Source organism: Pantherophis guttatus, chromosome 4, assembly GCF_059756535.1.
Source record: "Pantherophis guttatus breed Tessera chromosome 4, ASM5975653v1, whole genome shotgun sequence".
Lineage (NCBI taxonomy): Eukaryota > Metazoa > Chordata > Lepidosauria > Squamata > Colubridae > Pantherophis > Pantherophis guttatus.
Window position 1 is genome coordinate 81,445,117 of NC_142066.1, and position 288,358 is coordinate 81,733,474.

Here is a 288,358-nt window from a genome sequence, read left to right on the forward strand (position 1 = left end):
AGAATTGTAATTTTCAGATTTCTCATCGCTATGAGAGGGCGGTTATTATTATATGTTGGTGCTCTACATAACATCTTCTTCCCATCTACTATGACCATCTCCAACACCTTCAGAAGATTGTCTCTCATCCCCTCCAGCCTTTTCTTCTATTTACGGTGTGCTCAGCTGTGGAACTCCTTGCACTGCGAGACTCCCCCCTCTCGAAGGTTTGGCCATCTCAACTATCGAGGGCCACCCTTGATGATGGGCTTTGGAACCCCGAGAGGTGGTACGCTAAAAAATGGAGGATCTGAGGTTTTTTAAATAGATTTTTAGATCCAATTTTAAGGGGATCCGGGAGGAGGGTGGTTTTTAACAACAAAAATGAGACTGGGCGGTCTCTTAAGGACCATGCCATTCTGATGGTCCCGGCGGATTGGGGGGGTTGGGAGTCATAGAGGATGTTCGGAGAGGGGTGGGACATTCTATACCTGTGATGGTGGGATGGGACAGAAGAAATGGAAGTAGGGGTCAGGAGCATCACACCAGTTGCATTCGGGTGGTGACTTGCTCCCATACCTCCTGCTCACCCTGCTTTCCTGGGGATGCGAGAGCGAGGGACCCTGGTCTCCGTCTGGTGTATGTGAATGCCAGGTCCGTGGTGAATAAGGCCCCCCTCATACAAGATCTTATTGATGAAGAGGGTGCGGACCTGGCCTGTATCACGGAGACCTGGTTGGGGCAGGAGGGAGGAATCCCTCTCTCTGATTTATGCCCCCCGGGCTTTCATGTGCTGCACCAGCCGCAACACCAGGGAGGGGCGGAGGGGTGGCGGTGGTTGTTAGAGAAAGTCTTAGTCCTAAGGAGGTCACTGTCCCTCAGATAGGCGGGTGTGAGTCTCTTCTATTGAAGTGGGACCCTGGAGTTCAGTCGGGCTTGTTGGTCACATACCTATCTCCCAGCTACCTTGCCACAGCCCTGCCTGCACTGCTTGATGTCTTGACTGAAGTGGCACTTGAACTCCCCAAACTTTTGGTTGTGGGAGATTTCAATCTGCCTTCGATCGGCGAGTCATCTGAGACAGTCCGGGAGATCATGGCTTCCATTGCAGCCATGGACCTGACTCAGATTATTCAGGGCCCAACTCATAGGGGAGGACACACACTCGACCTGGTTTTTCTCTCTGGGCAGTGGATAAATGGTCGTGGTAGGGGGGAACTTTCCATCGCCCCCCTGTCATGGACTGACCATTCCCTCCTTAGGCTGGACTTTCAATCTGCCAACCCTTGCTGCTGGGAGGCAGGACCCATAAAATGGTTCCGCCCCAGGTGCCTGATGGACCCAGAGAGGTTCTTGATGGAGCTTGGGACATTCCCCACCTCTTAATCCTGCGATTCGGCTGAGGCTCTGGTGGCATCCTGGGAATGGGCGGCTGTCGACGCCTTGGACCGAATTGCACCTTTGCGGCCTCTGACCCAACGCAGATCCTGGGTCGCTGCTTGGTTTTCCATGGAGCTCTGGGAAATGAAACGTCGGAAAAGCCGCCTAGAGGAGAGTTGGAGGTCCTCCCGGTCTGAATCTGATCGAACACAGTTAAGAACCATATTAGGTCTTATCTAGTGGTGATGGAAACGGCAAAGTGAGATTACTTCGCCGCCCTCATTGCATCTGCAGAAAACTGCCCAGCAGCCCTGTTTCGTGTGACCCACTATCTCCTCAATCAGGGAGCTAGGGAAGGCCCTTTACAGGGCAGAGCTGAGGATTTTGTACAGTTTCTGCATGATAAAATCGCTCAGATCCGGATTGGATTGGATTCTGAGTGGGCAGAATCTAATGGGGAGACTAGGGTAGGTCTTGAGAGTAATATCTGGGTTGAGTTTGACCCTGTTTATGTCAAGGAAGTGGACAGGATTATGGGTAAACTTGGTTCCTCCACTTGCTTATTGGATCCTTGTCCCTCCTGGTTGGTTTCGGCTGCCAGGGAGGTGACTAGAGACTGGATCCAGGCAATTGTCAATGCTTCGTTGAAGGAGGGGATCTTCCCCGCCTCTCTTAAGGAGGCAGTGGTTTGACCTCTCCTCAAAAAGCCTTCCCTGAATCCAGACTCACTTAATAACTATCATCCTGTCTCCAACTGTCACTTCATTGTGAAGGTTGTTGAGACTGTGGTGGCGCAACAGCTCCCACAGTTCCTGGAGGAAACGGAATACCTAGATCTGTACCAATTGGGCTTCCGACGTGGGCACAGCACGGAGATGGCATTGGTCGCTCTGGTGAATGATCTCTGGCGGGCTCAGGATGGTGGTTGTTCCTTCATCCTGGTCCTACTTGACCTCTCAGCAGCTTTTGATACCATCGACCATGGTATCCTACTGCAGTGACTTGTGGGGTTGGGGGTGGGAGGCACTGTTTTACAGTGGTTCTCCTCCTACCTCTCAGATCGCTTACAGTTTGTATGGGTGGGGGGGGCAGAGGTCCACCCCGAGGTCCCTAAATTGTGGGGTGCCTCAGGGGTTGGTTCTCTCCCCCCTGCTCTTTAACATCTATATGAAGCCGCTGGGTGAGATCATTCGTGGCTTCGGGGTGAGATATCATCAATATGCTGATGATACCCAGTTATACATCTCCACCCCAGACCACCCCAGAGATGCCCTTTCCATGATGTCCCGTTGCCTGGAGGCGCTGTGGGCCTGGATGGGTAGAAACAGACTCAGACTCAACCCCTCCAAAACTCAGTGGCTGTGGATGCCGGCATCTTGGGTTTCAGAGACCCCATCACTTTTGATGGGTGGGGAAAAACTTGCCCCCGTTGATAGGGCTCGCAACTTCGGTGTCCTGCTGGATGCTCGGCTGTCCCTAGAAGACCACCTGATGGCCGTGACCAGGGGGGCCTTCGCACAGGTTCGCCTGGTACGCCAGTTGCACCCTTTCCTGGACCGAGATGACCTTTGCACTGTCACTCATGCCCTGGTTACTTCCCACTTGGATTACTGCAATTCCGTCTACATGGGCCTGCCCCTGAGATGCACCCAGAGACTCCAGCTGATCCAGAGGGCGTTCTCTGTGGGTGCTCCCACCCTCTGGAATGAGTTGCCTACTGAGCTCCGGACAGCTCCTGATCTCCGCTCCTTCCATCGGGACCTGAAGACTTGGCTGTTCAAGCAAATAGGCTGACTCTGATTCTGGGTTTTATTATTTATTAGTTAATTTGGTTTAAAATGGGATTTTCTTGTACATGTTTTTAACTTGTGTTCGCTGCCCTGAGTCCTTCTGGAGAAGGGCGGCATATAAATACATGAAATAAATAAATAATAAATATGTTTTAGTCTCCAGTCCCCTTATCATCTTTGTTGCTGTTTTCTGCACTCTTTCTAGAGTCTCAACATCTTTTTTATAGTGTGGTGACCAAAACTGGATGCAGTATTCTAGGTGTTGCCTTACTAAGGCTTTATAGAGTGCTATTAGTATCTCACTTGATCTTGATTAAATCCCTCTGTTATTTAGGATTGCATTGGCTTTTTTGGCTGCTGCCAAAGTATTGCATTCATGTTAATTTGCCTGTTATCTTTCATATTTTTTCTCATAGTTTTCTGACCTTGGGTGCTCAAATTGAATAGAGTGGATATTTTTTTTTATATTATTATTATTATTTATATGCTGCCCTTCTCCAGAGACTCAGGGCGGCTTACAATGCGTTAAGCAATAGCCTTCATACTTTTGTATATTTATACAAAGTCAGCTTATTGCCCCCACAAACTGGGTCCTCAATTTACCTATCTTAGAAAGGATGGAAGGCTGAGTCAACCTTGAGCCTGGGGAGATTCAAACTTGCAATAATTGCAGGCAGCTGAATGTTAATAACAGGCTATTAGTCTGCTGCGCCACCAGGTTCCATATTAATGAAACAAATAAAACAAAAGCCTAGAGAAATATATGTATTAGCCCTGAGTAATGACCTTCACTAGAGAGGAATGGAGAAATTGTATGCCACTCTTAATTGCCTTTGATCACTGAGATATTGATAACATAATCAGGGCAAATATATCCAGGGGGATTGTTCTTTGTTCATCATTAAATGATGAAACACTTCATCGTCTTTTCTATTCAGCAAGTGTATAAGACTGCTTGAAAACCTAGTTCAAACCCAGTGTTTGAACTAAAGCAGTGGCCCCCAATGTTTTGGGCTCCAGGGACAGGTTCCATGGAGGATGTTTTTTCCATGGACCAGGGGTGTGGTTCCACATGCTACCCAGATCCCACACATGTATGGATGGGGCTGTGCTCACTTGTGCAGCCTGGTTCCAGGTGCCAGTCTGCAGCTTGGGAGTTGTGGAATCTCTGAACTAAAGCACTACCAAAATCCTGACAAATTCCAACTCACTTTTCCTAAGGATATAAATTCTTTTATAGTCTTAGTTCTACTTTCTGTATCTGAAACAAGTGAGGAACTCATCACTGGATGACTGCAAAAACATGAAGACTTAGCTTTTCAGCTATATTGAGTCAAATAGCACACAGTACCTAGTAATTGAAGGCAGAATCATTTAGGGGGAGGAGATATGGTTTCCCAATCAATATTTTTCTTATAATTCTACTGAGGCAAAATCTCTCAGGAAACAAACTGCAGTTGAAAGAAATGTGTTTAGTTTCCTGTCTATCTGATAGGATTTATATCAAGGAGTGCAACCTAAAAAAACAGATTCTTCATGAAAAAAATCCCTTAACAAACTGATTTCCACGCTCAGAAAAGATGAATGGTTGATAAGTTCATCGAAGTTAAAAATACAACATTATTTTATCACAAATAGTAGTAGCACAAGAGCTAATGAATATATCACAATTTTCTGTGATATGAAGTTCTCCTGTGGTATGTGTCTGTATGGGAGATGAAATGGGTAAGTGCCACTAAAAAAAAATCTCCCACAGCTTTTTAGCAATTCCACTATATCCAGACCTGAAGTAGTACTTCTTCAAGGTTTTGCTTGTTCTCCCTGCTACCCTTGCTAATATGTATATCTCCAAGAGCAAAAGTCTTCAAAAAGACTTGTTATTTCACTAGAATAATGGCACCTACTGTATCTACATCACTTAATTAATATTAAAGGCTTCATATCATGCAGGAGAAATCCACAATGTTGCTTCTAACAGAGACATTGCTTTATCTCCTGGGACTTCATTGACCCACCACATGCCCTGGAATTTTTGACATTATAAAAGTGTGATGGCTCAGGGACTTAAAGACGCTGGAAATGGTATCTGCTCCAGCAATTCACTCTGCATCGTGTGGCAGAGTGAGCTCCTATCAGTTGCTGCAATTTCTGCCCATTTAGCAGTTCAAAAGCACGCTACCAGTGAATAGATAAATAGGTACCATTTCAGTGGGAAACATAGTGGCATTTCATGTGGATGATCAGCCTCTGCTGATGCTGGACCTGCCCAGATGCAATGCCTGATTGTGAGGCAACATCAGTGATAAGAGAAGGCCCCAGATGATACCACAGGATACCTCTCGTCTTTCTGGTGTGGAGTTAGTTCACCCCCTGTGGTGCATCATGGATAAATGGGTGAACATTAACTAAATGGACTAGGACTCTTCAGCAGCCAAATAACTATTATGTACTAACATTGTAGTCTCCTGGCTAATTGTAACATCACCATATACTAAATAAATAAATCTGACATTATGAGGGAGGGATAACAAAGATGTGTATTGCTCTAGTGTCCATATTGTTAGGTAATATTGGAAGGACCCCTAAACCAGATCATCTGTTTTACATAGAGTCACATAACTGTAGAGGTAGAAGGGACTTCCAATTGAGATTAATTGGCTGTATCCCTAAAACAAGAAATTCATGGAAATATTGGTAACAGGCCCAGGATCAAATCTACTTCTTTGTGACTGAAAGCTGAAAAGAATTATTCTTCATATTAAAGCTTGCACTCAAATATTTATTTATTTATCAAATTTGTACAGCCACCTACTCACAAAAAGCAATTCTGGGTAGTGTACAACATCACAAAAGCAGTACTTAGACAATAATCAAACAGTAGGAAGCCTTGTGTTTGGCAGGGAACATGCGATCAATCTTATAGGAATTCATTCTATTTGTCTCCATTATCTACTCTTCTTTTAGAGTAATCATTGAGCTGTTTATTTACAGTTATTTTTTAGAGATACTCATTGCAGAAGGCAATCTCAGTTTTAAGATATATTTTATATATTATATCATTAAAATGCAATTCAACAAGAGTCAATCAGCTTTATCAATCATCATGTCCAATCCAAATCTTCTGCTCCTTTGTGTCCCCAGCTGCTAAAACTTGTTAATAAATATTATCTAGCTTTGGGCATTTATCTCTGGAGCCCATGAGTATAGTTAATATTTCCAGAAAAGATTTTCATTCATAAAATCTACAAAAAATATGTTCAACTAATATATATGTTGACAATTTCAACTGCAGTCTTCCTTTCTTAGTTTGAATAAACAACTTTTGGAAACAATGGGATGTAAGGAAAGAAAAGATGGTGTGAAGAGGTATGAAAATATGAGGCTCAAGAGGCAAGTTTAAAATAGTGTAACTCAGCCAGAAATTATTAGAATTATAATAGAATGGTCCAACAATAAAAAAGAGATTCTTGGAAATGCAACTTAAGAAATACGCAGCAATTGCAACAAGTAATGGTATAAATCCAGAACAGAAGAGTGAGTAAATTTAAGCAAGAACCATTTCCCTCTGTATTATATGTCTTATAGCAATGTGAACTCAGCAACTGTATTTAGAGTGCACTTTTTAAACAGGAAATCTTTGATGGAAAGATAGTAACCAGAAACAATTTTAATGTTTATAAATAATTTGACATAAGCACTTGTAAGTAGAATGGGAGAACAATATTGTTTCTTACATTGTTTTTTGTTTCCCCCCACTCTATAAAATCATGTGCATTTATTTTTCATAATAATAAATAGTGGTAACATCAGTATAATGTTGAGAGTTTGGTAGTGATTTAGAATTATTCCTGATGATTATATGAATCTAGTTTAAACATTCAGCTATTTAATCAAAAGAATAATGGATTTTAAATTTTATGACAATTGTTCATTTTGTTTACTTTCTAATATTTTATTTTCCATCCACTATGTTTTTTTCTCCTTTTGTTTTTTTAATGTAGACCTTTATTTATTTCTTAAATGTTTTTAAATAAATAGAAAATCAGAATCAGAATAGAATGGAAGTGGCACAAGGTCCTTGGATATCATGTAGTCCAACCTCCAGCCCCATGTCTAGTACATTGACTTGTCATATGGAAGAGTTTATTTATTTATTTAGTATATATTAGATAATATATATAAGTATAAGCATGAATTGAATACATAAAATGAATACAATTAAAGGGAACATTAGGACAGGGGCGATAGGCACGCTGGTGCTCTTATGCACGCCCCTTACAGACCTCTTTGGAATGGGGTGAGGTCAACAGTAGATAGTTTTAGGTTAAAGTTTTGGGGGTTTTGGGATGAGACCACAGAGTCTGGTAGTTCATTCCAGGCATTATCAACTCTGTTATTGAAGTCATATTTTCTGCAATCGAGTTTGGAGCACTTCAGTTTAAGTTTGTATCTATTATGTGCTCATGTATTGTTGTGGTTGAAGCTGAAATAGTCATTGACAGGTAGGACACTGTAGCAGATGATTTTATGAGCTATGCTTAGGTCATACTGAAGGCGGCGTAGTTCTAAATTTTCTAAACACAGAATTTCAAGTCTGGTGGCATAGGGTATTTTGTTACGAGCAGAGGAGTGGAGGACTCTTCTTGTGAAATATTTCTGGACGTGCTCAATTGTATTAATGTCCGATATGCAGTGCGGATTCCAGACAGATGAGCTGTATTTGAGAATTGGTCTAGCAAATGTTTTGTATGCTCTGGTTAGTAGTGTCATATTACCGTAGAAGAAGCTATAACCCTTAATACCTTTTTTGGCGATGTTGTTACAGTGGGCTTTAGCACTTAGATCATTTGATATGAGTACTCCAAGGTCTTTGACAGAGTGAGGGTCATCTACAAGGGTCATGTCCACTTACCTTGTATTTAGTGTTCTGATTCTTTTTGCCAATGTGTAAGACAGAGCATTTGTTGGTTGAGATTTGGAGTTGCCAATTTTTTGACCATTCCGACACAAAGTCAAGGTCTTTTTGAAGGGTAGCAGCATTAGTAGTAGATCTGTAGTATGGGTATCATGATGATCACAAGATTTGATCTGGGCCCCAATTCAGTGATGTAAAAAATAATCAATTTCAGTTCAAACCAATCAGGTATGGTCATAATTAAAAATGAGATTGAGAAAACAGAAACTTTAGGCCTGCTCTGTCATTGACTTAACAAAGGATTCTGAAGCAAAGAAATCCAGCAATCCTACCCAAACCCACTAGCCAACCATGAGTAAATTCAAAATGAATTCTTAATTGGTTATGTTGCTAGAACATGCTAATTCATAGTTAATATATTCGTTGTTCATTCAACTTACCAATTTTTTTGAGTTCACAACCACACTGAGCTGCAAACTAACCACACATAGATTATTGGCCAATATGCAGCTCAATGTGTTTGGTAAACTCCACTCATGACTAGAGTTCTTCTAAATTATTCTAAGTAAAGGATGTCTGTTCTTTAATCTGACTGCAACTTTAGGCCTGAATACTCAAATGCCTTTATCATGTAGAATCTAATAGGGTTCAGAATGAAGACATAAGAGAGGTTGAATCCTGATATAAGGCTAGCTTTAGATTAAGGCCAAGCAGACATTGCCCTAAAATGCCAAAGCTTAGGGGATGCCAGTGCCCCATCCTGGCTTCTACATTATTCTACAAATGCAAATATTTGCATTGGTGGGAGGTGGTTCCATCAGTCAATATTTCCTAAGGGCACTATATACCCTTGATCCAGTATTGCCTTGGACATGTCTTCCAAGCCCCAAGCAGTCTCTATTTTAGAGATATATACAGTCTAGGCATAATATGTTTGAGCAGCAAAAACTGGAGGATCATAGATACTAGTGGTGAATTTCAGTTTTTTGTATTTTTTGCTAGCTACTATTTTGTAGTCCAGATGCTGTATCTTGAAAAACTTGGGGTATAATTATGATTCCTAATAATAAACCTACCCTTTGGAACAGGATACCCCCAGGAATACGAATGATCCCAGATCTCCGTACTTTACGTCATGCATTGAAGACTTTTCTGTTTCACCAAGCCGGGCTGGCATAAATTTTCAAATTGTCTAAATTCTATGCTGAGGATCTTAACTGATGAGCCAAATTGGTTTAATTATTTTTTAAAAAATTTATTTCACATTATATGTATGCTATTCTGACTGTTCACTGCCCTGAGTCCTTTGGGAGAAGGGCGGTATAAAAATTAAATAAATTAAATAAATTAAATAAATCATCATCATCATCATCATCATCATCATCATCATAATCATCATCATCATCTCAGACTAGGATTCATCCATGACAAATATAACCAGGCCTTTTATCAGTGGGAAAGGTAAATGCATAAATGATTTAAGTCTAACTAACTTTTTTTTAGTCTGAATATATGTGGATAAAATTCACTATAATAATGAAGACTGGCCAATTTCAAACAAATCAGATGCAAGGAATTAAAGTTACCTTTTTTTTAGCTTTGTTAAAAGAGCCTTTGGTTATTTAATAGAATTGGATTGCATCTGCAAGGTCAAGATTGTGAGGGATCTCATGAAGAATGATGATTCGTTGAGGGCGCTTCCAAGAAAAGGTCAGCACACAAGGATGCAGTCAAATTAAGTCTTTATTTAGAAGTAAGAGTGGAGTAAAATAAGGTCCCAGGCATGGAGGCATCCATGCCTGGATTGAGCCCATGGGTCAGTCCCATAGGAGACTAGAACAAGAGCAGGCAAAAGGGAAAGGGTAAACAGGGGCAAAAAAAAGGGGAGAGCAGCCCCTGTGCAGGGGTTCTTATAGGGGCACCTGGCCCCTCCCTTACAAGGTGTGTGAGGGGGCCGGAGGGCCATTAACTTTCCCCAATGGGGCTACAGGGGCCGGAGCCCCTTGACCCACCAGTGGGATCAAAGGTGTCTCTTTGCCCCCATCTGGTGGCCTTTGAAGAGATTGCCATGGCTGGCACAAAACACCTAACAATTCCCCTTCTTGCCAGCCAATGACAGGTGATGGTGAATATGTCTGAGAGGGTGAGCAGGTGTCCTGCCACCTCTCCTGTTCTCTAATGGGCAGCTCTTGGATTGCAGAGAAAGTCTTTGGGGTGACCACGACGCTGTTGACGGATGCGACGTGCCCAATGTCAATTCTCTTAGGTGGGACCCCCTTGTTGGACCGCTTTGACCTTCTGACCTCCTGCCACTCACCACTCTTTTCCTCTGCGGGTTCCTCGCCAACTGGCTGTTCATGATCGGGATGTGGAGGCCCTCAGTCCCAGGCGTTGGGCATCATGGGCCTCTGGAGCGTCACTGGAGGAGAAGAGTCAGGTGAAGATGGCGTGTCTTCCCCCTCAGGACTGGACGGCTCATCCCCTCATCTGGACCAGGTAGGCTGACCTCTTCGTCCTGTTCCTCGCTCTCGTTGGTGGCAGGGTCTGTGGTTGTCTCAGGCGGTGTCATGGTTGGTGCAGCTTTGCTGGGCCGGTTAATGTATGGACCCAGATCATTTGAGTGGATCTGGGTCCAATTGGAGTCCTCTTCGAAGGAGGCAGATTGGGAGGTCACAATCCTGCCCCCTTCTCCCAGGAATCGGTAGGCCTTGGAGCCAGGGGCATAGCCCAAGAACCTCAGTCTCTGGGAGATGGATCTCCCCTTCTTTCGCAGCTGCTTGGGGATGTGCACCCAAGCGTAGGAGCCAAACACACGCAAGTGTCCCAAATTTGGCTTCCTACCATGGACCAGAAAATATGGGGTCTGGTTCACAACGCTGCTCCAGGTGCGGTTCAGGGTGTAGTTGGTGTAGTGTACCGCCTCCGCCCAGTACGATTCTGCAACCCCAGCATCCGCAATCAGGCTGCGCACCCTGGTCTGCAGAATGCCATTGCGTTTTTCTGACACACCGTTCTGCGCAGGTGTAAATGGTGCTGTACGAAAATGGTGTATGCCCTTGTGCCTTATCCAGTCCTGGAATTTTCGGGACATGAACTCAGCCCCACGGTCGCTCTGCAGCTGCGCGATCTTTGTCTTGTACTGAGTTTCCACATAGTTGTACAATGATTTTATGGCATCAAAGGCTTCAGACTTTTCTGTGAGGGTATACACATGGCCATACCTCGAGAAATCATTGACGGCAGTGAGGAAATACTGCCTTTTTCCTAGGGACGGTGTAAATGGCCCAACCAAATCAACATGTATTAATTGATATCGGTATTGAGTTTTACGCAGTGACACCTTAGGTATTGGGGCGGCCTTCCTCTTTGCCTTCTTACAGATGGCACAGTCCAGAAACCCCTCACAATCGTGGAGATGAATCCCCTCAGCGAATTCTCCCATCTTTTTAACCACTGGGAAGCTCACATGGCCTAACCTCCAATGTAAGAGATGGGCACATTTAGTATGCAGCGGCTTTCCCACTGACACCCCCTTGGCTCTGGTTGCCTTGGGCGGTGCTGGCACCTTAGGCCCTTCTTTGGGCTTACCTGCCTTAGGTGCCTGCTGAGGCTTGGGTTTCTTGCCCGCATTGGCCTTGGAGGGCCGTGGTACTGGTTGAGGCGGCGTGGGCACAACTGCCTCAGTCTTGTGCATCCTTGACAGCCTGGGAGCTGGCTGTGGAGCCTTTCTCTCTCTCTGCGCACAGGCCCCTTCTGGGGTGGCACCCTGTGAGCTGTCTCCTGTGGCTGGGTACTCGGGGGAGAAATATGGCAAACCATTTATAATGGTAACATTCCCAATGACCCTTTTGTCTCGAGTGACATGACCTCCCCCTTTGCGAAACAATACCTCCACCCTGCCATCATCACATAGCTTGGTTATGCTCAACAGGTTATTGGCTATAGAGGGAGCGTGTAATACACCTTCGACATTGCCCAGCCCTGGTACAGAGACAGTGCCCTCCCCAACAACCAAAGCATTGTTACCATTTGCAACCTTAACAGAGGAGTTAATTCTCCTTAATCTGTTAAAGCCTTGCCTCAAGTTAGCAATGTGAGATGAAGCCCCAGAGTCCAGTAACCAGAGGCCAGTAGGGCCACCAGCCTTTGTGGTGGGGGTGAAATAGCTAGTATTCACAAAATTGCCCTTAGCACCACTTTTGCCCCTGCCAGGCCCCCTTCTCTGCCCCCTGCCCCTTCCTTGATTGGAACCACGCTTAGGTCCTTGCTGGTAATGGGGGCAGTCCTTCTTCAGATGCTCCTCAGAGCCACAGATGAAACACTTGGGTAGAGCATTAACCTGCTCTGAACTCTGGTGCCTTCTGTTGATGCGATGAGTTGTGGCCCTGGTGTACTCTCCCACATCTCTACACCTCCTGTCTTCCTCATTGAGCCTCCCTGTGAGGTAGGACAGAGTCATGGCTTCCTTTCTGGTTCCCTCTAGTGAGACAATAAAATTGCTCCAACTTTTGTCCAGGGATGCCAGAATGACAGCGATCATGTTTGCCTCAGTCATGGGGTAGTCCCTGAGACCAGCTCTGCCCTGAGTGCCTTCAACTTTCCCAGGTGCTCAGCCATGCTAGCCCCAAATTTTAGCTTGGTGTTATAGAACTCTGTTGTGAGTCTTGTGGTGGAGCCCAAGCTATCACTATTAAATAAGCTATATAACAACCCCCAAATTTCACCAGCTGTGAGCCCATCTGGAATGCTAGGGTACAATCTAGCATCCAGTGAGCTCAGTAGAGTTGTATAGGCTCTCCTGTGGTACCACTCTTCTTGAGGTCCCCAAGGGAAAGGTGGGGGGTCTAAAACCATTTCTAGGGTCCCCTCTTTTAAGAGACATACCTGAATCTCTTTGTTCCATATATTATAATTTTCCCCTGCCAGATGTAATTTCTGGAAATTATTTGGGAGAACAGATACAGCTGGGGCAGAAAATGTTGATATATTTTGCTGTCCTAGGTATCTTTGCTTTGGTTCCATTGAAGTAAATGGGAGAGGGATCCCTCTGCTGGCCGGTGTAGGTATTTTTCTCTGATTATTCTTTTCTTTTTCAGGTGGAGCCAACTGAGCATGTGCGAACTGCTGAGCATGCTCAGATCTCATTCCAGCCCAGGAGCCGATGGGGGCGGACCTCTCCCTCTGTGCTTCAGAGCCAGGCCTGGGCCCAGGCCTGTGGGGCTCTGAAGAGTCTTCTGGAAGGCCCCCTGGTACTGGAACACTTACCAGGGGGCGAAGGCTGCAGGATAATAATAATAATAATAATAATAATAATAATAATAATAATAATAATAATAATAATAATAATTTTATTTCTATACCGCCCTTCTCCCGAAGGACTCAGGGCGGTGTACAGCCTGTTTAAAAACACAAACAAAACAACAATATAAAATTTAAAATAATTAAATAAAGTGGCTCAGATTTAAAACCCCAATAAATTTAAATATCCCAATTTAAAAACTATTGTGTTGTTAGTCCGGCCTGGTGGAATAATAGGGTCTTCAGTGCGCAGCGAAACGCCCGGAGGTCGGAGATCTTACAAATTTCCGGGGGCAGTTCGTTCCACAGGGATGGGGCTCCCACAGAGAAGGCCCTCCCCCTGGACGCCGCCAGTCGACATAACTTGGTTGACGGCACCCTGAGGAGACCCTCCCTGTGGGAACGGACTGGTCGGTGGGAGGCTATTGGTGGCAGAAGACGGTCTCGGAGGTACCCGGGTCCTATGCCATGGAGTGCTTTAAAGGTGGTAACTAACACCTTGAATCGTACCCGGAAGACCACTGGGAGCCAGTGCAGCTCGCGCAGGAGGGGTGTCACATGGGCACAACGAGTTGCGCCCATAACCACCCGCGCGGCCGCATTCTGGACCAGTTGGAGCCTCCGAGTGCTCTTCAAGGGGAGCCCCATGTAGAGAGCATTACAATAGTCCAACCGGGAAGTAACAAGGGCATGAGTGACCGTGTGTAGGGTGTCCCGATCCAGAAAGGGCTGCAACTGGTGAATCAGGCGAACCTGATAAAAGGCCCCCCTGGCCACGGCCGTCATATACTCTTCTAAAGACAGCTGTGCATCCAGAAGGACACCCAGATTGCGAGCCCTCTCTGTGGGGGGCAGAGATTCACCCCCAATAGTTAGCGATGGCACCTGCTGACTATATCGGGGCGCCGGAAGCCATAGCCACTCGGTCTTGGAGGGGTTGAGTCTGAGCAAGTTCTTCCCCATCCAGATCCGCACGGCCTCCAGGCAGCGAGACAACACATCAAGGGCATCGTTGGGGTGGTCTGGGGTGGAGATGTACAGCTGAGTATCATCAGCGTACAGATGGCATTTCACCCCAAAACCACGGATGATCTCACCCAGCGGCTTCACATAAATATTGAACAGGAGGGGCGAGAGGACTGACCCTTGCGGCACCCCCCATGTGAGACGCCTCGAGGTCGACCTCTGTCCCCCTGCCAACACAAACTGCGAGCGGTCGGAGAGGAAGGAGGAGAACCACTGCAAAACGGTGCCCCCTATTTCTAACCCCTTCAACCGCTGCAGCATGATACCATGGTCGATGGTATCAAAAGCCGCTGAGAGATCTAATAGGATCTAATAGGTCTAATAGGATGGGGCCGGAAAAGCCCAAAAATGCTGAGGATCGCCTGGAGGGGCCCACCGCTGGTACTGAAGACTCCGGAGGAGGCATCCATCTTGGGAAGTGGGAGGCTCAGCTGGAGGCCCCCTGAAGTCATCCAGGTGAGTCCTCCGTTGCCTCGGTGGGGGTGTTGGGAAGGCTGGAGCCCCCAGGGGTTCTTCTGGGGCTCTCTGGAGGCCTGGGTCCTGGCTGGGGGGCTCCGGACTGGATGCCCCCCTCGCTGGTCCCCTGGGGGTATTGAGGGAGGCTGGCTGCCCCCGAGGTTGAGGCCTTGGTCATCGTGGCCTCCAGGGCTGCGACCAGGACTTGGATTGCAGCCCTGATGCCCGCTGCAGCAGGAGCGGCTGGGCAGACTTCGAGGCTTGCCTGTGGGGGGGGGGCGAGCACTTTGCATGCTGCTTTGGCTGGCTGCCATCCGTTGCTGGGCCTCGTGGCCTAGCTGAGGCCTACCAAGCCTCGCTGGAGTAGGTGGCCTGGGGGCCGCCATGTTGCTTCCGGTTGGCCCCGGAAGCTGCAGGTCATGATTTGGCAGGAATTTTCCCACCAAAAGCTCCGGGTCCCCGGGGTCCCCCAGGGTGGCCGGCACCATGTTGGGGAGCCTCCTGGGCACTGGGGAAGGACTTACCCGGTGTCCAGAGGCCCCCTGCGCTGGTGTCCCACGTGGCTGGGCTCCTGGCGTCCCTCGGATTGCTAGGAGCGATCGTAGCAGCTCTCTGCATTCCTCACCAGTGAGCTGGTCTATGCTGGGGGTGGCCTGGTCCCTGGCCCCATCCCCGGTGTCCTGGCAGTCCTAGGTGGACTGCTGGTCTTCCATGCCTTCCTCTGTGGCTTGCGGCTGCAAGGAAGCATGTGAAGGGGTCCCTTGCGTTCCGCTGGGTCCTCTGGGGGCATAGAGATCATCTGTACCCTCCTCTCAATCGAAGCTCGCATCAGGGACTGGATGCAGGGCTGCCAACCTTGCTTGGAGACTCCTGGTCATGACCGGGGAAGTCCTGCCATCCATCTCTTGGGGGTTCTTGCTGGAACCTCCTGGCATCTTGCTTCTGCTGGCTTGGAAGCATTGCCTCAAACCATCCTCGGCTACCACTTTGTGAGGGATCTCACGAAGAATGATGGTTCGTTGAGGGCGCTTCCAAGAAAAGGTCAGCACACAAGGATGCAATCAAATTAAGTCTTTATTTAGAAGTAAAAGTGGAGTAAAATAGGGTCCCAGGCGTGGAGGCATCCATGCCTGGATTGAGCCCATGGGTCAGTCCCATAGGAAACTAGAACAAGAGCAGGCAAAAGGGAAAGGGGCAAAAAAAAGGGGAGAGCAGCCCCTGTGCAGGGGTTCTTATAGGGGCCCCTGGCCCCTCCCTTACAAGGTGTGTGAGGGGGCCAGAGGGCCATTAACTTTCCTCAATGGGGCTGCAGGGGCCGGAGCCCCTTGACCCACCAGTGGGATCAAAGGTGTCTCTTTGCCCCCATCTGGTGGCCTTTGAAGAGACTGCCATGGCTGGCACAAAACACCTAACAAAGATAATGCAAAGTTCAAGAACCCTAGCCCTGAAGAATCTGTGAAAAACTATGATGAAGAAATAAACCTGAGGTTGCAGCATTTTGCAACATTGTTTATTGATGAAACCACAAGATGGTCTGGATTCAGTTTTGATTGCTTCAAAAAGAGCCTGCATTCAGTCCCCAATTGGTATATTAAAAGAAAGGTCACATTTCTGTCATTTCATTATTTTATTTGTTTTATGGGTTCAGTGTGTGAGGCACAGTCTCTCCAACACTTACATATGTACTACACATTGCAACTGTGAAGTGAATAATGAATTTCATCCATTGGCATCCTTCAGTCTCAAAAGACTATGGCATCATGCTCTGGAAAGAGGTCCTAAAACAGCATCTAGTGTGACTAAAAAGGCCAATTCGAGAGTGGCAATCCCTTCCACACTGAGGGCAGATACATTCTGTCCTCTGCCCAGTCCCCAGATTTCGCTGGTTCCTCTTTGCCTCAGCCTACCAAACAAGTGTCTCTTCGAATTGGAGAAGGCCATGCTGCGTCTTTAACCTCCAAGCTGAATTATCAGAGGTCAAGGTTTTCCAGTTGTTAATGTCCATTCCCAGGGCCTTTAAATCCCTCTTGCAGATATCCTTATATCGCAGCTGTAATCTCCTCTGAGGTGCTTTCACTGCACTAATTCTCCATACAGGAGATTTTTCAGAATCCGACCATCAGCCATTCTCACGACATACCCAAGTCAGCATAGGCATCGCTGTTTCAATAGTATATACATGCTAGAAATTCCAGCACGTTCCAAGACTGTGCTATTTGGAACTTTGTCTTGCCAGGTGATGCCAAGAATACATCGGAGACAGCCCATATGAAAGGTGTTCAACTTTCTCTCCTGCCATGCATAAAGGGTCCAAGACTGAGCACAAGAACGTGCTCATGATGCAGGCTCTATAGACCTGGATCTTTGTATGTTCCGTCAGCTTTTTATTAAGCCATACTCTCTTTGTAAGTCTGGAAAATGTGGTGGCCACTTTACCAATACGTTTATTCAGCTCAGTATCTAAAGAGAGATTGTCAGAGATAGTTGAGCCGAGGTACACAAAGTAATGGACGACCTCCAGTTCTTGTGTAGAGATTGTAATACAGGGAGGTGAATCCACGTTCTGACCCATGACTTGTGTTTTTTCAGGCTGATTTTTAGTCCAAAGTCTTGGCAGGCCTTGCTAAAACTGTCCATAAGTTGTTGAAGGTCTTCAGCAGAGTGAGCAGTGATGGCAGCATCATCAGCGAAGAGGAAATCCCATAAACATTTCAGCTGGATTTTAGACTTTGCTCTCAATCTAGAGAGATTAAAGAGTTTTCTGTCTGATCTGATCCAGAGGTAAATACCCTCTGTTGCAGTTCCAAAAGCATGTTTCAGCATGACAGCAAAAAAGATCCCAAATAAAGTTGGCATGAAGACACAGCCCTGCTTCACTCCACTTCGAATATCAAAGGAATCTGATGTTAAGCCATCAGAAACTACAGTGCCCTTCATTTCCTTATGAAAGGACCTGATGATGTTGAGGAACTGAGGTGGACAGCCAATCTTGGGGAGAATTTTATAAAGGCTGTCCCTGCTAACCAAGTCAAAAGCCTTCATAAGATCTATGAAGGCTACAAAAAGTGGCTGTCTTTGTTTCTTGCATTTCTCCTGCAACTGTCTAAGGGAAAATACCATGTCAGTAGTGGACCTGTTGGCTTCAAATCCACACTGTGATTCTTGACAGACTCTCTTTGCAAGCACCTGGAGCCTCTTCAGTACGACATGGGCAAGCAGCTTCCCTACAACACTAAGAAGAGAGATGCCGCGGCAGTCACCTCTGTCATCTTTGTTCGTGTACAGTGTGACAATATTTGCATCCTTTATGTCCTGTGGTACTCCACCTTCCCTCCAACAAAGACAGAAGATTTCATGCAGTTCAGTGAGGATGTTCTCTTTGCAGCACTTCAGAACTTCGGCAGGGATGTTATCTTTCCCAGGTGCCTTGCCAGAGGCAAGGGAATCCAGGGCTGCATTTAGTTCTTCTAAAGTTGGTTCACTATCAAGCTCCTCCAAGACAGGCAGGCACTCAATGTTATTTAATGCTTCTTCAATTACCACATTTTCTCTGGAATATAACTCAGAATAGTGCTGCACCCAGTGTGCCATCTGCTTTGCTTGGTCCTGGATAACCTCATCTGTAGCAAAATTCCAGGGGGGCAGATTTCTTCTGTGTTGAGCCTAAGGCCTGCTTGATGCCATCATACATCCCCTTGATGTTGCCTGTGTCAGCTGCTATCTGGATCCGAGAGCAAAGCTGCAGCCAATAATCATTAGCACATCTCCTGGCGGTCTGTTGGACTTTGCAATGAGCAGCTCGCAGAACCTGTAGGTTGTGCTCACTGGAACAGGCTTTATAACAGTGGTGAAATGTAAAATTTGTTACTACAGGTCCTGTGGGCGTGGCTTGATGGGGGGGTAATGTGACTGGGTGGCCAAATTTTTTTTTTAACTTTCAAAAGCATTTTTTCGGCCGAAGAGATTGCAGAAAAAAAATGCTTTTAAAAGCCTCTGATGATCCCAGCTGAGCCGTGCGATCATCAGAGGCTTTTTTTTTTTTACTTTTAAAAGAATTTTTTCAGCCGAAGAGATTGTAGAAAAAATGCTTTTAAAAGTAAAAAAAAAAGCCTCTGATGATCGTGCGGCTCAGCTGGGCATGGGGGGGGGCAGGGATTTTTGCTACCAGTTCTCCAAACCACCTGCCACCATCACTACTGGATCCGGTGATCTGGTCTGAACCGGGAGCATTTCACCCCTGCTTTATATGCAATTACAGCTCTCCTCTTTTCCTCGATGGCTGGCGTCAACTCCTCCGAATGGGCTTCAAACAAATCTGCTGTCTTTCTGATCTCTTTACCAAATATTGACAAGGCAGTGTTATAAACAGCATTTTTAAAATATTCCCATCGTTCAGATGCATTTGCTTCAGCTGGGCTTGGGAGAGTTTCCTTGAGTGCTTGTGCAAATTCCTCCACTTTGCCCTGATTGCGGGTCTTGTTGATGTCAATTTGTGGTCTTCCTTCCTTCTTTGAGTGATGCCATCTCTTTGCAGTTTTATCTGCTGCACACCAAGGAGTGGTCTGCATCACAATCAGCACCCTGATAGTTGCATGTGATTGTAATATTGCAGAGGTTGGAGCACCTGGTAAGAATCAAGTTGTGCTGGTGCCAATGCTTCAATCTTGGATGTCTCCAAGAGACTCTGTGTTGAGGCTTTGTTTTAAAGTATGTATTGCTAACGCAAAAACCATAGTAGCAGCAAAACTCCAGCAGGCGTTGGCCATTTTCATTCATCTTCCTGATGCCAAACTGACCTAAACAAATGGGCCAAGAACTATAATCAGCTCCAACTCTGCATTAAAATTGCCAAGGATAAACAGTGGTTCTTTCTCAGGGATTTTCTTAATAGTAGCAGCCAGATCATCATAGAATTTGTCTTTGGATTCTACTGAAGATGATAATGTTGGTGCATATGCGCTAATAAGAGTAACCCTGCTGATGAGTGGAGCTGCAAGGACAGAATTCTTTCACTTCCTGTAGCAGGTGGAGTAATGGATCCTAGTAGGGTATTTTTGACCGCGAAGCCAACCCCATATTCCCTAGACACGTTTGATGGTTTTCTCTGCCAGAAGACCGAGAAGTTTCTCTCCTTAACAGATCCCGAGTCTAACAGTCTTGTCTCTTGAACAGCAATGATGTCCATCTGCAGTCTGCTGAACTCCCTGTCAATGGCAGCTGTCTTACATACGTCATCTATCTCTTGTAAATTGTCAGAAAGGCCGGGGGTCATTATCCAAACATTCCAGGTGCCCAACTTTAGGGCTAAAGTTTTCTTATGTTTGTTGCATGGTGCAAAGTTATCAATCTGCTTGTCGGCTTTAACCCTAAACCCCATGCATCCTATGAGGTTAACAGACCATGGCAGGGCAGCACCTTACTGACTGGGGGCTGCCCAGCTTAAGGCGGATGGTAGCTGCCCAATGAGGTACAATGACCTCTCCCACCAATGAAAGTGGCCCCTGGCATCACACTCTATGCCAATCAAGCAAAGACTTTTAACCAGTAACTGCCACTTCCCGTGTTGTTCCAATGCTGTATGCAAAGCTGGAGTGTCCTCTCTAGAGCATGAGGCCTGGGTAGATTAATATGGAGGAGCGACTGTTACCCAAGCAGCAGATTTCTCCCTCTCCATGTTGCTGAAATAGTCCAATGGAACAGCAAAGCTGATATGTTTAGTTCCAGCTGCATCGTAGGAGTTACCAGAACGTGACTATACACAGTCATGAACTGCTTCCGGAACTCTGGCTCCAGATTTTGCCTCGAGGTTGACTCCTGAAGCCTTTTCCAGTAGTAGATATAGCCACAAGGCAATGGAGGTTTGTAATCAGAGTTTCCCTTCTCCTAGAAGATGGTTCTGCCATTGGGGCATAAAGCCTGTTATGTCCTTATAAGGACATCCGCCAGGGGATTGGTTACTTCCACCGGTGGGAAGTTTGAACAACTGTCATTGGCCGGCTGGCTGGCCGAGCAGAATATAAGGAGGCTTGGGAACCACTGCTGGCAGTCTGTTTTATTATGTTCTAATAAAGAGTGCTGAACGGACAGCAGCTGAGTCGCGTTTCTTTCCAGCACCGATCTAACACTGGCGACGAAGGACTAATGAAGAACTGACGAAGAGCACCGAGCCAACTGCCATCTCGACCAAAAGAGCTGAAGCACTGAGTTGAGTCACAACCATGTCCGGACCACAAATCTTGATGGCTCCATTCAACCCGAGCCTAGAGAAATGGGAGTCCTTCATGGTTCGCTTCAGGCAGTTCCTGGCGGGAAGCGGCTTCACCGACCTAGATGACAGCAGAAAGAGGGCACTTTTCCTGGCGCACTGCGGCTCAGAGGTCCTAGAGATGGCCATGGACCTCGTGGCACCACTAGATATTGAGCAGATGCCTTGGTCCAAGCTGCAAGAAGTTCTCCAGGACCATTATGCCCCAGTGAGCACTCCTCTGGCTAACCGATTCGATTTCCACCAGAGAAATCAAGCAGAAGGGGAATCGATCAAAGAATTCATTTTGGTGCTCCGGAAGATCGCGGCCAGCTGCGAATTTGAAAATGTGGACGTTCAGCTGCAGGACCACATTGTTTTCGGCATGAGGGACAGCACAGTCCAGAAAAAGCTCCTCAGCCGAAAGAAAGTGTCCCTGAAAGAGGTCATCGAGGAAGCCACAGCCGCCGAGTCCTCCGACAGGGCAGCAGCTGCAATGAGAAGATCCAAGGGGATCCACAAAGTCCGCAGGAATCCGCAGCCATCATCTGACGAGACCTCCATGGGGTCAGACTCCGATTCTAAGATGGCCGTCCATAAGGTCACAAGACCCCAATGGCGGGAAAAACCACAAGATGGCAGATGGGAGGAACGCTGTGCCAGCTGCAAAGGGGACCATCCACGCGCCAGATGTCGCTGGCAGGATGCAACTTGCAGACACTAACAGAGAAAGGGCCACATTGTGGAAGCCTGCATGGTGGCAGAACCAAGTTTCGAACCTCCCAGAGCCACGGACCGTGAGTACCAGAGGGCATCCAAACAGTCCCAGTACCCGCAGCGAGATGGCGACGGCCACCCCGAAAGCAGAGGGATCCACCAGACAACAATAGCACACGCTGCAGCCAAGGGATCCGACAAGTTCCACGTGACCGTCCACGTGGAAGGAGTCCCATGCCCCATGGAAATAGACTCAGGCTCACCGTACTCCATCATAGCCTGGGACCAGCTTAAAAGACTCCAACTGCGACTATCCAAGAAACAGCTAGAGCTGTTCCAGGCGAGGTTGGTGGATTTTGGAGGGCATGCCATCGGCATCCTGGGACGAACCAACATCTGGGTGAAGTTCAAACACTTTGAAGGAGACCTCCCCATCACTGTCGTAAAGGAAGCCCGTCCAACCTTACTAAGGGTGGAGTGGTTCAAGCCCCTAGGGCTCACGATTGGCGGAATCAACAAAATCCAGGCTAGCACACTCAACCAGCTCCTAGAGGACTTCAAGGACATCTTCGATGGGAGTCTAGGTAAATTTCTGGGGAAACCCATCTCTTTTAATTTAGACCCAAAATTGTACCCATTTGGCTCAAGCCCCGCAGAGTTCTGTTTGCCCTCAAGCCTAAGATGGATGCCCAGTTAGATAACTTAATTGCCCAGGGCATTCTGGAACCGATTGATCATGTGGCATGGGAGACCCCCATTGTGACTCCCATGAAGCATGATGGATCTGTGCACATCTGTGCTGACTATAAGTGTACCATCAATCGGGCACTGCCACAGAGCGCATATCCCGTGCCAGTGGTGCAACATCTGTTGCATTCGCTTGGCAGTGGAACCATTTTCGTGAAACTGGACCTGGCCCAGGCTTACTAGCAATTGCCAGTAGACGAGAGGACTGCGGAGGCACAAACAATTGTCACACACAGGGGGGGAATTAAGTGCAACTGTCTCCAATTTGGAGTCAGCGCCGTCCCGGGGATATTTCAATCAATGATGGAACGCCTTCTCCAAGGCATTCCTGGGGTGGTGCCTTACTTTGACGACGTACTAATCTCTGGAAACTCGGAAACCCAACTAATGGAACGGCTCAGGCTTTCCCTACAGTGGTTCTAGGCGAAGGGCCTAAGAGTTAGAAGAGACAAAGACATTGTTGGGGTCCAGGAGGTCGAGTTCCTGGGCTATCTAATCGATAGCAAGGGCATCCACCCCACCAAAAGCAAGGTCAGGGCTATACATGAGGCTCCAGCCCTCAAAACAAAAACGGAGCTCCAGGCATTTCTGGGACTGCTGAATTTTTACAGTGTCTTTTTGAACCAGAAAGCCACTGTTGCTGAACCACTCCACCGCCTGTTAGGGAAGACGGTGCCCTGGAAGTGGGAAGAGGAAGAAGAGGCAGCCTTCCGAAAAATCAAAAGTCTCCTCTCCTCCGACAGCGTCCTCATCCAATACCATGAGTCGCTCCCACTGTTCCTGACCTGTGACACCTCACCGTATGGGGTCAGAGCTGTCCTCAGCCACCAGCTGCCCAACAGCACCGAAGCCCCCATTGCTTAGTTCTCCAAGACCATGTCATCAGCGGAGCGGAATTATAGCCAGCTCGACAAGGAAGCCCTCGCCATCGTAGCTGGCATTAAACACTTCCATGAATACCTGTATGGAAGGTCATTTACGATTGTCACCGATCACAAGCCACTACTTGGACTGCTCGCCGGGGACAAGCTGACGCCACCTTACATGTCACCCAGGATGACACGCTGGGCCATCTTCCTCTCGGGTTTCACCTACAAGCTCATACATCTCCCCGGCAAGAACATCTGCAACGCTGATGGCCTCAGCAGATGCCCTCTGCAAGAACCAGTTGTTGACCTGGCACCTACCCTCAGACTTCACCACATAGATGATGACCAGATGTCCCCGGTGTCATCTGCCACGGTGGCAACAGACACACTGAGGGACAAGCCCCTCAAACAGGTGCTATCATGGACATTTAGGGGTTGGCCGACGGGAAGAGTGGGCAAAGAATTCACCCCATTCATACGGAGGCAGCACAAACTGGCCACCATGAAAGTCTGCCTCCTCTGGGGTAACCAGGTTGTGATCCCTCCCACATTACAGAAGAGCACCTTGGAAACCCTCCATAGCGGCCATCCGGGCATAGTTCGCATGAAGGCACTGGCACGGAGTTACGTTTGGTGGCCTTAGACAAAGACATAGAGGCGTGGATCGCTAGATGTGACCCATGCCAAGCGACGAGACCAGCACCTCCACAAGCCCAGCCGACAGGGTGGGAGCAACCCAGTGGCCCATGGTTGAGAATCCATACCGACTTCGCAGGGCCGATGAATGGGAAATCTCTTCTCATCGTTGTGGACACGTTCTCAAAGTGGCTGAAGGTCATCGCAATGCCATCCACCACGACAGACACCACCATCAAGGCACTCCGCCGTCTATTCGCCACACATGGGCTGCCAGACATCCTGGTCTCCGACAACGGCCCGCAGCTCAACGCTAAGACCATGGAGGACTTCCTGGCGAGTCAAGGCATCAGGCATGCCCTCATCGCCCCGTACAGGCCAGCTGGAAATGGACAGGCCAAGAAAATGGTACGGCTCACAAAGCACATGCTCACCAGGATGGGCCCAGGGGACTGGCAGGAACAAATTGACAAGTTCCTGCTGGCACAACACATCACACCACACCACACGCAACAACAAAGAAAAGCCCAGCCGAACTTCTGATGGGGAGAAGGCTCCGCTCACCGCTAGATAGACTTCATCCACAGTACAACCCGAAAGACAAGCCGATCAACCCACCACCGATGCGAAGCTTCGCTAGTGGAGACTTGGTGTTCATGCTCAATTTCCAGGGTCAGACAAAATGGATAAAGGGCCGAATCGGAAGAGTGACCGGCCCAAGATCATACGAGGTGGAGCTGGACGATGGACGGTCATGCAGAAGGCACATCGACCAGCTCCACAAAAGGGTGAGGGAGGTCGAAGGAAACCACCCTGACGAGGTAGGACTGCCACACCCTGACAAGGTAGACCTACAACATCCCGTCGAGGTAGACCTGCTACCCCCCAGTGAGGTAGATCTGCCATACCCAGATGAGGTAGGCCTATAACACCACTGTGAGGTAGGCCTACCCCACCCCAACAGGGTAGGCCAGCGACTTCATGGCAAAGGGGACTACTGCCAGCAACACAACAAGGACACAGTAGACGGGGGCCAATCCAGTGGGACGAGGCACCAGGCCAATGACGACGATGGCCAGCAACCCTCCGGGACATGGGATCACCAGTACCAGGATGAGATAGACCGGGGACAACCTGACATGGGAAGCCAACACTAATCCGACCTGGTCGATGTTGGCCAGCCCAATGAGGGAGACCTATGCCTGTATGACGAGGTAGGCCGATGACCATCCACCCCCCCGAGTCCACACCAACCCGGCAGGGTCGACCACCACCACCCCAGCGATGCCGACTGGTGCCACCACACTGAGGGAAACCAATGCCAGTCCTGCAGGGGAGGACTGCAGGACTGGTGGGGGACCCCAGCCAGGAGGGAACCCCGCCACCATCAACTGCGAAAGCCACCTGAAGCAAGCCAGAGACCAAAGGAAAGAGCCGAGGGTCCTACCGGGATTCAGCTGTCCAGTCCGACTCCACAACGAACAACAGGAATCGACCCAACGTCATCCCAGCAGTGACAAGGTAATCCACCAGCCGCGGGGTGGACTGGCCACTCCAGCCGGAGGCGCTAGGCGAGGCCCCGCACACTCAACGGCTGAGTTCCGGGTCTGTCCACCAGGGGGACGAGAGCCAGCAGGAGTCAGACCCATCAGGAGCAGCACCAGAGAATGAACTGAACCGCGCAGGTCAGGTAGAACCATTGTTCGTCCTGCCTACCTGCACAACTACGTGACTCATGTACACCACGGGATGATTGACTGAGGACTAAGAGGGGAGGGGTGTTATGTCCTTATAAGGACATCTGCCAGGGGATTGGTTACTTCCACTGGCAGGAAGTTTGAACAACTGTCATTGGCCAGTTGGCTGGCCCGAGCAGAATATAAGGAGGCTCGGGAGCCACTGCTGGCAGTCTGTTTTACTATGTTCTAATAAAGAGTGCTGAACGGACAGCAGCTGAGTCGTGTTTCTTTCCAGCGCCGATCTAACAAAGCCCTCTTCCATCTTCAAAACAGTTGACCATCTTCTCCTGTAACCCTGGAAAGGAGCCCTTATGAGGTGCTACCAGCCGGGCCAGCTGGACCAAGGTTTTTTCAGAGAGGTATTACTCCTCTAGCACTCCTCCTCACTCCAGGACTCCTGCTCCAGGTTTTGCCTCAAGGTTGACTCCTGAAGACTTTCTATGGGAAAGACTTTCTATAGCCACAAGGCAGTGGAGGTTTGAGATTGGAGTTTTCCTTCTCCTACATAAGTTGCCTTCCAAGGCTAGCGGACACCATCTAACCGTTTTTTCCCACACACACAGCTAACAAGATTTCCCATTTACAGTCAATCAAACAGCCACTCTCCCCTTCCCCTAGAAACAAGCAGATTCATTCATGAGGTGAACTGGAGCACTTTCCTCCCTGCAGTCACATGATTCACTCTCTCAAACAGACACTCCCCTTCCCCCTAAAACAAGCAGATTTACCCATGAGGAGAGCTGGAGCACTTTCCTCCCTGCAGTCACATGATTCACTCTCTCAAATAGACACTCCCCTTCCCCCTAAAACAAGCAGGTTTACCCATGAGGAGAGCTGGAGCACTTTCCTCCCTGCAGTCACATGATTCAACTACTCATATTGTACATACATATAAATTATATAATATTTAATGAAAATTTTTTAACAACACTTGAATGTGAGATTTGAATGTGAACTACCTTATGCAATCAAATCTGTTTCTATCTAGCTGTAGTTTTATCTCTAGATATTAGATTTTTTCTGCTAATGTTCTTCTCATTTTACTATTTATTTATTTGAAAAAAAATCCTGCTCTTCACCTACAAAAAGGTTCCTAAAGAAGATTATGCATCAATAATACAGTGGTTTTTGCTGCTGGTAAAATGCAAATAAAAAAGGCATGATAGAAAAAGAAAAGGATTTGGAAGGAGAGGATAAGAAAATACTCTTGATGTATTAGTTATGTAGTTTTTATACTATAACACTGATTTATTAAATATGATCTATCACATATTATAATTAGCCATCTTAGCTTTTGATCTGAGAAGATGGAACAAGCATTTAATAAATAATTTTGGACAATAATAAATTTCTAATTTTATTAATAAAAATATGTCTGATTTTTGAATTTTTTCCTTTGCTCTTAATAACTAAAAGCATAGACATTTAAATTTGTTGTTTTAATAGCATGATTTTAGTATAATATCATCATAAATTTACATATGTGTTTATGTGGTTGTGTATCTGTTAAAAGGATCTTTATAATATTGGCATACAATATTCCATCCACCAATTAAGCCAGCCTAGTTATGTAGGCTGGCTTAATTGCCTTGAAAAATAATAATAAAATATAATCCGTAAAAAGAATTTGGCCAAGACACCATGCATAATTTTTAACTGCATTTAACAAAGAATAAGAGAAAATGGTCAATATAACAGAACGCTCAGTAAAGAATATTATCTTATAAGCAACTTCCTAAACAAGAGTAAAATAATTCTTTTCTTTTCTTTTTTAAAAAACCTGTTTTTTTATTAAAATGCCAGGTTAAACTTGTTCACTTAAGTGAACTTAATTTTCTGATTATATGTCAGGACATATTTGCTTTTCTGGATTGTACTTTTGAGGTACTTCTATTGCTATTGTCTCTGCATGTGTCCAGTCCTTTCTCAGCCTGATGCATATTTAATTTTCCTCTGAATTCTCACCAGCTAATGCTTAGCAGCATTGAAACCAGCATTGAAACTGCTAGTGCAGTTACTCTATCTTTCAGTTGGTTTACAGTACAGTACAGTACTTGCTGTTTGGGAGAAGAAAAGAGAGATGAAGAAACAATACATTTACAATTAAAGAGTAGTTATAGCATATCTTACTTTTCCTCTTTAAACATCAAGATTTTTAAACTTCAAAAATCTTTAAACTAATCAATAACCAGCTAACTTGCGTCCAAAACATTTCCAGGCAAGGTTTTCCTTTGTGATCTCTGCCTCTTACAGCTAATTTTAGGGGCAATCTAGACATTAACATTTTCCATGCATACATTTTCCAAGTTCTTCCATCCTTATAATATGTGGTTTTTTCTTGGTATATTGTATGAACCGATATGTATGACTGATAGTTTAGTATGTTGTGATTTAGTCAAAGAAGGATTGGTGAAGCAATTTTTATGATAATAGAAATGAGACTCTTTTACAGAAATACCAAGAAATACAGAAACACCAAGAAATATAGAATTGCAGAAATACCAAGCTATCTGCAACCAACCAAGAGGACTATCTAAAAGCACATATTCCTTGCATATTATCCTGGAAAGTTCAGTAGAAGGAACTGATTTTAGATTACCAATCTCTTAGACCAGGGGTGTCAAACTTGATTTCTGAGGGATTGTGTTTGACCTTGGGGTGCCGGGGTGGGCATGGCCAGGTTGGGTGTGGCTAGCTCGACATCACTTGTTTTGGGGATGCCTGTGGTGCCTGCAGCCTTCTGCCAATGAAAATGGAACTTGAGAGGGCTGTGTGTGGCCCTCACGAGCTCTGTTTTTGGCTGTGACAGGGCCAAAACCTCTGCCAGTGAAAACGGAGATCAGGAGGGCCATGTGTGGCCCCGGCAGGCTCCATTTTCAGCTACAATGGCCTTCTGCAACCCTCTGACAGCAAAAACAAAGCTCAGGAGGGCTACCTGTGGCCCTTGCAGGCTCCATTTCCCACTGTAATGGCCTCCTGCAGCCCTCTACCAGTGAAAATGGAGCTCAGGTGAACGATCTCTGGCCCTCGTGGGAATCCATTTTTGGTTGCGATGGCCTCCTGCAACCCTCTGCCAGTGAAAACAGAGCTTGGGAGGGTCATGTGTGACCTTTGCAGGCTCTGTTTCTCACTGCAATGGCCTCCTGCAGCCCTCTGCCAGGGAAAATGGAGCTCAGGTGAACCATCTGTGGCCCTCGCTGGGATCCATTTTTGGTTGCGATGGCCTCCTGCAACCCTCTGCCAGCAAAAATGAAGCTCCATTTTCAATGGCAGAAGCACCATGGGCTGGTCCTTCCCTGTTTCTTGGGTGGCCCCACAAGCCAGATCCCCACCGGCCGGATCTGGCCCACAGGCCTCGAGTTTGACACCCCTGTCTTAGACAAACAGTAGGCAGATAATACACAAAGAAAGCTACTGAGTAAATTCTCAACTCTCTTATATCCTACTTCCCCCTTTTAGTTAATATGGCATGAAGTGCTAAAGAGTCAGGGCCATTGTATTTGGGCCTCCAACAGTATTTGAACTGCCTAGGTAGGCATCATTTCTGTACTCCCTTAAAACCTTTGCAGTTCTCAACCTAACTTTATCTAGTGATCAATACCTCCAGACATCCAGACTTCATAAAGCAATTACAGATGTCCCTATGAAAGGTACCTCAGCAAGCCAGAAAACTACACAGTGGTGTATGACCAATGGTTGCTTAAGTATGGTAATGATACCAATGACTCAGTTTTTTTAAAAAAAAATAATAATTTCCTGAATATCTATTTTTTTTACTTGCTTCATGTGACTCTCCTGTTGCCAATTATTGAAAAAGAGACCATAAATAACACAGTGCTATGTGTGCTTTCTCTGAAATTTGAACCATTTTGGGAAGTGGGACATGTTGGATTGTGAAAGTTAGCATGCAGCATTAACACCTAAAGACTTTCTCATTCTTACTGCATTCAGTCCATTTGTTTTAAAGATTTATTAGAGGCCAATATTGTTTTAAGGCCAAGGTCTTCTTCCTGAAGCCAGACTCAAACTCTGGTAACTATATGGAGATTATCAGCTTTTATTAGAAACAAACTAGAAGCAGTTTGCCAGTGTAGTTGTTTTTCTGATTCATCAGTCTAGCTCAGTGGTCACCAACTGGTGGTCCACGGACCACTGGTGGTCTGCGAGAAAATTTTGGTGGTCTGCAGAGAAATTTTTGGATTTTTGCAGGTGGTGCAATATGGAAAAAGGAGAGCAGCCCTCGCCGTCTGGAATGAATGGTGCTGCTGTGGCGGTGGGGGAGGGGGTGGCACAAGCAGGAAGAAGTGGCGTTTGCAATGACTGGAAGCTGCAGGAGCGAAGCACTACTTTCATTTGCATGGCAACAGCATTCCGCCTCGGTATATTTGCGCCAGTCAGTGGCGTAAGGTAGCCCTTGTCTCCAGCTGCTTGGGACTTGGAGTGGTAAATGGCATCTAGTCTGGGGAGCAGCCGGATTTTGCTTTCCATTGCGGATGCCAGATCGGCCCCCTGCAAGCTCTTGTCTCTCAAGGAACGTTCCCTGAAGTGGTGCGGGAAACTTTGGTCAGGCTCCTCGAGAGACAAGAGCTTGTAGGGGGCCAATCTGGCATCCGCAATGGAGAGCAAAATCTGGCTCTCCCCAGACCAGATGCCATTTATCACTCTGAGTCCCAAGCGGCAGGAGATGGGGGTTGCCTTGCACCACCGGCTGGTGCAAATATACCAAGGCGAATGCTTATGCCGCGCAAGTTCAAGTAGTGCTTCGCTCCCACACTTCTTCCAGCCCTTGTTGGTGCTCCATGCACCTCGGTTTCTCAGGGAGATGCTTGACTTCCTCTCAGCCCCAAGACACTGGCTTTCATTCACAAAGAATGAAAGAGAGAATAAGAGAGAGAGAAAGAGAGAGAATCAGAATGAGGCAGAGAGAGAAAGAGACAAAGAATGAAAGAGAGAAAGACAGAATGAAAGAACGAGAATGAGAGGGAGAATGAGAGAGAGAGAAAGAGAGAGAGAGAATGAGAGAGAGAGAGAATGAGAGACAGAGAGAATGAGAGACAGAGAAAGAGAAAGAAAATGAAAGAGAGAGAATCAGAATGAGACAGAGAGAGAAAGAGACAAAGAACGAAAGAGAGAAAGACAGAATGAAAGAGCGAGAATGAGAGGGAGAATGAGAGAGAGAGAGAAAGAGACAGAGAGAATGAGAGAGAGAGAGAATGAGAGACAGAGAAAGAGAAAGAGAAAGAAAATGAAAGAGAGAGAATCAGAGAATCAGAGAATCAGAGAGAGAAGGAGAGAGAGAGACAAAATGAAAGAGAATCAGAGAGAGAGAATTAGAATGAGAGAATCAGAATGAGAGAGAGAGAGAGTGGGGGAGAGAGAGAAAGGGGGAGAGAGAAAGTGAATGAGAGAGAAAGAGTGGGAGAGAGAGAAAGAGGGAGGAAAGAGAAAGAGAAAGAGAGAGAGAGTGGGGAGAGAAAGAGGGGGAGAGAGAAAGAGGGGGAGAGAGAAAGAGAGAATGAGAAAGAGAGAGAGAGAGAGAATGAGAAAGAGAGAGGGGGAAGAGAGAGAAAGAGAGAATGGGAGAGAGAGAGTGGGGGAGAGAGAAAGACAGAGAGAATGAGAGAGAGAGAATGAGAGACAGAGAAAGAGAAAGAAAATGAACGAGAGAATCAGAGAATCAGAGAGAGAAGGAGAGAGAGAGACAAAATGAAAGAGAATCAGAATGAGAGAGAGAGAGTGGGGGAGAGAGAGAAAGGGGAAGAGAGAAAGTGAATGAGAGAGAAAGAGTGGGAGAGAGAGAAAGAGGGAGGAAAGAGAAAGAGAAAGAGAGAGAGAGGGGAGAGAAAGAGGGGGAGAGAGAAAGAGAGAATGAGAAAGAGAGAGAGAGAGAGAATGAGAAAGAGAGAGGGGGAAGAGAGAGAGAAAGAGAGAATGGGAGAGAGAGAGTGGGGGAGAGAGAAAGACAGAGAGAATGAGAGAGAGAGAATGAGAGACAGAGAAAGAGAAAGAAAATGAACGAGAGAATCAGAGAATCAGAGAGAGAAGGAGAGAGAGAGACAAAATGAAAGAGAATCAGAATGAGAGAGAGAGAGTGGGGGAGAGAGAGAAAGGGGGAGAGAGAAAGTGAATGAGAGAGAAAGAGTGGGAGAGAGAGAAAGAGGGAGGAAAGAGAAAGAGAAAGAGAGAGAGAGTGGGGAGAGAAAGAGGGGGAGAGAGAAAGAGAGAATGAGAAAGAGAGAGAGAGAGAGAGAATGAGAAAGAGAGAGGGGGAAGAGAGAGAGAAAGAGAATGGGAGAGAGAGAGTGGGGGAGAGAGAAAGACAGAGAGAATGAGAGAGAGAGAATGAGAGACAGAGAAAGAGAAAGAAAATGAACGAGAGAATCAGAAAATCAGAGAGAGAAGGAGAGAGAGAGACAAAATGAAAGAGAATCAGAATGAGAGAGAGAGTGGGGGAGAGAGAGAAAGGGGAAGAGAGAAAGTGAATGAGAGAGAAAGAGTGGGAGAGAGAGAGAAAGAGGGAGGAAAGAGAAAGAGAAAGAGAGAGAATGGGGGGAGAGAGAGAGAAAAAGAGGGGGAGAGAGAAAGAGAGAGTGAGAGAGAGTGGGGGGGAGAGAGAAAGAGACAGAGAGAATGAGAGACAGAGAAAGAGACAGAAAATGAAAGAGAGAGAATCAGAGAGAGAAGGAGAGAGAGAGACAAAATGAAAGAGAATCAGAGAGAGAGAGAATCAGAATGAGAGAGAGAGAGTGGGGGAGAGAGAGAGAGAGAAAGGGGGACAGAGAGAGAGAGAAAGAGGGGGAGAGAAAGAGAATTAGAAAGAGGGGGAGAGAAAGAAAGAATGAGAGAGAGTGGGGAAGAGAGAGAGAAAGGGGGAGAGAGAAAGAGAATGAGAGAGAAAGAGTGGGGGAGACAGAAAGAGAGAGTGGGAGAGAGAAAGAGAATGAGAGAGAGAGTGGGGGAGAGAGAGAAAGAGAGGGAGAGAGAAAGAGAGAATGAGAGAGAAAGAGTAGGAGAGAGAGAGAAAAAGAGAGAATGAGAGTGGGGGAGAGAGAGAGGGGAAGAGGGGAGAGAGAGAAAGAATGAGAAAGAAAGGGGGGAGAGAGAAAAAGAGAGAATGAGAGAGAGAGAGTGGGAGACAGAGAGAGAGAAAGAGGGGGAGAGAGAAAGAGAATGAGAGAGAAAGCGTGGGAGAGAGAGAAAGAGAGAGGGGGAGAGCGAGAGAGAAAGAGAGAATGAGAGAGTGTGGGGGAGAGAGAGGGGGGAGATAAAGAGAGAATGAAAGAGAAAGCATGGGGGAGAGAGAGAGAGAGAGAGGAGGGAGAGAGAGGAGGAAGAGTGCCTGAAGGACCCCATCCCATCACTGGGAGTCCAGGTGCTTCAGCAAGCGGCACGCTGGATTCGTATTAGTGGTCTGTGAAATTTAAAATTATGAACTTGGTGGTCCCTGAGGTCCAAAAGGTTGGGGACCAGTGGTGGGATTCTGCCAGTTTTAGGCGGTTCGGCCGAACTGTTTGTTAAATTGCTGGCTCGCCCCGCCCCTTGCCCCGCCCCTCCACACCACTATTTATTGCCAATATATACTGGTGGGCGAGGGGCGGGTGAGCCAGCAATTTAACAAACGGTTCGGTGTTTTTTTGTAATTTTATTGGCCTCACAGCACACCAACCATTTGTTAAATTGCTGGCTCCCCCGCCCCTCACCCCACGCCACCTCCCACCCACACGGCGCCAGCCTACCCTAGCCAGGAGTAGGCAATTGTGTCTCTTTTACAACCTGTGGCCTTCAACTCCCAGAATTCCTGAGACAGCCAAGCTGTCTCAGGAATTCTGGAAGTTGAAGTCCACAGGTTGTAACAGAGACACAATTACCCACCCCTTCCCTAGCCTGAGTTCTGCTGCCTGGGATCCACATGGGCTGCCACAGGGAAAAGCCAGGTATGGCTGGCTGGACGCTGCCCGGAGCTGAACTCGAGGCTGGCAGGAGGAGGAACGTTGCCTCTTAGCCAGCTCAACTGAGGGATAAGCCATCCACCCCAGACACATGGGAGTAGAGCAGAAGGCAAAACTTGCCCCAGAGGCTGCCACCCCCGCGATGCGCCCATGCCCAACATGACTCACCTGGGCGCGCAGGGCCCAGTATCCCCACGACCTTCCTAGGGCCCTGGGTCTACCTGCAAGGGCCGTTATGCGGAACCCATGGGGCAAAGACGGTGAGTTTTCCACGGGGGGTTCCCAGGCTCTGGCTGGGTCAGAAAGCCAGCAGAGGGGGCGAGATGTGTGCCGCATTTCCTCCGCAGGGCCAAGCCAAGTTTGAAAAAGTTCCCCGCCGGCGCCAGACAGGCTCCGGTGGCTGCAGTGGCGATGGTGGTGATGGCGTCTGGGCAGATCCAACAGGTGAGAGCGCAGGAGGCGCTGCACAGCGCAGGTACGTCTTTGCAAAGCGGCCTCACAGCCAGCACCTCCTTTCCCCAGCCAGGGCTGCTGCATCTATGCCACCAGGGAACCGGCAGAGGGAGTGGGGAGGGTTGGTGCGGGGGGGGGGGGTTCCTATCCAACTGGGCTTTTGCAAAACAGGCACGAGTTGGGGATCCCAATGCTCGACACGCATTTTGTGTGGCTCGCAGGGAGAGGGGGGGTGGGCAGGAATCTGAGCCTGTGGATTGGCTTGTTTGGGGTGGGGGGCCAGGATCTCTGATGACTGGGACTTCCAGAGGATGCTCCTGGCTTTGCAGCGGAGAGGTCTTTAAACCTGCCTTATCTGCGTTCCTTTTCTTTGCAAAGATCCCCCCCTCCCAAAAAAAGGATGGGTTGCCCGAACGTTTGTGCTGCTGGCTTCCCTGCCTGTCTTGGCTCTGTCAGGGTTGGGTCTCTCTTGCCTGGGGAGAGGGTCTCTTGGATATGTATGTGTGTGTTGTGTTAGGTTAAGCAGGGAGGTGTGATTCACATGGTTGTTAACTTAAGTGAATCCGGCTCCCTCCCCATTGACTTTGCTTGTTGGAAAGGCTGCCCCCCCACCTCCCATCGCCATCTCAGCCCCTCTGCCCTGCCTTAACCTTAAACCGAGCTGTGTTTCCTCCGAAATCCAGTCTGTTTCCTCGCTGGGCAAGATTTTCCTGCCCCTGCCACTCAATTTTCAGGAGTTGTTTGTTTAGAGATGGGAAACCTTCCCAGGTTTCCGGTGGGGGGAGGTTTGAGCTGTGGAATATCTCACTGCCACACGTGTGTGTCCCCCCCCTCGCCCTTTTTTGCCTTGAAAAGGCAGAAGTTTGAAGAGGTTGCAGAAAAAAATGCTCTTAGAAACTTCTGAGGATCAGGCAACTCAGCTTAGATCGTCAGAGGTTTTTAAAGGGATTTTTTGAAGAGGTTGTAGGAAAAAAATCCCCTTAAAAGCTTCTGGCGATCCCAGCAGATTTGAGTGATCGGCAGAAGCTTCTAAAAGCATGTTTTCCTGCAACCTCCTCAGCCAAGGAGGTTGTAGGGAAAAAAATCCCTTTAAAAGCTTCTGGCAATCCCAGCAGATTTGCCTGATTGTCAGAAGCTTCTAAAAGCATTGTTTTCTGCAACCTCTTAAGGCTATAGAAAAAATGCTTTTAAAAGTAAAAGTTAAAAAAAAAATTGGCCATGCCCACCCAGTCACATTACCCACAGAACCGGTAGTAAATGGACTACTCAGAGGGCTGAAAAAGTTATTTTTGACCAGTCCTCGCACTTTTGACCAGTCCTTGAACTTACGACTGTCCTCACATTTTACGTTTTGCGCCCTATCTTGTCACCGTGGTGAAGAGAAGTAGTGGTGAAATGACTGACACGGTTGTTAAGAATGCCGCAACAGGCATAAATGTGAGGATGGTCATAAGTGCGAGGACCGGTCAAAAGTGCGAGGACCAGTCAGAAATGACTTTTTTCAGCCCTCTGAGTAGTCCTATACACATAGCCATGCCCACCTGGTCACATGACCAACTAGCCACGCCTACACAGTCACATGACCAGCTAGCCACGCCCACCCGGTCACATGACCAACTAGCCACACCCACCCAGTCACATGATCACTAAGCCACACCCCCAACTAAGCCATGCCCACTGAACCGGTTGTTAAAAAAATTGAATCCCACCACTGTTGGGGACCCCTGGTCTAGCTCACAGCTGTGGGATTTCTTCGGTGGGGTTAAGAAGATGCCAACTGAGAAAAGCTGCTGGCAATCAATTGTGTCGAGCAACAGCTCAATATGAATATGAATTTTCCCAGACCAGCAAATGAACCTCTGCTGAGCAACTTTGGATATAGATCTGTATCAAAGACTCTTTACACGGAACATACAATTCTTCTTTTTTTTTTTGTAAAAAGTTTTTATTTTTTACACACATACACATACAAACATACAATATATTTTTGCTGAACAGAGTATTTGGCCGGTTAACAAATTTAAACAGTCTTTAATCCTTACAACTAAAATTACAATTTCTATACTTCCTTTTTGCCAAAGTATTTATTTTCATCTATTTTTTACCAATATTACCCTTCATTTTCATCTCTAATTTTAACCAAATTCCAACCTTCCCTTCCATTCTATATTAAAATCTCTTCTCATTGTCATCTGTTTCTGTATTCATCATCAGAATAATTAATTTTGTGATGTTACAATTGTTCAATTCTTATAGGAATAGTGAACCCACTTGTTTTATAACTTACATTTTCTTAAGTAATACAGTCCAACATTTTAATATAATCAATTACTTATGTAAATATCTTTTCCATTTATATATTCAAACAAGAAAAAAAAAGAAAAAAAAAATATAAACGTGCCTATTCCGATTAGTTCCATTTTCATACATCAAATAATTTCCCCCATATGTTCCTCCAAACCACATCTTAATCATTTCTACTTTTACCACAATATACAATTAAAAATATTTCATCTATTACAATTTCCTTAATTAAATTTAAAAATATTCTGGCCGTTATTCTCTACTCATATTGCTTCCCCTATGTATTGTTTCAAGTCTTCACTTAATCATTTCTATACACACCACCATAAACCATTAAAAGTATTTCAATTATTACAATTTAAATTTATTCATATTTCTAAAAAAGAAAAAAAACCTCATTATCTAGATTTCAAAAATACAAATGATAATATTCCAATTATTGTTCAGTTCATTTTCACCATCGTATAATTTACCATTATTTCTTACTACAATTCATATTTCAGTTCTAGATGTATACCTCAAATTCCTCTTTCATTTCTTTCTCCTTTTCTCCCTTTTCATTTTTATTTCATTTTATTTTTACCTTTTTCTTTCCCCTTCTTTCCTGTGCTTTAAAGTCCTGATCTCTCCTATTTTGCTCTATATTTCCCATTGTTCCCTCTCTCTTTTCTCTCTTTTTTTTATTTCACCACTGTTTAGCCTGCTGTTTAACCCAATATTGTCATTCTGTATATTAAGTTCTGGATTCTTCTCTTCTACCCTATATTTCCTATTGTTTTCCACCCTCTTTCTCTCTTTATCTTTTCATTGTAAATCCTAATGTAATCATTTAAGTTCTTTATATCTTTCTATTCCACCCTTCTTTCCATGTTTGTCTCTTCCTATCCTCCCTATTTCTTTCATTGTTAATTCCAATGTAATCTCTAAAAACCTCTTTATTATTACTATCCACATATTCAATTACATTTTCATATTTAACCACATTTTCTTCATCTTCTTTAACTTCAGCCTCTGTGTCTTGCTTCTCCGTCTTTGTTTCCTTATCAGCTTGCATATGCTCTATCTCACTTTTTATGTCCTCAAATTTTAATTCTCCATGCATCATTGTAGTTATTTCTCTTATTTCCATTTTCCATGACAAGTACATTGCTTTAATCATTTCTCTAATTTCCTGTGCCATTTTATTCTTTTTGAGTACTATTGTTCCAATTTTAAAAGTTCGATAGTATTCCTTTTTTTTTCTCCCCCCAAAGTCAAGCCGCTTGCAAACAAAGGAATCCTCCCCAAAAGTTCTCACGGCTGTTATCTGTAAAGTTCACAATTTTCCAAAACACAAACCAAGTTACAGTGTTCCTTTTGGCTCCTGAAGATGTCTCTCTACAATCCACAATTTCTAGTTATCTACAAGTATCCATTTTGTTTCAATCTACATTAACAATCTTAACCAGTTTCTCTTTTTCTTTTTAGCTTTAAAAATACCCAATCAGTTTTATATTTTTATAATCCAGTCCAAATTTAAACAGCTCTTTTCACTTCTTTTTTCCTTTTCCTTTTTGTTTATACAGCACTTCTATTACAGGGTTTATTATCTATTCTCTTTTATTTTTCTTAAAGGTCATGAGGAAGAGAAAAAGGATCTATTTATTTCTTTCTGATCCTTTAATCAATCTTGGGGTAATTTCTTTCATTTTTAAAATTTTCCAAATTATTTTCCAGGTCATTTTGTTCAAAGGTCAGTTTTCTATTTGGGTTTTTGTCTCTTTAAAGATATGCTTTAGCATCCTCTTTTCTTCCCCCCCCATGCTTGGTAGCTGCCATTTTTTTGCTAGGAGTCTTCAGGTTTTTTTAAAAAAAAATTCCTTATTGTGAGTTGGCTGACACTCACCTGGCTTCAAAAACTCCGTTCAATTCACCGTTCCTGCTCAATGCTTAGTCCAGTTGCCCCAGCTTCGTGACAGCCACAATGGCTGCCGCCTCCCACCACCAAGTCGTAGAGAGCTACCTCTGACCTTCAAGGAACTTGCCTGTTCCTCTTGGTCTTCTAAGGTGCCTCTCCTTCATTCCCGTCCCTTCAGGACGGTTCCAGTCCGAAAACCCCTTGGCAACTGTTTGTAAGTCCGGGTTTTTGTGAAGCTCATCGGAGCCCGCTAATTCCCCGACTATCTCACCATGACGGTCGAATCCCAGCACATACAATTCAATGCCTTGAAACATTTGGTCACATTTCTCACTCTAAATCAGTGTTTTGACACTAATGTTAGCAATTTGTTATTCTCTAATGCATGTGTGTGTGTGTGTCTGTGTCTGTGTCTCTGTGTTTGTGTGTTATTCTCTTATTATGATTTAATGTGATATCTGACCTGGTTTGTTTATGTATGTTAATTGCTATGAATTGTTTTCTGGGAACTGAAAGGAATGTACAAAAATTATATTACATTTGGATAGGATAATCAGAGCTGAATCAGGCAGAGAGGCGGGGCTGATATTACGGTGCTACGGTAATGACTTAGTGGGACTGCTCTAAGACAGCCGAATTCTACCTGTCAGGAGGCCCCTTAGGAGGCCAAAAGTCACCCCAGAAGGTGACGAAGTAGAGGGGACACTCAATGGATCACAAGAAGGAAAGGAAGCCCTCAATCTGGCAGGAGAAGAAGATGGCCATTATGGCCAGAACAAGCTGGGACAGCCTGATGGAAGAAATGACTGAGAAGGACTGAGCAGCAGCATGAGTGATCTGGGCAAGATTTTTTCCCCCCTAATCTCTGGGAGGAATTTTCCCCAAGAACTTTTCTTTTCTTTGAGAGTGTGACTCAAAAGGGGGAGCTCCCGCTCCCAAAGTTTAGCAGTGACTAAGATTTTGAGCCTTTGACAGATCCGGAAAAAGCCTGATTCTATTTAAAAAGTAAGAGGCATGAGTCAAAACTTATGGAAAGCCTGGACTGGCTCTCTTTGTTTTCTTTTCCTACATTAAAAAAATAGAATGGATTTTATTTATTTATTTATTTATTTATTTATTTATTTATTTATTTATTTATTTATTTATTTATTTTAAATTTGTATACCACCTTTCTCCCTGAGGACTCAGGGCGGTGAACAGCCAAGTAAAAACATAAACTACAAACATTAAAATACAATTAAAAAGATATATATAAATTTGGCCCCATGATTAAAAACAATAACAGACAATTAAAAACATTTTAAAAAGTGTTAGACCAGCCCGGCTTACTGGAAAAAGAAGGTTTTAAGGGCATGGCAGAAGGCACCGAGGTCTTGGATTCTCCTTATCTCTGGGAGCAGCTGATTCCAGAGGGTAGGTGCCCCCACAGAGAAGGCCCTCCCCCTGGGGGTCACCAGCCTACATTGTTTGGCTGATGGCACCCCAAGGAGGCCCTCTCTGTGGGAGTGCACAGGTCAATGGGAGGCCGTCGGTAGCAGCAGGTGGTCTCAAAGATAACTAGGTCCTATGCCATGGAGAGCTTTAAAGGTGATAACCAACACCTTGAAGCACACCCGGAAGACCACTGGGAGCCAGTGCAGCTCACGCAGGAGAGGTGTTATATGGGAGCGCCATGCGGCTCCCGTGACTACCCGCGCGGCCGCATTCTAGACCAGTTGGAGCTTCCGGATGCTCTTCAAGGGGAGCCCCATGTAGAGAGCGTTGCAGTAGTCCAGGCGAGAGGTGACAAGGGCATGAGTGACTGTGCACAGGGAATCCCGATCAAGAAAGGCCGCAACAGGCAAATCAGGCAAACCTGACAGAAGGTCCCCCTGGCTACAGCCGTTAGATGTTCCTCCAAGGACAGCTGCGTATCCAGGAGGACTCCCAGATTGCGCGCCCTCTCCGCAGGGGCCAAAGACTCGCCCCTGATAGTCAGTGATGGAGTCAACTGACTATATCGGGATGCCGGGAACCACAGCCACTCAGTCTTGGAAGGGTTGAGCTTGAGCCTGTTCCTCCCCATCCAGATCCGCACAGCCTCTAGGCACTGGGACATCATTTCAAGGGCATCGTTGGGGTGGCCTGGGGTGGAGATGTACAGCTGGGTGTCATCAGCGTACTGGTGGTATCTCACCCCGAAGCCACGGATGATCTCACCCAGCGGCTTCACATAAATGTTGAACAGAAGGGGTGAGAGGACCGATCCCTGTGGCACTCCACAAATGAGAGGCCTCGAGGTCGACCTCTGCCCCCCTGCCAACACAAACTGCGACCGGTCAGAGAGAAAGGAGGAGAATCACCGCAACACGGTGCCTCCCACCCTCAACTCTTCCAGTCGGTGCAGCATGATACCATATTCGATGGTATCAAAAGCCGCTGAGAGATCTAACAGGGCCAGAACAGAGGAGCAACCCCTGTCCCGAGCCCTCCAGAGATCATCTACCAACGCGACCAATGCCGTTTCCATGCTGTGCCCGGGCCTGAAACCTGACTGGAACGGATCTAGATAAGACATTTCCTCCAGGTACTGCGGAAACTGTCGTGCGACCACACTCTCGACAACCTTCGCCACAAAGCGAAGATTGGAGACAGGACAATAGTTGGCTAATACTGCCGGGTCCAGGGAAGGCTTCTTGAGGAGAGGCCTCACCACCACCTCTTTCAAGGCCATGGGGAAGTAACCCTCACTCAACGAAGCATTAATAATTCCCTGGAGCCAGCCTCGTGTAACCTCCCAGGAAGCCAGTACTAACCAGGAGGGACACGGATCCAGTAAACATGTGACCACACTAAGTCTCCCCAGAATCCTGTCCACGTCATTAGGGGTCACAGAGTCAAACTCTTCCCAGATAACATTCTCAAGACTATTCCTCGCCCCCCTGCCCGAATCTACAGAGGCAGAGTCCAAATCCCCCCGGATCTGTGCGATTTTGTCATACAGATATTGTCCGAAATCCTCGACCCTGCCTTTCAAGGGGTCCTCCCGCGCTCCCGGGTGGACCAGGGAGTGTGTCACCCTGAACAGGGCGGCCGGACGATTCTCTGATGACACAATAAGAGCGGAAAAGTAATTAAACTTTGCCGCTTTTATCGCCACTAAGTAGGTCTTAATATGCGACCTTACCAGTGTTCGGTCAGATTCAGTGAGACTGGCCCTCCAACCACTCTCTAGGTGTCTTTTCCGGCGTTTCATCTCCCTCAGCTCCTCGGTGAACCAAGGAGCCATGAGGGATCGACACCGGGTCAGAGGCTGCAAAGGTACGACTCGATCCAAGGCCCCACCAGCCGCCCGATCCCAGACAGCCACCAGGTCCTCGGCCGAGTCGTGTGCCAGATCTTCAGGAAATGGCCCAAGCTCCATCTGGAACCTATCAGGATCCATCAGGCACCTGGGGAGGACCCACCTAACTGGCTCCGCCTCCCTGCGGCGGGGTGTAGCGGTTCAAAGGTCCAGATGAAGGAGTGAGTGATCTGACCATGACAAGGGTTTCATGTCTATATCCCCTATAATAAGACCACTCAACCACTGGCCAGAGACAAAAATCAAGTCCAGAGTGTGTCCCTCCCTGTGAGTGGGGCCATGAACTAACTGGGTCGGGTCCATGGCCATCATGGAAGCCATGAACTCCCGAGCCATCTCCAACGTTTCACCAACAGACGGCAAGTTGAAATCACCCATGACCATAAGCCCAGGTGTATCAACTGCCACCGTGGCTATCATGTCGTGTAGCTTGGGCAGGGCTGTTGCTACACGGCAGGGAGCCAGGTACATAAGCAGCAAGCCCATCTGGACCCCATGACCCCATCTCACAAAGAGGGACTCACATCCGGCAATCTGTGACACAGTGGTCTCCCTCGGACCAAGACCTTCTTTAATAATAACAGCCACCCCCCCGCCCCTCCCCTGGGCCCTCGGCTGATGGAATGCTCTGAAGCCTGGTGGGCACATCTCAACCAGAGGGACCCCCTCCCTCCGGGCCCAACCAGGTCTCCGTAATACCCGCCAGGTCCGCTCCCCCCTCTTGAATAAGATCGTAAATGAGGGGGGCCTTATTTACCACGGACCTGGCATTGCACAGCATCAGCCGGAGGCCCAGGTCCTGAGTAACTGTGCCACCTAGTATCCGAGAGGAGCCTTGGGGACCGGGGTGCGCAATTGCTCTCAAGTAGCGAGTGCACACCCCTGACACATATGGTCCTCTGCTATCACCATATCTGCCCCTCCCATCCACCGTGCTGATGGTACATCCCTCATTAAGATAGCCCGCCTTCCCCTCCCCAATCTCTCATCCTGCACCTCCAAACCGTTACCCCATGCTGGGCTCGGCCCCGACCTTGGTGGATTACCCCCCATCCCCCTTGGTCGCCCCCCCAGTTCCCCTTAAAAAATTATTAAAAGCCCTAATTAAAAAACTCCTCAATCCCCGCTTTAAAACATGTCACCTCTCGGGGCTCCAAAGCACGTCCTTAAGGTAGGCCTTCGATAAAGTGGAAGGCCATCACCGCGAGAGGGGGGCATCTTGCAGCATGAGCAGATCCGCCGAGGTATAAGCCATAAAGTATGACAAGGTAAGGGAGAGTAACTCTGGGTGTCAGTGATGGTCCTAGAGGTGCGAGATAGCAATACGGTTGGATCTGGGCAAAACTGGAGCCTCTCACTCTCTCACAGCGATGGGGCATCCAGGTCAGATAGCTGCAATGCAAGCAAATGGCCACAGCCATTCTCTCACAGCGGCTGGATGACATAAGGCCAGCAGAGTTCAACTCTTTTCCTGCAGATGGAGCAGCAGCCATTGTCCAGGACTCTCAGTTTCTCCTTCCAAACCTGCAATCTCCCTTCCTCCACGCCCAGGCAGAAGGCAGTAATCGGGAGGCAGGGCTGAAACAAACAGCAGCAATGAGGAGATAGAGATCAAACGACACTAAGTTCCAAGAGGGTGATAGTAAAGTCCCAGAGTCAGAGGTGATGGAAAAAATGACCCGACCACAAACAGAGAGTCCGGGCAGTAACAGGGGAAGGCCATTTCACACTTGTGGAAGTGAATCCAAGGGGGAGACAAGCTGGCTATTCATCAATCCCCTCTATCACCTTACCTCCTTTAGCTTTTCCAGGCCAATTCCCCCCCAAAGTCCTACCCGTCTTCTCAGGCAGACTCTGCCACGCTCTTCCCAGGTCCAGGTCCATTTGGGGGGGATTTTAAGCCTCAGCAGCGTCTGGGCCATACACCCCCCAATCCTCAGGTCTGGGCTAAATGTCCGTTTGATTTATCATCTATGGTTATGGAACTGATTATGGTTATTAAGTTTGGATGGACTTTAAAAAGATTTTTTTTTGTCTTCAAAATAAATACTGTAGTAAAAATGGAAAACTAAGTAAGCACGACACCTAATGGTTGGAAAGGATACTACAAGTGAAATGAAGAAGTCTGTTATGACTAGGGTGGTTATTTCTGGAAAGCAGTTTGAAACAAAATTGCATTTGCAAATTACTTACTTTGAAAGTTTGGAGATAAAGGGTGAAAATATTGAAAGGCTTTGATCTATGCTTTGAACTATCGTGTATTACAAATTGACCCAGCAAAGTGAAGAAGAGAAATAGCTTGGATTTGTTTTGAGACCAAGTGGATGATTTCTCTCTTGTTTATTTTTTTTCTCCTTCTTCCTTTTTTTTTTTTTTTTTTGGTTCTTGGACTGGCTGGATACTTCAAACTGTGGGTTTTGTGTTTTTCCACATTTTAACACTTTGGGGCTATAAATATATTCAACAGCGAATTGAGATCTATAAAGTCTTGGGGAATTGGTGGGCTTTGTGGATTACAAATATTTACTACGGAGAGGAAAAGGAAGTAGCTGTGAACTTTGAACAGTGAACTGAGAATTGCAATTTACTGGGGTATTGATGGGCCTTGTGGATTACAGACACTAGTTATTGAGAGGAGGAGGAGGAGGAGGAGGAGGAGAGGAAGAAGAAGAGGAAGAAGAAGAAGGAGGAGGAGGAGGAGGAGGAGGAGGAGGAGGAGGAGGAGAAGAAGAAGAAGAAGAAGAAGAAGAAGAAGAAGAAGAAGAAGAAGAAGAAGAAGAAGAAGAAGTGGAGGAGGAGGAGGAGGAGGAGGAGGAGGAAGAAGAAGAAGAAGAAGAAGAAGAAGAAGAAGAAGAAGAAGAAGAAGAAGAAGAAGAAGAAGAAGAAGAAGAAGAAGAAAGGAAAATAATTATCTGCAAAGAAGTATTTTACGCTACTACAGGATTAATTTCTGGACTGATCTAGTGGATTATAAAAATTATAAGATTGTGATTCTGGTGTGAAATTGGAAGAGAAAAGAGTGTTCTTTCCTTGGTTTAAAATAGGGGGGTTAGAAGTTGATTGGGGGCTAGGAGATTATTGTGGTGTATTTTACTAAATTAAGGTCCCAATTAACTTAGTTAATAAACATAGGTAGATACAAGCAGAAATGGCAAGCAATCTAAATTTAAGCAAGTTAGGAAAGAAAACAACTTCTGCACCATCATCTGCAGCAACAGCAGCATCAAGTTCATCAAGTCAAAGACTGATAGGGAGCATGTTACAAGCACAGAAATCAAATTCATTTCAAAAAGATGTGATGATGATGTTCCAATCTTTACAGGAGGCGATAAAAGAATCATAACGAGGTGAAGAGTGAGTTGGGAGATAAGGTGTTTAAAGGTCACATACTTAGAAATGCTTTGTTGAGGGTTTGGAAAAAGTATCAATATAAGCTAAACTACAAGATACCTACATGGGCAAATCCCAGACATGCAATAGAAAATATAAGTATAGAGTAAAAACAGGAGGTGATTACTTATAAAGAGCTTCTTTTTATGGAAAGGGGTAAATTGCAATTGAAACCTTTAAATGTATTGAAAGAAGAAGGGATAATCTACATTTGGTTTCAGTATGGTCAACTTCAAGCTAGATGGAGGGAAGATCAAAAAATTGGTGTTATGCAAAATGAGGAAAACTTGGTAAAACAGATTAGAGATCAAAGTCAAATGCATATTAAAAGGTTGTGTAATGCATTACTGGAAATAGATTCAGAAACGGAATTGGTTAAGGATTGTATGATAAAATGGGCACAAAATTTCAGGAACCAGTGATGATGGAAACATGGGAAAAGATTTGGGTTAGAAATGTTAAATTTACGCAAGCAAAAAACCTAAGCGAAAACTTTTATAAAATGTTTTATAGATGGCATTTAGATCCTAAAAAATTATCATGTATGTATCCAAATTTGCAAGCTAAATGTTGGAGATGTGAGTGTGATGATGCAACTTATTATCATATATGGTGGACTTGTAAAAAAACCAAAGCATTTTGGATAAAAATTTGGTGGGTGATGCAGAACATTCTGAAAAAAAGGTTGAAATTTATTCCGCAATTGTTTTTATTGGGTATAACTACAGATTGTACAGCATTAGAGACTAAATTGATTTTAAATTTAATATCAGCAGCTAGGCTGATGGTAGCGCAATACTGGAAGAAGGACTTTTTGCCTACTATTGAAGAGTGGACATTGAAAGTAACGAACCTAGCGGAAATGGCAAAAATTTCAGCGTACTTGAAGGACTATACACAAGAAAGATATGTATTGGAATGGAGAAGATGGATTGATTATATTCAAAATAAGTATCAGACAAGAAAATATCAAATAGCTTATGAATGAATGTAAATTTTAGAAGTATTATGTTATCCATAGTGGAGTTAAGGTTTCAGGGGGGGATTTGGTAGTTTAAGGATAGATAGGTTAATTTAGCTTATGATTGTTAATTGAAATACCCTGTATTTTGCTCTGGGAAGTCTGGGGGGGGAGGGGAGGATGGGGGGGAGGGGTGGGAGGGGTGGGGGGAGGGAAAAAGGGTGGGGGTAATACTGGGGGGAAATTTCTTTTTGTAAAACTTTTCAATAAAAAAAAAGAGTGAGTTGGGAGAGGTGAAAGAAACAATACACAATATAGGGAAAAAATAGGGAATTTCCAGCAGAGAAAAAAAATGAACGAAGGATTCAGGTAATAGAAGAAAAATGAGAACAAGCTGAGAAAAAAATGGAAGATATAAACCAAAGGCTTACACAGGAAAATAAAGACTTGGAGGAAGACGTGATTTCTTTGCAAATGGAAAAGGCTGCTTACTTTCTGTGATTCCAAAACATAGAAGAGGAAAAAGGAGAAGACCTATCTGATAAAATGACAGGATTGCTGGCAAATGCTTTACAAATTGCAAAACGAGAAATGCAAGCAGAGATTGATGAAATATTTCAAATACACACAACCTATGTGAGAAGACATAATCTCCCAAGAGAAGTTCATGTCAGATTTGTCAAGAAGATGATAAGAGTTGAAATACTTTAAAAAGCAAGAGATGAACCCCTGCAATATAAAGGCAAAGAAATGTGTTAAAACAGGTACCAAGAAGAGTAAGAAATCTAAGAAGACAATATCAATTTTTGACAGGTCAGCTGATTAAATACAATGTAAATTTCAGATGGCTGATACCAGAGGGAATTTTGATAACTTAGAATGAAAAAAGATATAGATTGGACTCATTAGATAAAGCACATGAATTTTATGAATATCAATTTGGAGCTACTGAAGAACAGGGAAGGGGAGAGGAAGTAGAATGTAAAGGACAAAGAGAACCAGTAATTGTGGAAAAGACTACATGGTAAGAAGAAAATGAATCTGAGAAAACAGAAAGAGCAGAATGAGAAGGAGCAAAAGTAAAGGAACAGAGAGAAGTATGATCAACTAGGACAATACAACCTATATACAAGTGAGAAGATGGGAGAAGAATTACAGATGCTATCAATTAACATAAATGGATTGAATTCACCAAATAAAAGGATCTTTTTTTTTTTTTTACAAAACTACAAAAATTAATTTTGATTTAATTTGTCTCCAAGAAGTCCACATTCAAAAATAACATAGCAAGCTTTTAGAATACCCCAAAATGGGAAAAAGTATATTTTTCATTAGCACAACAAAAGAAAAGGGTGGTGGTCTTATATATAAAGGAAACAATAAATGCTAAGCAAATATACACAGATGAAGAAGGGAGAATCTTGATGGTAGAGGTAAAAACAAGTACTTTTGATAGCAATACATGTGCCAAATAATAAATAAGAAGAATTCTATAAAAAAAATTTCACATGAAAATAACGGAAATGGATTATGAAAATATTTGTGTGTTAGGGGACTTTAATGCAATTGTGAAGGCAAAACTGGACTATAGAAGCAGGAAAATAGGTAAAAAGGCATGGAAAATACTCCCTAGGACAGTGATGGCTAACCTTTTTGCCATCGCATGCCAGGAGAGGGGAGGGGCAGGGGAGGGTCACACATGCTTGTGCAAAACATCCTCTAACGTTGGCATTGGGTAATGCGATCGTTTCAAAGCCATATTCAAAAACTTGGGATCGATGCAAATTCGGATCTTTTCCAACTTCCTAATCACCACCATATTACTTATCCAGTCAGTTGGCTCGGCTACTGAAACAATATGTCCCTCTGCTTCATATTTATCCAACTGTGCTTTAACCTGTGCCTTAATGGCTATAGGGACATTGCGCGGGGCACTTTGTACTGGAGGGACAGCGGGATCAAGTTGAAAGTGAACCTCTCCTGGAATGGATGCAATAGGGCCCTCAAACACCTCCCTATAAACTTGGAGGACTTGATGCTTTATCAATGGTCTCCCCAAGGCTTTGGAGGAATAGGTTTCAACATTATGCAACTCCCTCGGAATGGTAAATCGCATCAGTCCCAAACGCTCACATGTTGAGCCTGACAGTAACGGCTTTTGATCTACATCCACAATTTCAAATTCCAATTTGTGAGTAACCCCACGTATGCTACACTCTTTATAAAATAAGCCTAGTGACTCCATCAGTTCTCCCGAATATAACTTTAATGTGGCACTACTAGGCTATAGAACTACTATTCAGTTCCCCCAAATATAACTTTAATGTGGCACTACTAGGCTGAAGGGGTGTCTCAGGTGCCAATTTCCTTTTATCCTTTAGGCTCATCACATTGCATGTTGCCCTCGAGTCCAACTGACAAGATTGAGTTATATTATTAAATTGAAGATTAACAAACCACTTTTTGCCTTTTGAATGTACTGCACCAATGCATTCTTTCGTATAGATCGCATCTGTGGTAAACAGTGATACATCCTCTAAGTCCGGTGTTTACTCGACCATATGCAACTTCCTCGCTGCCAGACACACCCCAGCAAAATGGTTCAGCCTCCCACACACCCTACAGATTTTACCATACGCTGGACACCGATCTTTCCCACGTGCATGCACATTGTCACAGTATTTACACGGTGTGTGGTTGTCTGCTGACAAATTGTGAGGCTTCTGTTTAAACTGCTGCTGTTGCTGACAATTCCTCACATTTGGCTGATGCCTGGAAGCTACATTAACACAGTTGGTCTGTTTATCTCGCTCCAACGCCATCAGCCGTTTATCTGTAAGTTCAGTAGTCTGACATATTTCTATGGCTAATTGCAAAGTTAAACCATGTTCCCTTAATAAGCGGCGGCGTGTACTTTCCTTGGCAACACCCAAAACTATTTTGTCTCGGATTAGTTCGTCTCTCAGGGAACCGTAATCACAGCTCGCCGCTCTTTCCTTTAAGCGTGTTCCAAAGGCATCTATCGTTTCCCCTTCTTCCTGCGTGCAGCTGCCAAAAAGATATCTTTCATATATAACATTCTTATGCGGTCTGAAGAAAGCTTCCAAAGCATCCAAAATAGCCTTAGTATCAGTCCTCTGCTCTTCTGTAAGAGTTAAACCATCAATCTTCTTAATGTGGCAGCTTGTACTGCTGCCGGCTTATCATTTAGGCCTGTTGCCAAAGAGTAATCTTCAAACTCTCCCCTAAAGTTTTCCCAATTAGTGCTAGAGTCCTCACTTACTCACATGGTTGCGGCAGTGGTATATTATTTTATTTATTTATTTATTTATTTTATTTGATTTCTATACTGCCCTACTCCTGAAGGACTCAGGGCGGTGCACAGCCAAACAATAAAACACATACATACAAAATTTAAAAGTAAGATAAAATCAAATTAAATAATTTTGGCCCCGACAAATTTAAAACCCCAAACTTTTAAAACCAATTTAAAATTGAATGTATTTTATCTGCCATGGTGCTATATTTCTTACTTCAAACGTTCCACTTTCAGGACCGAACCACTTCTGACACCATGTTTCAGATAAGCTTTTATTAACAAAGTAAAACTAACAAACGACACTTGTAAAGCGTCTTCAAAGGCAACACCCAGGAACCGGAAACACTTCATAGAGGCATATAGAGATAAAGATTAAAAGCAACACAACCCCATAACAGCAAACCCCCCCGCTGCTCCTGGCACATGGTGGCCTGGTAGGCCCGTTTTTCTTTCTTACCTGGTTCCAGATCCTCTCTATTTATCTGGGAAGGGTGAAAACAGCCTTTCTCACTCCCTCAGAGGCCTTCCAAAGGCCTGAAACGGCCCATTTCCCAACTCCCGGTAGGGCAGGAAGTGACATTTTTTGCTCTCCCCAGCCTCCAGAGCCTTTCCAGGAGTCTCTAGGAGCCTCTCTAGGAGTCTCTGGAGGCTGGGGACAGCAAAAAAGTCACTTCCTGTCCCACCGGGAGTTGGGAAATGAGGGCTTTCAGGCCTCCAAGGGAGTGGGAAAGGCTGTTTTTGCCCTTCCCAGATAAATAGAGAGGATCTGGAGCCAGGTAAGAAAGAAAAACGGGCCTTCCCCACCTCCCCCCAGGCCCTCCAGAGGCAGGAAACAGCCTGTTTCCCTACTTCTGAGAGCCCAGAAGGCCTGAAAATCAGCAGGCTGACGCACGCATGCACCCCAGAGGTGAGCTGGAGTGCCCACTAACAGGTGGCACGCGTGCCATAGGTTTGCCATCATGGCCCTAGGACCTTCTTTAAAATGATAGAAGAACTATCACTTCAAGATACATGGAGAGAAAAAAACTTAGAGAAAAACCAATATACATTTTACTCAGATAGACATCAATCATGGTTGAGAATAGATATGATATGAATGACACCGAAATTAAGAACTAATGTACAAGAGATAGAAATTGAAACAAATGTATGGGCAGATCACAACTCAATGAAAATAAAATGGAAAGGTCAACAGAAAAAATGAGATGGACGTTGAATCAAGTGATATTAAATGATAAAGAGTTTATACAAATAATGGAGAAAGAAATGGACTTTTTTTCAAGGAGAATAAAAAAGAAGAAACTTCACTACAAAATGTATAGGATACAGCAAAAGCATATATTTGAGGATTAGTAATCACCTATACAGGAAAAAGAATATAGAAAAGAGGCAAACACAAAAAGAGATTAGCAGATGAACAAAAAACTGGAAACAAAGTTACAGAAGGAACCACAAAAAAGAAATCTAAGAAAACACATGGAACTGATAAAACATAAACTCAATTTAATGGAAACGGAAGAACTAGCACAAAAGATTAAAAGAGCAAAACAAAACTACTTTGAAAATGCCAGCAAACCAGGAAGATGGTTAGCATATAAATTGAAAAAGGAGAAAGAGAAGAAATTGATACACAGCTTGTTAGATGAAAAGAGAATCCTTCACTATCAAAATGGAACTAAAAAGAAAATAATCCAGAATTACTATGAAAAACTATATAATTAAGAGAAGGGATCAGAAGAAAAAATAAAACAATATTTGGAGAAACCTGAATTACCCAAATTACCTGAAACAGGGAAGGCTATGCTAAATGAAAAGATAACAATGATGGAACTAACAGAGGCGATCAAGAGACAAAAAAATAATAATAAAACACCAGGACCAGATGGACTAATGGCAGAACTTTATAAATGTTTACAAGACACTTTGGATCTGCCAATGTTGGAAGTTTATTATGAAGTACTGTTAGAGGCCAAAATTCCAAACATCTTGATGGAAGCAAATATAACTGTAATACCAAAAGAAGAATCAGATTTAATGCAGATAAAAAGTTATAGGCCAGTATCACTATTAAATGCAGACTACAAAATATACGCCTCAATAATTGCAGAAAGATTAAAAAGATTCCTGAATAAATTTATACACTCAGACCAGAATGGATTTTTACCTAAAAGGCAAATTAAGAATAATATGAGAATTATTTTGAACACATTGGAATATTATGAAATGAATCCTGAAAAACAAGTGGCATTGATAGTCTTAGAAGCACATAAAGCATCTGATAATGTAAATCGGCAATTTATGTTATTACAATTAAAATATATGACTTTGGGAAGAAATTTATTAATTTCTTTAATAAATTAGAAGAAATTTAACATGATTGAGGAAATATATTCCAAGCAAACCACAAAAGTGATGGTTAATGGGGACATTTACATTACTGTGGGTGGGAGGGGCAGATATGGTGGGAGCAGGCGGCCATCCCTGGTTGCGGGAGTGCGCGCTTGCTGTCTTCGAGCGGTGGCACGCTCTGGCCCCCAATGCTCTTCTCGTTCCCCGGGTTGCTCAGATCTTCAGGGCCCAGGCCTCCGGCTGATGTTATGCAATGTCAGATCTGTGGTAAATAAAGCCCCCCTCATTTGTGATCTTGTTCAGGAGGGGGGAGCGGACCTGGCGGGTATCATGGAGACCTGGTTGGGCCAGGAGGGGGGGCTTCCCCTTGTTGAAATATGCCCACCTGATTTCCGCGCATTTCATCAGCCGAGGTCACAGGGTAGGGACAGGGGGGTGGCGGTTGTTATAAAAGAAGGTCTTGGTCCGAGGGAGGCCACTGTTCCTCAGATTGCTGGATGTGAGTCCCTCCTTGTGAAGTGGGATCATGGGGTACAGATGGGCTTGCTGATTATGTATCTGGCTCCCTGCCACGTGGCGGCAGCCCTGCCCGAACTGCTCAACGTTATAGCCGGGGTGGCGGTTGATACCCCTAGGCTTATGGTCATGGGGGATTTTAACCTGCCATCCATTGGTGAAGCATCTGAGACAGCGCGGGAGTTCATGGCTTCCATGACAGCTATGGACCTGACCCAGTTAGTGCATGGCCCTACTCACATGGGGGGAAACACTCTACACTTGGTTTTTGTCTCTGGTCAGTGGTTGAGTGATCTTGATATAGGGGATATAGTGATTGAGCCCTTGTCATGGTCGGATCATTCCCTCCTTCGCTTTGACCTTCGAACCGCTACACCCTGCCGCAGGGAGGCGGAACCAATGAGGTGGTTCCGCTCCAGGCGTCTGATGGATCCGGATCGTTTCCAGACGGAGCTTGGGCCATTCCATGAGGCTCTGGCTCATGACTCGACTGAAGACCTGGTGGCCGCCTGGGATAGGGCGGCCGCTAGAGCTTTGGACCGGGTCGTGCCTTTGCAGCCTCTGACTCGGCGCGGATCTCGCTTGGCTCCTTGGTTTACCAAGGAACTGAGGAAGATGAAGTGCCGAAAAAGACTCCTGGAGAGTGGTTGGAGGGCCAGCCTTTCTGAATCCGACCGAACACCGGTGAGGTCTCATACTAAGACCTACCTAGTGGCGATAAAAGCGGCAAAATTTAATTATTTTTCCACTCTTATTGCATCATCAGATAATCGCCCGGCCGCCCTGTTTAGGGTGACCTGATCCCTACTCCACCTGGGAGCGAGGGAGGACCCCTTGGAGGTCAGGCCGAGGACTTTGTACAGTATCTGTATGACAAAATCGCTCAAATTCGAGAAGACTTGGACCCTGACTGGGTAGATTCAGGAGGGGTGATGGAGGCAGGTCTTGAGAACGTTATCTGGGAGGAGTTTGATCTTGTGACTCCCAAAGATGTGAACAGGATTCTGGGTAGACTTAGCACGGCCACATATTTATTGGCCCCGTGTCCCTCCTGGTTGGTGCTGGCTTTTCGAGAGGTTACATGAGTCTGGCTCCAGGGGATTATTAATGCTTCATTGAGTGAGGGTGACTTTCCTGCCGCCTTGAAAGAGGCGGTGGTGAGGCCTCTCCTTAAGAAGCCTTCCCTGGACCCGGCAGTGTTAGTAAATTATTGTCCAGTCTTCAACCTTCACTTCGTGGTGAAGGTTGTTGAGAGTGTGGTGGCGCGACAGCTTCCCCAATACCTGGATGAAACAGTTTATCTAGATCCATTCCAGTTGGGTTTCAGGCCTGGGTACAGCATTGAAACGGCATTGGTGGCGTTGGTTGATGATCTCTGGAGGGCTCGGGACAGGGGTTGTTCCTCTGTCCTGGTCCTATTAGACCTCTCAGCGGCTTTTGATACCATCGACCATAGTATCATGCTGCGCCGGTTTGAAGAGTTGGGGCCCTTCAAGGTATTAGTTACCACCTTTAGAGCGCTCCATGGCTCAGGACCTAGGTACTTACAAGACCACCTTCTGCCACTGGTATCCTCTCACCGGCCAGTACGCTTCCACAGAGAGGGGCTCCTCAGGGTGCTGTTGGCCAAACAGTGTCGACTCCCCAGGGGGAGAGCCTTCTCTGTGGGGGCACCTGCCCTTAGGAACGAGCTCCCCCCGGAGATACGGAGGATCCCAGATTTATGCACTTTCCGCCGTACCCTCAAGACTTTTTTATTCCAACAAGTGGGGCTGGCCAAACTCTTTTTAATTGTTTAATTTTAATTTTAATTTGTTTTTAAAAATAGGGGTGTTTTTAATTAGTATGAGCCAGATTTATTTAATATGTTTTTTAAATTGTTTTTTTTTTAAATGTTATATTGTATCTGTTTTATCTATGACTGTTCACGCCCTGAGTCCTTCGGGAGTAGGGCGGTATATAAATCTAAATAAACTGAAACTGAAACTGAAACTGAAACATGACTGAGAACTTTAACATAAGAAAAGGCACAAGACAAAGATGTCCGCTGTCCCCACTACTACTATTAACGTTGAAAGTACTAAGTAGAAATGTTAGACAAGACTCAGAAATAAAAGGGATGGAAATTAAAACAGAAAAATATAAGCTACAGGCATTTGCAGATGACCTGGTATTTATTTTAGAAGAACCACAAGAATCTGTGCCCAAGTTAATGAAAATAATAGCAGAGTCTGGTGAAGTTGCAGGACTGAAAATGAATAAAGAAAAAACTAAAATACTAGTTAAAAATGTCACAGAGAAAGAAAAAAAGAATTAGTGGAAAAGATAGATATTCAGATAATTAAGAAAGTCAAATAACAGCAGTTAACAGTAAGATAAGCAACTATAAAAGAAGCTAATTATATGAAACTGTTACAACAAATTAAATTAGATTTGGAGAAATGGAAAAACCTGTAGCTATCATTGATAGGAAGGATAGCTACAATAAAAATGAACATTTTGCTGAGGCTATTTATCTTATTCCAAACAATTCTGATAAAATTAGAATTTTTTTTTTTGAAGAACTAAGCAAAATGATACTAAAATATACTTGGCAATGGAAAAAAGCAAGAATAAGACTGAAACTGCTACAAGATACTAAACTGAAAGGGGCCTTGGGTTGCCAGACTGGGAGCTAAACTACCAGGCTTCTGCACTTGTCTGGGCAAAAGAATGGATAAATTTGTGTCATAAAAGACTATTAACTTTGGAGGGACATGATCTCCAACTGGGGTGGCATGCTGTTTTATGGTAAGGGAAAAATAAAATACATGGATATTTTCAAAGGCACCTTGTTAGAAATGCACTATTGCTAGAATGGGAGAAAATTAAAGAAAGACACTATATAAAAATACCAGTCTGGCTCTCCATGATGGAGGCACTGATTCATCCGAATGTGATTAATATGGAAAAAATTGTTAGGTATAAGGACATTTTGAATGATAAAGGGGAACTCAAATCTAAACAAGAATTGATTAATCAAGGGATTGATTTAGCATGGTGGCCATACGTGCAAATACAATCAAGATATGAGAAAGATGCAAGAATGCATGGTTTCTATAAAGAACCAACAGAACTAGACCAGATTTTACTAGGGACAGATGAAAAATTAATTAAAAAAAAATTATAGCTACTTATTGAGTATTAAAGTGGAAGAAGAGCAAGTGAAAGAAACAATGATAAGATGGGCTAAAAACTTTGGTTACTCAATAGAATTAGACAAATGGCAGAAATTGTGGGATAGAAACTGTAAATTAACAATGTTAAGGGTATAGTTAAGGGGTTTACATTGGGTGAAACAAAGTTGATATTGTACATGATAACAGCAGCGAGATTATTGATAGGTAAATACTGGAAAAATGAAGTTTTGCCCACTGTGGTCGACAGGTAAATCCCATTATCGTTTTAAAGAGACAAAGACCAAAATAATCCTGTAACAGAGTTTATTCTTTGCAAAGGGACTTTCTCTCTAAAGTAGAGAAAGACGGAAATAAAACAATTTACACAAGTTTTTATAGTCTTCAGGACATTCAGAATACACGTCAATAAAGTACCTTGGGAATCAGTTCCAGATCTTACATAACATCTTATATAACATATGCAGTACATAATTCCACCCTGGAAATTCCCCAATTCCCAACAGAAATACCCCTCAAAAACATCAATTGCGTACTTCCTTTAATTAATAAGGGCAAGTTAACCCAGGAACGTATTTCCTGCAAAACAAACATCTTCTCAAAAACAGGAATTACACATTTCCTTTCTCATGTTCTTAAATGTCAGCTAAATTATATAATCAGGTTATACAAAGTAAAACAAAACCTTAACATGATTTCAAAATGGCGTAACTCAGGTTATGCTTTTACAGGAATAATTCCTATTTTTCTCACAATCCCCAATTCTCCTCTTCATTAACTTTTATTTCTGTAAACTAAGAATATCCTGTAACAGTATAGAAACTCCTCTCCATACAATAGGTAATTTGGTCAATACCATGTTACCACATAAAAACATTAACTTGGAGGGAACTTGTATCCTTAGACATAGAAAATGTAACCCTTCCTCCAAAATCCAAAACTTCTTGTATGAAGGTATATAATTACCAAATAGCTCAGTACATTGCTTATATAAAAATTCCATTCTATTTGTAAGGCCAATGTATTGAGGAACTATCTCATATGTACATTTGCACTTGGCACACACCATCTTCAAAAGATGACTTAATACATATCTCAGCTTCCTCAGTGGTGTCTATTAGAGTTAGTGGTGTTTCTATAAAAGAATAACGGTGCTCGAATTCAGTATGGAAACATAGCTGCTACCATGTTATAGGGTAACTAGGCAACACAGCCAAAATCCCCATTCCTATCCACACCTGTAGAATAACAAACATTACCACAAAAAAAAAACCCCATTATTCCTAGTGAACTAGCTCCCCCAACATCAATCAATCAAGGAGAACTTACATCCACTGGATATCAAAACATAGATTTACACCAATCAATAATATCTTTCCTCAATACAATACAATACAATACAATCAAAAACACAACAAGAATTATTACCACTCCTAGCCAAATACAAATCTCTTCATAAAACTCTTCTTCCATCCATTGGTCATCAATCGTCTAAAGGTTTGTCATCAAAAAGTCAATTTAAGAGGGTTTGCAGGTTCCGTAGCAACTGTCCTTCCATAAGGCAAAGCCACCAATCCCTTGACTCTGGAATAGCATACCCAAATTTGTTCCTTAGTCCTTACAGCCGATTCAGTAGTCAGCAAAACTTGGAACGGTCCCTTCCACACCAGCTGCAACTTCTTCTCAGTAATGGCTTTTATCGGACCCAGTCTCCACTTTTGTATTCATGTGCTTGGAAATCAAGAGGTAGATTCTGTCCTTTTTACCTTAAATGAGAAAAACACTGGGACAGTCCCTGTATATATACTTTCAGAAAAAACATCCTTCAATTCTATCCTAGGCATCTCAACTTTCCCCACATATGGCCATCCAAACATCATTTCATACATAGATATCCCCAGATCTTTCCTAGGACTAGTTCCTATTCTTAATAGAGCTAAAGGCAAACACTTCATTCAAAGTAGTTGAAACTCTAACATTAATTTTTAAACAATAAATGTAATTGCCAATCAATTCCTAATTGTTCCATAACCTTCATCACCTTGGACAATGAAATGTATACCCCTATCACTATATTTGGGTATTATTCGCTCTAATATGATTTAACAATCTTCTGAGCACCTATCTTTACACAAAGAAAGGCTTCAACCTATCCAATAAAATAATCCACTATTATTATTACATATATCAATGGTCACACCACCAGCATTTCAATGTAATCTACTTAGATTCATTGAAAAGGCCAAATGGTCAAATCTCTACATATTTTTTACATACACAATGTATTCATTTCCGTACCATTCGTATAACTATTGTATACACACCCCTAGACACATATATGCATATACATGTAATAAAATCAATAAGTGCTTGCGTTCCCCAATAGGTTCCCTCATGCACTCATTCAATCACATTCCACATCACAACTTTAGTAAAAATTCTCACTCCATTTTAGTAATCCATTTCCCATTCACTTACACACCCCTTCATCCACTATTTATATAATATCAAGTTTAGAAGGATACCCAGCTGCCTTTAAAACAGCTGTGATAAGTTCCACCTATCGCAATTCCTTTTACTAAATATCAACCCCCTTTCAATCCAGATTTTTCCAAAAGTATGTAAGATACCATAAGCATAGTTTAAATCAGCATAAATATTCCCTACCTCATTAATTAATATGTGCAATGCTTACAATAAAGCAAAAACCTCACATATCTGCACTGACCATTCAAACGGTAACTTTCCACCTTCCAATATCTCAATAGTGCCTCCATTCACAACTGCATCTCATCCAGTCTCATCCCATTCTCAATTCATTTATTCATAACCACACAATTTCATTCCACATCTTCCCATCTCTCTCTCCTATTGGTCAAGAGAACCAAACTCTCTTGAAACAATTTTAAAAACCTAGCATTTGTGCACCACCTTTTTAGTTCCCAGTTCACATGCAAACCAACATTCCTTTGGCTATACCATCTTCCACTACTACAAACAAGTGGAAATTTTTCCTTAAACCAGGCAAACATAACACTGGAGCAACACTATATTATTACTTTCTTCAACTCTTCAACCTTCAACCTTTCTTCCAAACAACTTAGTTTAAAATTAACTATCAATAAATCAATAGAGTCTCAATAAATACTCAACTCTCCCCACTTCAGAGGAATCACACCACACTTCTATCAAAAATTAGCTAAACTATTTCCACAAGCTTCAAAGAAATGCAAAGCTTAATCTAAATTCACAAGTCTATACAGACAAACTTACAAGTAACTTCCTAGCTAACCAGACCAAAAGTCATCTTTACCTTCTACCAGTAATTTTTCCCTCAAGGAAACATCCTTTACCTAGACAACACTAAGCTAAAATAACATAGTCAACTATTCCCCAGACTATCCAGTATCTAGTATCTAGAAATCTCCTTCTCAGCATCCAAAATCATTCAAAATACACAGACACAAAAACATAAAAGAGGGTAATAAAAAACTTCAAAAAGCAAAAGAAAATCACCTAATAGAGGTACTCCGGGTCTCTACTCCCAAAAACTTTTCAAACTTTCAATGTCACTTCTCTAAAGCAGAACAGGAAATACATCTGCATAGCTGCCAATGCAGTCAAAAACAATGCAGGATCAAATCACCCATTCGTCCCTCCTTTCTCTCAGACAAACTCAACAAAGGAAAAAAATGTGTAAAAGGGAAAACAAACCGCACCTTCCCTCCCCCCTTTCTTACTTCTCTTATTCAGAACAAAAAGACGGGGGAAATATAGAGAAGAAAAATACTACTCCTGTCTCTAATTAACATCGCAAATACCTCTACCTAATCCTACTTCTCCATAGGATCTCTCTCATCTCTCACTTGCTCATTCACACACTTGCTATTACAACATAACAACAACTACAACAACAAACTCTTGCCACTCACTATTTCAATATACAAAAGGAAATTTCTCAGGGGTTCAATGCACAGGCATTCACAAATATCAGGATCACTTTACCACCCCCATTTAAGGGCTTACCACATACACTCATATTTATTCTGCAATCAGACCTTTTAGTGTATTCCAACGCACACATGCCTTTTCCCTACCAATACAAATACTTCAGGGAGTTTTATTATCATTCTCATTATTATTATTTTTTCTACAAGACAATGAGCTCTATTGCCTAAACAACTCTCATTACACACACATACCATTTAACAACATTTGCAAACCTGGAATAAAACCTGGAAAGGTTCCATCCCTTCAGATACCCATTTCAGTTTTACCCTTGACATCCTGTAGCCCATTCCTCAAGCAGTGGAAAACTTCAGGATGCGGTTTTTAATCAAAAACTTGATTTTGGGCCCTAACCACACCTGTCCTCCACAGCTCCAGACTTAAGCCAAGAAGGTCACTTAATTAGCCAGCACACACATATCACCATCTCATCACATTAATCAAAGACAAAATATTCGCATTCAACCTCAGGTAAGAAGAACAATAAACCTTCCTTACTACATTCCTACAGAGTTTTCTGCCTCATCCAAGAACAATAAAGATCTGTATACCAAGCTCACATCCCAGAAGAGACAATGCATCTCTCCCAAGCAGATTAACACCTACTTCTAGAACAAATATCACATCCAAACGTATAATACACTTTTTGCTTTCCAATCCACCAACACTAGACTTTTTTCCCACTGGTGTAATCCTCTCCCAATTCCAGGACACTGTCGCCACATTGCAATCGAAGTTTCACAAAACCTTTTCCTCTTCTAGTCTTGGCCTCATCCCTATTCACATAGACCTTTTAAGCTTCTTTCAACAGAGCAGCAATATCAGTAGTAGCTTCTGTATGTCTGGCCATGATTTCGTCACAAATTTCATTTTCATTAAGGACTCATAAGCCGGCGTTTCAGGAGAAAGACCAGTGTGCTTATTCAAATTGTCCTTAATATTTTCCAGAAACACAGACGGTGTTTCTTCCCACAACTGTTCCACCTCAAAAACTTTTGTTTCTTCCTTGAGGTACAGCTGTCTTAACTCCCTCCATTTGTTCCCGATCAGCTAAATTATTATTATTCCAACCAGGATCAACTAATGGAGACTTAACATCTGCAGCAACGGGCTGAACAGCCCCCACTTGGGTTTTTATCAAAAAAAAAACCATAGCTGCCTTTCGAATTTGTGACCTCTCCTCAGGGGAGAACAAATAACCCAATATACACTGTAACTCTGCAAAAGTATACAGATTGGGTCTCAGGAATAATCCAATGACTCAGACAACTTAATCAGATCCGCTTAGAAAGACGGCATATTTCTTTTATAATCTTCCAGATCAGAAGATGTCAAAGACTCATTCACAAAAACCGCAATACCATTCAGCATTCCTCTTAAAGGAAACATTCCTTTAGTTTGTGAACATGTAACATGAGGAGAAGTGGATGGATTCTGTTTCACAGTTACTAACAATTCACCCAACTCCTTTTCCAGCTGCCTATATTACTGCCCTGCTAAAGTCTCTTCCTTTCCCATACAAAACTCTAGAACTTCTCGGGGAAGAGGAGTTAAACTACTGAATATGGAACTGAGGTTCAACATATAACAATTGAACTTTCAACTTCTTTTTTCACCAAAACTTTCTTCAAAGCATTGATCCAATATGGGTCTAACTCCCCAAACTTACTCCACCTATAATTAGGCTGTATCAACACAAACGTCAGCCAAACCTCCTTACAATAATTAATCATAGTCACCTTATCTAATACCTTTGTACAAGCTTCCAACCAACCCTCTAACCACTAATGGAGATATGGGGGATGGAGGATATTTCAGTCTCAGCAGCACTTTTCCCTAGTAAAGTCCCCATACTTTCCCCAACCTGTATTACACTACTTATACACACAAATCATACAGGCCACACACACACAAACATACACAAATCCAAACCACCAAAAAGAAAACATATACTCACTCCTGGTGCACCAAAGTCTTCAGGAACGTTCCTCTCTGTCCAGGCATTCAGGTCTCTGCCTCAAGGTTCATAGAAAAGCAATTCCGGCTGGAAAGGAAATAACCCCATCTCACTGAAATCAGTGTTATGTGCGCACGCAGGGAAATCCCTTCCAGACAGAATGTTTTCAGTCCCTTCGGGCGCCAATTGTGGTCGACAGGTAAATCCCATTATCGTTTTAAAGAGACAAAGACCAAAATAATCCTGTAACAGAGTTTATTCTTTGCAAAGGGACTTTCTCTCTAAAGTAGAGAAAGACGGAAATAAAACAATTTACACAAGTTTTTATAGTCTTCAGGACATTCAGAATACACGTCAATAAAGTACCTTGGGAATCAGTTCCAGATCTTACATAACATCTTATATAACATATGCAGTACATAATTCCACCCTGGAAATTCCCCAATTCCCAACAGAAATACCCCTCAAAAACATCAATTGCGTACTTCCTTTAATTAATAAGGGCAAGTTAACCCAGGAACGTATTTCCTGCAAAACAAACATCTTCTCAAAAACAGGAATTACACATTTCCTTTCTCATGTTCTTAAATGTCAGCTAAATTATATAATCAGGTTATACAAAGTAAAACAAAACCTTAACATGATTTCAAAATGGCGTAACTCAGGTTATGCTTTTACAGGAATAATTCCTATTTTTCTCACACCCACTATCGAGAAATGGACTTTGAAGATGGCCAGTTTTGCAGAGATGGCGAAGATTTCAGCATATTTAAAAGATTGTTCACAAGAGACTTATGAATGGGAATGGAAAAAGTGGATAGATTATGTCCAGAACAAATATCAAACCAGGAAGTATCAAATAGCTTTTAATTGAAAATGTTAGATTAAGATAGAAATATTTTAATGCAATGGATGAAACTATAAGGGGGATGGAGGGGTTCAAGTTTTATACAAAGGGGGGGTTTCTTTCTTGATCTGAGTATATTGTGTGGAAGTCCGGGGGGAGGGGAGGGTTAGGGAGGGTTAGAGAAGATGAGGTTGGGAAGTTTGGGGTGGGTTGAGGGGGGGGGAAAGGGGTGAAAATGTAATTGTAAAACTTTTGCAATAAAAAAACAAAAAAAAACAAAACAATGTCAATGGCCTATAAGGAAAATGTTTTATAGATGGCATTTACCACCAGCGAGGTTAGCTAAGATGTTTGAAAACTTATCAGCTAAATGTTGGAAGTTTAATCAGACACCAGGTTCATATTATCATATGTAGTAGACTTGCCTAAGGGCAAAAAAATACTGGACTAAAATACATATTTGATTAGAAAAAATAATAAAACAACACATAGATTTGAAACCAGAAATATTTCTGCTGGGGATATTACCAGAACCATATAATAAAGGGAATACATATTTAATTTTGCATGTAGTAATGGCAGTAAGAATAATGTTTATACAATAATGGAAAAATGATGAGGTCCCGACAGATGAAAGTGTAATAAAAAAAATTAGAATGTGCTGAGATGGATAGACTGACAGTTAAGATAAAAGAAAAGGAAGAAACAGAATACTTTTAACATGGGATATATTTTACCAATGGTTAACTAACAAAAACAGAGGTTAGAATTTAAAAAGAATTCAAAGAGATAATAAAAATATGTATTGAAAATATTGCAAGATGGATAAACTACTGTATTTTTCAGAGTATAAGATGTACTTTTTCCCCCCTAAAAGAGGCTGAAAATTTGGGTGCATCTTATACTCTGAATGTAGCTTTTTCAAAGCTTTTTTTCAGCCCTAACGAAGTGCTAGTGAGTGAAGCGATCTTCCGCGCTTTGCCTGCTCCCTCCGACTCTCAGCTGTGCTTTAGAAGCTGTTTTTCAGCCCTAACGAGGCACTAGTGAGTGAAGTGATCTTCCAAGCTTCGACTGCTTTTCTCATTGCTTCTCTCTCCAAAGATCAGCTGTCCTTTAGAAGCTGTTTTTTATCTCCCAGCAAGAGATAAGAAGTGCGCACGTGCTCAAAACCAGCAAACTAATGTGCTGAAGCTGACCAGACTAAGGATGCTAGCCAGATTAATACCTGGTAGGCACATTTTTTCCCTCTATTATCCTCCCCAAAAACTAATCTGCATCTTATACTCCAGTGTGTCTTATACTCTGAAAAATATGATAATTGTTTTATTATTTTACAATTAATATTGATATGTTTATTAAGAATACTAATATGATTATGGTTATTGTTGTATCTTTACTTACAATTAATTATGCCCAGACAACACACTGTTCAGATAGACATGGAATTTTTTATGTTTTTAATAAATAAATGTACCAATAAAACATATATTAAAAAAAAAAAGAGCTGAATCAGGCTGAATGGCCCTTAACAGAATTTGACTCAATTGTCTTCTGATAATTCAATATAATTTATTTGAAAGAATGCATTTTATAGGCCAGTCAAATAAAATACCGGCTGTTCACTTATAGAATGCTGGCTGCTGGGAACTAAAAAGCAACTAAAACACTACATCTCTTCAGGCTTTGGAAAACTACAGTATGTAGGGGAAGAATTGAATTGCTATTGCAGCAAATGTATGTAACTCATAAACATTTTCTTCATACTGTACAGTAAATGTTTAACCCAGGGTTACCTGAAGTAAAGTAGAAGAGAAGGGCATGTGTCATGATATCATGCATATGGACACCCATTAAATATTTGTGTCAGACAATCTTAGGGCTGCAGAATTTGCAATAGAACAGTGTAAAATATTTGTTTGGAGGTTTTTTGCTGTTATTTTGACTCATATCGTTGGTACTGCTTGAACTATGATGAATCAACCAAAATGGCAATGATATGGTAATCCCAAATAAACAAAAAGATAGTATCATTTAATATGATGATCTGATTCACTAAGCATGCTGACGTAGCATTTTGCTTGGTTTTGACATGATCTTTCTTTAATAGCACAGTATTTGGTTTGGCATAAAATGCCAATGGAGTTTTTCTTGGGTGTCATAAAGGTTGTTATGACTTCCAAGTTTGATGGAGTGATTCTTATTGTTGAGTATTGAATGACAATTCAAATGGATCAATTAGATTCAAAGAAATAGAGCGGGAAATTTGGAAGCCTGTCAGTGGCTGAAGCCATGGACAGCTCCCTTTAAAAGAGCTTGCCGGGGCTCACAATTCATTGCTGTACCGGAGTTAATAAACTGTTGTAACTGAAGTCCTAGTCCTGTGTTCCTTCTGCGCCCACTATCTAACACTGGCAACGAAGGTGGGATCTCAGAAGGACAATCGGACACCAAGTTACTGAACCTCCACGTGGCAATCAGCAGCCATTGAACTCAATGGCCAGGAAAATGTCTTCAATCATTCCACCTGCACCATTCAACCCGGCTGGAGAAGACTGGGAATCGTACATGGAGAGATTCCACATGTTCCTGGAAGCAAACAACTTGCTAAGCCTATCAGAACAAAGAAAGAGGGCACTCTTCCTCACATACTGTGGAGCTGCCATTTTTAAAATGGCAAAAGCCTTAGCCTCACCGGCAGATCTGAGAATGATGGCCAACCCTGCAAGGCATCCTGAAAGCGCATACACACCCTAAGCCTCATCCCTGGTAAGAAGGCACGAATTCTACCGGAGGGATCAGAGGGAAGGAGAATCAATAAGCGAATTCGTGGCAACACTATGTGAAATAGCCACTGCTTGCGAATTCTCAAATCTGGATGAGGCTATGACAGACCGTTTAGTGTTGGGGCTGAGGGATCTCACGTTGCAAAGCCGTTTACTCGCAAAGCCCAGAATAATGTTTCAAGAGGCTATGGAGGAAGCAACAGCGACTGAGGCATCCCAGAAATCCGCAGCCACAATGAAGAAAATGAATAAGGGGCCACAAGGGAAGGAAGAATCCTCAATCCACTATGAGGATGTAGAAACCGAGTCGGAAGAAGATGAGGGGGATGAAGTGCATCACCTCCACTCAGAACATAATTGGAGACCCCAGGAAAAAGGGAAGAAAGAGTTCTGGTGTGCAGGATGCAAAGAAAATCACCCAAGGACGGAGTGCAGGTTCCGAGACGCAATCTGCTAGTGGTGCGATCGAAAAGGGCACATAGCAAGAGCCTGCAGGGCATCTCAGCCAGCATCCTGCAGGAGCAGACAAACCAGCCCACCACCAAGATCCAGACAATTCCAAGCAGGAAACCGGAAGCAGACGTTTGGAAGAAACCGCAGGACCATGGATCGGAGAGAGGGGTAACCCATCAGACAATAATAGTTGGCCAGGCGAGCACGGGAAAATCAAAGAAGATGGCGGTGACTGTTTACATTGAGGGGAGACCATGCAAAATGGAGGTCGACTCAGGATCATGCCTGTCCATGGTCTCCTGGACGACCATCAAGCAATTAATCCCCAGCCTCACAACCAGCGCACTCAAGCATCAAAGACTCACCCTGAAAGACTATCAGGGGAACCGGATTCCAGTGCTGGGCATCGGGAACTTCAACATAAAGTTCAAGGACTTCCAAGGAAAACTGCCCCTCCCCATAGTGGACCAGGACAGATCTAACCTATTGGGTCTGGAGTGGTTCAAGCCTTTGGGACTGGCAGTGACCGGAATCAATCAAATTGAGGACGACGGCTGGGAAGAGGAACTGATGAGGGACTTTGCAGACATTTTCAACGGCAAATTGGGCAAGTACACGGGGTCCCCAATATCATTTAATCTAGATCCCCAGGTTGCCCCTGTCAGAATTAAACCTAGGAGGGTTCCTTTTGCTCTACAGCCCAAGATAGATGAGCAACTGGATAAACTCGTTGCCCAGGAGGTTTTGGAGCTGACGGACCACACTAAGTGGAGACCCCAATAGTTACCCCCACGAAGCCGGATGGGTCAGTGCACCTGTGTGGAGACTACAAAAGTACCCTGAATAAGGCGTTACAACAGAGCACATACCCAGTGCCCATTGTGCAACACCTTTTACACTCCCTGGGGCAAGGAAAGATATTCGCGAAGCTTGATCTGGCCCAGGCATATCAACAGCTACCTGTAGATGATGCCACAGCCGAAGCACAGTCAATTGTCACACACAGGGGGGCATTCAAATGCAAACAGTTGCAGTTTGGAGCAAGTGTAGCCCCAGGCCTGTTCCAAAGCCTCATGGAATGACTCCTGCAGGGAATCGAGGGAGTCGTTCCCTACTTTGATGATGTGCTGATATCAGCAAACAACCAGAAACAACTGCAACAGCGCTTAAGGGCAGTGCTAACCAGATTCCAGGAGGTGGGTTTAAAGGTGAAAAGGGACAAGTGCCAACTAGCAGAGGAACAAGTGGAGTTCTTGGGCTACCTAATCGATGGCTCGGGAATAAGACCCATCCTGGGAAAGTTAAAGGCAATCAGAGAGGCACCAACCCCCAGGAATAAAACAGAGTTACAGGCATTTCTGGGAGTATTGAATTTTTACAATGTTTTCCTGCCACAGAAGGCCACGATTGCTGAGCCACTACACTGGCTATTGGACAAGAGAACGGACTGGACATGGGGGAGGAAGGAGTTGAACACATTTGAACAAGTAAAAAAACTGCTAACTTCGGACAGCATACTAGTGCAGTATAGCGGAACACTGCCATTAAGACTGACTTGCGACGCGTCCCTGTTTGGCATTGGAGCCATGTTAAGCCATTGTATGCCAAACGGCAGAGAAGCCCCCATTGCTTTTTACTCATGAACGCTACCCAAGCCCAAGTGAAACTACAGCCAGCTCAATAAGGATGCTTTGCCCGCTGTGGCGGGCATCAAAAGATTCCATGAATACTTATACAGAAGACAGTTTGAATTAATCACGGACCACAAGCCGCTCCTGGGGATCATCGCGGGAGACAGACCCCCCCTCCTATCACAAGAATGCTGAGATGGACGGAATTCCTCGCAGCCTATGACTACCAATTCAAGTACAGACCAGGAAAGACCATCGACCATGCTGACACCCTCAGCAGATGCCCATTATTGGAACCACTGGAAGACTCAGCACCAGCCACAACCACACTACTAATAGAAACTATAGAGAACACGCAGATCTTGGCTGTGACATTGCGAGAGCAACAACCTTGGCGCGGGTTTTGAATTGGGTCTGGAAAGGATGGCCTGAGACAGACATAGATGCTGAATTTCAACCTTTCAAGATGAGAAGAACAGAACTATCAGGGTTGAGAGGGTGTTTGTTGTGGGGAGATAGGGTAATAATTCCCAAAGTATTAAGAAATGACATATTAGAGTTGTTACACGAGGGGCACCCGGGGATAGTGAAAATGAAGGTGCTTGCCAGAAGTTACGTTTGGTGGCCGGGAATGGACAAAGAAATAGAAACATGGGTCGCAACTTGCACACCCTACCAAGAATCTCACCCAGCACCACACCCAGCATCCACACATGACTGGGAAAACCCAGGGACTCCTTGGTTTTGAATACTGTCAAGGAAACACATTTCTCATTATCGTCGATGCCTATTCCAAGTTGTTGGAAGTAAATGTAATGCCATCAATGACATCAGAAGCAGTCATCCGGTTTTCCGGAGACTGTTCGCAACACATGGGCTGCCCGATTTGGTAGTGTCCGATAACGGGCCCCAATTCACGGCTAACCAATTTGAAATGTTTTTAGCTAGTCAGGGGATCCGGCATGCACTATGTGCACCAGGAAAACCGTCCACTAATGGATTGGCAGAACGGATGGTGAGAACAACTAAGAAGATCCTAGCAAGATTGGACCCGGGAGACATACAAGCGAAGATAGATAAACTGCTTAGTATACAGCACATAAAACCGAGCGCCAATACACACAGAAGCCCTGCAGAATTGCTAATGGGGAGGAAGCTAACGTCTAATTTAGATAGACTACATCCCCATTACAGCACAGAGAAACCAGTAGATTCAACCAGTAAGGTTAGACAGTTCCAAGTAGGGGACAAAGTGTACGCAAAGAATTTCAATGGAAACCCCTTATGGGTCCCAGCAGAAATAACTCAAATCACAGGCCCTCTATCCTACCGGATAGAAACAGAGGACAGCTGGAGCTGGAAAAGACACATAGACCAACTCAGAGGCTGAATAGTCAGAAAGGAACATGACTCACAAGACGAACACAAGGGTGAGAAAAGAAACTTCACATAGAAACCACAGAAACAGGCCAGGTCCTACACAGAACACAAACAAACGAACAACAGAGACAGCACTCAAACCCAACTAGAGACAGTGAACACTTATCTGGGGTCCAGGAAAGAGTTCTTGAGGGCAGCAACAGTTCACCATTCCAACTGGGGGAGGAAGGGATAGATGTCCAGCAAGATAGGCCCGTGCCAGCGGCAGAGTTCGAGAGAGTTCCAAAAGCGCCTCCGGGAGACACACAGAACTCAACCTCTCGGTCCGAGACCGCTGTAACAACTGAACTGCGCAGGTCAAGTCGCGCCCCGAGAAGACCCGCCTACTTGCATGACTACGTGGCTTAAGAGACTCCAGGATTGGTCAGTGCTGATCTAGAGGGGAGGGGTGTTGAGTACTGAATGACAATTCAAATGGACCAATTAGATTCAAACAAATAGAGCGGGAAATTTGGAAGCCTGTCAGTGGCTGAAGCCATGGACAGCTCCCTTTAAAAGAGGCTGCAGGGGCTCACAGTTCATTGCTGTACTGGAGCTAATAAACTGCTGTAACTGAAGTCCTAGTCCTGTGTTCCTTCTGTGCCCACTATCTAACATTTATAGCTGTCACTAATTCTAGAAAGAGCTGTTCCTTTGAAAATTAAATGTGTTAAAATTACCTGATTCTAATTTGCTGTTTTCATTCCTGCTTGCATCACGACAGCAATATACCTTGGAAGAAAGAACCACAACAGATAAATATGATAGTGGCATATAAAATCATGTATTGCAGATACTTAGAATGTTAAGATCATCCACTTAAACCAAATGTAGGGCCAAACAAAATATTTCCCCACACAATAAGTTATTAAACTGTGGAATTTGGTACTAGAAGTTTGGTAAGAGGAGCCTATTTGAATAGTTTTAAGAGACTGAAGAGGTTCATGGGGACTCAGGTTATTAGTGCCTCAAGCCTTCCCTGGACCCGGCTATATTATCAAATTATCGTCCAGTCTCCAATCTTCACTTTGTTGCGAAGGTTGTTGAGAGTGTGGTGGCGCAACAACTACCCCGATATCTGGATGAAGTTGTCTATCTGGATCCGTTCCAGTCGGGCTTCAGGTCACGATACAGCACGGAAACGGCATTGGTCGCATTGGTAGATGATCTCTGGAGGGCTCGGGACAGAGGTTGCTCCTCTATCCTGGTCCTATTAGATCTCTCAGCGACTTTTGATACCATCGACCATGGTATCTTACTGCACCGGCTGGAGGGGTTAGGAATAGGGGGCACCGTGCTTCGGTGGTTCTCCTCCTTCCTCTCTGACCGTTCGCAGTTTGTGTTGGCAGGGGGGCAGAGGTCGACCTCGAGGCACCTTATTTGTGGGGTGCCACAAGGGTCAGTCCTCTCACCCCTTCTGTTCAACATTTATGTAAAACCACTAGGCGAGATCATCCGTGGTTTTGGGGTGAGTGTTCATCAGTATGCTGATGACACACAGCTATACATCTCCACCCCAGACCACCCCAATGATGCCCTTGCTGTGATGTCCCGTTGCCTGGAGGCCGTGTGGATCTGGATGGGGAGAAACAAGCTCAGACTCAACCCCTCCAAGACCGAGTGGCTGTGGCTTCCAGCGTCCCGGTATAGTCAGCTAGTACCATCACTGACAATAGGGGATGAGATCTTGCTCCCCACAGAGAGGGCCCGCAACTTGGGTGTCCTCCTGGATTTACGGTTATCTTTAGAAGATCATTTGATGGCCGTGGCCAGGGGTGCCTTTTATCAGGTTCGCCTGATCCTTTCTGGATCGGGACGCCTTGCGCATGGTCACTCATGCCCTAGTTACCTCCCGTATGGACTACTGTAATGCTCTCTACATGGGGCTCCCCTTGAAAAGCACCCGGAGGCTCCAACTGGTCCAGAATGTAGCCGCGCGGGTGATTATGGGCGCAGCTCGTTACGCCCATGTAACACCTCTCCTACGCGAGCTGCACTGGCTCCCGGTGGTCTTCCGGGTGCGATTCAAGGTGTTAGTTATCACCTTTAAAGCGCTCCATGGCTTAGGACCTGGGTACCTACGAGACCGTCTTTTGCCACCAATAGCCTCCCACCGACCAGTTCATTCTCAGAGGGAGGGACTACTCAGGGTACCGTCAGTCAAATTATGTCGACTGGTGACTCCCAGGGGGAGGGCCTTCTCTGTGGGGGCTCCAACCCTTTGGAATGAACTGCCCCCGGAGATACGGAATATCCCTGATCTCCGTGCTTTCCGCTGTGCCCTCAAGACCCTGATGTTCCAACAGGCGGGGCTAAACATACGAACATGTGAATGATTTTTTAAATGTTATCTAATTCTGGGTTTTATTTAATTGACCAAACTAAGTAATAATTTTAATTAGCAATTTTATGATGTTTGTGTGTCTATATTTTTCTTGACTGTACACCGCCTTGAGTCCTACGGGAGAAAGGCGGTATAGAAATATAATAAATAAATAAATAAATAAATAAATAAATAAATAAATAAATAAATTATACAGAAAGTTTGTAACATCCTAAATCATAGGCAGCATTCCTTAGATTCTGCTTGCTAGGAGGGGCCTATCCAAACTTGCAGCTTCCCAAATGCATTCTGTAGACCTGATTCAGCAGGATGTTTCCCTTTTAACAACCAAATCAGGAAAATGAAAATCTATCCCAATTGCACTTCATTCAATTTCCTTCATCAAAGAACACACATATCACTTGTTAAAGAAAAGAGCCAGGGAATATTAACTCAAGGAAGGGCAATATAAGGAAATGGTCCTGAGGTAATTAAACTGGGACTTGCTGTGTAAATAAATGTCAGACCAGTCTTGTTATAGAGCAGGAACAACTTGGACTCAGGCAAAAAGTAATGGCCAAATAATGGAAAACTCTTGTAGGGCTCTGGGGAAGAATGAGAAAGCAGAACAGGAAATGTCTATGTAGATAAAAGAAGCCTGTGAAAGCATGGGGGCAGGAATTGTAGGAATTTCAGCCTGTTTGCCATCAAGTGGAATTGTAATTAGGAAACATGAAAGAGTCCAGAGGATAGAATGTAAAACTGCAAATTCTGAAGCTCTATGGTGCAACCCAAAATAGCAATAGTTTGAAAAACTGAATTTTCAAGGTTTCACATTTATCTCTCCAGAAGTCTGTATAACCCAGTTCTGGACTAGCCAGTTTGTTGATCTTAATAGAATAGAATAAAATTCTTTATTGGACAAGTGTGATTTGTTGTAGTGCGGAAATAACGAGAGGTACAAGCAAGCTAGTGACAACAGCTCTTTAATTCAGGGTGAGACTTCAGCAAAGAAGCACAGGCAATAGCCCTTCTTATATACAGTTCAGAAATAACCGTTAACCAATCCCAAGCATTCTAGCATTTGAATTTCCTGCATAAAATAGATACATACATAACACCCCTCCATTCCCAGAAGGCACTTATCCTATCTATTTACATATTTACATACAAAATCACGCAGGTGACCAGGGCGTGACTTCACTCTGGTTGACCTGCGCAGTTCAGTTGTCGGTGAGGCATCGAGCCGGTCAGAGGGAACTCCTGTCTCCGCCAATGGAACCTCCTGGATTTCTCCAGAGGCGTGGCCATCCCCGGCTGGGAGTGTCGACTCGTCAGGGCGGCGCTGAAGCCCAGGCTTACCCAATAAGTAATCCAGTCTATTCGGGCTTGAGATCGCTGTTTCGGGGAAACTTTGGAAGTTAGGTTTGACAATCTCAGGACTTTCACAGGCTTCACAATTCAAAAAAAAAACAAAAACGTTTACGCAATTGATCTATATGCCTTCTCCAAATTTTACCCTGCCCTACATCCATTGTGTAAGATTTCAGACCGGTGATTCCAACAATAATTCCCCCTATCCACAGTGGACCGCTAGCGTAATTCCTAGCGAATACCGGGGTCCCAATTTGGAATTGTTTTAATCCTCCCTCTTCCCCCTTGAAGTTCTCTTGGGAATAGTTCGGATGTAAGCGATCGAGAGTACACCTAAGCTTCTGACCCATTAAAAGTTCTGCTGGACCGCGCCCTGTGGCAGTGCACGGGGTTGCATGCTGTATTGGTAGGAATTGATCAATCCTGGCTTGCCAGTCCCCTGTATCGAGTCGGGAAAGGGCTTCTTTAGTCATTCGAACAAATTTCTCTGCAAGGCCATTAGAAGCTGGATGGAATGGGGCAGATAATGTGTGCCTAATTCCTAACTTGGCCAGGTAGCTTTCAAACCGAGTCGCCGTGAATTGGGGCCCGTTGTCTGATACCAGGGTGTCTGGTAACCCGTGGGTAGCGAATAGCTTCCTGAGGACCTTGATTACCACCTCGGAAGTGGTTGATGGCATTAAGGCTATTTTCAGCCATTTGGAAAAGGCGTTGACAATTATTAGAAAATTCTGGCCGTGGAAAGGCCCTGCAAAATCAATATGAATCATCCCCCATGGTCTCTTAGGTTTTTCCCACTCTCTAACGGGAGCTACAGGGGGATCCGGGCGGGACTCTTGGCAAGGCCTGCATTTCCCTACCCACTCAGTGACGTCTTGGTTGAGTTGTGGCCACCACACATAACTCCGAGCCAGACTCTTCATTCTGACTATACCAGGGTGCCCCTCATGTAGCAATTCCAACACCTGATGCCTTAACCGTGAGGGGATAACCACCCTATCGCCCCACAATAAACAGCCCCCCAGCATAGACAACTCATTCTTCTTGTTAAAGAACACTTGAAAATCCCCACTGTCCACCTTAGTTGGCCAACCCCTCATGACCCAGCCCATAACAGTTCGTAAAACAGTGTCTTTGGCAGATGCCCTTGCCACCTCGCCAGATGAGAGGGGCCCCAGGGATACATCGATCAACAATACAGGGGCTTCCGGAGTTGGGTTTTCCAACAGATCGGACAAGGGGCATTGTCTGAGGGCATCAGCATGGCCTAGAGTCCGGCCCGGTTGGTGGATTAGTCTATACGAATAAGCAGCCAGGAAAATAGACCACATGGTCATCTGGGGGGAGAGAGCGGCTGGGGTTGGTTTGTCGCCAGCCAAAAGTCCCAACAATGGCTGATGGTCCATTATAAGTTCAAAAGTCTGGCCAAACAAATATTCGTGAAATTTTTTGACCCCCGCCACCGCCGCTAAAACTTCCCTGTCCATCTGGCTGTAATTTCGTTCTGCACTGGACAGGGTGCGAGAGTAATATGCAATGGGTGCCTCTAACCCATTCGGTAGTCTATGGCTCAACACAGCGCCCACTCCAAAAGGGGACGCATCGCAGACAAGCACAAGCAGCAATTCTGAGTTGTATTGGATAAGAAAACTGTCTTCTGACAAAAGTTTCTTGACAGCCTTAAACGCGGCCGCTTCAGTCTTGCCCCAAACCCAAGGAACATTTTTTCCTAGCAATCTGTGTAATGGTTCCGCAATGGTGGCCTTGTCTCTGAGGAACATGGTATAAAAGTTCAGAAGTCCCAGGAATGCCTGTAATTCGGCCTTCGACTTTGGTGTGGGTGCATTCTGGATGGCCTTTACTTTGCTCTCTGTGGGGTGAATGCCTGTGCCGTCAATTCAGTAGCCTAGAAATTCTATGGACGGTACTGCAATTTTACATTTGGACTTTTTGAGCTTCAGTCCCGCTTCTCTAAATCTCATGAGCACTAGCCTAACTCTTTCTCCAAGCTGAGCCTCATTCTGGCCACTAATGAGGACATCGTCAAAATAGAGTACAACCCCCGGGAGTCCTTGTAGGAGATGCTCCATAGTGCTTTGGAAGAGCCCTGGTGCAATGCTAACCCCAAACTGCAGTCTAGTGCATTTGAACGCACCTCTGTGCGTTACTATAGTTTGTGATTCTGCCGTAGTGTCATCTACCGGCAACTGCTGGTATGCCTGTGCAAGGTCTAACTTAGCGAATATCTTGCCAGGGCCCAGGGAATGAAGCAAATAATGGACGATCAGGACTGGGTACGCGCTTTGTTGGAGCGCCTTATTGATTGTGCATTTATAATCAGCGCAGATTCTGATTGATCCATCTGACTTGACTAGCGTGACTATTGGGGTTTCCCACTTAGCGAGATCTACAGGAACTAGCACCCCTTGTTTGATCAGTTTGTCAAGTTCTGCGTCTATTTTTGGTTTCAGGGCAAATGGTACTCGTCTTGCCTTTAACCTAATCTGGGCTACATTAGGGTCTAGATCAGTGGTTCTCAACCTTCCTAATGCCGCGACCCTTTAATACAGTTCCTCATGTTGTGGTGACCCCCAACCAGGGGTGGGTTCTAATTTTTTTTTACTACCGGTTCTGTGGGCATGGCTTATTTTGTGGGCGTGGCTTGGAGGTCATGTGACTGGGTGGGCATGGCTAGCTGGTCATGTGACCAGGTGACCATGGCTATGTGTATAGGGACTACTCAGAGGACTGAAAAAAGTAATTTCTGACAGATCCTCGCACTTTTGACCATCCTCACATTTATGCCTGTGCAGCATTCTTAACAACCATGTCACTCATTTCACAACTGCTTCTCTTCAACATGGTATAAGATAGGGCAAAAAACGTAAAATGTGAGGACAGTCCTAATTTTTTTTTTTATTGAAAAAGTTTTCAAATACAAATTTTTCCCCCTTTTTTCCTTCCCCCCTCCTCCCTAACCCCCCCTCGCCACCCATCCCCCCATGACTTCTTCACACCAAAAACCTAATTCATAACAGATTACATAATATTTTAACATCGCCTTACTCCCTCCTCTATATACTGACCCTTACTTACTAAAAATATTATTAATATTGTTACTTTCCCCTTTTACCATACATTTCAAAAAAAAAAGCAGTCTGCTATAACATTGTATGATAACTTCTAGTTTAGCATAATATTATTATAACTCCCAATTTAGCAATAATCTGCCCTTTTTGTCCTCCCCAAAACTTATATCTATATATTATTACAACATTTCAAAGCAACCTTCCACTTTAAGACTGTATAATAGATCCTACTTTAACATTTATTCTTTGTGTATATTAATATAACATTTCAAAGCAGCCTTCCCCATAAATCCTAATTTAACATTTATTCAACTCTATCCATTTCCTCCACTGCCCTATCACTTAAACATCCCTTTTCTTAAGCTAATCCATCAGTAGACTAACATATTTCCACCCACTTTCCTACAAAATTACCATGCACAACAATTCTTAATATCTTTAATCCACTGCCCACTCTGCTAATATATATATATATATATATATATATATATATATATATATATATATATGTGTGTGTGTGTGTGTGTGTGTGTGTGTGTGTGTGTGTGTGTGTGTGTATATTCCGTTATTTAAAAAAAGAAAAGACAATAACTTTAAATTTATAATCCATATAATATCTTCTTTGATGTCTTTCCACTGGATTGTTGAGTCCCTCATCCATAATTAGGTAACGTAGCATCCTGGTGCAACAGTTTGTTCAAAGTCTTCAGTCATCATCTGCCCCCATCAGTAATAAATATCCTCATATATATATAAAAGTAAAAACAACCACCCAAGTGACATTATGATTATATTCCATATAGTTGTAATTGTGGCTTTCATCAGGATTATTCATCATCCTAATGGGTAACAACCAGATCTTCTGCATGCCCCAACGTAGCTCTCTTGCCTTGTAGCTCAGAATAGTTATAATATATTTATCAATACAAGAAAGAAATCCAAAATAGATAATTCAAATCCAACAGTTTAAGGCTCTTTTCACATCCCAAAATTACGGCATTGCAGAGGTCTGTCACTGTCCTCAGGATGATATTAACCAATACTTCGCCTCCACTATCTTTTCACATATTCATTCATTTTTTTAAAATCACTGGCTTCACCGTTGCTTAATTTAGAAATTTCTGTTTTTATGAGACCTATTTCTTTTTTTCTTTTCTTTTTGTGGGTTTAATTTCCATCCTGTTTTCCTTTCTACAAGTTGTATATCAACTGATCGGTTTTCATTCTGCTTTATAAGTTGATCTTGTTGGTTTTGTTTTTGTATCTCATATTTCTTTTTTGCCAATTGTATATCAGCTAATTGATTTCCATACTTGTCTTTAACTTGGTGAATCATCACGTTGAAATCAGATGCCGCTTCTCTCATATTTGTAGATAATCCAGCTGGGGTATCGAGAGAATCCAAAGGCAATTTGTCTACCGCAACCTCTGTAATTCGATGTTTTCCCTTTATTTCCAACTCCTTCTGCTTATCCTGTATTGTGCCTATAGATGTTAAGTTCATTTTCAAAATTTTTGGATAAAATTCTTCCGCTTTTTCAACAGTATCTAATTGGTATCTTTCTCCTTGATATCTCAATATTATGCCAACTGGGGCATCCCACCTAAATGGAATATTTCTGTATTTTAACTCAGTCACCAGAAAACCAAATTTCTTCCTTTCCGTTAACATCTTGGGGGGGAGCTCTTTGTAGATCCATATCTTTCTTCCATACAATTGCAAAGTAGAATTGAAGGAATTTTGCACAACATTATTCCTAATTTCTTCACCACATCTCTAGGCAATTGCCTTTGCTTTGCAATCCAGGAGTTTATTCTGAACACTCTGTCAATCCTACAAAACACTTCCTCAGGTTGAACCTTTAAAATCCCAGCCAGAATTTCAGAAGATATTTTCCTTAAATCATCTCTGTTATTTTCCTGCAAACCTCTGAGTCTGATCGCATATTCTGTAAAATTGTAATGCACCATTAGGACCTCTCTTTCAATCCGTTGTTGTAAATTTTCTGCATTACAAGACTTTTGTTCAACCTCCATTTTAGGTTTTTCTTCTGAGCTATTGTCTTGAATGTTTGTCAAATCATTTTCAATTTTTTGTATTCTATTATCCAAATTGTCCTCAATTTCTTCCACTTTAGACTCTAATAAGTTAGTATTTTCATCCAACTTAATCATAAATTCTACAAAGCCATTAGCCATTTTCATAATCTTTCGATCCAAAATATCAAACTTTAATTGCACTAATTCTTTAATTTCCTGCTTAAATTTTTCAAAGTTCTGATTCACCATCTCATCCCTTCTTACAATCTCCTCCAAAAGAAATTCAATTATATTAAAATCAGTTTTCTGAGACTGGAGCTTTAAAACTTGGTCACGTAATTTGTTAATGGGGGAATCCCCCCACATTGCTTGTTTGTCCGGCTTTAATGCCATATTTCAACACAGACAAACTATTTTAAAAAAAAAAAAAGAAAGAAAAGAGAGGCAGCAGAGAAAAAAAAACTTCTTTCCAACCAAGATCAATATCAAATCTCCAGGAAGAGAAAAAACACAAAAGTAGACCTTTATTTTCAAGTGTAGCCAGAAATATTTATTCAGCTACTTTGTATCTCAATAGGAAACGGAAGGACTCTCCCTTTCAGCCCCTTCTCAAGCCTCGGCAATCGCCCTTTTTAAAGATTCTTTTTTCCTTTTCCTTCTTCAATAATTGTTATAAAACAAATGAGATACTTGCAATTCAGGGTCACAGGTCCAGCTCATATCCCTTCAAATGTAGCCAGGAGCATTTATTCTGCTACTTTGTAACTTAATAAGAAACGGAAGGACTTTCTCTTTTCAGCTTCCCTGCTCCAGTTTCGGCAATCGCCATTTTAAAAGGTCTTTTTTACTTTGTTGAATATCCTTTACGAAATAAGTATTAATACTTGCAATTTAGGGTCACAGGTCCAGATCCAAATCTCATCATCTTTAGTTAATCTGTTAAATATCTTAAAAAGCTTGTCTTCGTAGCCTTGTTCTACAAAAAGGCAGAAGTCTCCCAACGCCCGGAGCGGGCGGCGAGTGCTATAGGGAGCTTCCTCCGCCCGCCCCCAAGAGTAAAAAAAAAAAACCCTGGGGGCTACGGAGAGCTCTACCTACACTCACCTGCTCTATCCCACATTTCCTCCTGGAAATGGGGTTTTTCGAGCCGCCTTTGCGCTGTACAGGCGGCTCTTTACAGGCGAAGGGGCTGGCGGTCCCGAGAGACCGTCTGGTGGCTACGAAGAGCAAACCGGAAGCCCGGACAGTCCTAAATTTGAGGACTGGTCAAAAGTGCGAGGACCAGTCAAAAATAACTTTTTCAGCCCTCTGAGTAGTCCCTGTGCACAAAAGGACTACCCAGAGGGCTGAAAACTGTGATTTCTGACAGGTCCTCGCACTTTTGACCGGTCTTCGCAGTTATGACTGGTCATCATTTATGCCCATTGTACCATTCTTAACAACCGTGTCACTCATTTCACAATTGCTTCTCTTCACCATGGTGACAAGATAGGGCAAAAACATAAATTGTGAGGACAGTCGTAAGTTCGAGGACTGGTCAAAAGTGTGAGGACCAGTCAAAATTAACTTTTTCAGCCCTCTGAGTAGTCCATATGCATAAAAGGATACAGTAATAGAGAGGGATGAAGGAAGGGAAGGGAAATTAGAGTAGGAGTGAGGGTAAGAGAGGGAGGAAGAGAGGAGGGGAAGGAGAAAGGAAGAGGAAGTAGGGAGAAGAAGAAGGGGGGAAGAGAAAGTAAGAAGGAAAGAAAAGACAGAGGTGGTAGGTTTGAGGAGAAAGATTGCTGTACAATAAAAAAGATGAAAGGGAAGAAAGCCAACCCCAAACAAATATAAAGATAAAGAATGAATTGTTAAACTTTAAAGAATAAAAGAGAACAAATAGGAATAAATAGCAATAATTAGAAACACACATACAAACATACAACGCATTTTCTTTGAACAGAGTATTTGGCCAGTCCACAAATTTAAACAGTTGTAGGAGGTTAGCACCCACCCCTTTCCTAGAAGAATGAAATATTTTGGGAAATATTAAAAAGGCAGAATATTATATTTCCCTGGATGAGAAATGGAGAAGCATATTTTACAGACAAAGCAGCTCCCACTTTCCTGCCCCCCACCCTTTGTTAATGGGCCAGAGGCAGAAAGTCAATCCTTTGTCAAAGGACATTTGCAACACAATAGCAACAGAAACTAACACAATGGGCCCCATCAAGCCATGTGATCCTGTCCACCATTAAAACATCTTTCCAAACAGTCTCCATGTTTCCAGTGTCTTTTTCCCCACTTGGAGCAGAACCCAGAAGGATATTTCTTCCAACACAGTATTTAGTCATTTCAATTAAATTTACAATTTCTATATTTCCTTTTTGCCATATTTATTCCTCATCTATTTTTTTTAAAAAACCAATATTACCCTTCATCCTCATCTCTAATCTTAATCAAATTCAATTTTTCCCTTCTATTCTATATTATACCCCTTCGCATTGTCATCTATTTTCATATCCCTCGTCACATTGGTTAATTATGTAATTATGTAATACAGTTGTTTAATATAAATTCAACATTTTAATATAAATCAATTAGTTATATAACTATCTTTTTTTGTATATTAACCAATATGAACATGAATATTCCAATTATTTCCATGCAATCCAATTTCTTACAAATCAATTAATTATATTTACCAATAATAATAAACCAAATAATTTCCCCCATATATTCCTCCAAACCACAACTTAACCATTTCTGCTTTCAACACAATATACAATTAATAGTATCTCAATTATTACAATTCCCTAGTTAAATAGAGCTTTTTTTCTTTTGTGTTTTAAAATCTTGAACCTCCTCCTGCCCTAAATTTCCCATTGTTTACAGTTTTGTACCTACCTTTTTTGGTGAGGAAAAAGAAAAAGAAATCTCTCTGCCTCATTTTGTCACGTTGCAGCTAAGACCCTGCTTTCGCTTTCTCTTTTCAGCATAGCTAGGGGGAAAAAAACTTGCTCCAGGAATTTACCTCTTTGCAGCTAGCTCTTTGAAGCCCCGCGGCAAGAATTTAAAGTTTTTTTTCCCTCTAGCCATCAGCTGGGACTCCGGAGGCAGCAATAGATTGGGAGTGGGTGGGGTAAGCGAACGGCGACCGGGCGATCCAACAGAGGCAGAGGGTAAGGGTGAGTGAAGGCATGGGGGGGTGAGAGAGGGCTTTGGCGACCCCTGTGAAATGGCCGTTCGACCCCCAAAGGGGTTGCGACCCCCAGGTTGAGAACCGCTGGTCTAGATTAAAAGAAATAGGGGTTCCCACATACTTGCCTAACATCTCTTCAAAAACGTCCTGGAACTCGTGCAGGAGGCTGTCCTTTAGAGACGGTCCGCCGAGGCTGTGGACACCCATGAAGCCCATGCCAAGGGCTCGAAACCAAGCTAGGCCCAGGAAGCTTGGCAGCGGCTTGCTGACAAGTCAGGGGAAGCTCCTTCTGGAACTCACCGTAGGTGACCCGGAACGTGCCCACGCCTTCTAGAGGAACTCTGTTTCCTTGGTAGTTGAGGAGCCGAACTCATTGCCGTAAGAGTTGGTTTCTCTGGAACTCCAGTAGTAGTGATTTAAGCGTTGCCCAGGACATGATTGACATGGCAGACCTGGTGTCGATTTCGATGTCGCATGGTCTTCCTTCAATTTCTACTCTCGTGTAGACCTTTTCCTCTACAGACGTGCTGGGTTGGCTGATTCTCGTGCTGTAGGTGTCTTGCTTTTGATTCTCGCGCCATTTTCTTGCGCCGCCATCTCTGGTTGGCTGATTTGAATGTGTCGGTTCTGGTTGGTCATGATGGTCACATGACTTGTTATTTCGAGGGAATTGAGCTCTACAGACTCTAGCCAAATGGCCTTTTTTTTCACAACGCCTGCAAATGGCGTCTTGGTATTTACAAGACTGTCTCTTGTGAGCTTCACTGCAACTCGAGCAGTTTTCTCGGTGACGACTTTGCTCGCCCTTCTTTTTGTCAGTGTGGAAGACGTCCTCGTCCGACTCTTCCTCCGCACTGGTCGGTGCCTCCTCTCTATGCATAGGCATTGACTTTGGGCCGTCTTTGCCCGACTGTGGACATTGTAGTGCTTCGGAAGCCTTGGTGGATGCTTCGTGCGCTCTAACTTCATCTAGCACGCCGGCTAATGTCAAATCTGGCTTCGCGAGCAGGCGCCTCTGTAATCGAGTGTCTCTCACGCCACAAATCAACTGTTCGAGGAGTGTATCGTCTAGGTCCCGGTAGTCGCAATGCGTTGTGGCTTTTCGAAGGGTAGCCACATATGCGCTGACTGGTTCTCCTTCTCTTTGTACTCATTGCCGGAGCTTGTAGCATTGTACAAACTTCGAAGGAACGGGAGTGTAGTGGGCTCTCAGGTTTGCTTGCAGGATGTCCCAGGGGACCGTCTGAACCGGAGTTGGTTTGCAGAGAGATTCAGCCATCTCAAAAATGTCTGGCGCGCAGTGGCTCAGGAAGAGAGCTCTTTTTCGGTACGCTGAGATCCCTTGCTTGCTTCCAGGGAACACTCAAACCTGGTCAAATACGACCCCCACTTCTCTCGGGTCGGGTCGAAGGGTTTTGGCGGGACGTAGGCAGACATCGCAGTATGTCTCCATAGTCCGCTCGTCACCCTGGCTGAAACTCAAAGCTCTTTTTGATTTGCTTCTTATGGCCTCAATCCCACCTTCGTCGCCAATGTTGTAGCGCGGGAATAACGAGAGGTACAAGCAAGCAAGTGACAACAGCTCTTTAATTCAGGGTGAGACTTCAGCAAAGAAACACAGGCAACAGCCCTTCTTATATACAGTTCAGAAATAACCGTTAACCAATCCCAAGCATTCTAGCCTTTGAATTTCCCGCATAAAATAGATACATACATAACATGATTGGACATACAAGGAATCTTTTGGGTCATACTCCACAACTAATCTGTTTTCTGAGGCCTAGTGGAAATAGCTAAATAAAGTTGATTGGCTTTACATAATTGGGAAATTTCTGAACTTATTTAGTTGGTTTTTTTAGTAATAGCAAAGGAGAGAAACGAACTGTAAAACTGAATACTTATCACCTGTTTGTGAAATTTCCTAATTTTTTTTTGATGGGCACCAAAATGGATAGCGTTTAATTTTGTTGCCAAGTTCCAGTAGCTACTCTTCATAGATTGTGGATACAGAAGTTAATTATATTTTCCAAAACTAAATCCAATGTTATTATGCTGTTTGCATAATAAGAGTTATCTCTCTTATCTTGCCATTTCAAGATTTTGCACGGTCTTATTATTGAGGATAGTATAAACAAAGAGTTCTTGAAAGCTCTTTGTACCCTGAAGGGCATTAAAATGAGAAATGGATAGCTACATAAATGCATGTAATGATCCAAATGGGGCACAAAACAATGATTTCACATATACACTAGTTAAAGATGATTCAGTTATTATCAGACCACAAAAAACATTTCAGGAATATAGCAGGGGTGCTATTCAGCAGGTTCTGACAGGAGAACCGGTAGTGGAAATTTTGAGTAGTTCAGAGAATTGGCAAATACCACCTCTGGCTGGCCTCAAAGTGGGGTGGGAATGGAGATTTTGCAATATCCTTCCCCCAGGAGTGGGGAGGGAATAGGGATTTTGCAGTACCCTTTCCCTGGAGTGGGGTGGGAATGGAGATTTTGCAGTATCCTTCTCCTACCACACCCACCAAGCCATACCCACCAAGCCACACCACGCCCATCAAGCCATACCCACAGAACTGGTAGTAAAAAAATTTGAATTCCATCACTGGTATATAGTGTATTGCACCATCAAAAGTTCATTAATATCTTCTGTGAAAGAGAAAATTATTATGAGAACAAATTATCAGAAGACTAGAAAATATAAAGTCTGTTATTTAAATCTATGAAGTCAACTTTGTCTAAATCATAATGACAGTCAGCTAGATGCTGAGATAATTAATTTCAGTACTGCAGTGCACTCAGTGAGTGCCAAGTAGATTAAACATTCTTCTTATTCCATTGTAAAAAAGCTCTGGGGATAATTACACTAACAAAGTTTTGGAGGAGAGAATAGCACCTGTATTCCTTCTGAACTTTTAGAAAGTTTATTTTGTCCTTGAGGCATGATTTTGTCCTGCAGACAGAATTCTTTAAAGTAAGGTGACCAGATTTTAACATTGGTAAAGAGGGACATTGTGGGCGTGGCTTATTTTGTGGGCGTGGATATCTGGTCATGTGACTGGGTGGGCGTGGCTAGCTGGTCATGTGACTGGGTGGGCGTGGCTAGCTGGTCATGTGACCGGGTGGCCATGGCTATGTGTATAGGGTAAGGTGAACAGATTTTAACATTGGTAAGAAGGACACCATTGTGGGCGTGACTTATTGTGTGGGCGTGGCTTGGAGGCCATGTGACTGGGTGGGCGTGGCTAGCTGGTCATGTGACCGGGTGGCCATGGCTATGTGTATAGGGACTACTCAGAGGGCTGAAAAGTCATTTCTGACAGGTCCTCACACTTTTGACTGGTCCTCACACTTATGACCATCCTCACATTTATGCCCGTGCAGTATTCTTAACAACCATGTCACTCATTTCACAACTGCTTCTCTTCACCATGGTGACAAGATAGGGCAAAAATGTAAAATGTGAGGACAGTCGTAAGTTCGAGGACTGGTCAAAAGTGTGAGGACCAGTCAAAAATAACTTTTTCAGCCCTCTGAGTAGTCCATATGCACAAAAGGACTAACCAGAGGGCTGAAAAAAGTCATTTCTGACAGGTCCTCGCACTTTTGACTGGTCCTCACACTTATGACCATCCTCATATTTATGCCCATGCAGCATTCTTAACAACCATGTCACTCATTTCACAACTGCTTCTCTTCACCATGATGACAAGATAGGGCAAAAATGTAAAATGTGAGGACAGTCATAAGTTCAAGGACTGGTCAAAAGTGTGAGGACCAGTCAAAAATAACTTTTTCAGCCCTCTGAGTAGTCCATATGCATTAAAGGATACAGCAATAGAGAGGGATGAAGGAATGGAAATTAGAGTAGGAGTGAGGGTAAGAGAGGGAGGAAGAGAGGAGGAGAAGGAGAAAGGAAGAGGAAGTAGGGAGGAGAAAAAGAGGGTGGGGGGAAGAGAAAGTAAGAAGGAAAGAAAAGAGAGTGGTGGTAGGTTTGAGGAGAAAGATTGCTGTACAATAAAAAAGATGAAAGGGAAGAAAGCCAACCCCAAGCAAATATAAAGATATTAAGATTAAGAATGAATTGTTAAACTTTAAAGAATAAAAGAGAACAAATATAAATAAATGGCAATAATTAGAAACACACATACAAACATACAATGTATTTTCTTTGAACAGAATATTTGGCTGGTTCACAAATTTAAACAGCGTTTAGTCATTTCAATTAAATTTACAATTTCTATATTTCCTTTTTGCCATATTTATTCCTCATCTATTTTTTTTAAAAAAACAATATTACCCTTCATCCTCATCTCTAATCTTAATCAAATTCAATTTTTCCCTTCTATTCTATATTATACCCCTTCCCATTGTCATCTATTTTTATATCCATCCTCACATTGGTTAATTATGTAATTATGTAATACAGTTGTTTAATACAAATTCAACATTTTAATATAAATCAATTAGTTATATAACTATCTTTTTTGTATATTAATCAATATGAACATGAATATTCCAATTATTTCCATGCAATCCAATTTCTTACAAATCAATTAATTATATTTACCAATAATAATAAACCAAATAATTTCCCCCATATATTCCTCCAAACCACAACTTAACCATTTCTGCTTTCAACACAATATACAATTATTAATAGTATCTCAATTATTACAATTCCCTAGTTAAATAGAGCTTTTTTTCTTTTGTGTTTTAAAATCTTGAACTCTCCTCTTTTGCCCAAAATTTCCCATTGTTTGCAGTTTTGTACCTACCTTTTTTGGTGAGGAAAAAGAAAAAGAAAAAGAAAGAAATCTCTCTCTGCCTCATTTTGTCACGTTGCAGGTTTAGTTTCGCTTTCGCCTTTGTTTTCAGTATAGCTAGGGGGAAAAAAATCTGCTCCAGGAACTTTTTGCAGCTTTTTGCAGCTAATTAACCTAGCGGAAGCTGTTAACAGGGGCTGTTTTTTCTATTTTTGCAGGCATGGGTCTATTCATTTTTTTTTAACACTGATCAGCTGTAGGTCGGCCCTTTGAAGCCCCGCGGCAAGAGTTTAAAGAGTTTTTTTTCCCTCTAGCCATCAGCGGGGATTCAGGAGGCAGCCGGGACTCAGGAGGCAGAATGAAAAATCGGGACTTTTTTAAAATGCCGCGGGACGCGGGACAAATTGCTCAAAAGCGGGACTGTCCCGCCAAAAGCGGGACGTCTGGTCACCTTACTTTAAAGGAAAGTTTTAAATGGGAAATCATTAAACACTCCCCTATTCTTCACATCCTTTTCCACTGGGAAGTGTTCCTTCAGTGCCAGGATTTTTTTGTTTTTTGTTTTGCAACTGGGTTATTAAGCTACCATAGAATATGTCTGCAAGATAATATGGCCCTTGGCCCTTACTCTTTATTTTATTGCTTTGCAACATCCCAGAAGTTTCCCCGAGCCACTGAGATGCCAAAGGAGTGAGACTCAAGATGAGGCTTGCAAAAAATAACAACTTTTATTTTTGGCCAAAGCTTAAAAAACCAGGTGAATACTATATCCAAAACATACAGACAAAATGCATGTAAGGAATAGCCACACCTCTGAGAGAGTGGCTCAGAGTATTATATACATTTTACTCAGTGGTGGGATTCAAATAATTTAACAACTGGTTCTCTGCCCTAATGACTTTCTGGATGGGTGTGGCCATAGTGGGCATGGCCAGGGGGTATGACAGGCAGCACTCGGCCTCCTGCATCCCCCTGGGAGCAAAAACAGGCCACGAGTGGAGCGCTGCCCCCGGAGCCCCATTTTGGGCCTAGTAGGCCTCCCTGCAATCTCCTGGGAGCAAAAATGGGGTGCGTGGGGACTTCTGGAAGGGGTGGGAAGGGGAGGGGTGGGCAGGCCAGCAATTTAATAATTGGTTTGCCTGAACCAGCCTGAACCGGCTGAATCCCACCACTGATTTTATCCCGTTAGAGACAAAGTTTACCTAATCAGAGACAAAGGTTCGTTACCAAGGTGGGTCTTTATCTTCAAAGGTTTCTTTGTTCAGGCCCTTGTCTCTGCCCTCCTTGTCTATGGAACATTCCTATAGCCCTGTGTCAGGGTTTTTTTCCCCTCCTTGGCCAAGTTGTTTATTCAGCAGAATGCTTTCAGGTAACTCTCTGCTGTGGTACTATCTATGAGGCAAGAAATTCCCTATTCTGGTTCCTTTATCTATGGGGCCTGATATTCCTGGGTAACTGTTTCTTCTATATTTCCAAGAATGTGCCTAGCTTTGAAGCCAAGAGCAGATGTAAGACACAGAAGCGAGATAACAAACTTTGCAGTAATGCCAATCAGTATCAAAGCTACAATAAGCTAGAATTAGTTCCTAACAACTATTTCTGACAGTATACAATAATATGAGCAGAACCCAATAACAAAGCTTATTTTCTAATAAATGATTTCTAGCAGTATATCATATCAGAAGCAAACAGCAAATATTGATTTGATCGCTATGCCTCTTTATTCCCCCCTTTTATTTTTGGACAGGATGCTTCCTGTCAATGATGAAATAGGGAAGCATATTCTTTGGGGATGGTGTTAAGAACCATGATATTACCTGGCCTACCAAGGGTGGTAGAGGTCACCGAGGAGGCAATGACAGTCATCCCAGTGATGGGAGATGTAACCATAAACTGGATTAGAGGGATGAAACAGGGGAGGAGAAGGAGACCTCCAAAGGTTAAGAACACTATAAACCCAATCCTTTTCCAGTCAGAGAAGATACTACCAAACCAACTGAAGTCAACTATCCCAGTCCAAGTCTGCACTGGGACCTGGGCAATTTTTCCCATCCTGGCAGCAATCTCGTCTATAAGTTTTCCTGGACCATCTATCTGCAAACAACAATTTGTGAGATAATATTTTCCACACACACCTGCTTCTGTTGCTAACAAAAGGTGTAAAGTAAGTCTAGTAAGTCTATAGGCGCCTGATGGACCCTGATAGGTTCCAGATGGAGCTTGGGCCATTTCCTGAGACTCTGGCTCATGACTCGGCTGAAGACCTGGTGGCCGCCTGGGATAGTGCGGCTGCCGGGGCCTTGGACCGTGTCGTGCCTTTGCGGCCTCTGACCCGGCACCGAACTCACCTAGCTCCTTGGTTCTCCGAGGAGCTTAGGGAGATGAAGCGCCGGAAAAGAAGCCTGGAGAGTAGTTGGAGGACCAGCCGCTCCGAATCCGACCGAACACTGGTGAGGTCTCATATTAAGACCTACCTAGTGGCGATAAAAGCGGCGAAATCTAGTTATTTTGCCGCTCTTATCGCGTCATCAGATAATCGCCCGGCCGCCCTGTTTAGGGTGACCCGCTCCCTCCTCCATCTGGAAGTGCGGGATGACCCCTTGCAGGGCCGAGCTGAGGATTTTGTGCAGTATCTGTATGACAAAATCGCTCAGATTCGGGAAGGGCTGGCCTCTGACTGGGTATGTCCGGACGGGATGACTGAGGCAGGTCTTGAGAGTGTTATCTGGGGGGAGTTCGATCCTGTGGCTCCCGAGGACATGGACAGGGTCCTGGGACGGCTGAACGCAACCACATGTTTATTGGACCCGTGCCCCTCCTGGCTGGTACTGGCTTCCCGGGAGGTGACAGGAGGCTGGCTCCAGAAGATTGTTAACGCTTCTTTGAGTGAGGGGGTCCTGCCGGCCGCTTTGAAAGAAGCGGTTGTGAGGCCCCTCCTCAAGAAGCCCTCTCTGGATCTGGCTGTTTTGGCAAACTATCGTCCAGTCTCCAACCTTCGCTTTGTTGCGAAGGTTGTTGAGAGTGTGGTGGCGCAACAGCTTCCCCGGTACCTGGATGAAGCTGTCTATCTAAACCCGTTCCAGTCCGGCTTCCGGCCTGGGCACAGCACGGAAACGGCATTGGTCGCGTTGGTGGATGATCTCTGGAGGGCTCGGGATAGGGGTTGTTCCTCTATCCTGGTCCTGTTAGACCTCTCAGCGGCTTTTGATACCATCGACCATGGTATCATGTTGCACTGGTTGGCGGGGTTGGGGGTGGGGGGCACCGTTCTGCGGTGGTTCTCCTCCTACCTCTCTGACCAGTCACAATCTGTGTTGACAGGGGGGCAGCGGTCAACCCCGAGGCACCTTGCTTGTGGGGTGCCACAAGGGTCGGTCCTCTCGCCCCTTCTGTTCAACATTTATGTAAAGCCGCTGGGTGAGATCATCCGTGGCTTCGGGGTGGAGTTCCATCAGTACGCTGATGACACCCAGCTGTACATCTCCACCCCAGGCCACCCCAACGATGCCCTTGAAGTGATGTCCCAGTGCCTGGAGGCCGTGCGGGCCTGGATGGGGAGAAACAGGCTCCGACTCAACCCCTCCAAGACCAAGTGGCTGTGGCTTCCGGCGTCCCGATATAGCCAGCTGACGCCATCGCTGGCTATTGGGGGCGAATCACTCGCCCCCACGGAGAGGGCTCGTAACTTGGGCGTCCTCCTGGACACACGGCTGTCGTTAGAAGATCATTTGACGGCCGTGGCCAGGGGGGCTTTTTATCAGGTCCGCCTGATACGCCAGTTGTGCCCCTTTCTAGATCGGGACTCCCTACGCACAGTCACTCAGGCACTCGTCACTTCCCGCCTGGACTACTGCAATGCTCTCTACATGGGGCTCCCCCTGGGGTGCACCCGGAGGCTCCAGCTGGTCCAGAACGCGGCCGCGAGGGGGATTATGGGGGCGACGAGGCGCTCCCATGTAACATCTCTCCTGCGCGAGCTGCACTGGTTCCCGGTGGTCTTCCGGGTGCGCTTCAAGGTGTTGGTGACCACCTTTAAAGCGCTCCATGGCTTAGGGCCGGGGTACTTACGAGACCGCCTTCTGCCACCAATAGCCTCCCACCGGCCAGTACGCTCGCACAGAGTGGGCCTCCTCAGGGTGCCGTCCGCCAGACAATGTCGGCTGGTGACCCCCAGGGGGAGAGCCTTCTCTGTGGCGGCGCTCACCCTCTGGAACAACCTCCCCCCAGAGATACGTACAATAACAGACCTCCGGATTTTTCGTCGGGCCCTGAAAACCCATTTATTTCAACTAGCTGGGCTGGCTTGAGTTAATTTTAAATTGATTTTAAATTGGGTTGTTTTAATTTACGGCCAAAATATTTAATTATTTTAATACTGTTTTTAAATTTTGTATGTATTGTTTTTTACTTTGGCTGTTCACCGCCCTGAGTCCTATGTTGGAGAAGGGCGGTATAGAAATTTAAACAAATAAATAAATAAAAATAAATAAATATTCTGATAAAGTGCTGTTTTAAACTGAGTCTGCTATTTAGCCATTAAAATTAAAGCAATAGCAGGTTTAATAGTTATTATTTCAAGCAGAGGCTGTAACCTTATAAGTCTATTCAACATATAAATGGGAGTTATATAACCACACATTCCATTTTCTGGCCAGGTGGCTGGTCCATATACCTGAATTCTAGAGGCCACTCATTATAGATCTGTGGCCTGCTTCCACATAAACAGGTACACCCAGTGTGTCACCTTGTTGCATGGACAAAGGAGAAAAAAAAATACACATGCTCCATACCAATAGTTAAGCAATTGCACACAGGCAAACTTTCCACATATCCAATATAAGCCATCTGTAGCATGCCAGTTAAGAATTTCATTACCCCAGGGGTGAAATCCAAAATTTTTCCCTACTGGTTCTGTGGGCATGGCTTGATGGGTGTGGCAGGGGAAGGACATTGCAAAATCTCCATTCCCACTCAACTCCAGGTGAAGGATACTGCAAAATCTCCATTCCCACCCCACTCTGGGGCGAGCCAGAGGTGGTATTTCCTGGTTCTCTGAACTACTCAAAATTTCCACTACCGGTTCTCCAGAACCTGTTAGAACCTGCTGGATTTCACCCCTGCATTATCTATATCCATCTATAACCCATTCAGTCTAGGTGCATTTTCAAATGGGTTACTAGGTTGTGTCAGGTTAAATCCAGACTAAAAGGTTACATTAAGCAAAGAAAAGACCCTTGCTTGTAATCTGTTTTTCAGATTGCATTATATTCTCCTCCTATTAGTTCTACCCACAAGAAAATTATAACCATTGCATTAAACCAAAACATCCTATATCTTCAGGGATTATGATGTCACTGTCTCCTAGGACTACTATGTTCAAGGCAGGTTGATCAAATTAAATGCCCGAATTCTTACACATTTAATCTACCCAGTCTTCCACTATTACTATATCATAAGGTTCATCACAAGCTCATACTGGTCCACAATCACAACAATGGTAACAAAAACTTTCAGTGAAACAATTACAATCGCAGAACCAACATGTATTGTAGGGTGCAAAGTTCCACAGCTTCTTTTGGAATCTTCAGATGGAATAACAGAGGCTACCCCTCAGGCAGAAAAAATAAATAAGTTGGTACTCCTGCAATGAGAAAAATCACAAACAAAACCTACTCATATCACAATGACCACAACAGTTTTTGGTAATGTTTACTCTCAGCAGGTCTACTCCAAGAACCACTTTCTATTCTTTAAGTTCGTCAACTGGTCCTTTTACACATGTTTAGTGAATCCACCCTTTGTCATTTGTCCAGACTGCTGTTTCAGTGGTCAACAGGAGTTGGTAGGACCGGGCTTGGAAAAGTTTATCCTCACATCAGCTTTTATCAGGACCCAATCACCAAGCTGGAACTTATGGATAGCAAATTTGAGAGGTAGGGTTTGAGCTAGTTATCCTTTGTTTCTGAGGCAAGATAAAGAAGAGGAGAGGCCAAATATACAGTTCTTTAGAAAAATATCTTTAGTTTCATATTGTGGAATTTCCAAGTGTGGTAATCCAAACATTATTTCATAAAGTAAAATATCCCTTTTGGGCAGGTTGAATTCTGAGCAAGGCCAAGAGTAAACATTCAGTCCATGGCATAGATGAATTTGCATTCCACAAACGATAGCACTTTTGCAGTAAAATGAGTCCATTGGTTGGTGTCTTTAGCTTCTACTATCCCATATGTTGATATTATCTGTTTCAATATAAGTTTTGGTGAATACTGCTGCAGTGGCTCTCATGCCTGGATAAGCCTTAACCATCCAATCAAGTGATCTACTATCACCAATAAATATTTAACTCTCCCCACTTGAGGCAGTTTAATAAAATCAATTTGTATGCATTGAAATGGTCTCATGCTAAATGTTGCCCTCCCTTTTCTTTATGTGTACGACTTGTTTATTAACTTTTTCATACTATACAATAGTCACATATTTGTTTAGTTACTGTATACAATCCACAGCATCCAGAAACTTCCAAAAACAAATAACATCATACCTTAGCCCCTCAATGAGTACCCAGATGTAGCACTTTCAAAATCAACATTTGCCTTTCATCAGGCAATAGCCATTTCCATTTGCTTCTCTTGCTTCCACTTTCTCTAACTTCTTCTGCTCACTTTCATTAAACATTCAATTTCTTCTACCGCTGCTATCCTGGCTTCCAAGTCAGCTAAATTATTGCTTCAAGCTTCAAAAGAATTCAAAGTTTGATTTAAGGCATACAATTCACAAGTCTGTGCAGATCAACTTAAAGGTAACTTTCTAGCTTCTATCAAAAGCCCTTCTCTTTCTTCTACTAGTTTCTCTTCTCATCTATAAACAAATTAATCCTTCTCCCAAGGGAACATCCATTAAATCAAATCTAACCCTAGGCTATAATACAATTACCCCAATACAATAATGTTCAAGATCCGAATCTCCTAAATTTCTTTATCTTTGACAGACAAGGTCTAGCATTTTAGACAAAATTGCCATTGGCTGTCTTTTTCCTTCCCACTTCTGGGTTAAAACTCTCAAAGCCATTCCCTTATCTATATAACACTGGGCTCTTCTTCTAGTAGTTTTGCATACAAGTCTTCATTCAAAATAGCGCAATTATCTATTCACAGCCTACAATATCCAGTTAATCCTAGAAATTTCCTCAACTACTTCAGGTGTTATTTTTCTTACTTCTTTCATTAAGCAAATTTCATGTATTTTATCTCTTTCTACATATTGTAATTTCTAACTCATCCCTGTAACAATCCCTAAAAGAGCAACAACGTGTGCTGCTTACAAATAAATAAACAAAAATGCCATAGGATGGAGTACCTTAAGCATTCAAAATGCACACAGGCATAAAGACATAAAAGAGGGAGGTAAGAAGAACAGCTTCAAAAAAAAAAACAAAAAAACAGGACTTCCGGTTTGACATCACGTTGATACAGACACAGAGGAACAGGTCTCCACATTCGCTATGCTGAATTCTTCCTGTTTGTGGGATCCAGAGGGAGCCTAAACTGCCCTGAAGGGGCGGTGAAGCAAAGAGAAGTGCCCTGTGAGGTCGGGGAGAGTTGCAGCTCTCCTGTCTGGCCTGGAGTTTTTTCTTTCCTCTCAGCCATGGCAAAAAGAAGAAGCCACCTAAAGATGGCCGCTACAAAGCTAGGACAAACTGAAAAATAACAGCTAAGACTGATGCTGTAGAGAAGAAGGTGAGCCATGATGGAACTGGGGGAGAGGATTTTTCTTTTGTCTTAAAATTGAACCCCAAGAAATAACCAGAACTATTTGCCCAAAATTGAGTATTAAAGTGGTGCCTAAGCATTTTGGGACATTTTGAAAAAAAATACCTAACCGAAAATGAAAGCTGTAGGAGAATAAACAACAGAGTATGAAATAAACAGACTCTAAACTGGGGAGAAACACTACTGGGAAGGTATTTTTAAACATTGTAGACACACACGCACACATATTTACTCTGCTTAGATATTTGCTGTATAACCCAAATGACAATGGATTAGTAAACTAGCAAACTGAAATTTAAACTGAGAATGCCACCTGCTGACAAAAGAGGAAACTACAAGGAAGTAATTTAAATAAAGAGACACTTGAACACCATATTAGAGGACTGAATTTGCAAAGAGGATATAAAAGGTTTTTTTGATAACCTCTGGGGACTACTTGAATGGAACTGAGTGTTAACTTATGAAACTGAAGAAGGAGAAATGAGTGGAATTGTCCAAGAGATGGATCTACTTTTTCAAAATATAAAAGACATTATGGACAAAGAATTTAAGAACACTATGGAAAAAATGGAAAACACTATACAAGGGATGATGACTACAGACCAAGACGCCCAGGAAAGGGAGGAGCCAAAAGAAGAAATAAAGAAGGAAGAAGACAAGGAGGAGATTATAACAAAAATAATAATGATCAGTGAATTAAACCAGGGGGAAAACATACTAAGAGTGTGGAAAGATATGTTTGAAATGGAGGCAGGGGCCTCAGTAACAATTTTAGAAAATAGGCAGTAGAAGAGAGTAGAGGTGGGAGGAATGATTAGGTGAGACATCCAAGAAATAGATATATATGGAGACTTAAGAGAGGAATGGGGGAGAAAAGTAAAAAAAAAAAAAAAAGCATAGCAATTGAAGTATCAAAGTGGGCAAGAGATGATGGGTAGATGATTTCTTTCTCTTTTTTTCTTTATTGTTGCTTTGACTTGTTTTTCCTTCTACTCCTCTTTATTTAAAATATAGCAATTAAAGTATAAAGCAGGCAAGAGATGATGGATGGATGATTCCTGTTCTTGGATGCTGTTTTGAATTGTCTTTTCCTATCTCTCCCTCTCTATTCTTTTTCTCTTTTTCTCTTTTTGTAGGCAGGTGACATGATTAGAAGTTAGAAAAGGCTTTTTAATATAGAGTGATATGATTAAAAGCTAGAGTAAGAGATAGAAATAAAGGGAATATTAATGTATTACATTTTTATTTGGTAAAATGAAAGTAATAATGAGAAATAGGTGGAATAATTGAATAATGATAGACTGTAACCTAATATAGATGTGTATTGTTATGGAAACTCCATAAATTGATTGAATGTAATAATAATGTTTAATCTGATCAGTTTTGTTTGTACTGGAATGTATGGCACCCAGGTGCCACACTTTTCACACATTGATTTGACATTTTTATAAAAAATAAAAAAAAACTTTAAAAATAAAACAATCTAAATGAGGCATTTTGGGTCAATGCTTCAAAATAAACTTTAGTGTCAATTCTCTGCTTTTAGTAAAATGTGAGTCAGATTCAGATTCCATTTAGATGAAAGCAAATTATCATTAAGTAGGTTAAAAACATTTACAAATGTAAGCAAAATATTTCAAAATTATTTCTTTTATATAGATTTAATTAAGCATTTTAAACCTCAAAAATTTCCAGAAAGAAAATTGTATTCAGAGCAGAAAATAAAATATATCTGCATAGCTTTTATATGCAGATGAAAGAGACCAAAACAGTGAAAGGAAAGGCTGCACGAGCAGGTCACCCATTTGCCCAGTTTTTCTCAGACAGGCTCGGCAGAGGGGTGGGGGGGAAAATTGGTTAAAATGAGCAGAAAAACCGCACTCCCCCCCCTTTCCTACTCCTCTCATTCTTCCAAAGCAAAAAGTCGTTGAGTAAGAGAAAGAAAAGTGAACAACCAGCGAGGGCAGGAAAAAAATTTAAAAGACTTTAAAAGAAATCTCACCCTTTTTCTCCACTCAGCATCCTCTAAATGAAATAATTTTCTCTGTTTCTCTCCCACATTCTCCATGGGATCTTTCTCATTTCTTTTCCTTGCAAACACTTGCTATTGCCTTTCCCCTTACTTCACAACAACAACAACAAAAACCTTGCAACTGACTGTTTCTTTATATGAAAGGGAATCAAAGTACATTCACACCAACTTTTACCATCAACTTACTCACATTTGCACTGGAATCAGACCTGCTTATGTAAACCAATTTCACATGCAAAAATCCCATTTCATGCTTTCTCCATGCAAAGCAATCATTACAATTCTTTTCTGAGAGCTTTTTCACAAGCCAACGAGCTCCAATTTCTATTATTAGAGGATCTCATCCTCCCTCCAGGTTTGGAAAGGATTACACACACACAGCATTAAACAAAATTTCCAGACCTGGGAATGTTTTCTCCCTTTATATATCCACTTTTTCTTTCTTTGGGCAACCTGTAGCTCATTCTGCAAGCAATGGGAAATCTCAGAGAGTAGTTTCAATCATAAATGTGATTATGGACCCTAACCACTTTCTGTTTCCCATAGCTTCAAGCCCAAACTGAGAAGCTTACTTAATTTGCCGGCTGGCCAAACATATCACAATCGCTTCAATCTCTCAATTCTACATGCTATTATTATAGATGCATAGCCAATAATTTTTAACAGAAATCACATCAAATTGGTCAAGTCAAATTATCTGAGTCTTCTCATTTAGACAGGATTTACTCTTTTATTACCTGCTAAACCCCAGATGGGAAGAACAATGAACCTTTTCTTCTTTACTCTTAGTTCTTTCAGAGTTTTCTGGCTCTTTTAAGCATAGTAAATTCTAAAGATCTTTCTAACACTGCAGTATTTCTCTTCTTCTTCTACTGGGTCTTCCTACGATACATGACAGCATAAATTAACCATATCTTCTTTAGAAGAAGTAGAAGGAAAAAAACTTTTTTCCTTTCACATGGCTCTAGCGATCCAAGCTCTGACGATCTGCTAATCAGGCAACTCAGCTGGGATCGCCAGAGCCATGTAGAAGAAAAAAAAAATTTTCCTTTCACATGGCTCTGGTGATCCAAAGTTCTGACAATCTGCTAATCAGGCAACTCAGCTGGGATCGCCAGAGCCATGTAGAAGGAAAAAACTTTTTTCCTTTCACATGGCTCTGGCAATCAAGCTCTGACGATCTGCTAATCAGGCAACTCAGCTGGGATCGCCAGAGCCATGTAGAAGGAAAAAACTTTTTTCCTTTCACATGGCTCTGGCGATCCAAGCTCTGACGATCTGCTAATCAGGCAACTCAGCTGGGATCGCCAGAGCCATGTAAAAGGAAAAAAGTTTTCCCCCTCCAGCTTGCTTACCTTAGCTGCTAGTCGCAACGCTTGGCTTGCTTCGCTTGCCTGAATCCAGTCCATCAGCAAGCCACTCCCTGCCTGCAATCAAGCAGGCGGGAGTTTTGGACTTCAACTCCCAGAATTCCTCAGCCAGCAAAACAAAGCTGGCTGAGGAATTCTGGGAGTTGAAGTCTACAAGTCTTAAAGTTGCCAAGGTTGGAGACCTGTTCTAGTGGTAAGTTTTTTTCCCCTTTGGGATCTTTAAAAAAAATAGTTAATTGGGGTTTTTGTTTTGTTGTTCTTTTTTAGACCTAGCCATTTAAAGTTTAGGAAGTCTTAAATTTAGCTTTCATATAAAAATAAAAATAAGATAAAATAAAATAATATTTGTGCAGCTTTCTGAGATTTAGTGTGTTTTTGTAGTGTTTCAAACAGACAAAATCTCACAAAGCTGTATGTGGAATTTTGTGTGTGTAAAGTGTGAAAGTTGTTTTTTGGGCTTTTTGTGGCTGTGTGAGGTTCCTGCTTGTTGCAGGGGCCATTTTGGGTCTAGCACAGCTGCTTTTACATTGTGGGTGAGCCAGTTGATGTTTTTTAATTTTTATTTGGTGTGCGTTGAAAGAGGGGTAGTCTTATACGGCGAGTATAGCCCAAACCCTATATTTTAACAGGAAAATTCGGGGGTCGTCTTATACGCCCAGTCGTCTTATACGCTGGAAAATACGGTATATAATTAATATAGTAATATATTCAAAGATATTGACAGACTTGAACAATGGGCCTATCTGACAACATGAAATTTAATACAGAGAAAAGCAAGGTTTTACACTTAGGCAGGAAAAAACAAAGATACAAGTACAAATTAGGCGAAACCTGCTTCAAAAACAGTAACTGTGAGAGAGACCTTGGAATCCTAGTAGATGATCAATTAAATATGAGTGAGCAGTGGGCAGCCACCACCAAAAAAGCTAATACAATCCTGGGTTGTATAAACAGCGGCATAGAATCAAAATCACATTAAGCATTAGTATTGCTTTATTAATCCTTAGTAAGACCACATCTGGAATACTGCATTCAGTTTTGGTCACAATACAAAAAAGATGTTGAGACTTTGGAAAAAGTGTAGAGAAAAGCAACTAAGATGATTAAAGACCAGGAGTAGAATGGTTGCAGAATTTGGGTATGGATAGTTTAGAGAAAAGAAGGACTAGAGGTGATATGAAAGCAGTATTCCAATATTTGAGGGGCTATGAAAGAAGAGGGAGTCAACTTATTTCCTAAAGCACCAAAAGGCAAGACAAGAAATAATCTATGGAAACTAATCAAGGAGAGAAGCAACCTAGAATTAAGGAGAAACTTCCTAACAGTGAGGACAATTAACTAGTGGAACAGCTTGCCTTCAGAAGTTGTGGATGCTTCATCACTAGAGGTTTTAAAGAAAAAACTGGCCAGCAACCTATCTTAAATGGTATAGGGCAGTGATGGCGAACCTTTTTCCTCGGGTGCTGAAAGCATGTGCGAGCACACGATAGCAACGCACACATGCTCACACCCATAATGCCCTCCTCGTGCCCCACCCCCTGCGCATGCACACACAACCTCCCCCCACTGCCCTAACCCTGCGCAATCCCCCCGCTCTCCCATGCATGCGTGCACAACCCCCTGCACCCCATTTTGGGCCTAGCAGGCCTCCCTGAAGCCTCTGAAAGCTGGAAATGGCCCATTTGTAGACTTCCGGTAGGCCCGTTTTTTGCCTCCCCAGGCTCCAGAAGCTTTCTTAGAGCCTGGGGAGGGCAAAAATGGCCTCCCCCACCTGCTGGAGGCCATCTGGAGGCAGAAAATGCCCTCCCAGAGCCTCCGTGCGAGCCCTGTACTTACCTGGCATCCAAAACGGGCCACGTGGAGATTCCTGGGAGGGGAGGGCGATGTGAGCGGGGCCAGCTGAAAATCAGGTGGCTGGCGCATGCATGCATGCTGGAGCTGAGCTAGGGCAACAGCTCACATGTTCACAGGTATGGCTCCACATGCCACCTGTGGCATGCATGCCGTAGGTTCGCCATCATGGGTATAAGGTTTTCTGCTTAGCAGGGGGTTGGACTGGAAGACCTTCAAGGTTCCTTCCAGCTCTGTTTTTATTATTATTTTTAACAGTTTATTTATACATTTTCATTTAACATAAATGAAAGCACATAAAAAGTGCTTTGTGAACAGTGTATTGTCTGAGTCAATTTGCTTACATAATAATACTTTCCCTGCTCCTAATTTCTAACTCTATTATCCAACCATTTATAAAATAAGTCCCAAGTTCAAAAATACTCTGTATCTTGTTTTTCTTTTCTTTTCATCATTTTTTCTAACCATGTATGTATTTTTGTCCAATATTTCTTTGCTTTCATACATGTCCCTATGTGATAGTACGTGTCCGGTGTCTGATTACATTTCCAGCATTTGGTGGACATGTTTTTAAACATCTTTGCTAGTCTCGCTGGTGGTAAGTGCCACCTATAAAACATTCCCTATTTTCAGAGTAATCCTAGGGGATATGTAGGACAAAAGACAAACATATTCAGAACCAGAGTTCCAAGCAAGAAGTTCAAGCTTGGTACTCAGCCCAATATTTATACTTCTGGTGTACAATGGTTCAAAATAGAGGACAGAATTGGTTTTAAATTGAAACAACTATGTAATTCAAACAAGAATGGAGCTTCCTATGTTGCTGAACCCTAATTCCAACCTTGCTGCAGAGTTTGTCTCTCAGTTGGTATCCGGATAGTTAAAAGTCTCCCATTACTACTACTGTGATATGCTACCTGCATACATTTGTTAACTGGTTGGTAAAGAGTTCATCTATTTCTTCTGCTTGGTTGGGTGGCCTGTAATATACATCTATGACAAATGTCAAACGTGACAATGTTACTTTCCCCCCTTTTATGTTGACCCATATACATTCTGGAGAGGTTTTATCTTTGATCATATCATGATTTTCTGTAGATATGTAGTGATCTCTTACATATATCTCCTCTTTTTGTTGATCTGTTTCTTTTGAACAATTTGTATCCATCCATTAGTACATTCCAATCATGGGTTCATCCCACCAGGTTTCTGTAATGGCAACTATGACATACCTATCCTCTTTACTATTGCTTCTAATTCACCTTGTTTTTTGCCAAGCTTTGAACATTTGTGTATAAACATTTAAGTCCTTTATGCCTGCCCATGGGTATGTTTCTTGCATCTCCTAATTGTTAAGTTTTTTTTTTCATTGCTCCTTACCTCATTATTTGATTTTTCTTGGGATTTATGATTGACTTTGTGTTCTAGATATTCTAAAGATTTGTCACCCTCCCCCTTCATTTATAGTTTAAAGCCCTTGTGATGAGTTGGGGCAGTTTTTGGAGTATATTTTCCTGTTTTCATGAGATGCAGCCAATCCCTTACTAAAAGTCCTTCCTGAAGGTAATGCAGTCCATGATCCAGGAAACCAAAGTCTTATTGGCGACACCAATCCTTTAGCCAGTGGTTTATTTCTAGAATTCTTTTTTCCCTCAACGGGTGTTCTCCTTTTGTTGGGAGTATTGATGAAAACACTACTTGTGCTCCTAGCTCCTTAACTTTGTTCCCTAGTTGCTTATAATCTCTCAATATTGTACTCAGGTTCTTTGTTGTGTCATTCATCCCAATGTGAAAGAGGAGGATAGGGTAGTAATCTGTGGCCCTAATTATTTTGGTTAGGTTCACAGCCACATCTTTGATTTTTGATCAAGGAGACTCTCTAGTTTGTATGTCTAGTCTGCAGATGGCTGGTTCTGTTCCCTTGAGAATAGAATTTCCTATCACCAACACTCACTTTCCTTTTTTAGGGGGTGCAGTTTGGGGTGTTTTTCTGTTTATCTCAGGTGATTTTGTTGATGTAACTTTTTAAGGGATATTTGATGATGTTTCTTTTCTTGGTGTTTGCATGCTTTCTTTGAGGGGGAGGTTGTGCATCTGAGTATTTTCATCTACGAGGAGAAATTTGTTGCTTAGTTTTAATGGGCTGCTTCTAATTGGGTTAGATTGAGCAGCAGAGGTTTTTTAGATGTGTGCTGCTTCTTTCCTTTATTATTGTGTTTCCTTCTATGTGTGACATACCTCCATTTGTCTTCCTCCAAGGGTTTGTCAGCAGGGTCAAATCCTGTGGGAGTTGTTTGTTCATTATTTGGTTCAATTTGGGCAAAGCTTTCTTGTGTAGGTTGGAGTTTGGCTAGCGCTGCCTCTAGATCCATTACTTTTTCCTCTAGTAGTTCACATAGCTTATATTTAATACATGTGTAATTTGAGTGTTCTTTGGGCATAAGCACATACATGGAATATATATTGCATACCACAATATATGTAAACAAGTTAAATAAGTCACCTGTTCCATGACCTGTTTGCTTCTTTTTGCTGGTTCTTTTAAGGGTAGAAAGTTTTGTATCTTTTTTAAAATCATTTTTTCTGCCTTTTTGTGCTTATTTTTCAACCTTGTTATTTATTTAATTTGCTTACTATTATGTTAGTTTTATTTATTCTTTTCTTCCCTTTGTTTTTAAAAAGTTTTTGAGCTCCAGTTCCCCCATCTTATTATTTAAGATTTGTCTTATTTGATCTTTATTAATCCTATTCTTCTTTGATTTCTAATTTTCCACTCTTGTCCTTATTATTTGCCTATTTATTTATCTTTTATTTTCTGTCCTGTATTTATTTTTAATCTCTACCGGGTCTTCCCTCCCTGCCTGTTGGAACCTCAGGCTTGATTTGTTGCCTTCACTTCTGTGTTCGCAGCTCCAACTGTTGTTGTTTTCTCTACCAGCTCCATTCTGTCTTTTGGTGCTTGGGCCTTTTCAGCCTCTGGTCAGCTCTCTCGGCCTGCTGTTCAGCTGTTCCAGCGTAGGCTCAACTACGCTGTCTGGTCTGCTCCACTCAGCCCTCCACTCACCTCTACCGTCGCTTTCTCCGTTGCTCTCTGTGCTGCTCTCTGGCTCTAGTTCGCTGTACTGCCCCTTGCTGCTGCTGGTTCTCTTCCCTCCTGCACTGCTGTTTCTTTTTACTCTGTGGCTCCTGTTTCTTGGTCTGTCATGCCAGGACACTGCTTCCACCAGCAAACAGGACTACCTGGATGGTCCACAGCAAGCTTGCCTCTCCTGTCCTTTCCTCTCCCTGCTCTGCTTTCTCTCACCAGCTCACTTCTTTATTCTCTGTTGGTCATTGCTCTGTCCTTGGTTTGCTGGCCTCTCTACCTCACAGCTGATGTTCCTCCTTGCTTCACAGCTGGTCCCACTTGTTCACCTCTTTATTCTCCGCTGATTGGTGCCTGCAGTTGATTTGCCTCTCTGCTTACCTCACTTCAATGGGCCTCTAGTCTCTTGGGCAGGCCTCAGGCGCAGCTGACATTCTCTCAGGCCTCTCAGGTGCAGCTGGGCTTCTCTTTCTCTTAATTTCTCCAATCTTCCTCTCCTTTTCCTTTCTCCAGTCTTTTTTCTTTTTCTATGACTTATCTTTCCCTCTCCACTTCTCCTCCTACAGTTTCACCTTAGTTAAATAGCAACTGTTCTCCCCGCAATGTAACAATGGTTCCTTTGTTGCCACCATCTTGGGATCATTGGTTTGTACTTTCTCTCCCCCAATGCTTCAATAACTTCATAAGCACCTCATAAAGAAACAACATGGGTTTAAATATCTTAATAAAACAATAGAAGAATGAATTCAAATTTCAACCTTATATTTAAGGAACAAAAGATTATTTGCCTATCTATTGTAACAGGTAGCTTTCTCTAGTTTCTCAGGCAGAGGTCCTACTAGCTGTCAAAAATGACTTTGGAACTGATGCTTAGTTAGGGCAGATGCTCAAGCCACTAGTCTATGGTCCTCCACTTCAAGCTACAGGGTATCCTTCCCCAATTGGCATCTTCCTGATGTATTGAGCTGTATTACACCACCCTGATTTTTTGCAGTGGGAATCCAACGCATCAAAGGGGGTTTCTGAAAACCCGCTAAGTGTCCTTGGACAAATTATGCCCAAATATAAAATGACGTTTTCTCTCCTATAGTTTTGCTTGCTGGTTGCTTTTTCTCCTTTTCCGCTGTTTTTCATTTCGTTGTTGCCTCTTATTGGCTCCAGCCGTCTTCTGGCTTCCGCAGCTCCAAATTCACGAGGCATAGCCGAACACAACAATACTGGAAAGCTTCATTTCCCAAGCGCTTTCTTTGTCCCTAGGGGACTCCAACCGCACAAGCAGAAACCACAGTCTCTCGCTGTTCTGCCTTCGTCTATCCAGGCGCGGCTGCCACCTCTGCCCCACAGTGCCCCCTGGTGCCCACGCGATAGAGCAGCAACAACCACCGCCTCCGCCGCTGCCGCGCTGAGTTCTGGCCAGGCGGGGCGGTTGGTTGTTTTTCCGGACTCCATTTTAGGCTCGCTGTGGGCTGGGAAGGCTGTTGGATGAGCGGCTGTTTGCAGGGCAGCGGCGGGCTACGTCAAGGCCGGGTCCGGGCTCTGGCCTTGTTGCGCATGGCCACTGTATGACGCTACCCTTCTGCCTCTTGGGGCCTGGGCCGTGCTGAGCTGAGAAGGAAACAATAGCTCCCAGCGGACAGAAATGGGCGCTGGAGACCGCGCGGCCACTCCCGTTTCTGGAAGGTGTTTCTCTGTTTCTTGCTGCTCCTAAGCCTGATTGCACGTAGGGGCGCCTAGACAACCGCCGGCTCCGATGGAGACCCCCGTACCGGGGGCGCCCGTCATACTCATCATCAAAGCGCCCAACCAGAAGTACACGGATCAGACCATCAGCTGCTTCCAGGACTGGACTGTCGGGAGACTGAAATGCCACCTCTCCAAAGTGTACCCCAGTAAGCCGGTGAGCCCTCTTTTAGCTCCTCCTCCTCCTCCTCCTGAATCCCCGGACGGAACAGAGCAGCCGGTGGGGTTCAGGAGATGCTGACCGAGAAAAGCTGCTGCGTGGAAGCAGGACGCTTTATTTTTTGCTTTTGAGCTTGCTTTAGTTATGCGTTTGAAAGGAGTATGGTGTTCTAAAATGGAGTTTTTCACACCATCTCTGTATTTGAGCAAGCTTTCTTTGCTACATTTCAGGGTTTTAAGTTATACAATAGTCAAAAATAAAAGATAGCATTCCTACTGGTATCCTATGGGACCTCAATGCCATTTTTAAGTTATCTGCTCTACCTGCTGTTTTCCAAGCAATGATGTGAGACGTTGGCATAGTGCTAACAACTAGGCCTTCCCCCCCTCATTCCCCAAACCAAAATCTCACTTTTCCAAAGTGTGCTCCAGTAAGATTGTATTTCTTCATTCAACAGTGGGCTCACTTGTTGCTCATTTTCCTTGAGCCCAAGTAGGCACTCCAGATGTTGGTCACTTCTCTTTCTCTTAATTACTAGATTACAGATACTTCAGTTTTAAATGTATATTGTCTCCTAATAGTGCATGGTTTCCATTATTAGGATTTCAAGAAAGCCATTTATAGCTAAAAAAATACAAACTAAGTCACACATATAATACAACTGTGTTATAAAGAAATAACTACAACTTGACTATATGTCTGCAGAAACAAATCCATGTTCCAGTAATTGTACAATCTGCAAAATAACCCAAAATTCTAAATAGTTATGTCTAAAAGTATTTGCTGCAATTAATTCTCTAAATGGTACTGGCTGAGCCACCAAAATCTCTTGTAGCTTGTCATCCTACTTCTCTACATTATTGCAAACTTTTTGTTATTTTTCAGTTTGAAAATCTTATTTTGTGATAAAAAGAGCTTTAGCTTGTACAGTGGTGTCATATTGTTACCCTGATTTGTATATGTATATGATTTGAATTTATGCTCAAATCATATACATAATTCCAAGAAGGTGATTATCATAGTTCTAGTTAATTACACTTGTTTTGTTTTGTATTGTTATTATTACTGGCATCATGACCTTTGTTCAGTCATGAACTCATCCATTTTTAGACCACCCATGTGGTCTTAAAAATATGTTTTTGCTTTCCTGCATTAGAGCTGTGCAGTATTTTGAGATTGGATCTCCAAAAGGATGTCTTAATAAACAGCTCTGTCTCTTTCTGGGATTGCATAACCACTAGTCACATGATCCCAGTAAAAAAAAATCGTATTGTTTAAATGTTGTAAGGCACTATGTTTGCACGTATGTTGATCTGAAATAACTTTTGGAGATTGAATCCAACTACTGCACAATCCTACCTCTACCACCTGCTTTTTTTGGAAATGGTGAGGAAATAGCCACTTTTTTTCATAATTCTGGGGTGAACACAATTGTCCCACCATTTGTTTTATCTCTTGATTCATTTTATTCAAGATACTATATAACTCAGTCAAATACAAGATGTTCTTGCTTTATCTGCAACTGTTCTTTGCATCAACTAGTAGACAATAGATTGTTGCATTTCTGCTGTAGGCCTTTACAGATTGTTTGAACAAACTAATATGTTTTTGCTACATAATTTGTTTTCTAACATTTTAAATAGATGAAAACTGATTTCCAAGACTTCACCTGCACTTTCTTGTAGTTCTACAAGCAGTTCAAAGAAATCATGCCTGCTCTGACAGAGTGTAGTGATATCTTGAAATTATTTATGAAAATGAAGCCTGATTTCTCTCTCCTAGGTTATGTTTGAATTTGTAGGAAGGGAACACCACCAAGACAGTGTCAAAACCTCATCAACTCATGAAGGGGAAAACCCAGACATAAGGAAATGACCTTCCCAAAATAGAACACATAGATATCAGAGTCAGATAGAATTAAAAAGGAAATCCCAGGAAACGATACACAAAGACTCTAGACAAGATCAGGAAAGAAACTATTAACAGCAGAATAAAAACAAAAGGTATGGCAGGGGATTAACCAAGGAAAAGATTTAATCAATAACCCAAAGCAATATGATAAGAGTCAAACCGGGGGTAAGGGCTTACCAAATAATAACATGATCATCTTAAGGGAGGAAGCAAATAATGAATCAGGAGAAAACAAAAGAATACCAAATCAGATAACACAAACACCACCTAGTCTGAAGTAGGAAACGATCAGAATAAGAAAAACAGAGCACACACACAAAGGAAACATAGACAAAAGTAACAATAGAAAACAAAGGATTCCCTTTGATCAAGAGGGTATAAGAATGTATGCTTACCTGGTAAAGATGTGAGCTCACCCAGGAACGCTGGTCTGCGACATCGCTCGATCTGACTTCCTGAAAAATAAAGAAAACTTGCTTTCACGCAGCTTGCTTCTCTCGCAGTTTTGCGCGGCGCCGGAACGCTCTCCCAGCCGGGAAATTCGAATCCTCGGGGGGGGGGGGGAACCTCTCCTCCCTTCTAACAAATTAAAATAATTAATATTTAGTAGTGACAAATATGATTACTGTTTTCTAAAATACACTGTGAATTATTATAACTAACAAGAAGATTGAGAATGGTTTGCTTTAATAGACAGTAAACCAAAGAAAAGTAAAAAAAAAAGTTTTTTTTGGAGGGGGGTGTTGTAGGTGTGCCTTCAAGTCAGTATTGACTCCTGGCATCTACTAGTTTGTGCAGTTTTCTTGACAAAATTTTTGAAAGTGATTTGCCATTTTCTTGTTCCTTGTGAGTGAGAGAGAGTGATTGACCAAATGTCAATCTGAATATCTGTTTAAGACAAGACTAGAATTTATATTCCTCCAGTTTCCAGCCTGGTACCTTATCATTTTGTACACATTCTTTAATTAGATTTGAGGTGCATTGATTCAAAAATTGTTACATTATGATGCACTGTTTAGACTAATCAAAGGTTACAAACTGAGAAGCAGGAGGGTTTTCATAGTCTATAGATAAAACATTTTCCTTTGAGGTATGTTATTTAGAGAGATTCAGTAGTTCTGAGTAAGACTAATCAAATATCATTTATTTCAGCAATAAATTTGAATCCCTTCTTATCACACACACACTGAATGATAGTGAAACTCACATTTGGAAGTTCTGGATCATATTAATATTCTTCACTAAAGGAGCTATGTATATCAAAATAAAAACATTAGTTTAAAAAAGCATTGGTTAAAAACTGGTTAAAACATAATGATAGTGTTGTGAGACAAAGCAGTTAGTTGTGATATTTTATTATCTTATTTCCGTCAAATTTAGCAAGACCAATATCTATAACTGACAATACTTAGTCAAGAGATAAATTGACAAATAAATTATTTAAATGTATGTTCACTTTATTTATTAAAGCTGATTGGACAAACTATTCCATGGCTCAAAGTCATAAAAGCATTTTTGTGTATCTGTATTCTCAGTGTGCATGTAGATTGAAGCTATAGACACCAGTGGTGAAATGCAAAATTAGTTACTACCTATTCTGTGGGCGTGGCTTGGTGGGGGGGATAATGTGACTGGGTGGGCGTGGCCAACTTTTTTTTTAACTTTTAAAAGCATTTTTTCTACAACCTCTTCGGCCAAAGAGGTTGTAAAAAAATGCTTTTAAAAGCCTCTTATGATCAGGCAGCTCATTAGAGGGATCATTAGAGGCTTTTAAAAGCATTTTTTTCCTACAACCTCTTCGACCGAAGAGGTTGTAGAAAAAATGCTTTTAAAATTAAAAAAAAGCTTCTGATGATTGCGCGGCTCAGCTGGACATTGGGGGGGGGCAGGGATTTTTGCTACCGGTTCTCCGAACCATTCGCGCCATCGCTATCGGATCGAGCGATCCGGTGTAAACCGGCAGCATTTCACCCCTAATAGACACCATTTACACATATTTCAAATGTTAAATGTAAGATAGTTTAAATTAAACTATTAATTTACAAATATTGTTTGCGGGTCTAATATAATGCTCCTGAAAAGGATTAATTCTTCCTTTGTCACATCTCTTAGTCTACAAAGGATCAGAGATTGGTTTATTCTGGCAGGTTGCTTCCTGATCACCTGCAACTGAAAGATATTCTCAGAAAAGTAAGCTTTATTCAATAACTGTATTTTAAATAAATCTTTTACTTAAATTGCAAATTCTAAATACTGTTAAACTATGTAGAAATTGTTACTAACATAAAATGGAGCAATTCCAATGTTGTATGATGAACTACAAAATATGCTGACTTTTTTACATGAATTATCTGTTTTAGAAAATTATTACTGTAATAATTACTGTATATTTCTAAGTGTACACCTACATGAGGTTATCTATTTTATATATCATAAATATGAGTGTTAAATTTTCATACTTCCCAACTATTTTATTGCATTGATTAGATCTATTACTGCTCTAATTCTGAACAATTACAGCCTTTTCTAATAATCTCTCACTGTAATTACAGATAAAGAGGAGATTAAAATTGATGACTGTTGCCAACAGCAGTATACATTCAGGAGGAATAGCAGTGATTAATGATGGTTCACTGGGACTTATGGAAGAAGAGAGAACCTGTTGACTGCCTGCTCTCCAGAGTATAGGTGGAGTCAATAGGTGGAGCCAAGGGGGCTAATGTTCTACTTATCTTCTCTATTACACAGATACTAGAACTGTGTTGGTGAACCTATGGCACATGTGCCGGAAGTGGCACGCAGAGCCATGTCGCCCGGCCTGTGTGGCATCGCCCATTCTTCTTCCGGGTTTCCAGGGCACGCATGCGCACCAGCCAGCTAGTCTGCTGGTTACTGGTGCGCATGTGCGTGTGACGATCAGCTGGCCTGAACATCTTAGCATGCGTGTGCACCGGCCATGCCGTCATTGCCCACATGCAGCCCCGGGACTCCACCCTTTGCCAGCCAGGAGTGCTGCCGCCAGTCACTCCTGTCCACCTGGTTGCCTGCCTCCTTCATCACCGCCACCATAAGGAAAAGCCCCGAAGTTGCACTGCCTGGGATCCACGTGGGCTGCGGCAGGGGGAGGCCAGGTATGGCTGGCTGGATGCTGCCCGGAGCTTGAGGCTGGCAGGAGGAGAAACCGCCACTGCCTCTTAGCGTGAACAGCCTGTTGCCACAGCCTGCCACCATCCTCTTTCCCGTGTCAGCTGCTCCTGTTACTGCTAGGGAAGTGGCTGTGTGAGAACTGCTGCCGGGGGCATCCAGGGCTTCCCTGTCTCCCCACCCGAGCAGACTTCTGGCATAGCCCCAGGCCTCTGGAAGGAAGGAGGGAGGGAAGCCCCGGCCTGCTGCTCCTGCCACCGCCACCCCCTTGCCACCAGCAAGAGCGGTTCTCGTGCTGCCGCTTCTCTGGCAGCACCAGGAGTAGCTGGCGGGGCAGAGAGGGTGGGGGCAGGCTGTGGTGGTAGGCCATTCTCTCCGTAAGAGAATGTAAGAGACAGGAGAAGGAGAAGCCACCAGTGGGGAGGCGAGCTGCCCCAGGAGGACCAGAAGAGAGCGCAGCTCCTCACTCATGGAGATCTACCAGCGGGGAAGTGGTCATGGAAAGCAGTAAGAGGTGCGCGAGCCAGGAAGCAGTCATGCTCCCTGGCACGAGAGGGTTCATGCCAGCAAAGGTTTGTGCAACCCTCTCCTGCCAGGGAGCATGACCGCTTCCTGGCTCGTGCACCTCTTACCGTGACCACTTCCTCATCAGTAGATCTCCATGAGTGAGGAGCTGTGCTCTCCTCCGGTCCATTCTTTTTCATATGTTTTTTTGACCTAGAGACTGAAGAACCCTCAAGCCTCATTGTATAGGCAAGTAAGCTGAGATATTCCTTGGTATAAATGTGAAAGTGAAGTCATAGTCATAAACAGATCACTAGATCTATTTTTCTTGAACACTCAGGAAAATAAAATAGGGAATTATGATTTACATAAACCCACGCACACACAGAATCTTTCCTTATTTCCTCCTTTCCTTTTTTCCTTTTTTCCTTCTCTTGCTTTTGCTTACTTGTTCTGTGCTTTCTCTTTCTGATAAGGAAGAGAGTCAGCCAGGCAAAAGAGTACTGTGTGTACTGGCCTACCCATTGCAGTGTGCTGGGCTATTCTTTGAAAACGAAGACTGGATGGTTAAATACAAATACTATAGCTGGAACGGTCATTATAAACCTGTCTACATTTGGTACTCATTGGCTGAATTAACTAGGTCAAGTTAAGACCTAAAAATTGTATTTGCATAATTTACAAGCTTGGATTTATTTTTTAAATCATAGTTCAATTTGTTCTGCAAATCCAATTTATTTTCTTATAGTCTATACAAATGTAGAAAATGGGTTAATTCAGTAATCTGTTCAGTGCATTGTGCAAACACACCTACTGTACTAATTATATGAACACTTACACTATGATTGGTATTGCTAGACAACATGGATTTAATGTGAAAGTAGACAGCACTAAAAATACTCCCTTTTATTTTAGCAAGATGAATATCATATGGTTCATTTAGTATGTTCTTCACGGACACCCCCAAATTCCCCAAAACCTGATACTATTAGAGAAAGTCATGAGTCTTCAGCACCTAGCAACAGCTTGGTAAGTTATCTTTGTGTGAGATGTAATCATTTAAGTCCTATCAATCAATCAATCAATCCTATTTTAATATATTCATTCCTACTTATAATAGTGATAGTATGATAGTACTATTGTCAGGAAGGCATTATATCAACTAATTTGGCCAATTTAGAGTATTAGTTTACTGATAAATTAAATGAGGTATAATAAAAGGTTTTTAGATTGTATCTTTTAGAACTATGCTTTCTAAAAATCAAAACAAAAATGTGCAAGTATTGTTCCCCATTCTTCCAAGAATATACACAATTTTTGGAGATTTTTAATAGATGATAGCAAATCTCTTACAAAGCATTTACAGATGTCTTGGTTCGAATATATAGGCTGACATTCATATGGCAATTATATTGTGAGTTCCGGATTCATGATGATGTTTTCCAATTATCCAGATTACATAATCTGCTTACCTTTTATTCTTGATGGTGCTGGTGGAAAAGAGAAAAACAACAGTGTACTATTTTAGCCAGCAAAGTATTCTGTTAATTTTTTAAAAAAATGTGAGATGCATAAAGATGTTTTGGGGCAAGGTATAAAACTGCTATAAGGTATAAAAATTGGATTACTAATAGGAAGAAGCTAATGTCCAGTATAGAATATTAAACTAGTTTTTGTAGTATTTTAAAGAACCAGCACTGAATACTTTAATCTAATTCAAACTATTATCTGCATTTTAAGAGTTCAGAACATTTGGGATCAACATCTCCTTCCCCATCTCAAGAAACTGTATATACAGCTATCATTAATTCTGAAGGTGTGCGACATCGCAACCTTGCACAGACACAAAGTAATCAAATGCAAAGCCATCCATTCTCATATATACTGCAGGGGTAAGTAGCATATAAAAGATTTGAACCTTAAAGTTCTATTCAACATTTTATAGTATAAGCAATATAATTCACAGAACACTGAAAATGTGTTAAAAATAGTAAAGAAAATAAAAGGATGAGGAAAAAAAAACTTGACTAAAACTAATGTACAATAACAGTAGTCACTGTATCTCTGCCTATCTTTCTATCCTTTCAAACTATTCTTCCTTAATGTCTACATCAGGGGTGTCAAACTCGATTTCATTGAGTGTCGTACCAGGGTTGTGTTTGACCTTGGGATGTGTGTGTGTGTCCAGGGTGGGCATAGCTAGTTTGAAGTCACTTGTGTTGGGACCTGTGGTGGCCTAGGCAGGACTGGGGGGATCCATTGTCTCCAGCAGAGGAAGGCAAGATCAGGGAGAGCACTAAACCCTTACCATTCCTCTCAGGCCATGCGGAGGACCCTCAGATGGCGGTGCAGGATGTATAGAGCCCTACGCAGCAGAAGGCAAACACCCAACCTGGCCATTGAGCTCCCTGGGCACTGGGATCCCACAGCCCAGCCCAGCCCCACTTCCCTGAGGGGGTGCCCGCTGCACTTACCTCCTCAAGGCTGCTGCTGCTGTGCTCACTTTCCTTGGCCAGGTTGGTCATGGTGTGTGTGGGAGGGCAAAGTGTATGAGTCAGAGGGAAGCCCACTCCCTCGCCACACGAGACCCGGCTTTGTAACCAAAGCATCCAAGTGATACAGTGGGAGAGTACCAGGAGAGATTAGGAGCAGGAGACAAGGGAATAGCAAAAGGGAAGCAGGGCTGCTGATGCCAAAGTGCTAAGGCAGGACTTCCCTCAGACCCTCCCTTTCATTATAATCTTCCTTCCTTCCTTCCTTCCTTTTCTTTTTCCTTTTCTCTTCATTCTCCTTTCTTCTTCCTTCCCCTATTTCCTTTTTCCTTCCTTGCTCTCTTCACAACTTACCTTCTTTTTCGTTGTCTTTCCTCTTACCCTTTCTCCTTTCCTGTCGCTTCTTGGATGCTCGAATGCAAAAGGGGAAACATTTCTCCTTCTGTTTTGTTTTGCTTTTAGTTTGTTTTGCTAGCCCTCTGCCAGAGAAAATGGAGCTGCAGGAGGCTGTGGCGGCTGAAAATGGGGCCCGGAGGAGCCATGTATGGACCCCCTGAATTCTGTTTTCAGTGGCAAAAGGCTGCAGGAGGCCATCATGGCCAAAAATGGAGCCTGGTAGGGTCATATGCGGCCTTCCCGAGCTCCATTTTCGTTGGCGGAGGCACTGCGGGCCGGTCCTTTGCTGTTTCCTGGGCAGCCCTGGGGGCCAGATTTAAGCACCCGGGGGCTGGATCCGGCCTGGTGGCCTTGAGTTTGACACCCCTGGTTTACATCATGTGGTGTCTTTTGTACCAATAAAACAAAGTATTCATAGCTCAGGTTTAAATCGTGGAGTCCTTGGTGCTTTCTGAGCTTGATGGTTTTCTTGAGGATGTTTTTCAGACTTCTCCCTTACTTTAACCACAACTTTGTTTCCTTTTACCATGTACATTTTTCTTTTATATGATTCGTTTTACTACTTGATCTTCCTTCTTTCTATCTGTAAGATCAAATTCTTTTAAGCACAGATAATTTTCAATCATTCCTTCAAAATTAATTAGTTCTATATATTATCGCTTGTCATTCATATCCACTTCCATTTCCACTGCATGCACATTCTATGTTTCTCCTGACATAACAGCTTTCATTCCTATGTAACAATGTGAGGAGAACATATTCCACATACATTTTGCCATTCATAATTGACCATATATAAATCATGATCTTTCTCCCTGGATGTGTAATTTTCTATTTTCACTTTATTTTTCTTGTTGCATGCAATTATCTTAAGCTTTGACTATTAATTTTCTAGTTGCATCATACTGCAAAGACTTCAGATTTTCATCCAATGCATAAAAACATACACAAAGTACATTCATAGTTCTAATGTTAGCATAACTACCCCATATATGTTTATTCATATGCAGACAATCCTCGAACTATGACTACAACTGAAACAAAAATTTCTATTGATAAGCAAGACAGTTATTAAATAAATTTTGCCCTGTTTTACAACCTTTCTTGCCATAATTGTTAGGTGAATAACTTCATTTGTTAATTTAGTAACATGGTTGTTAAATGAATCTAGCTTCCCCATTGTCCTTGCCTGTCAGAAAGTCGCAAAAGATGATCACATGATCCCAGGACATTGCAACCGTCATAAATACATGCCAGTTGCCAAGCATCCGAATTTTGATCATGTAACCAGGGGGATGTTGCAGCAGTCGTAAGTGTAAAAAATGGTCATAAATCACTTTTCATTGTTGTAACTTTGAATGGTCACTAAATGAATGGATGTAAGTTGAAGTTTACGATTTCTGTAAATCTCTCTAAATGTACAGTATGCTTTCTTTTAATTGTTATACTTTTTTACAGATCTAAAAAAAATCTCATTGCATATCCTATGACTTGTATAAAGCTATACTGAGCTTCCCAAATTTTGATCATTGTCACGTTTTGTACTCTGTCAGAATTCTGCCAGATTCCTTCTCAGTCTCATTTACTGAACTAATCACCTTATAAGTTTTTTACTCACGTATTTCCCTTTGTATTGCAGAAAAATAATGATATTGTTCCAATAATCAAGAACATATACCATATTTCTTATTTAACACATTAAATAAATTGCATTGCCACTCCTTAAACTAATAAACATGTGAATATTTTAACATTTGGTCACCTATACCAACTATACTGAAGGTTTTTTTTTTTTAATACTTTATTGAATTTTCCAGAATTAAAGAGATAATATACAATCTCTATCTTGATCCGAGGTACAGTGTTTACACAATTGGTGAGTCAAACGTTGGATGGATTCCATCCATAACTATACGATATATTATACAATTCTATACAATTCTATACAATTAAGTCCAATTCTAGTGCCTAACAAGTCATAACCTATTATCTTACTTTTATCTTGTTCTTCAACCAGTTATACCAATTTCCCCATACTTCATAATATTTAGAATTCTCCTCATTTATTAACTCGCTCGTCAATTTTGCCATTTCTGCGCACTCTAGAATTTTATTTATTAATATTTCCTCTGAGGGCGTAGATTTATTTTTCCAGAGTTTCGCAAAAGCTAGTCTAGCCGCGGTTGTGATTTGAATTACAAGTTGGGTTTTGTTATTGTTGAGACCATCTTCAGTCATACCTAAGAGAAAGGATTCCGGGGCCAGGACTATCTTCTGTCCCGTTATTTCAGAGAGCCAGAGTCGAATCTTTAACCAGAACTTTTTGGTCTCAGGACAAGTCCACCAAAGATGATAGAAGGTGCCGACCGTTTTTCCACATTTCCAACATGTAGCAGAAAGGTTTGGGAATATTTTCGCCAGCCTGTCCGGGGCTAGGTACCACTTATGCAACATTTTGTAGTGATTTTCTCTGAATGTTGCCAATTTCGTTATTTTATAATTCCTGTTCCAAGCTATCTCCCAATCATTGAAATTAAGGCTGTATCCTAAGTTTTTTCCCCAAATGCTTAACTGATTTTTTGCTATGGTCTCTGCTCTATCCTCATCTAATAGAAAATTGTAGATTTTCGATAGCATTTTCTTATCCGTTCTCCAAATAATTTTATCAAAATATCCGTATTTCGTTTCAATACCACATTTATCTCTATCTTTAGAATTTATTTGGAGATAGTTCCACCAATCCAGGTTGAACCCCTGGTCCCTCAATACTTCCAACGGTTTGAGCTTTCCTTCTTCATCCAAGATGTCCTTATATGTGCCCAATTTATAATTTCCTCTCCTATTTGGGGCCACTAAAGCTTCCATAATCGACAACCAGCTAGGAACCTTGGTATAAATCCTCTGTCTGATTTCCACCCACGTACGAATCAGTGTCTCCCTAATTTTATGTTTATGAAAATAAGTTTTCCTCCTATCCTTTGTATCCCAGAGGTAAGCATGCCATCCTTCAAGGAGATCATGTCCTTCTAGTGTCAGAATTCTCCCATCTTGTAGCTTGATCCACTCCTTTATCCAAATTATTTTTGCCGACTTTTGATATAATTCCCAGTCAGGGAGCCCGAACCCTCCCAAATTTCTTTTCCCTTAAAGTATCTTGGGAGATCCTCGATTTCTTGCCCTCCCACAAAAAGTTCCTGATATGTTTATTCAAGTCCAGAAAAATTTTTTTATCTAGTGATATCGGTATATTTTGGAATAGAAATAGAATTTTAGGTAAGATGTTCATTTTGATTGCCGCAATTTTACCAATCAGGGACAATTTAAGCCTCCTCCACCTATCAAGATCTTGATAAATTTTCTGCAACAAGGGGATATAATTATCATCTTTTAATGAAGAAAGTCTCGCAGTAATCCATATTCCCAGATATTTTGTTTTCTTAACTGCCTGGAGGCCTAATAGATCTTCTAATTCTTTCATTTGTAGGTTTGTCATATTTTTCACAATTATTTTAGTTTTATTCTTATTGAGTTTAAGGCCCGCAACTTCTCCATAATCCTGTACTTCCTGCATTAATTTTAAACTGGTTTCTAATGGGTCTTCTATTATGAGGGCAACGTCGTCCGCAAATGCTTGGGTTTTAAATATTTCCTTCCTGATCTTTAAGCCATTAATATCTTTATTGGCTCTAATCTTTCTAAGTAGGACCTCTAGTGCCAGGATATAAAGTAAGGGAGATAGGGGACATCCCTGCCTGACTCCTCTTTGAATCTGAAATGCCTGAGTTCTGTCTCCATTCACTAATATATTTGCCCTCTGATTTTGGTAAATATTCTCTATCCTCCTCCTAAAGTTAGTCCCGAATCCCATTAGATCTATTTGATTTATCATGAAGGTCCAATTTAAATTGTCGAATGCCTTTTGGGCATCAACAAACATTAAGGCCAGCTGTTTTTCAGGGTGTTGTTTGTAGTATTCTATAGTATTTAGGACTGTTCTCAAATTATCTCTAATCTGTCTCCCTGGAAGAAAACCATTTTGATCCTTATGTATCCATCGATTTAGAATTTTCTTGAGCCTCTCCGCCATTATATTCATAAATAATTTGTAATCTGCATTCAGCAATGAGATGGGTCTGTAGTTGGATATCTGCTTCGGGTCGGCACCTTCTTTCAGAATGAGCATCAAATACGCTTCCCTCCAAGAGTCTGGGATTGTTATGCCAGCAATAGCGTCATTTAGAATTTCTAACAGTTCTAATTTCAGGACATCATCAAATTTTTGATATAGTTCCCCAGGAAGACCATCAGGGCCTGGAGTTTTATTCTTCTTTATTTTAGATAGGGCGGTTCTTAGCTCCTCTATGGTGATCTTTTCATTTAACATTTCCTTTTCTTCTTCAGAGATTTGAGGTAAATTGGCTTCCAGCAAATACTGTTCTACCTTGTTTAACTCAATTCCTTCATTTTTATATAGACATTCATAAAATTTTCTTATGCTTTCTAATTTGTCTTCTTCCTTCGTCAACAAGATGCCCTGTGGGTCTTCTAAAACTAATATTTGGTTTTTTTCCTTCTCTTTTTTTAATTTATACGCCAACCATCTCCCCGACTTGTTAGCATTCTCAAAACAATAATGCTTGGATCTTTTTATTTTTTGAGCCATCTCCTCCTAGTCCAATAGATTCAGTCTATGTCTCATCATCAGCCACTGTTGTTTCGTCGCCTCATCTCCCGGTCGTTGCTGGAGTTCATCTTCAGTTTGTAATAGTTTTTGGGTGAGTTCTTCTCTGATCTGTCTTTTTTCCTTATTTTTAAAGGCAGTATATGAGATGGCTACTCCTCTCACATAAGCCTTCATGGTGTCCCACACAATTTCTTTGGCTGTCTCTCGGTTCCCGTTTTCTAGGAAGAAGCGTTTGACTTCTTCATTCAATTTAAATGTGAACTCTTTTTCATTTAGGAGATTGGTCCTTAAACTCCATCTCTGTTGTGTTTTCTTAATGTCATGGAGCCAGCTAATTTCGAGGAGCTTATGATCTGCCCAAGTATTAGTGCTCATGTTAACTTTTTTAATTTCTATAGCCAATTTTCTGGTAACCCAAACCATATCAATTCTGGACCAGGAGTTCTGTGGGATTGAATAAAATGTAAATTGTCTATCCTGGGGGTGTAAAGTACGCCACATGTCAATTAAATTTATCTCATCGGCCAGATCAAAAAAGGTCTTTGGTAAGGGAGATCTTTTATTCTTTTCAGTTATATCACACTTATAATCATACTTTGGATCCACAATTCCATTAAAATCCCCTAGCATACATATTTCAAGATGTGCCCAATTTGCCAACTGTTCATGCAGTTTCCGGTAAAATTTCCCTTGTTTTTTGTTCGGGGCATAAATCCCTACTAATAGCACCCTAGAGTTACCTCTCATTATTTCAACTCTAAGTATTCTCCCTTTTCCATCTTTATATTTACATTCTGCCTCTATTCCTTTCTTAACATAGATAGCGACCCCCCTTTTTCTTTTCTCGGCTAGTGAAGAAAATACTTTACCAAATTTACAATAATTTAAATGGTCGGCTTCATCTTTTTTTATATGGACCTCTTGAATGCAGATAATATCGGGGTTTTGTTTCACCAATTTCGACAATATTATCCTTCTTTTTTTGTAATCATTTAAGCCGTTCACATTCACCGATATGATCTTGGTATCGTACATTCCTGTAGTTGGTTTCTGGTCTCTTGTTCTTATTTACCTTTTAAAGTTACTGCTCTCACTGGTCTAGATTTTTTCCCTTTTTCCTCTGTGTCCTCCTTTTTCTTCTCCTCTTCTATATCTTCCCTAGTAATTTGTTCTTGGGATGTCTCTTCTTCCGTGTTTGCTATCTCGTTGTCCTCCTTACTGGTTTGTTCCTCTTCTCCTCCCCTTAGTTGATCTAGGGAGTCTTGAACATCACTTAAACAGTCAATTCTAATTTTCCTCCCTTGCCAGGAAATTAGCATTCCTTCTGGCAAAAGCCACCTAAAGATTATACTTCTTCTGTTTAAATGGTTTGTCAAGAATCTATAGTTTTTTCTCCTTTCCCTCACTTCTCGGAATTTGTTTCAAAATATTAATTTCTTTTCCCCCATAGGTAATTTTTTCCTCCCGGGCTATGTTGTACAAGATGTCCCTAACTTTTTTTCTAGCAAAGCGCACATGGACCTCTCTGGGAAGTCTATTTCTTCTTATGTAGTTCGTCTGAACTCTGTACACCTCGTCAATCTCACGGATTATTTCCTGTTTATCTTGCTGCAGAGTCTCTGCAATCAACTCAGCCATCTTATCTCCTAGATCCTCATCTTTATCTTCCAAAATATTTTGGAATCGCAAGTAAAACGAGGCCTTGTCCATCTCGAGTTGGATCAGGGCGTCTTCTGTTTCTTTGTTTTGTGCCGACAAAGTTTGGTCTACTGTATCCAGTTTTTTCTCGTTTTTTTCAATTCTTTGTTCTGCTTTTTGGATTCTATTTTCGTTACTAGCAATAGCAGTTTGGATCTCATTCATTTTGAAATCGAGAGCGTGGATGTCTGATTTTAATTCGGAGTGACTATTCAAGAGTTTTTCTTGCATCGCAAGCATTGTTTCTTGAATTGACTGAAGAGATGCTTGTACCGTTTGCAATGTAGGTGTTACAGGGGGTTTGTCTGATTTCTGAAGACCTTCCACTGATTTCTGGGTGGCTGGGGAAGACATCGCTAAGGTGGGTATAGATGGCGCTTTTTTACCGGTTTTTGCAATTGTTGACGTCAAACTTGCCATTTCTTTCAAAACTGATTTTTGGTCTCTTATTATCTCCTCTATCTTTCTCCAAATTCTCATCCAATGGCACTTGCCACGTTTTCTCTGAGGAGCTTTCTTAGGTCCTTATTTCGCTCCTTTATTGATCCTCTCTACACTCTCAAAAAATTCCAGTTAATACTAAGTTTCTAAGTTTCTAAGTTACTATAGTAGGATGATTTAATGTTTCCAGCGATTAACAATCACTAATTATATGATTATATAATATCAATGCTAGTCAGTTAATCGCTTAATAGAATCTAAGTTCAAATCTTAATAAAGAGTATTGATATAAATAAGTTGTTAAAAGCTACCAGTACAAATAATTATTCTAAATTAATAAACTCTAAGTTCAAATCTTGATAAAGAGTATTGATATAGATAAATTGCTAAATGCTACCGGTACGAGTAAATATTCTAAATTATATGAGTTAACAACGATGAATTAATGAGTTAATAAATTCTAAATTCAGATCTTAATAAAAATTGGATATAAATAGATTACTATAAATATAAAATACTATATAATAAATTAATTGGTAAAATACAAATCTAAATTCTTATATATAATCAAACTTTTTTTATATATATATATCTATAAGATATCTATGTTCTATATTCTTAACAATCAACAGGTCTAATTAATGATAATTATAGAAATCTAAGTTCTTATATATAATCAAACCTATTTTTTTTTTAATATATATCTATAAGATGTCTATGTTCTATATTCTTAACAATCAACAATCAACAGGTCTAATTAATGATAATTATAAAGTGAGAAAGAGGAACAGAGTTCAGTTATTAAGGTCACAGGTACTCAAAAGGAGGATAAGAGAAAATATACATGTATATATAAATGAATATAGCTATATTATTTTATAGTATTTATAGTATTTACGGGGTTATAGAGTATAAGTAAAAAGTCTTCAGTTTTTCACTTTGCTGGGCTCCAACACAGCTCGATGGTAGTAATCTCTGCTAGAGCGTCTTCTTATTCGTTCTCTGCTGTTCCTCTCTTCCCGATCAATGGGCACACTTCCTGTTTGCTGGAAGCCTCAAACAGCTAATCACTGTATTTCTCCTGCTTTCTTCCACTCATTCGCAAAACAAAAAGCCAGTCACACCGATGGTCTTTCCTTCCTCCTTTACTCTCTCGCCACCCCGCACCCGCCGGAGCTCCTTGCAAACGCAATTCACTCCCTCCGTTTTTCTCGTCCGCTCTTCGGCTTGTCGGGTCGCCGGGAATACAAAGTACTCTAACCTCTCCGTCGCGGCCTCTCGCCGCTCCGAGCACTCCTCCTCTCCCGACTCCACCGATCCCCTCTCTACCGCACAATCACAGGTATAAGAAAAAAGGCTTTAAATCTGCCACAGCACCTCCGATCTTCTTCTTAGCTTCCTGTCTTTGTTGGCTATTGCTGCTTCGCGCCCGCCATCAATGGCCGGCTCACCGTGTTGGATAGACAGAGCCGCCTGGTCCAGCGAGAGGTGGTTGCACCCCACTTTCCCGCTCGCCTGGCTTCCTCTTTTGTCCGCAGGGCTCTCCGGGTCCCGCGTCCCCCAAGGGGATCCCCAAAACGCGGTGCTAAGAGGTGTTGAGGAGCAGCGAGCACTCACTCAACACCCTGTCGCTGCAAGTCACCAACCAGAAGTCTCAACTATACTGAAGTTTTACTATTATGTATTTATGGCTTCCTTTTCATATTTTTTTTTAAAAGATGCCAGTAGTTACACCATTAGTTTCAATTCCACTTTTCAATATAAACTATGTCATCTTCATTCAATTATCTAAAATTTTTCTTCCAACATTCTCTCCTTTAGTTATTTATAAATATTTTCATCATTTTTTATTCCTTTTACCCTGTTGGAAACTTACCTTACGCCCTCATTTCCAAAGTAGTTTTATATCTTAATTTCTCTGCATTTTCTGGGCCTTTTTTTACCTTTTAAAATTATTATGCATTATTGTTACCGTATAGACCTAGATCTGGGGTCATCAACCTTAAACACTCAAAGAGCAGGGGTGAAATGCTTCCGGTTCGGACCGGATTGCCCGATCCGGTAGCAATGGTGGGTGGTTCAGAGAATCGGTAGCAAAAATCCCTGCAGCCCCCCCCATCCCCAGCTGAGCCGCGCGATCATCAGAGGCTGTTTTTTTAATTTTAAAAGCATTTTTTCTACAAGCTTTAAAAAAAAAAGCCTCTGATGATCGTGCAGCCCAGCTGGGATCGTCAGAGGCTTTTCAAAGCATTTTCTTTCTGCAACCTCTTCAGCCAAAGAGATTGTAGGAAAAAAAATGCTTTTAAAAGTCTCTGGCGATCCCAGCTGACTTGCCTGATCGTCAGAAGTTTCTAAAAGCATTTTTTTCTGCAATCTCTTAAGGTTGTAGAAAAAATGCTTTTAAAAGTAAAAAAAAAAAAGTTGGCCACGTCCATCCAGTCACAGTACCCACCACCACCAAGCCACGCCCACAGAACCGGTAGTAACAAATTTTAGATTTCACCCCTGTTTGGATCCATTTCCTACAGAAAAGAAATCACGGGAGCCACAAAACTTGGGTGGGTGGGGCTATCTTGACATCACTCACTCCCACCCAGTCACATGACTCCCCCCAGCCATGCCTACCCAGCCGATCATTAGGGGAGAGAACTGGTTGTTAAATTATTTGCCCCGCCTCTCTCTCTCCCTCTCCCTCCCTCCCTCCCTCTCCCTCTCCCTCTCCCTCTCTCCCACTATTTGAGCCCCTCTGGAGAAATTAAGGTTTCAAGCACAACTGAAGTTTAGTTCTCAGGTACGTTCAAAGACTTTTACCTGTTATATCAAAGGAAAGAAAAATGTGATAACAGATAACAGATTAACAGAGTTGGAAGGGATCTTATAGGTCATCTAGTCCAACCCCCACTCAAGCCAGAGACGTACACCATTTCTGACAAATGGCAGTCCAATCTTTTCTTGAAAGTCTCAAGTGATGAAGCTCCCACAACTTCCGAAGGCAAGCTGTTCCATTGGTTGATTATTCTCACTGTCAGAAAGTTCCTCCTCATGTCTAGGTTGAATCTCTTCTTGGTCAGTTTCCATCCATTATTCCTTGTCTGGCCTTCAGGTGCTTTGGAAAACAGCTTGACCTCCTCCTCTCTGTGGCAGCCCCTCAAGTATTGGAAGACGGCTATCATGTCTCCCATGGTCCTTCTGTTCACTAGACTAGCCATGCCCAGTTCATGTAACCATTCTTCATATGTTTTAGTCTCCAGTCTCCTAATCATCCTGGTTGCTCTCCTCTGCACTTTTTCTAGAGTCTCAACATCTTTTTTATAGTGTGGTGACCAAAACTGGATGCAGTCCTCTAGGTGTGGTCTTACTAGGGCTTTATAGAGTGGTATTAGTACCTCACTTGATCTTGATTGTATCCCTCTGTTAATGCAATTTAGGATTGCATTGGCTTTTTTAGCTGCTGCTGCACACTGCTGGCTCATATTTAGCTTATCTAAGACTCCAAGATCCCTCTCACAGTCACTGCTATTAAGTCTGGTTTCCTCCAGTTTATATGTGTGCTTTTGGTTTTTCTTACCTAAGTGTAAGACTTTACTATTCTCTACATTGAATTTCATTTTGTTAGATAGGACCCAGTGTTCAAGTCTGTCAAGATCCATCTGGATCTTGAGCCTATCTTCTAGGGTGTTAGCTGTTCCTGCCAGTTTAGTATCATCTGCAAATTTGTAAGTTCCCCTTCTATTCCCTCATCTAAGTCATTTATGAAAATATTGAAGAGTACTGGGCCTAAGGGACTTCCGGTTTGGTGTCATGGGGATGCAGTTTGGGAAATGGCGGGGCTCCGATGAGGCCCGCCAAAACCCCGACTGGCTAACCGCCGCTGACAGGTCTGTGGACCTACCCTGTCCTGAAGGGACAGGGGAAAAGAGAGGGACCCCTTGGGCGGCCAAGAGGAACGGGCAAGTTCCTCGGAGGCCGGAGGCAATCTTCTAAGTCAGCGGTGGGGGGACGGCAGCCATGTTGACTGCCTCGAGACTGTGACAGATCGGGACAAGCAAAGTGCAGGAGGAAGGAAGAAAGGACGAAGTGCTTTGGAGCTGGGTGAGTGACACCAGCCCAGGTGAGAATATGAGGACATTTATAAATAAGACCCCCAGCCTTACTAGCGGCTGAAGATCTGAGGGGCTTGAAGATTTTGGGAAAAAAAAGCAGGGGGAGAAGTTTTAAACCCTTTAAGAACCTTATTTCACCACTGATTGATTGGAGGGAATTGCTTATTAACTAAATAGAGCTGGATACTTGAACTTTTTTGCTAAAACTGAAATGAACTTGAAAAGAGAAAAGCGAAATTAAGGATTTGCCACCTTTAAAAGCCAGACAAAGAGATAAAATGGATTGCTACATAAATGCTTCAAAATGGCGATTGAAGCTATGACTAAGTGACTAAGTGAAAGTGTTGATTGTGGAAACTTGTTTTTTTTTTTCTGAAAAGAACCTACTTGACTTGTTACATATTGTGGATTACCTTGAAAAGAACTATGGCTTTTTGAACTTTGGAGATTCCTATTCTGTCGTTCGATGGCTTTACAAAGAAAGAAGAAATACAATGGTTAATAAACTCTTAACTAACTAGCACAGCAACAGAAGTCTTGGCACAGGACCAGAAGTTGAGAAGCTGATGTTTTACTGGAAACAGACTTTATAATGGAATCAAAAGGATATGCAGAGTTTTAAGCGTGGAAGTATTGACTTTGAATTGAAATGTATATGGACAGATAAGGAAAAGAAAAAGCAAAATAGATAAACTGAATAGCAATGTTTGAATGTTTAATTGTTTAAATGCTTCAAAATTTAAATGAGCTTTAAATAAAAACAAGAAATGTTTATGGTAAACAAAGATAGAAATATAAAAATAGAAATGGGAAGTTAAGGTGACTAAAAGTGATATGTTCATAAAAGCATAACTTCTTGTAACATGCTTAGTTTTAATTTGAGAACAAAATGGTGGATGATAATTATGATTAAATGTTAATTTATTTTATTTATTTTATTTTTGAATTTGTATACCACCCTTCTCCCTGAGGACTCAGGGCGGTGAACAGCCAAGTAAAAACCAAGTAAATGATTTTTGATGATGTATTAAGGTACACAGATGGAAGTTATAATTGTGATTGCATTTAATATATGTTGGAAATGATTAATATTAAGAAACAAATGGGGGAACACCCTGGAAGAGTACAGTTGGAAATAGTGGATTAATAGATAACATATGGAAAAAGAAATTTTTAATAAGTTAGTAGAATAGAAGTTGGAGTTAATGGAGGAGAATTTGCTGAGAAATCAGCCAAATAATGAAATGCTGGAAATCAGCCAAATAATAGATGGAGTTGAGGAGGAGAATGCTGTTAATCAGCCAAAACAAAATATGTTGGAAATCAGCCAAAACAATGGAAAATGCTGGTAATCAGCCAAATAAAAGGGGGAGTTCCGTCGTCGCTAGACGGTCTTTTGGGACCACCACTCCCGCCGTCTGTAAAGAGCCGCCTTTACAGCTGAGAGCGGTTCGAAAAACTCCGTTTCTTTAAGGAAATGTGAGGAGAGCTGGCGAGAGCAAGTAGAGCCCTCTGCGAAGTCCCCAGAGTTTTTTTTTTACTCTTGGGGAGGAAGCAGGATGTGGCTCCCTATCCAGCTCGCCGCTGCTCCGGGCTTCAGGAGAACTCTGCGCTTTGCAGAGCTAGACGATGTGACCAACCTAATCAGCGAAAACTAACAGATTGCTTGAATAAGCAGGATGAAATCCGGATTTGGGACTCTAAATCGCAAGTATTTGTAACAACCCTATGATTGATTTTAAGAATGAAGAAAGAGTGAAAAGGGAAAAAAAGTTTAAAATGGCGGCTGGCTGAGGCTTGAGAAGAAAGCTGAAAGCGAAAGTCTTTCCGTTTGAATGGCTTAATATGTTACAAAGTATTTGAAGCAATAGCGCTGGCTACAAGAGAAGAGAAAAATTTCTGTTTCATGCTTCTTCCTTCTTAGAGACTTGATATTGATATTGTGCGGAGAGAAGACTTTTTCTTTAAAAAGAGTCTGTTTGTGTGGCAGGATGGCGTTAAAACTGACAAAGCCAGACAATCAAGCTCTGGGGGGGGGCTCCCCCATTTATAAATCACAAGAGCAATTTTTGAGCTTGCAGATGCAGAAGAATGGTTTTAAAGATTTAAAGGAATTTGTTGTGGAGGAGTTGGCAAGATATGATGAGATTATGAACCAGAATCTTGAAAAATTTAGACAGGAAATTAAAGAGTTGGTTCAAGAAAAGTATGATAACCTGAAGCGCTATATTGTAACAGCTTTGAAAAGCTTTTCAGAAGTAATTGTACAGATGGACAAAGATATCAATTTAGAAATAGAGTCTAAAATGAAGGAAGTTGATTATAAAATTCATAATCTGGATAATAAAATACAAAGAATTAAAAATGATTTGACAATGATTCAAGAAAATAGCTCAGAAGTAGAGTCTAAAATAAAGGAAGCTGATCACAAGATTTACAATGTAGATAATATAAAGCAAAGGTTTGAAAATGAAGTTACAATGATGCAATTCAGATCCATGGAATTTGCGATGAGAAAGATGTCTGCTGAAGTTCTGGTTGTGATTTTAAAGGTCAGCTCTGAAGAAGTATTCTGTAAGATTGATAAGGTCTACAGAGTAAATTCTTGGGTGGCAAAGCAAAGACAATTGCCTAGAGATGTGGTGATTTATTTTACTGATAAAGGAATAAGAAATGATATTGTGCAAAAGTCTTTTAACTCCACTCTTGAAATGAATGGAATGAAGATTTGGATATATAAAGAGCTGCCGTCCAAGATGTTAAAAGATAGAAAGGACATGGGTTTTTGGTGACTGAGCTAAAGAAACAAAACATCCCATTTAGGTGGGATGCTCCAGTTGGTATAATATTGAGATATCAAGGAGAAAGATATCAATTAAACATTGTTGAAAAAGCGGAAGAATTTTACTACAAGGTTTTTAAAATGGGCCCAACATCTCCACGTATGTCATCAGTGTCAGGAATACAGGAGGGGGATAAAGAAAAGCAAAATGAACAAGAGATTGAAACTCAGACCAAGCAGATGGAGATGGAGGTAATGGAAAAACGACAAGTTATAGAGGGCTTTTTGGATGAGCCGCTTTTGGATTCTCCTTCAGAGGCTATAGCTGGATCACCTATAAATACAAGAGAGACGGCTTTGGATCTTGATTTGACGTCTTATCAAGTTAAAAACCAGCATGTAATTCAATCAGCTGATATACAAGTCTTAGAAAGACAACCAGGGTGGAGATCTAAACCACAACAAGTTAAGAAAAGAAGAAGCAGGTTCTACAAAACTAAAAAATGTTAAACTACAATTCTTTTTTAGCCAACAGATTAATGCCAGTTATTTAAGAGACGATTAAATATAATAAGAGGGATTTATAGAAGGCTGATACATGAAAATATAGCTGAGGCAAATTACAGATTTATACTATTTTGAGAAGAATAACAGATCTCTGCAGTGCTGGTGTTTTTGGGATGTGGAAGATGGCCTGTGATTGAGCGGATTGGAACTTTCTATTTTGGACGCTCTGAAAAATGGATTACGTATATGTTGAGCTATAAGGCAAGAGAACTATGGAATTGGGGCATGCAGATGATCTGGCTGTTACCCTAACGTGGTTGTTGGAATTAATAATCTAGACAAAAGACATTACAGAAGATACCATATGGAATATAAATATAAAGTCACTCGGGTTTTTTTTTATATATATAGAAATACTTATTAATGATGGGGGCAGATGGTAGTTGAAGATACTGAATATACTGTTGGAAGCAGGACTTGATGTTACCCTAACATGGTCGATGGAATTAACAATCTAGTTGAAAGACATTACAGAAGATACTATATGGAATACAAATTTAAAGTCATTTGAGGGTTTTATTTATATATGGAAATATCTTTTAGTGATACGGGCAGAAGAATAAAGATATTAAATATATTATGTATGGTAGACCTGTAGGAAAGTGGGTGAAACAAAATTGATATGGTACAAGGTGATAGGTAACGTTACTGATTGCTTAGTTTAGGAAAAGGGATGTTATGTTTAGATATTAATATACTTAAAAGATTTGAATTAAGAGATATATGTATGGGGGTGGAGGAAATGGGTAGATTATGAGTAGAATAAATGCCAAATTAGGATCTATCATATAGTTTTATAGCCGAATGCTGTTTTGAAATGTATAGTATACGGGGGACATAATAATAATGTTAGAAAGAAATGTTTAGCACATAGGGGGTGGTGTAAAAGGGTGGTAAAGTATTATATAATGTGATATTAATTTGGATTTCATCTTGCAGAAGCCATGGGGGGAGGGGAGGGGGAGGGGGGGTTAGGGAGGGGGGGGAAGGGGGGAAAAATTTGTATTTGAAAAACTTTTTCAATTAAAAAAAAAAAGAAGTATATCCAGTATACTAATATATGCTCAGGTTGCAGGTCACATTAAAACATCTTACTATGTAAAACAAGCTATGTTAAAGAAAGGGGAAATAATCAGATATTGCAAACAAATGGCACAATATGTAATTATTTGGAGGAAATTATTTCTTTATCTTTCATCTTACTGAGAATCAGTCTTTTAATAACAACTAAACATATTTTCTTATGGAAAGCATATTTAGCTTTCAATTAAACAGAGAAAACCAAATAGAGGTCTTTAATTTTTCGGCATGTCTTTAAACAGAAAAATTTATGTGGTCCAGAAGGTACAGATGTAGCTATAGATATTCCTTATGGAATAGAAAAGTTAAAACTAGCATTGTGATTAACACCAGCTGTCTGCAACTACTGTAAGTTCGAATCTCACCAGGCTCAAGGTTGACTCAGCCTTCCATCCTTTCTAAGGTAGGTAAATTGAGGACCCAGTTTGTGGGGGTAATAAGCTGACTTTGTATAAATATACAAAAGTATGAAGGCTACTGCTTAACGCATTGTAAGCCACCCTGAGTCTCTGGAGAAGGGCGACATAAATCAAATAAATAATAATAATAAAAAAAACTGCATGCCAGATGATAATGGATTAAAACATAACCTTTTTAAGAATTATGAAGAATGCAAGAAAATTTGACCCGCTACATTGAAGTCCTCTGAAGTATATTAAAAACTGAGATAGTTATAAAATCTAGTGTTTTGACACTAAAAATAAAAAGTTACAATTTTAATGTTTTCTTTGCAAAGAAAAATCAGTTTGTCTCCTTATACCATATATTCTTCTACTTCTACACAGGATCTAAGGAGGCCAAATAGATTTTTAGGGATAATATTTTTTTCTCTCTATTTTTAAATAACTACTATTGGTTCTCTCTTCTTATTACTAATATTCTTACATCCTGAGTCTGAGTACACAGAGATTACCAAGGTCTCCTATGACACTTTGCAACCAACTTTCTTCTAAGATACAATTCTGGTATGATGCAATATGATTTGTATTGCATTGAATCCTGTTGTTGCCTTTAAAAAGAATGTATAGCATTGTTACTGTAAAATTTTTAAAATACATATAAGTTGTTAGATATATATGTTTGCCATTTCTAGGCAGAACATCAGCCTATATACAGTTGCAAGAAAAAGTATGTGAACCCCTTGGGATTACATGGAGTTTTGCATGAATTGGTCATAAAATGTGCTCTGAACTTCATCTAAGTCACAACAATAGAAAAACACAGTCTGCTTAAAATAATACTACACAAACATTAGATGTTGCCATGGTTTAATTGAACATAACATGTAAACATTCACAGTACAGGGAGGAAAAAGTATGTGAACCTGTAGACTTAATAACTGGTTGACCCTCCTTTGGCAGCAATAACTTCAACCAAACGTTTCCTGTAGTTGCAGATCAGACCTGCACAATGATCTGGAGTAATGATTTGGACCACTCCTCTTCACAAAACTGTTTCAGTGTAGCAATATTCTTGGGATGTCTGGTGTGAATTGCTCTCTTAAGGTCATGCCACAGCATTTCAATCAGGTTGAGGTCAGGACTCTGACTGGGCCACTCCAGAAGGTGTATTCTGTGCTGTTGAAGCCATTTTTTTGTTGAATTACTTGTATGCTTTGGGTCATTGTCCTGTTGCATCCCCATCCTCTGCGGAGCTTCAATTGGCGGACAGATGGTCGTACGTTTTCCTGCAAAATGTCTTGATAAAGTCTGGAATTCATTTTTCCATCAATGACAACAATCCGTCCAGGCCCTGAGGCAGCAAAGCAGTCCCAAACCATGATGCTCCCTCCGCCAAGTTTTACAGTGGGGATGAGGTTTTGATGTTGGTGTGCTGTGCCTTTTTTTCTCCACACATACTGGTGTGTGTTCTTCCCAAACAACTCAATTTTGGTTTCATCTGTCCACAGTATATTTTGCCAGTAGTGCTGTGGAACATTCAGGTGCTCTTTTGCAAACTTCAAACGTGCTGCAATATTTTTTTTGGACAGCAATGGCTTCCTCCGTGGTGTCCTCCCTTGTACTCCATTCTTGTTTAATGTTTTCCTTATTGTAGATGTGTCAACAAAAATGTTAGCATGTGCCAGAGATTTCTGTAGGTCTTTAGCTGACACTCTAGGATTCTTCTTTACCTCATGTAGCATTCTGCGCTGTGCTCTTGCAGTCATTTTTACAGGATGACCACAGGACGAGATACTTTTGTAACCCTTTCCAGCTTCATGCAAGTCAACAATTCTTGATCATAGGTCTTCTGAGAGCTCTTTTCTGTGAGGCATGGTTCACATCAGACAGTGCTTCTTGAAACCAGTAAACCCAAAACAGGTGTGTGTTTTTAAAGGGCAGGAGAGCTGTCAGCAACACATCCAATATCATCACACTGATTGGAGTCAAGGTTGGCTCACTCCTGGCTCCAATTAGCTCTTGGAGAAGTCATTAGTAGAAGTAACAGTGGTGATAATAACTGTTACTATTTTAGCATTTTCCCTTGCTAACTAAATCATGCTCTTTGCTATCCTGTTTCTCCCAAAATAAGATATCCCCTGATAATAAGCAAATCGGACTTTTGAGTGAATGGCAGTAAGTCCAAGCGCTTATTTCAGGGTTCAAAAAAATATAAGACAGGGTCTTATTTTTGGGGAAACATGGTAGTAAATCATTATATGCAAGCTTTGTTACATTTTTAATGTAATGGAACACAATTTTTCACTAAGTTATTCTGTTTTATTTTCTTGAAAGCATAATATAATTATGTTATACACACTTTTTGGGATAAAGTATTATAATAAAATCCTGTTTCCAGGTTACTTACATTACAGCCATTTTACTTATTTATTTAAAATAAATATTCCAGAGTAACTTTCAAATATCAGAAAGTTGGCCTCCTAGCTTTCTTTTTCTTTTCTTTTTTTTTGGAAAAGTTTTTCAGTTTTATTTCTTATACACATAATTTAAAATGTACATTTTCTTATACATAATTAATCCTACATATATATGTTTTCCTTAAAGAAAGCATTAAAATAAGGCATTTTAATTACATTCGGAGTTGCTCTTCTACCCTTTCTTCCCTCATTTTGCAACAACCCTTCTTCTTCTCCTCTTTCCCTTCCCTCCCTCCTCTCCTCTCCTACTTTCTCTTCCCTCCTCTCCTACCTCATCCTACTTCCCCTTCCTTTCCCCCACTCCTCTCTTCTTTTCCCCTTACTCACCACCTCTCCTACTCCTATCCCCTACCGTTCCTTCCTCTCCTTTCCCCTTTCTTCCATCCCTCTCCTCTTCCTACCCTCTCCTCCTCTCTTCTTTCTATCTTCTTTGCTGTGGAATATTCTTCTTGTTTGGTATCCGAACAACTCCTGTATTCTAATAGTATATACTTTCTTTCAATTTCTTTTCAGATTTTTTCTATCAGTTTTATCATCATAATTGTACACTTATTCTTATTATCTTCTTTCTTTTACCCCCTCCCATCCCACTTTTTCATTTACTCTGGTGTCATTTGGGTTTCTATTTCTTTTTTATCCTCTCCCTCGTTTAACTTTCTATTATCTAAATCATTTATCTATCCTCTTATCTTCATATTTCTTTTCTAACCATATATAAAATCTTTCCCATGTCTTGAAATACACTGATTCCTCTTTATTTCTTATTCTTAGAGTTAATCTATTCATTTCCGCACAGTCTAAAATCTTTTTTGTTTACTTCACCTTCTGACGGAATTTTTTCTGTCTTCCAATTTTGTGCAAATACAATTCTTGCTGCTGTTATTATATGTATAGTTAAATACACATTTTCTTTACTATATCTCTCTGGGAGAATACCCAATAAAAAAACCTCTGGTTTTAATTCTATAGATTTATGTAATATTTTTTCCAACCATTTCTGTATTCTAGACCAATAATTTTTTGCTTCTAAACATGACCACCACATATGATAGTATGATCCCGGCAAATGCAAACATTTCCAACATTTGGCTGATTTATCCTTAAACATCTTTGCTAATCTTTCTGGTGGCATATGCCATCTATAAAACATTTTATATAGATTTTCTTTATATGCAGTTGCCATTGTCAATTTATAATTCCTTTCCCATAGTTGTTGCCATTTCTTTAATTCTATTGCATATCCAAAAAATTTTGCCCTTGTTATCATTATCTCTTTTACCTCTTCACCTTCCAATCTAATTTGCAACAAATAATTATACAGTCTTAATCATTTTTTCATCCTTTCCAATCATCTGATCCAACTCTTGATTCCCCTAAATTAAAACCATATTGTTTCAAGTCTTTATCATATCTTGATTGTATCTGCAGCCATGTATACCAGTCAATCTCAATCCCTTGTTTTTCTAAGTCTTGTTTCTGTTTTAATTCTCCCTTGTCTGTTAAAATGTCTTTATATTTTACAATCTTGTCCATGTTAATCATATTTGGATGTGTCAATGCTTCTATTGAAAATACATTGGTATTCCATATAATGTTTTTTTTTCACTCTTTCCCATACTACCAACAAGCCATTCCTTACACAATGTCTCTGGAAATATCCATGAATCCAATTTTTTCCATACTATAAGAAAGCATGCCATCCTAGTTGTAGGTCATGTCCTTCCAAAGTCAATAGTCTTGTATTTCTCAATAAGATCCATTCTTTAATCCAAGTTAACATCGCCACTTGATGATACAATTCCCAATTTGATAGACTCTTCTTCTAAACCTGGAGACTCCTCTTCTAAACCCGGAGCCTTGAAGCAATTTAAGGTTAATTCTTGCTTTTTTTCCCTTGCCATATGTATTTCCACATCATTTTATTCAAACTTTCAAAGGATTTTTTCTCCATCTTTATCAGAATTGTTTGAAAAAGAAACAACAATCTTGGCAATACATTCATTTTGATTAACGTTATTCTCCCCATTAAAGATAATTGTAAAGATAATTACCACACCCCTCTTGGCCTCCTAGCATTCAAATTAAAAAGATGACACACCTAGAAAAAGTTGAGGAAGAAGGGAATAACAGGTATAGCCATCACTTCTTAAAGCAACAGTTGAAGTCTTTGGTGTGAAGGGAGTTAGTGAATGTGCCAGCATTTTATCTTCCAGAATTTATATTGACTTTTCTATAGAAAGAAATGGGTAATCACCTTTTCTGTTGGAGATTGGTTTAGGACACGTTAAATTTTGTGATAGTATTCAGTTCTTTTGAACTCATTGCAGTCTTCTATATATTTGCTAAACACTTGGTATTAATTTTTTAAAATGGTAAATCATGGGGGATGATGAAATTATATTATTTTTAATATCTCTTTGTTCTTGTTCATTCTGTTCTATGTAAGAATTATCCTAAAATAAAACAGGGGTTTATATTTATTTTTGGAGGAAATGTGATAAATCAATTATTGCTCTGGTTTTATTGTATGTTTTATCAGTTATGAGCTACCTTAAATTCTTTGATAGAGCCATATACATTTTGTAAAAAATAAATATTTTAACTTTATGCCTACCCAAATCTGGGCTTCAAAAATCCCAACTACTAGAGGGAAGCAAAGAGATATAGAAATGCTTATTCTTTGTGCTAAGTGAATTTCTGCAGCTCATATATTTTATCTATATGTACCTCTGTTATATAAAGCAGAGATATATAATTAAACTTCCGTGTGTTTCTAACAGTGTAGATAATCAGTTTCCTGGGCAAGGAATATCAACTGGGTTTCCAGTATATCCTACTTTCAGCCCTCTACAGATGTTATGGTGGCAACAGATGTATGCACGTCAGTATTATATGCAATAGTAAGTATAAATAGAACATGATTTTAATTAGTACTCAGATGGAGGATTGGTAATTAAAATAAAGACTAGATTGCTTTTTGTAGATTAGTTTTAACAAACAAATTCTGAAATAAAAATACAGATTTGTTAAAGCATTTACTAGAATTACTGAGTTATAAAACTTAATTATTTAAGAGTAGTTTTATTTTTGTTTTGATGGCTGATTCAGAGATATGCTTTATTATGGAGAAAAGTTGTTACAAAGTGAAAATTTCCATCCCTTAGACGATATTTTGGGAAGAATTTTATTAGAAAAGCAGAAGAATACCATGTTAAGACACAATCCCATATTTTCAGTTTCTTTTTATGTAAAAGTTTATCTTAGCTGCACCATTTGTGTCAAAGGGGAAATCACATTACTACACATGCTTGAAATTTGTCATATATAATGGCATGATAATTCAATGAGATTGAAGAAAAAATAAGCATTGCTGTACCTCCTCCTTTACACCTTCATAATCCTTCCCTGACCATTACTATGTTTCCTTCATGAGCCGTACACCCTCCCCAATTTTTGCTGTGTCTCCCCTGGTATTCACCACCATCTGAAATTCTCACTACAACTTCCTCATATCATCACTTATACCTTCTGCGCCCTCCTGAATCTCATTATATCCTTTTATACCCACCCTGAGCCTGTCTAGACCTCCCTGGCACCCCCATGCACACTCCCTGATCCTTGCTGCACTCTGATCCAAATATATCTTCATTACTTAACAATGGAAATTCTGCTCCCAATTGCCATTATACGTTGAGGATTGTATAATTGAGGACAGTTATCTGTCCATAATTTCAGTATTTCAGGCTGATTCTTATTTTTAAAATGCCTATTTCAGCTACCAGTGCGAGATCATCTTTTTTCCCTTCCTTAGTTCATTCGGGGGAAAGGGGTGCCCTTCTCACAGCAGCTGATTTAAATGCCATGATGAGATTCTTTTGCTGCATATTATAGGTACCTAACTAATATGCCTTACTTTTGAGAAGCTGTTTATTATTTCTGTTATAGTCAAGCTGCAGTTTCAGCACAGGCAACCCTCAGTCCTCCAGTTCCAGAGCCCTCAAGTTCTGATCATGTTCCTGCAAATGAAGCCCCAGCAGCTCCAAACGTAGCTCCACAGGAGAACAGACCTATAAATCAAAATGTGCAGATGAATGCTCAAGGAGGCCCAGTCATAAATGAAGAGGACTTCAATAGAGATTGGCTGGACTGGATATACACATTCTCCAGAGCAGCTATTCTTCTTAGTATTGTATATTTCTATTCATCCTTCAGTCGCTTTGTTATGGTGATGGGAGCTATGTTATTAGTTTATCTGTAAGTAAATATGATATATTTATATGGTACATAATTTTGTGAATTTAAATTTGAGAAATTGGAAAAGTTTGTACATTATATATTTTGTTGTGAACTTCATCAATTTACAATCTCCTGTGCCCTGCTTGGAGAGTCCAACCAGTGGGTTCAAGTTTAGCTTGGTTGGCCAGAGACTGAGTTGAATTTGCCTAACCACGCCTCTTTCTCCCATGAGCCTCCAGTGTTTCAACTCAGTCGGCCTAAAGAGACTTGCTTTAATTTCTCCATCTTAGAAAAACTCTTTAAAATTATTTAAAATATTCTGCCAGCCACAGAAGAAGCCCTCTTTCCCCCTTTTCTCTTAAAACTTAACACTAACAGCCTGAAGTGTTTTCCACTGCTAGGAGCTCCGTGGAGCTACGGAGCTAATCTCTTGCCTCAGGGGCCGTTCCTAATTGCCGCCATTAACAGCACAACGGAGGCAATCCTTTTAAAGGCAAATTAGGCTCCTAACAGCTCAGAAACGCAGCGAAAAGCCTCAAATGCCTCAGAAACTATCGTGCGATCGCTAATTAGCAGTCTTTCTTTATCGGAAACACAGCAAGGAGCCACGTGAGTTTGGGCCTAGCATTTCTGGCTGATTTACTGCTATTGCCTTTTGTGGTTTGGGGATTGTTGTGTCTGTCCCGCACCATTGATTACTGCTGCCTTTCTCTCATAGCGTTATTAGAGCTGGTCATTGATCAGTCTCATGCCTAATACCTAACAGCAGTGGAAAATTGTGCTTACACACTATTGTGTCAGTTTGGCGCCATATTTACCAATACTGGAGTGAGGAATAATATCATTATTATAATCATTGTCCTAGTAAGCTCTTCTGATTGAATTGCCTTTTTGTTTTGTCATTCCAAGATGGCGGATCGCAGTTCCTCTCACTCCAAAAGTACTGCATCCCATTCTTCTGCTTCTAAGAGAGCTAAGTCTTCAGATCACAGTAAGGCAATTGTGCCTCAGCCTGGGCTTTCCACCAGATCCAAGGCCTCTTCTTCCACAGCTGTTGATAAGGATGCAGAAAGAAGGCAAAAAGCCTTAGAGAAACAATTTGCAAAGGCAAAAAAGCAGACAGAAGCCTCCTCAGGCCTAGGCCTTGTCATTGTTCATCCAGAGCCTAATATCCCTCCAATTCAGGATACATCTCCTTCTGCTTCAAACCAAGATAGATTGAATTGGTCTTCAGATATTACCACAGATCCTCCAACTGAATTAACTGAGAGTGCTGAGGAGGTTATTCCCTTATCAGAACAGGGCTCATCTGATCAGGGAGTCATTCCAGTATCTAGGAGGTCAGCTCCCTCAGCTACTTTCACCCCTACAGCGGCGGGGCTCCGCCCTGAGGTAAACCAGGCCCCTGTTCTTTCTCAGGAACTCTGCCAGATGTTAGCTCAGACCATTGCCCAGGGCATAGATTCTGCCCTGCTTAGGAGGGGCATTCCTGCTCCTGCCTCAGCTGGTACCACTCCCAATGTACACCAGGCCCACCAGGATAGGGTTTATTTCCAGGCCCCCCACTCGCCCCATGATTCTCAGGGCAGTGAATGGTCTTATACTGGGGAGGAGGAAGAATTCGCAGATCATGATCTTTCTGAAGATCATGATGACACCCAGCTGTACATCTCCACCCCAAGCCACCCCAACGATGCCCTTGAAGTGATGTCCCAGTGCTTGGGAGGCTGTGCGGATCTGGATGGGGAGGAACAGGCTCAAGCTCAACCCTTTTAAGACTGAGTGGCTGTGGCTCCCGGCATCCCGATATAGTCAGTTGACTCCATCACTGACTATTGGGGGTGAGTCTTTGGCCCCTGCAGAGAGGGCGCACAATCTGGGAGTCCTGGATACGCAGCTGTCCTTGAAGGAACATCTGACGGCTGTAGCCAGGGGAACCTTCTGTCAGGTTCGCCTGATTCGCCAGTTGCGGCCCTTTCTTGATCGGGATTCCCTGTGCACAGTCACTCACGCCCTCGTCACCTCGTGCCTGGATTACTGCAATGCTCTCTACATGGGACTCCCCTTGAGGTCACCCGGAGGCTCCAACTGGTCCAGAATGCGGCCGTGCGGGTAATTACGGGAGCCATCTGGAGCTCCCACATAACACCTCTTCTGCGTGAGCTGCATTGGTTCCCAGTGGTCTTCCGGGTGCGCTTCAAGGTGTTGGTTATCACCTTTAAAGCGCTCCATGGCATAGGACCTAGTTATCTTTGAGACTGCCTGCTGCTACCGATGACCTCCCATTGACCTGTGCGCTCCCATAGAGAGGGCCTCCTCAGGGTGCCATCAGCAAACAATGTAGGCTGGCGACCCCCAGGGGGAGGGCTTTCTCTGTGGGGGCACCTACCCTCTGGAATCAGCTGCTCCCAGAGATAAGGAGAATCCAATACCTCGGTGCCTTCCACCGTGCCCTTAAAACTTTCTTTTTTCAGCAAGCCGGGCTGTCTTAACATATTTTTTAACATATTTTTAAACATATTTTTAATTGGTTTGTTATCTTAAATTGGGACCAAATTAATATATATCCTTTTAATTGTTTTTTAATGTTTGTATTGTATGTTTTTATCTGGCTGTACACCGCCCTGAGTCTCTCGGGAGAAGGTGCGATATATAAATTCGAAATAAAATTAAAATTAAAATAAAAAAAAAGATGAAGGCAGATCTCCAGACAAACCAGCCTTCACTGGCCTTTTCAACCCTAGCATGTTCAAGACCTTGTTATACAAGGCCAAAACCACTGCTAATCTAGGGGTTGTGGCTGGGGCATCTGACTGCTCGGCTGAGCAGGATCCCCATGCTTGATTATTTACAGAACCAGTCATTACCCAGGACGCTGTTCCTTCTCCCAGATTATTCATAGACATTATCAAGAAGCAATGGCTTCAACCTGGATCCTTGTTCTAATCCCAGCGGATTAGACAAAAAGATGTACACTGTAGAACAGGAGGTAGAGGACATGCTTAAGTTGCCTACAATAGATACTCCCTTTGCCAATCTAGCATCTTCCAATATTCTCCCCTCAGACTCTGCAGAAGGGCTGAAGACCGAGGATAGGAAAGCTGAGATGTCAGTTTGTAAGACACATCAAGCAGCAGCCTGGACGATCACATCAGCCACGGCAGCTTCCTTCTTTAATAGAACCTCCCAAATGCAGACAAGGGCTCCCCCTGGAGATGTCAGATTACACCAGGACATCAACAAATTAATTGCTGCAGCAGAATACTCTGCTGATGCAACCCTTAATGCGGCTAAGTTCGCTTCCAGAGCCCTAGCATCTAACGTGACTTCCAGACGATTATTATGGCTTCGCCATTGGCAAGCCGATACGAAATCCAAATGGAAATTGGCGTCTGCTCCTTTTCAGGGCAATAATCTTTTTGGTGAGATTTTAGATCCCATTTTGGTAGAGACCAAGGATAAAAGGAAGGTACTTCCCATGTCTCACAGGAGGACAGACAGGAGATACTCTCCATATTATTGCAGGCAATCCTTTCGTGGGGCAGAGGGCGGTTACTCCGCCCCAACCTATCAGAGGACTTACCCCCCAACTTCAGACCGATCCCAGGATAGGGCTCAGTTCAGGGACAGGTCTAGACAACCCCAGTCTAGGAGACCCTTTCGAGGAGCCGGCGGTAGACCTTACCACAGGTCCAAATGACTCCCAGTCACACGTTCCCATTGGAGGCTGCCTCATGAGGTTCTTAGCTCAATGGGAGCTCATCACAACCGACGCCTGGGCTCTGCAAACAGTCCGGCTCGGTCTCACATTGGAGTTTCATCCCTCCCTCCAATGAGATTCATCTCTTGCACTCTTCCCAGAGATGCCACCAAGAGGTCTCTGATGGAAGCCGAGATCCTTCATCTACTTTCCATCCAGGCAGTAGAACCGGTGCCTGTCTCGCAGAATGGTCTTGGTTTCTATTCGATCCTCTTTCTGGTTCCCAAGAAATCGGGGGGTTGCAGGGGAATACTAGATCTAAAAAGACTCAACAAACACATCAAATACAGGAGATTCAAGATGCAATCCTTAACCTCTATTCTAAATTGCATCAGACGGGGATCTGCTTACATCCATAGATCTAAAGGAAACCTACCTGCACATACCAATTCGGATTTCACACAGGAAATATCTCAGATTCTGTTACGCAGGGCAACACTTCCAATACAGGGCCCTTCCATTCAGCCTGTCCTCTGCCCCCAGGACGTTCACAAAGGTCCTGGACGTGGTGGCAGCCCATCTGCAGGCTCGCCCAATCAGGCTTCAATGTTACCTAGATGACATTTTGATTCAATCTTCATCCATCAGGCAGGCGAGACAGGATTTGTCAGAGACTATTCAGGCTCTGCAACTTCACGGGTTTTCAGTAAATCTAGAAAAGAGCCAGTTAATTCCATCCCATTCTATCCTTCATTTAGGTGCCCGGATAGACACAGTCAGTTGCCAGGTCTTTCTATCACCAGAACGTCTAGTCAACATACGGACCTTGATACATCGGGTCAGGTCATCCAGGTCTGTCTCCCTCGCAGTATTGTCCCAATTGCTAAGAAAATTATTTCATGTCTGGCCATCGTTCCTTGGGCAAGGTTACATTCCCGGACCTTACAATGGTTCCTCCTACTGAGCCAACGAGCAGGTATCAAGTCACTCCACAACAAGAATCAGAGTGCCTCCAAAAGTTCTCCACTCCCTGAACTGGTGGATGTCACCTTCCCTAGAGAAAGGCTGTGTCTTCAAGGAACCGCCACGTCTAACACTAACTTCAGATGCCAGTCTATTCGGCTGGGGGGCTCACCTGGGTTCCCAGATGGCACAGAGCAGATGGTCCCCACAGGATCTGTTGCACAACATAAATTGGTTGGAACTCAGAGCTGCCCACCTAGCTCTACGTCACTTCCAACTCTCGCTAACCAACCAGCATGTGTTGCTGTTAACCGACAATGTCACTGCCAAGGCACATGTGAACAGGCAGGGAGGCATCCGGTCCAAGGACCTGATGTCCGAAGCAGCGAGCCTCGGCCTCTGGGCGGAATCACACCTGCTCTCCCTCCAGGCGGAACATATTTCAGGCGCACACAATGAACAGGCGGACTGGTTGAGTCGAACAACCGTTGACCATTCTGAATGGCGTCTCCATCCAGACCTGTTTCACCAACTGACGACCAGGTTCGGCCAATCATGCGTGGATCTATTTGCAACACCAAAGAACACTCACCTACCTCGGTTCTTTTCCAGATTTCTGACGCCGGGGGCAGAAGCGACCGATGCCCTTCGGGCACCCTGGCCTCGAGGCCTTCTATATGCCTTTCCTCTGACATCTCTACTACCACGGGTCATCCGGAAGCTTCTGGACGAGCAGGCTGAAATTCTGTTGGTGGCTCCGCACTGGCCCAAAAGGGTATGGTTTGCGGACCTAGTGTCACTGTCAGTTTCCCGCCCATGGAGGATTCTGCCAGACAGGATTGTCCTAAGCCAGGGGGCAGTGCAACATCCCGAGCCCCAGTGGCTCCAACTGGCCATCTGGCGATTGAGCTGGAAATCCTGAGGGACTCCAGATTCTTGAGCGAAGTCATTTCCGTCATCCAGGCCTCTCGTCCGTCTACTACCAGGATTTACGACGCCAGTTGGTCAGCGTTCTCTAGCTGGTGCCAAAAATCACACATTCCTCCCAGGACAGCTTCCCTTCCGGACGTTTTGAGTTTCCTTCACTCAGGATTCAAACAGGGACTTACTGCCAACACGCTCCCCAGACAAGTGGCCGCCTTAGCAACTTCTGCATGGAGAGGGTCCTATCCCTCTCTCTCAACACCCCAAGGTGAGGAGTTTTCTTCAAGGTGTTGCTAATTTACGGTCTCCTCCAGTCCATAGGTATCCTTCCTGGGACTTGCCTCTCGTCCTAGAAGCACTCACGTCTGCTCCGTTCGAGCCTTTAGGATCCGCCAGTCTCAAAATACTTACCTTCAAGGTCGCCTTCTTGATAGCAATCACTTCTGCAAGGAGGATCTCCGAACTGGCGGCACTGTCGGTACATAGAGATTTATGCATCTTTAACTCCGACAGGGTGGTCCTCAGGTTGGACCCGACTTTCGTACCAAAACTCAGTTCTTGGTTTAACAGGGCACAGGAGGTGGTTTTATCTAACTTTTGCCCTGACCCACAACATCCTAGAGAACGGTGTTGGCACACGCTTGACGTTCGTAGGGCACTCCGCAAATATATTGACAGGACCGCATCATTCAGGAAGTCTGAAGCACTATTTGTATCATTCCAGCCTACTACCATGGGCAAGAAAGTTACCCCATCTACAATTGCGAGAAAAGCTTGCATCGCAATGGCTTACGAACACCAAGCTACTCCAGTGCCCAGAAACATCACTGCGCATTCAACTCGTAGCGCTGTCACCACGGCAGCCTGGGCTACTCAGGCTTCCATATTGGAGATTTTCAGGGCCGCAATTTGGGCTTCTCCCACTACCTTTATCAGAAATTACAAGTTGGATGTTTTTGCCTCGGCCGAGGCTTCGTTTGGCAGAAGAGTCCTGCAGCAGGTTCTACCAGGAGAACGACACCTGGACTGCTCGGACTCCCGCCCTGGGATACTTAGCTTGGGTATATCCTATTGCTTGGACTCTCCAAGCAGCTCACAGGAGATTGAACATTGGATCTTACCTGAATCTTTGATCTATGTGCGCTGCAGGAGAGTCCAACCGCGCCCTAAGGTAGCGGTCCAGCATCCAACACCTAGTTATAGTGGACATTCTTTTATCATCATTGCTATGTCTTCTACAGACCTCTTCATCGAAACACTGAAGGCTCATAGGAGAAAGAGGCGTGGCTAGGCAAATTCAACTCAGTCTCTGGCCAACCAAGCTAAACTTGAACCCATTGCTTGGACTCTCCTGCAGCGCACATAGATCAAACATTCAGGTAAGATCCAATGTTCACTCCCTAATACTCACTTTGAAAACAGATACATGGATTAGTCTGCAGGTTTTTTTAACTTTTCTGTTACACAATTAAGCAGCTTACTATTTTACATGAACATGGTGTAAATGCTACAGTTATTTTTTTGTACATGGTCTAATTATTTGGAGTACTTACCAGTATAGCACCATCATCTGCATTTAAAACACCCCTAAGAGTCTTTAGGAAAATCAGTGCATCTTAATGCATTTTCTCTTCCTGGATAATTGTATATCTAAAAAGATGGCTGTCCTGTTAGCATGAGATATATTTTTTTCTCATACAATTATCTAGAAAAGATAGTATACTTTTGCTATTGTATCTGGGTCATTTCAACTTGTGATTATTCTGCATAGCAGATGACATCCTTTCTAACTATTCTGTAATACTAGAATCTGTAAAAATAATTGTGAATTTAAATATGAAAAGGAACCCTAAAAAGACCATATGAACAAGTAAGTTTACAATGCGTTTCTAAAATTTGAAGAAGCTAATTGGAATATCTATCTTAAAACAGAAATGGATCATGAACAGAATAAAAACTATTGTATCCATCATTATATAAACTAATTCTTCCAGTAACACTTACTTACTAGTGGAAAGGCAAACCATGAGAGTCTGAGGGATGAATAGTTTGCCTAAGTTTATCAAACATTGAGTTCATGACTAAGGTGAGAATCCTGGTGCTATATATTAGAAAATCCATAGACTGAATTCAGAAAGATCTCCTTAATCTTAATCCCAAAGTATAAATAATTGTCAGGCATTCAGTTAATTATATGATTTTGTTTTAAAGTTTATTTCTGTTTAATATCTTAAATGCTTATTTTTAAAATATATAAAATTTATGTGATGGAATGTACATCTGCAAGAGCAATGGGAGAGAGTTTTGGCAACAGTTTTTTTCAAAGAAAGGCCTGGATTAAGAGGTTGTGCAGTCCCAAGCTGGATGTCTGATTATTCTTTACAATTTATAAGCATACTCTTGACCCATTAGGTTAGCATTTCAGAGATATTTCCTTACCTAAACAGAGAATCAGAATGACCACCAGTGGTCAAAAATCAGTTTCAGAGCAACATCTTACTTCCTCTTGCTTTACCCATTGAATTTTCTTGTGGGAAATTGGCAGTGAGTGTTAGACATCTTCCTCTCCTCTCCTCTCCTCTCCTCTCCTCTCCTCTCCTCTCCTCTCCTCTCCTCTCCTCTCCTCTCCTCCCCTCCCCTCCCCTCCCCTCCCCTCCCCCTCTCTTTATAGTGGTTTTATACAAATTTAATTATATTTAGATTCACTGAAATCTTCTGAACGTTTTAGTTTAGAGTAAAATTTAATCCATTGTTCAGTAAATATAAATATTTTTCATTCCTGAAAGCTGATCAATAAGTAACATTCATAATATTTAGAGTGAATTGTTATGTGCTCTTCTAAATTGAAACAGAATGTTAGTGCTTCTACATGTTCATTTTATATTACATGTACTCAAAAATATATAATTGAATGATTTCAACTGTACATCATGAAATTATATCCAATACATTTAATCACATTCAAAAATATGTATGTATCTGGCTGAGGAATTCTACAAGTTGTAGTCCTAACATATCTGGAAAGCAAAATGGTGGGGAAGAATGAGTTAGATGATATTAATCTTAATTGATTTATTATCATTTGTTGCTTTATATTATTTGCTGACCTAAATATTTTATTTCATCTTAATAATTTTGTCAATGTCTTTTATAAAGGCACCAAGCTGGGTGGTTCCCATTCAGACAAGAAGGAATCCAACAGCCTGCAGCAAACAATGCAGATATAAACCATGATGGTCAAAATGTAAATAATGCTGGTCTTGAAGAAATGGTAAGGAGATGAATTGAGCAACAGCACTAATTTTAAATTTAAGAATTACTGTTTTATGAAAGCTCAACTCTAAATTTAAGAAATAAAAATAAGATGATTTCATGCATGCTTAATAGGGAATAAGTTTTACTAAAATCAGAACTGAATACATTTATATTACATTGCAATGTCTGATTATTCTTTATGATTTATAAGCATAGTGTTGATTTGTTTATAATTTATCAATTTTGCAAAGAGGAATACATTGTATTTTGGTATCTACAGGGGGGCAAAAAAGTAATCAGCCACCAATTGTGCAAGTTCTCCCACTTGAAAAGATGTAATTGTCTGTAATTGTCATCATAGGTAGACCTCAACTGTGAGAGGCAAAATGAGAAAACAAATCCAGACAATCACATTGTCTGATTTGGAAAGAATTTATTTGCAAATTATGATGGAAAAAGAACAGTTACTCATAAACAATCCAACAGATGAAAAACTACAAGGAATTATAAAACTTTTGAGAGATCAATTTCAAATGCTTACAGCGGAACAAGCAGCAACTAATTTACAATTTGCGAAACATAATACATTTTGTAACGCTAATAAACCGGGCAGGTGGCTATCTTACACACTGAGGAAACAACAGAGTACTCGGACTATTGGCAGTATTGAGTATGGAGGGAAGGAAGTTTTTCAACAAAGACTAATCAAAGAAGCCTTCTTAGACTATTATACCAAACTACAGTCAGGTCCAGAAATATTGGGACATCGACACAATTCTAACATCTTTGGCTCTATACACCACCACAATGGAGTTGGAATGAAACAAACACAATGTGCGTTAACTGCAGACTGTCAGCTTTAATTTGAGGGTATATACATCCAACTCAGGTGAACAGTGTAGGACTTAGAGCAGTTTGCATATGTGCCTCCCACTTGTTAAGGGACCAAAAGTAATGGGACAGAATAATAATCATAAATCAAACTTTCCCTTCTTAATACTTGGTTGCAAATCCTTTGCAGTCAATCACAGCCTGAAGTCTGGAATGCATAGATATCACCAGACGCTGGGTTTCATCCCTGGTGATGCTCTGCCAGGCCTCTACTGCAACTGTCTTCAGTTCCTGCTTGTTCTTGGGGCATTTTTCCTTCAGTTTTGTCTTCAGCAAGTGAAATGCATGCTCAATGGGATTCAGGTCAGGTGATTGACTTGGCCATTGCATAACATTCCACTTCTGTCCCTTCAAAAACTCTTTGGTTGCTTTTGCAGTATGCTTTGGGTCATTGTCCATCTGCACTGTGAAGCGCCGTCCAATGAGTTCTGCAGCATTTGGCTGAATGTGAGCAGATAATATTGCCCGAAACACTTCAGAATTCATCCTGCTGCTTTTGTCAGCAGTCACATCATCAATAAATACAAGAGAACCGGTTCCATTGGCAGCCACACATGCCCACGCCATGACACTACCACCACCATGCTTCACTGATGAGGTGGTATGCTTAGGATCATGAGCAATTCCTTTCCTTCTTCATACTCTTCTCTTCCCATCACTCTGGTACAAGTTGATCTTGGTCTCATCTGTCCATAGGATCTTGTTCCAGAACTGTGAAGGCTTTGTTAGATGTTGTTTGGCAAACTCTAATCTGGCCTTCCTGTTTTTGAGGTTCACCAACGGTTTACATCTTGTGGTGAACCCTCTGTATTCATTCTGGTGAAGTCTTCTCTTGATTGTTGACTTCAACACACATACACCTACCTCCTGGAGAGTGTTCTTGATCTGGCCAACTGTTGTGAAGGGTGTTTTCTTCACCAGGGAAAGAATTCTTCGGTCATCCACCACACTTGTTTTCCGTGGTCTCCCAGGTCTTTTGGTGTTGCTGAGCTCACCGGTGCATTCCTTCTTTTTGAGAATGTTTCAAACAGTTGTTTTGGCCATGCCTAATGTTCTTGCTATCTCTCTGATGGGTTTGTTTTGTTTCTTCAGCCGAATGATGGCTTGCTTCACTGATAGTGACAGTTCTTTGGATCTCATCTTGAGAGTTGACAGCAACAGATTCCAAATGCAAATAGCACACTTGAAATGAACTCTGGGCCTTTTATCTGCACATTGTAATTGGGGTAATGAGGGAATATCACACACCTGGCCATGGAACAGCTGAGAAGCCAATTGTCCCATTACTTTTGGTCCTTTAACAAGTGGGAGGCACATATACAAACTGCTGTAAGTCCTACACCGTTCACCTGAGTTGGATGTACATACCCTCAAATTAAAGCTGACAGTCTGCAGTTAATGCACATTGTGTTTGTTTCATTCCAACTCCATTGTGGTGGTGTATAGAGCCAAAGATGTTAGAATTGTGTCGATGTCCCAATATTTCTGGACCTGACTGTATATACCAAAGACGATATACAGAATGAACTTATAAATAAATATCTAGAGGAAAGGAGAGTTATGAAAATTTCTAGTGATCAAAAGGAAAGAACGAGCTTACCAATAACAGCTGAGGAGATTATTGTTGCTATTAAACAATTGAAAACAGCTAAAGCTCCAGGAACGGATGGTTTAACTGCAGTGTACTATAAAACTTTACAAGCAGAAATGATCGAACATCTTAAAGACTTATTTTGTAGCATACAACAAGGGGGTAAAATACCCCATTCATGGAAAACAGCTTTTGTTTCTTTGATACCGAAAGAGGAAGCAGGTTCCACAAAACCGGAAAATTTTAGGTCAATATCTCTCCTGAATACAGATTATAAAATTTTTGCAAAAGTATTAGCCAACAGATTAATGCCAGTTATTCAAGAGGTGATTCATCATGATCAAGCAGGATTTATAGAAGGCAGATACATGAAGGATAATGTGAGGCAAATTATAGATTTATTGGAATATCTTGAGAAGAATAAACAGATCTCTGCAGTGCTGGTGTTTTTGGATGCGGAGAAGGCCTTTGATCGAGTGAATTGGAACTTTCTATTAAAGACTTTAAGAAAGATGGACTTTGGGGATCAGTTCGTGCAGGCGGTTTCAGCAATTTATCAAGAGCAAACAGCACAAATTATTATTAATGGAAGCTTAACTACAAACTTCAGTATAGAAAAAGGTACAAGGCAAGGTTGTCCGTTATCCCCGCTGTTGTTTATCTTAACTCTAGAAGTCTTGTTGAACACAATACGGGACTCGAGCACTTTGAATGGAATAGTTATAAGGCAAGAGGATTACAGAACAAGGGCATTTGCAAATGACCTGGTTGTTACCCTAACACGGCCGATGGAATCAATAATTCAGATGAAAGACATTATGGAAGAATATGGTATGGTATCAGGATTTAGACTGAATCAGAAAAAAACCAAAATGATAGTTAAAAATATGACAGAAGATCAAAAAAAGAAACTTGAAAGGAAGGAAGGCTTTGAAATAGTATCAAAGGTGAGATATCTAGGAGTTCAAGTTGCAGATTCAAATATAAAATTGTTCCAAAATAATTATGAGGTGTTGTGGCGAAAAGTACAAAAGGATATGGAAACGTGGAAAAAGCTGCAGCTGTCCTTACTTGGAAGAATAGCAGCAGTGAAAATGAATGTCCTACCTAGATTTTTATTTTTGTTTCAAATGATTCCGGTGCTTAAAAGTGATAAACAGTTGATGGAATGGCAAAAAGGAGTGAATAAATTTGTTTGGAATGAGAAAAAGCCAAGAGTCAAACTGAAAATTATGCAAGATGTTCGTGAAAGGGGTGGTCTTAAACTCCCAAACCTACGACTGTATTATGAAGCAGCAGCGTTGACACAAGCAAGTGATTGGTTTGGAAGGACAAAGACCAGAATATTGAATATAGAGAGTTATGATCTTGAACTTGGTTGGCATGCATATTTATTCTATGAAAATAAAGTGGATAAAGTATTTAATAGCCATATACTTAGAAACTCCTTGATGAGAGTATAGAAGAAGCACCGGTTCAAATGAGATTATAAAATACCGTTGTGGTTGGATCTTGGTCACATTATACGGAATATAAATATAAAGTCACTCGGGGGGGGTTTATACAAAGAAGTACTTTTTAATGATGGGGCAGATGGCAACTAAAGACATTGAATACACTGTTGGAAGAAGGGGTTAATTTAACTTGGTTACAGTACAATCAACTTCAACTGAGATGGAGAGAAGATCAAAAATCTGGCTTAATGTTGCATGAAGAAGAATTGGTTAGACAGATAAAAGAGAAAGGCCCAATGCATATTAAGAGGGTTTATAACGTTTTGTTAGAAAGAAATTCAGAAAATGAATTGGTTAAAGATTGTATGATAAAATGGGCGCAAAAGTTTGCAGAACCAGTTATGATGGAAACGTGGGAAAAAATTTGGGTTCAGAATGTTAAATTTACGCAATCACAGAATTTGAGGGAAAATTTTTATAAAATGTTTTATAGGTGGCATTTAGATCCTAAGAAATTGTCGTGTATGTATCCTAATGTTCAACCAAAATGTTGGAGATGTGATTGTTTAGATGCTACATATTATCATATATGGTGGACTTGCAAGAAAGTGAAGGCTTTCTGGATAAAAATTTGGTGGGTTATGCAAAATGTTCTGAAGAAAAAACTCCAATTTTCTTCTCAATTGTTCTTATTGGGTATAGTTAAGGATTTTTCAAGGGGTGAGATAAAATTGATATTATATATGGTGACAGCAGCTAGGTTACTGATTGGTCAATATTGGAAAAGGGATGTTTTGCCTACTATTGAAGAATGGACTTTGAAGGTGGCCAGTTTTGCAGAAATGGCGAAGATATCAGCATACTTAAAAGACCGGACTCAAGAGACATATGCATGGGAGTGGAAGAAATGGATAGATTATGTGCAGAATAAATATCAAACTAGGAAGTACCAGATAGCTTTTAGTTGAATGTTGTGTAGAAATGTATAGTATATAGGGGGTAGAATAGTTCAGTGTCATGTAGAAACGTATAGTATACAGGGGGTAGAATAGATGGGTGGTAAAGTATGATGACACAATACGATTTGGATTTGGATTTCACCTTGGGGAAGTCATGGGAGGATGGGAGGGTTAAGGAGGGTTAGGGAGGGAAAGGGGGAGGGAAATGGGGAAAAATTTGTATTTGTAAAACTTTTTCAATAAAAAAAAGACACCTGTCCACAATCTCAAACAGTTACACTCCAAACTCCAATATGGTGAAGACCAAAGAGCTGTCGAAGGACACCAGAAACAAAATTGTAGACCTGTACCAGGCTGGGAAGACTGAATCTGCAATAGGCAAGCAGCTTGGTGTGAAGAAATCAACTGTGGGAGCAATAATTAGAAAATGGAAGACATACAAGTCCACTAATAATCTCCCTCGATCTGGGGCTCCATGCAAGATCTCACCCTGTGGGGTCAAAATGATCACAAGAACAGTGAGCAAAAATCCCAGAACCACACGGGGGGACCTAGTGAATGACCTGCAGAGAGCTGGGACCAATGTAACAAAGGCTACCATCAGTAACACACTACGCTGCCAAGGACTCAGATCCTGCAGTGCCAGATGTGTCCCCCTGGCTTAAGCCAGTACATGTCCGGGCTTGTCTGAAGTTTGCTAAAGAGCATTTGGATGATCCAGAAGAGGATTGGGAGAATGTCATATGGTCAGATGAAACCAAAGTAGAACTGTTTGGTAGAAACACAGCTCGTCATGTTTGGAGGAGAGAGAATGCTGAGTTGCATCCAAAGAACACCATACCTACTGTGAAGCATGGGGGTGGCAACATCATGCTTTGGGGCTGTTTCTCTGCAAAGGGACCAGGACGACTGATCCTTATACAGGACAGAATTAATGGGGCCATGTATCGTGAGATTTTGAGTGCAAACCTCCTTCCATCAGCAAAGGCATTGAAGATGAAACGTGGCTGGGTCTTTCAGCATGACAATGATCCCAAACACACTGCCCGGGCAACGAAGGAGTGGCTTCGTAAGAAGCATTTCAAGGTCCTGGAGTGGCCTAGCCAGTCTCCAAATCTCAACCTCATAGAAAACCTTTGGAGGGAGTTGAAAGTCCGTGTTGCCCAGCAACAGCCCCAAAACATCACTGCTCTAGAGGAGATCTGCATGGAGGAATGGGCCAACATACCAGCAACAGTGTGTGCCAATCTTGTGAAGACTTACAGAAAACGTTTGACCTCTGTCATTGCCAACAAAGGATATATAACAAAGTATTGAGATGAACTTTTGATATTGACCAAATACTTATTTTCCATCATAATTTGCAAATAAATTCTTTCCAAATCAGACAATGTGATTGTCTGGATATGTTTTCTCATTTTGTCTCTCATAGTTGAGGTCTACCTATGATGACAATTACAGGCCTCTCTCATCTTTTTAAGTGGGAGAATTTGCATAATTGGTGGCTGACTAAATACTTCTTTGCCCCACTGTAGATAGGAAGGAGGACACATGTTTTCCAAGAAACTGTAGTTTACATTAGTTCTGTTAATACAAATTACATTAAAATAATTAATGCAGGGTTTTTTTAAATATATAAAGGAACGTCTCATGGATGAAGGTATTGAAGAAGATAGTGGCGAAGACATTGGTGATGTCAATGCAGAACAGCATCCTGGATTTATGGCTTCCGCATGGTCTTTCATTACCACTTTCTTTACATCCCTCATTCCTGAAGGACCTCCACAAGTTGGCAACTAAGAAAGGAGGAATTATTAATAGAGCATGGAAGTTGACTCTGGGAGAGTGGTATTTTAAATATCATGCAATTGATATGTGTGTGTGTGTGTGTGTGTGTGTGTGTGTGTGTGTGTGTGTACGTGTGTGTGTACACACATACACACACACACACACACACACACACATATATATATATATATATATATATGTATGTATGTATGTATGTATGTATGTATATATATATCTACACAGACAGACAGACAGACAGACACAGAGTATAAATACTCTGATCATGCTGTACAAAAATGTGTTTTTTTTCTTTCAGCTTTCTCATGCTAATGAATATTTTAAGCCGAAATGGACTAATAAATTCTTTAGAAATATTTTTCTGTAAGGAAAAAAAATGTAAAAATTGGACTTTCATGTTTTTCTTTTAATTGTATTAACTGAGGGTAGGAACCTGTAACGTTTGAAATGCCTTTTCTTCAAAGAGTTATTAAATTACCAATCTTACTAATAATAGTAGAAATAAGCTTCTTTAGAGTTAAAAAAAAACTTGTGTTGGAATTTTTGTCATTTCTTTTATAAAAATTGTGTATCAAAAATGTATATTGTGCTTACAGTTTTTAGCAATAGCCCTGCCAGTGGCATGTTCTCTAGGTTTTCCACTCGCCTTATGATACTAATAATAAAGCAGCATTTTGAAGATAATAGATAATAACTGAGTGCATTATAAACATTTAATTGATAAGAAAACTTTTTAAAATAGTTCCAGGACTTACAGATGAATGTAAATAGTTTTTAAATTAAGTTGTAGTATTGAGGAAACTAATCTGCAAGTCCTCAGTATTAATTTGCATGAGAAAGGCTCAATATTTCTGATAAAAATCATAGAGAATGTTGTATACTTATTAACTATATTATTTATAGTAGCATAATCTAAATTACTGTTCTTGTGTGTTGTGATATTTGGGAGTGGGGCAGACATAATAGATCCAGAGGCTACATATATCAAAATGAACAGTATCAATAAAAGAGAAAATTTGTAGCTCAGGGTTAAAATGACACTCTGTGCACTCTGAGCTTTGTTGTTAGTCAGATTAGGACTAATGATATTACCTAGTTTAGGTAATGAAATGTTTGCAAGAAAACAACCAAGCACCAAGGATACCTCAAAATGAATAATAATAGGTGGAATAGAAATTTAGTTAAAAATCAATGCACGGTTTAACCTAGAAATACAAATAAATAATGTATTATGGCATTTTCCATGAACTTTCAATGGTTGGCCTATCCAGGGGTCTGCAACCTTAAACATTCAAAGAGCCATTTGGACCCATTTCCCATAGAAAAGAAAACACCGGGAGCCACAAAACCTGGGTGGGCGTGGCCAACTCGGTGTCACTCAATCCCACCCAGTCACATGACCCCCTAGCCATGCCTACCCAGCTGGTCATTAGCACAGAGAAACAGTTGTTAAAAAACAACGGGAGCCACAAAACCCTTTCGACATCTAAAATGATGTCAAATGATGTCCCTCTCCCTCTCCCTCTTTCTCTCTCTATCTCCCCTCACTGTATTTTTCTTTCCCCCTCGTCTCTGTATCTCTATCTCTCCCCCCTTATCTCTCCCCCTCCTTCTCGCTGTATCTCTCCCCCTCCCCCTCCCCTTCTCTCTGTATCTCTATCTCTGTGTCTGTCTGTTGCTCTCTCTCCCCTCTCCTGTCTCTCTCCCTCTCTCTCTCTCTCTCTCTGTATATCTCTGTGTCTCTCTCTCTCTTCCCCCTATCTTCTCCCTCTCTGTATCTCTCCCCCTCCCTCTCCCCCTCCCTCTCTCTCCCCTCTCTCTGTGTCTTTCCCCCCTCCTTCCTCCCTCCCCCTCCCCCTCTCTGATACTTATTCTCCGGCATCTCATCCAGGGGTCTCGTTGCCCAACAGACAAGCAGGAAACAGCAGGTGGCTACTTTTCGTTTTGTTTTTTTGTTTATATTTATATACCGCCCTTCTCCCGAAGGACTGGGGGCGATGAACAGCCAACAGATAAAACACAAGAAACACAAAATTTAAAAACAGTATTAAAATCCGATTAAATTAAATTGGCCCACAATTAAAAGCACCCCTGTATTAAAACCCATAATTAAACAGTTTAAAAATTAAAACAATTCAAAAGAGTTAGGCCAGCCCGGCTTGTTGAAATAAAAACATCTTTAGGGCATGGCGAAAGGTGTGTAGATCCGGGATCTGCCGTATCTCCGGGGGTAGCTCATTCCAGAGGGTAGGTGCCCCCACAGAAAAGGCTCTCCCCCTGGGGGCCGCCAGTCGGCATTGTTTGACCGACGGCACCCTGAGGAGCCCCTCTCTGTGGGAGCGTACTGGTCGGTGGGAGGCTATCGGTGGCAGAAGGTGGTCTTGTAAATACCCGGGTCCTAAGCCATGGAGTGCTCTAAAGGTGATAACCAATACCTTGAAGCGCACCCAGAAGACCACCGGGAGCCAGTGCAGCTCGCACAGGAGAGGTGTTACATGGGAGTGCCGAGTCGCCCCCATAACCACCCGCGTGGCCGCATTCTGGACCAGTTGGAGCCTCCGGGTGCTCTTCAAGGGGAGCCCCATGTAGAGAGCATTACAGTAGTCCAGGTGGGATGTGATGAGAGCATGAGTGACCGTGCGTAAGGCATCCCGATCCAGAAAGGGACACAACTGGTGGATCAGGCGAACCTGATAAAAAGACCCCCTGGCCACAGCTGTCATATGCTCTTCTAAAGACAGCTGTGAATCCAAGAGGACGCCCAAGTTGCGAGCCCTCTCTATGGGGGCTAACGACTCCCAATAGTCAGCAATGGCACCAACTGACTATATTGGGATGCCGGAAGCCACAACCACTCGGTCTTGGACGGATTGAGTCTGAGCCTATTTCTCCACATCCAGATCTGCACGGCCTCCAGGCACCGGGACATCACATCAAGGGCATCGTTGGGGTGGTCTGGGGTGAAGATGTACAGCTGAGTGTCATCAGCGTACTGGTGGTACTTCACTCCGAAACCATGGATGATCTTACCCAGCGGCTTCACATCAATGTTGAACAAAAGGGGCAAGAGAACCGACCCTTGTGGCACCCCACACACAAGGCTCCTCGAGGTCGATCTCTGTCCCACCGTCAACACAAACTGCGGACAGAGAGGAAGGAGGAGAACCACCGCAACACGGTGCCCCCTACCCCCTAGCCCCTCCAATCGGCGCAACATGATACCATGGTCGATGGTATCAAAAGTCGCTGAGCGATCTAATAGGACCAGGACAGAGGAACAGCCCCTGTCCCAAGCCCTCCAGAGATCATCAATGCGACCAATGCCGTTTCCATGCTGTACCCAGGCCTGAAACCCGACTGGAACAGACCGTTTCCTCCAGGTATCGGGGGAGCTGTCACACCACCATACTCTCAACAACCTTCGCCACAAAGTGGAGGTTGGAGACTGGATGATAATTCGCTAATACAGCCGGGTCTAGGGAAGGCTTCTTAAGGAGGGGCCTCACCACCGCCTCCTTCAAGGTGACAGGGAAGTAACCCTCACTGAAAGAAGCATTAATAATCCCCTGGAGCCAGCCTCATGTAACCTCCCGGGAGGCCAGCACCAACCAGGAGGGACACGGGTCCAATAAACGTGGCAGCGCTAAGCCTGCTCAGAATCCTGTCCACGTCCTTGGGAGCCACTGGATCAAACTCCTCCCAGATAACATTCTCAAGGCCCGCCTCAGTCACCCCGCCTGAAACTACCTAGTCAGAGTCCAATCCTTCCCGAATCTGAGCGAGTTTGTCATGCAGATATTGCACAAAGTCCTCACCTCTACCTGTAAGGAGTCTTCCCTCACTCCCAGATGAAGCAGGGAACGGGTCACCCTAAACAAGGTGGCTGGGCGGTTATCTGCTGACACAAAAAGAGCGGAAAAATAAATTTTGCCGCTTTTATCGCCACTAGGTTGGTCTTAATATGAGTCTCGGCTCGTCACCCAGCCAGCCCGGATTGCAACAAAAGAACCAGATGAAAAAGTGATTCGCAATGCTTTTTACTTTTGGTCGTTTCAGCCACACAGCCAGCAGAAAAGAACAAGCCGGATCATAAGTGTAAAGTCAGCGCTACACGCAGCCACTGTGTGGCACTATTTATACATATTTCCCCACTCTAACCACCATCCGGCAGTTAAAGGCAAAACCCCTCCCAACAGCAGTTCGGTGGTGAAAAAGCCGGCACTTCCCTGATGTCATAGGAGAGCGCTGCGCCCTCGGTCTCTGCTCCGCGCCGTCCTCTGTGCTGTGCTGCAACGCCCCGAGACCATGTGACAGGCCGCCTCTCATGTGGACCTTTTGAACAGCTGGTAACCTCCTCCCCTCCAGTCCCATGAGTGGCAAGACCCGGCTGGGGCTCAACAGGCAGCTCCCTCTCTACCAGGAGTCCACCTGAGGAAGACAAAGCAGACGGGTTAGTCACAGCGGATACCGTTCCTGGTGGTCCTGGCTTATCTGGATACTTGCGGTGAAATAGTTTAATTAAACGGGTGGCATGAACATCAGGTGCTGCCACCCAGGAGGCCTGTGCTAAAGGATAACCTTTCCAGCGCACTAGGTAGTGTAGTCGGCCCCTAAGGAGTTTGGAATCTAAGACCTTATCTATTTCATACTGATCTGTATGGATCGGTCCTGGTGGTCCGGCTGAACCAGTATTCCTATCCACAGTAACGGGTTTTAATAAGCTACTATGGAAGACCGGGTGTATCTTACCTAGTAGCGAGGGTAATTTAAGTACCACAGTAACAGGGTTGATAACGCGCGTTATAGGAAATGGGCTGAAATATTTCGGACCTTGTTTCCTGCTTGGGATTTGTAACTTTAAATATTTGGTCGATAGATAGACTTGGTCCCCCACTGTAAATGGTTTTGGGTCTGCTCTTTTCTTATCAACATACACCTTATATTCCTCTGCCGCTTTTTGTAAAGCGGATTTAACGCCTGGCCAGATTCGGTGGATCTTGTCTGCCCATCCAGATGGCGTATCTATGTTCGTCGAGGGAGGTTCTACTTCTGGTATGGCTGGGAACTCTCTACCATAGACTATCTGGAAGGGGGAAAGCCCTGTACTACGATGGGTGATGTTGTACGCAACCTCTGCGAAAGGGATAAGATTGGACCAATCGGTTTGTTGGTATGACACATAGCAACGGAGATAGCGTTCTACAGTGGCATTAGCACGTTCCGCAGCTCTGTTGGTGCTAGGGTGAAATGCTGAACTCAACCCCTGGGTGGATCCTATCCTGTGTATGAAAGACTTCCAAAACTTTGCAGTGAACTAAACACCCTGATCCGATATAATTCATTTGGGGACCCCATGCAACCGATATATGTGATGAATGAACAGCTCTGTCAACCGTCGGGCAGAGGGCAAACCACGACAAGGTACAAAATGGGCTTGCTTTGAAAATAAGTCCACTACTGTCCATATGACAGTGTAACCGTTGCTGGTAGGGAGGTCTACTATGAAATCCATAGTGACCTCTTCCCATGGTCGGCTGGGGTCAGCCACTGGTTGTAATAACCCAATCGGTTTTCCGGACCATGGTTTGGCTGCTGCACATATGGGACATCCTTTTACATATTGTTCGATGTCACCTCACATCCGTGGCCACCAAAATTGCCGTCTGATTAAGTGAAGCATTTTTAAAAACCCGAAATGTCCTGGTTTGGAATCGTGACATCGACGAAGAACAGTCGCCCGAAGACTTTCCGGAACGTATAACCGGTCTCCATTCCACCCTAAGCCATCCCGCATGATTATCAAGGCCTGATTCTATGCTAACCATGGATCTTGTTGGACGGCTGTTTTCAGCTCAATTAGAAAAGACGGTTCTGATCGAATTGCTGCTGATAGAGTCTGAACAGATTGACCAGGCGGTATAAGAGCCTCTACTACATCTTCTCGCCTGCTATTGTATTGTGGCATACGGGACAGAGCGTCTGCCAGGAAGTTCCTTCCTGCCGGGACGTATTTCAGTTGGAACGAAAACCGACGGAAGTATAGCGCCCATCTTAGCTGTTTTGAGGATAACTGTCTTGGTGTTTGCAAGGCCTCTAGATTTTTATGATCCATCCACACCTCGAATGGGAGAGTTGCCCCTTCAAGGAAATGATGCCATGTCATCAGCGCCCATGGGACAGCGAATGCCTCTTTCTCCCAAATTGCCCACCTCCTCTCCGTGGGACTCAATTTGCGGGAGGTATAGGCACATGGTTGTACACAGCCCTGTTCATCCTTTTGCAGTAGCACTGCCCCCACAGCAACATCGCTAGCGTCCACCTGAACGATGTACTCCTGCGCAGGGTCGGGATGCTTAAGAATCGGTTCCCTTGTAAACAGGTGTTTCAATTGGTCGAAAGCGACTTTTCACTCCGTGGTCCAGTTCAACACTTGACCCGGCCTTGGTTTTGCCGTGGCTGGTTTAGTCCGTAAAAGGTCTGTCAATGGTAAAGCAGTACTGGCGAAGGCGGGGATAAACTGACGATAAAAATTTGCAAACCTGAGGAAGCTTTGGAGTTGTTTTCTTGTTTTAGGGCTTTGCCAATCCACTATCGCTTGTATTTTTCGCGAATCCATTTCTACTCCGTTGCCTGATATCCTATATCCTAAGTAGTCGATTTTTGTTTTGTGAAACTCACATTTAGAGAGTTTTACGAACAATTTAGCAGCCAGTAATTTTTTCAAGACCTCGTGTACCGAAGCAGTATGTTCTTCCATGTCGCAGGTATAGATTAGGATATCATCCAGGTACACCAAAACCCCACTGTATAAATGCAGCACCTCATTAATCAGCTGCAGCACCTCATTAATCAGCTGCATGAACACAGCTGGTGCGCCCTGGAGGCCGAACGGCATAACCCGGAACTGATAACTACCCAGAGGACAGTTGAAAATGGTCTTCCATTCATCCCCCAGTATAATGTGAACACAATAATAGGCTTCTCGTAAATCGAGCTTTGTAAAGACGTGACCAGTTGATAATGTGGATAGGAGATCTTTCATCAAAGGGAGAGGATACAAATGTTCTACACACACTCTGTTCAAACCCCGGAAGTCAACGCAGAGATGCAACCCGCCGCCCTTCTTCTCCCGGAAGAGAACAGGGGCTGCCATATGGGACCTATTGGGGGTGATGAAATCTCTGGCCAAGTTCTTATCTATGTACTGTTTCAACTCAGCTAATTCTGGTTGTGTCATGGCATACATTAGTGGTTTTGGCAATTTGGCTCCAGGTACAAGCTCGATCGCACAGTCGGTGGACCAATGGGGAGGTAATACCTCGCACTCCTCCTCACTAAACACGGCTGCCAGGTCCTCGTACACACTAGGAAATCCTTTAGTGTTTGGAGACTCTGTTGAGACACTGTCACTGTTCTTGTTCCCTGCTACCAGGGGCATAGATGGGATAGGGCTTGGGGTGGTCGATTCCAAATCGAGTGGTATTCTGAGCTTCCGAAAAAACCCCTCCCACCAAATGTTAGGCTGCCATTTATCTAACCATGTCAGTCTCAATATGAGCGGTTCAATCATCGTCTCAATCACAATAAAACGAATGGTTTCTTGGTGACCTCCTATCTCCAATGATGTCATCTCTGTCACATGGGTGGCGGGCGCCCCCCCCAACAATGTGTTGTCCATTTGTTCAAATTTGACTGGGACTCTTAGTCTTCTCACTCTCAGACCTAGAGCATCCACTACAGCAGCGGTTCTCAACCTGGGGGTCGCGACCCCTTTGGGGGTTGAACGGCCATTTCACAGGGGTCACCAAAGCCCTCTCTCACCCCCCCATGCCTTCACTCACCCTCACTCTCTGCTCTGTTGGATCACTGGCCGTTCGCTTACCCCACCCACTCCCAATCTATTGCTGCCTCCTGAGTCCCAGCTGATGGCTAGAGGAAAAAAAACTGTTTAAATTCTTGCCACGGGGCTTCAAAGGGCCGCCCTATAGCCAGTGGTGGGATTCTGCCAGTTCTAGGGGGTTCGGCCCAACCGTTCGTTAAATTGCTGGCTTGCCCCGCCCCTTCGCACCACTATTTATTGGCAATAAATAGTGGTGGGCGAGGGGCGGGCGAGCCAGCAATTTAACAAATGGTTCGGTGGTTTTTTTTGTAGTTTTATTGGCCCGCGGAGCTTCAGCATAGGCTAATTAGCCCTTGATTAGATCGGCTCCCGACTCTCAGCTGATTCGCTCTCAACTGTTTTGCTCAGGGCTCTGCTGCTTCCTGGAGCAGATTTTTGTCCCCCTAGCTATGCTGAAAAACGAAACTGAAAGTAAAGCAGGCTGTTGGCTTTGCTGTTGCTGCAACGTTGGAAAATTAGGCAGGCAGATTTCTTTTCTTTTTCCTCACCAAAAAAAGTAGGTGCAAACAATGGGAAATTTAGGGGAAAAGAGGAGAGTTCAAGATTTTAAAACACAAAAGAAAAAAAGCTCTATTTAACTAGGGAATTGTAATAATTGAGATACTATTAATTGTATATTGTGTTGAAAGCAGAAATGGTTAAGTTGTGGTTTGGAGGAATATATTGGGGAAATTATTTGGTTTATTATTATTGGTAAATATAATTAATTGATTTGTAAGAAATTGGATTGCATGGAAATAATTGGAATATTCATGTTCATATTGATTAATATACAAAAAAGATAGTTATATAACTAATTGATTTATATTAAAATGTTGAATTTATATTAAACAACTGTAATATTACATAATTAACCAATGTGAGAATGGATATAAAAATAGATGACAATGGGAAGGGGTATAATATAGAATAGAAGGGAAAAATTGAATTTGATTAAGATTAGAGATGAAGATGAAGGGTAATATTGTTTTTTTACAAAAATAGATGAGAAATAAATATGGCAAAAAGGAAATATAGAAATTGTAAATTTAATTGAAATGACTAAACACTGTTTAAATTTATGAACCGGCCAAATACTCTGTTCAAAGAAAATACATTGTATGTTTGTATGTGTTTCTAATTATTGTTATTTATTCATATTTGTTCTCTTTTATTCTTTAAAGTTTAACAATTCATTCTGTATCTTAATATCTTTATATTTGTTTGGGGTTGGCTTTCTTCCCTTTTTTATTGTACAGCAATCTTTCTCCTCAAACCTACCACCTCTCTCTTTTCTTTCCTTCTTACTTTCTCTTCCTCCCCCTCTTCTTCTCCTCCCTACTTCCTCTTCCTTTCTCCTTCTCCTCCTCTCTTCCTCCCTCTCTTACCCTCACTCCTACTCTAATTTCCCTTCCCTTCCTTCATCCCTCTCTATTGCTGTATCCTTTTATGCATATGGACTATTCAGAGGGCTGAAAAAGTTATTTCTGACTGGTCCTCACACTTTTGACCAATCCTCGAACTTACGACTGTCCTCACATTTTACGTTTTTGCCCTATCTTGTCGCCATGGTGAAAAGAAGCAGTTGTGAAATGAGTGACATGGTTGTTAAGAATGCTGCACAGGCATAAATATGAGGATGGTCATAAGTGTGAGGACCAGTCAAAAGTGCGAGGACCTGTCAGAAATGACTTTTTTCAGCCCTCTGAGTAGTCTCTATACACATAGCCATGGCCACCTGGTCACATGACCAGCTAGCCACGCCCACCCAGTCACCTGACCTCAAAGCCACACCCACAAAATAAGCCACGCCCACAGAACTGGTAGTAAAAAACTTTACAACCCACTCCTGGTTGGGTGTCACCACAACATGAGGAACTGTATTAAAGGGTCGCGGCATTAGGAAGGTTGAGAACCACTGCACTACAGCCTTACGGATAAGGCACTGGGTACACCCAGTATCGATCAAAGCCCCATACTGGAGACCAGTAGGACAACATGGGTTTCTCAATACCACCGGAATAACAAAGGGATAAACAGGGTCGCTCACCATTGGGTCCTCTGGCTCCTCGTCGTCACTGTCTCCCGACACCACTGGAAACCTCTCCACCGCTGATGTTGAGTTGACGTCTCGAGTCTGGGTATTTACAGTCACTTTCGGGCCTTGGAGCGCCTGTGTTCGCTCTGTTGGTTGTCTCGGACGTCCTCTCATGGGGGCTCCAGCAGTTTGTTTTTGGGACTGTGGTCGTGGTGGTGGCATGGGGCAATCGGCCACTCTGTGACCCACCTGATTACACCTATAACAATGAAAGATCAGCCTCTGGGCTCTGTCCTGGGACCGACCAGGTGGCACAAAACCCCCAGGAGGGTCTTATACTGTTGGGGGTTTTTCCAGCGGCCTCTCTACCGTGGACCGCCGTTGTCCAAGGGTGGCTTCTGGTTTGGCATGAAATTCTCGGAGGCCCACATCCAACTCTATCGCTGCCTTGAACCAAACAGCCAACCGCGGAGCCAGACCCTGGTACACACAGGCCTGTCTCAGCTCCCAGTCCAACCCCATACAGAATTGCTGCACTAACATTCGTTCTGGCCAGTCCACCAAACGACTGGCAAGCTTCCGGAAGTTTCGTACATAGTCCTTTGCAGGGCTACCCCTTTGTTTGAGTGCAACTAGATCACCTTCCGCCACTTGCACACTGGACTCATCCTCGAAAGTGGAGCAAAGGGCCTCCAAAAGCTGTCCTACGTCCACCAGTTCTCTAGCGTGGTTCCGATGCAAGCTGGCCACCCAATCAGCAGCATCGCCAGTTAGTACCGCTGTAATGGCCACAACCATGGCCCATTGGGAGGGGTACCAATGCCCATATTGGTCTAGATAGCTTATCACCTGGCTTAAGAACAACGGCACTCAGTCTGGGCTTCCGTCAAACGTGGCTTGCAATGCAGGAGGACCCCAGGTGGGCTGAGGACCCCACATCCCTGGCACAGGGCCCCACACCAGTACCGGACCTCACCAGTGTCTGGTCGGATTCGGATTGGCTGGCCCTCCAACCGCTCTCTAGGCGTCTTTTCCGGCGCTTCATTTCCCTCAGTTCCTTGGAGAACCATGGAGCTACATGGGATCGGCACTGGGTCAGAGGCCACAAAGGCACAATGCGATCCAAGGCTCCGGCAGTTGCCCTATCCCAGGTGGCCACCAGGTCTTCAGTCGAGTCGTGAGCCACAACCTCAGGGAATGGCCCAAGCTCCCTCTGGAATCCATCTGGATCCATCAGGCGCCTGGGCGAACCACCTAACTGTTTCCGCCCCCCTGCGGCAGGGGGCAGCGGTACAGAAGTCCAGTCGGAGGAGCGAATGATCAGACCATGACAAGGGTTCGATGACTAAATCCCCTATATCTAGATCATTCAGCCTGAGACAAAAATCAAGTCCAGAGTGTGTCCCCCCCATGTGAGTAGGGCCATGAACTACCTGGGTCATGTCCATAGCCATCATGGAAGCCATGAACTCCCGAGCCACTTCCGACGTCTCGCCGACAGATGGCAGGTTAAAATCCCCCATGACCATAAGTCTGGGGGTATCCACCGCCACCCCGGCTATCACATCGAGCAGCTTGGGCAGGGCCGCTACTATGTGGCAGGGAGCCAGGTATGCAGTCAGCAGGCCCATCTGAACCCCACGGCCCCACTTCATAAGGAGGGACTCACATTCAGCTATCTGAGGAACAGTGGCCTCCCTTGGACCAAGATCATCTTTAATGATAACTGCAACCCCACCGCCCCTTCCCTGAGCCCTCAGCTGATGGAATGCGCAGAAACCTGGTGGGCACAGTTCAACGAGGGGGACCCCCCTCCTGCCCCAGTCAGGTCTCTGTAACACCCGCCAGGTCTGCACCCCCCTCCTGTATAAGATCACAAATGAGGGGGGCTTTATTTACCATGGACCTGGCATTGCACAACATCAGCCGAAAACCCGGGCCCTGAGGGTCTGAGCTACCCAGGGAACAAGAAGAGCCTTGGGGGCTGGAGCGCGCAATCGCTTGGAGACAGCGAGTGCGCACTCCCCTAACTTGATGTGGCCCCCTGCTCCCGCCATATCTGCCCCTCCCACCCACAGTACCAATGGAACAACCCTCCACAGTATGAAAACTAGCCCCTTCCTTAGCCCCGGACCCTGCGCCCCCAGTAACGTCGCCCCTTGCCAGGCTAGTCCCTACCCCCCATGGTTTATCCCTCTCAGAACCCCTTAAAATACTGTCTAAAACCTTAATCAAAAAGCCCCTCAACCCCCTTCTCGCAACATGCCAAACTTTGTTGGTGCTGGGAGCACCTTTGATGCTTGGGGAGATATACTAAATTTCACCATGCTGGGCAAGGCACGAGAACAGTGGGCAGGCCATGTGGCGGAGACTGAGGCCATGAGGTGCTCTCACAGCACCTTGTGCAGCACAGCAAAATTTGGTGTGCTTCATAATGGGGGAAACTGGTCCCCTTCTAGGACCCATTACGATACAGAGCCACAATGCGACCCTGCCACACTCGCCCCTAACAACAAGACGAGCGCAGAGGACCCGGAGCGAGTCTCTTCTCAGGTCAGACGAGTAGTGACTGGGAGGGGAGGGGCGATAGGCAGGGCCAGCCAGTGGTGAGATCAACCGGAACTGCTGAAAAACATAACTACCGGCGTGTGACGGAGCCGCAGGAGAGGGGCGAAAGCCACATGTGGCTCGGAAGCCGCGGGTTGCCGACATCCGACCTATACAAAAAAGTAATTTATTATAAAGGCCCCAATTGAATTATTTTGATGTGCCATCAAGTAATCAGTTCTTAGCAACTACAAATTTATGCAAACATTTTTGAAGTAGGACAATTTAAGCCTGGTGGTTTACATCTTAAATAAAATTCATTTAGATTTTTTTTTTAAATTGCTAATATTCCTTAAAATGCTAATTCTAGAAGGCATTTTAATCCATTAGGTTATAGCTACAAATATCAAGACTCATTAAGTTGGCCCTGGAGCTGCAGATGCCTTAGATTCTTGAATTTTTAAAAATTTTAACTGCCTGCTGATGATGAATTTGAGCACCTACTAATTTTAAGTCATGAGCCAATGCAATCCTTTCCTGGCATATATTTTGAGTTATCTGGGAAAAAAAATAGTTAATGGGCATAATGATCACTGTTCTGACCTTGCACAGAAGAGGAGGCTTCTTCCTCCCCATAGAATTATGACACTGTTATTGATTTGGTACCAGGGACTAAATTTCCAGCTAAGAGGCAATATCCAATGCTAGGAAAGGAATTGGTAATGTTAAAGCAACATCTGGATTCCAATTTGGAAAAAGGATTTATTAGACTTTCAAAGTCACCAGCTATAGCACCTACCCTTTTTGTTCCTAAGAAACAGATGGGTTTTCTGAACCCAAAAAGTGAAGTCCCCATGTGCACAGTCCTCAATTACAGAGACAATTCAATTCAAATCTTGATTGTCAATACACAACATGTATACAATGAGATTGGATGAGCCTCCCTTAGTGCAGCCCCCCCTGATACAAAATACATCTTAATGATTCATAAGTGAAAGAAGAAGAAAAAAACCCTAACCCAATAGATCATACTAACAGACACACAATCTTATATTCATATATGTGCATAACATAACATTATATTATATTACACCAGTGTAGACATATTGCACGTTGTGCTGGCCCTGCAAGTCTATCATACTAAGTAGTTATGGTGTTATTTAGCATTCAGAAGTCTGACAGCCCACGGATAGAAGCTATTTTTCAGCCTGTTTGTTCTGTCTATGCTTCTATATCTCCTGCCCGATGGTAGGAGAGTAAAGAAGTGCTGACCAGGTTGTGAATCATCCCTAAGGATTTTCCTCACCCTGCTAAGATATCGAGTCCTAGCAATTTCATCTAGTGAGGTCAGGGGAAGGCCCATGATATTTTGTGCTGTTCTCATCACCGATTGTAATGTCTTTGCATCCACGGCTGTCAAGCCAGCCTACCATACCATAATGCAATATGTGCGGACGCTTTCTATCATAGACTGGTAGAAGGAGGTCATCAGTCGTTCCACCTTGTTTTTCCGCAAAATCCTGAGAAAATGGAGTCTCTGTTGAGCTTTCTGAACCACCTGGATCATATTATTTTTCCAGGTGAGATCTTCACTAAGATGGACTCCCAGGAATTTGAAAGAGGAGACCCTCTCCAGACAGCCCCCCTTTGATGTAAAGTGGGGCAGGTTCCTCTCTCCTGGAAGTCTAGCACCATCTCCTTGGTCTTGCTGATCTTTAGGTGCAAGTTGTTTCCTGAGCACCATGTGGTTAACTTCTGGACTTCTTCCCTGTATGCAATACAATAACAAGGTCACAGTGAGGGACATTACCTACTAGTCACCATATAAGATATGGTGGGCAGATTGAAAAATCTGAGTGTATTTATTAATCTGGACCTCAGAAAATATGCAAATATGCAAATTACTTGACCTTTCATTTGCAGTTGTCCACATCTATGAAGATCCATTCAGTTTTCCATTGTTGCAGGTCAGAGAGGCTGCACCAAGACTTTTACAATTGCAACAGCCATTGGTCCCTCAAATGATTGTTCAAGGTGAAGAAGAATTCAAAGTCGAAGAAATATTGGACTGGAGAAAATGGGGTAAAGACATAAAACATTTGAATCTACAGAAAAAACTGACCTGAGTTGGAAGAATCATTTGAATTTTGGGATTCAGGAATTGCAGTGGGAATATTCTAATAAACATAGGCCACTGGGAGGTAGATGTTGCAAGGCTACATTCCTTTTGTCTAGAACTATTCCATTTATGTCAACAATGATTTTCCCCACAATTGGAAAGAATAAAGGAATTAGAGAATTTCAGAAATCACAGTGAGGTTAACCTTGATTCTGATTGAGAACATTATTAACGTTTATTAAGCCTATAGAAGAATAACTTCTATTGATTATTAATATGATTTTGCACATCATCAAAGCTGACTCAGAACAAAGAAAAACTCAAAGAATTAGAGTAAAATCTGAAGATGTGGAGAGACCTGGCCTGTAGAATTCCCAAGAATCAAACACGACTGAATGGATAACATCATCATGATTTTGCAAATATAAATGAGTCTTAATTTTTTCAGAATGAAACACAACATGAGGAAAATGTTGGGAAAAGTATCTACATTGGATGCTACCAACTAATGTGTAGAACTCCAAGAGAAATAACTTAAAACTTAATTTATAACCTGCCTTTATTATTTTTTTTATAAATAACTCAATCTAATACTTTTCCTTCTATTTTCTTGAAAATGTTTCCTCCTCCTTATTAATGATGATAGAGCAATGGGAAGCAAATACTGAATTTATTTGAATTTCTGAACTAACAGTATCTTTGAGGATATATATTTGAATAGTGACAGTGGAAATGGAAAGTAGTGTCAGAGTTTGTTGCAGAAATCAAATCCAGAAAGCACACACAGGCAGATTGATGCAGCAGGATTCATTAATTTCTTAATATACATAATAACATATGAAGATAATTGTACAATACCAATAGCAGATTCTTTCAATGTAGCACTTACAAGTAAACCACAAGCAGGGTATCGCAGACTACTTTGCAGCTTCAGAGCTCAGAGCTTAACACACATTAGTTTCAGTTTCCTTTTTGCACAGACTCAGAGCTGTGCCATGTCCAGCCTCCAAAATAGTTTCAGCTCCCATTGGCTGATCTATTGCCATGCCTATTCATTGGCTGATCTTGTTACCATGTCTTCCCAGTCATAAATATTCTGACAAGTACCTGTTCTATTGTAAGCAATGTGATTTCCACTTCTTCTGACCTATCTTTAATTTCTTAACATATTTATATTTTCTTCATATCCCACTAGATGGTGCAATAGTCACATAGATTACTTACTGCACAACCTACACAAGAACTCTATTTGGAAGATACCTTTTGTGGATAATCGTTATAAAAATTGGGAAAATTGTCATGGAATTATTGAAGCATTAGGACAGACATGTTGTCAATGTCTACATTTCCATCTTAGATTTTAAATTGCTGATTTTTTGTTTCATTTTCTGGGCTTTCTTAAACAAGTCAGCAGAAATATATTTTTGCTTGTTAAATGAGAAAATGATTAAATATTGGGAAATGGAGCTTTGTTTCATTTACTTAAGTTGTGTTAATGAGATGAATGTGTATTAGAAAACAAAGAATTCTCCTTCTTTCATTCATCATAGCAAGAATCTATGAGTTAGTCCTGTCCAATGTGGGTTGAATCATCTACGAAATATTTTTGGGTAGCTGTTTGATTTCTTTGAATTCCTGAAATCATAGATTTTTCTATTATTAATACTATAATATTTATATCAATTGATTGCTATATATTGATAATAACTGATATCAGAAATCAGTGTAATCTTTTTAAAGATTTGTATGAAAAATTAGTGGAAAAATATAGAGGAGACTATAATATAAGCATGATTGAAAACCAAAAATATCTGCAAATTTCCAGTGTAGAGAAATATAGTTGTATAGAAGAATAAAACACAAAACTGATATAACGGCTTCAAGTAGCTTGGATAGAGATTTAAAAAAACACAGATCTCTATCAGAATGACATATAACTATTTTTTAACTTTGTTTTAGCTTAACACAAAGACTAAATTATAAAATACTTGTAATATGACTTGTAATAAATTCCAGAGAGACTGACACCAGCAAAGGTTGTTGAAGTCACAGAAATCCAGATGTTTGAAGATCTCTGCTTCTATATGGCTAATTGTGTGTGATGATCAATGAGGGATATTATTAACTTTTTAAATAAAATTGGATTGTACCAAATATAAGTTTTCTTTCATGCTTAGGTTGTTCAATGATCTGATCATTCCTGCTTATGTGAGGACATTCTGTTAAATAAAACTGTGATTCCATTCTTCACTTTCTTTTTTGAGCAGTGTCTCTTTCTATCCCCAAATATTGGTGTTCTTTCTAGGGATAAGGAATTTATATATCCCTTCTCATTCAGTTCAATGAGAATGTAAACAGTATGAAAGTTAAACATGTTACTATTACAGTATAGTATTGCAGCTTTGAAAAAATAAATGCAAAAGAGCATTTTGTTCTGAATACTATATGTGTTTGGTGTTCTGCAGGAGAGTATCAAAAGTTCATATAATCTTTAGAAGCATCAGTGCAAAAAAAATCTGTAGGTGCTAATCTGACTCCAAACCATATTTGGTCACTTTAATTGTAATATAGGCAAAGTGAGGGCTGATTTTCCATTGCAAACATTCCTTTTGCATTTTCCACTATTTTAAATTGTTCAGTCTTCTATTAGGAAGAATAAATGGGTACTTCAGCTTTTACTTGATCAATTTCTGTCTTGTTTTAGCTATTTTAATAAGTTCTGAAATGTTAAAATATTCATTAGAAAACCTAACTTGCTGGAACATTTATTACAATTTGTATTTTGAATAGTGTTCAATAATACTCCATCACTGAATTTTTCTTTACTGAGTAGTTTATATAAAAACATAAGCATTTACAAAATGTTCAATTTCCTTTCACGATGACAAGAGTCATCATTACTATTTTATTGCATCCAAAGTGCGGTAACAATGATCAACATTCTCTTATTTTGTAATTTTCCTTTTGATTTTTTTTTTTTAATGTTCATACATTATTACTGAAGAAACTAAAAATTTCAAGTTTGTTTCAAGTTTGCCCAAAAAATACAAAGCAAATTTGTAGGGTCTTTTTGAGTACACAAGATCTCTCAGCAATTTCCAGGAGTGTTACCAATTTAGTCTTTGTTTAGAAGCAGCCTATCTTCTTTTACCTGAAGGAATCAGTCATTCTCCTGATACTTGATTTACAAGCATTTGGTTATTTACAGCTATATTTCCAAGCCAGAGTGTTATTGTGTCTGGCATATTTGCAATAAATGATACCAAATATATAGTGGTATTATTTTTTTGCTTTAAATAATGATGGTATATGTTCATGTTTATACTGATTGGCGGTTGTGGAATCTTTAGTTTTAAAAAGTGCAGCTATTTTTGGCAGGGGAGGATTGCATTTTAATTAAACATCAATTACTATAGACGTCCAAGGTAGGCAGTGCAAATGACTTAGGGTAATTGAGAAATGATGGAAATCTTAATTATGGACATGAGAAAGAATAGATAAAGAAATGTAAGAGAAAAGATAGATACAGAAATGCCATCACAAACTCCTGAGTCTTGAGAGAACCTCTAATCTAATGAAAATAGATTTTGCTTGAGAGATCATGCAAATACAATTAATTATTCATGGCAGCAACATCATTAGGATTTCATTTTGTTTAAAGGCCTCTAAATTACTTAGAAAATTGGGTTAAATTGAAGAAGAATTTCAGGGGAAAGGATGGACAAGCTTTTCAGTATATTGACTTGGTGTAGCACTTTCTAATATAGGAAAATGTACATTATTCCTAAAATCCCTTTCAATTAAGATGTAAAATTGATCAAAAGAGTCATGCAAACTGAACTAAATGGTGGACAGATTGGGAATAATTAAAATTAAATGACTGTAAAATTGGTGATGGGTATTTTTCTTATTTAATAAAAGTAGATGTTTATGATTATACTCTGTTGAAATAGAAAATATTTGGGTCATATCTCAAAGGTTACATAGCCCAAAAATTCTAACATGTCAGCCTTAAAACAGAATCTTCCCTAGTACTTGTATCACTTAGGTTTTCTGATTCATTTGGAAGTGGACACTTGAAGAAGTAGTCAGAGATAACAAACATTGTAAATTTGACATGCAAAATTTCTCTATTTTATTTACCTTGGCCCTGATTTTCCTAACTTATTAAAGCTTACTGGAAAGAAACAAGGTAGTAATAAATATTCACAAGGTAGTAATAAAACCTGATTAGCTCTTTTGCCTTTTATGCAACATGCAACAGATCGTGGCTTTGCAACCATATGGGCTGAGAATTCTGGGAACTGCAATCCTATCTACCTGAAGATAACTTGTTCAGGATTTCTTGACAAGTGTTTATTTTTAATAAGACACTTGTTCTAAGTATTGGAAGATATCCTGCACCTATCCAGCATATAAAAGGAACAGAATCAGTAATTTTATACATGTGGCCCAAGGAAGGAAAATTAATTCTACTAGAGCAGTATTTTTCAAACTTGGCAACTTTTAACATGTGGACTTCAACACTCAGAATCCTCTGCACTCAGCATCTTTGGTTTGAAATTTGGAAATGCTATAATAGAGAAATACATTAAGAAGAAATGGTAAAGAATATTTAAGGGCATAATTCAAAAATCTTTTTTTGAGAGAGAGAGTAGGAGAAGGGGGAATTAGAAAAAAAATAACATCCCTGAAATGGTTTTAGAAAATACACATTCTTTACCATTTCTCTAAAAAATTTGTGGTGTCTAATATATATACCTGTAGTAATTGACTTTATTTCAAGCTATTATGGCACTGCAAAATTTAGGCTGTGTTTTTGGTTTAGGGCAGGCAGTCTTTGATTTAGAACAGTTCATTTAATGAGTGTCTGAAGTTACAACTTCACTGAAGAAAATGACTTATTACCAATTTTCACATTTATGATTGTTACAGCATCCCTATGGTCATGTGATCAAAATTCAGGTGTTTGGCAACTGATTCATATTTATGATTGCAGTGCCTGAGGTCATGTGATCATCTTTTGCAACCTTCTGACAAACAAAGTCAATGGGAAAGTCAGATTCACTCTACAACTGCAGTGATTCACTTAATAACTGTAGCAAGGTGATAAAATGGGGGCAAACTTCACTTAATAAATGTCTCACTTAACAGAAATTTGGGACTCAATTGTGGGTGTAGGTTGAGGACCATCTATATTTGCTTTCCCTTTTTTCAAGTGGTATAATTATTCAATCTGGAAAAGTTGAGCAGATTAGCGTTAGCTACTATCTCAGGAGTGTCAAACTCGTGTCATCACAGCGGTGTCACGTGACATATCAGGACCTTCCCCACCCCACCCCCTTCACTAAACCAGGTATGGCCAGCATGTGATGCATCCAGCCCATGGGCTGGGAGTTTGACAGCCCTGTACTATCTGAATAGACTTGACTGTTACATTAAAGTCTTCAATCTTTCTTAAATGAAATTTACTGGCCCTGTCATTAACTTCTACTAAGATCATTTTTATTTTGACTTCCTGCCAACTAATGCTGCCCAGTGATGGAATTCAATTTTTTTTACTACTGGTTCTGTGGGTGTGGCTTGGTGGTTATGGTGTGGCTTGGTGGGCATGGGTTGGTGGGCATGGCAGGGGAAGGATACTGCAAAATCTCCATTCCCACCCCACTCCAGGGGAAGGATACTGCAAAATCCCCATTCCCTTCCCACTCCTGGGGGAAGGATATTGCAAAATCTCCATTCCCACCCCACTCTGAGACCAACCAGAGGTGGTATTTGCCGGTTCTCTGAACTACTCAAAATTTCCTCTACCAGTTCTCCAGAACCTGTCAGAACCTGCTGAATAGCACCTCTAATGTATACTCCTTTATCTTCTTTACTTTCAGGGATAATTTTTCAATCACTTTCTGCAGAATTTAATTTTCATCTTTTGTATTCTATATTTGTCAGTGAGGTAGGGATGATCCTATCTCTCTCAGACATTAATGATTAAGATGGAAGATGCTAATAAGGACATCCACCCAAGATGGTAATATTGGCAGCAATAACTACCAAATGGCTACACCAAGACAGGAAGATGGGATGGGGGAAAGTTGGTAGTGTAATATGGTTGCAAAAAACAATAATGCAATGTCAGTAGGGTTTTTTTTTTTATTCTTTATTGTAAAACCAACGGGGTAAGCCAGCTGGCTGGTGAGTGCTAAGTCTCAAAAATGAGCAAAAGTCAAATTGGCATCAATTCTCTGAACCGCTGATGTCTCCTTTCTCTTCCTTGGCTTCCATTAAACTGCTCTCGTTGATGTTCTCCAGTGAGAAGGCATGTTGGAGGGACAGTTCGGACAGGGGCATTGTGGGAAGAAGGCTCTGCTCTGGATGCAACCATGGTTTTTTTGCCTGCATTGTGTTGCTGATTCCAGGAAGGATACTTCAGACAAGCTTTGTACATTTTCTTCATAAGCTTTGGTGCCAGGTACTGAGAAGCTTTATTTAAAACCCACTTAGGCAGAGATCCTTTTGGGTCTACCTGAGCCAAATAAGTCAAGCAGCAGCTACTAGGTCCCGTTTGTTGCACCAGGTGTCCAGTTTAGAGTGACACAGCTCTGACGAGGTCCTTGCGGGGAGGGTATTTCTGGTGCTTGACAGAGAAATTGAGGATTACATATGACTTATCCACAACTTGCCAGGACCTCAGGGTGACCACATCTTGGTTCTTTAAAGGTTCTTTAAACCCCAAGCAATGTCAGTAGTTTACCACTGCAATCATAGTTTCCATATCATGGAAATTAATAATGTTATTATTCTCTTTGACTGACATTTGCCAAAGGTGGCTATAGAGTAAATCAGACATGACAGCCATAAGGGTCAAGGGTCTCTGCCTGTTTCTTATGTGTTACCATTTTGACTTTTTTAAACCATATCTTGCAGATACCCCTGCCTCTAGCATAATTGTTCTGACTACTTTGGAGCATCATACTTGAAGAAGGGTTCAGAAATTTGGAATAAATGCAAAGACTATCAATGAAGATAAGTAAGCAGATTAAATTAGGCTGCAGAGTTCATTGGAGTTGGACAACTAATATATTCAAATAATGTACTCCCATCACCATTGTCCTAATTGGATCACCCCAGCTTGCCACCATTACCATCTCCTGTGCCTATTATTATTTGCAACATGGCCCCTTTCTGGTTTTCTGGCCGGCGCTAGGCCCTGGTATTTCCCCATGTTCGGTGATGTGTCGAGAAGTTCTTGATGCTCGACAGGCGCCCTCCCCAACCAGGTATCCTCCTAGGAAGGACAAGAAGGAAAAAGTTAACATGTTTATATTAGCCGTCCATATGGTTTGTGTGGATATAACTTATGAAATCACCTTAATAGTTTTGGGGCATTTAGATCATCATCCCTTGCCCACGAAGCGTCTGTATCAGGGTATCCTTTCCAGCGTACTAGGTACCTAATCTGCCCATGGTACAATTTTGAATCGAGTATCTTTTCGATTTCGTAGAATTCACTTGATATAGGTCCCGGACGCTTATCGGAATCCCTCAAGGTGGTCACCGGTTTTAATAGGCTGCAATGAAACACTGGGTGTACTGTTTTGCCCCAGCTACGGACCCCAAAGAACGCAGCACACACAAAGTCCATACAAACCTTAGTTTACTAATTTAAATCAGTCTTTTCTGAACAAAGGCTGTTAATTTAACTTCATTAACAGCCGACAAGAATCCAAAGAATAATAACTCAATTCTGAGGCACAATATTTCAGATAACTGTAATCTTACTGTGGTTGGCAGAATGCCCAGAAGCAATTTGCAGAAAAACTGATAAGAGAGAAACAAGAGCCAAATCAAACATTTTCTGGAATCAAGATGCGAAGGAATGTGAACGAAGTTGTTTCCTGCAAATTGCATCAGTCGTCGTCCTTCCTTAAATTATTATTAATATTATTATTTATTTAATTTTTATACCGCCCTTCTCCTGAAAGTCTCAGGGCAGTAAACAGTAGAAATAAAAACAATTTAAAATAATTAAACCAATTTGGCTCATCAGTTAAGATCCTCAGCATAGAATTTAGACAATTTGAAAATTTATGCCAGCCCGGCTTGGTAAAACAGAAAGGTCTTCAGGGCATGACGGAAAGTACAGAGATCTGGGATCATTTGTATCCCTGGGGGTATCCTGTTCCAAAGGGCAGGGGAGGCTAGGGAGTGGCCAATTAGTCCCAAGCCTTACTTTCGGGGAGACCTCCTCCTGAGGAGCCACTCCTGCCTTTTCACAGCTCTGCGCGCTTATGCATCGAGAAAAGGCTCCTCCTCTTCTTCCTCTTCACTTATGGGAGCTTCTGGAGGTTCTGAAGGCCCTGGCTGAATCCCCACCTCTGGCACCACATCTTCTCCAGCCTCCTCATTGTCTGACTCGAGTGCCAACTGCAGAGGCTGCTGGTGCAGCACCACACCAGCGTCCTCGCTGTAGGAATCAGCTACTAACTGCACAGGCCACTGATGGGCCACAATAAGGGAGGTAGTTTCAATGCTACTGTTACAGGGTTTATTAGTTTCTCTATAGAAGCGGTTCTCGACCTGGGGGTCGTGACCCCTTTCGGGGTCGAACGGCCATTTCACAGGGGTCGCCAAAGCCCTCTCTCACCCCCTCATGTCTTCACTCACCCTCACCCTCTGCCTCTGTTGGATCGCCGGTCGCCAGTCGCTTACCCTGCCCACTCCCAATCTATTGCTGCCTCCTGAGTCCCAGCTGATGGCTAGAGGGAAACAAACCGTTTAAATTCTTGCCACGGGGCTTCAAAGGGCCGCCCTACAGCTGATCAGTGTTAAAAGAAAACAAATGAGAAGACCGGTGCCTGCAAAAATAGAAAAAAACAGCCCATTTCAGCTTTAGCAAAGGTTAATTACCATAGGTTGATTTGATCAGTCTCCGGACTCTCAGCTGATTTGCTCTCAGCTGTTTTGCGGAGGGCTCTGTTGCTAGCTGCAAAGAGAGGAGCAGATTTCCCCCCCCAGCTATGCCGAAAAACAAAACTGAAAGTAAAGCAGGGTCTTTGCTGCAACGTGACAAAATGAGGCAGAGAGAGATTTCTTTTTCTTTTTCCTCACCAAAAAAGGTAGGTGCAAAACTGCAATGGGAAATTTAGGGCAAACGAGGAGGTTCAAGATTTTAAAACACAAAAGAAAAAAAGCTCTATTTAACTAGGGAATTGTAATAATTGAGATACTATTAATTGTATGTTGTGTTGAAAGCAGAAATGGTTAAGTTGTGGTTTGGAGGAATATATGGGGGAAATTATTTGGTTTATTATTATTGGTAAATATAATTAATTGATTTGTAAGAAATTGGATTGCATGGAAATAATTGGAATATTCATGTTCATATTGATTGATATACAAAAAAGATAGTTATATAATTAATTGATTTATATTAAAATGTTGAATTTATATTAAACAACTGTATTACATAATTACATAATTAACCAATGTGAGGATGGATATAAAAATAGATGACAATGGGAAGGGGTATAATATAGAAGGGAAAAATTGAATTTGATTAAGATTAGAGATGAGGTTAAAGGGTAATATTGGTTTTTTTAAAAAATAGATGAGGAATAAATATGGCAAAAAGAAAATATAGAAATTGTAAATTTAATTGAAATGACTAAACACTGGTTAAATTTGTGAACCAGCCAAATACTTTGTTCAAAGAAAATACATTGTATGTTTGTATGTGTGTTTCTAATTATTGCTGTTTATTCATATTTGTTCTCTTTTATTCTTTAAAGTTTAACAATTCATTCTTTATCTTAATATCTTTATATTTCTTTGGGGTTGGTTTTCTTCGCTTTCATCTTTTTTATTGTACAGCAATCTTTTTCCTCAAACCTACCACCTCTCTCTTTTCTTTCCTTTTTACTTTCTCTTCCCCCCTTCTTCTTCTCCTTCCTCCTTCCTCTTCCTTTCTCCTCCTCCTTCTCTTACCCTCCCTCCTACTCTAATTTCCCTTCCCTTCCTTCATCCCTCTCTATTGCTGTATCCTTTTATGCATATGGACTACTCAGAGGGTTGAAAAAGTTATTTTTGACTGGTCCTCGCACTTTTGACCAGTCCTCGAACTTACGACTGTCCTCACATTTTACGTTTTTGCCCTATCTTGTCACCATGGTGAAGAGAAGCAGTTGTGAAATGAGTGACACGGTTGTTAAGAATGCTACAATGGGCATGATGACCAGTCATAAGTGCGAAGACTGGTCAAAAGTGCGAGGATCTGTCAGAAATCACTTTTTTCAGCCCTCTGGGTAGTCCTTTTGTGCACATGGACTACTCAGAGGGCTGAAAAAATTATTTTTGACTGGTCCTCGCACTTTTGACCAGTCCTCAAATTTACGACTGTCCTCACATTTTACGTTTTTTGTCCTATCTTATCATCCTGGTGAAGAGAAGCAGTTGTGAAATGAGTGACATGGTTGTTAAGAATGCTGCATGGGCATAAGTGTGAAGATGGTCATAAATGTGAGGACCAGTCAAAAGTGCGAGGATCTGTCAGAAATGACTTTTTTCAGCCCTCTAAGTAGTCCCTATACACATAGCCATGGCCACCCAGTCACATGACCAGCTAGCCATGCCCACCCAGTCATATGACCTCCAAGCCACGCCCACAAAATAAGCCATGCCCACAGAACAGATAGTAAAAGATGTATTTATCCGCTGATCTCTTCGCACTGCGAGACTCCCCCCTCTCGCGGGCCTGGCCCTCCATGTTATCGACGGCCTATCTTGATGATGGGTCTTGGAACCCCGAGAGATGGCATGCAGCGAAGAGGGGGTTGAGGGGTTTTCTACGTAAATTTTTAATGAAATTTTTAAGGGGTAGGAATAATGATTTTTTAAGGGGAACTGGGAGGAAGACCAAGGGGTTTGGGGGGACGAACCCACTAGGGTCAGAACTGAGCCCGGCACAGGGGGACGGTTTGGAGGGTGCCGGTCGAGGGATTGGGGAGGGGCTGGAGGACCATCCGGAGGAGGAATTTTCCATCAGCAAGGTGAATGGGAGGGGCAGATATGGCGGGAGCAGGGGACCATATCATGTGTTGGGGGCTCGCACTTGCTGTCTGAGAGCAATTGCTTGCCCCGGTCCCCAAGGCTCCGCTCGGATACTAGGTGGCTTAGATACTCAGGATCTGGGCCTTCGACTGATGCTGTGCAATGCCAGATCTGTGGTAAATAAGGCCCCCCTCATTCACGATCTTATACAAGAGGGAGGAGCGGACCTGGCGGGTATTACGGAGACCTGGCGGGGCCCTGAGGGCGGCGTCCCTCTGGTCGAAATGTGCCCACCAGGCTTCAGAGCATTCCATCAGCCGAGGGCCCAGGGGAGGGGCGGGGGGGTGGCGGTTATTATTAACGAGGATCTGGGTCCGAGGGAGACCACTGTGCCTCAGATAGCTGGATGTGAGTCCCTCCTTGTGAGGTGGGGTCATGGGGTTTAGATGGGCTTGTTGCTTACTTACCTGGCTCCCTGCCGCGTGGCAACAGCCCTATCTGAGCTACTAGACGTGATAGCCACGGTGGCAGTAGATACACCCAGGCTTTTAGTCATGGGTGATTTCAACTTGCCATCGGTTGGTGAAACGTCTGAGGTGGCTCGGGAGTTCATGGGTTCCATGATGACCATTGACCTGACCCAGTTAGTTCATGGCCCTACTCACAGGGGAGGTCACACTCTGGACCTGATTTTTGTCTCTGGCCAGTGGTTGAGTGGTCTTGTTATTGGGGATATAGACATGGAACCCTTGTCATGGACAGACCACTCACTCCTTTGCCTGGATCTTTGAACCGATGCCCCCCGCCGCAGGGAGGCGGATCCAATTAGATGGATCCGCCCCAGGCACCTGATGGATCCTGAGAGGTTCCAGATAGAGCTTGGGCCATTTCCTGAGGATCTAGCACATGACTCGGCCGAGGACCTGGTCGCCGCCTGGGATTGGGCGGCTGGTGGGGCCTTGGACTGAGTCGTGCCTTTGCGGCCTCTGACCCGGTGCCGATCCCGAGCAGCTCCTTGGTTTACTGAGGAGCTGAGGGAAATGAAGCGCCGGAAAAGATGCCTGGAGAGCGGTTGGAGGGCCAGTCTCGCTGAATCTGATCGAACACTGGTAAGGTCGCATATTAAGGCCTACCTAGTGGCGATAAAGACGGCAAAGTTTAATTACTTTTCTGCCTCTATTGCGTCAACAGGGAATCATGTGGCCGCCCTGTTTAGGGTGACCCGCTCCCTGCTCCATCCGGGAGTGTGGGAGGATCCCTTGGAAGGCAGGGCGGAGGATTTTGGACAATACCTGTATGACAAAATTGCTCAGATCCGGGGGGATTTGGACTCTGACTGGGTAGATCAAAGCAGGGTGACAAGGAATAGTCTTGAGAATGTTATCTGGGAGGAGTTTGACTCTGTGACTCCCGATGATGTGGACAGGATTTTGGGGAGACTTAGTGCGGCCACATGTGTACTGGACCCTTGTCCCTCCTGGTTGGTACTGGCTTCCCGGGAGGTTACACGAGGCTGGCTCCAGGGTGTTATCAATGCTTCGCTGAGTGAGGGCCACTTCCCCACTGCCTTGAAAGAGGTGGTGGTGAGGCCTCTCCTCAAGAAGCCATCCCTGGATCCGGCAATATTGGCCAACTACCGTCCTGTCTCCAACCTTCGCTTCATGGTGAAGGTTGTTGAGAGTGTGGTCGTGCAACAGTTCCCACAATTTCTGGAGGAAACATCTTATCTAGATCCATTCCAGTCGGGTTTCAGGTCTGGGCACAGCATGGAAATGGCATTAGTTGCGTTGGTTGATGATCTCTGGAGGGCTCGGGACAGGGGTTGCTCCTCTGTTCTGATCCTGTTAGATCTCTCAGCGGCTTTTGATACCATCAACCATGGTATCATGCTGCACCGGTTGGAAGAGTTGGGGGTGGGAGGCACCATGTTGTGGTGGTTCTCCTCCTTTCTCTCTGACTGCAGTCTGGTTGCAGTTTGTGTTGGCAGGGGGGCAGAGGTCGACCTCGAAGCCTCTCATTTGTGGAGTGCCGCAGGGATCGGTCCTCTCGCCCCTTCTGTTCAACATTTATGTGAAGCCGCTGGGCGAGATCATCCGTAGCTTCGGGGTGAGATACCACCAGTACGCTGATGACACCCAGCTGTACATCTCCACCCCAAGCCACCCCAATGATGCCCTTGAAGTGATGTCCCAGTGCCTGGAGGCTGTGCGGATCTGGATGGGGAGGAACAGGCTCAAGCTCAACCCTTCCAAGACTGAGTGGCTGTGGCTCCCGGCATCCCGATATAGTCAGTTGACTCCATCACTGAGTATTGGGGGCGAGTCTTTGGCCCCCACAGAAAGGGCTCGCAATCTGGGAGTCCTCCTGGATATACAGCTGTCCTTGGAGGAACATCTGACAGCTGTAACCAGGGGAACCTTTTGTCAGGTTCGCCTGATTTGCCAGTTGCGGCCCTTTCTTGATCGGGATTCCCTGTGCACAGTCACTCACACCCTCGTCACCTCTCGCCTTGACTACTGCAATGCTCTCTACATGGGGCTCCCCTTGAAGAGCACCCGGAGGCTCCAACTGGTCCATAATGCAGCAGCGCGAGTAGTGACAGGAGCAGCATGGCGCTCCCATGTAACACTGCTCCTGCGCGAGCTGTACTGGCTCCCAGTGGTCTTCCGGGTGCGCTTCAAGGTGTTGGTTATCACCTTTAAAGCGCTCCATGGCATAGGGCCTAGCTATCTTCGAGACCGCCTGCTGCCACTGACGACTTCCCATTGACCCTTGCGCTCCCACAGAGAGGGCCTCCTCGGGGTGCCATCAGCCAAACAGTGCAGGCTGGTGACCCCCAGGGGGAGGGCCTTCTCTGTGGGGGCACCTACCCTCTGGAATCAGTTGCCCCCAGAGATAAGGAGAATCCAAGACCTCAGTGCCTTCCGCCGTGCCCTTAAAACCTTCCTTTTCCAGCAAGCCGGGCTGGCCTAATTTTTTAAGTGTTTTTAATTGTTTTGTTTATCATTTTTAATCAATGGGGCTAAATTTATATATATCTTTTAATTGTATTTTAATATTTGTATTTGATGTTTTTACTTGGCTGTTCACCGCCCTGAGTCCTCAGGGAGAAGGGCGGTATACAAGGGAGAAGGGCGGTATACCTCAGTGCCTTCCGCTGTGCCCTTAAAACCCACTTTTTCCAGCAAGCCGGGCTGGCTTAAGAAGAAATTTTTAAATGTTTTAATTGGTTTGTATTTTTTAATTTTGGGCCAAATTTATATATATTTTAATTGTTTTTTTAATATTTGTATTTCATGTTTTTTAATTCTGGCTGTACACCGCCCTGAGTCCTCAGGGAGAAGGGTGGTATATAAATTGAAAAATAAAAAAAAAATAAAAAATTTTAGAACCCACCCCTGGTTGGGGGTCACCACAACATGAGGAACTGTATTAATGGGTCTTGGCATTAGGAAGGTTGAGAACCACTGCTCTATAGTGAAAGGGCCAATATATTTTGGACCCAGTTTCTTACTGGGTATGCGTAATTTCAAATATTTTGTGGAGAGATATACTCTGTCCCCTAGTCGAAACGGTGGGTGATCAGTCTGTCTTTTGTTTGCTTGTTGTTTGTATTCAACGGATGCCTTATTTAATGCTTCTTTGACATGTGACCAGACTTTATTTATTTTCTCTGTCCATTCACTTGGTGTTTTTGGTTCTCGGGCTTGTATATCCAATTCTGGGATTGCGGGAAACTCTTTTCCTGATACCAACCTGAAAGGTGTATAGCCCATACTGCAGTGTATAGCATTATTGTAGACCGTTTCTGCGAACGGTAATAGTTCGTATCAATCGTTTTGTTGATAGGAAACATAGGAACGTAAATACCGTTCTACCATAGCGTTGGTCCATTCAGCTGTCCTATTGGTACTTGGATGGAAGGCAGAGCTGAGACTCTGTTAGGATCCAATACAATGTATAAAATCTCTCCAAAACTGGGCAGTGAATTGTACCCCCCTATCTGATATGATTCTTTTAAGTACTCCATGTAGATGGTATATATGCTGTACAAACTATTTGGCTAGATGTCGTGCTGATGGCAATCCTTTACATGGGAAGAAATGTGCCTGCTTCAAAAATAAATCAATTACAGTCCATATTACCGTATGTCCCTTGCAATTTGGTAGTTCGACTATAAAGTCCATGGCAATTTCATCCCATGGTCTACTCGGTTCAGCTACTGATTGTAATAGGCCAAGTGGTTTGCCAGGACGTGGTTTGGATGTTGCACAGACCGGACATCCTTTTATATATTCTTCAATATCAGTCCACATTTTAGGCCACCAGAACTGCCTCCTGACCAAGTGTAATGTTTTACACCAAAGTGTCCTGCTGTCTTTACGTCATAACACTGCCTTAACACTATATTCCTAAGGGTTGCAGGGATATAGCTTGTCACCTTTCCAGGCTAGGTTACCCCGGTGTGTGACTAACAATTTATGGGTTGCTAATCATGGATCATCTTTCAATGCCTTCGGTAAGTTATGTACCCAGTTAGGATCCACTGGGTTCCTATCCATTACTTGAGTTCCGGTTTGTTGGGGGGTATTAATGCTTGCAATGTTTCATCCCTTTTACTATATTTTACTTATATTGGGGCATACGTGATAAAGCATCGGCCAAAATGTTTTTTTCCCCTGGCACATATTTCAGGCTAAATGTGAATCAATGATAATACAGTGCCCACCTGACCTGTTTTGGGGACAACTTATGAGGTGTCTGGAGGGTTTCCAGGTTTTTATGGTCAGTCCATACCTCAAAGTTTATTTTAGTGCCCTCCAATAGATGCCACCAGGTCTGGAGAGCCCATTTGACTGTGTAGGCCTCCTTCTCCCATACAGTCCAGTTCCTTTTTGTGGGAGTGAATTTCCGTGACGTATATGCACACGGTTGAAGCCTACCTTGGGCATTCTTCTGTAAAAGTACTGCTCCTACTGCGACATCACTTACATCGGCCTGAACTATGAAAGGTTTCGAAGTATCGGGATGTTTGAGTATTGGTTCTTTAGTGAACAATGATTTCAGGTGTTCAAATGCTTGTTGACAGGATTGTGTCCAGTCTAACACCTGTCTTGGTCTATATGTGACTATATGCCTAGTTCGCAACAAATCTGTGATAGGTAAAGCTGCTTGGGCGAAGGATGGTATAAACTGCCTGTAAAAGTTAGTAAACCCTAGAAAGCTCTGTAGGTGCTTTCAGATTTTCGGGGCTTGCCATTCTAGCACCGCTTGTACTTTCTTGTGGTCCATTTCTATCCCCTCCCCTGTTATTTGAAATCCTAGGTAATTGATCTCCAAGCGGTGGAACTCACACTTTGACAATTTTACAAACAGTTTGGCGTCCAGAAGTTTAGCTAACACCTGCCTTACTAACTGGATATGTTCCTCCATGGTGGTTGAATAAATCAAAATGTCGTCCAAGTACATCAGGACTCCCCAATACAGATATTCATGTAGGACCACATTTATGAGTTCCATAAAAATGGCAGGCATTCGCTGCAACCCAAATGGCATTACCTGGAATTTGTAGCTTCCTAGGGGACAATTGAAAGTCATCTTCCATTCATCCCCCAGATGGATTCGTACTCTATAATAAGCCTCATGTAAATCAAGTTTTGTGAAGATTTCCCGTTAACAAGTGGGTCATAAGTGGCAACGGGTATAACGGCTCCACACAGACAGCGTTAAGACCCCTGAAATCGACACAGAGATGCAACCCGCCGTCCTTCTTCTCTCTAAAGCATAGGCAAATTAGCCCTTGATTAGATCGGCTCCCGACCCTCAGCTAATTTGCTCTGTGCTGTTTTGCTCAGGGCTTGCTGCTTGCTGGAGCAGATTTTTTTTCTCCTAGCTATGCTGAAAAACGAAACTGAAACTGCTTTGCTGTTGCTGCAACGTTGGAAAATTAGGCAGGCAGATTTTTTTTCTTTTTCCTCACCAAAAAAGGTAGGTGCAAACAATGGGAAATTTAGGGAAAAAGAGGAGAGTTCAAGATTTTAAAACACAAAAGAAAAAAAGCTCTATTTAACTAGGGAATTGTAATAATTGAGATACTATTAATTGTATATTGTGTTGAAAGCAGAAATGGTTAAGTTGTGATTTGGAGGAATATATGGGGGAAATTATTTGGTTTATTATTATTGGTAAATATAATTAATTGATTTGTAAGAAATTGGATTGCATGGAAATAATTGGAATATTCATGTTCATATTAATTAATATACAAAAAGGTAGTTATATAACTAATTGATTTATATTAAAATGTTGAATTTATATTGAACAACTGTAATATTACATAATTAACCAATGTGAGGATGGATATAAAAATAGATGACAATGGGAAGGGGTATAATATAGAATAGAAGGGAAAAATTGAATTTGATTAAGATTAGAGATGAGGATGAAGGGTAAGATTGGTTTTTTACAAAAATAGATGAGGAATAAATATGGCAAAAAGGAAATATAGAAATTGTAAATTTAATTGAAATGACTAAACACTGTTTAAATTTGTGAACCGGCCAAATACTCTGTTCAAAGAAAATACATTGTATGTTTGTATGTGTGTTTCTAATTATTGTTATTTATACATATTTGTTCTCTTTTATTCTTTAAAGTTTAACAATTCATTCTTTATCTTAATATCTTTATATTTGTTTCGGTTGGCTTTCTTCCCTTTCATCTTTTTTATTGTACAGCAATCTTTCTCCTCAAACCTACCACCTCTCTCTTTTCTTTCCTTCTTACTTTCTCTTCCTCCCCCTCTTCTTCTCCTCCCTACTTCCTCTTCCTTTCTCCTTCTCCTCCTCTCTTCCTCCCTCTCTTACCCTCACTCCTACTCTAATTTCCCTTCCCTTCCTTCATCCCTCTCTATTGCTGTATCCTTTTATGCATATGGACTACTCAGAGGGCTGAACAATTATTTCTGACTGGTCCTCGCACTTTTGACCAGTCCACGAACTTACGACTGTCCTCACATTTTACGTTTTTGCCCTATCTTGTCACCATGGTGAAGAGAAGCAGTTGTGAAATGAGTGACATGGTTGTTAAGAATGCTGCACAGGCATAAATGTGAGGATGTTCATAAGAGGACCAGTCAAAAGTGCGAGGACCTGTCAGAAATGACTTTTTTCAGCCCTCTGAGTAGTCCCTATACACATGGCCATGGCCACCCAGTCACATGACCAGCTAGTCATGCCCACCCAATCACATGACCTCCAAGCCACGCCCACAAAATAAGCCACGCCCACAGAACCAGTAGTAAAAAAATTTAGAACCCACCCCTGGTTGGGGGTCACCACAACATGAGGAACTGTATTAAAGGGTCGTGGCATTAGGAAGGTTGAGAACCACTGCTCTAAAGAGTACTGGTGTTGCCAAATGTGATCGACTGAGTCGAATGAACCCTCTTGCTAGGTTTTTATCAATATAACACCTAGTTCTCGGGGAGTCATCGAATACATATGAGGTTTTGGTAACTTGGCCTCGGGTATTAGTTCTATAGCATAATTGGTGCTACGGTGGGGAGATAGGGGCTCACATTCATCCTCACTAACCACCTGCATAAAGTCTCTGTATGCATCCAGGACTCCTCCCTGGGGTTATTGTTGTGGTTCCTTCCTTGTAACTCCTTTACTGTGGTCACTCTTTAGGGGTTTGGGACCCAATGCCACCCTTAATTTATGAAACTCCCCTCCCACCAAATGGTGGGTTCCCATTTATCATACGGTTGGGATAAGTCATATGGACTTATCCCAACTGTATAAGTCCATATGACTAAGGACTTGACTCAAAAATAGAGCCATACATTCTGGGTTTCCGTCGAATGCCACATGTAATGAAGGTGGCCCCCATGGTATCTGTTGTGGCCATATACCTGGGCCCCAAATGGGTAGTTGGTCCCTGGCCTGAGGAGGGGCCTTCACCATCCCGATCCCCCCTATGGGTTCCAGGTTGTCGTCTAGTCGATGGACGTTCTCTTGGTACTCTTATATGGGTTTGGGCCGCTCCACGCATCGCTTCTCCCAATGATGAGGATGCTTCAGGAATATTGTGTTCCTCCACCCTGAGCCTAGGCTGAGCCTGTTCTGTCCTCAATTTGGGGCTGGCTAATCTAAACCTACTTTCAGAAGTTCCTCCTGAGGTTGACCCCACCCCACCTTACCAATTGCCTGAGGGATCCAGTCCATGGCTACCAAGAGGGAGCATCTCTGAAACTTGCTTCCCCAAATCACTCCCTCAATATATCCAACGTGATCACTCCAGGGCCAGTGGAGTAATTCCATTCACCCTCCTCATCTTCAGCCCATTGCCTTTCTCTCCAACCTTGAAACTGAGTTCCTGAAGGGGGAGGCGTCGGCATCCTGGGTCCCAGTTTCCCTAACCAGGCTGAAATGTGCCACCAATGTCCAGAGGAGGTTTGTGTACTCCCAATTCCCTGGGCCTCCTAGCTGTCCGGTTTCTCCTCTGCCCATGTTTCCCATTGCTTAGGGCAGACCACCGGCTGTTCACATTCCACCTTTGCCTCATCTTTCACCACATCCCCGTCAGTCTCTGCAGGCTCTGGCAATAATGACCCATCCACTGTACCCTCCGCCATCCTCTGCGTTCCTCCACTCACCATTGACTGCAATGAAATTGCGAAACAAGGAGCTCCTACTTTCTCTTGGCACTTCTTGACTGCCTGTGCTGGCTCTGGGCGAATTAGACACACACATACAAGAATCATGCATCAAACTCAGTTTAATTAAGGCTACACGACAGATCTCAATAAATGCCGGATCTGGAACAAAATAAAGTCAGAGCAGGCTGCTTTTTTAAGGAAACTTTTGGGTCTCCCTCCCTGTGTTGGCTTTGCTCCGATGTATCTGGAACTGGGCATTCGATCAGTCGAATGCATGGCATGGATCAACACCTTTAAATGGTGGTTTCGGGCACTCTTTTTGGCAGCCCCTGGCAGCTACCTCTCCCTGGTGTTAGCTGACCCCTATACGTCTCGGTGGGAGAGAGATCTGACGAAGAAACTCCACCTGTTAGGTTTTTCGGGGGATGCCATGGGAGACTATGGCCTTAAAGATGCCCAATGTAGGGTAGTCCAACGGCTTGTGGACATAGACTTACAATATCTGAGAGCTAGAGCCAATAAAACCTGCTCCCCTCTGGTCTTCAGCCAACTTAATAATTTTGGACTGAGGATGGCCTCATATTTCTATACTCTAACCATCCCTAAGTATAGAAGAGTCTTCTCCCTTGCTCGTTTTAACGTCTTGCCTTCAGCATTGCTGGACGGTCGATTCAAGAGGCTTCCGAGGGGCGAGCGGCTATGTCCCTGTGGTAGAGCGGAGGTTGAGACTGTGGAGCATGTCCTTTTACACTGCCCCATGTACAACGTAGCCAGGACTAATTTGATGTCTCTCTTAGAGACAGATTTCTGTGGGCCCAATGATAGTGATTTGGCCTTGTATTGTCTAGGGGATGGCTCCTCATACACTACCTCTCAGGTCTCAAAATTTTTTCTAAGAGCCGTAACCATTAGAGGAGAGCGCTGTGGTCCCTCTCAGCCGGGGCTTCCGGTGGCCGGCTGTTCGTGATGTTCTTTTCCCTATGTTTTTCTGTAGCTATGCTTGCATTTTGGTCTGTGACCGTAAATAAATTTATTATTATTATTAAGTCAGAGCTGGGCTATCGCCTGCTCCTTTCTGCTTTATAGATCGTCTGATTCTTATTGTGCTCAGATGCTGTGAGGTTAGTTTGAATTAGCCGCCTGCTGATCCGGCGAACGCGGTCCCATGATCTCATTGGTGTGCGCAGCTTGATTCAGAGGTGTTCCTGATGCCGCTGAGGTTTTGGCTGTGTGTTGTTCCATCCGCCCACTTGTCGCTCACTGAGCCCCGCTACTCCCATCATCACCACCGTGTATCATTGTCCTAATCGGATCACCCCAGCTTGCCACCATCACCATCTCCCATGCCTATTATTATCATTAGCAATGTGGCCCCTTTCTGGTTTTCTGGCCAGCACTATCCCCTGGTATTTCCCATGTTCAGTGATGTGTCGTGAAGTTCTTGATGCTCGACATAAATACTGTACATAAACAAAATGCACTCCTCCCCATCACCATAGTTTCTTTGGAGCTTCCACAGATACTCTCTTCAACCTACCACCTTATCTTTCCAATGTCTTCCTGCTACCACTGCCAGGTTTTTCAGCTGGCCCATGCATCTTCAACAGTATGTTTTGCTTAACAGAGTACATATAATATAATATAGTATGTTTTACTTAATTTGTTGTGGAATGACAAAAGATGAGATGTCCTTTGGAAAAAAAATTAAGAACATGTTCATGTAACCAGGGCTGAACCAGCTAGATAACAATCCCTATAAAAAAGAGGAAGTTTAAACCATCTAGAGGGCACCAAGTTGGAGAAGACTGTTTATACTTTTTACTGCTAAACATTTGGCACTCAGAAATAATCCTCTCCTTCTAAGCTAAATGCTTCACTTTCATCACCATTTCCTTCATACCAGGAGGAGAGTGAGATTCCCAGTCTCAGCCTGATTTCACAGCTCTCAACTGAAATGAAATACAATGTCCAGGGACAAAGCCCATCCTCTGTAAACACCCTGAGGAAATGTTTTCTATGTTAGCTCTGTTTGTAGCCACACTGGGATAATTTGTTTTTACATCAAGCAGATGAATGATTTCTCAGTTTGGGGGAGGGAAATCTGTGACAGATTGTTAAGATAGAAAACTCTGCCTTGGTGAATGTTCCAATCAAGGATACTGATGTTGAAATAAATATTTGTGTCTCTGCTTTGGCCATAGTGATTGGTGGATTTCCTTTAGTCTCCTTTAGTTTCTTCAGCCAGAAAAATAAGTGTCAGTCAGGTTCTCTTCTATGGACATTTATTTTGAGAACTGGTAAAAATTTTCACTTGTGAGCTGGGCTTGAAGGGAAACTTGACCGAACTATTATTAATGACATCTAGGTAAAAGATGATAATAATAATAATAATAATAATAATAATAATAATAATAATAATAATAATAATAATAATAATAATAATTTTATTTCTATACCGCCCTTCTCCCGAAGGACTCATGGCGGTGTACAGCCTATTTAAAAACACAAGACAAACATCAATTTAAAATTTAAAATTATTAAATAAATTTGGCTCCATTTAAAGCCCCAGAAATTTAAAATACCCCAATTTAAAATTATCATGTCGATAGCCCGGCCTGGCGGAACAACAGGGTCTTCAGTGCACAGTGAAGTACCCGGAGGTCAGGGATCTTACATATTTCTGGGGGCAGTTCATTCCACAGGGCTGGGGCTCCCACAGAGAAGGCCCTCCCCCTGGGTGTCGCCAGCCGACATAACTTGGCCGATGGCACCCTGAGGAGACCCTCTCTGTGGGAGCGAACTATCTGGTGGGAGGCTATTGGTGGCAGAAGTCGGTCTCGAAGGTACCCGGGTCCTATGCCATAGAGCGCTTTAAAGGTGGTAACCAGCACCTTGAATCACACCCAGAAGACCACTGGGAGCCAGTGCAGCAAGCGCAGGAGGGGTGTCACATGGGCACAACGAGTTGTGCCCATAACCACCCGCACGGCCGCATTCTGGACCAGTTGGAGCCTCAGAGTGCTCTTCAAGGGGAGCCCCATGTAGAGAGCATTATAATAGTCCAGCCGGGAGGTGACAAGGGTGTTAGTGACCGTGCGCAAGGCGTCCCGGTCGAGAAAGGGCTGCAACTGGCGAATCAGGCGAACCTGATAAAAGGCCCCCCTGGCCACGGCCATCATATGCTCTTCTAAAGACAGCCGTGCGTCCAGGAGGACACCCAGATTGCGAGCCCTCTCTGTGGGGGGCAAAGATTCACCCCCAATAGTCAGCGATGGCACCTGCTGACTATATCGGGACGCCGGAAGCCACAGCCACTCAGTCTTGGAGGGGTTGAGTCTGAGCCTGTTCCTCCCCATCCTGACCCGCACGGCCTCCAGGCAGCGAGACATCACATCAAGGGCATCGTTGGGGTGGTCTGGGGTGGAGATGTACAGCTGAGTATCATCAGCGTACAGATGACACTTCACCCCAAAACCACGGATGATCTCACCCAGCGGCTTCACATAAATGTTGAACAGAAGGGGTGAGAGGACCGACCCTTGCGGCACTCCCCATGCGAAGTGCCTCGAGGTCAACCTCTGCCCCCCTGCCAACACAAACTGTGAGCGGTCAGAGAGGAAGGAGGAGAACCACCGCAAAATGGTGCCCCCTATTCCTAACCCCCTCAACCTCTGCAGCATGATACCATGGTCGATGGTATCAAAAGCCGCTGAGAGATCTAATAGGACTAGGACAGAGGAGCAACCCCTGTCCCGAGCCCTCCAGAGATCATCCACCAATGCGACCAATGCCATTTCTGTGCTGTACCCCTGCCTAAAGCCCGACTGGCACGGGTCCAGATAGATAGCTTCATTCAGGTGTCGGGGAAGCTGTCGTGCCACCATGCTCTCAACAACCTTCGCCACAAAACGAAGGTTGGAGACCGGACGGTAGTTGGCTAATGATCAACATTTTGCTACCTACAAAACATAACAAAAGCTACACTAAAGGAGCAAACTTTCATAGCAAGATGCCCAGCACAAAAAAGTAATCAAAGGCAAAGGGTGGAATCTGTGAGAAGGGACTTCAAGAGCAAATCCCAGAAGGTTTTGTTTGAAATACAAGTAGTTCTTGACTTACAACCACAACTGAGCCCAGAATTTTGGTTGTAAGTCATGCTACCCATATGATCACCTCCTTCAATGACCACAATACTTATTTCCAGTGGTGGAATTCAACTAATTTAACAACTGGTTCTCTGCCCTAACGATTTCTTCCAACAACCAATTCACCAAACTGCTCAGAAATTTAACAACCAGTTCTCCTAAAGTGGTGCGAACTGGCTGAATCCCACCACTGCTTATTTCTCTGTTGCAGTTATTAAGCAACCATGCAGGCTGTTAAGGGGTGCCTCAGAGGGTGGAGAGGCCGTGGGAAGTTCAGCACCCACTGGGATGCAGAAATTTGCCATGAGTTGGGAAGTTTCAGCCAACTAGGCATGCCAGCTGTAAGGTCTTGCCTCTCCAAATCTTCACAAGAAAGTAGGAATCTTGAAACTGAAGTTGTTCCAAAGGAGTTTTTATTGTAAGGCTTGTGATAGCAAGAGGTCTAGGCAGGAACTAAATGTTCCCACTTAAAAACCAGCAATTTAAAGCAGTGCAAACAAAACCCCTCCCACATTACAGCAATGCAGGAAACAGAAACTCACAGCACAGCAACGCAGGAAATAGAAACTCACAGCACAGCAATGCAGGAAACAGAAACTTCATATAGCGATCTCTCTAAGCAGGAAATAGAAACAGAAACTTCATATAGAGATTTCTCTAAGAAGGAAATAAAAACAGAAACTTCATATAAAGATCCCTCCAATCCTCCCCTCTCCCACCAGAATGCCAGTGTTCCAATAGCAATATATGGGACCTGACATGCTGCCCCCCTAGAAAAATGGGAAGTCCACCTGAAAGAAAACAAAAAGAGGGAAGGGGAGTCGGTCCAGTTGTCCTGCTGATAGATAATAAAACAATGCAGATACTGTTCCAGAACTGAGTTAATTTGTTCCGTAGCCCCGTTTGTTTGCGGATGATGACTAGAACTAAGTCCCTGTTCGGTTCCAAGTAGGTCCAAATAGGCTTTCCAGTACTTGGATGTGAATTGGACCCCTCTGTCTGAAATAATACATTGTGGGGCCCATGCAAGTGGTATATGTGGACCAAAAACAGCTTAGCCAAGGCTTTGGCCGTAGGGATCTTTTGGCATGGGTTGAAGTAAACCTGCGTTGAGAAAAGGTCTATACAGCTTATTTCCCATCCAAGCTAACCCATCTTTTATTATACAAGTATGTCTAGGGCAGTGATGGCTAACCTTTTCCAGACCAAGTGCCCACAATGCCTGAACTCCCAAAATGTAATGTGCATGTGCCCCCTACATGCCACACCCCTGCGCATGCACGCACTGCTGCATGCATCCTGTTCCCCACACATACACACACGCCCCCTGCACACGCATGCCCCCCTGTGTATTTGCACTCCCCACATGCACCTCGCCCTCCTGCACATTCACACACAGCCCCTGCACACACATACACCCATGCATGCATGCGCAGCTCCCTGAAAGCTCCCCACCCCCGTGCATGCACAGTAGAGACCCGACAACCAGCTGGCTGGCGAGAGGCACATGCGCATGCATGACAGAATTGAACTGGGGTGATGGCTCGCGTGTCTACAGAGAGGGCATTGTGTGCCACCTGTGGCATGCGTGCCACAGGTTCGCCATCATGAGTCTAGGGGCACTAAACCACTCATCTGTTTCCAAAGCCTTTTTGAATTCTGTGGTGGTGGCATTGTCTAAGGTGGAGGGGTCGTTCTTTGTCTAAGAGCATGTGACAACTTTAGCTGCTAACTGAGAGGCTGGGAGCATGCGCTTAATTACTTCTGCCTTGACACTGTTGTATTGCGGTAGTCTGGACAAGACATCTGCCAAAAAGTTTTTTCCTCCCGGTAAATACTTCAAAGTGAAATTAAATGTTGGAAGTACTGTGCCCATCGGACCTGTTTTGGGGACATTTTCCATGGAGTTTTGAGTGCTTCCAAGTTCTTGTGGTAGATCCATACATGGAAAAGTATTTTGCTTCCTTCTAAGAAATGTCTCCAAGTTAGGAGTGCCCACCTGACTGCAAAAGCCTCTTTTCCCCATATTGCCCATCTCAGTTCAGTTTCAGTTAATTTCCTAGAGGTGTATGCGCATGGTTGTAATTTGCCTTCTTCATTCTCTTGGATTAAAACCGCACTGACTGCCACATCACTGGCATCGGACTGAATTACAAATGGTTTCTCTGGGTCTGGGTATTTTAACACAGGTTTGGCCAAAAAGAGTCTTTTCAGTTTCTAAAATGCTGCTTGGCAGTCCATAGTCCACTTCAGTGGTTGGCTAGGTTTTGGTTTATTTATCCCTTTGGTTTTTAACAGATTTGTAATCAGCAATGCTATTTGGGCAAAAGAGGGGATAAACTACCAATAAAAGTTAGCGAACCCCAAGAAGCTCTGCAATTGCTTGTGAGTGTGGGAGGTTTCCCACTCAAGGACTGCTCTGACTTTTGCAGGGTCCATTTCCGCCCCTTGGTGAGAGATTCAATACTCTAGGTAATCTATTTTATCTTGGTGAAATTCACATTTGGAGAGTTTGGCAAACAGCTGCCCTTAGTTTCTTCAAGACCTCCCATACCAATTTAACATATTGAGTCTTAGTTTCAGTATAAATCAATATATCAAGATAAACCAAAACTCCCTTATATAAGTGCTCATGCAATACCTCATTAATTAGCTGCATGAAAACTGCAGGAGCCCCTTGAAGCCCAAATGACAAAACCTTGAACTGAAAACATCCCAATGGACAATTAAATGCTATTTTCCATTCATCTCTCTCCCAGATCCAGATCCAATAATAAGCCTCCCTTAAGTATAGTTTGGAAAAAAATCTTCCCTTCATCAGAGGGGCCAGCATGTACTTCATTAGGGGTAAGGGATAGAGATTTTCCTTGCAAATTGTCACAAGTAAATGCCTTATTCTCCATTATGTAAATAGTACATGAACAGGGTATCAGGGGTTAACTTATTCTTTACCTCTTAATGTATTCATATTTCACCACTCCCATATCTAGCTCCACCCATTGTATATATAAGGAGCTGCATACGTCCATTCTGAGCTTCTATCTGTGAATATTCAGTGAATATAGAATGCCTTATGTAAATAAACAGTGATTTATTTGAGTTTATAATTCTCAACTTATTTATTGAGTCTGATCCTGAAAATATCGTAACAATCTGGTAGCAGAGGATGGTTGAATTTTTTTTATTTTTTTTTTATTTTTTTATTTTATTTTTTTTAATTTGATTTATATGCCGCCCTTTTCCGGAGACTCAGGGCGGCTTACAGTGCGTTAAGCAATAGCCTTCATACTTTTGTATATTTATACAAAGTCAGCTTATTGCCCCCACAAACTGGGTCCTCATTTAACCTACCTTAGAAAGGATGGAAGGCTGAGTCAACCTTGAGCCTTGGAGAGATTCGAACCAGCAGTAAATTGCAGGCAGCTGTGTTAATAACAGGGTGCTTTAAACCACTGTAGTACCAAGGCTCTTGAATTGACTCAATAAAAACTTAAACATGTCTAGAAGAGATAGGCCCAACACCAGGGCATACAGCAAAGAAATGGAAGCGGATCAAGAAATAATTGATGAGTCCACGAATGCAATTTCGAGAGAATCTGAAGAATACACCACAGACGACGAAGAAATAATAAATGAAGATGATGACCAAGAAGAAAACGAAATAGAAAACAACGAACTCAGGTCAGAGATACTAAAACTTTTAAAAAGCCAAAAGAGCGATGAAAGTCTCGTCGCGAACCTCCAAGATATACTAAAAAACAACGGAGCAGCGAGCGAGAAGCACATCGCTACTGAAAAATCAAAAGACTCAAAAATAGTGAGTAATATGCTTGCAGATAAAAACACAACGAAGAAGAAAACCAACAATCCCGCGCAAAATTTCGAATGGCAGCCATCTTGGTTTCAACAGACCCCTAAGATGAGCGAAGCAGAGCCAATCAAAAAGCAGGATTCAAAATATCTGGCGCGAAAAGCCTTACTCGATGCAAAAATGAAAGAAAAAAAAATATATACCTCAGAAGAATCAGACACAGAGAACGAAGAAGATTCAATAGACATGCAAGTAAAGTCAGCAATGAAAACGCTTTTTGCAGCATTTGGACCGAAACTGAAGATCACAAAAAAATCAACAAAAAAACAAGCAAGCGAGCCAACGCCTCAAAATCTACCCGCTCCTATCCAGACAGCGAGAGCACCGACGCCTGAGCCCAGAGAGCCCTGCAGATACCGCCCCACGCCGCAGACTAATCCAAGGACCAGCGCCTTCAGCGAAAGAAAACGAGCGCCCGCCATCACCAGGACTCCAAAGATCGAGCCGGAGACTGATTCATCGGAAGAAGAACAAAGCGAAGGAGCTGCAGCAGCGAGAACCTCTCACGATGACTCCAGGAAAGAAATGAGCAACGCGCATGCGCAAGACTACGCAGACAACTTCGGAAGACATGAGATGCGGAGAGAATCATGCAAACTCGTTGCGAGCATCCCCACGCCATTTTGCAACTTTCATCATTTGCAAGACCACGGACTACCTCCGGTTGTAAGTAATGGACCCAACAATGTTGGGAATTTACCCAATGACTTCCCAAAGCTGAGAATAGATGGCATTAATTTGCAAGAATGGTATCAGCAGCTCCAGGTTGTTTTTATGAAAGAAAATTTACTCTTTTTTTATTACTAACCCCCCAAAAAGACCTTGGACTCTAAAGTTAGATTGCCTACACCATAGAGCATTCTTCTTATTAATTTCCAGTGTATCTCCTGCCATGTACCACAGTATTAAGCAAAATCTGACTGTCTCAGAAATTATTCAATGCATGTTTAATTTATTTCACAGTGAAAGTGTAGCCACTACCACAAGAATGTCTAAAGATTTCTTCTCTTCTAGGATAAAGCCAGGGGATACCATAAGTGAACATTTAATATCTTTAAACAAAATTAGAGCAGAACTGCACTTAAGGGGGGAAGTAATTTCAGATCAAACGATGAAAAGTGTTATCATCAACTCACTTGACCCATCATGGGATAATTATATGTCACATTTAGACACAATCAATCTAGGATACTTATCCATAGAAAGTCTATCTAACAAGTTAATAGCTGAAGACAATTCAAGGAGGAGTCGTTATAACAACCACATAGAACACAAACAATATAAAAAGGTAGCATTTCAAGAAAGATATCATGAACCATTTGGATGCCACAATTGTGGGTCCAGAGAACATAATAGGAGGGATTGTCCTAAAATTCTAAGAGAAAGACATAGGTCAGAATATAGAAATAGGTACAACAACAGACAACCTTCCATTGATAGACATAGGTATAGAAGTCCACCCAACTATAGAGAACATAGAGGGAGCAGAGATAATTCAAAGGATAGAAAGTCTGGCTCACTGAATGGGCTAAACAAACATGACAACATTAACATACAACAACCAGAGAACAACAATTGGCTTATTGATTCTGGAGCAACCAATCACACTACAAATAATAAAAATATATTATCTTCTTTTGTAGAAGATAAATTTGTAATCAAAGTAGCTAATCAAGAAAAGGTTCAAGTAATAGGTAGAGGAAATGTAATCTTACCTGGCCTAGGAAAAGTAGAGGGGGTATTACTAATACCTGAAATACCTCATAACATACTTAGTGCAATAAAACTAAGCAGAGATTCTGACATTAACATTGTGTTCTCAAAGGGAAAGGCAACATTAGAGAAAAACAGAACAAACATAGGCACAGTAATAATCAAAGGAGGTCTACCTTATTTAATGACAAAGGAGAAATGGTTAAACAACATTGATTCAAATATGGAAGATGACAATGAAATAGATAATGGAGACAATAGTAACAGTGACAATGAGGAACATGAAGTAACTCATAATCACAAAGATACACACAATGAAAAAAAACCTAAAATAGGTAAACCAATTCACGATGAGTGTGCTCATGTCTTACATAGGAAATTAGGACATGCCAGTTTTCCTGTAGTGCAAAAGATGACTGAACATGCAGAAGGTGTTAAAATAAAAAATTGTGAAAACTATTTGGAATGCTCAGTATGTAAATCTACAAAACTCAAAACTAGTCCCAGACCTAGAAAGTCAACGAGATCAACTAACAAAATTTTTGATTTGGTACACATGGATCTAGTTGGTCCATTAACACCATCAATTACTTATAAAAAACGTTACTTTCTAACCATTGTGGATGATTATAGTCGTTATGGATTTGTTTACACATTAAAACATAAAGATGAAACCTTTCAGAAATTTAAGGAGTTTTACAAACGTATAGAAACACAACACAATATTAAAATAAAACAAATCATGACAGATAGGGGATGTGAATTCATGTCTAAGGAATCCTCCCAATGGCTAAAAGACAAAGGAATGTTACATTACACATCTAGCCCATTTTCTGCATTCCAGAATGGAGTGGTAGAGAGAAAGAACTCAACATTACAAACCATGATTAGATGCACATTAGAGGATGCTGGCTTAGGTAAACAATTCTGGTCAGAAGCCCTACAATATTCTAATTACACACAAAACAGAACTTGGTCCAGTATTGTAAATAAGACACCGTATGAAGCAATGTATAACAGGAAACCAAAACTAGCACACATGCACATATTTGGAGTCACTGCAGACGTACACATACCTAAACAATTAAGACGGAAAGGTGAGAACGTATCCAGAAGACTTAGATTCATGGGATACGAGACAGGTACAAAAGGATACAGATTTATCGATAGTAATAACAAATTTATAGTTTCCAGAACAGCTGTGTTCCATGAACAGGCCAACTGGTCTAGAATACATCTTAATGAAATATTCCCAAACACCAACCCAGGCACTAAACTCCAAGAAAAAAGGAATAGAGAAGAACATAGTAACAACACGCATAAAAATAAAATCAAAACATGGACAAACAGTCAACACAAAATAAGAACAGATTCATTAACTAAAAAGGAAGCAAGGTATTTACATGACAATGATACTAAACCAGAAAGAGCAATCAGAAGTAGCAGAAACCAAGTGCCAAACAAATACAAAGATTATGTAATGTATATGGATGGAGAGTCACCAACACCTAACACATATGAGGAAGTGTTAAAACTTCCTCCTGAAGAAAAGAAAAAATGGGAATCAGCCATGACTAAAGAGATGGATAGTTTACGAGGGCTAAATGTATTCACACCTACAATTGCACCAAAGGACAAAACCATCATTGGCACTAGGTGGATATATAAAATTAAAAATTTAGAGGGAGGCAATACTCTATACAAAGCTAGATTAGTTGCACAAGGTTATGCACAGAAATATCCCGAGGATTATACAGATACATACTCCCCCACAGTAAGAACAGAGAGTGTCAAGACAGCTCTGATTATAGCATCAGCACTCAACCTCAATGTGTTCCAATACGACATACAGACTGCGTATTTACATGCAAAATTAGATAAAGAAATATATGTAAGGGCACCCCACAGTCAATACACAAACAAAAATGAAATTTGGTTACTAAATAAAAGTTTATACGGGTTGAAACAATCTGGTAAACAATGGTATGATTGTTTAGTAAAAGTACTCAAAACTATGAATTTCAATGCCACTACTGCTGATAATTGTTTCTTTGTCAAAAAAGAGGATGATTCCCTAGAATTTGTATTGATCTATGTGGATGATATTTTGTACATAGGTAAACATAATGAGAGGAGAGAAGCATTTGTAACAAAACTGAATGAACATTTTTCATTGAAATCTTTGGGTAAAGTAAATAAGTATCTTGGTGTTCAAATCAGTAAAACCAGAAGGGGATTTAAGCTTTCTCAAAAGGACAAAATCATAGAGCTCTTGAACAAATGTAATTTGAGTAATGCTAAACCCTGTGATACTCCAATGCAAACTGATTTTTTGAAGAATACAGACGAATCATCCCCTGAATTCAAAGACAATACATTTTACAGGTCAGTCATAGGTTCACTTCTTTATATCTCCAATTGGACAAGACCTGATATTGCTTTGCCTCTCAACTTATTGTCCAGACACGTTAGCAAACCATCACTATACCATTGGGAAGCTGTCAAAAGGATATTAAGGTACTTGAAAAATAGTTTAGACTTCTGTTTGTTATTGGAACCTAATACTGTCAAAGAGCCCATCCTCACATGTTATGCCGATGCGGATTGGGCTGGTGATACCTCATGTAGAAAAAGCACATCTGGTTATTTATTCTTCCTTAACGGTTGTCCAGTTTACTGGTATACTGGCAAACAAGATCTAGTAGCCACTTCAACAACAGAGGCAGAATATGTTTGTCTCTCTAAGGCAGCAAATAACCTTGTATGGTTTAACGATTTACTTTCTGATATTTGGAAGAAACCCATTTTGCCTTTTATTATGCATGAAGACAATAAAGCTGCTATCGAAATATCTAGGTCTGATGCTATTGGACAAAGGTCCAGACATATAGATATAAAGTTTAAACATGTGAGACAATTATCTCAAGATGGATTTATCAAAGCAGTTCATTGCGAAACATCAGAGCAAATAGCTGACATATTAACAAAGCCTTTGCCGTCTAAGCAACATAAATACTTGACTTCTAAATTACATGTCTTATATTGTTCTGAATCTGATTGTAATTGTTGTAATATATCGAATTGGCATTTAGAGGGGGATTTGTCACAAGTAAATGCCTTATTCTCCATTATGTAAATAGTACATGAACAGGGTATCAGGGGTTAACTTATTCTTCACCTCTTAATGTATTCATATTTCACCACTCCCATATCTAGCTCCACCCATTGTATATATAAGGAGCTGCATACGTCCATTCTGAGCTTCTATCTGTGAATATTCAGTGAATATAGAATGCCTTATGTAAATAAATAGTGATTTATTTGAGTTTATAATTCTCAACTTATTTATTGAGTCTGATCCTGAAAATATCGTAACACAAATAGTATTTAAATTTCTATAGTTCACACATAAGCATAACAAGCCATCCTTCTTCTCCCAGAACAGGACTGGGGCAGCCACCTTGTGTCTCGCTGGTTCAATAAACCCACACTCAAGGTTTTTGTCTATAAATTGCTGTAGTTCATCCAGTTCCTGGGAGTCATGGTGTAAAGTTTTGGCTTAGATAGTTTGGCCCCTGTTAAAATCTCAATGGCACAGTCTGTAGAGCACAGTCTGTTCGCTGAAAACATCTATCAAATCTCGGTATTCCCTGGGGATGCCCAGTAGGGGCATTCGCTGCAGTCGCAGCTACCTCCTCAGTCTGCAGTATTCTAGTCTGGTGGGGTTCCTCACTCTGGATCAATTCATTAGAAAATTGGAGGGTCCCCTCCATCCAGTCCACCCTTGGGTTCCACTTCTTTAACCAGGTCAGTCCCAGAACTAGGGGCCAGTCCATCCCTGATGTCACAATGAAGGCAATGGTTTCAGAAAGATTTGCCATCATTAGTTCAAGTGGTTCAGGGGCAAACATGCCTGGAGCATCCTCCACAATGGACCCATCAAGTTGGCAGAACAAGACTGGAGTTTTTAGTGGCCTTAGTTGAATGCTCAGTTCCCTGACCAGAGTCAGGCTTATTAGGCTTCTCGTGCAACCCGAATTCAGCAATGCTTTAAATCTCACTTTCCCCCCTATTAACGGAATTAACAGTTCTATAGGACTAAGAGGTTCAACAACCCCACTTACCAAAGGGTCTTCATAGTTGTTCTCTGACTGATCAAATTCCTCCACCGGGGGTGTGGGAGTTCCTCACACCATAATTAATTCCGACAGGAACTCAATGACTGCATTTAGGGTGGTGTCTCTGGAATGTGGTGGTGGCTTTGAGGGTTTCCCTCTGACCTGCTTCTCTTCTTTCTGGGTGGGCATCCTTGCACAGCACTCAGCTGCATGATGGCTTTCCTTCCCGCAATTAAAGCAGGCGGCTGAGCACGGTGGGGCAGAGTGAGATTTGGTTCCCTCCCTTCTCCCTTCCAGTGAGGATCTCTTCCAGGAGCAGCTTGAGTGGTACTGGTTTTGAGTTTGGTCGATTTCAGCTTCCTCAGCCAAGACACACCAGCTGTGCAGGCGGACTGGGATTCCATAGGCAATGCAGGTGTTGTACAGGTCATCGTTTAAGCCATCTTTGAACCAACTCACAAGTATTTCCTCTGGCCAATCTACATGGCAAGTCAGATCATGAAACTCTCTCTCTTTTTTTAAACAAATTTTATTGGTTTTTTTCTTTTCTCCTCTCCCACCTTCACCCACATCTTTCTTTCTTTTTTTTTGAACAGAGTGTTGGTTGTTTCTTATCTTATACAATTAGTCAAATTCAAATATATTTTACTCAATTACAATTTTTGTCAATATCGTCTTCTGCCCTTTCCTTTTTTCTTTGAACATACCTCAGTATTTCTATACTTGCATACCTAAACACCTTCTTCATTTATCCCTAAATTCTAACTTTACTATTTGTGCATATTTATCCTCTTTTATTCTTAAACAATTCATTCTTTTTCTTAATATATTTATATTTGTTTGTTCAGAGCAGCCTTCCTCCCACTTCATCTTTTTTTTTATTATACAGCAATCTTTCTCCTCAAACTTAACCTCTCCCTCTTCTCCTTCCAACTTTCTTTCCCCACCTTCTCCTTCTCTTCTCTACTTCCCCTTCCCTTCTCCTTCTCCTCCTCTCTTTCCCCCATCTTATCTTCTCTCCTACTCTGCTTTCCCTTCCCTTCCTTCCTCCCTATTCTTCCATCCCTCTCTCTCCTTCCTCCTCCCTTCCAGTTCCTTCATCTCTCTCTATTGCTGTATTCATTTTCAATTTAATGTTTTCCATTGTGGAATTCAGGCACATTATTATATATTATATACAGGCATATTCTTAATTTGTCTTCTTTTCTCTTTTTGATTGTGTTTCAAATATATAGTTTGAAATATTCCAAATATTACCTTTCCTCCAACTAATTTATTCATGTTTGTTAAAACTTTTCATTCTATAAACCTCCAATATTATTGAGCATGTGACATTTATTAGTTTTCCCTTTGTTTTTACTTTTCTTTTCCTTTTTCGTATCGTTTCATTATTAATATTTTGTATCTTAAAATTGTGAAATCTTTGCCTTTTATTTCCAATTATTTTCCATCCCTTTTCCTTCTTTCTTATATTTCCACTGTAAATCCCAGTGTAATCATTTGTATTTTTAATATTTTTTCTTCTTCTCCTCCACCCTCTTTTTCTTCTTTGCCCTTTGTTTTCCCTTCTTCTTCCTTTCTTTTGTATTTTAAAATTCTGCACTCTCCTATTCTGCCCTATATTTCTCATTGTTTCTCCTTTCTCTTTCCTTTTTTGTGTCTTTTCATTGTTAATCTCAGTATGCTTATTTTGTATTTTAAAATCATAAAATCTTTTATTTTGTCCTTTATTTCTTATTATTTTCCATCTCTTTTCCCTCTTTCTTATCTTTCCACTGTTAATCTCAGTGTAAACATTTAAGTTTTTTTATATTTTCCCTGTTCCACCCTCTTTTCCTTCTTTGTTTCTTTTCTTTTTGTCCACACTTAATATTAGAATTGTCTTTGTCTTCTTCATTATCCATCTCTCTTTCTTGTTTCTCATTAGTCATTTCCTTTTCATCTTCAGTGCATTCTAGCTCTGTCTTTGCCTCCTCAGATTTCGATTTTCCATGCAAATTTATAATCGTTTCCTTTATTTCCAAACACAGAGTCTTTATCAGTTCATTGAGTTCCTGTTCCATTTTATTCTTTCTGGGTTGAATTATTCCAGTTTTAAGTCACATTAAGGTCCTTTTATAATCATCAAAGTCTATCCTCTTGTAGGCAAAATGTATCCTCCTTAGTTCTCACCAGTTATCTTTTTAAAAGTTCAAGGTTTTATTTTCCCCCCTCATTTCTTCAAAGGTTTTCTTAAAGTAAACAATTCCATGTCATGCTCTTCCTTCTTTCCTTCCTGCAAATGTCTCTCTATAATCCACAGTTCCACTCGACTAATTAACAAATCGCCATTTTACTTGTAATCCATATCCGTTTTTACCGAGTCATAAAAGAGAAAAAAGCCAGTTTTCACATCTTCTTTCACCTTTATATATCACCAATTAATTTATAGTCCAATCCAAATTGAATCCAAGTTCCAGATTTACATTTACATTTATCAATCACTTTTAATTCTTTATTCTTTATTCAGGTTCTTCTATGGCACGCTTGTCATTCTCACTTTCTCTTTCCATCTGACCATCTCCCCTGTCACTATTTAGCCACAATTTCCACACCGGGGTAATTTTAGTAATAGCTTAATAGTTAAAAATATTTAGAATTTTCTTTTTATTGTCTGTGGGTTGGCTAATCATTCACCCAACACCAGCACTCTGTCCAAATCTTCCCTCCTGCACATTGCTTGCTCTAGAGGCACGAGCTTCATGGCGATTCACTCTGATTGCCACCCCCCATCACCGGCTTGGAGAAAGTCTCTCGGGCTATCCAAGGGACACGCCTGTCCCTCTTTAGACACCGAGCTGCCTCTCTTTCTTCACTGTCCCTACAGGACAGCTTTGGTCTGAAGACCCCACCCCCCGGTGTCGGTTCATCTGGCTGGTTTTTGCTGAGCTCATCCCAGCCATTTACACTGCGCTGCTTCCGGATTCCAGATCATGAAACTCTTCAATGTACTTGGTGACTGGACGGCATCCCTGTGTGACGTGCTTTATGCAGTCTCTAGCCTTGCAGTCAGCTAGGGGGTCCTCAAACCTCCATCTCAGGGCTGTCATGAAGCAGTTAAAGTTGCTGAGCTCCGGTGCATCTGCATTATGGAGGCTCACCATCCAACTTGCAGCTAATCCTTCTAGAGCCAGTGTGACAACCCTGACTTTGGCCCCCTCTGTAGGGAGGTCTCTCCCATACCCCTGCATGTAGGGCAGTACATGTGCAAGGAAAAATCCCAGTTGCTCGGGATTCCTGTCAAATTTGACAGCAAGAGGGGCCTCTAGGGTGCTGAAGAGTCTGCAACAGGCTGTAGTAGACCAGGCGTCTTCCCTTGCCTGCATTTAGCCACAGCACAAATGGGACAACTTGCTACATAGCTTTCCACATCCTTTTTTAACTAAGGCCACCAGAATTGCCATTTCAGCAAGTGTAGAGTTTTCACAAAACCAAAATGACCGGCTAAACTAAAGTCTTGATAGGCTTGCATAGTTTTCAATCTTTGTTCACCATCTGTTGGTGAAACATCAGAGGCAACCCGGGAGTTCATGGCTTCCATGACGGCCATGGATCTGACCCAGTTAGTTCAAGGCCCTACTCACATTGGGGGACAGATTCTGGACCTGATTTTTGTCTCTGGTCAGTGGTTGAATGATCTAGAAATAGGGGACATAGACATCAAGCCCTTGTCATGGTCAGATCATTCACTCCTTCGACTAGACTTTTGAGATGCTACCCTCTGCCACAGGGAGACAGAACCGACTAGGTTACATCAGGCGTGCCAGGCGCCTGATGTATCCGGATAGGTTCCTGATGGAGCTTGGGCCATTCCCTGAGGCTCTGGCTTACGACTCGACTGAAGAACTGGTGGCCACCTTGACTTCCGGTTTCCTCGTCTTCGGCAGCGGTGGTGCCTTTTGAAGCTCCGCCAGCCCCGCCGCTTGTAGAGCCGCTTCGCAACTGAGAAGCGGCTCGAAAACTTCAAAATCTTTAGGAACTTTGAAGAGAGATCGCAGGGCACAGGTTGAGCCCCTGCAACCCCCCCAGGGAATAGGGGAGGGAACAGGAGCGGCTCCCGTTCAACCTGCTGGACTCCGGGCGGCGTGGGACAAGTCTGCTTTTGCAGAACAAGCCGGCTACAGGAAACTTCAAATTTAAAGGAAAGGAATTAGCCTTAACAAGCAGCATATCTCTACTTGAACCCTGAAACTCAGAATCGCAAGTATTAGAGTTTTCTTGGCTTTCTAATCTGAGCGAAAAAATGCGGATGAGTGAAAGTGAACTGTAAAAACATGGCGCTTAGCCTTAGAGTTAACGAGCTGGCGAGTGTGGATTGCTGAACTCATCTTGCTTTGTCACAAAGTTTCTAAACTGTTACGAAGTTGCTTCGTTTGTAACAAGAGAATAAGAGGAAATTTCTCCCTTTTCAATACTGGACTTTGCTTTACTTTAGTTTTTATTTGAATAAATCTGGGGGACTTTTTCAGAAGTCTTTGTGGAGGTGGGAGAAGAGGAAGAAGAACTTCCCTTTTTAGTAAAACTAGCTTACGTGGCAGGATGGCCTCAAAGAAGCAGGAAGCGAAGGCAACAGGAGGTGGATCTCCCACACATAAAACACAGCCTCCCCCTGAACAACAGATACAGACTCAGAAAAAAGATTTTGACGTGGGAGATTTAAAAGAATTTATTTCTAAAATTCTGGATGATAAATTTCAAAAATCTCAACAGGAGATAGATGACAAACTTCAAAAGTCACACCAGGAATTTATGCAGGAAATTAATGAAGTTAAAGATATGGTGAAACAGAATCAAAATAAGGTGACCAAAAAAATATCAGAAGTGGCGTCTGGCCTGGCAGAATTTATTATTAAAGTTAATTCTAAAGTTGAAGAATTTAAATCAGAAGTTAATGTTAAGATGAAAGACAATGATTATAAAATTGCTGATGTTGACAATAAAATGCAGAGAGTTGAAAATGAAATTGTGATGGTACAATTCAGGGCAATGGAGTTTGCAATACGGCTTCGAGGAATTCGAGAAGAGGATAGACAGGATTTGAGACAGGTCTGTTCTGAGGCTTTGGCCAAGATTTTACAAGTTAATCCCGATGTGGTTTTTCACAAAATAGATAAAATTTATAGAGTGAATTCTTGGGTGGCCAGACAAAGACAATTGCCCAGAGATGTGGTCATATATTTTACAGACAGAGAAATAAGAAATGACATCCTGCAAAAATCCTTTTACACCTCTGTGCAAGTGGGGGGCTCACGAATTGGAATTTATAAAGAACTACCTCATAAAATGTTGAAAACCAGAAAAGAATTCGGCTTTCTTGTTAAAGAATTGCAAAATCAACAGATACCATTTCGGTGGGACGCCCCAGTTGGTATAATTTTCAGATACAAGGGAGAAAGATATCGTTTGAACACCGTGGAGAAGGCAGAGCACTTCTACACTACTATTCTTAAGGAAAGAACACCATCCCCACGTACATCTACAGTTTTGGAGATTAAGGAGAGTGATGAGAAGCAACCTCAACGAGAATTGCAAGAACAGTCTAAGCAGGAACCAGAGGAAATGCAAGGCGCAGAAGGAGGTTTTTTGGATGAGCCTTTGCTGGAATCTTCTCCAATCTTGGACCCGGTTCGGATGATCGAAGTTAAGGATCAACGTATAACTCGAGCTCAATCTAAATTACTTAAACAAAAGCAACAACAACAACAGGAAAGACAAGACAAGAAGGGAGCTAAGACTACTACACAAGAGACTGGAGCCATGGGGGGAGCGACTCCGAAGATCGTGGATGATATTCGGTTATTCTGCTCTTTGCTCCAGAAAGATGAAGATGATGCTTAAGTGTTTATCTTGGAATGTTAATGGGTTGAATTCAGCACAGAAAAGGAAGAAATTATTTACATATTTGAAACAATTTAATAATGATATAATTTGTCTACAAGAAACGCATATTACAGTTCAAGATCAAAAATACTTGATAAACTCCAAATTAGGAATACATTTTATATCTTCAACGTTGCAAAAAAAGAATGGTGTGGTTATCTATGTAAATAAGAAATTTACGGCTAAAGTTATAGAAACAGATGAAGATGGTAGGTTTGTAGCAATTGAATTACTTACAACATATGGCCAAATTCTTTTGATAGGAATTTATGCTCCCAACCAACAACAGGATTATTTTTATAAAATGTTACATACTAAAATACTACAATGGGACTATAGATCTATTTTAATTATGGGAGACTGGAATGGAGTAATAGACTCTAAATTAGACAAAAGAAGTTCAGCGAAATCTAGGATTAGGTTACCTCAGACCTTTTTTGATATGAAAGAAGATTTGGAACTAAAAGATATTTGGAGAATACATAATCCAAAAGAACTGGATTATACTTTTTATTCAGATAGACATAGATCCTTCTCTAGGATTGATTTTATTTTGTTGTCAGATAGTTTACTTGTCAAGACAAAAAGAACAAAGATTTTTCCAAGAATTTTGACTGACCATAGCCCAGTATGGATAGAAATTGAGATGGATAAGGTTGAGACACGTTCTTGGAGATTAAATGAGAACTTGTTTAGATATGAAAAAAACACAACAGAACTTAAAAAGCATTTGAAAGAATTTTTTGAAATAAATTTGAATAAAGGTACCCCAATAGAAATTGTGTGGGACGCAAGTAAAGCTTATATGAGAGGGGTACTTATCTACATGAATTCTAAACATAGACTGTTTCGACAAAAGAAAAGATCTGAATTGGAAATAGAAATAAAGAATAAAGAACAGTTACTTATTAAAAATCCAACAGATGAAAGAATATGCGGTGCTATAAAACTTTTGAAAGACCAATTCCAAATGCTTATGGCGGAACAAGTTGCAACAAACTTACAATATGCGAAGCACAATACATTTTGTAACGCTAATAAACCGGGCAGATGGTTGGCTTACACATTGAGGAAAAAACAAAGTATACGGACTATTGATAGTATGATTAAGTGGGCACAAAATTTTGAAGAACCAGTGATGTTGGAAACATGGGAAAAAATTTGGGTTCAGAATGTTAAATTTACACAGTCGCAGAACCTGAGGGAAAATTTCTATAAAATGTTTTATAGATGGCATTTAGATCCCAAAAAGTTGTCATGTATGTACCCTAATGTTCAGCCAAAATGTTGGAGATGTGAATGTTTGGATGCTACGTATTATCATGTTTGGTGGACCTGTAGGAAAGTTAAGGCTTTTTGGATAAAAATTTGGTGGGTCATGCAAAATGTTTTGAAGAAAAAAATTCAATTCTCTCCACAATTGTTTTTATTGGGTATAGTTAAGGGTTTTACATCGGGTGAAACAAAACTGATATTGTATATGATAACAGCAGCAAGATTGTTGATAGGTAAATATTGGAAAAATGAAGCTTTGCCCACTATTGAGGAATGGACTTTGAAGATGGCCAGTTTTGCAGAGATGGCGAAGATTTCAGCATACTTAAAAGATTGTTCACAAGAGACTTATGAATGGGAATGGAAAAGATGGATAGAATATGTTCAGAACAAATATCAAACTAGAAAGTATCAAATAGCTTTTATTTGAAAATAATGTATTAGAAATATTTTAATGTAATGAGGGTAAAAAGAAAAACTATAAAGGGGAGGGAGGGGTTCAAGTTTTTACATAAGTGTTATATTAAGGGTTTTTTTTTGTGTGTTTTTTTTAATCTTTCTTTACCAGTTATGAGTATATTATAAGGAAGTCTGGGGGGAGGGGAGGGTTAGGGAGAGTTAGGGAGGTTGGGAAGTTTGGGGGGGGTGGGGGGAAAAAGGGGTGAAAATGTAATTGTAAAACTTTTGCAATAAAAAAAAAAAGAACTGGTGGCCACCTGGGATAGGGTGGCCGCTGGAGCTTTGGACAGTGTCGTGCCTTTGTGGCCTCTGACCCGGTGCCGATCTCAATTGGCTCCTTGGTTTTCTGAGGAGCTGAGAGAGATGAGGCACTGGAAAAGATGCCTAGAGAGCGATTGGAGGGCCAGCCGCTCCGAATCTGACCGAACACTGGTGAGGTCTTATATTAAGATCTACCTAGTGGCAATAAGAAGGGCAAAATCTAATTATTTTTCCACTCTTGTTGCATCTGCAGAGAACCGCCCAGCCACCCTGTTTAGAGTGACCTGCTCCCTACTTCATCTGGGAGTGCGGGAAGGCCCCTTGCAGGGTAGGGCTGAAGATTTTGTGCAATACCTGCATGACAAAATCGCTCAGATTCGGGAAGGCTTGGACTCCGTCTGGGTAGGTTCCGATGGGGTGATGGAGGTGGGTCTTGAGAGTGTTATCTGGGAGGAGTTTGACCTTGTGACTCCCGAGGACGTGGTCAGCATTCTGGGTAGGCTTAGCGCGGCCACATGTTTATTGGATCCGTGTCCCTCCTGGTTGGTGCTGGCCTCCCGGGCGGTCACACGAGGCTGGCTCCAGGTGATTATTAACGCTTCTCTGAGTGAGGGTTTCTTCCCTTCTGCCCTGAAAGAGGCGGTGGTGAGGCTCCTCCTCAAGAAGCCTTCCCTGGACCCGGCGAAGGTTGTGGGTGACAACTTTTCCAGTACCTGGATGAAGCTGTCTATCTAGATCCGTACCAGTCAGGCTTCAGGCCGGGTACAGCACGGAAACGGCATTGGTCGCATTGATGATCTCTGGAGGGCTCGGGACATGGGTTGTTCCTCTATCCTGGACTTCTCAGCGGTTTTTGATACCATCGACCATGATATCATGCTGCGCCGGTTGGAGGGGTTAGGAATGGGGGGCGGGTTAGGAATGCGGTGGTTCTCCTCCTTCCTCTCTGACTGTATGCAGTCTGTGTTGGCAGGGGGACAGAGGTCGACCTTGAGGTGCCTTGTTTGTGGGATGCTGCAAGAGTCAGTCCTCTCGCCCTTCCTGCTCAACATTTATGTGAAGCCAATGGGTGAGATCATCCATGGTTTTGCGGTGAAGTTCCACCAGTATGCTGATGATACTCAGCTGTACATTTCCACCCCGGACCACCCCAATGATGCCCTTGACCTGATGTCCTGGTGCCTGGAGGCCATGTGGATCTGGATGGGGAGAAACAAGCTCAGACTCAACCCCTCCAAGACTGAGTAGCTGTGGTTCCCGGCATCCCGGTATAGCCAGCTGGCTCCATCGCTAACTATTGGGGGTGAGATCTTGGCACCCTCAGAGAGGGCTCGCAACTTGGGTATCCTCCTGGATGCACTGCTGTCTTTAGAAGATCGTATGACGGCAGTGGCCAGGGGGGCTTTTTATCAGGTTCGCCTGATTTACCAGTTGCATCCCTTTCAGGATTGGGACACCTTGCGCACGGTCACTCATGCCCTCGTCACTTCCCGTCTGGACTACTCTAATGCTCTCTACATGGGGCTTCCCTTGAAAAGCAGTCGGAGGCTCCAGCTGGTCCAGAATGTGGCTGCGCAGGTGATTATGGGAGTGACATGGCACACTCATGTAACACCTCTCCTGTGCGAGCTGCACTGGCTCCTGGTGGTCTTCTGGGTGATGGTTACCATCTTTAAAGCGCTCCATGGCTTAGGACCTGGGTACTTATGAGATCGCCTTCTGCCATTGATAGCCTCCCACCAGCCAATATGCTCCCACAGAGAGGGACTCTTCAGGGTGCCGTCAGCCAAACAATGTTGACTTGCGACCCCCAGGGGGAGAGCTTTCTCTGTGGGAGCACCTGCCCTCTGGAATGAATTGTCCCCAGAGATACGTATGATCCCTGACCTACGTACTTTTCACCGTGCCCTTAAGACTTTACTGTTCCAGCCAGGTGGGCTGGCTTAAATAATGAATTTTAATGGGTGTTTTAGTTTTTTAGTTTTTAATATAAGGGCCAAATTATTTAATATGTTTTAAACTGTTTTTAAATTTTATGGAGATATGTTGTTTTATTGTGGCTGTGCACCGCCCCCAGTCCCTCGGGAGAAGGGCGGTATAAACATTTAAATAATAAATAAATAATAAATAAATCTTTCTCTGGCTGGGACATACAGTTTGTCTCCCACTCAAGCTAGCCCATCCTTTATTGTGTAGGTGTGTTTGTGAGCACAGAACCACCCATCTGTTTCCCATGCTTTTTTGAACGCCATGATGGTGGTGTTGTCTAAGGTGGAGGGGTCCTCCCTGAGAGCATGTGACAACTTTGGCTGCTAGCTGGGAAGCCAGGAGCATAGGCTTAACCACTTCTGCCTTAGCACTATTGTATTGGGGTAGCCTGGACAGGGTATCTGCCAGAAAGTTTTTCCCCCCTATTAAATACCTCAAAGTAAAATTATACCATTGGAAATACTGTGCCCACTGACCTGTTTTGGGGACATTTTCCTCAGGGTTCTGAGAGCTTCTAATTTCTTGTGATTGGTCCAGACTTGGAAGGGTATTTTGCTCCCTTCCAGGAAATGCCTCCAAATCAGGAGTGCCCACCTGACTGCAAAAGCCTCTTTCTCCAATTCTGCCCACCTTTGTTCAGTTTCACTTAACTTTTTAGAGGTGTAATGCATGGTTGCAATTTGCCTTCTTTAATTTTTTGGAGTAGAGCCACTCCGACTGCCAAATCACTGGCATCAGCTTGAATTACAAATGGTTTCTTTGTATCCAGGTGTTTTAACAAAAAAAATATATTTTCAGTTTCTTTTTTTTTAATTGAAAAGTTTTATAAGAAATACAAACAATTTTCTCCCCCCACCCTTTCCCCCTCCCCACATAATAGAAAATGTACATTTTCTTATACATGATAAATCCTACATATACATGTTTCCCTTAAAGAAAGCATTAAAATAAGACATTTTAATTACATTCAGAGTTGCTCTTCTTCTCTTTCTTCCCTCATTCCACAACAAACCTTCTTCTTCTCCTTTCTTTCCCTTCCCTCCCTCCTCTTCTCTCCTACTTTCTCCTTCCTCCTCTCCTACCTCATCCTACTTCTTTTTCCTTTCCCCCACTTCTCTCTTCTTCCCCCCTTCTCACCTTCATTCCTACTCCTGTCCCCTTCCTTTCCTCCTCTCCTTTCTTCCATTCCTCTCCCTCCATCTCCTCTTCCTACCCTCTCCTCCTCTCTCCTTTCTAACTTCTTTGCTGTGAAATATTCTCCTCCTTTAGTATCTGAGCAACTCCTGTATTCTAATCGTAGATACTTTCTTCTGTTAAAACATTTCTCTATTCACCACTTTTTTCCCACCCCAACCCTTATCCCACCCTCCCCCATCGACTTCCCAGAGCAAAAACAGGGTATTGAGCTAGGCTAAGATACGATATTGGGATAAAACTCAAATATTATAATTCCAAATCTTTGGTCAAGACAGGAGTGCCTCTTCCATGCCAAGGTGCTAAGATGGCAAAAGGTATTTGACGTAGGCACAGAATTGTAAAAGGGCAAACTGACCCTAAACAGATACATCCTGTTGTTTACTGTTTATTGCACCCCAAATGTCATGTATATCCCTAGATAAGAAGTGCGGCATCCTTTACTGCTCTTGAGGCATCTTCAAGCCTCTTATCTCCCCTTTTATTATGTCTTGAGCTCCAGAGCTGAGAACCTGAGCCCGTGAGAATCGAATTGTTATTTCCTTTCCTTTAGATAGATGAAAGGGCAGCTTCTACGTGTGAAATATATCACCCTCTGTAATAACTCTGCCTTTAAACTGTATAAATACATGGCCAAAAGAAGCCATCAATGTTCAGACTTTTTGCTTGTCTTTGGACTGTTTGAACCGTGCACAATAAACTCTTTCCTGCATTGAAGAGCTTGGCCTGGTTCCGTTTCTTTTCCTGCAACAGTATAGCATCTAACAAACATATGCTAAAATAAACTAACTAATTATAAAGTTCAAAACTCCCACACGTTCTTTAACTCCCCTTGCTCCAATTCATCAACCTCCCTTTTATAAATTCTCAAGACCAATTAAATTAATTCATTCTTCCTAGTTATAAAAAAAACTTTTTCTTGATGTATAATCCAATACTTTAGCAGTATTACAAGCAGTAAAAATCATGAATAAATTTCATTTCCTTACCCTCGAACATCATTCTTTTTGAACATTACTCCCTAATAAAATTCAGAATTTAATATTAATCCTCTTTCCTTCAAAAAATTGGGCATCTTGAAATCTTACACGTTTTATCTCATATATCTTTTAAAATAATATAATCTTATGTTAAACATTTTAAAAATCTCTTAATACCATTAAAACACTTATTTACCAAATATAAATTTCAAAATCTGCAGGAGGATATCTTTCAAATTTTCAATTAACCATTTTAATACCTCTAACTTTTTAGAAAGCAGCCCTTTTACTATCCAAAACTAATTATCATTTTGTAATAGAATTCTAAATTTAACATTAATCTTCTTTGCTTCAAAAAGTTGGGCATCTTGAAAACTTACACAATTTATCTCATATATCTTTAAAATAATATAATCTTATGTTAAACATTTTAAAAATCTCTTAATACCATTAAAACACATATTTGCCAAATGCAAATTTCAAAATCTACAAGATGATATCTTTCTTACTCTTCTGTTCTTCTGTTCTTTCTATATTTTTTCCAATCCTTTGTCAGGGCATTTATTAATCCCATGTTTGGCTCTGGGACTAATTACCCTGGTTTAGAGGAGGAGATGAATCGAGGCTTATTCCAAGTTGCAATAATCTGAAAAGAAACGCGAGGAAGGTTTCTAATAAAACTCATTTATTTGTTATAAAGAAAATAAAACACCTCACTAACTAAGAAAAGTTAATTGCTACATTTTTGAAAATAATTCTTGCCGGCTATGTGAGCCGGACCTCTGGCAAGAGAACAAAGGAAAGAGTGTGAGAAGGAATGTGGGTGGATGCGGAAACACGTAGCTTACTGATAAGAAGTTGGCAAAGCTACGGAGAGTCTGTCAGTCCAGAAATAATGAGCTCAGCTGGTAAATAAAATAACGCAGTGACATTCCCCTTCTTTGCCAGTTGAGCGAATATCAGTACATCATCAAATAAGGCACATCTTCTTGTGCAGATACTCATGTTGAGCTGCTGGAAGTGGTTTGTTGAGCATATCAGCAATTTGATCATGTGTGGATACATATTGCATTTTGACAAAACCTTTTTTCACTAAATGTTTTATGTTTTGATAACGGATGTCAATGTGTCTGGACCTAGAACCTGTGAAATGAGATTCAGAAATATAAACCACCGATTCATTGTCTTCCATCACGGTGATCGGTCGGATCGGGTGTGTCCAGATATCTGTGACTAAAGTATCAAACCAAGTTAGAGAATTACATGCATCTGAAACACAAGCATATTCAGCTTCAGTAGATGAACAAGAAACAAAATTCTGTTTACGTACTTGCCAATAAACAGGACATCCATTTAAGAACATCATATAACCTGAAGTACTTTTACGTGATTTCTTATCACTTGCCCAATCAGAATCTGCATAACAACATAATTCTGCATAATCAGTATGTGTTGGTTCTAACAATAATTTCAAATGTTTGGTGTATTTTAGGTATCTCAATAATTTCTTAATACATGTCCAGTGAAACTGTTTTGCCTTACCTACGTGTCGAGATAAGAGATTAACACTAAGTGCAATGTCGGGTCTGGTCCAACTACTAATGTATAACAGTGACCCAATGACTGAACGATAAAGTGTTTGATCTTTGAACTCAGGACTTTCTTCTTGTGTCAAGTTGTGAAAATCTGTTTGCATGGGTGTCTTTGTTGTGTTAGCATCCTTCATGTTGCAATGATGCAAAACTTGTTCAATTTTATCTTCTTGTGAAAGACTAAACCCCTTCTGTGTTTTTTCAATCTGAACACCTAAATAAGTGCTAATGTGATCCAATGATTTCAATGTGAAGTATCTCTGCAAAGCTTTGGCAAAAATTTCACTCATTTGCTTATTTGGACCAATATAAACAATATCATCAACATAAACAAGAACTATCTCATATGCATTGTTAGATCTTTTTGTGAACACGCACTCATCAGTTTCGGACTTAATAAAGCCCATTGAATTTAGTTTGTCAGTAAGACATAAATACCACATTAAACCAGATTGTTTCAGACCATAAAGACTTTTGTTTAGGAACCAGGTATCCCCTTCTTGCTGTCGGAATCCTGGAGGACTTCTCACGTAGATCTCTTCGTCTAGGTCTGCATGTAGATAAGCCGTGTCAACATCAAACTGGAAAACTTCTAAACCAAGGATAGTTGCAGTTGCTAAAGCAATTTTTACACTCTCAGTTCTGACTGTCGGTGAGTAAGTATTTGTGTAGTCCTCAGGATAACGTTGAGCGAAACCCTGAGCTACAAGTCTGGCCTTGTACAGTGACTCACCATTTGGTTTCTTTTTGATTCTGTAGACCCATCGAGTGCCAATGACCTTTTTGTTTGCTGGAGGTTTTGCAGGTGTAAATACTTTAAGTTTCTTTAGACTGTCCATTTCAACCTGCATTGCATCATACCATTTGTCTTGCTCTGAATCAGAGAGCTGCTTGATTTGCGTGAAATTATCAGGTGGAAGTGTGACATTGCAAATCAAAGGCAAGGGTGCTTTTGTCAGTTGCCAAGAATATCGTTGTGGAGGGATCCCTTTTGTGGCCCTCTTGGAACGTCTCGGGACAACTGTCCAGTCTTCTTCTTCTTTGTCCTCGTCTTCACTTTCGTCGCTAGCGTCAGCATCCGCGGCTTGCGAAGACGGAACATCGGGTTGAGAAGAATAAGTAGAATCTTGATCATCAATCTGCGTAGCATCAGCAGTATCATCTCTGGGAAAATAAACTCCAGGATCATTGGAATGAATCCTGGACCAGTCAATATCTTCTTCAAAATTAGCAGATTGGGAAATCACAATTGCATGTTTAGAGTCAATAAATTTGCTCCATTTTGAGTTATCATCAATACCCATAAATCTCAGTCTCTTTGCTGTTGGACCTCCTTTTCTTCTTTGAGCTAAGGGAATGTTCACCATAGCGTATGAACCAAAAATATGGATGTTTTTAAGATCAGGCTTGTAGCCATACAACATGAAGAAAGGAGTCTGATTTATTACACTGCTCCAAGTACGGTTTACAATGTAATTTGCATACTTGATAGCTTCACCCCAGTATATCATATCAAGGTTGGCGTCTTCTAGGAGACAACGCATCATGGTTTGCAGTACCTCTCCGTTGTGAGCCGGTGTGTCAGGGGGCGAAGTCTGATGAAGAATTCCATTCTTACGCATCCAGTCCTGGAAACGCTGAGACATGAACTCGGCACCATGATCACTCTGGATTCTGGCGATGCGAACTTGGTGTTGGGTAGAAACAAGGGTTGCAAAGTCTTTAAAGATCTGAAAGGTCTCTGATTTTTCTTTCATAGGATATACATATCCATATCTAGAGTAATTATCAACAATTGTTAGAAAATATTTTCTACCACCAAATGATGGCGGGAAAGGACCAACTATGTCAATGTGAACCAAATCAAAAATGCGTGTTGACAGGCGTGTAGCGCGTTTGGGAATGGCTGCTGCTTTGGATTTGGCCTTTTTGCATACAGCACAATCCAAAAACACCTTACACCCCTTTAGATCCAAACCTTTTGCGAACTCCGGCATCTTCCTAAGAACATGGAAACTGGCATGCCCCAATCTTCTATGCCATTTGTGGATACACCTGGAATGCAAAGGTTTACCTGTTAGTGAATTCTCAACATTAACATTTTTATGCGGAACCTCAGGCTTGCTCTGAGCAACCTGTTTACCAATTCTATTTTTGTTGGCTTTAGGAGCCTTAGGGGTAGCAACAGGATCTCTCTCTGGAGCATCTCTCTCTGGGCCTGTGCGTTCCCTTTTTGGAGTTTGCATACTTGCCTGTGTTTGTTTTTTAGGCTTTGGCTTTAAGTAATAAACACCACCAATTAATATGGTTTCAGCAACAATATCTCCATCTTTAACTATGTAACTTGCTTTTTCAAGGTGGTGAACTTGGAACTTTAACTTTCTAGACAAGTGACACTGACTAAGCAAATTACTGGTTGCTGTTGGTATGTAATAAACATCAGGAATGAATGCATCGAGCTCTTCAACATAAACAGTTCCTTTTCCTTTGACCTGACAAGGATGATTTGAAAAAGAATAAAGTTCACATAGTTCTGGTTCAGGCTCGTGCATTTCTGTGAAAAGTTCCTTTCTGTAGGTAACATGCAATGCTGCACCACTGTCCAAAGTCCACAGGAGTCGTCTGTCGTACTCTGGTTGAGGTTGTGGATCATTGGTTAAAGCCAATGTGGCGAGTGGAGTTTGTGGATCACGCCGGAGACCACGACGACCTTGTCTTCCGCCTCTGCCTCTGCCTCTGGAATCTGTTCCTCTGGGCTGGTACGTGACGGGAGCTGGAACTCGTTGGGAACAATCCCGGGTGGCATGTCCCACACGATTGCAGGTGTAGCATCTTGGCGTCCTTGGAGCGTAGGTCCTTCCTCGGAAGGGGCGACTAGCTGGAGCCTTTGATGCGGGTGGTCCTCTCAAGTGTGGAGTAGCTAACATGAATGCCTCTTCCTCAATTAAAAGTCTACAGACATTGTCCACTGTGCGTTGAGCAATTGGGACTTGGTTAATTTTTGTGACAGCATCTTTCCATTCATAATTCAAAGAGTTAATAATGATGCTGATCATTTGAATATCTTCAATGTTATGGCCTCTTTCTCTCAATTCTGTTCTCAGACCTTTCAGTTTGGTCAAATGTCCTCCAATTTGTTCACCAGGTTTCAATCTCGAACCGTGGAGTTCAGACATGAGTAAACATGAAGATTCAATTGAGACAGGCCTGTAGCAATTTTCCAATTCAGCCCAAATTTGACGGGCTGTTGTGTTTGGTGGAAAAGTGACCTGCAGTTCAGTATCCATGGACATCAATAATGTTGTGCGAGCCCTTATCTCTAAATCTCTTATTGCAAAGTCCCATGGTTGAGCAGGTGGGTTAAATACCATACAGTGACTGCCTTCTCTAAGAAGCAATAGTGTAATCTCACTGACCCAGGCTTTGTAATTGTGTCCTGACATTTTTAGTTTTGACTCACCAGTTAGTGGAGAGACAGAAAATGCCTGGTGAGGAGCCTGCACTTGGTACGCTGGCTGTGCTGGCAGAAATGCCTGTGGTATTTGCTGTGCCTGTTGTGGACCTAAAAATGGTCTTGGTTGTGCCATTGGAGGTGGGCCAGGAGGTGGCCCTATTTGCACTTGTGGCTGGGGCACATATGCAGGCATTTGTAGCTGCTGTGGCTGATGCACTGGAATCTGCTGTATTCCAGTTGCCATTTGTGCTTGATCTGCAATATTGGCATGACCTGCTGGAGATGCAATCATTTGCCTTTGCTGTGTTCCATCTAAAAGGACACCAACACCGCCAGGGGGTGTTTGAGTTTGGGCCTGTGGAAACACTTGTGGCATTTCAGCTTCCTGTAGTAAATTACTTTTGCCAGCAGATGGTGCTGCACCTTTAGCTTCGGGCAGCTTTGCATTTGGGGCATTGTATGCTTTAGAGTAGGAGTGGTTATGTAAGACATGTGTAACTTGATCAGGGAGACTTTCATGTGACGTATGCAGTGCTCTTTGCCTTAATTGGCCTGACACAGAATCCACCAGGGGGAGTGTCTTTGGCTCTGAGCAAGAAGACAATATGGCGCTTTTTGAAAAATTTAAGTTATCTCCCTTATCTTGCTCAAGCATAGATATAGCCATTTTTGCCTGGGATAGCTGCTGTTCATAGAGTTTTATACGGTCACGATAGGCTTTCATAGCCATCTCACGCTGGGTGAGCTCAGGGCTTTGAGAAGAGTAATGAATTGTTTCTCTCTCTGTGTGGGAGGAATTTTGCTCAGCAGTGTGCTTTGGCCTTGCATCGAGCGTTACAAATTCAGAAGGTTCTGGGAAGACTTTTTCAGAGCTTGGAAGATCAGAAGAAAATGTTACTGACCTCAGTCGTAAATCATCATCTTCAAAAACAGCTTCTGTCTTATCTGTCTCCATTTCTGTTCCCACGGCTTTTTCTTGTTCTAGGCGTGTGGCTGTAGTAAGGGGCTGGAAATCTGGAAACCTCCTTTCTGCCACCTTCTCAGCAAAATACATTGTGTATTTGTTTTACTTCTGTTTCGGCATCTCAGCAAAGATAATTAGCGTACCTCAGTAGCTAAAAACTAATTGCCTATGCGCTCTTATCAGAAATAACAAAACAAGGAAAAAAGCCATAAATCAAACCGTCCGAGCTACCAGATGTCAGGGCATTTATTAATCCCATGTTTGGCTCTGGGACTAATTACCCTGGTTTAGAGGAGGAGATGAATCGAGGCTTATTCCAAGTTGCAATAATCTGAAAAGAAACGCGAGGAAGGTTTCTAATAAAACTCATTTATTTGTTATAAAGAAAATAAAACACCTCACTAACTAAGAAAAGTTAATTGCTACATTTTTGAAAATAATTCTTGCCGGCTATGTGAGCTGGACCTCTGGCAAGAGAACAAAGGAAAGAGTGTGAGAAGGAATGTGGGTGGATGCGGAAACACGTAGCTTACTGATAAGAAGTTGGCAAAGCTACGGAGAGTCTGACAGTCCAGAAATAATGAGCTCAGCTGGTAAATAAAATAACGCAGTGACATCCTTTTTTTTTATAAATTCTTTCAAGATTCCCCCCAATTTTATTTTTGAAAATTTTAAAATGTTGATTTGAGGTTGATGTTTCTGAAATACTCGCTCTCTTCTTGAGGTCACGTTTTCTAATTTGAAATCCCCATTTCGACTCTTCTTGCTTGTATAATCATTCAATCCATTCCTTTGTCCATATAGCCAAAATTTGTTGCCATAAAGATTGTCAGCTTGCAATAAAGAGTCTATTTGTTGCTTTTCTATCAATTGAATGGAAACGCCCGCCAAAACCTTTATTTCAACTTTGCCAGCCTGCCTTTCAATCCTGACATCCTTTTGATCTTCCAAAAGCAAACTCCTCTGAGTAATTTCCTGCTGCCCTTCCAACAACTGCTTATGTTTTTCCGAGCTGTTTTTTTTGAAAAAGCTCTTTCAATTGTATCCAAAAGAGCAGAATTAAAAGAGTCTAAAAGTTCTTGAAAAACCTGAACAGTCACAGCTTGAGAAATTGCTGATTCACCCTGCTGCCCCTCCAACAACTGCTTATGATTTTCCAAGCTGTTTTTTGAAAAAGCTCTTTCAATTGTATCCAAAAGAGCAGAATTAAAAGAGTCTAAAAGTTCTTGAAAAACCTGAACAGTCACCGCTTGAGAATTTGCTGATTCACCAGCCCTGATGTCAGACATATTTCAGCCACTTTGTATTCATCCAGCTATCAGGACGACAATTCCAACTATTTTCCACACAGTGTAGAAGCAAAATTTTAATTAAAATCAGTACCAAATTCTTTTCCTCGGTACCAAATTCTTTTCCTGGACGCTTCCACTTTAAAACTTTCTCTTAAGGTGTAATCCAGTAGCTTTATCACTGTTGCAAACGTTAACAAGCGTTAACAAGCACTTTCCCTAGTAGCTTCCTCCTCCCGCTCTCAGGAGCCATTTTCTGCATTTTAAAACGGAGTTAAAGTGTTACTTGCGATTTTTCTTTTTTTTCTCCTGATTTGCTCTGTCTGCAATCAAAGTAAAGATGTTAAAAGTCCCCCCAGTTGTTTTCAGCAGATTTTGGTTGCAGCCTCTAGCTCCGCTTTAGCGGAGTCGTCCCTGATCCGGAGCAGCTTGACAGGCTTCAATAGGGAGCCCACACCCTTCGCGCCCCAGGATTTCTCCTGGCGCACTTGGGGGGCTTTACCCCTGCCTGTCGGCTCTTCTCTCTCCCCTTTGCCTGGGGAGAGGGTTTTTCGCCGCCAGACAGCTGTTTTTCGGCTGTTCTGGCGGCATTTATGGTGCCGGGGATCGGGCGCTCATGAAAGAGCGTCAGCGAAGCTCGCGGAGCCAAACCGGAAGTCAATATTTTCAGTTTCTTGAATGCTGCTTGGAATTTCCATAGACTATTTTAGCGGTTGGCTGGGTTTCAGCTTATCTATCTCTTTGGTTTTCAACAAATTAGTAATTGGAAGCACTATCTGGGCAAAAGAGGGGATGAATTGCTGATAGAACTTAGAGAAACCCAGAAAGCTCTGCAATTGCTTGTGGGTGCAAGGGGTTTCCCACTCCAGCACCGTCATGATGAAGTGTTCAGAATTCACACTAGCTATGCTAAAAAGAACAAACTCCCAAGGGAGGTACCTGTAAGGTTCATGAAAAAACTAAAAAGAACAAACTCCCAAGGGAGGTACATGTAAGATTCATGAAAAACAACAACAACAACAACAACAACAACAACAAAAACAATAAGAGCAGAAATCCTTAAAAAAAATAAAAGAGGAAATACTGAAACATAAAGGAAGAGGGATTGTGGTCCTAAAACAAGTATCCAAATAAGTTAGAGACCTGTGGAAGCAGTATCAATTTCTGACAGGACAGTTGACCAAACACCAAGTAAACTTTAGATGGCGGATACCAGAGGGAATTTTGGTTATCTGGAATGATAGAAAACACAGACTGGACTCTCTAGATAGTGCATATGAATTCTATAACTATTACTTTAAGCCACAGGAGAACAAATAAGAAGAGAGGAAGTAGGAAATAGAGGACAAGAGGAATTAATGACAGATGAAATTACGACTAAGCAGCAAGAAGGAAGTGAAGTTGAACAAAAGAGATGAGCAGAACGAGAAGGAACAAGAACAAAAGGGTAGAGAGAAACAAGTCAGCTAGAATGACAAAACACACTTATAAGTGAACAATGAAAAGAAATAAACCTACTATCAATTAACATTAATAGATTAAATTCTTCCATGAAGAAAAGATTCTTTACAAAACTGCAAAAAATGGACTTAGACATAATTTGCTTACAAGAAGTACATATCAAAAGACAATATAATAAAATTGGGAAACTATGTTTCTCGCTGGTACAACAAAAGGAAAGGGGGTGGTTTAATTGTTCAAAAAAACAATAAAAGCAAAGTCTATATACACAGATGAAGAAGGGAGAATATTAATGGTGGAAGTAACAATAATTTAATTTAATTTAATTTAATTTAATTTAATAATTTAATTTAATTTAATTTAATTTAATTTAATTTAATTTAATTTAATTTAATTTAATTTAATTTAATTTAATTTAATTATTTAATTTAATTTAATTTAATTTAATTTAATTTAATTTAATTTAATTTAATTTAATTTAATTTAATTTAATTTATTGCATTTCTATGCCACCCAACTCCCAAGGGACTCTGGGTGGCTTACAGCAAAAATAATGTGAACAATGAACATAGAAAAATTATTAAAAACATTATAAAAACATTTTAAAAACATTAAAAGCCCATGCACACCATTCATGGCCAGATCTCGCAAGATTGCAACAGCGAGATCAACGGCCCCAGGCCTGCTGGAAAAGCCAGGTCTTCACCGCTTTCCGGAAGGCCAATAGGATTGGGGTAGTTTGGATCTCAGAAGGTAACTGGTTCCAGAGAGCTGGGGCAGCCACAAGGCCCTCCCCCGCGGACCTGCCAGCTGGCATTGTTTAGCTGACGGGACCCGGAGGAGACCAACTCTGTGGGATCTTACCGGTCCCCGGGAGCTATGCAGTAGAAAGAGGTCTCGAAGATAGCCTGGCCCTGAGCCATGTAGGGCTTTAAAGGTAATAACCAACACCTTGAATTGTGCCCAGAGACCAATAGGGAGCCAGTGCAGCTTGTGGAGAATTGGTGTAATGTGGGTGTATCTAGGTGCACCCATAACAGCTCGCGCAGCTGCATTCTGGACCAACTGTAGTCTCCAACTGTAGCCCCATGTAGAGCGCATTGCAATAATCTAACCGTGAGGTGACAAGGGCATGAGTGACTGTGAGGAGAGCCTCCTGATCCAAGTAGGGTCGCAATTGGTGCACCAGGTGAACCTGTGCAAAGGTCCCCCTAGCTACAGCTGCCAGATGTTGCTCTAATCTTAGCTATGAGTCTAGGAGGACACCCAAATTGCGAACCCATTCTGAGGGGGACAATTTCTCCCCCCCCCCGAACCAAGGATGGACAGTCGACATAGTCTTTAGGAGGCAATACCCACAGCCACTCGGTCTTGTCTGGGTTAAGTCTGAGCCTGTTGACTCCCATCCATACCCTTACAGCCTCCAGGCACTGGCACATCACATCCACTGCTTCACTGAACTGATGTGGGGTGGAGATATAAGCTGGGTATCATCAGCATATTGCTGATACCCTACCCCGTATCGTTGGATGATCTCACCCAGCGGTTTCATGTAGATGTTAAATAGGAGGGGAGAGAGGACCGAGCCCTGAGGCACCCTGCAAACGAGGGGCCTAGGGGTCGACCTCTGTCCTGCCAATACTGACTGTGACTGACCAGAGAGATAGGAGGAGAACCACCGTAACACAGTGCCTCCCACTCCCAACTCCCTTAGTTGTCCCAGAAGGATACCATGGTCAATGGTATCGAAAGCTGCTGAGAGGTCAAGTAGCACTAAGATAGAGGAATGACCCCCATCTCAGGCTCACCAGAGATCATCCATCAGTGACCAAAGCAGTTTCCATGCTGTAGCCAGGCCTGAAGCCAGACTGAAAAGGGTCTAGATAATCCGTTTCATCCAATGACCATAGGAGCTGAAGTGCCACCACTATCTCCTGTGCGCTGCTTGGAGAGTCCAAGCAATGGGTTCAAGTTTAGCCTGGTTGGCCAGAGACTGAGTTGAATTTGCCTAGCCACGCCTCTTTCTCCCATGAGCCTTCAGTGTTTCAACTCAGTCAGCCTAAAGAGACTTGCTTTAAATTTCTCTGTCTTAGAAAAATTATTTAAAATACTCTGCCAGCCACAGAAAGAAGCCTCTTTCTCCCTTTTCTCTTTAAAATTACCACCAACAGCCTGAGATGTTTTCCAGCTGCAGCCGGGAGCTCCGTGGAGCTAATTAGCTCCGGAGCTAATCTCTTGCCTCAGGGGCCTCTCCTAATTGCCGCCATTAACAGCACAGCGGAGGCAATCCTTTTAAAGGCAAATTTGACTCCTAGCAGCTTTTAAAGGCAAATTTGGCTTCTAGCAGCTCAGAAACGGAGCAACAGCCTCAAACTTTTCAGAAACCTTCAAGGGATCTTAATTAGCAGTCCTTGTTTATCGGAAACACAGCAAGGAGCCATGTGAGTTTTGGCGATTGGGCCTAGCATTGCTGGCTGATTTACTTATATTGCCTTTATGGTTTGGGGATTGTTGTGTCTCTCCCGCACCATTGATTACTGCTGCCTTTCTCTTATAGCGTTATTAGAGCTGGTCATTGATCAGTCTCACACTTAATACCTAACAGCAGTGGAAAATTGGCACCATATTGTCTCCTCAGGGTGCCGTCAACCAGGCAATGTCGGCTGGCGACCCCCAGGGGGAGGGCCTTCTCTGTGGCAGCTCCTGCCCTCTGGAACGATTTGCTCCCGGAGATATGAAGGATATCGGATCTCCGGGTCTTTCGCCGTGCCCTGAAAACTTTTCTTTTCCATCAAGCAGGGCTGGCGTGAACCCCCTCCCCCTTTTTTAGTCTTTTTAGTTTTTTAGTTTTAAATTGTCATGGGGTTTTAAATTGAACTGTTTTAAATTGGGCCAGTTATATAATTTATTTATTTATTTATTTTTATTTGTTTAAATTTCTATACCGCCCTTCTCCAATGTAGGACTCAGGGCGGTGAACAGCCAAAGTAAAAACAAGACATACATACAAAACATACAAAATCTAAAACCTGTTTAAAATAATTAAATAATTTTGGCCGTAATTAAAACATTCCAATTTAAAATCCGTTTAAAATTTGACTCAAGCCAATTCTTTTAACAATTTTAAATTTTGTATCTGCATGTGTTTTAGCTCTGGCTGTTCACCGCCCTGAGTGCACTAGGAGAAGGGCGGTATACAAATTGAAATAAATAAATAAAAAAATATTTACAACTACTGGAGTGAGGAATAATATCATTATTATAATCATTGTCCTAGTAAGTTCTTCTGATTGAATTGCCTTTTTTTTCTTGTCATTCCAAGATTGCGGATCGCAGCTCCTCTCACTCCAAAAGTACTGCATCCCATTCCTCTGCTTCTAAGAGAGCTAAGTCTTCAGATCACAGTAAGGCAATTGTGCCTCAGCCTGGGCCTTCCACCAGATCCAAGGCCCCTTCTTCCACAGCTGTTGATAAGGATGCAGAAAGAAGGCAAAAAGCCTTAGAGAAACAATTTGCAAAGGCAAAAAAGCAGGCAGAAGCCTCCTCAGGCCTAGGCCTTGTCATTGTTCACCCAGAGCCTAATATCCCTCCAATTCAGGATACACCTCCTTCTGTTTCAAACGAAGATAGATTGAATTGGTCTCCAGATATTACCACAGATCCTCCAACTGAATTAATTGAGAGTGCTGTGGAGGTTATTCCCATATCAGAACAGGACTCATCTGATCAGGGAGACATTCCAGTACCTAGGAGGTCAGCTCCCTCAGCTACTTTCACCCCTACAGCAGCGGGGCTTCACCCTGAGGTAAGCCAGGCCCCTGTTCTTTCTTAGGAACTCTGCCAGATGTTAGCTCAGACCATTGCCAAGGGCATTGACTCTGCCCTGCTTAGAAGGGGCTTTCCTGCTCCTGACTCAGCTGGTACCACTCCCAATGTACACCAGGCCCACCAGAATAGGGTTTATTCCCGGCCCCTCACTCGCCTCATGATTCTCAAGGCAGTGAATGGTCTTATGCTGGGGAGGAGGAAGAATTTGCAGATCATGATCTTTCTGAAGATGAAGGCGGATCTCCAGACAAACCAGCCTTCACTGGCCTTTTCAACCCTAGCATGTTCAAGACCTTGTTATACAAGGCCAAAACCACGGCCAATCTAAGGGTTGTGGCTGGGGCATCTGACTGCTCGGCTGAGCAGGATCCCCATGCTTGATTATTTACAGAACCGGTCATTACCCAGGACGCTGTTGCTTCTCCCAGATTATTCATAGACATTATCAAGAAGCAATGGCTTCAACCTGGATCCTTGTCTAATCCCAGCGGATTAGACAAAAAGATGTACACTGTAGAACAGGAGGTAGAGGACATGCTTAAGTTGCCTACAATAGATACTCCCTTTGCCAATCGAGCATCTTCCAATATTCTCCCCTTAGACTCTGCAGAAGGGCTGAAGACCGAGGATAGGAAAGCTGAGATGTCAGTTTGTAAGACACATCAAGCAGCTGCCTGGGCGATCAGATCAGCCATGGCAGCTTCCTTCTTTAATAGAACCTCCCTCCTGTGGCTGCGCCAAATGCAGGCAAGAGCTCCCCAGGGAGATGTCAGGTTACACCAGGACATCAACAAGTTAATTGCTGCAGCAGAATACTCTGCTGATGCAACCCTTAATGCAGCTAAGTTCGCTTCCAGGGCCCTGGCCTCTAATGTGACTTCCAGATGATTATTATGGCTTCGCCATTGGCAAGCCGATACGAAATCCAAATGGAAATTGGCATCTGCTCCTTTTCAGGGCAATAATCTTTTTGGTGAGATTTTAGATCCCATTTTGGTAGAGACCAAGGATAAAAGGAAGGTACTTCCCATGTCTCACAGGAGGACAGACAGGAGATACTCTCCATATTATTGCAGGCAATCCTTTCGTGGGGCAGAGGGCGGTTACTCCGCCCCAACCTATCAGAGGACTTACCCCCCAACTTCAGACCGATCCCAGGATAGGGCTCAGTTCAGGGACAGGTCTAGACCACCCCAGTCTAGGAGACCCTTTCGAGGGGCCGGCAGTAGACCTTACCGCAAGTCCAAATGACTCCCAGTCACACGTTCCCATTGGAGGCCGCCTCTTGAGGTTCTCAGCCCAATGGCAGCTCATCACAACCGACGCCTGGGCTCTGCAAACCATCCGGCTCGGTCTCACATTGGAGTTTTCATCCCTTCCTCCAAGGAGATTCATCTCTTGCACTCTTTCCAGGGATGCCACCAGGAGGTCTCTGATGGAAGCCAAGATCCTTCATCTACTCTCCATCCAGGCAATAAAACCGGTGCCTGTCTCGCAGAAGGGTCTCAGTTTCTACTTGATCCTCTTTCTGGTCCCCAAGAAATTGGGGGGTTGCAGGGGAATACTAGATCTAAAAAGACTCAACAAACACATCAAATACAAGAGATTCAAGATGCAACCCTTAACCTCTATTCTAAATTGCATCAGACAGGGGGATCTGCTTACATCCATAGATTAAAGGAAGCCTACCTGCACATACCAATTCGGATTTCACACAGGAAATATCTCAGATTCTGTTACGCAGGGCAACACTTCCAATACAGGGCCCTTCCATTCAGCCTGTCCTCTGCCCCCAGGACGTTCACAAGCTCCTGGACATGGTGGCAGCCCATCTGCGGGCTCGCCCAATCAGGCTTCAATGTTACCTAGACGACATTTGATTCAATCTTCATCCATCAGGCAGGCGAGACAGGATTTGTCAGAGACTATTCAGGCTCTGCAACTTCACGGGTTTTCAATACATCTAGAAAAGAGCCAGTTAATTCCATCCCATTCTATCCATCATTTAGGTGCCCGGATAGACACAGTCAGTTGCCAGGTTTTTCTGTCACCAGAACATCTAGTCAGCATACGGGCCTTGATACTTCGGGTCAGGTCAGCCAGATCTGTCTCCCTCGCAGTATCGTCCCAGTTACTAGGGAAAATGATTTCATGTCTGGCCATCGTTCCTTGGGTGAGGTTACATTCCCGAACCTTACAATGATTCCTCCTACCGAGCCAACGAGCAGGCATCAGTCACTCCACAACAAGAGTCAGAATGCCTCCAAAAGTTCTCCACTTCCTGAACTGGTGGACGTCACCTTCTCTAGAGAAAGGCTGTCTCTTCAAGGAACCGCCACGTCTAACACTAACTTCAGATGCTAGTCTATTCGGCTGGGGGGCTCACCTGGGTTCCCAGATGGCACAGGGCAGATGGTCCCCACAGGATCTGTTACACGACATAAATTGGTTGGAACTCACAGCTGCCCACCTAGCTCTCCGTCATTTCCACCTCTCGCTAACCAACCGTCATGTGTTGCTGTTAACCGACAATGTGACCGCCAAGGCACACGTGAACAGGCAGGGAGGCACCCAGTCCAAGGACCTGATGTCCGAAGCAGCGAGCCTCAGCCTCTGGGTGGAATCACACCACACTTGTTTCACCAACTGACGACCAGGTTCGGCCAACCATGCGTGGATCTGTTGGCAACACCAAAGAACACTCACCTACCACGGTTCTTTTCCAGATTTCCGACGCCGGGGGCAGAAGCGACAGACGCCCTTCGGGCGCCCTGGCCTCGAGGCCTTCTATATGCATTTCCTCTGACACCTCTACTACCAAGGATCATCCGGAAGCTTCTGGACGAGCAGGCAGAAATTCTGTTGGTGGCTCCGCACTGGCCCAGAAGGGTTTGGTTTGCGGACCTGGTGTCACTGTCAGTGTCCCGCCCGTGGAGGATTCCGCCAGACAGGATTGTCCTAAGCCAGGGAGCAGTTCAACATCCCGAGCCCCAGTGGCTCCAACTGGCCATCTGGCGATTGAGCGGGAAATCCTGAGGGACTCCAGATTCTCAAGCGAGGTCGTTTCCGTCATCCAGGCATCTCGTCGTCTGTCTACCACCAGGATTTACGACGCCACTTGGTCAACCTTCTCTAGCTGGTGCCGAAAATCACACATTCCTCCCAGGGCAGCTTCTCTTCTGGACGTCTTGAATTTCCTACACTCAGGATTCAAATGGGGACTTACTGCCAACATGTTCCGCAGACAGGTGGCTGCCTTAGCGACTATTCTACAGGGAGAGGGTCCTATCTCTCTCTCTCAACCCTAAGGTGAGGAGTTTTCTTCAGGGAGTTGCTAACTTACGGCCTCCTCCAGTCCATAGGTATCCTTCCTGAGACTTGCCTCTTGTTCTGCAAGCACTTACATCTGCTCCGTTCGAGCCCTTAGGATCCGCCAGCCTCAGAATACTTACCTTCAAGGTCGCCTTCTTGATAGCAATCACATTTGCGAGAAGGATCTCCACTGGTGGCACGTGGAGATCTATGCATCTTTTACTCCGACAGGGTGGTCCTCAGGTTGGACCCGACTTTCGTACCAAAAGTCAACTCTTGGTTTCACAGGGCACAGGAGGTGGTTTTACCTAACTTTTGCCCTGACCCAGCACATCCTAGAGAACGACGTTGGCACACGCTCGACATTCGTAGGGCACTCTGCAAATATATTGACAGGACCACATCATTCAGGCAGTCTGATTCACTATTTGTATCATTCCAGCCTACTGCCATGGGGAAGAAAGTTACCCCATCTACAATTGCGAGATGGTTCAAAGCTTGCATTGCAATGGCTTACGAACACCAAGCTACTCCAGTGCCTAGAAACATCACTGCGCATTCAACTTGTAGTGCTGCCACCACGGCAGCCTGGGCTACTCAGGCTTCCATATTGGAGATCTGCAGGGCTGCAACTTGGGCTTCTCCCACTACCTTTATCAGAAATTACAAGTTGGATGTTTTTGCCTCAGCTGAGGCTTCGTTTGGCAGAAGAGTCCTGCAGCAGGTTCTACCAGGAGAACGACACCTGGACTGCTTGGACTCCTGCCCTAGGGATACTTAGCTTGGGTATATCCCATTGCTTGGACTCTCCAAGCAGCGCACAAGAGATTGAACATTGGAGCTTACCTGAATGTTCGATCTATGTGCGCTGCAGGAGAGTCCAACCCTGCCCTACTGTAGCGGTCCAGCATCCAACACTTACTTATAGTGGACATTCTTCTATCATCTTGCTACGTCTTCTACAGACCTCTTCGTTGAAACACTGAAGGCTCATGGGAGAAAGAGGTATGGCTAGGCAAATTCAACTCAGTCTCTGGCCAACCAGGCTAAATTTGAACCCATTGCTTGGACTTTCCTGCAGCGCACATAGATCGAACATTCAGGTAAGCTCCAATGTTCATTCTCTACAACCTTTCCCATAAAGGGTAGGCTGGAGACTGGACAAAAGTTATTTAATTCTGCTAGATCCAGGGAAGGCTTCTTGAGGAGGGGCCTTACAACCACTTCCTTTAATGGTTGCAGGAAGGACTCCTCCCTCAAGGACGCATTAACTAAAGCCTGGAGCCAGCCTCGTGTCACCTCCCTGCTGGCCAAAACCAGCCAGGAGGGGCATGGGTCCAACAAATAAGTGGAGGAACTCATTGCTCCTACAGCCTTGTCCACTTCCTCAGGAGTCACAGGCTCAAATTCATCCCACACAATAGGACTAAGACCTGTCCCCGTCATCTCGGTCGGAATTGCCTAATGAGAGACCAGGTCCATCCGAATCTGAGCGACTTTATTCGACAGAAACTGCACAAATTCCTCAGCTCTACCCTGCAAGGGCTCCTCCACTCCCCCTACATTAAGGAGGGAACGAGTCACCCTAAATAAACCAAACAGGTACTCTTGACAGTAATATATGCATCAAACAACAAGCAAGAAGATTTTTATGGGAAACTCCAAGAGAAAATTGCAGAACTGGACTATGAAAACATTTGTTTAATAGAAGCAATCACAGATGTAAAGCAGTGGTGGGTTCAAAATTCTTTACTACCCCAGTTCTGTGGGTGTGGCTTGCTTGGTGGGTGTGGCTTGGTGGTCATGTGACTGGTTGATCATGTGTCTGGGTGGGCATGGCTGGTTGATTATGTGACTGGGTGGGCGCGGCCAACTTGACATCACTGATATTAAGGGGTGCCTTGCCTGGCCTCTCCTCAAAGGCCTCAATGAGATACAATTTCCTGTCTATTTATTTACTACTACTACTGAATATCCAAAATATACTATTTAATCCTAAGTATCTATGCTATATGTGTACATACATATTACATAGTATAGAGTGTGTATAGGCACACAAAAAGATACATTATCTACTATATATAATGTATGTGTATGTACACACACACAAACATATACACACACACAGAGCTCTTCTAAAACTATACACATTCAACCTCGCTTATTGCATTTGGAAAAACACACCCAGAGTCCACTTTCTGCCACACATTTAACTATAACTTCTGTACATTAGAACATTACACATGCCTTCAGATGTTCTTCCCTAGCTTGCACATGGCTGTTAGAGCCAAGAGATGTCATGGATTGAGTAAAATGTGGTGAAACTCACTTAACAACGCTTTTGCTTAGCAACCAAAATTTTGGGTTCAATTGTGGTCATAAATCAAGGATTATCTCTGCCGGGGGCATGACCAGCGTCCACAGCAAAACAACACTTTCTTCAGGGCTCCTAAAAGATCATTGATATCACAGCCATCTGGGGGTCTTGTTTGGCCGAAGCTGTCCTGTAGGAATGGTGAACGAGAGAGGCACAGACTGGCAAGCATAGGGAAGCCACAAATTCCCTGGCTGGTTGGAAGAGCCCTCTCAACTGGACAGCTGAGAAAGCAGCCATTGAGAGCTGCTACAAAGCTGGGGTGGCTACATCTGAAGCAGAGAAGTAAAGGAAGTGAAATCACTACTAGGTGAGAAGCTTGGTTTTTAAATACTTTTAAATATATGTTTCGTTTCATAAAGCCCTGGAAATAGTTTGAAGAGAAGGAAATGGCACAAAGAGAGGAGGGGAGAGTGAGCATGTGCTGGCTCTCTGCCTTCAGCAGCTTAGCGGTGAAGAAAGTGGATTGGCCCAAATGGAAGAAGAAAATTGAATGAATTAGTAAAACTGATTTGGGAAACGGAATTAGAGCAGAAAGCCCGAAGGAGTATTTTTAAACTTTTGAAATGGAAATTGAGTTAAAATGATTGAATGAGCTATCCTTACAAAATTTTTCCTTTTTCCCTTGAGTGAAAGTGAATTGCAGCGACATCTTGAGGCATTAATGAAAAGACATTGTTTCGTACAAACTGAATAAGCTGAATAAGAGGACTGACCTTGAGACTCTTGGTGGAACTGATAAGAAACTAGTGTGCCTGGTGGAGAGCTGCATATTGAGAATGTTATCTTTAACACAAGCTGTTGCACACAAGTTTGTGCAAGAAGAAGCATAAGAAAGATTGTTGACACTTTGCATATAGCCTTGACTGTGAGATTTTTTCTTTTTTTCTTTCTTTCTGGTTTGGGATTTTATTTGTTAACTCTTAACAATTTTTTTTTGTTCTGCTCTAATAGTTGATTTTTCATTACTCCTTTTTTATTCTTTTTTTGGAATCAGAGTTGGGATTGCGTTTTTCTTTTTGGCCTTTTTACATTTGTGGATAATTTTTTTTCTTTCCTCTTTATAATTGTTTTTTCTTTTGGCTGGTTGCTTTTCTGGATGTTCTAAAATTTGGATTAAGGCAAGAAGAACCTGAAGAGTGAGAAGTTTCGGAGTTTTTGGTTTTGATTTTTATTTGGTTTTCTTTTCTTCCACCCATGCATTTTTGGTTTTTGGGTCGATTGAGCTTTTCTTCTTTTATTTTTGTTATTTCTCCCCCCCCTCTTTTTCCTTGTTTGTTTGGTTTTTTTGCTAATCCATCCAACGGGGTGGATTAGATATTTGCATTATAAATCAAAGCTGTATTTGGATTACAAATTTGGTGGATTAAGATGTGACAAGATGAAGAAGACAACAACATAGTTACCTTCCATAGCTATAACTTCAAGCTCTGTGGCTCAAAGAACATTGCACACTATGGCCATGCAATTGGAATTAAAAAACATGATACAGGTCTTATATGAAGACCTCAAAGAAAGAATAAGTAAATTGGATGAGAGAATGGAAAAAGTAGAAGGGGAGATTAAAGATGTCAAGAGGATGATTGGAAAGAATGAAGAAAGAATACAAAAAGTGGAAGAAAAAGCAGAATCAATAGAAAAAAGAGTGGGATATATTACAGGATATAAACCAATTTGGCAAAGTGGCAGGGCTCAAAATAAATAAAGAGAAAACTAAAATAATAACCAAAAATTTAACCAAAAGACAAAATGAAGAACTAGAGGAGAAAATGGGAATTTTAAGAGTTAAAAATATTAAATACCTGGGAAAATGGCTGTCAGCAAAATGTAGTATGATAAAAGAGGATAATTATAATACACTGATAAAACAAATATAAAAAGATTTGGAAAATTGGAACAAATTACAGATATCACTAATTGGCAGAATTTCAACAATTAAAATGAACGTACCACCAAAACTGCTATACCTTTTTCAAACGATACTGGTAAGATTAGAAAAGAATTTTTTTGAACAAATAAACAAAATAATATCCAAATTTATATGGGCAGGTAAAAAACCTCATATTAAATTTAAGCTGTTACAAGATAGTAGGAACCACGGGGGTTTCAGTCTCCCAGACTGGGAGCTCTACTACCAGGCAGCAGTGTTGACATGGTTAAGAGATAGGATTCCATTTAAAAACAAAAGAATATTAGCATTAGAAAGGCACAATCTCCAACTAGGTTGGCACGGGTTTCTATGGGAAGGTAAAAATAAAACACATTCATATTTTCAGAGGCATAAAATAAGGAATTCTCTATACAATGTCTGGGTAAAGATTAAAAAACACCATATATGAAAATCCCAAATTGGCTATCGATAATGGAGGCAATGACACACCCAAATACAATACACCTCAGTAAAATGGTAAGATACTCAGAAATTTTAGATGAGAAAGGAAAATTAAAATCAGTGCAAACATTGAAAACACAAGGAATAAATATAGAATGGTGGCCCTATCTACAAATCAAAACAAGACTAAAAAAAGATCAAGAACAATTCGGCATATATGAAAAACAATTGGAGTTGGATAAAATTTTATTGGGAACAGAAGGAAAAATTATTACAAAATTATATAAATTTCTACTAAGACATAAAATGGAGGAGGAAATTGTAAAAGAAACACTGAGCTGAGGTGGCTCAGTGGTTAGAGTGCAGTACTGCAGCTACTTCAGCAGACTGCTAGTTCAGCAGATTAGCAGATCAAATCTCACCGGCTCAAGGTTGACTCAGCTTTCCATCCTTCTGAGGTGGGTAAAATGAGGACCCAGATTGTTGGGGGCAATATGCTATTTAGTATACTGTCTTTGGTGTAAACTGCCCAGAGTCCTCGGAGAGTGGGTGGCATAGAAATATGACAAATAAATAAATAAATAAATAATAAAATAAAATAAAATAAAATAAAATAAAATAAAATAAAATAAAAATAAATAAATAAATAAATAAATAAATAAATAAATAAATACAATAAAATAAATAAATAAATAAGATTAGTTGGGGAAGGAATTTCGGCCATAGCATAGAATTAGAACAGTGGGACAAACTATGGGAAAGGAACTACAAACTCACAACAGCAGTTACCTACAAAGAAAACCTCTATAAAATGTTTTATAGGTGGCGTTTGCCACCAGCGAGATTGGCCAAGATGTATCCCAATTTATCACCTAATTGTTGGAGTTGTAACTATAAATCCGGAACATTCTACCATATGTGATGGACGTGCCCCATCACAAGGAAGTATTGGTGTCAAATTCAAAAATGGTTGGAAGAAATTACAAAGCAAAAAATAGATATGAAACCTGAATTGTTTTTATTAGGAATACTGGACCTGAAAATGAATAAAAACCTTCAATACATTATATTGCACATACTTACCACACCAAGAATCACATTAGCAAAAAATTGGAAACAAAAAAATATACTGTCAGACGAAACTGTAATAAGGAAAATTCTAGAATGCGCAGAGATGGATAAAATGACTATGGAGTTGAAAGAGAGTGAGGATTTGGAGTATTATGAAATATGGAATAAAATGTATAGTTGGCTCGAAAATAGAAATCAGAACAAGAAATGTTTAACTTAATATTGATGAAACTTAAAATAACTGAACAACATTAAATAAAGAGAGGTAAATATAAATGAATATAAATGGGTAGATAAGAACAAATGAATATTATAATGTGTGTGTATATATATATATATATATATATATATATATATATATATATATATATATATATATGTAAGTCTTTGGTTATTCGGGTCTTCTCCCACATAAAATGGGAAGTGTCTTGGCGACGTTTCGACGAAGTCTCATTCGTCATCTTCAGGCTGGTGTTCTCGGCTTCGTGCTTCCAGGAAGCACGAAGCGAAGAACACCAGCAGGAAGATGACGAATGAGACTTCATTGAAACGTCGCCAAGACACTTCCCATTTTATGTGGGAGAAGACCCGAATAACCAAAGAACTACATACAAACACCCGCGAAAACCTGAGAAAACACACACACACACACACACACACACACACACACACACACACACACACACATATGTGTGTGTTTTTCTTTTAGCCAGGTTTTCCCTACGTAGCCAAGGTTTTTTTTGTAGCTCCAGCTCAGTATATATATATATATGTTGGAGTAATGCGATTATTCTACTATTGAGTAGTAAATAGAAATGATAGAATAGAGAACTACAAAAGCAAAGTACATAAATTGATATGAAATGCTGTAAAATTACCATTAATGTTATGTAATGTTTAATATGTTACGTTTTGACATGTTTGTTTCTATATATGTCTGATTGTTTTTTTGTGTTGTTTTTAAAGACAAACTGTTTAATAAAAATGATTTTATATATAAAAAAAGAAGTTGATTTGGACTATAAGATGACAAAGATTAACAAAAAGCCTAGAAAAACTCTTCCAAAAGCTTTTTTTACAATGGTAGAGGAACTAGGCATTCAAGACACCTGGAGGGAAAGGCATTTGAAGGAAAAACAGTATACATTTTATTCAAATAGACATAGGTCATGGTCAGAATAGATATGATGTGGATGTCAATTGATTTATTAGTTAATGTGCAAAATATAAATATTGAAGCAAGCATTTGGGCAGATCATAATCCAATTACAATCACATGGGAGGGACAAAGAAAGAGGTTAAGATGGACTTTGAATCAAACAATATTAAATGAAAAAGAATTTCAACAATATATGGAGAAAGAATTGGTTTTCTTTTTCAGGGAAAATAAAAAGAAAGATACCTCACTGCAAAATGTGTGGGATACAGTGAAAGCATACATTTGAGGATTGGCAATGACTTATTTGGGAAAAAGAAATAAAAAGAAAAAACAATCTCAGAAAAAATGGAAGAGGAATACAAAAGTTAGAGATGGAATTACAAAAAGACATGCAAAATAAGAGGATTAAAAATCAAATGGATTTGAAAAAACATGAAATGAATTTAATTGAAAAAGTGGACTTGGCAAATAAAATAAAGATGTCCAAACAAAACTTTTTTGAAAATGCTAATAAGCCAGGTAGATGGTTGTCTTATAAAATGAAAAAGGAGAGAGAGAGAGAAAAATAATCAATTAATGGATGAGGAAGGAACTTTATGTTATCGAAATGAGGAAAAGAAGAAAATAGTACAGAAATACTGTATGAGAAACTCTCTAAACAAGAGATAATATCTGAAGAGAAGATAAAGCAATACTTAGAAAAGTCTATATTACCTAAAATACCAGAAAAAATATAAGAAAGCTTTGGAAGAAAGAATAACGATGATGGAATTAACAGAGAGGATTAAAAAACAAAAGAATGGAAAAACACCGGGTCCAGATGGTTTGCCAGCAGAGTTGTACAAAATATTACAGGATGTAATAAGCAATACAAAGTATTTAATGAACTTTTAGTAAAGGCAAAAATACCCAACTCTTGGATAGAGGCGTTATATTACTCTTATACCGAAAGAAGACACAGACTTACAAATTAAAAATTATAGACCAATCTCCTTCTTAAATGCAGATTATAAAATAGAATAGAATAGAATAACAAAGTTGGAAGGGGCCTTGGAGGTCTTTTAGTCCAACCCCCTGCCCAGGCAGGAAACCCTACACCACTTCAGACAAATGGTTATCCAACATCTTCTTAAAAATTTCCAGTGTTGGGGCATTCACAACTTCTGGAGGCAAGTTGTTCCACTTATTAATTGTTCTAACTGTCAGGAAATTTCTCCTTAGTTCTAAGTTGCTTCTCTTCTTGATTAGTTTCCACCCATTGCCTCTTGTTCTACCCTCAGGTGCTTTGAAGAATAGTTTTGACTCCCTCTTCTTTGTGGCAACCCCTGAGATATTGGAACCCTGCTATCATGTCTCTCCTAGTCCTTCTCTTCATTAAACTAGACATACCCAGTTCCTGCAACCGTTCTTCATATGTTTTAGCCTCCAGTCCCCTAATCATCTTTGTTGCTCTTCTCTGTACTCTTTCTAGAGTCTCAACATCTTTTTTACATCGTGGCGACCAAAACTGAATGCAATATTCCAAGTGTGGCCTTACCAAGGCATTATAAAGTGGTATTAACACTTCACGTGATATTGATTCTCTTCCTCTGTTTATGCAGCCCAGAACTGTGTTGGCTTTTTTGGCAGCTGCTGCACATTTCTGGCTCATATCTAAATGGTTGTCTAGTAGGACTCCAAGATCCTTCTCACAGTTACTACTATTGAGCAAGGTACCACATATATGGTACCTGTGCATTTTGTTTTTCTTCCCTAAATGTAGAACCTTGCTTTTTTCACTGTTGAATTTCATTTTGTTAGATAGTGCCCAATGTTCAAGTCTGTCAAGATCCTTCTGTATCTTGAGACTATCTTCTGGAGTATTGGCTATTCCTGCCAGCTTGATGTCATCTGCAAATTTGATGAGTTCCCCATCTATCCCCTCGTCCAAGTCATTGATGAAGATGTTGAAGACTACTAGGCCTAAAACAGAGCCCTGGGGTAGTCCACTGCATACTTCTCTCCATGTAGATGCAGTTCCATTGAGGACTACATGTTGAGTGCGGTTGGTCAGCCAGTTACGAATCCATCTGGTGGTGATGCTGTCTAACCCACATTTTTCTACTTTATCTAGTAGTAGGTTATGGTCTACTTTATCAAATGCTTTACTAAAGTCCAAGTAAATTATATTGACAGCATTCCTCTGGTCCACTAATTTTGTCACTTTGTCAAAGAATGCAATAAGATTAGTCTGGCATGATCTGTTTTGACAAATCCATGTTGGCTTTTGGTTATTACTTGGTTTGCTTCTAGGTGTTCGGTGATTTGTTGTTCGATTATCTTTTCCAGAATCTTCCCTGGTATGGAGGTCAGGCTGATAGGTCTGTAGTTTCCTGGAGCTATTTTTTTTCCTTTTTTGAAGATGGGAACTACATCAGCTCTTTCCCAATCTTCTGACAGTTCCCCTGTGATCCAGGATTCAGGAAATATTTGCATCAATAATGGCAAATAGATTGAAGAGACTGTTTTTTTTTTTAATTAAAAAGTTTTATAAGAAATACAATTTTCTCCCCCCCACCCTTCCCCTTCCCCACATAAATTATACATTTTCTTATACATAAGAAATCCTCCATATAGATGTTTCCCTTAAAGAAAGCATTAAAATAAAACATTTTAGTTATATTCGGAGTTGCTCTTCTCCTTCTTCCCTCATTCCACAACAAACCTTCTTCTCCTCCTCCTTTCTTTCCCGTCCCTCCCTCCTCTTCCCTCCTACCTCTTCTCCCACCTCATCCTATTTCCTTTCCCTTTCCCCCACTTCTCTCTTCTTTTCCCCCTTCTCGCCTTCACTCCTACTCCTATCCCCTTCCCTTACCTTCCTCCTCTCCTTTCTTCCATTCCTCTCCCTCCCTCTCCTCTTTCTACCCCCTCCTCCTCTCTCCTTTCTAACTTCTTTGCTGTGAAATATTTTCCTCCTTTAGTGTCTGAGCAACTCCTATATTCTATTCATAGAATACACTTTCTTCTGCTAAAACATTTCTCTATTCATCACTTTCCCCCCTCCCTTATCCCCCCCTCCCCACCCCACCCCTGACTTCCCAGAGCAAAAACAGGGATAGCATCTAACAAACATATGCTAAAATAAACTAACAAATTATAAAGTTCAAAGCTCCCACATGTTCTTTAACTCCCTTTGCTCCAATTCAACAACCTCCCTTTTAAAAATTCTCAATACCAATTAAATTAAATTCATTCTTCCTACTTATATAGAAAAAAAAAAACCTTTTTCTTAATGCATAATCCGATACTTTAGGAGTCTTACAAACAATAAAAATCATGAATAAATTCCATTTCTATACCAGAAAAAAAATTTTCATCTTAAAATCTTGCACATTTTATCTCATATATCTTTTGAAATAATGTAGTCTAATGTTAAGCATTTTAAAAATCTCTTAATACCTTTAAAACACTTATTTACCAAATATAAATTTCAGAATCTATAGGAGGGTATCTTTCAATTTTTCAATTAACCGTCTTAATACCTCTAACTTTTTAAAAGAACAACCCTTAACTATCCAAAACTAATTATCAGTTTACAATAAAATTCTGAGTTTAACATTAATCCTCTTCACTTCAAAGGGTTAGACATCCTAAAAGCTTATACAATTTATCTCATATATCTTGTAGAATAATATAACCTTATGTTAAACATTTTAAAAATCTTTTAATACCATTAAAACACATATTTGCCCGTTGCCAATTTCAAAATCCACAGGAGAATATCTTTCTTAATCTTCTGTTCTTCACTTCTTTTTGTATTTTTTCCAATCCTTTTTTTTAATAAATTCTTTCAACAATCCCCCCAGTTTTACTTTGGAAACTTTTAAAATAGTGATTTGAGGTTGATGTTTCTGAAATACTCGCTCTCTTCTTGAAGTCAGATTTTCTAACTTAAAATCCTCATCTCGTCTCTTCTGGTTTGTATAATCATTCAATCCATTTCTTTGTCCATATAGCCAAAATTTGTTGCCATAAAGATTGTCAGCTTGCAATAAAGAAACCATTTGTTGCTTTTCTGTCATTGGAATGGAAACGTCCACCAAAACCTTTGTTTCAGCTGTACCAGCCAATCTCTTAATCCTGTCCATCTCCTGATCTTCCAAAAACAAATTCTTCTGAATAATTTCCTGCTTATAATTTCCCAAGCTATTTTTTGAAAAAGCCCTTTCGATTGTATTCAGCAGGGCTGAGGTAAAAAAGTCTAAAAGTTCTTGAAAAGCCTGGACAGTCACGGCTTGGGTATTTGCTGATTCACCAGCCCTGTTGTCAGCCATATTTCAGCTACTTTGTATTTATCCAGCTATCAGGACAACAATTCAACTTTTTCCCACACAGTATAAAGACCAGATTTTAGTTAAAATCAGAACCAAATTCTTTTCCTCGATACCAAATTCTTTTCCTGGCCGCTTCCATTTAAAACTTTCTCTTTCTCTTAGGGTGTAATCCAGTAGCTGTAAAGTGTTAACAAGCCTTAACGAGCACTTCCCCTAGTAGTTTCTTCCTCCCGCCCTCAGGCGCCATTTTCTGCATATTAAAGCGGAGTTAAAGTGTTACTTGCAAATTTCCTTTTGTTTTCTCCTGATTTGCTCCGTCTGCGATCGAAGTAAAGATGTTAAAAATCCCCCCTGTTGATTTTCTGCAGATTCTGGTCGCAGCTTCTAGCTCCGCTTCAGTGGAGTCGTTTCTGGTCCGGAGTGGCTTGATAGGCTTCAATAGAGAGCCCACACCCTTTGCGCCCCAGGATTTCTCCTAGCGCACTTGTGGGGGCTCTACCCCTGCCTGTCGACTCTTGTCTCTCCCCTTTGCCTGGGGAGAGGGTTCCAAGCCTCCAGACAGCAGTTTTTCGGCTGTTCTGGGGCTTTTACGGAACCAGAGAACGGGCGCTCAAAAAAGAGCGTCTTCAAAGCTGCGGAGCCAGGCAGGAAGTCCTGATTGAAGAGACTGTTAAATGAATTTATTCACACTGATCAAAATGGTTTCTTACCAAAATGACAGATCAGAGACAATATGAGAATAATTTTAAATACTTTGGAATATTATGAAGTACACCCAGAAAAGCAAATGGCATTGATATTTCTAGACACACAGAAGGCTTTTGATAATGTGAACTGGCAATTTATGATAAAACAATTGCAGACTATAGATTTCGGGGGAATATTTATAAATACGATTGAGGCAATTTATAGTAAGCAATCTGCAAAGGTGATAATAAATGGGATATGACAGAGAAGGTTAATATTATGAAAGGAACAAGGCAGGGATGTCCTCTATCCCCATTGCTATTTGTGTTGACATTAGAGGTGCTAAATAGAAATATAAGACAAAATGAAGATATAAAAGGGATGAAAATTAAAAAAGAAGAATACAAACTACAAGCATTTGCAGATGATCTAGTGTTTATTTTAGAGGAGCCTCAAGAAATAGGACCCAGACTGATAGAACAAATAGAAGAATATGGAGAGGTAGCAGGGTTGAAAATTAATAAAGATAAAAAAAAAATATTGGTGAAAAATATCACAGAGAAACAGAAAAGGGATTTAATGGAGAAACTAGACATTCAAATTACTAAAAAGGTAAGGTATTTAGGAATAACATTAAGAGCAAGGTGTATAACTATTAAAGAAGATAATTACTATAAATTGAAATGACAAATTGTCACGGATTTGGAGAAATGGAAAATTTTGCAATTATCATTAATGGGAAGAATAGCTATAATTAAGATGAATATATTACCTAGATCCATGATGGCAAACCTATGGCACGCGTGCCACAGGTAGCATGCAGAGCCATGTTGCCTGGCACGCACGGCATCGGCCATTCCTCTTCCAGGTTCGCACCCGAAGCTTAGCTCATCAGACTAGCTGGCCAGTGCGCATGCATGCACCAGAAACTGAAAGTATGTTTCCCGGCACGCACATGCCCACTGGGCAGCTCCTTTACAACGTGTGCGAGGCTGAACTGTTGACTGCTGTATTATTGGTCTCCTGCTGCTTGCCCAGACTACCAGCTCAAGCCCAGCTGCTCTGCTCCTCGCCCTCTTGACTACTGTCACCTTCCTAATTTTTGGTAAGTTGCAGGTGGGCTGCTGCGGGGGGGGGGGCGAGGCCTGGGAGGGGCGGCAGCAGTGGTGGGATTCAATTTTTTTAACAACAGGTTCTGTGGGCGTGGCTTAGTTGGGGGTGTGGCTTGGCAATCATGTGACCGGGTGGGGGTGGCTAGCTGGTCACGTGACTGTGTAGGCATGGCTAGCTGGTCATGTGACTGTGTAGGCGTGGCTAGCTGGTCATGTGACCGGGTGGGCGTGGCTATGTGCATAGGGACTACTCAGAGGGCTGAAAAAAAGTCATTTCTGACTGGGCCTTGCACTTTTTTTTTTTTTTTATATTGCAAAAGTTTTACAATTACATTTTCACCCCTTTTTTTCACCCCCCCACCTCCCTCCCCAAACTTCCCGTCCTCCCTAGCCCTCCCTAACCCTCCCCCCCAGACTTCCCTATTATATACTCATAACTAATAATACTGATATATATACCTGAACCCATCCCTCCCCCTATATAATTTTCCCTCTTTATCTCTTTACATTAAAATATTTCTAATACATTGTTTTCAAATAAAAGCTATTTGGTACTTTCTAGTTTGGTATTTGTTCTGAACATATTCTATCCACCTTTTCCATTCCCATTCATAAGTCTCTTGTGAACAATCTTTTAAATATGCTGAAATCTTCGCCATCTCTGCAAAACTGGCCATCTTCAAAGTCCATTCCTCAATAGTGGGCAAAGCTTCACTTGCACTTTTGACTGGTCCTCACACTTATGACCATCCTCACATTTATGCCTGTGCAGCTTTCTTAACAACCATGTCACTCATTTCACAACTGCTTCTCTTCACCATGGTGACAAGATAGGGCAAAAACGTAAAATGTGAGGACAGTCGTAAGTTCGAGGACTGGTCAAAAGTGCGAGGACCAGTCAAAAATAACTTTTTCAGCCCTCTGAGTAGTCCATATGCACAAAAGGACTACCCAGAGGGCTGAAAAAAGTTATTTCTGATAGGTCCTCGCACTTTTGACCGGTCTTTGCACTTATGACTGGTCATCATTTATGCCCATTGTAGCATTCTTAACAACCGTGTCACTCATTTCACAACTGCTTCTCTTCACCATGGTGACAAGATAGGGCAAAAATGTAAAATGTGAGGATAGTCGTAAATTCGAGATCTGGTCAAAAGTGCGAGGACCAATCAAAAATAACTTTTTCAGCCCTCTGAGTAGTCCATGTGCACAAAAGGACTACCCAGAGGGCTGAAAAAAGTAATTTCTGACAGGTTCTCACACTTTTGACCAGTCTTCGCATTTATGACTGGTCATCATTTATGCCCATTGTAGCATTCTTAACAACCATGTCACTCATTTCACAACTGCTTCTCTTCACCATGGTGACAAGATAGGGCAAAAACGTAAAATGTGAGGACAGTCGTAAGTTCGAGGACTGGTCAAAAGTGCGAGGACCAGTCAAAAATAACTTTTTCAGCCCTCTGAGTAGTCCATATGCACAAAAGGACTACCCAGAGGGCTGAAAAAAGTTATTTCTGATAGGTCCTCGCACTTTTGACCGGTCTTTGCACTTATGACTGGTCATCATTTATGCCCATTGTAGCATTCTTAACAATCGTGTCACTCATTTCACAACTGCTTCTCTTCACCATGGTGACAAGATAGGGCAAAAACGTAAAATGTGAGGACAGTCGTAAGTTCGAGGACTGGTCAAAAGTGCGAGGACCAGTCAAAAATAACTTTTTCAGCCCTCTGAGTAGTCCATATGCACAAAAGGACTACCCAGAGGGCTGAAAAAGTGATTTCTGACAGGTCCTCGCACTTTTGACCGGTCCTCGCACTTATGACTGGTCATCATTTATGCCCATTGTAGCATTCTTAACAGCCGTGTCACTCATTTCACAACTGCTTCTCTTCACCATGGTGACAAGATAGGGCAAAAATGTAAAATGTGAAGATAGTCGTAAATTCGAGATCTGGTCAAAAGTGCGAGGACCAATCAAAAATAACTTTTTCAGCCCTCTGAGTAGTCCATGTGCACAAAAGGACTACCCAGAGGGCTGAAAAAAGTAATTTCTGACAGGTTCTCACACTTTTGACTGGTCTTCGCATTTATGACTGGTCATCATTTATGCCCATTGTAGCATTCTTAACAACCATGTCACTCATTTCACAACTGCTTCTCTTCACCATGGTGACAAGATAGGGCAAAAACGTAAAATGTGAGGACAGTCGTAAGTTCGAGGACTGGTCAAAAGTGCGAGGACCAGTCAAAAATAACTTTTTCAGCCCTCTGAGTAGTCCATATGCACAAAAGGACTACCCAGAGGGCTGAAAAAGTGATTTCTGACAGGTCCTCGCACTTTTGACCGGTCCTCGCACTTATGACTGGTCATCATTTATGCCCATTGTAGCATTCTTAACAACCGTGTCACTCATTTCACAACTGCTTCTCTTCACCATGGTGACAAGATAGGGCAAAAACGTAAAATGTGAGGACAGTCGTAAGTTCGAGGACTGGTCAAAAGTGTGAGGACCAGTCAAAAATAACTTTTTCAGCCCTCTGAGTAGTCCATATGCACAAAAGGACTACCCAGAGGGCTGAAAAAAGTTATTTCTGATAGGTCCTCGCACTTTTGACCGGTCTTTGCACTTATGACTGGTCATCATTTATGCCCATTGTAGCATTCTTAACAATCGTGTCACTCATTTCACAACTGCTTCTCTTCACCATGGTGACAAGATAGGGCAAAAACGTAAAATGTGAGGACAGTCGTAAGTTCGAGGATTGGTCAAAAGTGCGAGGACCAGTCAGAAATAACTTTTTCAGCCCTCTGAATAGTCCATATGCATAAAAGGATACAGCAATAGAGAGGGATGAAGGAAGGGAAGGGAAATTAGAGTAGGAGGGAGGGTAAGAGAGGGAGGAAGAGAGGAGGAGAAGGAGAAAGGAAGAGGAAGTAGGGAGGAGAAGAAGAGGGAGAGGAAGAGAAAGTAAGAAGGAAAGAAAAGAGAGAGATGGTAGGTTTGAGGAGATAGATTGATGTACAATAAAAAAGATGAAAGGGAAGAAAGCCAACCCCAAACAAATCTAAAGATATTAAGATAAAAGAATGAATTGTTAAACTTTAAAGAATAAAAGAGAACAAATATGAATAAATAACAATAATTAGAAACACACATACAAACATACAATGTATTTTCTTTGAACATAGTATTTGGCCAGTTCACAAATTTAAACAGTGTTTAGTCATTTCAATTAAATTTACAATTTCTATATTTCCTTTTTGCCTTATTTATTCCTCATCTATTTTTGTAAAAAACCAATATTACCCTTCATCCTCATCTCTAATCTTAATCAAATTCAATTTTTCCCTTCTATTCTATATTATACCCCTTCCCATTGTCATATATTTTTATATCCATCCTCACATCGGTTAATTATGTAATATTAGTTGTTTAATATAAATTCAACATTTTAATATAAATCAATTAGTTATATAACTACCTTTTTTGTATATTAATTAATATGAACATGAATATTCCAATTATTTCCATGCAATCCAATTTCTTACAAATCAATTAATTATATTTACCAATAATAATAAACCAAATAATTTCCCCCATATATTCCTCCAAATCACAACTTAACCATTTCTGCTTTCAACACAATATACAATTAATAGTATCTCAATTATTACAATTCCCTAGTTAAATAGAGCTTTTTTTCTTTTGTGTTTTAAAATCTTGAACTCTCCTCTTTTTCCCTAAATTTCCCATTGTTTGCACCTACCTTTTTTGGTGAGGAAAAAGAAAAGAAATCTGCCTGCCTAATTATCCAACGTTGCAGCAACAGCAAAGCAGTTTCAGTTTCGTTTTTCAGGATAGCTAGGGGAAAAAAAAATTGCTCCAGCAAGCAGCAGAGCCCTGAGCAAAACAGCTGAGACAAATCAGCTGAGACTCGGGAGCCAATCTAAGCAAGGGGTAATTAGCCTATCTGAAGTTCCGCGGGCCAATAAAATTACAAAAAAACACCGAACCATTTGTTAAATTGCTGGCTCACCCGCCCCTCGCCCACCACTATTTATTGGCAATAAATAGTGGTGCAGAGGGGCGGGGCAAGCCAGCAATTTAACAAACGGTTCGGCTCCTAGAACCGGCAGAATCCCACCACTGGCTATAGGGCGGCCCTTTGAAGCCCCGCGGCAAGAATTTGAACAGTTTTTTTTCCTCTAGCTATCAGCTGGGACTCTGGAGGCAGCAATAGATTGGGAGTGGGCGGGGTAAGCGGGGCCGGCAACAGAGCAGAGAGTGAGGGTGAGTGAAGGCGTGGAAGCTGCTTTCTCCATCCTGCTCTCTTGCGTCCGGAGCCGGTGGGGAACCACGTGGCAGCCCACGTGGATCCCAGGCAGTGGAACTCAGGCTAGGGAAGGGGTGGGCAATTGTGGCTCTTTTACAACCTGTGGCCTTCAACTCCCAGAATTCCTGAGACAGCCAAGCTGTCTCAGGAATTCTGGAAGTTGAAGTCCACAGGTTTTAAAAGAGCCACAATTGCCTACCCCTGGCTACGGTAGGCTGGCACCGCGTGGGTGGGAGGCAGGGCGGGGCGAGGGGTGGGCGAGCCAGCAATTTAACAAACGGTTCGGTGTGCTGCAGGGCCAATAAATTACAAAAAAACACCGAACCGTTTGTTAAATTGCTGGCTCGCTCGCCCCATTTATTGGCAATAAATAGTTGTGCAGAGGGGTGGGGCAAGGGGCTGGGTGAGCCAGCAATTTAACAAAGGGTTCGGCCGAACCCCCTAGAACCGGCAGAATCCCACCACTGGGTGGCAGGGTACTGCCAGGATCGAGGTGGGCTGCTTGGCGTGGGGGACAGGCCTACCTGCACCCAGCGGCATCTTGTTAGTCGGGGGGGGGGGTGCAGAGCTGGTGCAGATGAGAAGCAAGAAAGCCTTTCAGCAGGGAGACTACCGTACGGAGACCATTTGGTGTGATCTGGATGGGGGAGTGTCCTGCCTTATTCGACTGCAGTTTTTTCCTTTCCAGACCACTTCAAAGCAAGTGGTACACAAACTTCAGCTGTTCTTGCGCTGCCGCCTGCACCGCTTGCTTGGAGCTGGTCTGGAAAGGAAAAACTGCAGCCAAATTAGGCAGGATACGCCCCACTCAGATCCCTCCAAACAGTCTCCGTATGGTAGTCTCCCTGCTGAAAGGCTTTCCTGCTTCTCATCTGCACTGTATGTTTGGTGTGATCTGGGTGGGGCATGTCCTGCCTTATTCCTGCTTCTCCTCTACCTGCACCCAGCAGGTCTTGTTGGTCTTGGGGGGGGGGGGTGCAGAGCCGGTGCAGGTGAGAAGCAGGAAAGCCTTTCAGCAGGGAGACTACCATATGGAGACCGTTTGGTGCGATCTGGGTGAGGGCGTGTACTGCCTTATTCGGCTGCAGTTTTTTCCTTTCCAGACCACTTCAAAGCAAGCGGTGCACAAACTTCAGCTGTTCTTGCACTGCCGCCTGCACCACTTGCTTGGAGCTGGTCTGGAAAGGAAAAACTGCAGCCAAATTAGGCAGAACATGCCCCACTCAGATCCCTCCAAACGGGTCTCCATATGGTAGCCTCCCTGTTGAACTACGCAACCCGAGTGATCGCCCACCCAAACGGAACCCACTTGCTCTTTCCTCCAGCGAATGAGCTCGGGGCACAAAAAGCGCTTCTGGCTTCTCCTCTACTTGCATGCAGTTACTGGCACTGCACCCAAGTAGCAGCTGGTGGCAAAACTCACTTAACCCTAACAATTTCTAGATATTTTAAGTATAGAAAATTCAATGTTGAGAATGACCCATTATTTTATCTCTTTTTCCGCACTAGGTACCACTATTTGATTTCTTTGTCTTTTATTCAAATAACAACAAAAAACCCAATACAGTTCAGTATGAACTGGCTTTGCAGTCCTTCCTTGGTGCTTTTTTTTTTTTTTTTTACATTGGTCAGCTAGTTTAAATGCCAAAGAAAAATCAATGGTATATTTTTCAGACCTTTGGAGGATCACACTGTCAATCATTCACACTGTTCAAAGCTATTTGTTTAAAGCAAAACTAACAGGTGTGAATTAAGTTTTAGCTAAAAATGGAGCTTTAATTCCAGAAGTCCATTCTTTAAACTTGGATTTCTGGAATTAAAAGGCTTTGGATTAAATGGTACTCCAGATGGAGATGGAGAAGAGTATCTTGCTTTTAGACATGATAATACCTGTTTAGAAAGGTGACTTATGAGCTATTTTTACATCATCAGAAATTTAATTTCTTACTTGGTAAAAATGCAAAGACAATGAGTACAAGGAGCAAATAAAAGACCTTCATGTTAGGGTTGATTCTGGACCAAATCTTACTTGTGGGACAGAAACCAGCTCAGCCCTCCTTGTGGCTCCTTGAAAAGCATCCCCCCACACACGCTCTAATGCCTGAGGAGGCAGGGGAGGACTGCAGGTGTCCTGGTTGATCCCAAGGGGATCTGGGAGTGGGTGAATTCATCCCACAGCCCTCTCCATCCCCTCCTCTGTGAAATTGCTTTCTCCCACTTACTGGTGGTCAGCAAATTCAGAAGGAACCCCAGCTGAGAATCACTGCTGTAGATTGGTTGATTCAGGGGATTTCTTTGGTGTTAACTAAACACTAATACTTTGGTATTAGCTATTTTTGTTACAGGGATAGATTTTTATTGGATGCCTCATTTTTTTAAAATTTTGTGTTTTTGTAGACTCCAAGTCTTGAATACCCAAAAAAATGAGTACAGCAAAAAAACCAAAAGCAGATAGTGGAAGAACATTCCAAGAGGCCTGGATAGAGTCATTTGGAGTGATTGAACGCAGTGGGAAAGCATTATGTACTTTGTGCAATGAAAGTGTTGTGTGTCACATATCAAGTGTCAGACGACACTTTGACACCAACCACAAAAGTGTTGCTGAACTTGGTGCAACTAAAAGAAAAGAGTTTATTGCAGGGAAAGTGAGGAACTATCATTCCCAGTCTCTTAGTTTTTCCAACTACCTGTCCAGAACAAATCATCTGACAACTGCCAGTTTTCAAGTTTCACTATGCCTAGCAAAACATGGCAAGCCCCTCTCTGATGGGGATATTATTAAAACAGCCATTTTGTCTGCGAGTAATTCCCTTTTTCATGATTTCCCAAACAGGGATAAAATTATGCAACGCATCTCTGAGGTGCCACTTAGTAGAAATACTGTTAAAGATCAAGTCCAGTGCATGGCAAGTGATGTTGGTCAGCAGCTCACCACTGACCTACAAAAGGCAGCCTGTTACTCCATGTGCTTGGATGAAAGCATAGATGTAAATAATCATGCAAGGCTAGCGGTAATTTTGTGTTATGCTGCTGGTGACATCATGAGAGAAGAGCTGGTGAAACTGGTGTCTTTGCCTGAAAGAACACAAGGGATAGATATCTAAAATGCTGTGATGGAGGCTTTTTCATCACAAGACATAAGACCAGAAAAAGTGGTTTCAATTACTAGTGATGGGTCACCTTCTATGGTGGGGGCAATGTCTGGTTTCATACAGGTGTTTGTTAAAGAAACAAAGCAAGAAACAAAGCATAAAGTTATTCAGTTCCATTGTATTATACATCAAGAAGCCATGAATAATCAAGCAACAGCAATGAATAATTTAACAGTACTTGTGGAAGGGAAATTAAAGAAATTTGAGGAGGATATAAAGTCAATTAAATAAGTTGTTGAAGTAAAGCATGATGAAATAAGAGATGATATTGTTTTTGCAGTTTTAGGATTGTCAAAACTTGTTATTCAGGTGGATGAGAGAGTGGAAGAAATTAATGAAGCCAATTTGAATTTGGAAAGCAAAATGGGAGATGTCATGACCAAAACAGAGAAAGTTGATGATGAATTAGTAATGTAACCCCCAACTCTGGAACCACTCAAGAAGGGAGAACCGAAAGCACAACGTCTGACCCGATCAACTTATAAACTTCAAGACAACAGTTAAAAATGCAACAATCTCAAGATCTATCTCAAGAAGTTCAGAAAACAGAAGCAGTGGGGTGGGGGCTAGGCCGAAGAGTAAGGTGGAGGAGGATCTTCAGCTGATGCTTATGCGGCTTCGAAAAGCTAAAGATGGCAACTAAATTTCTATCTTGGAATGTTAATGGCTTAAATTCACCACAAAATAGAAAGAAAGTATTTCATTACTTGAAACAATTTAACAATGATGTTATTTGTCTGCAAGAAACACATATTACGTTATTAGACCAAAAATATTTGATAAATTCAAGAATAGGTACACAATTTGTGGCATCAGCGCCAGAGAAGAAAAATGGGTTAGTTATATATGTAAAGAAAGGATTATCAGCTAATTTAATTGAGGCAGATGATCAAGGAAGATATATCGCAATTGAATTATTAACACAGACTGGAAAAATGCTTTTAATTGGAACATATGCCCCTAATCAGCAACAAGACAAATTTTATAAATTTTTACACACTAAAATAATACAATGGGATTATAAATCTTTTATATTAATGGGTGACTGGAATGGAGTAATAGACACACAGGGAGATAAAAAAAGTTTATCCAAGATTTCTACATGTGCAAAATTACCTAAATCTTTTTTTGATATGATGGAAGATATAGAACTGAGAGATATTTGGAGAGAATGCTATATGGAGGAAAGAGACTTCACCTTCTTTTCTGATAGACATCAATCCTTCTCCAGGATTGATTTTATACTAACCACAAATGATTTTATTTCTAGGGTGAAGAAGATATGTCCAAGAATTTTAACTGATCATAGTCCGGTTTGGGTGGAATTTGAACAGGAGAGGGGAGAAAGGAGGTCTTGGAGATTAAATGAAAATTTATTTAGATATGAAGAAAATGTGAAAGAGCTTAAAAAACAAATGAAATAATTTTTTGCTATTAATATGAACAAGGGTACCTCTATGGAAATGGTTTGGGATGCTAGTAAGGCTTATATGAGGGGTACGTTAATACATATGAATAATAAACATAGACTAAAACAACAAAAGAAGTGGAAAGAGATAGAGGAAGAAATAAAAAAGAAAGAACAATTACTTATACTTAATCCAGGAGATAAGAAGGTAAAAGAAACAATAAATATATTACGAGGGCAATTTAATATGTTAATGGCTGATCAGGTGGCAACTAGCTTACAATATGCTAAACATAATACATTTTGTAATGCCAATAAACCAGGTAGGTGGTTGGCCTACATGCTGAGGAAAAAACAGAAATCATGAGTCATTGGTAAGATAGAATATAGAGGTAAGGAAGTTTACCAACAGAATATGATTAAAAAGGCTTTTTTAGAATTTTATACAAAGTTATATGCTAGTGACTCAATACAAGGTATAGATATAGATAGATACTTAAAGGAAGGGAATATTCCGGAATTAACGTTGGAACAGAGGGAAGGATTGAATCAACCAATAACTTCTGAGGAGATCATTGCTGCAATTAAGCAGTTAAAAACAGGGAAAGCTCCAGGAACCGATGGATTAACAGCTGTTTATTATAAGAATTTACAGCTTGAAATGGTAGAACCGCTTAGAGCTTTATTTTGTAAAATTCAATTAGGGGGAGGAGTTCCACCCTCTTGGAGAACAGCTTTTGTTTCATTGATTCCGAAGGAAGATCAAAACTGTACCAAACCTGAAAATTTTAGGCCAATTTCACTTTTGAACATTGATTATAAAATTTTTGCTAAGATATTAGCGAACAGATTAATGCCAGTTATGCAACAAACAATTCATAATGATCAATCAGGTTTTATAAAAGGGAGGCAAATGAAATATAATGTTAGACACATTATTAATTTATTGGAATATTTGGAAAAAAATAACCAGGTCCCTGCAGCGTTCATATTTTTGGATGCAGAGAAAGCATTTGATCGACTGAATTGGCAATTTTTGTTTAAGATAATAGAAAAAATGCATTTTGGGGAGTATTTTATACATTCAATTAGAGCAATATATCAGAAACAAACAGCACAAATAATAGTTAATGGAGGCCAAACAGAAGTCTTTAAAATTGAGAAAGGTACAAGGCAGGGTTGTCCCTTGTCGCCATTGTTGTTTATCTTAACTTTAGAAGTTTTGTTGAATAAGTTACGTGAATCTGATAAAATAAAAGGAATTGTAATTAGACAGCAGGATTATAGATTAAGAGCGTTTGCAGATGACCTGGTTGTTATTTTATCTCAACCTATAGAAGTGGTTCCATATATGTTGGACATAATAGGTCAATACGGTAAGGTATCTGGATTTAAAGTAAATCAACATAAGACAAAGATGATAATTAAAAATATGTCCATATCTCACAGAGAAGATTTAGGGAGAATAACGGGGTTTAAAATAGTTAAAAAGGTTAAGTATTTAGGAGTATATATTGCAGCCTCAAACACGAAACAGTTTAAAAACAATTATGAAGTTCTTTGGCAAAAAGTACAGAAAGAAATGGAAAATTGGAAAAAGCTACAACTATCATTACTGGGAAGGATAGCAGCAATAAAAGTGAATGTTTTACCTAGGTTCTTATTTTTGTTCCAAATGATACCAGTGCTTAAGAAAGACGGAAATTTGTTGCAATGGCAGAAAGGGGTTAATACTTTTATTGGGGTGGGAAGAAACCAAGAGTGAAACTGAAAATTATACAGGATGTACGTGAGAGAGGAGGTCTTAAAATGCCTAATTTAAGATTGTATTATGAAGCGGCTGTTTTATCACAAATTAGCGACTGGTTTAACTTAACTGAAGAAAGAATGTTAAACATAGAAGGTTATGATTTGTTATATGGATGGCATGCTTATCTGTTATATGAAAAAAAAAGTGGATAAAGTGTTTAAGGGTCATATACTTAGAAATGCACTGTTGAGGGTTTGGAAAAAGTATCAGTATAAGTTAAACTCTAAGATATCCATATGGGCAAATCCTAGACATGCAATAGAAAATATAAGTATAGAGCAAAAAACAGAGGTGATTACTTATAAAGAGCTTCTTCTTTTGGAAAGGGGTAATTTGCAACTGAAATCTTTAGATGTACTAAAAGAAGAAGGGATAATTTATACTTGGTTTCAGTATGGTCAGCTTCAAGCTAGATGGAGGGAGGATCAAAAAATTGGTGTTATGCAAAATGAGGAAAATTTGGTGAAACAGATTAGAGATCAAAGTCAGATGCATATTAAAAGGTTGTATAATGCTTTATTGGAAATAGATTCAGAAACGGAATTGGTTAAGGATTGTATGATAAAATGGGCACAAAACTTTCAGGAACCAGTGATGATGGAAACATGGGAAAAGATTTGAGTCAGAAATGTTAAATTTATGCAAGCACAAAATTTGAGAGAGAACTTTTATAAAATGTTTTATAGATGGCACTTAGATCCTAAAAAACTGTCATGTATGTACCCGAATTTGCAAGCTAAATGTTGGAGATGTGAATGTGATGATGCAACCTATTATCATATATGGTGGACCTGCAAGAAAATCAAGGCATTTTGGATAAAAATTTGGTGGGTGATGCAGAACATTCTGAAAAAAAGGTTGAAATTTACTCCTCAATTGTTTTTACTGGATATAACGATGGACTGTACAGTATTAGAGACTAAATTGGTTTTGAACTTAATATCAGCAGCAAGGCTGTTGGTAGTGCAATATTGGGAGAAGGACTTTTTGCCTACTATTGAAGAGTGGAAACTGAAAGTAACGAACTTAGCAGAAATGGCAAAAATTTCTGCGTATTTGAAGGACTATACACAAGAAAGATATGTATCGGAATGGAGAAGATGGATTGATTATATTCAAAATAAGTATCAGACAAGAAAATATCAAATAGCTTATGAATGAACATTAAGTATTAGAAGTATTATGTTATCTATAGTGGAGTTAAGGTTTCAGGGGGGGATTTAGTAGTCTGAGGATAGATAGGTTAATTTAGCTTATGATTGTTAATTGAAATACCCTGTATTTTGCTCTGGGAAGTCTCAGGGGGGGGGGAGGGGAGGGAAAGGGGGGGAATATTGGGGGGGGGAATTCTTTTCTTTTGTAAAACTTTTCAATAAAAAAAAAGAAGCTCTTTGTGCCAAGGAAAGCAGCAAAAAATTTGAAGATGTCCTCAAAGATGTCACAAAAATTGTGAATTTCATCATGGATTGTGCTCTGAATTCTCGACAGTTTCAAACACTTCTTGAAGAGGTTCAGGCACAGTATAATTGTTTACTTATATACAATAATATCCAGTGGCTGAGCAGAGGACAAGTCCTGGAGAGATTTGTAGGCTGCTTGGATGAAATTGGGCTGTTTATGAATGAAAAAGGACAGGAATATCTACAACTCACTGATATGGCCTGGGTTACCAACCTCATGTTTTTTACAGATTTTACAGTACACTTCAATGGTACTGAACAAACAACTACAAGATTTTGGGAAAATAGCAGAAATGATGTTTGATGATATCAAAACATTTGAGAGAAAATGAGATTTTTGAAAGTGACATTGAAAGTCAGCAGCTGAAATATTTTCCAAATCTAAAAATGTCATATATGTAAATGCCTAATATTTATTAATGTATGTATTTATAGTCAACTCCCACTTAGCTATTGTCATTACTATCACCACTCCTACTTACCTCTGACCACTCCCCCTTAGTATATATAGTGAAACTCCCCTGGTTCTTGGTTCTTCTCTGTTTGTCCTGCAAGAGAACAAACATAAATAAAAGTACATTAAAATATTATTAAGGACTCTGAGTAATCATTGGGCTAGATCCTCGAATTCTAACAGATATGGTAACAGAGGATGGTTTATAGCCCAACTACACACAGATATGTCTGAAAACAATGAAGTTAAAAAACCTAGAAGAAAAAGAACCGTTACTCGGGCCTTTGCATAAAAGATGGCAGCCCAACTATCACCTGAAAGCAGCATCCAGAAGGAAACCTCGATGAAAGGAGAAGAAAAAGAAATCCTCATTAATGTCTCTCCAAACAAAGAAGACAACTTCAGAAATAACCTACTGGAAATGATCAAAAATACCCCGGGTGAACAAGACCTAATCGTGAAACTCCAAGATCTAATCAAAGACTGTGGAGCAGCGACTAAGGCTAACGAATCTGATCCAGAACCAGAACCAGAAGACTTCCACCCGGTAAGAGACTCACCCATTTGTCTATCATCCACAGAAAAGGCCGAAACAACTTTCGCGCCTTTTTCCCGGTGGCCATCTTGGACAGTAATCACACCAGAAATGGCCAACCAATCACAGAAAAGCCCCCCAAATTCAAATAATGAGGTGGGAAATGAGGGCTACTCGCAAGAAAACCTATCCAACAGTGATGAACAATGCGAAGAAAATGACTATGACCCTCCCAAAGAATTACCCAGTAAAGAAGACATAGAGAAGGCCATGCAAACCCTAACTGCATCCTTCGGCAAAAATCTAAAGTTTCCCAAAATGCCCCCAAACACTCCAAAAACTAGCCAAATCCAAACAGACACAAGCCTATATAGGGGGGCCTTACAACAACACCGGACTCTCAACATCAGCGTTACTTCCCTGGGGCACCCACGCACAGCAAACGGCAACCACATCAATCCCTAGAGAACAATCAAAATACTTACCGATCCAGCAGACACAGAAGAGATACCTCGATCCAGCAGCAGAGATCTTCAATCCACTCTCGTTAGACGGAGGGAACACAGGACCAGACTTCCCGGCTGTTTCCATTGCGGCTGCAGGCTTCACAGGACAGGTGGCGACCCAGAGGGACATCCAGGCGACCCACGTGACAATCCAGAGCCTCTCTGCCCTTCCAAGAACCCCTAAGCCCGAACCAGGACTTTACCCAGGCGAATCGGGCCCTCAGGTGGAAGCTCCTGCAGAGAGATCCTTCCCTGACGACTGCAGAGCAAAAATGAGAGCTGAGCATGCTCAGAACTGACCACCTATAAAAGAAGAGAGATACATAGAAGCAAGTCAGTACAGACTACCAAACTGCATTCCAATACCATATTGTGAGTTTCCTCACATTCTTAACCATGGACAGCACCTGCCAGTAAGTAATACACCACACAACACTGGAACTTTACCTATTGACTTTCCTAAACTGAAACTAGATGGAACTAATTTGTTAGAGTGGAACCAACAGCTGCAAGTCATTTTCTTAAAAGAGAACATTTTATTTCTAATTACTAACCCACCAGAAAAACCCTGGTCTTTTGAGATAGTCTGTTTACACCACAGAGCTTTCTATTTGTTAATTGCTAGCATATCCCCTTGTATTTACCCCAGTTTAAGCCACCACCTAACTGTACCTGAAATGATACAAAATTATTTAATCTATTTTACAGCAGAAGTAGGGCAACCACTACTAGAATTTCCAGGGAGTTCCATTCAGCAAAGCTCAAAACAGGAATGTCTATGAGCGAACACTTGCTTACACTTAATGCTACCAGAGCAGAGTTGATTCAAAGAGGTGAGAACATAACAGATGAAAACATGAAGAGTATTATTATTAATTCTTTAGATCAAAGCTGGGATACTTTCATATCACAGATAGATAGCCTTAACATAGAATACCTATCCATAGAAAGCCTCTCAAGTAAACTGATTGCTGAAGATAATTTGAGGAAGGATCGCTATATGTCACGCAAGGAACACAAAATAGATAGAAAGTCAAGTTCCTCAGATAGATATAGTCACCTACCTGAGTGCTACATATGTGGATCCAAAAGCCACTACAAAAGAGATTGTCCCAAAGCCATTCGAGGTAGAGAACACTACCAACATAGAGATAAGCCAGAATACATGTACAAACATTCCCCGGAACACAGGTTTAAATGCAGAGACTCCCCTAATCCCAACAATAGAAAAGATCATAGAGACAGATCCAGAGAGAGATATTCAGGCTCACTATATGGACTCACAAAGCAGGGATACACTAGTAAACATCTCAAAGCAGAAAATATTTGGTTAATTGATTCAGGTGCAACCAACCACACCACTTATGATGTCAATTTACTATCATCATTTACAAAAGAAAATTCCGTGGTCAAGGTAGCCAATCAAACAAATGTCAAGGTGACTGGAAAAGGAAATATAACCTTAGCAGAAATTGGAAAAATAGAGGGGGTCCTACTCACACCTGAAATCCCCTATAACATTCTAGCTGCCATAAAGTTAAGTCAAGACTTAGACATAGAAATTAAGATCAAAGCAAGTCAGATATATATGAACAAAAATGGAAGGAGCATTGGGAAGACCATCATCATTGATGGCTTACCATACCTTAGCACAAAAGACATCAATCACCTATCTACCAACTTACCTACAACACCCACAATTGATAACGATGTAGAAACAGACACTCAACTAGAAATACAAGGAAATAAACCCTCAATAGGAAAACTATTGCATGATGACTGTGCACACCTCCTGCATAGGAAATTAGGACATATTAGTTTCCCCACAGTACAAAAGATGAAGGAATACACTGATGATTTAAAATTAAAAAATTGTGACAATTATCTTGAGTGTTCAATTTGTAAATCTGCCAAACTAAAAACCAAACCAAGACCCAAAAAATCAGTACGCACCACTGATTCCATCTTTCATATCTGGGAAGAGTTTGATTCTGTGACGCCCGAAGATGTGGACAGGATACTGGGCAGACTGAGCGCAGCCACATGTTTACTGGACCCGTGTCCCTCCTGGTTGGTGCTGGCCTCTCGGGAGGTTACACGAGGCTGGCTCCAAGGGATTATAAATGCTTCTCTGAGTGAGGGTGTCTTCCCCGCCACCTTGAAAGAGGCGGTGGTGAGGCCTCTCCTCAAGAAGCCTTGCCTGGACCCGGCAGTGTTGGCAAATTACCGTCCAGTCTCCAACTTTCGCTTCATTGCGAAGGTTGTTGAGAGTGTGGTAGCGCGACAGCTCCCTCAGTACCTGGATGAATCGTCATATCTGGATCCATTCCAGTCAGGCTTCAGGCCTGGATACAGCATGGAAACGGCATTGGTTGCATTGGTTGATGATCTCTGGAGGGCTCGGGACAGGGGTTGTTCCTCTGTCCTAGTCCTATTAGACCTCTCAGCGGCTTTTGATACCATCGACCATGATATCATGCTGCACCGGCTAGAGGAGTTAGGGGTGGGGGGCACCGTCCTACGGTGGTTCTCCTCCTTTCTCTCTGACCGGTTGCAGTCCGTGTTGACAGGGGGGCAGAGGTCGACCCCGAGGCCCCTTGTATGTGGGGTGCCACAAGGGTCGGTCCTCTCGCCCCTTCCGTTCAACATTTATGTAAAGCCGCTGGGTGAGATCATCCGTGGTTTCAGGGTGAAGTACCATCAGCATGCTGACGACACTCAGCTGTACATCTCCACCCCGGACCATCCCAATGATGCCCTTGAAGTGATGTCCTGGTGCCTGGAGGCTGTGCAGATCTGGATGGGGAGAAACAGACTCAGGCTCAACCCATCCAAGACCGAGTGGCTGTGGTTTCCGACATCCTGATATAGTCAGTTGGTGCCATCACTGACTATTGGGGGCGAGTCATTGGCCCCCACAGAGAGGGCTCGCAACTTGGGTGTCCTCCTGGACTCAGGGCTGTCTTTGGAAGAGCACTTGATGGCTGTGGCCAGGGGGACTTTTTATCAGGTCCGCCTGATTCGCCAGTTGCATCCCTTTCTGGATCAGGACTCGTTAAATACGGTCACTCATGCTCTTGTTACTTCCCGCCTGGACTACGGCAATGCTCTCTACATGGGGCTCCCCTTGAGGAACAACCGGAGGCTCCAGCTGGTCCAAAATGCGGCCGCATGGGTGGTTATGGGAGCAGCGTGGCGCTCCCATGTAACCCACCTCCTGCGTGAACTGTACTGGCTCCCAGTGGTCTTCCGGGTGCGCTTCAAGGTTTTGGTTAACACCTTTAGAGCGCTCCATGGCATTGGACCGCGGTATTTATGAGACTGCCTTCTGCCACCAGTAGCCTCTCACCGGCCAGTACGCTCCCATAAAGAGGGGCTTTTCAGGGTGCCATTGGCCAAACAGTGTCAACTGGCGGCCCCCAGGGGGAGATCCTTCTCTGTGGGGGCACCTACCATCTGGAACGAGCTCCCCCCAGAGATATGGAGGATCCCGGATCTGCGCACGTTTCGTCGTGCTCTCAAAACATTTTTATTTCAGCAGGCTGACCTGGCCTAACTCTCCCTTTTAAATTTTTAAATCGTTTTAATCTGTTTTATAAATTGGGTGTTTTAAATTTGTTTTCGGCCAAAATATTTAATAATTTTAATGGACTTTTAATGTTTGTATTATCTGTATTTTATCTTGGCTGTTCACCGCCCTGAGTCCTCCCGGAGTAGGGCAGTATAGAAATTTGATAAATAAATAAATAAATAGATAAATAAATAAATAAATAAGACACACCAACATTTCCAACCTCTTTTTTTTGGGAGGGAAATGCATCTTATACGCCGAGAAGTACGGTAAATTGCCATGTTGGCACTCCGAGATAAATATGTGGATATTGGGTTGCAGTTTGGGCACTCGGTCTGAAAAAGGTTCGCCATCACTGACCTAGATTGTTGTTTTTATTTCGAACAATACCAATAAAACTGGAAAAAAAAATATTTTGAAGACCTGAATAGAATGATAATGAAATTTATATGGCAGGGGGGAAAAGTGAGAATCAATATGAAAATGTTACAAGATGGAAGACAAAGGGGAGGATTTGGACTACCAAATTATACTATCAAGCAGCAGCATTATCATGGATGAAGGACTGGATTGTATTAAGAAATGCAAGGTTATTGACTTTGAAGGGGCACGATTTACATGCCAATTTAGGTTGGCATGCTTTTTTATGGAATAGGAAAAATAAGATGCACAGCTATTTTCAAAGACATTATGTAAGGAATGCTTTATTATTAGTATGGGAGAAAGTTAGAGGAAAACATTATTTGAAAATATCAACATGCCTTTCAACATTGGAAGCATTAGTACATCCGAATATTATTAATATGGGGAATATTATCAGATATAAAGATATTTTATCAGAAAAGGGGGAATTGAAAACAAAACAAGAACTAGTAGAACAAGGGAATGGTATGGAATGGTATATACAACTGCATATACAATCGAGATATGAAAAAGATGCAAAGTTATATGGTTTTTACTTTGAGATGGCAGAATTGAATGAGATATTCATAGCAGGGGTGAAATCCAGCAGGTTCTGAGAGGTTCTGGAGAACTGGTAGCAGAAATTTTGAGTAGTTCAGAGAACTGGCTGGCTGGCTCCAGAATGGGGTGGGAATGGAGATTTTGCAATATCCTTCCCCCAGGAGTGGGGAGGGAATGTGGATTTTGCAGCATCCTTCCCCTGCCATGCCCACCAAGCCACGCCCACCAAGCTACACCATGCCCACCAAGCCACGCCCACAGAACCAGTAATAAAAAAATTTGGATTTCACCACTGACTCACAGGAACAGATGAGAAAATGATTAAAAATTTTTATAGTTATTTACTTGGAGTTAAATTAGAAAAAGAACTGTAGAGGTTGAAGGTCATGATATCGAGCTGTGTGCAGCAAACTGCCCCTACTTCTGGTGTCATGTATCTTGTTTCCTGTATGATCTCATTCTGGCTCTGGTTTGTATTATCTCACCTTCCTTCTGAGTGGGGAAACAGGGAGGAGTATCTGCCAATTAGAGCACTGTTGCTGGCTTGCCTTTTTCTGCTTGTAAAAATTGTATAAAAATAAAAGACTCTGCAAAAGCAGAGAGACATCTTCGTACAGAGCAAAGGCCTGAACCCTGATTTCTACATTTGGTGCCCGAACAGGGACTGCCCTCCACAGGAAGCAACAGCCAACATACTCATCATCGTCTGATATAGACCCCTGTACCTTCATCCTACGGGATCCCTAGTGGTGAGTTATGGGTTGCAATCAATCTCAACATCAGCAAGTTCATGTGCCGGAACTTAGATTCCTATTGCACAAGTCTGGCGTGAAGACATCTGAGACTGACATAAGGAAGTTGGTGACAGAGATAGGAAAACATTGTCCCTGGTACTTGGAACGGAGGACACTTCGTTTGCAAGATTGGATAAAGATAGGGCATGCTTTACATCTTGAACCTCGGGCTGTGGTGCAACTATTACATCGATGGTATCAATGCCATCAAGCAATAGAAAAATATGGCTCTGATGCTTTGGCAGGGAATAATTAACTATAAGCCCTCTGCCTGATTATGATCAAGTTAAAATTGTCACCCCAAAACCATCTTCAATTGGACCCTCAGCTCCTTCTGAAGGAGCTAGTTCTATTGCATCTCCATGGCCACTGTACACCCCCATTAGGCAGATTTTAGAGGAACATTTAGACAAAGGGGGGGTGGGTAGAGATATAGAAGAAATTGCTGATATGCTTTCTGTTTGTCCAGTGCATGTTACGGGCCAATTAGATCAGAATGGGGCTCAAATAGTGGAATATCGTCCTTTATCATATGCAATTTTAACAGAATGTTGAACAAACACCCGAGAATTTGTGCGCTGCCATTTTTGCCATTTTAACTGCCAATTCCGTAGCCATAATTTGTTTCTGCTTGACTGCTAATAACTGTACTTTGGCAACAACAGCTGTCATACCACCCAAACATTTGCTTGAACAACGCATGAAACAAAACTTATGGGTGCAGCTTGCAAACATCACAAAAACGGATGCCTTTTGTTTGTCTGAAGTTTATGATATGGAAAATTTGCTTTCTACATGTTTAATCCCTGTATGTACCCCTGCTGTAGTAATTCAAAACTTTACTGATTTGACTTCCGGTTTGCTCTTTGTCGCTGCCAGACGGTCCCTTGGGACCGTCAGCCCCGTCGCCTGTAAAGAGCCGCCTTTACAACTGAAAGGCAGCTCGAAAAACTCCATTTCCATAAGGAAATGTGAGACAGAGCAGGTGAGGGCAGGTAGAGCTCTCTGCAAAGCCCCCAGAGTTTTTTCTTTACTCTTGGGGACGAAGCAGATGAGGCTCCCTATTTCCCCCGCCGCCGCTCCGGGCTTCGGGAGACCTCTGCCTTTTTGCAGAGCCAGGCGATGAGAACAAGCCTTTTAAAGAAAATTAACAGATTGTTTAATCAAAGAGGATGAGATTTGGACCTGGGACCCTAAATCGCAAGTATTTTCATTGATTTTATAAATGATATTGAAGAAAGGAAAAAAGAAATTTAAAATGGCGACTGCTGAGGTTTGAGAAGGGAGAGTTGAAAGAGAAAGTCCTTCCGTCTCAATAGTTTAACAAGCTACAAAGTAGTGGAATAAATACTGCTGGCTACAATTGACAAGAAAAAGTTCTACTTCTATGTTTCTTTTTTCCTGGAGATCTGATACTGATCTTGTTTGGAAAGAAGCTTTCTTTTCTTAAAAAAGAGTTTGTCTGTGTGGAAGGAGGGCGTCTAAATTAACAAAGCCAGACAAACAAGCAGCGGGGGGGGGGGGAATTCTCCCATTTACAAACTACATGAACAAGTTTTAAACCTACAGACTCAGAAAAATGATTTTAATTTAATTGAATTTCTTTTGGAGGAGATGGTAAGAAGGGATGAGATTGTGAACCAGAATCTTGAAAAATTCAAGCAGGAAATTAAAGAACTGATACAATTAAAGTATGACAATTTGCAACGAAAGATTGTAACAGTGACTAACGTTTTTTCAGAAATTGCTATAAAGTTGGATACAAATATCAAGTTATTAGAGTCTAAAATGGAGGAAATTGATGACAAGATTTACAATTTGGACAATAAAATACAAAGAATTGAAAATGATTTGATAAATACTCAAGACAATAGCTTAGAAGAAAAATTAAAAATGGAAGCTGATCATAAGACTTGCAATGTAGAAAATATAAAACAACGGACTGAAAAAGAAGTTTTAATGATGCAACACAGGTTCACAGAATTTGCGATTAGAATGAGAGGATTATAGGAAAATAACAGAGATGATTTAAGGAAAATATCTGCTGAAATTCTGGCTGGGATTTTAAAGGTTCATCCTGAGGAAGTATTTTGCAGGATTGATACAGTCTACAGAGTAAATTCTTGGATTGCAAAGCAAAGGCAATTGCCTAGAGATGTGGTGATCTATTTTACAGACAAAGAAATAAGAAATAATATTGTGCAAAAATCTTTTAATTCTACTTTACAACTGTATGGAAGAAAGATTTGGATATATAAAGAGCTACCGCCCAAGATGTTATTAGATAGAAAGAAATTTGGATTCCTGGTGACTGAGCTTAAAAAACAAAATATTTTATTTAGGTGGGATGTTCCAGTTGGTATAATATTGAGATATCAAGGAAAAAGATATCAACTAAATACTGTTGAAAAAGCGGAAGAATTTTATTATAAGATTTTGAAAATGAGTTCAACATCTTCATGCATAATACAGGATAAGCAGAAGGAGTTGGAAATAATGGAAAAACATCGAGCTACAGAGGTCTTTGTAGATGAATTGCCTTTGGATCCTTTAGATGTCTCAGATGGACTACTTATAAATACGAGAGAAGCGGCGTTGGACTCTAATGTGAAGACTTATCAAGTCACAGACAAGCATGAAAATCAATCAGTTGATACACAACTTATAGAAAAGAAACCTGAATGGCGATCTAAGTTACAAAAGCAAAACCAACAAGATCAAGTTATAGATCAGAACGAAAATCGAACAGTTGATACACAACTCATAGAAAGGAAATTAGGCCGGAGATCAAACCCACAGGAAGTCAAGAAAAAAAAAAGAAATAGGTCTCATAAAAATAAATTTTTTTAAACTAGGCAACAGTGAAGCCAGTTATCTAAAAGATGACTGAATATATGAAAAGACAGTTGAGGCAAAGTATTGGTTAATATTATCGTAAGGAGAGTGACAGACCTCTGCAATGCTGTATTTTTGGGATGTGAAAAGGGCCTTAAACTGTTGGATTGGAATTATCTATTTTGGATTCTTTGATAAATGTATTACGCTTATGCTGAGTTATATGGCAAGAGAGCTACGTTGGGGCATGCAGAAGATCTGGTTGTTACCCCATTATGATGGCTGGAATTAATAATCTTGAAGAAAGCCGCCACTACAGATACTATATGGAATACAATTATAATGTCACTCGGGTGGTTGTTTTCTTTTTTATATATATACATACATGAAGATATTTATTATTGATGGGGGCAGATGACAACTGAGGATTCTGAACATTTTGCTGGAATTAGGATATGATGTTACCCTAATATGGGTGAAGGAGTTAACAATCCAGTTTAAAGACATTACAGAAGACATTATATGGATTACAAGTTTAAAGTTATTGATTTTATCTATATAAGGGATATATATATTTTTTTTAGCAGGGTGGGCAGAAGAATAAAGATATTAAGAATTGTTATTTTGTAGGAAAGTGGGTGGAGACAGGCTAGTTTATTGATGGTTTAGTTTAAGAAAAGAGATGTCTAAGAGATATATTTATGGGAGTGGAGGAAATGGACAGACTATAAGTTGACTAAATGTTAAATTAGGATTTATTATATAGTTTTATAGTGGAAGGCTGCTTTGAATTATATAGTTTTAAAGTGGAAGGTTGTTTTGAGATGTTATATTAATATACATAAAAGGTTTGATTTAAGAGATATATGTATGGGGGAGGAGAAAAAGGGCAGATTATTGCTAAATTGGGAGTTATAATAATATTATTATGTTAAATCAGAAGTCATTACACAATGTTACAGTAGAATGTTATTTTGAAATGTATAGTAAAAGGGGGATATAATAATATTATTAGAAAGAAAGAGTCAGTATTTGGGGGATGGAGCAAGGGAATGGTAAAGTATTATATAATCTGTTATGAATTTGGATTTTACTTTGAAGAAGTCACAGGGGGAGGGGTGGTGAGGGTGGGGTTAGGGAGGAGGGGGGAGAAAAAAGGGGGGAAAATCTGTATTTGAAAAACTTTTTCAATAAAAAAAAACTTTACTGATTTGAGTGAGTATTTGTTCAAAGGGAACTTTGACTATAAGACTATAGCTCATTGGGGGGAAGCTGTATATTATTCACCCCCTAACACAATTGATTTATATATTCCAGTGGTAGTAGTTCTGAAAATGTAACTTTGTTGCTTTAACATTTCAGATGAGTCATGGAACATTCAGCATCAACTTAAAATTTTGCACAATTTTGCCTCTGATTTAAAAATTGATAATTTAAGATCTTGGTGGGAAAGTCGTTGGTCTTGGTTACCTACAGGCTTATTGGGAAATATTCTACATTATTCAGTCATCGTTTGTGCTATTTTGATTGGTGGATGCTGTTTTGTTCAGTGTTTTTCTTCCTTTTGTAATATATGTATAACTGCATTTCGCTCCAAATCCCTTCCTACACTACCTCAGAGTCAGGTTTATGCCTTGTTTAAGCAAGTGCAAGGATGTTTCTCTCCTGATTATGCCCTTTTTCTGGCCCCTCGTATGAGGATGGCCTGACAAACAAAATAAAAAAGAATGAGATGTAGAGGTTGAAGGTCATGATATCGAGCTGTGTGCAGCAAACTGCCTCTGCTTCTGGTATTATGTATCTTGTTTCCTGGCTCTGGTCTATATTATCTCACCTTCCTTCTGAGTGGGGAAACAGGGAGAAGTATCTGCGAATTAGAGCACTATTGCTGGCTTGCCTTTTTCTGCTTGTAAAAACTGTATAAAAATAAAAGACTCTGCGAAAGCAGGGAGAGACATCTTCGCACAGAGCAAAGGCCTGGACCCTGATTTCTACAAAGAACAAGTAAAAGAAACTATGATAACATGGGCAAAAAATTTAGGATATACAATAGAATTAGATAAATGGCAGCAATTATGGGAAAGAAATTACAAATTAACAATGGCTACAGCATATAAAGAGAATTTGTATAAAATGTTTTATAGATGGCACATATCACCAGAAAGATTGGCAAAAATGTTCAAAGATACATCAACTAAATGTTGGAAATGCCACCAGACATCGGGATCATATTATCACATGTGATGGACATGTCCAGAAGCGACAAATTATTGGGCAAAAATTTGAATTTGGTTAGAGAAAATGATTCAGCAACATATTGATCTTAAACCAGAGCTGTTCCTGTTAGGTATCTTACTGGAGAAATTTAGTAAAGAAAATACATATTTGATTATACATGTAATAATGGCAGCAAGAATGTTGTATTTGCACAAAATTGGAAAGCAGAAAAAAATCCTACAAAGGGAGAGCTAATTAAGAAAATATTAGAATGTGCAGAAATGAGTAGATTAACATTAGCAATAAGAGGGAAGGAAGAATCGGAGTATTACAACATATACGGCAATTTTATCAATGGATAGAGATTGAATATAGACAATAGACAATATAAAAATAAGAAACATGGGGAAAATGTGGGAATCAGGTGGCCACAGTATATGGTCTAGCTGGTTGGGCACGTGTACGGAGCTTGGCACTGAAATAATCTGACTATGAAAAGCGAGTTCAGCTGGATGATCACTGAAGGGCCCTATTCATTCTCTCTTTGTTCATAATATTGTAGAACAGAAACTGTGTAGCAATCCCTTTGAACTAACATTCCTGACAACTGAGGTAACCCCTGATAACGGGGAGATGGGCCTCTCGGCTAACAGAAGAATATGCTGGGAGCGAAGCCAAATATGATAACATAGCCAGAGTTAAGTTTTGTTTTTACCTTAGGTATCGCTTTCCTAGAATTCACGTGATTTACTGTAATATTGTAGAATGTGAAACCTATATGGAGAATATATGGATGCTTTTCTTTTTCATGCATGTAATATGAGATGTGTAGCCATAATAACGCCTTTTGATGACGCTGTACTTTGATTACTAATAAAAGAGAGGTCTGGAGTCAGCTCGAGGCTCTCTCATCCCGAGAAACACTTGCCCTGTGTCTTCTCTAATCTGGAACTCTCATGGGAAGCCCTCCAAGATGATCGCAACAGGAAAATATGTTGTAATACATTAAATTTAAATGTAAGAAGAAAGATAAATATGTACTAAGAAAATGATGCTAAATGTTGAATATGATGACACAAAAATTTTTGTACCCAGATGTTACACTGATTGATTAATGATGAATTGTTTGTTTAAAAATAAAAATAAAAAACTTATATATAAAAAAGACTATCTCTGCCTTCCTCTGCATGGCAACCTTGTCCTAGTAAATTCCTTCTCCTTTCTGGCAATTTTCCTCTCTGTTAGAGGCACCAAAATAATCCAGACAATGTAAAGTTTCCTGACGCAGCAGGGGGTTAGACTAGATGACCTCTGAAATCCCTTCCACCCCTAGATTGCTGTGCTATTTCAAAGCATCTTCTGAAGCCATGTCAATACCAGGGTTTGTGGTGCTTCCTTCCTCTTCTGTCTCTCTCTCTCTCCCCCCTCCTTCCTCTTTCTTTCTTTCTTTCTTTCTTTCTTTCTTTCTTTCTTTCTTTCTTTCTTTCTCTTTTTCTTTCTCTTTCTTTGTTGTCTCTCTCTTTCTTTCCTCTCTCTCTCTCCCTTCCTTCCTCTCTCTTCCTCTTCCTCTTTCTTTCTTTCTTGTTTCTCTCTCTCTCTCTTCCTCTTTCTTCCTCTTTCTTTCTCATTCTATCTCTCTTTCTTTCTTTCTTTCTTTCTTTCTTTCTTTCTTTCTTTCTTTCTTTCTTTCTTTCTTTCTTGTCTCTCTCTCTCCCTTCCTCTCCCTTCCTCTCTTTCTCTCTCTTTCTCTTTCTTTCTCTTTCTTTCTCTTTCTTCTCTTTTTTTATAACAGTTTTTTATTTTTATTTTTTATCAACATATTCAAATGTACAGTCTTTTGTCCATCATTAATCATTAATCATTCATGGACTTCTGGTTTGGCATTGCGGCGAGACCATCGGGGAAATAGCGGGCTCTGCGCCGTGAAAACCCCGGCTGCCGAACCGCTGCCGATGGGTCTTTGGACCAGAACCATCCTGCAGGGATGGGGAAGAAAGAGGGCACTTCGGACGACTAAGAGGAACAAGCAAGTTCCTTGGAGGTCAGAGGGAACCCTCTGTGAGTCGGCGGCAGGGGGTGGCAGCCATGGCGGCTGCCACAAAGCTGGGACAACCAGACTAAGAGATGTGCAGGAGGAAAGTGGATTGAAATGGAGCTCTTTGAAGCTGGGTGAGTGACAACTAACTCAGGCTTGTAACAACACTTATTTTTAAGTGTTTTAAGAGCAATATTTTTAACAATAAGACCCCTAGCCATAAAACAGCAGCTGAACAACAAAGGGGCAATGGAAAGTTTAAAAGAGACAAAGACCCGACAAACAACTAATCTTTGAACAGAACCAATTGAAAAACTAAATATTGAGACATGGTGAAAAGACTGGACAGAGTTTTAAAATTTGAATTGGAACTTAAAAAAGAAGAAGATTTGATATTTTTAAAATTAAAAAAAGAAGAGTAATTAAGTTGGACTGTTATATAATTGAAACAAAATGGATACTTGCATGACTAATGGAAATTGTGGATTGTAGAGAGACACCTTCTGGTTTAAAAAGGAACATTGTAACTTGTTTTTTGTTTTGGAAAATTGTGAACTCTACAGATAATAGCCGTGGGATTTTGTGGAGGAGGTTTTTCTTCTTGTCTGCAGGCAGCCTGACTTTGGTGAAAAGAAAGGAAAAACAATAACGGATCTCTTATAATTGGAATAATAACAATTTAAAAAACTGGTGCAGGAATAAGAGAAGGATTTGGCACAGGAACAAGAGAAGGAAGAATTTGATGCATTTTATCCAAAATAGAAGTAAGAAAAAGAACTAAAATGATACATGGAGGACAAAACTTGAAGACATTGAAAATGAAATGAAATATATGCTAGCCGGCGAGAATATGAAGAAATAAGGTAATTACAGCCGGAAAAAGAAAAAAAAAGATTAAAACAATGTGATTAAAAATGAAAAAACAATGTATAGGTGGATAGTAATAATAAAAAGGAGGTTCTTATAGATAAACATGGATGAATAGGAATATGAGAAGAATATGTTATAGATATATAAAATTGAAATACTGATGGAAATTAGAATATAACAGAAATAAATTATATTAAAAGAAATTTATAAATACATACAAAGATGTGTTTGAAGTAAGAACTATGTCTCAATGTTAAATTGTTATAAAAAGATAATGATAATCTGTTTAATTGTGAATAAGTAATGTATAGATGGATAGTAACAACAAAAATACGATTATGCTGGGATTAACAGTAAAATTAAGATGAATATGCTGGGATTAACATTAAAAATAAAAATGATTATGTTGGGTTTAACAGTAAAAACAAAGATGATTATGCTGGGATTAACAGTAAAATTAAATGATTATGCTGGGATTAACAGCAAAATTAAATGATTATGCTGGGATTAACAGCAAAAAACCAAAAATGATTATGCTGGGTATGACAGCAAAAACAAAGATGATTGTTCTGGAATTAACAGTAACAATAAAATGATTATGCTGGGATTAACAGCAAAAACACAAAAATGATTATGCTGGGTATGACAGCAAAAATAAGGAGGATTATGCTGGGATTAACAGTTAAAATGAAATGATTATGCTGGGTTCAATAGAAAAAATAAAGATGATTATGCTGAGATTAATAGTAAAAGATGATTAAGATGAAGATGATTGTTGGGATAAACAGTTAAAATAAAGATGATTGCACTAGGATTAGCGGTAAAAATAAGATGATTATGTTGGGATTAATAATTAAAATTAGGATGATTATGTTGGGATAAACAGCAATGAAGATGATTATATTGGGAGCAACAGTTAAAATATTGTTTAAATGTTTATAATAATTGTAATGATTTATATTTTAAAAATACATTCATCTAAGCAAAAAGAAAAAGAAAAATGAAATGATATTTGGTTAAGATTTAAAGATTTAAGTAACGGGTTTTTGGGATAACGGCATTGTTAAATAGACAGAATTTAGGGAAATAATTGAGTGAAATATTAAGTTGTGTCAATTGAAAATTAAGATTTGTTAGTGATTTGTACCAATTTATGACTGGATCAATGCTTTGTTTTGAAAAGATGTATTTTATGTTTATGTTTTTTTTAAAAAAATAAAAAATAAAAAAAATCATTAATCATTCATCTTATTCTTTAACTTCCATTTGCTAATTAGTTGTTTGAGTCTGCTCTTCTACCATCTCCTTCCTTTATTTTAATATCTTTCCTTTTCTTCTTCCCTTCTCTCTCCTCTTCTGTCTTTCTACTTTCCTCATTCCTTCTCTCCTTCCCTTTTCTACTTCCTCTCCTCTTTTCCCCTCTCCTCTCTTCTTTCTCCCTTTCTTACCCTCTCTCCCCCTCTCTCCCCCTTCTTTATTCCCCTCCTTTTCCCGTTCTTCTTTTCTTCTCTTCTTTTCTCACCTCCCAACTCTTCTCTTTCCCCCACTCTACTCCTCTCCCCCTTTCCACTCCCTTGTTGTTTCCTTTTTCAATTCAATCTGAGATGGTATTCGAGCAGCCCTGATTTCTATTCACATACATCTTCATTTCAAATTTATTTTTTTACTTTATAATTATATCTCTTCTTATATTCCTGTACATTAATAATCAATCCATGTGTCATCTGGGTATAACATTTTTGTGCTCTCATCTTCATAATTTATCATCATTTCTTAATACATACATTTGCCTTTCCTTTTTCATTTAATTTTAATATACAACTTAATCATCCCAAAGTTCTTATCTTTACCATGTTTATTGTTTACACTCATTTTCTATCCATTGATAAAAATTTTCCCCATATGTTATAATACTTCGACTTTTCTTTCCCTTTAATTGCCAAAGTCAACCTATTCATTTCTGCACATTCCAATATTTTCTTAATTATCTCCCCCTTTGTAGGAATTTTTTCTGCTTTCCAATTTTGTGCAAATACAATTCTCGCCGCTGTTATTACATGTATTATCAAATAAGTTTGTTCTTTACTATACTTCTCTGAAAGAATACCCAACAGGAACAATTCTAGTTTTAAGTCAATATGTTGCTGTATCATTTTCTCTAGCTATATTCTAATCTTTGCCCAATAGTTTCTCGCTTCTGGTCATGTCCACCACATATGATAATATGATCCCAGATTCTGATGACATTTCCAACATTTAGCTGATTTATCTTTAAACATTTTTGCCAATCTTTCTGGTGGCATTTGCCATCTATAAAACATTTTATATAGGTTCTCTTTATATGCTGTGTTCATTGTTAATTTATAATTTCTTTCCCATAGTTGCTGCCATTTATCTAACGCAATTGTATATCCAAAATTTTTTGCCCATGCTATCATTGTTTCTTTGGCTTGTTCTTCTTCTAACTTCACTTCAAGTAAATAACTATACAATTTCCTAATCACTTTTTCCTCAGTTCCTGTGAGTATCTCATCCAATACTGTCATTTCCAAGTAAAAACCATATAGCTTTACATTTTTTTCATATCTCGATTGTATTTGCAGCTGAGTATACCATTTCATTTCAATCCCTTGTTCATCTAATTCTTGCTTTGTTTTCGATTCCTCTGTTGCTGATAACATGTCTTTATATCTTATAATATTTCTCATCTTAATAAGATTTGGATGTACAAATGCTTTCATTGTTGAAAGCCATGTTGGTATTTTCAAATAATGTTTCTCTCTAATTCCCCCCCCCATACTAGTAATAATGCATTTCTCACATAGTGCCTTTGAAAATAGCTATGCATCTTGTTCTTCCCATACCATAAAAAAGCGTGCCAACTCAGTTGTAGATCATGCTCCTCTAAAGTTAATAGTCTTGTATTTCTCAACACAATCCATTTTTTTATCCAAGATAATGCTGTTGCTTGATAATAGTTCCCAGTTTGGTAATCCAAATCCTCCTCTTAGTCTTGCATCTTGTAACATTTTCATATTAATTCTTGCTTTCCCCTCGCCATATAAATTTCAATATCATTTTATTCAAGTTTTCGAAATATTTCTTTTCCAATTTCATTGGTATTGTCTGAAATAAGAATAGCAGTCTAGGTAATATATTCATCTTAATTACTGCTATTCTTCCCATTAATGAAAGTTGCAATTTTCCCCATTTTCCCAAATCTGTTTCGATTTGGCCTTTCAATTTATAATAATTATCTTCTTTGATTGTTGCACATTTTGCTGTTAATTGTATTCCCAAATATCTTACTTTTTTAGTAATCTGAATATCTAATTTCTCCATTAATTCTCTTTTCTGTTTCTCTGTGATATTTTTCACCAATATCTTTGTTTATCTTTATTAATTTTCAATCCTGTCACTTCTCCATATTCCTCTATTTGTTTTATCAGTTTGGGTCCTACTTCTAATGGCTCCTCTAGAATAAACACTAAATCATCAGCAAATGCTTGTAATTTATACTCTTCTTTTTTAATTTGTGTCCCTTTTATCTCCTCATTTTGTTTTATATTTCTATTTAACACCTCTAACATCAGCACAAATAACAATGGTGATAGAGGGCATCCTTGCCTTGTTCCTTTCATAATATTTACTTTCTCCATCATATCTCCATTTATTATTATTTTTGCAAATTGCTAGTTATAGATTGTCTCAATCATCTTTATAAATCTCCCCCCCAAATTCCATAATCTATAATTGTTTTGTCATAAATTTCCAATTCAAGTTATCAAAAGCTTTTTGCGCATCTAAAAACATCAATGCCATTTGTTTTTCTGGGTGTGCTTCACAGTATTCTAAAATATTCAGAATCATTCTCATATTATCTCTAATTTGTCTTTTGGTAGAAAGCCATTTTGATCTACATGTTCAAAATCATTTAACAACCTCTTCTGTCTATTCGCCATTATTGATGCAAATATTTTATAATCCGCATTTAGCAAAGAGATCGGTCTATTTTTTTTTATTATTTGATTTATATGCCGCCCTTCTCCGAAGACTCAGGGCGGCCAACAATGTGCTCAGCAATCTAAGGTCTATAGTTTTTAGTGTGTTGCATCCTCCTTCGGTATAAGAGTAATATACGCCTCCATCCATGAGTCAGGTATTTTTGCATTTACTAAAAGATGCTGGAATTAAACACTTCCAGCATCATATTATTAAGCACATCCTGGAAAGTTTTATACAATTCTGCTGGTAATCCATCAGGACCTGGTGTTTTGCCATTCTTCTGTCTTTTGATGCTTTCTATCACTTCCATCATTGTTATTCTTCCCTCTAGAGCCTTTTTATATTCTTCTGGTATTTTTGGTAAATTAGACTTTTCTAAATATTCTATAATCTTCTCTTCTGATACTGTCTCTTGTTCATAAAGTCTCTTATAATATTTCTGTACCACTATTTTCTTTTCCTCATTTTGGTAACATATCTGTCCTCCCTCATCTATTAGTTGATTAATTAGTTTTTTCTCCTTCTCCTTTTTCATTTTCTATGCCAGCCATCTAGCTGGCTTATTAGCATTTTCAAAAAAGTTTTGTTTAGACATCTTTATTTGATAAGCCAAGTCTTCTTTTTTAATTAAGTTCATTTCATGTTTTTTCAAATCCATTTGGCTTTTAATCCTCTTGCTTTGCGTATTTTTTTGTAATTCCATCTCCAGTTCTTTGTATTCTTCTTCCAATTTTTTCTGTGTTTGTCTTTTCTTTTTATTTCTTTTTCCCAAATAGGTCATTGCCAATCCTTGAATATATGCTTTAACTATATCCCACACATTTTGCAATGAAGTGTCTTCCTTTCTGTTTTCCATAAAAAAAAATTCTTTCTCTATAGATTGTTGAAACTCTTTTTCATTTAATATTGTTTGATTCAATGTCCATCTTAATCTCTTTCTTTGTCCCTTCCATATAATTATAATTGGATTATGGTCCGCCCAGATAATTGTTTCAATGCTTATATCTTGTACATTCGCAATAAATCAGTTGACATCCACATCATATCTATTCTGGACCATGACTTGTTCCTATTTGAATAAAAAGTATACTGCTTTTCTTTCAAATGTCTTTCTCTCCAAATATCTTTCTCATCTACCATTGTGAGAAAGGGCTTTGGGAGCATTTTTCTAGGTTTCTTATTAACTTTTGTCATTTTATAGTCCCAATCTACTTCCCTTATCGCGTTAAAATCACCCATTATGCAAATATTGTCAAATTATTATTTTCCTGTGTAATTTTCCATAGAATTCTTCTTGTTTATCATTTGGTGCATATATCGCCACCAACAATATTTGTTTATAGTTCATTGTTACTTCCACCATTAAAATCCTCCCTTCTTCATCAGCATATATTTGTTTAGGTTCTAGTCTCTTTTTAATGTATAATACTATGCCTCTTTTGCTTTGATGTGTCAATGTGGTAAACAAATCACCCAATTTTGGATACTCCAATAATTTTTTGTATTGCTTTATAATATGAACTTCTTGCAGGCATACAATGTCCATTTTTAGTTTTCCCAATTTATTAAAAGTTCTTTTCCTTTTTTATCACTGAATTCAAACCATTAATATTTATTGATATTGCTTTGGTTTTTTCTTTCATATTTTACTTGTTACTAGTTTTTGTTGATCTTGTTGTACTTATGTCTCTTTGATCCTTGGGCTCTTTTGACCTTGCCCCATCTCTTATTGCCTTTTCTTCTTGTTCTTTTGTCGTCTCTTTTTTAAATCTTCTTTTTCTTTCACTGCTTCATCTTGGACTTTAGTTTCTTTTTCCTCTCTCAATCTTTGTTCTTCTTGGGGCCCCAAATATTGGTCATAAAATAATTTCGCTTTCTCTATCGAGTCCAGTCTATGTCTTTGCGCTTGCCAATAAACCAATATTCCTTCTGGTATTAAGCATCTAAAATTACTCATTTTTGGATTAAGAGTTTTGTCAGAAATTGATATTCTCTCCTCAGATCTCGCACTCTTCTGGGTATCTGTTTCAACACCACAATCTCTTTGTCTTTATATTTTATTGGAGTATTTCTTGCTACCTGTAATATTTCTGTTTTTATTGCTTTCCTGGTAAATCTTATGTGCACCTCTCTTGGCAATTTATTTCTCATTGCATATCGAGTATGCACTCTGTATATCTCATCAATTTCATTTAATATCTTTTCCTTGGGTTCCTCCACCACTTCTGCCAATATCTCCGCCATCACTTCTGCCAAGTTCTCTTTCTTCTCTTCTTCTATGTTTTGAAATCTTAAATAGTACTCTGCTCTGTCCATTTTGAGAGAAATAATTTTTTTTCCTGGTTTTTGTTAGCCATTGTGAGTCTGTCATCCATTTCCTCCACTTTTTTTCCCGTTAGATCTGCCTTTTCCTCCACTGTCTGTATTCTTTCTTCATTCTTTCTCATCATCGCCTTAGCTTCTTTAAGTTCTCCTTCTACCTTTTCCATTCTTTCTTTAAAGTCTTCGTGAAAACCCTGTATCATATTTTTTAGTTCCAATTGTATGGCCATGGTATCCAGTGTCCTCTGCACTGCAGAGCTTGAAGGTGGTGTTGTGTAAGGTAACTGCATTGTTGTCTTCTTCATCTTGTTTTGTCTATTATAATCCACTGAATTTATAATCCAAATAAAATTTAAATTTATAATCTAAATACCTAATCCACCCCATTGAATGGATTGGTTAAAAATAGAAATAAAAAAGCTCCATCACACCCAAAAACACATAGCAAAAGCCCCCCCCCCCGAAGAAGAAGAAGAAGAAGAAGAAGAAGAAGAAGAAGAAGAAGAAATGAAAAAGCAAAAACCCCAAATATTTCTGATTCTTCAGGTTCTTCTTACCTTAATCCAACTTTTTATTTATCATCAAAATTCAAACACTCAAAAACTAACCAGCCAAAAAAAAAAAAAAAAAGAGAGAGAGAGAGGAGAAAAAAAAAGCATGGAAAGGAAAAAAGACACAAAACTCAATCCAATCAATGAAAATAGTTCAAGAAAAAAAAAAGAAAAGAAAAAAGAGAAATCACTGTAAATGGTCAAATTCTAAGCCAAAAAAGAGAAGGATAAAAGGAAATAAAATAAAATAAAAAGAATCAAAAGAGCACAGTCACAAGAAAAAGAAAAAAGAAAAAGATTTCCAAACAGGGCTGTTTATAGTGTCTTGGTTGTCTTGTTTTAGTTTCTATTTCAAAAGTTTCACAAGGCACACTATTTCAACTTCTATTAAAACTATCTATCTCAATATGCAGTTCTTGCCAGACACAGTTGTTTCTTATCAGTCCAAGCCTGCAATCTCAAGGCCAGTCCTCTCAGTCAATTTATTTAAAATAAAGTCTTTTTATTTGTGTCTCTAGATGGTGCTGCAAACCACTTTCACTCAGAAAAAAAGTGGAAAAAAATAGGAAAAGTTTTATAACTAGTTCTTTCAATAATTTCCACTCAGTCTCATTTATTTTGCATAAATCCACAAATTCAAAATTTACAAGTATTCAATCAGGCTTCCTGTTCTTATTTTCTTGCTCTCCAAAGTAATTTTGTTACTTCATTCAATTCATTTCTTCCGCTTGGATCAATCCACTTTCTTCACCACTAAACAGCTGAGGGTAGAGAGCTGACACACGCCCCACTCTCCCCTCTTCTCTTTGCCCCCTTCACTTTCCTTCAAGTTTTTTCCCAGGGTTTCTGCAAAGAAAACTTAAAGAGAACAGAAAGGAAAAAGAGAAATTGGCTTCCTCACCCAGATGAATCCACATCCGTTGCCTCTCCGGTCCCACTGTGACCGCCCCAGCTTTGTTGCGGCTCATTCAATGGCCGCTTTCTAGATCATCTGGTTGAAGGTCTACTTCTGACTAACCAGGGAATTGCAATTTCCCTGCATTAGCCAGTTTGTGTCCTTCTTGCTCACCATCCCTCCAAGACAGTTTTCAGTCAATAAAGAGCCCAAACGACTTCAATATCAATGTTTTCTTGGGAGCATCCGAGAAAAGCGTTGTGTCATCGTGACACTAGCCACACCTCTTTCTTCTCTCTCTCTCCTTCTTTTTTCTCTCTGTCTCTCCCTTCCTTCCTCTTATTTATTTATTTATTTATTTATTTATTCAATTTGTATGCCCCCCCTCTCCAAAGACTCAGGGTGGCTCTTTCTTTCTCTTCCTACCTCTCTTTCTTTCTTTTTCTCTCTCTCTCTTTCTTTTTCTCTCTCTCTTTTTCCTTTCCTCTTTCTTTCTTCTTTCTCTTTCTTTCTCTCTTTCTCTTTCTTTCTTTTGGTGGCAAGAGAAGGAAGAAAGTGCTCTGGGAGGGCAGGTGGCTTGGCCTGGAAGTGGCACGTCCCCCGTCATGAGCTGGATGTGGGCAGCAGGACCCGAGGCAGAGGGGAAGGCAAATGGGCATCAGTCAGCCTAAGAGCTTCACCATGTCCCCCCGAGGTGGCTCCTCAGCCAAGCACTGCGGGTCTCCCTCTCCCCCTGCTGCCTGCATTGGGCTTTCCTTCTAAATCTTCCACTGGCGTATTCAGCATGCCCATCATCCCAAAGGAGCCAGTGCATTGATAAGGCTGATGGTGAATGGCCCTTGTGCAACTACAAGTCTGGCAACCTGTTCTTCGCCAAGATAAAGGGCTATCCACATTGGCCTGCCTGGTAAGCATTGCTGTCCAGGCTGAAGGGAAAGTTCTGTGGGTGTCACTGCATTTTTTTTATTTACCAGCTGAGCTCATTATTTCTGGACTGTCAGACTTTCCGTAGCTTGCCAAGAATCCTTATCAGTAACTGATGCTATGCATATCCGCATTCTTTCACTTGCTTTCTTCACACTATCTTTCCTTTGTTCTCTGGCCACGGGTGTCGGCTGCTGAGAAAAGCAGCTGGCCCGAATTATTTCAAAATGTAACAATTACTTTTCTTAGTTAGTGAGATGTTTTATTTTCTTTATAACAAATAAATGAGTTTTCTTAGAATACTTCTTTGGGTTTTATTTTCAGAATGTTGCAACTTGGAGAAAGCCACGATCCATCCTCTAATTAACCAGGGTGATTGTCCCAGAGCCAAAAATGGGATTAATCAATGCCCTGACAGTGGGCTCTATAGTGGTGCGGCCGGGCCTGGCCCTCTCCCCATGCATGGGGGCTGCTGCTTGCCAGCTGGCTGACTCACAGCAGCTTCCATGCCTCTCGCTCCACTTCTTCACCAGTAGGAAGTGGCACCATGGTCAAGCCTCCTTCCCCCAGAGCACCAGACTCCATGGGCTGAGTTCCCAGAGTGGTGCCAGGGGTTGGCCGGCCGATCTACAAAGAGAGCAGGCAGGTGGCCAAGTGAGAAGCCAGTGGGCTGCTTCAGCACCCCAAGTCCCATAAAGCCAGCACGGGAGGCACGTGAGCCCAGGGATTGGGGGGGGCATGCTAGGTCAAAACCTGCAATTCTTACCTCTTTGAGTGAGTAGGCATCAGCGAGGCTTCTAAGTGAGTGGGCATCAGCGAAGCCATGGGCCATGTGACAAAGGGAACTTATATAGGGCAGGGGGAGGTGGGTGGGCTGGAAGTGCCAAACGAGCCAGAAGCATCAAGTGAGCTGGAAGTGCCGAGAGCGAGCCGGAAATGGTGAATGAGCAACTGGGTGACTGGGTGGGGCGGGGCCACCAAGGATGATTGCTACCAGTTCGGTCAAGCAATGCCAATCATCACTACCAATTTGCCTGAACCGGTCCGAACTGGTAGGATTTCACCCCGGCTCTAAAGCCTCCAAATGCAACTCCTGCTCTGGTTTGCATTCAAATACTGCAGAAACAATGTCCCAAGTTTCATTAAGGCTGTTTAACACCTTTTGAGATTCAGGAAACTGCAATCCATGCTGTTCCAACTCCACAAATAAAGTTTGCATTTGTGCAAAATGCTGTTCCACAGATTCTTCTGGTTGCAAACAAGCTCTGTATAACTTTCTTGATAATTGTACAATATTGCATGCAGACCCACTCACATGCACACTTCTTAATTTCAGCCAGACTTCATATGCAGTCTTTAAATCAGCTACATTGAGAAATTGTTCATCTTCTAAATTTAAGATGATATAAGCCATTGCTTTATCATGCTGCCTCTGCCCTGCAACTGCTAAAGGTGCCTTTAGTAGCTTTTATTATTTAACAATAATATCCCAGAGCTCCTTAGCCTTCAGGAAACATTCCATCTTTGCAGCCCAAATTATACAGTTCTGTCCCAAACAAGGCAGAGAACTCTCCTTAAATTCAACAGCAGCCATCCTGCAATCTTTCTCTGCCTTGTTTCTCCTTTTTAAACACAGGCAGTCTCTTCAGCTTAGTTACAATTCTGTCTTTCTGTATGCTCTGGGCCCATAACCTGTCAGAGTTTGTTGCAGAAATTAAATCCAGAAAGCACACACAGGTAAACTGATTCAGCAGGATTCATTAACTTTTTAATATACATAATAATACATGAAGTGAATTTACAATACCAATATGGATTCTTCTTCAAAGCAGTAGCAGTTACAAGCAAAGCACACAGGCAGCAGTACAGCACAGCAGACAAGCCCAGGCTTGTTTCATTTCAGAGCTGAGCACAGAGCTTAATATAAAGAAAGCCTCCTCTATACCGGGCAGTTAAGCTTCTGCACAGATTCAGTTGCCTAAACCATGCCCAGACTTCTAGCTTAAGTTTCTGTTTCTAAACAGCCTTCATTGGCTGAGCCTGTTACCATGCCTATTTATTGGCTGACCTTGTTACCATGTCTCCATTCAGTTCCCATTGGCTGATCTATTCCAGTCCATGGATATTCATACACTGACAAATATGGACAGACCACAACTCAGTCAGGATTAAATGGAAAGGAGAAAAAAGTGAGATGAATGTTGAATCAATTCATATTAAAAGACAAGAAATTCATACAAACAATAGAAAAAGAAATGACATTCTTCTTCAAAGAAAATTGAAAGGAAGAGACCTCATTACAAAACGTATGGGACACAGTGAAGGCATACTTCTGAGGACTAGCTATTTCTTATATAGGAAGGAAAAATACAGAAAAGAAGCAACATCAAAAAACACTGGAGGGAGAGTACAACTGGTGAACTGGAATTGCAGGAAAAAACACAAGAAAAGAAGCTCAAAAATTAAATGGAAATAATAAAACACAAACTGAGCCTACTTGAAAAAGAAGAACTAGCATGTAAAATTAAGAGTATAAAACAAAACTAATAAACCAGGAAAATGGTTGGCATATAAACTAAAAAAAGAAAAAGAAATAACAGATACAAAGCTTGATAGACGAGAAAGGTATACTACAGCATGAAAATGACAGTAAAAAAATAATAATCCAGAACTACTATGAAAATCTGTATGACCAAGAGGAACTATTGGAGGATAAAATAAAATGATACCTAGAAGAGGCCAAGTTGCCTAAAGTTCCTGAAGAAATAAGATCTACACTAAATGAAAGAATATCAATGTTTGAATTAACAGAGGCAATTAAGAGACAGAAGAACAATAAAACTCCAGGACCAGATGGCCTGCTGGCAGAATTCTATAAACAGCTACAAGATTCCCTGGGACTTGAAGTTTACAATGAAGTCTTACTAAAAGCTAAAATACCAAAATCCTGGATGGAAGTGTTGGAAGAAACATCCTTCTGGGTTCTGCTCCAAGTGGGGAAACAGACACTGGAAACATGGAGACTGCTTGGAAAGATGGTTTAATGGTGGACAGGATCACATGGCTTGAGTTCCTGAACAGAAAAGGGGCTGATACAGTAAAATCCTCGGGTTTTTATGCTCTCTCTGGCTCTGCATTCCTTGGGGCCCCAAAAGAGTATCCTGATTGGTTGTCAGACTCCCAGGGGGTGGGGGCCTTGCTGGCTGATGGTCACATGTGCTTCCCAGGTCACATGTGGTGAGTTTCTGCTGCTATTGTGTAGAGGGCTAATCCCATTTTTGGCAATTCCTACTATGGCTCTGCCTGAAGGAGGCAGATCTTTGTTATGTAGAATAGACTGGCTCAAGCCTTAATGGCCCATTGACAAAGGGTGGGGGGCAGGAAGATGGGAGCTGCTTCAAAACATGCTTATCCCAGGGAAATATAATATTCTGCCTTTTTCATATTTCCTAAAATATTTCACTCTTCCAGGAGAGGGGTGGGTGCTAACTTCCTACAGAAGCAAATATCATCCTCATACCAAAACAAGATGCAGATTTATCACAGATTAGAAACTATAAACCCATCTCACTTTTAAATGTGGGCTATAAAATTTATACATCAATAATAGCTGAAAGATTAAAGAGATTCCTGAATGAATTTATACATCCAGACCTATTCAGTTGCCTGCTGAATAGACAAATTAAAAACAATATGAGAATAATTTTGAACACATCAGAATACTATGAAGCACATCCGGAAAAACAAATGGTGCTGATGTTTCTAGATGCACAGAAAACATTTGACAATGTGAACTGGCAATTCATGATACTACAACTAAAATATATGGAATTTGGGGAAAAATTATCAATACGATAAAGACAATATACACCAAACAGACTGCAAAAGTGTTTGTGAATGGGGACATAACAGAGAATATTAATATTAAAAGAGGCACAAGACAAGGATTCCCATTGTCCCCCTTATTATTTAATTTGACTCTGGAAGTATTAAATAGAAACATCTGTCAAGATATAGAAATAAAAGGCATGGAGATTTAAAAAAAATACAAACTACAAGCTTTTGCAGATGATTTGGTTTTTATCATAGAGGAACCGCAAGAAACAGGACCCAAACTAATAAAGAAAATAGAAGACTATGGTGACGTTGCAGGATTGAAAATAAACAAAGAGAAAACTAAAATCCTAGTTAAGAATCTTACAAAGGAATAGAAAAAAGACTTAATGGAAAAGATAGACATTCAGATAGTAAAAAAAGTAAAATATTTGGGAATACATCTATCAGTGAGATGTGTAACTATAAAAGAAGACAATTACTTGAAATTAACACAGCAAATTAAAGTGGAAAAATGGAAAAACATGCAATTATCACTGTTAGGAAGAATACCCACCATCAAAATGAATATCCTACCAAGACTGTTGTATCTGTTCCAAACAATCCCAATAAAGCTAGAAAGGAAATATTTCGAGGAATTAAATAGAATGGTAACCAAATTTATATGGCAAGGCAGAAAGGCAAGAATTAGGCTGAAATTGATGCCAGACTCTACCAATAGAGGAGGCTTTGGGTTGCCAAATTGGGAATTATACTATCAAGCTGCTGCCCTTACCTGGCTGAAAGAATGGATTACCTGAGAAATAGACGATTACTGGTATTAGAGGGACACGATTTACAACTGGGGTGGCATGCCTTTCTATGGTATAAGAAACACAAAGCACATAAATATTTTCAGGGATACTACATTAGAAATGCCTTACTTTCAATATGGGTAAAAATCAAGGAAAAACACTATTTGAAAATACCAGTTTGGGCCCCGGTAGAATTTCAGTGGCACAGTCTGTAGGTCTATGAAGAGGAAGTTCATCTGAAGCTGCTTTGCTAAACATGTCAGCTAAGTCTCAGTATTCCCTGGGGATGCCCGGTAGGGGTCCACTTGTCACAGCAGCAGCTACTTTCTCACTGTGTAGCATACCTGACTTGTAGGGCTCCTCCCTCTGGGCCACTTCACAGTTAGGAAACCGGAGGATCCCCTCCATCCAATCCACTCTTGGATTCCATTTCTTTAGCCAGGTTAGTCCCAAAACTAGAGGCTACTCCATCCCCAGCATCACAACAAAGGGAGTGGTTTGTCATGGTAAGCTCCAGCAGTTCAGTAGCAAACGTGACCAGGTTGCCTCCCACAATGGACCCATTGAGTTGGCAGAAAGAGACTGGGGTTTTTAATGGTCTTAGTTGGATCCCCAGTCCTCCAACTAAAGTTGGGCTTATTAGGCTCTTCATTTACCCAAAGTCCTCTCTGAGTAATCAGGTTCTTCTGCAGAAGGGATCAGAGTTGCTGGCACCGGAGGCAACTCTGGCAGGAATTCCACGCCTGCACTGCTTCTCTCCTTTTTGGGTAGGAATCTTTTCATGACAAACAGCTGCATGGAAGGCCTTCTTTTCCACAGTTGAAGCAGGTGGTTGAGCGTGGTGGGGCAGAGTGAGGTTTGGCCTCCAGGTGTGATTTGCACAGTACTGTTTTTGGGCTTGGTCGATTTCAGCTTCCTCAGCCAAAATATAACAGTTGTGCAGGTGAACAGGGGCTTCGCTGGTGACACAGGCATTGTATAGGTTATTGTTGAGCCCATCTTTGAACCAGCTCACTAGTATTTCCTCTGGCCAATCCATGTGGCAGGCCAGGTCTCAGAATTCTTCGATGTACTCAGCTACTGGCTGGCATCCTTGCCTGAAATGCCTGATGGTTGGCTAGGGGGTCCTCAAATCTCCGTCTCAGGACTGTCATAAAGTGGTTGAAATTGTGGAGCTCTGGGGCATCTGCATTGTGGAGGGTTACCATCCAGCACTCAGCTGCCTCTTCTAGGGCCAGGGTGATGACCCTGACTTGCCTCCCTCTGTGGGGAGGTCCCTCCCATACTCCTGCATGTAGGTCAACACATGCACAAAGAAAAATTCCAGTTGTTGGGGGCCCCATCAAACTTGATGCCCAGGGGGGCCTTTCACTCCAGAGGAGGAAGCCTCCTCCCACTGAGATGCAGCCCATGCTCCTTGCTGGGGTCCCTCTGGGGTGGATTTACTCTGCTCATTTAGACCATCACATGGCCCAGTCAGGTCACAGTCCAAAATTCATCTGGCCTTGCATCCCACCTCTTCACACCTGGTGGGAATGTCCTTGATTCTCAGATGAAAGAATTGTTTTGGTTACAAAACCCTCACTGTCTCTACCTCCCCCTCCCATTCCCATACCTCTCCCAGCCATTACTGTGGTAGCCCTGAAGACGCCAAGAAAACAGCGCCAGGCCTGACAGGGTGCCCCCCCCAGCAGAAGTTTAGTTTAGTTTAGTTTAGTTTATTTGATTTGTATACCGCCCTACTCCCAAAGGACTCAGGGCGGTGAACAGCCAACAATAAAATACATAAATACACAAAATTTAAAAACCTGATAAAATCAAATTAAATTATTTGGCCCAGACAAATTAAAATACCCCAATAATTTAAAAACAGATTAAAATTTACGTATTTAAAAAGGGAAGAGATCAGGCCAAGCCCGCTTGATGGAATAAAAAGGTCTTCACAGCACGGCGGAAGGAGCGCAGATCCGGGATCCTCCGTATCTCCGGGGGGAGCTCATTCCAGATGGTAGGTGCCCCCACAGAGAAGGCTCTCCCCCTAGGGGCCGCCAGTCGACACTGTTTGGCTGACTGCACCCGGAGGAGTCCCTCTCTATGAGAGCGTACTGGCCGGTGGGAGGCTATTGGTGGTAGTAGGCGGTCCCGTAAATAACCAGGCCCTAAGCCATGGAGCGCTTTAAAGGTGGTAACCAAAACCTTGAAGCGCACCCGGAAGATCACCGGGAGCCAGTGCAGCTCGCGCAGGAGAGGTGTTTCATGGGAGCGCCATGTCGCTCCCATTACCACCCGCGCGGCCGCACTCTGCGCCAGTTGGAGCCTCCAGGTGCTCCTCAAGGGGAGCCCCATGTAGAGAGCATTACAATAGTCCAGGCGGGAGCTGACGAGGGCATAAGTGACCGTGCGTAACGAGTCCCGATCCAGAAAGGGACGCAACTGGCGAATCAGGCGGACCTGATAAAAAATCCTCCCGGTCACGGCCGTCAAGTGCTCTTCTAAAGACAGCTGTGAATCCAGGAGGACGCCCAAGTTGCGAGCCCTCTCCGTGGGGGCCAATGATTCGCCCCCAATAGTCAGTGATGGCGTCAACTGGCTATATCGGGACATCGGAAACCACAGCCACTCGGTCTTGAATGGGTTGAGCCTGAGCCTGTTCCTCCCCATCCAGAGAACATCCTGAAATGAGAGAAGCGAGAGGGGGTTAGTAACATCACCCTTAACCACCTCTCCCCCTGCAGGGGGCCCTTTTGGCTTACTAGGGTATTTCTCATAGAACTGCTTCACTAATCTGTCAGCTTTTACATCCCAACTCTTAACCCAGGTGGCCTCAGACAAAGGATACCTCTTCCAATGGACCAGGTATTGCAGGTGCCCACGGTGCAACCTGGAATCCAGTATTTTCTTAACTTCATAGTTTGTCTTGCCTTGCACTATGACAGGTTTTGGGGCTGCCCTATCTCTTAGTCTCAATTGTGAGCTGGCCGCTGGCTTTAACAGTCTGCTATGAAAGACCGGGTGTATTTTCCCTAGCAATCATGGGAGTCTAAGCTGTACCGTCAATGGGTTAATTACTTTAACTATTGGGAATGGCCCTAAGAACTTAGGTCCAAGCTTTTTGCATGGCAATCTTAGCTTGAGGTACTTTGTTGATAGTTGTACACAATCTCCCACCCGGAAGGGAGGCTGGGGGAAGTGGCACTTATCTGCTTGCTTTTTGTACAATTCTGCTAGAGTTTGGTTGGTATTTTTCCAGCCCACCTTCAGCTACTCCATCCATTCTCTCAGGGTCATGGATGAGGGTAGCTCTCGGGGCAGCTCAAGCATCAGGGCAAATTCCACACCCCTGGTGATTTGGAAAGGAGTCAACCCAGAACTACTGTGCACTACATTGTTGTAAGCCACCTCAGCAAAGGGCAACAAGTCCACTCAGTTGGACTGCTGATAGTCCACGTAGCATCTCAGGTATTGCTCCACCATGGTGTTCATATGTTCGGCTGCCCCATTCATGCTCAGATGGAAAGTTGAGCCCCTGGGTTAATCCTATCGACCTCAAGATTTCTCTCCAGATTTTTTCTGTGAATTGGACACCCCAGTCAGAGATGACTCTGCAGGGCATCCTGTGCAGTCAGAACACCTGCTTTATGAACATCTTGGCTAGCTTTCTGGCTGAGGGTAATCCTGAGCAGGCAGTGAAGAGAGCTTGCTTTGAGAATAGGTCACTCACAGTCCAAATTACTGTGTTTCCTCCACTCTCCAGGAGCTCGACTATAAAGTCCATGGCAATTTTGTCCCACAGCCAGCAGGGATCCGCCACTGGTTGGAGGAGTCCAGGGGACTTCCCCGGTCACATCTTCATGGTGGCACATGAGGCACAACTCTTAATGTAATCCTTTATGTTTGCCTTCATCTTGGGCCATCAGAACTGTTTCCTGGTCAGATGAAGGTCTTTAGGAACCCGAAGTGGCCGGACAGCCAGCCTGGAGTTGTGGCTGCATTACAGGACTTGGAACCTCAGGCTGGCAGGAACATATAATTTAGACCCCTTCCAGGCTAGTCCATCCCTTAATATCAGGGCATCCTTGTTGTTGGAAGCCACTGGTCAGCTGGGAGGGCAGACTTCAATGCCGATGTCATTTGATCCCCTCTGGGGTCGTCCCAGCATTTAGCTTGGCCTCTGGTGGTGACCTGGGCTAATGGTTGAGAGGGGGGAATGATGGTGTGAACGACCTCCTCTTGACAACTATTGAACTGTGGCTTTCTCGACAAGGCATCCGCAAGCAGGTTCTCCCCCCAGCCCCGGGATGTATTTCAGCTTGAAGTTAAAATGTTTAAAGTAATGCGCCCAGTGGACTTGCTTGGGAGAGAGTTTTCAGGGGATCTTTAGAGCCTCGGGGTTTTTGTGATCAGTCCAAACCTCAAATGGCATTTTGTTCCCCTCTAGGAAGTGCTGCAAGGAGAGACGTGCCCATCTAACTGCATAGCCTCCTTCTTCCACACTGCCCATCATCTCTCAGTATCTGTGAGTTTTTTGGTATAGTATAGCCTTTATTGTCATTGTACATCATGTAAACAACGAAATTGGTTTTAGCCTCACTGGTGCAATCCATGACAAAAAATACAAACATAAATAGTATAAAGAATAATCTCTATGCAAATAATTAGGGTTAAAAAAGAAAAAGAAAGATAAAGAAAAACTAGTTATACATTTCCGTGTGTGTGTGGAGTGATTGTGGTTGTGTTTAAGAGTCTGAAAGCCCAAGGATAGAAACTATTTTTAAACCTATTTGTTCAGCTGGCTATGCTTTGATGTCTTCTGCCTGATGGTAGAAGTGCAAAAAGACTCTGACCAGGATATGAATCATCTCTGAGTATCTTTCTTAGTCTGCTAAAGAAGCGAGACCTGGTGATGTCACCCAGTGGTGTTAGAAGGTAACCAATGGTTTCTTGTGTCAAATTGATCACTCTCTGTAGTGCCTTCCTGTCTGTCTGGTTTTTTTGCAGGACCCTAAGGAAATAAAGTCTCTGTTGGGCCTTGCCAATCACCAGGGACATGTTGTTTTTCTAGGTGAGATCTTGACTAATAAGCACTCCCAAGAATTTAAAAGAGGAAACCCTCTCCATACAGCCCCCCTCGATATACAGGGCAGGTTCCTCTCTATGCTTCCAGAAATTTAGATGTAAGTTGTTTTTTGAGCACCATGTGGATATCTTCTGGACTTCTTCCCTGTATGCTGATTCATCCCCTCCAGTTATGAAGCCCAGCACTGTTGTGTCATCTGCAAACTTTATTATGATGTTGGATGGATCAGAGGGTATGCAGTCATGCGTATACAGCGAGTACAGGTAGGGGCTGAGCACACAGCGCTGAGGGGAGCCTGTGCTAAGCTTCAGGGTGGAAGATTTAAAGGAACCAACCCTTACTGTTTGTGGACAATCTGTCAGGAAGTCTTTCTTCCAGGCACAAGTGAGGGAAGGGAAATTCAAATCAGTCAGTTTTTCAATGAGAATACATATGCGCAGGCCCTGGGGGTTTTGTTGCAAGAGTGCTGCTGCTATGGCCATGTTACTAGCATCAGCTTGGATGAGAAATGGCCATTTGGGGTTGGGGTGCTGAAGGATGGGCTCTTCTGTGAAGAGACTCTTCAGTTTTTCAAATGCTCACTCGTAGTCCAAGGACCAAGCCAGTGGTTGGCTCGGCCACAGTTTTGGGGCACCCCCCCCCCATTTTCAGCAGCTCTGTCAGTGCAAGGCTACCTCAGCAAAGGCAGGGATGAACTGCTTGTAAAAGTTGCAAACCCAAGGAAGCTCTGGAGTTGCTTGCAGGTGCATGGGGGTTGCCTGTCCAGCACTACTTTTACCTTTCCAGGTTACACCTCAATTTCCTCGTTTGACACTCGGTAGCCCAGGTAATCTAGGGAAGTCTAGTAAAACTCAGATTTTGACAGCTTCGCATACAGCTTCACTGCTATGAGTTTCTTCAGTACTTGGCATACTAACTTGATGTGTTCCTCCACTGTCTCATTGAATATGAGAATGTCCCCTCTTGTACAGGTGCTCATGCAGCATCTTGTTGAACAGCTGCATGAAGATGGCGAGGGCTCCCTGTGGTCTGAACGGCATGACTTTAAACTGGAAGCTGCCTAACGGGCAATTGAAGGCAGTCTTTTACTCATCCCCCTCCTTAATCTGTACCCAATACTATGCCTCTCTCAGGTCTAGTTTAGAGATAAACCTTGCCCTTTGCCAGGTGGCTTAGCATGTCTTTCATTAGAAGAAGAGGACAGGTGTTTCCCATGCATATGGTGTTAATTTCACGGAAATCCACATAGAGTCTCAGCAGCCCATCTTTTTTCTCTTTAAAAAGTACTGGGACTGCCACCCTAGTTTTTGGCGGGTGTCAAAAATCTCTCACCAGGTTGGCGTCAATGTATTTTTTCAGTTCATCCATTTCTCTGGGGGTCATGGAGTACATCTTCAGTTTGGGCAGCTTAGCCCCTGGCACAACTTCTATTGCACAGTCAGTGGGACGGTGAGCAAGGCATTGCACTCTTGCTCGCTGAATGCTTCTTCCAGGTCCCTATACTCCTTGGGCACAGCCCAATGGCATGTCTCCTGTGGTGGCTACCATCTCACCCAGGTTGGGGTCCCTTGATGGCTAAGCCTTGTCCCGGGGGAGCAATGGCAACAGGCCCACTCCTATTCTTAGCTTTCAGTAGCCATCTTCCCACATGATGGTAAGGCCCCATTTATCCAGCCAGGCAAGACTTAGAATGAGTGATTCTATCATCTTTGGGGCCACTATGAAGCATATGAGCTCCCACTGGTGACCCATTTCCAGCCTCATAAGTTCGGTGACGAGAGTGACTGGGACTCCATCTATTAATGTCCTATTGACTTGCTCAAAGCATATGGGGCATGCCAGGGGTTTTGTGCCTATTCCTAGCTTCTGGACAGTGGGCAGACTTATTAGGCACCAGGTGCATCTGGTGTCTATGATGGCCTCTATGTCCCCTTGAGCTCCTGTTCTGGGCACAACTATTTGGGACTTTATGGCAAAAGGGTGGATGGCCTCACTTACCATTGGATCATCTTTGCTGGCCTCATTGTCTTCACTGGTGGTGCCTGGCGGGGTTTCTGTAGCCACAGTTTCTCCCCTTTTGAAAGCGGGGGGAGGAACCTCAATGGCTTGCCAGGCGAGTTTCCCTTTGTTCATTGGTTTGCAAGGAGTCCTCTTCCCTTGGGACCGGTTGGGATCCACACTTGGGGAACAGATGCTGGTGCCAGGCACTCTGATGCCTGGTGACCCTGCTAACTGCATCTGAAGCAATTAATGGCAAATGTGAAAGTCAGTCTCAACTTGCCAACCTGCTTCACACTGGTTTGTCCCAGGGGCCGCTTTTGTTTTTTCTCTGGTGTGGGTTTCCGGTGTGGATGGATCTTGTGGTCCATGGCCACTGATCGAAGGTCCTGATCCAGAGCCTCTTTGAAATGGTGGATGAAAAGGCGTTCCAGCCAATCTCTTAATTTTCCTGCCACTCTACAGAATTACCAGACTGGTTCCTTTGTTGGCCTGCCTCCCTGCTTTAAATCCTTGATTTCAGCTTCTGCCTCTTGCCCCTGGGCAATGTCTTTTAATCGGGTCCTCAGCAGCTGCAGGAATTTGTCAGCGTCGTCCAGCTCAGGGGCTCCTTCATCATGTAACTGGTCTATCCATTCTGCTGCCTCCCCATCTATGTTATCCGCAATGGCCGAGATCATCTCCTGGTCAGATTGGTACTGAGCACCATAACTGTTGAGGTGGGACCAGATCCAGTCCAGAAAATATGCCAGCTTTCCAGGAGTTCCATTGAAAATGGTTCAGAAGCACGGGGGAGTGGCAGTGCTGGGACTGGCTGGGGAGCTGGCACTGGCGCTGGCACCCATTGGTATTGAATCCATCCCTGGCTGGGATAGAATGCCCATCCAGGGGGGATCTGGTCTGCAGGGGGCAACTGAATGGGTGGTTGGTGTGAAGGGCTATCTTGCCTCTGCATCCCAGGACTGGACTCCCCAGAGGCCCTAGCTGCTGGCTGGCTGTGGCTCCTGGTTGAGCTGTCATCCCAGTAGATCGGGCTCAGTGGGGAAGTTCTAGTTGTGATCCACTCTGCACTGAGTGGAAAGAGGTGGAAGCCCCAATCTGGGTTGTCACGTTCTCTTAGTCGGGGAAGTTGAAAGTCAGTTGAGACAAGACCCAGCTGGGCTGGCTGCTAGGAGGGAGCTGGGCCATGCTGCCAATGCTAAGTTGGCCAAATCTCTTGGGGAGACCAACTAGAGATTGGCTCCTTGAAGGTGGCAGGAAGCCCCACTCCCTGGATTTGCTGAGCTTGAGGGGCCTTGTGGCTCTCCACTCAAAGACGTGGTGTGCTCAGCCCAGGCTGATGCAATATGGGGCTCTTGGAACACCTGGCCATTTGTCACATCCATCTCAGCTCGATATGGCTTCTGATGTGTGAAGCCCCTCACCAACTCTTGGGATGCCGGTAACCCTGTGGCATTACCCCACTGGGAGGGACCTGCCTGTGCAAGTGGCCAGGGTGCATGCTTCTTGGGTTGGGTGCCCTGCCAGAGCTTGGCCACAGCCGCCACCATCTCAGCCACCACGGCCACTGAGGGATAGCAGATACTCCTGCAAATGCTCCCCAAGCTGCTTCCCATTGCTCCTCCGGTGGTCATGGTCCTGCTAACATCAGATAACTTTTCCTCCAGTCTCTTCTCCATCTTCCCTGAATCTTCATGCTGCCTGGTAACCTGGGATTGTGGCTGGAGCTCAGGATCCTGGACAGCAGCCCCACAAGTGTGGGGAGGTGCTTGATTGTTTTAAAGGGAGATTCAGGTTAATGTCAGGGTTCCAAGTAACAACCACAATAGAACCAAAACTCCGAGGCAGGCATATTCCTCAAATTACAGATTTATTAGGCATGTCATATTGGCACATCTGGGGAAACTCAAATCTAAAATCCCCCGGGTTTTTCCCTTAGTAAAAATCACACTTTTTCCCTCCTCCTGTCCCTTCAGACCATCACATGGCCCAATCAGGTCACAGTCCAGACTTGCGTCCTGCCTCTTCAGACCTGGTAAGAA

The 288,358-nt window shown here is 41.9% G+C and overlaps 2 protein-coding genes and 2 pseudogenes across 5 annotated transcripts; 3 read left to right on the top strand and 1 right to left on the bottom strand.

Annotated features, from left to right (window-relative positions):
- The first annotated feature begins 52,004 nt into the window (after positions 1 to 52,004).
- On the top strand, positions 52,005 to 53,078 carry LOC148114197 (uncharacterized). Its single transcript, XM_087893669.1, has one exon. The coding sequence runs from the start codon at positions 52,005 to 52,007 to the stop codon at positions 53,076 to 53,078; it is 1,074 nt and encodes a 357-aa protein (XP_087749795.1).
- Positions 53,079 to 96,929: 43,851 nt separating this feature from the next.
- Positions 96,930 to 166,639, top strand: HERPUD2 (HERPUD family member 2). Of its 4 annotated transcripts, XM_087894068.1 has the most exons (9): positions 96,930 to 103,339; positions 107,366 to 107,443; positions 109,817 to 109,930; positions 110,642 to 110,793; positions 132,803 to 132,922; positions 133,968 to 134,276; positions 143,002 to 143,116; positions 164,233 to 164,347; positions 165,580 to 166,639. In XM_087894068.1, exons 1-9 carry the CDS (start codon positions 103,193 to 103,195, stop codon positions 165,597 to 165,599), a joined length of 1,170 nt encoding a protein of 389 aa, XP_087750194.1. In that variant the 5' UTR covers positions 96,930 to 103,192; the 3' UTR covers positions 165,600 to 166,639. The 4 variants fall into 4 exon arrangements, with proteins under 4 accessions (XP_087750194.1, XP_087750193.1, XP_060542097.1 ...); XM_087894067.1 differs by having other exon boundaries at positions 164,233 to 166,639; XM_060686114.2 differs by lacking the exons at positions 164,233 to 164,347; positions 165,580 to 166,639 and adding an exon at positions 149,637 to 149,828.
- A 3,889-nt stretch (positions 166,640 to 170,528) lies between these two features.
- Positions 170,529 to 171,557, bottom strand: LOC117665606 (START domain-containing protein 10 pseudogene; annotated as a pseudogene).
- Positions 171,558 to 171,614: 57 nt separating this feature from the next.
- LOC148114198 (uncharacterized) lies at positions 171,615 to 223,855 on the top strand (annotated as a pseudogene).
- The last annotated feature ends 64,503 nt before the right edge of the window (positions 223,856 to 288,358 follow it).

Coding starts and splice junctions, on each gene's coding strand:
- HERPUD2 (XM_087894067.1), top strand. CDS start 103,193: ATGGAGACCCCCGTACCGGGGGCGCCCGTCATACTCATCATCAAAGCG. Junction 109,931..110,641: donor CAGCACCTAGCAACAGCTTG/GTAAGTTATCTT, acceptor CTGCATTTTAAG/AGTTCAGAACATTTGGGATC. Junction 143,117..164,232: donor ATGCTGGTCTTGAAGAAATG/GTAAGGAGATGA, acceptor CCATTGTTGCAG/GTCAGAGAGGCTGCACCAAG.
- LOC148114197 (XM_087893669.1), top strand. CDS start 52,005: ATGTTATGCAATGTCAGATCTGTGGTAAATAAAGCCCCCCTCATTTGT.